This window comes from Zootoca vivipara, chromosome 12 (genome assembly GCF_965207765.1).
Source record: "Zootoca vivipara chromosome 12, rZooViv2.hap1.1, whole genome shotgun sequence".
NCBI classification, from domain to species: Eukaryota; Metazoa; Chordata; class Lepidosauria; order Squamata; family Lacertidae; genus Zootoca; species Zootoca vivipara.
The window spans coordinates 3,647,132-3,856,420 of record NC_142595.1 but is presented as its reverse complement, the minus strand read 5'-3'; the positions used below and the strand labels follow the sequence as shown (position 1 = coordinate 3,856,420).

Genomic DNA, 209,289 nt, shown 5'->3' with positions numbered 1-209,289 from the left:
CAATGCTGCATTCTTACCATTATGGGGGGGGGGGGAGGCAGATAAATTTATGATACATAAAACTGGTGCCAAAATGGTGGGATGCCTCAGAGGCACTTGGAGACAGTATTTTCGACCTGAAACCATTCTAATATATTGTACTTTTAAAACCCCTTTCTAATCAGGACCTGTCACAATGGCCGGAGTGGGCTACTTCAGAGTAACGACTCTACACTGCTCTGCATTTTATCTTTTTATTGGTGCTGCGTATTTACAGTGCTAAAGGCAGTGCTATTTACAGAGACACATCTTATCCGCTGGAATCAGAACCTCCGAATGGCGTTTGGCGCGTTTTCCTCCAACACAACAACTTGGGGAGACCCATCCTCTTCCCCCTACGTTTTCTGCGCAATTCCGGAGTTGGGGGAACAGGTCTGCCCCCCTTGCTTTCCCCTTCCTGTCTCACCTGGGGCGCTGGCTCCGCTACCTTGTCTGAGCCTCGGACCCCACTTCCTGCTTCCCCACTTGAGACGGAGCTCTCCCTGCTTTCCCCTGCGCTCGGGGATGGGCTGGAACTCAGGAGGAGAGGGACTTCGCGATATCCCCTGTCCCTCACAGGACCCATACGGAACAGAACGGGATGGCCCAGAACATCAGCTTCTGAACAGATTGCCATGAATGCCACTTTCCAAACTAGTAAAACCAACCAAAGTCACCAATTGTCAACACAACTGTTGCTTACAAAAAGCCATTGCTATAATGGGGAGCAGCAGAATTAAAATAGTTCCCCTACTAGCGCCATGCATGTGGGAGTTTGTGCTCCCACCTCTACTGGGACTGCTGCGGGACTGCTGCTACTACATGCAGACACTTTGGCAATGGTGCCAACCAAGGCCAGCATGCCTAGACCTGCTGGCACCACCTCTTTCACTGCACTGATATGTAGGGCAGTTTCAATGCTCTTTAAATGCTAGATATACATATCAGGGATGGGGCTAGCATAAATAAAAGAACGGAGCAGGTAAATTCAGGTGTGCATTCCCATTGTTCAGTAAGCATTGCCTTTAGGCTAAGACAGACTCTTGCCTGCAGTAGTTGTGGCCCGTTAGCAGCAATGAAGCCTGCAGCTACTCCACGTTGTCCCCCCCCCCCACACCCTAGGAACAAAAACGGCCTCGGTCCAGTATACCTGAAGGAGCGTCTCCACCCCCATCATTCTGCCTGGACACTGAGGTCCAGTGCCGAGGGCCTTCTGGCGGTTCCCTCGCTACGAGAAGCCAAGTTACAGGGAACCAGGTAGAGGGCCTTCTCGGTAGTGGCACCTGCCCTGTGGAACACCCTCCCACCAGATGTCAAAGAGAAAAACAACTACTGTACCAGACTTTTAGAAGACATCTAAAGGCAGCCCTGTTTAGGGAAGCTTTTAATGTTTGATAGACTATTGTATTTTAATACCTGTATTTTGTTGGAAGCCGCCCAAAGTGGCTAGGGAAACCCAGCCAGATGGGCGGGGTATAAATAATAAATTATTATTTTATATTATTTTATTTCAATTAGCCAGCTAAACCAGGTGAGGGTAACCGATGGGCCTCAAACCCTCAATGAGTTAGGGACTTCCCCTGCATGCAAAGAAGGGCTCTAGAAGATTGAGCAGACAAAGTGAAGGCAGATGGGGCTTGTCAACCTGAGAAGGTAGGCCATCTAAGAAGAGAAAAACCTCCATACACACTGCCCAGGCTTGCACACCATGGAAGGCCACTTCAGTGCCGCTAACACAGTGGTTTGACTTTATCCCCCGTCTCTCAAGATAGACAGATGCCAACAATTACTAAGCATTTTTTTCTTAAAAAATGTTTAGGGGTACTCTCATTTTGACTCAAGAAAATCACCATTTTATAGTTCAGATCGGGAAAAATAAATACAGTAAATGGACAAAAGTACAAAGATTCACAAACTGTTTAGGGGTATGCGTCCCTCTCCAAGAAAAAAAGCACTGGGTATACCCACACACCAAGAGATAGGAACCAGACATACTTTGATGGGAGTGGAAATCAAACCCCTCCTCTCCAGAACCAGACACAAACACTGGCACGGCATTATGCCGTAAACCTAGAAAAATTCAGCATTGCTCTGGATCTCTTTCTACCATACAATTATGCAATATGCATGTTAACAGGAAGTTACTAGCAAATCCTTTAGTCAGGAAACTTTTCCCCGTGGACACTACAATGCTTATGTTTCCATGTAAGGGATGGCAGAGGTAGCAAAGTCCGTAGGATTCAATCTCAGCTTAGTTGCCCATATCTAGCCCACTGCTGCTTCCATATCAAGAACCTGGGCAGCCTCTCTCACCTCAGGTGAGGCAGAGCGTGAGTTTCACCACCACTCTGGCACATAGCAGTGCATCCACGATTAAGTCATGGATGTACGCTCTTTGCTTGATATTTCTATGAAATATTAAAGACTAGTACATTACAATTCATTTCATAAGGTCCCTTCTTGTGTTTAAGTCCCAACCCATAAAACCTCTTCCACTATTAAATTTCTGAAAGCTGTGCAGTTATGTTTGCTTCTGAGCCAATTAGAAAAGCAATCAAGGTGTTTGGATTTACAGAGGTGATTGGTATGTTCCTTTTCCTTTTCTATACCTACAAAAAAAAAACTTTTTTAAAAAAAAGGAGTACAGATGGACCTCTATTTATAATTAAGTATTCATCTGCGCAGCGTTACTTAAGACTTGATAAAGATGAAAGAAACAAGATGGTGCTTGTTAGTATGACGCAGCACGGAATAATGAGAATTCCTCCCTTTTTTGAGGGAAGTGGGAAATACTTGCTAGCTGACTTTATGATGACTTGAGATAACAATTTGGGACAACATACAGTGCATCTGTTTGCAGAATTTCTTCATTATGAGCGAGAGAAGGCTAAATGGATGTCTAGCAGCTGCCCTTCTAGGGCCTGGGAGGGGGTCATGTGGTCTCCGGGAAAGCTGATTGATCGCCAAATGACTTATATCTGTGGAATACAGTTCATTTACATTGCAATATTGCAAACAGTATGTTTAACAACTTAACACTGGGACATTATCGTGAACAGTTACAATCAGTGGCTTTCACCACTTCCCAAACCCAGCTTGTTACTCCTTCTTGGTTAGATAAAAGTAAATGTAAAGGGACCCCTGACCATTAGGTCCACTCGCAGACTACTCTGGGGTTGCAGCTTCCAGGTCATGTGGCCAGCATGACTAAGCCGCTTCAGGCGAACCAGAGCAGCACACGGAAATGCCGTTTACCTTCCCGCCGGAGCAATACCTATTTATCTACTTGCACTTTGACATGCTTTCGAACGGCTAGGTTGGCAGGAGCAGGGACCGAGCAACGGGAGCTCACCCCGTCGTAAGGATTCGAACTGCCGACCTTCCGATCGGCAGGCCCTAGGCTCTGTGGTTTGCGTCCTTTTACTATGCCTTAAAAGGGGGGGGCGGGGAGAACAGGCATCAAAACAAATCAATGTACAGAAACAGCAAGCAACTTCATTTCCCAAAAAGAAAGCACAAGTATGTTATCTACTAAGAAGAAAATCTATAATTGCTTTTATTATTTTCTACTGTAGTGTTAGCACTTAACAATAATCATTCTTAGACTATTTACAATCTGTCGTAGACTCTACTGCACATACATTATCAAGCATAAATGGGGCAATGAACAATTCTGTAAGGCTTGAAAGTGACACATTTGTACAGATGCTCAAAATTTATCATCCAAAATGTAAAAATGTATGTGTCATTACCCATATAACTCTGAAAGAGTTGGTGCTATTTCAACAAAACAGAGAACATATTTGCAAAAAAATACAAAAGAAAAAAATGCGCAATCTGGGCACAAGACAAAATATACAATCAGCTTGATCCAGGGCTGGTTTAAACATGCAGATTCTCCAGTGTGCACATGTAGCTCCTACAAAACCAGCATCAGACGCTTGAGTGTAAATCCATCTCTGAAGCAAACAGGAAAACTCACATTAGCAGATCTTCAAGAGCACGCACAGAGCTTTGTATCAGAACCAGCAAGGTTTTAGGTTTATGCATATAATACTCATATTTTAAAGAGACATGTAATTGCCAACCTTGAGAATGTTCTGAAAAAATATTAAACCTTATATACAGAATGAGGTAAATGTACCTTGGTCTTTTTAAGAGGTAATTTAAGTTTAAAGCAAGTTTTTACGTTAAAAAATACCATTCAAACCATTTTAATGGCACAGTATGAACAAGAAGCTAACTAAAAAGTGGATCCATGGCACTCAGCTGACAGATGGTTATTTTGCTAGAATAGCCTCTTACTAGGTATTTATCTGCAAAACTATGCCACTCTCATATATACAGGTATTTTTAGGTTTACAAGACATGAAGGTGTGAAAGGCTACAAAAATCTGAAAAGGCAAATAAAAACGTTATGATAAAGCTCCAACTCTTAAGGATTAAGAGTACCTAAAGTTACAGCACTCAAGACATCTGAGTAACAAGACTTGCAACTGTTCCTTTGATGTGTCTTGTAAGCAATTGGATCATATGTCCAAGAACTGAACTGTAATACTATTTTTTTATTAAAAAAAACTTTATAAAAACCCTTATTAAATAAATTTGTACTGTGCAGTACACATTACATAACAGCTTTCATCAAAATTTCACCAGATTTTTAAAGGTATAACATTCAAATGTTTTGAGTGCCAAAATATTTTGGTCCCCATGGACTCTCAAGAGCAAAACAAAAACTTAAAAAATATATGAATATTTGCCTAGATGTTTAAAAGATGCATATCAGAGATGTTGTGATTGCTAATCGGAGTTTAAATTGGAAACAATTTTTAGAATTCTTAAAAAAAAAATCTCCAAAAAGAAGCAAGCTTTTAAGACTTCCACCCCGATTTCTAAGATCATTATCCAGGTTAGCAAATGGCTCCCAGCTTCCTTCCCCACTGTTCCTTCAGCCCCCAAAGCACATTCCCCACCTATCACTTTGCTTTACCTTAAAATGGGAAATGAAGGTGATGTTTTTGTACATCTCTTAACAGATGCACTCTAATGTGCTTTGCAGGGCATAAGAACCGAAAACAGTGGCTGTTAAGAACTGGCAACTTATAGCCCATTAGGACATTAATTACCAAGGGACACTGCTTTTAGTCCTAAAACAGGCAAGTGAATCAGGAGGATAGAAAAGTGCCATTCCCACTCCATACCTGAAGGTAAAGAAAAGAAAGTGCTTTGCAAGTTGGGAGGGATGGTGGCGGCAGTGGCAGCGGGGAGGCAATAGGATAAGAGAGTCAAAGGAAGGGAACAGGTGAACCATGCTGGGCCACTCAGACTGGCTCTGTACAAGTTTTTCTGTTAGGGGCAGAACTGGGGAAATCCAGAACCAATCTGAGGGAAGCCTCAGAGGATATGCCCATCCCTAATCTACATGTGACATATATACAGGCACTCATTTGCAAGACATTGACAAATTATCAATGGAAAACATGACTAAAATTATATCATCACAGCTGAAGCCACAAATAACAAAGTACAATTTTCATGATATACAATTTTCCTGCTGCAACGTCTATTTTAAGAACTGCTAAAAAAATTAACCTCATAATTTTCTCTAGACTAAAATAGAAAAATCATTTTGGCATGAGTGAATCATGGAAAATTAAACTGATTGATAACTGGTATGCAGGCAGCGCCCCAGTTACGCACATTCAGTATTTGTGCGACTGTGGAGACATGTACCATGCTGAACCTGAAAGTGACCTGGAAACGTAATAAATACATCACTGAAATGTCACTAAAAGGGCGGAATGGGGTGGGTGGGGGAGGAATGGGGCGGCTGCAGGTTTTTTCAATGGGTTTCAATTATACGCAATTTCACCAATGCGCACAATGCCTCGGACAGTAACCCCTGCGTAAAGGGGGGCTGCCAGTACAGCTAACCAATATTATTTTCATTCTACATCCCTGTAAAAAATTGCAGGTGGGTGAACCTTTTAATTCATGTCTGAGTTGAAGAAAGACAAACTTAAACAGGTAGTTTTTGCTGGCTGGCTTATTTTAACTTATATGGAAATCAAAAGTATTTTCTTAAAAAGACTGGTTTTTTATGGTTCTTTTATCTTTTATGAAGATAAAAGGTAAAGGGACCCCTGACCATTAGGTCCAGTCGTGGACGACTCTGGGGTTGCAGCGCTCATCTCGCTTTACTGGCCGAGGGAGCCGGCGTACAGCTTCCGGGTCATGTGGCCAGCATGACAGCCACTTATGGCAAACCAGAGCAGCGCATGGAAACGCCGTTTACCTTGAAGATACATTAATAGTAATTTGATTTGTGCACCAGATGTAAGATTTACATAAATGAAACCCAAAATACACCTTAAAACGCAAGCAGTTTTTCAGTATTCTAGATGTAACACGGTATTTTACATCCAGCAGCAAATTTTAACAGATGGGAGGTTTCAAAGCAGTGACTTTCAAGGCAAACCACAAGCTGTGCAAATACTTCCACATGTGAAGCTCTTGCCACCAAACAGGAGTTGGCCTGCATGGAGAAGTCCAATGGCACCACATTTTAGGAGCGTGGGGACCTAGATTCAGTCCTTGCACATCTCCAGATATATACAATTGGTGAGGTGAGAGCCAATAGTGCCAACTATCTGTTAAGAAAGCACATCCTGACCTGACCAGCAAGATCACAGAACAGCTACAAATGCTAGGAAAAGTCCACTGTTTTGCACACAAGGACTGCATACAACAAGGCTACCCAAATGCAATGTTTTTACACATGGATTACCCTTTGAGAAGCAGGGAAACAGGTGACACTTTAGTAAAGAGCACTGTTCTTTGAGTGGATAAGGGTCTGTGCAGAAATAAAATCCCCCTGCCCCAGATAGCATTAGAGTGCTAAAATTTATTTTCTCGGATTAAGCCCTCATATCAATTTTTTAAAGAATCTTGAAGTACTCTTTATGGGCCATTAAAAGTTAAGTGCCACTTTTGACACCATAATTCATGACTAAACAGTTTTGACACCACAACTTTAATAACAGCACAGAATTAATTTATATACTGTACTTAAAATTCCTACTCTTCAGAATTAAGAGGTTTTGGTAAAAAGAATCCCAAATGTAGTATAAAATTCCCTTTAAGATATATTTTGTCATTCTACAAGCACCAAAGGCTTTGCATATACCTATAGAAGTGCATTACAAAAATTGAAAAGTGGCACTTCCTGGTACAGTACAATCTATTTTGAAGGCATGTAATGTTCTGAAGAAAAATAACAGAAATACAAAATATAACTGCATATGTTGTATATGTTCTTCCAGAGTGAATGAGGTAATGTCTGCGAATCCTGATAAATACGTCCAATAGTAAGTGTCCTAGTAGCCAAAAAACTACACAATCTGATAAGAACAAGCCGAGTGGTTCAGAATATACAGTGTGCCATCATGGACAAAGCAAATAGCTTTAAAAACTTTCAAGATATCCTTCAATGCAACAGTGTGCACCAGCATCATCTTCATGTTCTCAACAAAACAGGGACCAGCGTTAATCCTTGGAAAACCAATTTTTGTTTTACTGAAGCTAAACAGTGTCCTGGGAAAGAGGTGTCCGTAGTGCAAGGTAGGGAGCTGTACAAAGTTTTACTGAATCTGTAGAAATCCTGGGCTAATAACTGATCTTCCTATTTTGTATAAAAGGCAGCAAGATCCTTCTGTTCCCCCAGTGAGGTAGAACAATTAGCCTTCTTAATGCACAAATTAGGCGCAGATATGTTCCTTTAAAAGTTTCCTTCAGTAACACCTCCAAGATTACATTTTTATGCCTTCTTGCTGACTGAGCTGTGACAGTGTTTTCTTTATGCGTAAAGCTGTTAGCCTCGCTGCACCATTAGCATACCAACATTCCCGCATAATTTTGGCCATTACTCGCAAGGCCTGTAAAGAAGTGAAACAGAAGTTTAGTTTTCATACCATAACTTCTCATATTTCTGTATCTCAGTGCTATGTATTTTCCACTGACATAAAATTGTTATAACACTGAAAAACTGTTCATATATTAACATGCTTGTATGTGTAAAGGACCCCTGACCATTAGGTCCAGTTGCGGACAACTCTGGGGTTGCTGCTTTACTGGCTGAGGGAGCCGGTGTACAGCTTCCGGGTCATGTGGCCAGCATGACTAAGCCGCTTCTGGCGAACCAGGGCAGAGCACGGAAATGCCGTTTACCTTCCCACCAGACCGGTACCTATTTATCTACTTGCACTTTGACGTGCTTTCAAATGGCTAGGTTGGCAGGAGCAGGGACCGAGCAATGGGAGCTCTCCCCGTCGTGGGGATTCAAACCGCCAACCTTCTGATCGGCAAGCCCTAGGCTCTGTGGTTTAAACCACAGCACCATCCACGTCCCAGTTTTTGTGTGTAGGTATGTACGGATCCTAAGGATAACTACATGAAAAGTTAAATATTTTCAATCCAATTCAATTTCCTTCTAGCTGTGCAATATGTATTATCAATTATCTTACTAATAAATTTTATAAAATCATGCATTTCTAAAAATAGAAAATTTCCTATAGAAAAACATTTCACTGGGAAATTTTCTGCACCCCACACTACTATTCTTGCTAATATATTTCATATTTGTCTGATTAGTTATGTCCCATAGTTAGAGGCATAAGGTGAATGGATATCCTTCAAGGCACAAAAGTCCTCAATTTCATTTTTGAGTATGAAACTCAGTATTTATTTATTTTTTAAAAAAAATTAAGATTAGGCTTATATTCTCATTTTGATACAGCTTGAAAAACCTCACCTCACAGCTCTGCCATCGGTTTGGAATATTGGGTCGAAGTTTCTGTTCACAAACAACTTTCCTCATTTCTTCAACTGAAGGATCAGAAGGGACCAGGTCATAATATGGTAATTGGTAATCTTCATGAATTCCTAAAACGTGTAAACCAAGTTGTAAGTTAACTGCTGACATGATAGAACCTTAAGTCAATTCTGTTACGTTTCTATTTGTACCTACCACCAATTGAACATCGTCGAGCTATTTCCCAGAAAACTAATCCCATTGCATAAATATCTGCTCTTTTGAAAGACTCAAAATGCTTCATGTTTATGGAATCATCAAGTACTTCAGGAGCCATGTACCTATCAAAATGAAAACCAGCATGTTTTATTTATCAAGCAGTGGTCTCTAAACATAGTTATCTCTATTTCGCTTTAATTAGGCACTAGAAACAGTTGAGCCACTCTGCCAGTTAGGCATTACACAATACAGTCGTACCTCGGGTTACGAACCGCTCGGGTTGCGAACACTTCGGGTTATGAACTCCGCAACCCTGGAAGTGTTTTCATCGTGCGCGCGCCCCGCGCATGTGCAAAAAGCGAAAATCGCGCTTTGCGCATGCGCAAAAATGGCGCTCGGTTTGCGACCTTTTCGGGTTACGAACCGCGACCGGGAATGGATCGTGTTCGTAACCCAAGGTACCACTGTAATGACATTCTCAAGATACTTACTATTGACCTGGGTCTACATTTCAACCGAGATGTTTAAAAAAGTAACTATAGTAGGACCTTCTGCATAACTGAGAGGTATGCAGAAATTCCAACCATTTCAGGACAGGGACACCCTGTTATGCGACTGAATATGTGGGCTATGCACATGTGACTCTTCCTGCTCCATGACCATTTCCTTGCCTTCTAAATTGGACTTGCCCAAAGAGAGCACAGACACTTGTTTTTCTGCAACTTAACCTGAAAGGATTCAAAATGCCATGGTGCAGATTGTGTGCAGAGAAGAAAGCAGGACATTCTGAACACCCCACCATAGGCAGAAAAGGAGAAAGTGCTGTATCTGCTGAAGGACGTTGTGTGGAGGCCCTCGGCAAAGTGGTAAATGAAAATTTTCCCCTCCCAGTTTTACTGAGGGGGACACTTAACACCTCTCCTCATCTCCCTGCTTCTCAGTAGTGTTTGCACAAGCCTTCTGTCATCCCAAGAAAGAGAGCCATTGCATGCCACCCCCTCATCTCGTACTCTGTTGCCCGCTTCTCCTTGTGCCCTCAATCTTTCCCAACATCAAGGTCTTTTCTAGGGAGTCTTCTCTTCTCATGAGATGGCCAAAGTATTGGAGCCTCAGCTTCACGATCTGTCCTTCCAGTGCAGGGATTAAAAAACAAACAAACCAGTGCAATGGACTATTATTGTGGGATCAGTGCAATGGTTACTTGTTACAGGTTTCACATTGCTTGGTTTATAATCTTGTAGTCCAAAACATCTGGAAGGCCGAAGTTTGGGGATGCCTGATATAGATGTTTATCTCTTTACCAGCTGTTGCAAGAACAAGGTTCATGTCAGGTTAAAGCAGCCTAGCCACTTAGCTGCCCTTAAGTAGCAACTATGTTTAAAAATACACATCTATATTATAATTTACAATGATTTCCAAAGCACTAATTACTCTGCAAAAGAAGGCAGGTATGGGTGACTGAAAAATATCTGTTCTGAGAAATTGGGCACGTTTCTCCTTCACAGTAATGTTGTTTTATTGTATCAACAAGTTGATTATGGGAGAAAGGAACCAAGCACCTTCCGATCACCTATTTAAGAGAAGACACTACCCAGAAATTCTAGATCATTCACCAATAAGGAGGCAGGGAGGGAGGAGAAGGGGCAGGACTGCCACCAGCAGCAATAACACCACCAGTTACACTGTCAAGTAAGTTATGGTAACAAACAGCAACTCTCTATGGAGCTTCACAGTTGTGTGGGAAACTGATTCTTTAATACCCAAACAGCACAATGCTGGTCTCCATTATTGGAATGCCTGCTCTCCAAGAAACCCTGGGGGAGTCCCACATTTAAGTTTATCAGTCTCTTTAATATTATAAATTCTGTTTTTAAAAGAGTGTTAATTTTACCTTTTTGTTCCCACCCTGTGGTTTGGTGCAATATCTATTGTGTCTGTAGCTGAATCATGTCTTACTGCCAGGCCTAAATCTGCAATACAACAGGTACCATTTTTCTTTACTAATATGTTCTTTGATTTCAGGTCTCTATGAGCTATAGCTGGTTTTCCTGCATAAAAAAACACACAGAAAATTATTAATCAACTAGTGCATCTGCCTAGAAATTTCTTAATTATGCATTTAAATTGAAATTCAAAGCTGATCTTTGGCAATTGTTCAAGTCAAATAAAGCAACCTTCATACATGGTACCAAAGTAGAAGAGTTTGTAGAGGGAAAGGCGGGTGGACATAAATTTTGTTAACCACTTGACAAATATGAACAAGGTTACTGATACAACGTGAAGCTCTGAGTACCTAGGAAAAATGCAATGAGAGTAATACCACCCCTGATGCGGCTGTAATCATTACTTGTCCTATCGAGTACCTTAAATAAATTGGGTACTAGTCATTCAGACCATAAATCAACATTTCCCTGGATCTGTTCTGAACAAAGGCAAGGTGCAAAAAACCCTTTTGTCTGCGAGTGTAGCAGTGGCTCATATAGGACCCTTTCTCCAACGGGGTGACTAAGAAGAGGAGTGTGCTAATCTCATTTTGTGGCCCCTTTGGATGTGGCAGCTATTTTGTGTTATACCATGTTCTCACACCAGCCCATTGCACTTCCTCAAAATTCCAACATGCCCACTGGCCCACAAAGGTTGGCATAGGCAATAATGAGAAAGCTGGACTTATGGCCTGACTTTAACTGAAGTTATATAGCTGCTCCATAACATAAGTGCTCTGGGCATCTCACAAAATAAAATATTTTAATTTGATGGAATAATAAAAGCAATTAAAATAAAATTAAAAATACAACTAAAATAGATTTTTATAAAATAATACAGAATCCCATATTGAAATACACCTCATTAATAAAATGTTTTAAGAGCTTCCAGATGCATAGAGTACACAGTATTGGCATTCTTTTAGTCCATCTTTGCCTCTGTGTCTTGTTGGGCAAGCAGGATTTAAGTTGCAACATATGAGAGGAGGACAGATGAACTACTGAGCACTGGGAAAAGTAGTTTGTATTGCATACTTTGTTATTTTATTTTATTTTATTTACCACCCTATACCTGCAGTTCTTAGGGCAGCTCACAGAATAAAATCAAAATGTAAAACCACAAAATACATAATCAAAATAAAAGTAACAACAACCCAATAAGAGCCCCCATTATTCCACTGCTCTTGGCGTGACAATCCTACTTTCAATTAAATCAACATACACTTTTTAATGTGCTAAGTTACATCTCAGTGTTTCACATTTGCCCATATAAGACGATAGAGAGGAATTTATTAAATGACCAATTCCTCTGTTTGGGGTGGAGGGAAATACTACACTGACAGAATACGTGGATGTGTTTTCTACTACAGTGGTACCTTGCTAGACGAATTTAATTTGTTCTAGGACTCAATTCGTCCTACGAAAAATTCATCTAGCGAGTCGCGGTTTCCCATAGGAATGCGTTCCTATGGGCTCTGGGGACTGGCGGCGGTGGTGCCGCCAGTCCCTGAGCCGAAGTGCAGCGGGTGCTTGGCTCGGGGAAGGCAGGCAGGCAGGCAGGCGGCAACAACCCGGGCAAGCAGCGCCCGCTGCGCTCTGGCTCGGGGACTGGCAGCGGCTTGGAGACTTCCCGCTGCTCTGGTGCTGCTGTACCATGGGTGTGTGTACACACACACACGATCGGCTGAGGGGGCCGATCTGGGCCGGCCCAAGGGAGAGCGCAGCTCGGTGGCGGCAGCGCTCAGGCAGCCGATCCCGGGTTGGCCCGATGTCGAGTGCAGCACACGGGATGAGCAATAGAAAGCGTGCGGCGCTCGCACTCCGGCCAACCCAGTTAGGCCCCCTCAGCGCCGCCGTGCGCTTTCTCCTGCTCGCCCCGCGCACTGAGCTTGCCCTCGGGCCAGCCCGGGATCGGCCGCTGAAGCGCCGCCGCGGCCGAAGCGAGCGGGAGAAAGCGGGGTGTTTCGCCGCCTGCCTTCCTCTTGGCTTGGGGAAGGCAGGCAGAGAAACGCCCCCACACCGCCGCACTTTGGCTCCGGGGGAAGGAAGCGCGGCGGTGCGGGGGCTTTGAAGGCAGGAGGTGGTTGTGTGACAGGCGGGGTGGGGGCGTCCGATCCCGGCTGTGTGACAGGCGGGGTGGGGGAAAGGCGGAGGAACGGATCGTTCCTCCGCTTCTCCCCCCCCTTCTTCCCACGCTAGTGTTCCGCTGTGTTTTGCTGGTCTCTGCCAGTTGCCCCTCACTGCTCGCGGCAACCGGCAGAGACCAGCAGAACACAAAGGGGAACCAGCTGCAGTGCGGAAAGAAGGCAAAGGAAGATCAGCTGACAGGCGCTGACAGCTCGTCTTCCTTTGCCTTCTTCCCACGCTACAGCTGGTTCCCCTTTCGCTAGAGGAATGCCCTGTAGGTTTTGTGATCAGAGGCTTTTATGGCCACGCTTTGCAAGACGAAGCGGCGGCCATGGAAAACCTCGTCGTCTTGCGAGGCAACCTCTGATCGCAAAACCTATTCGTATAGTGAAAAATTTGTCTAACAAGGCATTCGTCTAGCGAGGCATCACTGTATTGCTATTAAAATACAAACTAATAAAGAAACATATTTTTAAAATGTGAACCCAAAATTAGCAGGAAACTAACCAAAGCATGTTTTATATAGAATTAAGATTAGAAGAGAAATAGGGATATATAAAGACATATTTAGTCTGAAACTAAACTGCCATGAGAGTTTATGAGGCATCTCAAATTTAAGTAAATGCTGTTATAAATTGCTCATAAAGGCTGCTATGAGTTGACTAACGTGCATTACAGGGAGATTATATAAGTTTAATTAATAATAATAATAATTTATTATTTATACCCCACCCATCTGGCCGGGTCCCCCCGCCACTCTGGGCGGCTTCCAACACACATTAAAATATAAGAAATCTTAAGAAACACAAGAAAATATAAGAAATCTTAAGAACACAAGCCATAACCATTTGATTTCCCCCCTATTAGGTTCATATTAATAATGCTACATACTTAATTTAGTAAATTACCTTGAGTACCAACAATCTCCATGTGAAGATGCGCAAGTCCACTGGCAGTAGACAAAGCTAGTTTTATCATTCCTTCCACAGTAACGGTATACCTGTTTAGGTAATCGAAAAGAGAGCCATGCTCATGATAATCTGACACCAGCCACAGCTGTGTCCATGTACCATTATCTGAAAAAACCCAGAAGAAATAACATGAAGTACTTCCAAAAGCAAAACACGAAAATTATTATCTTGTATATGGTAAGCATTTCATTTAACCTTGGTCTCTTTCTACTAAGTTCTTAAGCATCTACTAATGCTAAAGCATAAGAAATGGTGAAAGCTGTAATCTTTCATCTGTTCAATCCCAATGAAGTCATAGAATCATAGAGGTGAAAGGGACCCCAGGGATCATCTACTCAATATTTAAGCAGTTTGGGTAACTGCAAACAACTGCATAATGATTTTTATGTTTTTGAAAATACCAAGATCACCAGAACATTTGAAATCTGGTGATATATTTCTTCTTCACTCATTAAAATGAATTATATGCCCTTTTTCAAAACTAAAGTTTTGCTGGAAACGTGCAATCTTAACAGTTTTTTGAAAGTACAATCAATACCTAAAAATTTAACTAACACAAAATAGTATAAAATAGATACTAGCAGCTTCTTATTCAGGTTAGTAATCCTATGAAACAAATTAAAACAATTATGTCATTTAAAACAGGGTAATGACTTGGCATTTAACTAGCCATCTGAAAGCTAACACGGAAGGAACCAACCATGGTTCCCTTGAGGAAATTCTACAACATGGGAATACCAAGGCGAAGGCTGTTTTGTGCCTGTCAGCTTACCTGTTTTGTGCCTGTCAGCTTACAGTGCCCATGCAGATTCATAAATGTGCATTGCAACTCTAAATCAATTATATGAGCAGCATTTCATTCAAAAGAGAGAAGACATTTTTTCCTCACTGCAAGTTTCTGAATATTTCCAGGAGATGAAGAATGGTAGCAATTTATTCACCATCTTTGAACTTTACAATTCTTATGATTCACAGAATAGAAATCAATATGGGGCATATACATGAAACATAAACACTAATGTGAAGCCAATGTAGAAATTACTTCAAATTGACACAAAGTGTAACAGATAGCATTATGAGATTTCAACAAGCAAAAAGGGACCAGAAGCAATTAAAAAAAAAACTTAACCTTTATTGTCTGCAGCTATGAACCCAAGAATATTTTCATGACGTAACATAACGGTTTGGTAGATTTCTGCTTCACGAAACCATGAACGTTCTTCTCTTGAGGAGAAAATTTTCACTGCAACTTCTTCTCCTCTCCATTTTCCACGCCAGACTTCTCCAAATCGACCCTTTCCAATACTTTCCTGAAGTACAATTGTTCTTGCAATTGTTCTTTGAACAAGTAAAGGTAAACCTAAAAAAAATAGTTTATTTTGAAAACAGTGACCAAGTTTGTTACTTTTAAAGCTACTTGACTGGATAAAAAAAAAATCACTATTCATGGCTGAGATCCAAGATAACTAATTTCTTCCCGTTTTTCTTCAATCTTATAAATAACACAATAGAGTACCACAACCTTTTCCTGATATATGGATCAGTTTTATAGCTTTGATCTCCAAAAAGTGCTATATTGGCTTTCAGATGTGTCAACGTTTCAGTTAGTTCCTGAATAAGGAGACCAGGAAGATGTTGCTTGGTATTCAATACGGTTGCATTTTCTGCAGGGGTTGAGCTCCAAGGGTTCCGTATATACAGTCATACCTCGGGTTAAGTACGCTTCAGGTTGAGTACTTTCAAGTTAAGTACTCCGCAGACCCGTATGGAACGGATTAATCCACTTTCCATTACTTTCAATGGGAAAGTTTGCTTCAGGAAGTACGCTTCAGGTTAAGTATAGACTTCCAGAAGCAATTCAGTACTTAACCTGAGGTACCACTGTACTCAAACCATTGGAGCCACTCTCATGTGAGCTCAGTCTGCCGGCTCCAGGGGCCCTGGGATGCTTTTGCAAGATCACAGGACTGTCCAATTTCCTGTAATTCTTTGAATCTTGTGGGAGCATCTTGAGGCTTCTGGAGTCAGTGCGCAGTGAGGGCCTTGCCTGCATTTAACTTGCAGGATCTCTAAGGTGCTACTGGAAGGATTTTAAAATTTTGTTTCAACTGGATACAATCATACAAATTACAGGGCATAGTTCCTGGGAACAGATTCCAATCACTCACTCAAGTTGTATTTTTAGTAAACATGACAAAATGTGTTTGTAGGGTTGAGCTCCCCACTCTAAAATGCTGGGATAAGGAACCAGGTTTCGATCTGGGCTTCAGATGGTAGCAACAGTGGGGCATGGAAGCAGCAAAGTTCATGGTAGGAACAAAAAGGACCATATGGAAGTAGCCTTTTCTCCTTCTTTCCTATTGGAAGAGCCTTTTTACTTTTTAAAACTGAGAAGCAAGAATTACTTTGCAACTATCCTCTCTAGTTCTTTCCTGGTTTCAATTACAGGAACTCTCTATTTTAATAGAAAAATTCCTTCAGTAGCACCTTAAAGACCAACTAAGTTTTTATTTTGGTATGAGCTTTCGTGTGCATGCACACGAAAGCTCATACGAAAATAAAAACTTAGTTGGTCTTTAAGGTGCTACTGAAGGAATTTTTTTATTTTACTTCGACCCAGACCAACACGGCTACCTCTCTATTTTAAGTAATGGACTGTGGAAAGTGAGAGAAGACGGTCTTTGGTGGCTGAAACGGAAAGTGCATCCTTTGGAAACTAAAAGCATGAAACTATACACCTTCTCAGCTGTTGTTCAATTAAATATTGATGTGGTGTTTCTAGTCAGTAACTGGTATCTCTAACTTCTCTCTTCAGCAGAATATGATTGAGCAAACAGCTACTACACAACATGCCAAAAGGTTACTCTGTGCACGGTTTCACCTCATTTGTATAAAACACCAAACCATGATTTAGAGCAGAGCTGGCTAATCTGTTGTCCTTCAGGTATTGTTTGACTCTAACCCCCATCAGCCTCAGTAAGCAGGGCCAGTGGTTAAGAATGATCATTGTCTGTAGTCCAGCAACATCTGGAAAACCACATGACAGTCACCCACGGTTTATGAGTCACAGCAAGACATGGGTCCCACACTCTCCCTTTTCCTCTAACAAGGCTGCAAGATGTTAGTCCAACAAATTGCAGGAAGGCGATACGTTCCTCACCCATGTTCTACATGGGTGCATGTAGCTTGTTGTGCAGCTTGTTGTGATGTCCAAACCCAGGCAAACTTTGGTTAATCTTAACTATGGATTTTGGAAAAAGGAAATGTCAAAATACCATTTATGAAGGTAGCTTGTTTCAAATAGGGCTGGCCCAAAAATAACAAGGGGCAGTTGGTTACTGTTTCATCCATCTCAAAACTTGCAGAGTAGATTCACCTTCCCACCACCACCATTAAAGGTGATGAAATATTTTCATGAGACTGTAGAAGCAGAACTTCAGAAATAAAATAAATAGCTGCTGCAATGAAAAATGCCACTGTCACTCACTGCCTGGCCACGTTTTATCTAGATTTCATTTAACATGGGGGATGGGACATGCAAGTTCTAGCCTTCATAGAACTAGCAATAGGAGGCAAAATGCACAGGCACTTGTATTAACCAACCTGCCTGTACCTTCCTTGGAGCACTGGAAAATAATCTGCCACTTTAGCTCTCCTGCAAAGGAAGCAGTAGTGAGAATACAGATAAGACATTTTCCTGTGACATTGAGACCTTTTCTTTTTGCCTATAGCTCAAACTATTTCCTATTGATATTAAGAAATCTTTCTATAGGTTTTAATACCATGTGCCTCCAATTGTTGTAATGACTATGGGACTAGGCTGGTATCCATAGCATTAATCAATGACAGGGGTCAGCAAACTTTTTCAGCAGGGGGCTGCTCCACCGTCCTTCAGACCTTGGGGGGGCGGAGCGGACTATATTTTGGGGGGGAAATATGAACAAATTCCTATGCCCCACAAATAACCCAGAGATGCATTTTAAATAAAAGAACACATTCTACTCATGTAAAAAACATGCTGATTCCCGGACCGTCCACAGGCCGGATTTAGAAGGCAATTGGGCCCTTAGTTTGGGGACTCCTGATCAATGAGGTCTAATCTTCCTTGCTAGATCGAAAAAGATGGTAATACATACACAGATCCTGCCATACTGTTTTCCCCCAGTGTGTATTGCAAGCATTTTGGTGAGATTGTGCAGATATCAGAAGTAATAAATGTTGTATATTTCAACAACATTTTACCTTAATCTCAAGATCTATATTTTTTAGGTAGGGTTTGTCTGCAACAGAAGAAAGCATTTGAGCACTGCACTGAAACGAAACTTCAAACAAGCTTTACTTTTGGTTTGAAATCTGATTAAAATCTGAATTTCTTGCAAGCTGCTGGCAATATGATAAACTAATTATGATTTCTGCCTAGCTATATCCTTACAACCCCAGTAAAATACAGTGGCAAAATCATTATTCCCGTAACATTTAGCAAGTAACTATGCTTGTGTTGCGCTATTAACAATACTACCCCCTGTAAAAGCTTATGTACTAGTATTTTTTGGGGGGGAGAGAAGGGGGCAGCAGGAAGAGGGAAGAGACTCTTATTACCTGAACCTGAGCCTGAAGTCGTCATGTCATAAATTAAATCTTTTAAAGTTGTTCCCTCAGATATAAATGGAGGACGATCCATAGAAGGATCTTCTTCACTTGGAACACGATGGTGTATGACGGCACGGTTATGGCAGATATACAAAATCAACATAAGTGAAATGCAAACAAAACAAACAGGTCCAGCAATGACAGCAGCCAATTCTACTGGTCCTAAATTAGAAGGCAGCTTTCTTGGGAGGGGACCTAGAAGTGGAATGGGGAGACACAGAAAACAAATAAAAATAACCTATCAGTTATATATTCAATGCCTGTGTATGTTTGTGCACTTGAATAAAACAGAAATATCTTTCTATGGACATATATCTAAACAAGATTCCCCCTCCCCCGTTTTCAGGTAAGCTTATTTGGTACATCAAAAGTGCAGTACAGGAGTAGGAGATGCTACCATGTGAATAAGTCACTGGATGCTTAGGTTGTTCCACTACCCGTTTTGATTTTAACTAAATTATTTTATATTGTTTCTCATATTATGCTTTCAAAATTGGGAGTGGGGAAAATTACCTGGGGTTGGAATCGGTAGGTCTATTTTATTGCAGAAGTCTCTATCACAGCAATGTGGCACAGTAATAACTCCTTCACTTGTTGAGGGGGCACAAATAAATGGCCTATCTCTGGGAATCAGATCAACTTGTGCCACACACATACTATTGCGTGTGATTTTGTCTCCGTTCCGTGTTACAGAAGTAAAGCAAAGTCCATCTGTTGTGCATGTAAAGTTCTCTTTTGTACAAACAAGACAAAAACACTGTAGAGCTGGGGGGGGAAGAGAGATGTTCATATTAGTTATGTTAAACACTGGTGGAGTTACAAAATCCAAGTGCCCCCAAAATATGCTTCCACTCCTAGTTGCTAATTCATACCAGCATAAATTTCTTAATGCATATTTGGTGCCAAACAGCTTTCAAGTAAATCCAGGGATAAAGCAGCTAGCATATGTTACACTAAGACAAGTTTCTACATGAATTCTTTCTATCAGTTTGGGTAAGTTGGCAGCCAACATCTGGGAAAAAGAATAGCATTCCAGACATATTTTCAGATAGTTGTTTTTTTGTAACCTTAACATGAAATAGGTTCACAAGAATCCAAAGAACTGTGAAATGAATTGAGTTTCTCAAACAGTATCACTTTATACAATATTGTAAATCATTTCTGAAACTGGTGGGAAATTTCAAAAACAATGTGTGATATAGCCTAGCAGTCAACTGTTCATAGTGAATATTTTGTAAAACTTCATTGAGTGCATGCCAGGCCTGGGGCGCACTTATAGTATATTTTTTGACAGAACAACTAACATGTGATGGTACTAATACAACACATCAAAAAGAACAAAGGGTTGTGTGGCACTCTAAAGAACAACACATTTATTATGGCAGTCAGAGATGGCTGTGGCTACTCTTGAGTAAAGACGCTCCACTCCGTCTTGACTTTCAGAGTTTTATTGCGCATGCTATTTACAGTGCAAGTACATCAGCAAACATGACTGCTCAGTCCATGTCAGAACCCCGCAATGGCTTCCTGCGAGTTTTCGCCCAGCAAAAAACCTGGGCACCCCAAAGCGCCGCCCCCTGGCCCTACGGGTGGGCGCGTGCCTCAATTCGGGCGTCATAGGGAAGGGCCGCCTTCCTGGCTGCCCTGTGTCCGAAAGCCCTCCGTGTTCCTCCTCCCCTATCTCTCTCTACGAGCGGTGCTGGGGCTCTGGTACATGAGACAGCCTTCTCTCCACTCCACTAACTTCCTCATTCCTTTCTCCTGACTCGCTGCTTGTGCTGAAGCTGGGTGAGGAGCTGGTGAGGATGATTGGTGGGGGCTTTCTGTAGAGAGACCCCCTGACAATAAGCTTTCATGGACCATTGTTCACTTCATTATCTGCATGTAGAGCGATCATAGAATCATAGATTCATAGAGTTGGAAGAGACCACAAGGGCCATCCAGTCCAACCCCCTGCCAAGCAGGAAACACCACCAAAGCATTCCTGACATATGGCCGTCAAGCCTCCGCTTAAATACCTCCAAAGAAGGAGACTCCACCACACTCCTTGGAAGCAAATTCCACTGCCAAATAGCTCTTACTGTCAGGAAGTTCTTCCTAATGTTTAGGTGCAATCTTCTTTCTTGTAGTTTGAATCCATTGCTCCGTGTCCACTTCTCTGGAGCAGCAGAAAACAACCTTTCTCCCTCCTCTATATGACATGCTTTTATACATTTGAACATGGCTATCATATCACCCCTTAACCTTCTCTTCTCCAGACTAAACATACCCAGCTCTCTAAGCCGTTCCTCATAAGGCATCGTTTCCAGGCCTTTGACCATTTTGGTTGCCCTCCTCTGGACATGTTCCAGCTTGTCAGTATCCTTCTTGAACTGTGGTGCCCAGAACTGGACACAGTACTCCAGGTGAGGTCTGGCCAGAGCAGAATACAGTGGTACTATTACTTCCCTAGATCTAGATGCTGTACTCCTATTGATGCAGCCCAGAATTGCATTGGCTTTTTAGCTGCTACATCACACTGTTGACTCATGTCAAGTTTGTGGTCTACCAAGACTCCTAGATCCTTTTCACATGTACTGCTCTCAAGCCAGGTGTCACCCATCCTGTATTTGTGCCTTTCAAATTTTTTTGCCCATTTCTCCTTGTTAAAATTCATCGTTTGCTTTGGCCCAGTTGTCTAATCTGTTAAGGTCATTGATAAAGATGTTGAATAAGACTGGGCCCAATACAGAACCCTGTGGTACCCCACTAGTCACTTCTCTCCAGGATGAAGGAGAGCCATTGATGAGCACTCTTTGGGTTCGGTCAGTCAGCCAGTTACAAATCCACCGAATGGTAGCATTGTCTAGCCCGCATTTTACCAGCTTCTTTACAATACCGTAATATCATGGGGCACCTTGTCAAAGGCCTTGCTGAAATCAAGATAGGCTATATCCACAGCATTCCCTTCATCTACCAGACTTGTAATTCTGTCAAAAAATGAGATCAGATTACGGTAGTCTGGCATGACCTATTTTTCAGAAACCCATGCTGACTTTTAGTGATCACAGCGTTCCTTTCTAGGTGTTCACAGACAGTTTGCTTAATGATTTGCTCTAGAATCTTTCCTGGTATTGATGTCAGGCTGACTGGGCAGTAATTGTTTGGGTCCTCTCTTTTTCCCTTTTTGAAAATAGGGACAACATTTACCCTCCCCCAGTCTGCTGGGACTTCACCTGTTCTCCAGGAATTCTCAAAGATTACTGCCAGTGGTTCTGAAATTACCTCTGCCAGTTCTTTTAATACTATTGGATGTAGTTCATCTAGCCCTGGAGACTTGAATACATCTAAACTAGCCAAGTAGTCTTGTACTACCTCCTTACTTGTTCTGGGCTGTGTTCCCCCTGCTGAATCATCTGCTCCATATTCTTCAGGTCGGGCATTGTTTTCTTTTTTGGAGAAGACTGAGGCAAAGAAGGTATCGAGGAGTTCTGCCCTTTCTCTGTCTCCTGTTCACATTTCACCATCTTCTCCTCTAAGTCAGTGTTTTTCAACCACTGTTCCGCGGCACACTAGATGTTGCCTGGTGTGCCGTGGGAGAATTACTTTATATATAGTCAATATAGGCACAGAGTTAATTTTTTAAAACATTTTCTAATGGTGGTGTGCCTCGTGATTTTTTTTCATGAAACAAGTGTGCCTTTGCACAAAAAAGGTTGAAAAACACTGCTCTAAGTGACCCCACTGTTTTCTTGTTCTTCCTTTTGCTATGGTAAGGTAAAGGGACCCCTGACCATTACGTCCAGTTGTGACCGACTCTGGGGTTGCGCGCTCATCTCGCATTATTGGCCGAGGGAGCCGGCGTATAGCTTCCAGGTCATGTGGCCAGCATGACAAAGCCGCTTCTGGCAAACCAGAGCAGCACATGGAAACACCGTTTACCTTCCCGCTGTAGCGGTTCCTATTTATCTACTTGCATTTCTGACGTGCTTTCAAACTGCTAGGTTGGCAGGAGCTGGGACCAAGCAACGGGAGCTCACCCCATCACAGGGATTCGAACCGCTGAGCTTCTGATCAGCAAGCCCTAGGCTCAGTGGTTTAACCACAGCGCCACCTGGGTCCCTATGGACATACCCATAAAAGCCCTTTTTGTTGCTTTTAACCTCTCTAGCAAGCCTGAGTTCATTCTGAATGATCCTGAGTTGCAGGTATATATTTTGGCTAGGGCAGGGATTTCGAAGTCAGAGGGAAATAAAATGCATTAAAAAACACTGATAATTATGTACTGAACAGTGGTAATTTACAATGCAGTTTTTGAAAGTAGGCTTTCTGACATTGGTAAGCCCATAAACACTTATGTGTTAAGGATCCTTCATCTCAGTTCAGTTCACAAGTGAGCCTCTTGATTGCAATTCATGGTTCCACACTACAGTCTCTTTGAGATTTCCTGATTTTCTTAGTAGGTTGAAATATTTCCTCACTGGCTTTTGAATATTATAATTTCTGTGGTCACATTTATGGTCATTTATTATTTTGCATAGAGCAGAGGTGGCTTAGCTGTGGCCCATATACAGCCCCAAAGCATGTGAAAAGCATGCCACCTAGATCTGTCAGGAGCAGTGGCCCCTTTTAGTGGGTCTTTTTTTTCTTTGAAACCTTCCCCCCTTTTGAACTGCCATGGTGCTCTCAGTGTTGACTGCCCTGCAGGTACAGTCAAATGTTTTTGTCCTCAATTTCTTTTCCAGTCTTCCAAAGCTTAGAGAACACTGGCTTGCTTGTCTTCAGCATTTTCCTCTAGCACCATGAGTAGTGCTTTGAGTAGCTGGCTATGATGTTTACACTGTCCAAGAGAGATATCTTGCATGATCAGTCCTGATAGCCAGCAGTGGGACAAACTGAAGCACTGCAGCATCTGACTCTGCCTGCAGCAAATTCTTAAAAACTTACGGTACCAGTGAGCAATCTGAAATGGAGAGGGAATCAATGTGGAAGAAAGGGGGTATAGATGGAAAGCAATGAAATTAATGTTGTGGTGAAACCAATTTAACTTAGGAAACTGAAATCAATCAATGAAGAGGAAAAAATTGGGCGGTCTTAATGGGGCACAATGAAATGAAGCCAATGTTCACAGGAAATCAAAGCAGAGGAAAGAGGAGATTAATAATATATTAAAGGTAAAGGTACCCCTGAAAGTTAGGTCCAGTCACGGAAGACTCTGGGGTTGCGGCGCTCATCTCGCTTTACTGGCCGAGGGAGCCGACATTTGTCTACAGACAGTTTTTCCGGGTCACGTGGCCAGCATGATTAAGCTGCTTCTGGCAAACCAGAGCAGCGCACGGAAACGCCGTTTACCTTCTGGCCGGAGTGGTACCTATTTATCTACTTGCACTTTGACGTGCTTACGAACTGCAAGGTGGGCAGAAGCTGGGACCGAACAACGGGAGCTCACCCCGTTGCAGGGATTCGAACCGCCGACCTTCTGATCAGCAAGCCCTAGGCTCAGTGGTTTAGACCACAGCGCCACCCACGTCCCATAATAATATATTAATGCAGAATAAACTGATTGGTTAAGTTTCAAGACAATTAAAGTAATTGGGGGGTAGAGGGGAAGTTCATTTATTAATGGAGCATAAAATTTTGGAACCCTCCTACAACAGCAGTGCCCTGGAAAGCAGAAGTGCTGCTGAATATATGTCTATCTGCTGCTGAGTCTGTTCCTTTACCAAGCTATCTGTGTGTGCACAGCTACGTGCAAGCTACTCTGCTGTAAGTGTGTACATGTACAGGCTCTCTCCGTGTAACCACACTCCCTAGTGTGTGTGTACATTGGCATGCAGCCCTTGGACAGGTAGTAAAGCCCTCAAGCAAAAGCAAAAGCAAAACCCATTAACTATCCCAGCCATAGAGCCGGGAGGGTTTGTCCTAAGAAGAATACAGAAGGGCATTGCTGACCTTTAACAGCATGTATCATATTGGAAGATGAGCAGGTAAATGAACCACTGAGGCTGTAGATTAGGTCCAGTACCAGTGTTGCCAGAGCAGACATGAGGACACCTTTGGAGACTGGGTCTGCCAAAGGGGCTGGTTCCATTCTCTGTAGCTCTGTTACCTGGCCTGCTGTTGCAACATATCAGATTTACTCACTTGTTACATTTTAACTCTAAACTTCCTCCTAATGGAGCCCAGAGCAGCGTAACTATAATCCAATTTACCATCAGAAATAGTTTTTAAACTGTTATGTAAAACTTGGGAAAACATAAAAACTGCTCACTGGAACATACAGTGAAAATCACCTGAAGGCTTGAACAAACATTTTTAGCTGTCAGTGGAATAATAGCAGCAATACAGGGAACACACACAATTTTGGGGGGGGAAGAGTTCCACAATTGGTGTGCCACCACAGAGAAAACCTTAGCTTACATGACTGCCAAGCCAAACAGGCTGCTGTGTTCATTGGCAAGACTGCAGCAGATCTTAAAGTTCAAGCTGGTTGGTACTGGAAAAGGTATGCCTACAAATCCTACCTTTCTACACCACTTCCAACTTATCAGGATTCAATTCAGCTCGCCCCACATCTAGCCAGTCACTGCCTACAGACACTGCTCCAGCACCTTAACTGCCTCTCCTGATTCAGATGGAATGGAAAACTGGGTATCATCAACACTCCAAATCCCTGGTTGACGTGTCCCAGTAAAGTCATATAGATACTGAACAGAACTCTGCAGAACTCCACAGCACAAGCACCAAGGAGCCTAGCTGAAGTTCACCAGTGCTACTCTGGTGGTGGTTCTGGAGAAAGCAGCATAACCACCACAACACACGTCCCCAACTCTCTATCTATTGAGCAGTGCCAACAAGATACCATGGTCAATGGCACCAAAAGCCACTGAAAATTCAATGAAAATAATCAGGGTAGCACTCTCCCTGTCTCTCTTCCAAACAAACAAACAAACAAACAAACAAGAAAGAACCCAAAACCATCAGTCAAGGTGAAGCTAGACTGAAACAGGGCTAGTTAATCCACTTCATCCAGGCACTCCTACAGCAGACCATCAACAGCCATCACCTTCTCAATCACCTTGCCCAAGAAGGGGATATTTGCAACAATGCAGTAGTTGTCTTAATGTCTCTGAGTCCAGGGAAGACTTTTTGAGCTAAAGAATTAAAACTGCTTGAGACTCTATAAACCAGCTTTCCAATAAATTGGAAGATATATCAGAGACTTCCAATAAAGCCCTAGACCACAGGTCTAGGTCCCACCTATGCCTGCAGTAAGGGAGTTATGGAATAACAACACTGTTCACTTTCTATTTTGTTTCTATGGCTTTCTAGACTTCTCTCAGAATGGAAGTGTGCTGGGAACCAAAATGCAGAAGTGTCTATTGTGGTGAGTAAAACACAGAAGTGACACAGGAATTCCCGGACATGTCCTCTTTTGGGGGTCCTACATGCTCATCCAGAGGGAATTTTATACTTTAAATCAAATGCCCTGGATTTTGTTTTGTTTTTTTAAAAAAAATAAGTTGTGCATGTGCAGCTCTGATGTGGGTGACAGCGGAGGGAGCATCAGGCAATTGCCCTAAAAAAGATCAACTTTTTGTGTCCAGATTTTCACCTCTTGAAATATGCCAACCCTAAATTTCTATACCGCCCTTCAGGCAGTTTACAGTATAAAAACTCAAAAATACATATCATAGTAACAAACATTAACAATGACACCCACAGAGTTAGAAGGAACAGGGACGCCACATCATCCTCACTCCACTCCCTGCAAGGCTGTGCCACAGGAAAATTTTCTTGCTAGGCACATTTTACAATTTACCAAAACAGTGCCCATGATATCCAAAAAAGAATCACATCTTGCTCATCGGTCTCTTCTCTCATTTTCTATTATTTTCATCACTTTCTTTCTTTCTGTCACTTATTGGTGCCTTTCTGTCTCCCTGCCTTCTTGCACTTTTGGTCCTCTGTCACCTATCTTGCCTTATTTCTTCTCTCTTCTCATTAGGACTGTGCATGGACTTCCCCATCTGCCCTGTGACCTTGATCTGCTGCTCCCAAATCAGGCCAATTCAGCCTGTGCTGCCCCAGTGGCTGTCCAGCTCACCCCAGATTCAGCCCTGCAGTGGGGCCAATGTCTTTTTAAAGGGGTTTATACCCCTGTTTTAATATACAGTTAAAATGTGTGTTTTTTAAGGTTAAAGGGAGGGTGCACCAGCACAGCATAGGATTTAATCCCCCTGCTGATCAGCTGTTAAACAGGAGGATTCAATCCTGTACAGCAGAGTTTTTCGACCTTTTTGAGTCCACAGCTCCCTTGACCAACTACATTCTTTCTGCGGCACCCCTGTGGGGCTCCGGAGCCCAGTTATGTCACCCCTTGCTTGTAGAGTGGGCAGCCCCTCACCCTTTTTGGAAGACCCTCCCTTGTGGAGTTTTCCCTCACTCTCCTTGAGAGTCCTTCGGGCAGCCACTGCTGCTGTCTCTGGTCTCTGAGCTGCCCTCCACTTGCCCCAAAAAGAGGTGCCTCACACTGCCCCACAGGGGCCTGGGACTTGTCTGTCCATTCCCAACAGCAAAGGCTGGCTGGGCTTCCTCACCCATTTGTTTGCTTGCTTAGTCCGAGGTCACCTCAGCTCCTCGTAACCAGCACCCCCTGACCAGCCCCAGAGGCACCATTCACCTGGGGAACTTGTAGCCAGGGCTGCTGCAATAAACAGCACACAAGCCTTTGGGAGGCAGACACATGAGAAGGCATCAGAGGAGAGAGGAAAGAAAAGGATATAGGCCATGTTGCCCATGACTATCACTCAGGGCACCCCATGGCACACTGGTTGTAAACCACTGCCATAGAGTACCAATCACTACTCCTTTGCAAGTGGCTGCCCTTGCACTCAAGGGAAGCAGGCCACTCACAAAGGAGCAACAACTGGTAGTTTTAGGGTGTCTCCATGCAACCCTTCACCAATGTGCCACAGGCGGCCACAGCAATGCAGTGAGGTACTGGATGAACCATTTGTACAGTATTATCTATGGGCACAAATGTAACTACATTTTTATGGCTGATGTATGGAATCTACCAATAAAATATGAATCCAAGAATGTCTGCTACTTAAATCTATTTTTTTTAACCACAGGTGCCACAATGCATTTAAATATATTTATTTATATACTGGTATGTTTCTATGCTACTCTTCAGTTAAAATTATCTGTGATGTCAGATCTGTTTTTTACTCTGCATTTCCTGACCACACAAATATGTGCTGCAAAATTGGGTCATGTCTGCCCATGGAAGTCATGCCCGAGATCATATATTTTGTATCATTGCTGCTTGCAGTGAAATCTCAAGTGGTGGATGCAATGCCCCAAACTCAGGTTTTTGCACTATGATGTTACACGGAAGTGCTGGGTCTTCAATATGTACAGTCTTTGCATACAGATCAGCTGTGATCATAGTAGGTTAGAAGTGCTTTGTGGCCTGCATACAAAAATAATGTAACATCAGGAGGATAGCTGTAGATGCAACTTCTACAACCACCCACACACACATTAAAGCAACAGGCACAACGGGCTTTTGAGTTCCTATGATTTTTGCCATCCCTTTTACGATAACAATGCAGTTCTTAGCATCGGTGCAGTTTTGGCCTCAGCCGCCAGCACAGAGTTGGGATGAATGCGGACATCAGTTAAATCTCAAGGTTTAAAAACTTCTTCAAAACAAAGGCATTCCTTTCTCTGCGAGCAGCACGAGGATACCGGTTGTTGTACCCTGCAAGCTTCCCGCAGCACCCCGCCGTCACGGTGCGGGAACAATGCCAGGTTTCCTCCGCTGTTTCGATTACAAAGTTTTAACCACGTGCTGAGATAACGTGAATCATCCCAGGGGCAGCACATTCACCTCTCTATTCCTGCTGCACCTCGAACACAACGAGGGAAACACACGGCCGGATCGGTGCCGGACTGGAGCTCCAGCCCCTCGGTCGGCAGAAGAGCGGCGCAGGGCCGCCGCGACCCTCTTGCTCGAGGAGGAAGCCAATCTGCGTCCCGCCCCTTCCTTGTCACAGCGAAGCCCCCACAAAGCCCGCGGGGAGACACCCCCCCCCACCGCGCCAAGCAGCATCTGCACTCTGGAGCCGGTGGGGATGGCGCAGGAGGGAGGGGACGGGGGCTTTGAAAGCTAAGGGGAGTTTGCTGGCGGGCGGGAGGAGAACAACAACGCGCGGCTCCCTCGGCTTCTGGGTCGTGCCCTAGAGTGCAATACTACACAAACACAAGGCGCGCGCACCCCCCTCCCCAAAGAAACACGCGCAGACGAGACTATGGTGGGCGCCGGCGCTCGCTCTCCCCCCGGAAGGCGAATGGAAGGGGGGAGCTCCTTGGGGCGGGCAATAGCCTTTGTGAGGGAGCGAGGGCCTCCGGCCTGGGCGACTCCGCCCGCGTCCTCTATTTCTCCCCCCCCCCAACCCCGCTGCCCCGCGCTCGCCAGGCCCCTCCGGAGAATGCCCTCCTCCTCCTCCAACCCCGGGCGGTTTCTTCTTCTTCTCCCCTACTGGGACGCCTCGGGGAGCGGCGCCATGTTGCCGCGGGGAGAGCCGGAGGCCGGTCGGCTGCGAGGTGCAGAGCAGGCAACTCACCCGTTGTCGCCTCAGGGAGGAGCAGCAGGAGCAGCAGCTGCCCGGCCGCCGCCGCCGAAGTCGCCCAGCGGACCAGAGTAGCGCAGGGCCCCCGCCGCCGCGGGCTCGGAGGAGACGCCGCCATTGTCCCCGTCCCGGCCCCGCCGCCTCAGCCCCTCTCGCGCCCCCTCGCAGGGAGCCAGCGAGCGAGAGACGGGCAGGGGGGGGCGCACAAACAAACGCCTCTCGCCCCAGTCCTGGCTCGCACGCCCCGCCCCCGAGACACAGGCAGGCAGGCAGGCAGGCGGGCGGGGCGAGAGACGGGCGAGAGACGCGCTCCCCTCCCCCACGGCCGCGCTCGCCTTCGCCGCCTCAGCCGCTAGACGAGACGGGCGCTCATGGGGGGAAAAGGGGAAAGCGGAGCTCCTGATTGGCCGGTGTCGTCTTTCGGCCCCGCCTCAGCCTGCTGCTGCTGCTGCTGCTGCAGACGCATCCCAAACAACAAGCCGTGAGGGCGCCGCGGTTGGGACCGGGGGGGGGGGCGCCTGGCCTCCGCGGACCTCTCTCCCCCTCCCTCCCTCCCTCCCCGACGACGACTGAGGGAGCGAGAAGCGCCGTCGCGAGGAGAAGGAAGCCGTGGTGGGAACTTGGAAGCGCTTTCGAAGCTTCTCTCCTTCCTTCCTTCCTTCCCTCCCTCTCCCTGTTTCTTAGCTTTGCCCCAAGAGCCGCCTGCGCAAATAAACGCAAATAAATGCTCTTGGCTGGCCGGCCGGCGCGCGCACTCGTACCCCGGGGGGGGGCGGCGGGGCAGGCTGCGACCCCTTTCCCTCTGGGTTTCCAGCGCAGCCTTTCTCAACCTTGGGCCCTCAGGTGTTGTTGGACTACAACTCCCATCATCCGTGGCCGCCGACCGTGCTGGTTAGGAATGATAGCAGTTGTAGTCCAACAGCAGCTGGGGACCCAAGGTTGGGAAAGGCTGAGAGGAGTGTGAACAGCGGCTCTGTCTGCCAGTCCGTTTCTGGACGAAATTGGAAGCGATGCTGCTGCTGCTCCTTGCTTAAATTCTTCATGGCCTTCTGGGACCCAGGTACAGTACCTGCTCAGGACCCCCTCACATGGTGAGCCTGCTCAGGACATCCTCCAAAGCCTTCCTCCAGGTGCCCCTGAGGAAGCAAGTGAGCAGGGAAGGGGCTTTTTCTGCCCCTGACACACATTCTTCCTTGTCCTTATGGTATTTTAGTTTTGTTTCTAGGTTGATAGATAGCATACAGTAGTTAATTTTTTGAAGGGCGGCTTGTCGAAGTTCCTGCCCCAAGTGTCATTCTGCCACCATAGACAGAACCATCCCTGTCCATGAGGCAGACAGAGGCAGCTGCCTCAGGCGGCAGAGCCCAAGCAGCACCTTACTGACATGTGCCCTGGAACTTCCATGTAGTAGAATATCATCAGTGATTCAGACTGCCTGAATGATCTAAATTTTATAATGAATTCAAGTCTGAGTGAGCATCCATAGAGCATTTTAGGGTGTTCAAAGATCTACATATGCATTATCTCAGTGATCCCCCAAATTACTCTGCCAGGTAGGTAAAGTCTATTATACTTGAGACAGAAGAGTGAACAGCAGTAGCTTGCCTAATACCTAATAAAGGGAGATTTGAACCAGGGACTTTCCAGTTAATTGCTTGCACTCTCATATCCTACATGAAACCATCTCTTGATGAACTCGGAAACGGCCTTATTTTTCTCTGTATAAGACTGTGGGTTTTTTTGAGATCGCCCCCAAAAAGCTTAACAACCCCAAAATATTTCTTACATGGCGTTTCTTCAGGGTACACAGGAAATGCAGAGCATTCCTTTCTTATTAGGTTCTCAACTAGCTGCCCTATTGTCATACAGTCTGAGCTGAAACACATTTACCAAGATGTAAATTATTTTGAGTTAAATGAGACCTACAATTCTAACCATAGCTGCATATACACATTTTATTCTAGAATAAATAGAGATGGAATACTTGTTTCCTCTATGTAGTGCATACACAATCTAGATCTATTGCATATTTTTTTGTACCTGGAAAGACTGGTTTCATTGAGAAGCTGGTTTTATTCCAAAAATAAAAGCTCATTGCAGATTGATTCTGCATTATCCTGCAGTGTGTCCATATGGAAACAGATGTAAATAGCCCCAGAAATAATAAAATAATAATAATAATAATTAATAAATATTATTAATAAATAATAATTAGTAATAAAAATAATCCATACCTGCCCTATGAAGTGTTACCACTACCTTATTCAAGGGTAACCTAACCAAGGGTCACAAGTACCCTTGCATCTATCCTTGCAGACAGCAGAATCTAGACTTAATCTGGATTGAAAGCAGCATGTTGAAGGTGAGCATGAATCCAGATTGAAAGAAACTACCACTGTGCTACAAATGGCTTAGTATGTACGTAGCCCATATCTGCTCAGAAATAAGTCCAACTGAAATCCTAAATGGGGTTATGATTGCAGCATTAAGATTATGCTTCTGAATTCTTCCCCCACCCATGACCTTTTCTGCACTGCAGCCCTCTGATCTGTGCTTTTAATAACTGTCTGGCCCTGACAGGCAGAGATTTCGGAAGTTCAGGCTTTCCTGTCACAGTGCTGGAGATGTGTCTGACCAACTTGTCTGCTGTGTAGTTCTTAAGGAGTTTCAGTTCCATATGAGCCTTGAACTCAAATGAACTCCTACTGGGGAGGATGAGATTGGACAATATACTTTCCCAACTCTACTTGTTGATCATGGTGTGTCATATAAACAATTTACAGTATGCTTTTAGTTTGTATAATTTCCAACGCCATTTTTGTCTCTTCTTTGAAAATGTTTCTCAGTTTCATTTGAGCCAACACCCCAATTAATCCAGGAATCTGTTTTCAATGCCAGAAGTCAGTCCCGGCACATAACATGAAAGAGAGGCTTGCTTTTTTTCATGAAGTAACCAATACCAGTCCCTGCATTTGTGGGATTGAGAAGGCCTGCCAGGGAGATTCCACTGCTGTTTGTTTTACTGGAAATGTTTAAAATATGGCTGTTTTCATATTAGAGAGCAGTTCAGATGCTTGGATCAGTCCCTGTTATTGCATCTTGTGGATGTTGACAGGGTGGTTGGGGAGTGTATTCTACCATCCATCTGTCCATGTGTTGCCCATTTTGGCTACTAGTATCTAACCAAGAAGCGAGACACAGGTGGCGCTGTGGGTTAAACCACAGAGCCTAGGGCTTGCCGATCAGAAGGTTGGCGGTTCAAATCCCTGTGTCGAGGTGAGCTCCCATTGCTTGGTCCCTGCTCCTGCCAACCTAGCAGTTTGAAAGCACCTCAAAGTGGCAAGTAGATAAATAGGTACCGCTCTGGCTGGAAGGTAAACGGCGTTTCCGTGTGTGCTCTGGTTCACCAGAAGCAGCTTAGTCATGCTGTTCACATGCTGTACGCCGGCTCCCTCGGCTAGTAAAGCGAGATGAGTGCCGCAACCCCAGAGTCGTCCGCAACTGGACCTAATGGTCAGGGGTCCCTTTACCTTTACCTAACCTAGAAGGAGTAACAAGCTGGGTTTAGGAAGTAGTGAAGGCCACTGTTGTCTCCCTTGGGAGGGGGCAGGCTCTCCTTCCTTGAAGGTTTTAAAGCAGAGGTTGGATGGCCCTCTGTCATGTATGCTTTAACTTAGATTCCTGCATTGTATGGGGTTGGACCAGGGTCCCCAAACTACGGCCCCCGGGCCGGATGCGGCCCAATCGGCCTTCCAATCCGGCCCGCGACGACCGCTGCCGCCCGCTCTCACAGCGCGCGGCGCAGCGTCGATCTAAAAAATCGGCAAAAAATCGCCGAAAATCCTTTGTGCGCATGCGTATGGGCCTCTCCCGACCCGGAAGAGGTCATTTCTGGTGCACTTCCGGGTCGGGGGAGGCCCATACGCATGCGCACAAGCGATTTTCGGCGATTTTTTCCCGCCCGTGTGCATGTGCGCATGCGCACAGGTGCGCACTCCCCCGCCCTCCGGCCCGCTGCGCGCGCACTCCCCTGCCCTCCGGCCCGCCGCGCGGTCGGCGCGGCGGGCACCGGCACGCCGCACGGTAAGTCTGGGGACCCCTGGGTTGAACCATCAGAGATCATCAACCAGCGTGATCAAGGCAGTTTCAGTCCCTTGGGGCCTGAATCCCGGCTGAAAGGGATAATATTTTATTCTCTTGTTAATTATACTGTTTTAAATGTGCATTTTATATTTGACTTCCTTTAGTAATGTTGTCTTTTGAAATGTTAAAGATAAGATTTTAGTTTCCTGTTAATTATGTTGCTTTGAATGTATACTTTATATTTTGATGCCTTGTAAACTGCTTTCTTTAAAATATAACTGGCATATAAATTACTGTTGTTGTTGTTGTTGTTGTTGTTGTTGTTGTTGTTGTTGTTGTTGTTGTTGAAACACTCTGAAACTTATTTGAAATAATTTTTAAGTTTATAGCATTGCAGATAAGATTGTGAACTGCAGCGACCCATAACAGCTACCAGGGGGCTGAAAAGCATTTTCCCAATGCTACTCTCTGGACACTGTCCCAAAGGTGGAATCAGAACTACTGTATTACAGTGCTCCCAATTTCCAGAGCTGGTAGGGGAGGATAACATGCTAATGGTACAAAAAGCTGGAGAGAGATCAAGATGCAAAAGAAAGGTCACACTCCCCCTGTCCCTGTCTCTGTAAAGGTTATCCATTAGGGCAACCAAGGCTGACTTAGTCCCATGGCCAGGCCTGAACCCAGACTGTAATGAATTGAAATTGTGTGTATGTGTGTGTTGGGGGGTATTGTTTCTGCTTGTTATTATGGTATGTATTTTTGTGTTTTTACATTGTAAACCACCCTGTAATCTTCAGATGAAGGGTGATATAGTAATAATCCAATAATGTTTGCTGCTGCCCCACCACAACCTTCTTCACCGCCTGTCAAAGGGGGTATTTGTGATTGGTCAATAGTTGTAGTCTAAGAGGTCTAGGGCAGGTTTCTTTAGGAACTGCTGTACAACTGCTTCTACACATTAACTGCCCCTATACATTATTTGTGGCCAGGATGTTGTTTTATGCATCAAAATGTACATATTGATATGCTCTACAAGTTTTGTTACATGTAGTAACTCTGTTATGCACTCCTTTCCAAGTCAACAATTCTATGCTTCTATGCATAGAGAAGGAAGGCATGCTGCTGACCTCCCCATGACATATGAGGCACTGGCCCTGCTTCCTGGACTTCTTCCATATCAACAAATCATAGTTGGCAGCAGCTCCTCAACTCATAGACTCTTGAAGCAGTACATCAATGAGTGGTGGAGCCAGTTAGCAGTGCAACCAGCACCAGGAGATACACACTTCATTCAATTCACATATGAAGAGGGCTAAAATCTTTTCTCGTTATATACAAGACTGTGAAATTATCTGGTATTAAACGCGATTGTGGAATAATTTGGTATTATTTTTGTCTGCTTTTCTTTCTCAAATGTTCCTTAACCAAAATGATGAAGATATTTATACAGGGAAACACAATTACTCAGCCCAGACAGTGGGAAATATGCTTTTATATTAATTAAAATGGAAAAATAGAACTGGATTTCACATTTTTACATCATATAAAAACATTGGTTACAATGATAAGGTCTCTGGAAGAAAACAGCTTTTGACACAGCTAGCTATTAAATAACTGATTTGATGGCAAACGAGTCTTAGAGATCACTAAAGAGTAGAGCTACTAGCTTATGTTTCAAAACAGTAATTATTGCCTGCCGTTATAGTGTTACATTATGACAATTTTAAGTGCATAGCTTCTTATACAATACACTGTGAGACCATATACTGTAGAACCAAAATGTTTACAGCATGATTGGAATACTGTTTTTGTGAGGGTCATCATGTAATTTATTAACAATTCCTAAAAACTACAAATTAGTTCCAATGGACAACTGAAAAAATCAAGGGGAAGAGGAAAAGCAGCAACTCTGCATTTCACTTAACATGGAATAATGATCCAATATCTATCTGAACGAAAGCATGACACCTGCCTGTCATTGCTTTTGACAATTCCTGTAGCAATAGGAAAGCAGCTTTCTCCAAACTGAAATGAGATCTGTAAACACGTTATGCTGCCCTCCAATCAAATTAGCTAAGGACAGTTTTGCCAGTACCATACACAGTAATGGTTGGGATCCCAAGTGATTCCACAGGCACGTCAGGTTTTTTTGTTTTCTCTTTCCAAACTCTAGTTCTTCATATTGCATTGGATGCCACTCCTGAAGTTCCTCCAGGCTTGGGGAGAGGCTTTTTGAATGGGGCAGGGAAGGCTATGGCTTCCAAACAGAAGCTTTCTACGTGCCCTTTGGGGAACCAGCTATTTAGCACTATTACAATGACCTTTCAGCACAGTTCAGGTTTTTTTTTCAAGACCACAGTAGCACCAAAATATGCATCAAATTACATTTCCATAGGGGTGAAATTCATATTCCTTGTGCTGCCCTCATGCAACGATGGGCGAGGGAGAAATGGCTTAATCCAATGTCAGTTACATTCAAACTTGTTTCCTACCCAAAGGAAGATGTTAGGCAAACTGCTTTGCAGGGTTCCAGTCTTCCAAACCATGGCCTTTTGTGTGCCAAGCTTTTTAGAACTATGCAGTTTGTTCCATAAAAGAGGGGTGTGAACGCGTGCTTCTCAAACAGCTGTTTCCTATGATGTGTAGCAATCTACTTTTGAAACTGAGAGGAATGTTTGAGAATCAGTTTTCAGGCTAGTATTGTGGTAGGCAGCCTAGGGCAGATGGAACGTGAAGCTAATGAGACAGTGACGTTTAATGGCTTTTTACCCAGCAGAAAGGTTTATGGAACCTTACATCTGCAGTAGTAATTCTACCCCTTCCGTTACTAGAGACAATTGTTCTAGCCCCACTGGAACAACATACAATGGTCCCTCTTGTTTGCATACTATACCTGGTATCTCCAACCAAACTTTTCAGCAACTTCCCCAAGCAAGCTTATAATAGGGACCAGTCCCATATTGCCCAGGGACTTCTGTGTGGTTGTTCAGCCCAGCTGATCTTGCACACAATTTCTGCATGGCTTCAAATGTTTCAGAAGAATGAATTTCACCATCTTGGAATATGATTTTGCACTGAGGTATGCTTTCTTTGGTTATGTTTTTCTTTTCTTTTTTTAAAAAAGTATGCAATTACAGTACAATATTTACATAACTTAAAAATTATATGTCAGTGGCAACATTTCTTTAATAAACTTTAAATTTATATTGGGGAATGGGAAAGGGACCTGTTTCCTTCATATGTCTGAGACATAACTGTTTTCAATGCAAAGAGTGATGAACCTGTTGCTACAGCTATATGCTTTTTGATCCAACAACTTCCCAGACTTCAAGGGTGAGGCTTGTCCCATGACGGCCAGATCCGTTGTCCTCCAGGCCTCGCAGTAGTTGCTAATGAGTCGTATTCCATTTGGACTTGAACCATGCCAGACAACCTTCTGAGGCCTGAAGTTAGAGGAATGCTTTAGTAATATGCCTTGGAAAAATAATTTCATGTGCATGGCTAGTTCCAAGCTTGACATAAATTAACTTAATTTTATTCAGTAAAGTGCAGGGGACGCGGCGGGTGGGCAAAAGAGTTCACTTTCCCTTCTGTTTTTACTGTTCAATGTAGGCCTAGTTTTTGCACTTTGCTCAGATGCATAGTTTTGGCCCTGAAGAAGGAAGTTATTAATTCCCCCCTGGCTGCTGCTAGAGTCCAGGGGAATTTTAAATATGCCCAGAAGCATACTTGCAGAGTGATCTTGTTAAAACATTGGGCTAATATTTCACGTAACACCAGAAACTGTGTAAATGACTGTGAACTTACCAAGCTGAATCTGTCATGACATCCCTACCATCAAAGGAGTATATTGGAATCCGGAGGTCAAACTGTCCCCCATTGCCAGAGAATATTGACTCCCAGTTATTGAACAATGTTTCCCCCTACAGGAAAGAAAGGAAGCCAGCTTTTAGAAGTGAAATTGCCACTGCCCTGACCAAGTTGTTTTGCCCTCAGTTGTTTCACGCCCGTCTTGCCTGCCTCTGTTTTTTTTTACTCTTTGAAATTCTACCACCATGCAGGGCACAGAGAGAGAGACCAAAGTTAAAGAGTTGCCAGATCACCACCTGAGAAACACTCCTGTTTCCTTAACAGCCCACAGCTATGAAGGAAGGAAGCTATCCATAAGAGTGGGTAAGGTGACTTGAAAATCCTCCCCTTGCTTAGGTTTTCCGCATCTTTTCTACCCTGCACATGCCATAGTTGAATGGAGGAAGTGGCGACTGCAATCTTGGCATATGCCCACCTAGAATGCCTTTGGGCAGGTGTGGATACACTCAAAACTCCCTCCCCCCCCCCCGCTTGGGACATCTGCCTTCAAACAGACACACTGCAGGCTACCGCAAAATTGCAATGAGCTTTTATTTTTGGAATGAAACCAGGTTCTCAAAAAGCACCTTTGGAGGGGGGGGGCAAACAAAATGAAATAGATCTGGATTACATGGAGAGAAACCCAAGTACTCAGTTCCCTTAGTGTGTGGTGACAGTGGCTCGGCTGTGAAAATGCTCTATACAAGCAGATATTCTTCCTTCATTAATGAATGGGCACAGCCAAAGGTGGAGGAAAGTGGTGCTAAATGGGCATAATTACTCTTTTTTTACTCTTTGAAATTCTACAAGTGGGCTACAAGTCTAGGATCAGCAGGATGGTTTTTTCTGCTTACACCAGATCTATCAGTGTATTTCCAGTGCATGGCACATTCTTATAGGGACGACTTTTATAAAGCAAAGCAAACAAAATAAAATCTTACCTTAAGATTAACTATGGGCACATGATACCGGTCAGCTTTCCTGACCACTGTCAAGAGATCTTGCAGATGGGAAGACAAGAAAGCTCTGTATGTTGAGAGCAAACCAGCAGCCCGAGCTTGTTGAAAGCACTGGTAGTCAGCTCGCATATCACCAGAAAATGGAGTGTTCAAGGCCACCAGATGAAGCTGCGGAATAAAGGATGGAGGAGCTTGAGGTTTTAGTGGTAATTAAGCCTCTAGCAGTGATTAGCTATGGCTGTGCTGCATTAAGGTCACGCCAGGTGGATTGCATTGACCATTTCACTGTATGTTTTTATATTCTTTGCCAACCTCTTTGAGGCTTATAATCAAAAGTTACACAAATTAAAATCAAAATCATGCGGAAGTGAACTTTTAAGAGGAATTGACTTTCCTGCAGCCAAGCCAGAAAGCCAAAGGCTAACTAGAGTTTCCTAGGATGTACCGTGGGAAGAGAAATGGGGCAAACACACCCTTTATCTACAAACAGAGCAGCTAAACCACCCATAACAGCACAAGACAAGCCTCCTACTTACACTTGGCCTTCGGCCGTCAGTATTTGAAGCTGGGATTGGTGCTGGAAGGGGTTGAAATCCCTATTAGTTTAACACACAACAAAATAAAGCATTAAAGTGAGAGAAAACAAGGGTAGAGACAGACGTAAGGTTTTAAGAGCACTTAGTGTGAGTTAGGACCCAGGTGGCGCTGTGGGCTAAACCACTGAGCCTAGGGCTTGCTGATCAGAAGGTCGGCGGTTCGAATCCCTGTGACGGGGTGAGCTCTCGTTGCTTGGTCCCAGCTCTTGCCAACCTAGCAGTTCGAAAGCACGTCAAAATGCAAGTAGATAAATAGGAACCGCTACAGCGGGAAGGTAAACGGCGTTTCCATGTGCTGCTCTGGTTTGCCATGTGGCCAGCTTTGTCATGCTGGCCACATGACCTGGAAGCTATACGCCGGCTCCCTCGGCCAATAATGCGAGATGAGTGCGCAACCCGAGAGTAAGTCACGACTGGACCTAATGGTCAGGGGTCCCTTTACCTTTAGTGTGAGTTAATGAGCCATAACCTGAGCTTGGCTTTGCAGCTCTTATGACAGACATATACCAGTATATTAGTTAAGTAAATCCCAGCCCTCAGTCTTGTTCCTCCTCTTGTGTATTGGGGAAGGTATCTTGTTGATATTTATTATTATATTATTATTATTATTATTATTATTATTATTATTATTATTATTATTATTATTTAAAGAAATCACTAACGTTTAAAAATAAAACACCAAACTGTTGGTAGATATGTCAGCCAAAATATGCTCACCATAACTGGGTTTTTCATATTCAAACTGAAATGTTCTAGAACCTGTAAACTGCTCTGTGACCTTTGGATGAAATATAAATTTAATAAATAAGAATAATAAACCTGAAGAACTAATTTTCCTCCAGAAATTTTTTCTTTATGGAGCAGCGGTGCAGCTATCAGACTGCTCCAAATGCTCTTAGAATGTTAAAACTGTCTTCAGTCCTCGTGATACTTCTATCCAGTAGTTGTCAACAACCACCAAAACTAGTGTAATTACAAATTATGGACAAATACACAGATACAGGGTGAGTCCTTTAAAAGAGGCCCTGAGGATACAGAGTGCACATGTTCCACGGGGCCTCTTTTAAAAGACTCACCTTGTATATATACACATGATTTGCCCAACAACTACCATCATTGCTTCTTCACAGGGGACATAAACTCCTCATTCAGCTGAATATCATATTACATATTACCACAAACAAGGAGAGCTTGGAACTCTTAGAGGTCCCGTACTCATGTCCCATTACGTATTGTTTCTGTCAGCATCTGATACAGCACTTCTCAATCAGAAAAATGTTTTAATACGGTACTTACTGGACTTGAAATTGCTGGAGGTGGGGGGCTGTCAGCGGGAATAGGAATCAGTTCACCAAGCTGGAGTAGAACATAAAATGAAATTGAAAGGAGGACAGAAGCAGTGATGAACTTTAACGAAAGAAATGTTTTTCTCACGCGGGGGTAATCTCAGTTCCAAAACATTCTTTTCAAAAAACAAAGCAGGTGACAAATCTTGAAGAGAAGATGTTGCCTATCCCCAAAGCAACTGTTACCTGCAATTTTTTCCATCCTCCTCGAGTACGAATAAACACCTCACTGGTTTCACTAAGGTAGACCAATGTGCCTTCGGACACTAAGTGGACCTTTTGTAGCATAGTGTCAACATTTCTAAAGCTTGTGACCTGTCAAGATAAAAAACATTTATTGCTCAAATAAAAACGATAGCCTATGAGAATGTAGTTTTTATCTGGACAAGAAATGACCAAGAGTTCATGGAAGGATTTTTTTTTAAAAAAGAAAGCAGAACCTAAGTGTTATGAATAATTAGTCACAGAGGCTATTTGTAACGGCAGAGGCAGTAGCTCAGCGAAGAAGTGCTCGCTCTACGTGTTTAAGGTTGCAGGGTCAATCTTACCTCCAGTTAAATAGTGGCAGGGATAAGCACTGTGAAAATCCCTAGAGAGCCACTGCAAGTCAGAAGATGAAGCATGGGCGTACCCAGGATCAAAACTGGGGGGGGGGCATGCCAGCCACGCCCCCACCCCCAGCCACCTGATTGGCTGGCTGGCAATGACGTGGCCAGGGTCCCCCCAGGAGGCGTGGTCAATGTCCACGCCCCCAGAGGGAAAGGGGCCGTTTTCCAGCCACTGCCAAGGTGGCGCGCTTGTGCTTCTGCCTCGCCCGCTCGGCCTTTACCAGCAGCGGTGACTAAAACGAGGAAGCTGCCTCTGTCGAGAGAAACCTGGACCTGGGCTAACTTCAGCCCACACTCCTTCAAGTCACAGCGAGCACAGCACAGAAAGTGCTGCCCCACAATGCTCTGCGGCAATGCTCTGCAGCATATAATTTGCATGGTGCGACCTACTCAGTTTTCCCTGCTTGGCAATGCTGTGGCCTACTCAGTTTTCCCTGCTGAGGGTATTTTAAAGAAAAGTTCTAAATCCAGTTCATAAAATTACACAAGCAGCAAAATAGGAGGTTAATTAAAATATAAGATATGTTCATGAAAAATCCCAAGATCTGTTTATTATGAAGGCTAAGAATTAATATTTACACAATTCATGCAGATTTCTTTTGAACGAACAACTGGCATATTTTATTGTATCTGCGTATATTTCTCGGAAACTGTGAAATCTGTGACCATCACAGAGGAAATGCAACATTAATTATCACAGGATACTGCAGTTTAATACAAAAGTTGTAGGAAAGAAAGAAAGAAATTTATTTACCAAACAAGTCAGGGGATATTTGCTCTTAGAAGCACCTATCTAAAAGTTATTTTTAAAAGAGCAAATGGTACTTTAAAACCGCCTATATTATGCATCTATTCTCATTGGAGAGTAGTATGAATGTCTGAGCCTTTTATACCTGAAGGAGAACAATTATGCTCCTTTATGTTATGGAGCTCAGCCTCCCCTGAAAATACCAACCCAATTTAGAGGAATTCAAATCAACAGTTTCCTCAGGAAGAAACCCTAGGCTCAATATCAATTTATTAATATAATAAATTTCTATCTATCTTTTCATAATCCTCTGAAGGTGGACAAAAACTTCTGCAAAATCACAAAAATAGTTTACTGAGCAATCATCCGAATTATATGTGCAGCAGCAAATAAACTCAAGAACCAGCACATCAATCAAGGTGTTCAAGGTCATTAATGGAGGCAATAATATCTGAATGTGGAGGAATTTCAAAGATGTGGATCACCACCCAAAATGCCTGGTTTTTGGTACCCCCTAATCTAACAGATCACAATGGTGGGCCAAAGAGCAGCACCTTTGAAGGTCATCTTGGAACCTGGCAGGTTTTTATGCTGTTGAATAAAACAAAATCATCTACTTTGACATTTCTTGAAAATAGGATTCTTTTGTATCACCCCCTGTAGATATTTGAATCATATGCTTCTTTAAAGAACAAAAAGTTGGTCAAATTATATGTTCCTTTGATTCTTCTTGGATGCAAAAAAATATGTGTTTCCAGATCAGATGTTTAGCAGTCCCAATGTGACTGAGGAAGCATACTGGGCAGCCTGTGAACTTGCAACATGGAGGGACTGGTTGTATGAACGGCAGGACCTCAGTACACACAACTGCCACAATTTGCAGGATTGCAGCATGTATTTCTTGAACCATTACATTAACAGAGATTGCAACTGCAATGTATAAGCCACTCTTCACTGACAGTGCTTCATACAAGAATGTTGTTGTGTAATCACTGTTGGCGTAATTTGAACAATGAGTCATGTCTTGAGGAGCATATTCCTCATGTCTGTGTAGGTGTGCCAGGTGCACTGGGTGAGCATAGCATCAGCAGCAGGGTCGAGTCTATGACTTGCTGAATCATTCACTCCCATCAGTTCAAGAAATGTACGTACGTGTAGAGATGGGTCTCCCCCCCCCCTTTGGCGATCACTCATAGCTGAGTAAGATTGTCTTCCATGAATATGGACTTAATAGTGTGTCCGTGACTCTGGAGGTCAATTCTGGATCCACACATCCTTCCACAGTGGGGGCATAGGTTTCCAGGTGGGTGAAGGTTTGCCAAACATGACTTCCATTTAGCATGCTTCTCCCTTTCGTCCTGAGCTTGAGCGTCTTCAAAGCTCATGACACCTTTGGTAAAGGCTGTTCTCCCATTGGAGCACTCGCAGGCCAGTGTTTCCCAGTTATCAATCCCTATACTACATTTTTAAAGATTTGCCTTGAGAACATCTTTATACCTCTTTTGTTTAAAGAGAGATGGGTATAATACTCTCTAGGGCAGTGATGGCGAACCTGTGACACGCAGAGCCCTTACTTCTGGCAGGTGCCCCACCGGCCCATTCGCGCTGTTGTTGTTGGTTCCCCCCCCACCATTTTTTTCTCCTGCTCCTCCTACAACTTGTCTCCACTACAGCTTGTCTCCGCTGTTAAAACCTGGATGCCTTTGTTGTTGTTGTTGTTGCTGGTAGCCAGAGATTGTTTTTTAACCCTTTCTGTGCTGTTTTTTCTGGCACTTTGGCAGACTATGATTGGGTGTAACAGCGTTTGTTTTTTAACCCGTTCTGTGCTGGTTTTTTGGTGCTTTGGCAGACTATGTCAGTGCTGTGTGTTAGTTCCAGCGAAGGTATAATTCGTCATTTATTTCTGTTCTCTTTCCCCCCAAAAAAGCGCAGCAGCTTTGGGGCACCCCCCCCCCAGCAAAGCAACTTTTGCACCCCCCAAAAAATCTCCAAAACTTTGGTCAGAAGCTCCCCCCCAAAAAGCTTAACAACTCTGGGCACTTTGTGATAAATAAGGGGTTTTTTGTTTGGTTTGGTTAAATAATTAGTTTTTGGTTTATTAAATACAGTTATATATTACAATTATACATTTTCGTTATTTAAACTATAAATATTGCAAAATTATGGGTTTTTTTCTCTTAAAGTGACACAACACCCGAGTTATGCTCGGTTTTTTTGAAGAATTTTGACACACCAAGCTCAAAAGGTTGCCCATCACTGCTCTAGGGCATTGCTTTCATTCTAGTTCTGTCCTGTCCTGTTGGCTGTCAGGGCCTGACTCTGACTCTGACTCTGAATCTGTGTCAGGGGTAGAGACTGGGTTTTATACTGCAGCATTAGCTAGCACGGGGATAGTGTCAGTGGATCTCTCTGTAAATATGTATCTTGACTTCAAATGCCTTTATAGAGCAGGTAGTAGTGGTTAGTAGTCTTGTGTTGGGAGACAATAAACACTTTGTTCTGTGCAGGGGATGAGTTTTTCCCTTAATTGGGGACTCTGGATGAAGCTGTTCTGCTGTGAGCAGGAAATCTCTGAAGACTCCTCTGCTGATACATCACATGGGTTGAGGTGTGGTGAACTACAGAATGACTTCCACAAATCACCAACAATCACTGCTGAGTTGCAAGCCTACTTACTATCAGCCCTGAGTGTCCTTGCAGATTATCATGTTGGGACCACCAAGCAACTGAACTGGCTCTTACCCATGGTCAGCCTAACTTGCTTTCTGTCTGAATGAATATTTCTATTGCGCGGAAAGTTTTAGGAAGCTCTTAAAGAGACAGACACATGTTCTTACCAAGTTCCTGGTCCCAGGTAATCCAGGTTCTCCAGGAGGTCCTGGTGGGCCTGGAACAGCTGCTACTTAAATAAAAGAAAACCATGGTATATATTATTATCTCCTTTAAAGACACAGTTATTATCTCCTTTAAAGACACTGACTATATTACTGCCTGTCTGGAAAAAGAAGTGATGAGCAGACTTCTAATTCATGACACCACTGGCCTACCTAATCTAATTCTGATTAGTAACAGCATTCCAGTGTTTCAGGGACAGATCTGTTCCAGCCCCATTCCTCAAGTTTGTTAAATCTATTTCTATCATTTATGAGTTCACATTTCTGAATATGAGAGCACAAGTTACAGCAAAGCTAGAACCTGAAAATATACTATTGGTTAATCCCCCTCTGCTCAACGTTTTGGAAATATCATCATCGTTATCATCATCACCACCAGGGCCGGTGGGTCCATTTAGGCGAACTAGGCGGTTGCCTAGAGCACGTAAATGGAGGGGGCGCAAAACTCCCGCGCCACTGCCGCCCTCCCACGGCGTGCGTGCGCGCTCCTCCCGCCTATGGAGGTCCTATGGAGTGCGAGCCAAAAGGAGAGCTCAGCGCTCTCCCGCCTATGGAGGGGACGCTGTGAGCTCCTCAGTGGCTGCAACAAGTGAGCGGCGGCCATAGCTGAAGCCTTCAGCTATGGGCACTGCCGCCGCTGCTGCTTGCGAGCGGCAGCCGCCACTGAGGAACGCACAGCATGCCCTCCATAGGCGGGAGGAGCGCAAGCCAAAAGGAGAGCTCAGCGCCATCCCGCCTATGGAGGGGACGCTGTGAGCTCCTCAGTGGCTGCAACGAGCAAGCGGTGGCGGTGGGGGCAGCAGCGCCTGTAGCTGAAACCTTCAGCTATGGGTGCTGCGGCTGCCGCCGCTGAAGACCTCACAGCATGCCCTTCATAGGCGGGAGGGCGCTGAGCTCTCCTTTCGGCTCGCGCTCCTCCCGCCTATGGAGGGGACGCAGGGGCGCCAGAAGGTGATTTTGCCTAGGGCGCAAAAAGCCCTAGCACCGGCCCCGATCACCACTGTACCCAACCCATCAGACTGGGTTGCCCCAGCCACTCTGGGTGGCTTCCAAGATATAGAAAAACATAATAAAACATGACACATTAAAAAAGCTTCATATACAGGGCTGCCTTCAGATGTCTGCTAAAGGTTCTATAGTTACTCATCTCTTTGACGTATGATGGGAGGGTGTTCCATAGGGTGGGTGCCACTACCAAGAAGGCCCTCTGGCTGATTCCCTGTAGCTTCACTCTTTGCTGTGAGGGAACTGCCACAAGGCCCTTGGTACTGGACCTTTGGGTCCGGGCTGGACAATGGAGGTGGAGACGCTCCTTCAGGCATACAGGGCAGAGGCCATTTAGAGCTTGAGAGGTCAGCACCAACACTTTGAATTGTGCTTGAAAACATACTGGGAGCCAGTGTAGTTCCTTTAGGACCAGCCGTATGTAGTCCCAGCAGCTACTCCCAGTCCCTACTTTAACTGCTGCATTCTGGATTAGTTGAAGTTTCTGAGTCACCTTCAAAGGTAGCCCCATGTAGAGTGCAAGAGGAACCCTCCAAGGATTGTAATAGTTTCCACATTTATATTTTATGCAATATGGCAATATCAGTGGAACATACAATCCATTTATACAGGAATAAGCCCTATAGAACTCAATGGGACTTACTCCTGAATAGACTTGGTTAAGACCTCACTATAAGTAGGACATTTTTTTAATGAAACATGTTTTAAGGTTTATTTTCATTTATTTATTTACTGATATATATACCGTAGTATACCACCTTTGAAGTTACTTTCTCAAGGTAAGGTATAATACCCACAATAATAAAACATAAATATATAAGAAGTTTGAACTTTAGGTAGAAATTCCATATTGACAAAGGATGAGCCCAGCAAAATAGGCTTTTGCCTATAAAAAGCTCAAACTGCAATTTATCGCTCTTTAAGTGCTACAACAATCCTGGAAAAAACAATGACCTGCGTACTCCAGGGCTTGAGCATGCCCAGTGGGATTTTTTAAAATAACCCATTTTGTCCTCTGACAAACCTTTCCGGGGAATAACACAAAATATCATCTCAGCTGCGAAAACCATAGAGCATATTGAAACAAGAAGAGAAAAATAAAACTCAAAATTGAGGCACCAATGATCTTATCCTTCACTTGGGCGTGTTGCAGTATATGCTTTTATTAACTGCATTGGTGCCTCAATTTTGAGTTTTATTTTTCTCTTTCCCCTTGTGTGTTGTATATTTGTTTATTTATTTAATTAATAGAATGTAAGCCTGAGCATAGGGAGGGTCTTGTTTCAATTAACATAAGCCGCTATGGGAGCCTTTTTGACTGAAGAGTGGTGTACAAATGCTACAAATAAATAAATAAATAAATAAATGTATCATGTACAATTCTGAACAAACAAACTTTAGACAAGAATCTTGTCTGATGCAAGCCTTGATGATTTATAAAGGTCCTTAATTTTTTTAAAGAATGTGTGTTTAGTTTGAACTTTAGGTAGAAATTCCATATTGACAAAGGATGAGCTATGCATCACCCAGCAAAATAGGCTTTTGCCTATAAAAAGCTCAAACTGCAATTTATCGTTCTTTAAGTGCTACAACAATCCTGGAAAAAACAATGACCTGTGTACTCCAGGGCTTGAGTATGCCCAGTGGGATTTTTTAAAATAACCCATTTTGTCCTCTGACAAACCTTTCCGGGGAATAACACAAAGTATCATCTCAGCTGCGAAAACCATAGAGCATATATGGCAGGTAAAGAAGGAGAGATATTTTTAAAAATGCAAATCAAAGCTCCAAAGTCCTCTTAAGTACATGGAACTAGCTATATCATTCTTGGATCCAGGTCCTTCTCTTCCTCCACAATTCAGCCATCAAGTGCAGAGGTAAAATATGCATAAGCAGAGAAAGTCATCTGTTTGGGAGGCAAATACTTATGCCAATTCGTATTCATGTCCACACAGGTGCACCAGGCAGAAAGGAGACAACCTTGTGACCTACCTGAGCCATATATTGATGGAGGCCCTGGTGGGCCAGGAGGTCCTGGTGGGCCAGGAGGTCCAACTGGTCCAAACCCCGGAGGACCAGGTAGTCCAGGTACCCCAGGGGGGCCTCTAGGCCCAACCACTGTGTCTCCTTTTGGTCCCTATTAAAGAAAACAACACTTCAGTAAACCAATCTCCTCGAGGGATTATTACAGTAAATGCTGCAGCTGCAACAGCCTGCGGAATAGCGCCGATACCTGCAGTAGGCACCTATGTCCATAAAAGTTTAACCATTTTAATGACAACTACGCCAGAGTTGCAAAAATGAGGTTTTGTGGAGGGTGGCATCTTATTCATCATCAATTAAGAGGATGCCTATTTGCACGTGTTGATTTGTATGGGTAGATGCAGATTTAGAAATAATTATTGTAATTTAAATGCATATTAACACGATACATCTCACCATAGTGCGGAAGACTGTGCAGAAGCTCAGGGCCTGTCCATACTTCCACTTGTCCCATGCCTAGGAAGCACGGGTTCAAGCGGTTTTTCTCCTAGCCCAGCTCCTTTCCCAGGGAAAACCTGCCCTCTAGCTCTAAATCAGACCAAACAGTAACCCAGGGAAAACCTGACCCAAATTGCCATTTGCTCCGATTGAGTGCTAAAGAGCTGTAAGCAACAGGATAAGAGGATTAGCCCTCAGTCTGCTGTACAGGTGCTAAATGTCAATGGGCAAATTTAAATTCCCTTCAGAGGACATCTGGTAGCAGAAAGCCCTCTGTGAAGTAGGACACATGCCCACCCTTCTCATAAGTAGCGCAGATACAGAGCTTTGTTGTTGTTTAGTCGTTTAGTCGTGTCAGACTCTTCGTGACCCCATGGACCAGAGCACGCCAGGCACTCCTGTCTTCCACTGCCTCCCGCAGTTTGGTCAAACTCATGTTCGTAGCTTCAAGAACACTGTCCAACCATCTCGTCCTCTGTCGTCCCCTTCTCCTTGTGCCCTCAATCTTTCCCAACATCAGGGTCTTTTCCAGGGAGCCTTCTCTTCTCATGAGGTGGCCAAAGTATTGGAGCCTCAGCTTCACGATCTGTCCTTCCAGTGAGCACTCAGGGCTGATTTCCTTCAGAATGGAGAGGTTTGATCTTTTTGCAGTCCATGGGACTCTCAAGAGTCTCCTCCAGCACCATAATTCAAAAGCACCAGAGCTTAAGTTTTGTTAAACTAGGTAAACTCTACACTGAGAGGCAGTGGAATTATGTGCTCCTTGCTCTCAGTACATTTTACATTTGCTGTAATGCCTAAATGATGTGCACAAACATAGATTCTTGCGCACATATTTCTGGTAAAGTTCCTAATCACTCAGAATTAAAAGTTGTGGCGGCTGGTGGGGGAGGGGGAGTGATGAGCATCAGGCGTTTAAGATTCCACATACATAGGGTGGTTTCCAGCTGGGTTTTACTCAGAATAGGCCCACTGAAATGAATTTACCTAAGTTACTCGTGTCTATTAATCTCAATGGGACTACTCTGAATTGGATAATATCCACACTTGGATAATGTGGGCATGTAATTCCGGGACCCAAGGTGGCGCTGTGGGTTAATCCACAGAGTCTAGGGCACATTAAAGTGCAAGTAGATAAATAGGGACCGCTCTGGCGGGAAGGTAAACAGCGTTTCCGTGTGCTGCTCTGGTTCGCCAGAAGCAGCTTTGTCATGCTGGCCACATGACCCGGAAGCTGTCTGCGGACAAATGCTGGCTCCCTCGGCCTATAGAGCGAGATGAGCACCGCAACCCCAGAGTCGGACACAACTGGACCTGATGGTCAGGGGCCCCTTTACCTTTACCTTTTAATTCCGGGATGGGTCAGAAAGTCCCAATTTTTTAAAAAGACATTAATAAATAAATGAAGGAACCATTTATTATACAGAAGAAAGCCATACCGCTGGTCCTGGTATTCCTGGGAGTCCTGGAGGTCCTGACATCAAAAAGCCTCCATTTGGTTCTCCTTTTTCTCCTTTAGGGCCAAATTCTCCATTGACTCCTTTCTCACCCTAAAAAGAGAAGGCATACAAAGTAACGTCACAGCAATACTATGTGACCCAATGTTTGTACAAACCTAAGAGATTACTTTATTGACTTGATACAAAGCTTGAGTGTGCTTTGCAGTATATTTTTGTATGGGCTGATATAAATGAAGGAAGGAATGGTCAATTGTAGATCTAGAACTCTGAAAGCTTGCTCATGTACCAAAACTTTATGGTCACATCCCCACCATATATTTAAAGCATATTTCCTTCTCCCTTTAGTTAATACCTGTTCAACCATGTATTTGTAAATAAGGAAAAAAGCAAAGAAAGAGAGAAAGAGAAATATCACTGATTTTATTGGGATATCGTTATATAAAATATGTATAGGGAGGGACACTGTGTAGTTTAAAGATCTTAAATTGTGGCCGTGGGTTATTGTTTTTTGTTTGTTTGTTATTACAGTAGGTATTTTTGTATTTTTGTGTTTTTATATTGTAAACCTCCTGTGATCTTTGGAGGAAATTTCTATCTTTATTATTAAAAAATATTATTTTAATTATTATTAAATTTCTATCTTTGGATAGAAATTTAATAAATAATAATAATAAACTGTAATTTAGAGAAGAGGCTTAGTTCCGTCAGAGAAAATTTATGTATCACTATACCTTACTGAATAATATACTGTATAATAATACATACTATGTCTTTATTGTGAAATACAAATATTTCCTGCTGGTGATATAAACCAGTATTATGGACAGCAAATATATAAGTGTGGATAGGTATACACATTTTCATTGTTCAAATGACAAAGGTCTGGGCCTTTGGAATCAGTTTTAAGATTTAGATTATGATTCAGATGACACATACAGGAGCCTCTTATTTAATCCTCACAATGACCCTGTTTAGGTAGGTTAGCCCCAGAGTCGATACTGTACCCACAACCTATAAGTGAGTGGGGATTTGAATGTAGCTATTGCCTCCCCAAATCCACTGCTCTACACCACAACTGAAAAGGAAAGCAAAAATGTGGTACCGGTATCTATGCCTGCTAAATCATCTGAGCAGCAATGGACTAATGGGGTGTTTGGGGAAGAGGACTACAAATGAAGGAGAGTTAGAGAAGCAATCTCTGTACCTTGGCAGAGGCATCTCATAGCAAACATCATCAATGTCAAGGTGCATATAATGCTATCGGTACCAAAGTAGGCTGCCAAGGAGCTCCACACATTTGAATAAGTGCTAGCCAGGCTATACCTTCTCTTCAAATCCTTCCACTCATATGTCACTATGTTTCTGCCAAGGAGAAGGTGCAGGCTGCCATGGCACTAAATAGTCTATGAGAGAAACAGGTACCCTCTTTGGATTTGAAAGGGGAAACTATGAAAAACACGGCCAGTGTGCACGTAGCAACTATTACAGTGGTACCTCGACTTATGAACGACTCGACAACCGAATTTTTCGACTTATGAATGGGGCAAATGTCTCGACATCCAAAAGAAAACCGCGGCGGTTTTAGATAGGGATTTTTCGACTTACGAATTTTTCTGTTTCCAATGCATTCCTATGGGAAATCACATTTTCAACGGTGCTTTTCGACTTACGAATTTTGCGATCTACTAAGGCGCCTTCGGAACGGATTAAATTCGTAAGTCGAGGCACCACTGTATGTTGAAAATTCACAAATAATTGCCTCTAAAAATCAGACAATGTGCTGGTACTTTATTAAGGCAGAATTCAGCTGTCAACAGGAAAGAATTACCTTCATGATGTTTAACTGGCTAAAATAAGTTGATGGCAGAGGAGAACCTGGAAAGTAAAGGAAATAATTTTATGAATTTTCTGTTTCTATTAAGCCCACACAGATCTATGAAGCAGAGTGAGGCAGAAGCCTCAGGGGGAAGTTCCCACTTCCAGACAAGCGGTTGTGGCTGTAGCTTCTAGGTTCTGGGAAGATCTTATGAGAGTCCTGCAAGATGTTGCCATAAGCCACTGCTGCACTCTCCCCCGCCACTGCCAGAGAAGCAAGGAGACGGAGCAGTGGGAAAGTGCATCCCACTCTTCCCATCAATTTGTAGCAGATCCAACTGCTCTGGCTACCAATTGCAATTACGTATACTCTAAATATAACTACCATGGGTTATTATCATAGCTGCCAAGTACCCCGTTTTCCCTGGGAAACCCCCATTTTTACTTACCTTTTCCCGGTGGTCCCCCGTATCACTTCGTCTCCTGTTTTTCTCCGTTATTTTCTTCCAATCTAAGCTCAGTCTCCTTTCTCTAGCTGCAGCTATTTTCCTTAGAGTGGATGTTACACACAGAAACCAGAACTCTCCCTCCAGCTCTCCCTTTAAAATATCTGAACCCACTCTCAGAAACGGCTCCTTTTATTCTCCCTTCCAAAGTGCTGGCTCCACCCCCCTTTGACCAGCAGTCTTGGTAGCCAATCAGAGAGAGGCTCCAGCCTTCTGGTGGAATTCGGAGGCCCTGCGTTCCCAGACTCTGGTCTGCCTCAGCTGTCCGTCACACAGTGGCTTCTGAGTTCCAATGAGATCTTGATGGAACTTGGAAGCTGCAGGGCTTGGGGAGAAGAGGGGCAGCTGGTATAAGATAGCTCTCTTTCTCCTTTCCACTCACTTCTGATTTCTTACACTGAGATCTAACTCCTTCCCCTGGAGACTATGAGAGGGAAACGAAAGCCCTTAAAGTTCAGGTCAAACTCCTAGTAGTAACCCCAAGTCCCCAAGGAAAGAGTTGAACAGCAGCAACCTTGACAACCAACCAGCATAATTCCCTGTTTCATATCATTCAGGTGTTCTTAGGGTTTTCTTTTTCACAAATCAAGATATTGTTTATTGTTAAAAACAACTAGCAACCATAGTCAGATGTGGTGAAAACTGTTTCTATAGGAACTAGCCTCAACAGGCCCTTTTCTATTTCCTCCTGTTTAGTTCCCCACTCCAAGAATTCAAGAATTGTTATGATGTGACAAGGATCCTTGAAAACACAAACCTGTCCAGTCCCTCAAGAATGTGTGACTTTTCCATACCAGAAAGAAAGTCAAGGCCGTGGAAGATGGTGATAAATTGTCTAAATGAGAATTCAGCTATGCAGAAAGTGATCCAGATTACTTAGAAACTTATTATTCATATTAAGCAGAATTGGTGTGTGTGTGTGTGTGTGTGTGTGTAATGCATTGTTACAGGTATTTTACACCCACCTCTGCACATCCCGTAGTTAACAATGATGTTTAGAACTGATCCTTCTTTCGGTCCATTTTTTTTAAAATAAAAGCTTAGGATTTATGAAAATGAAGTATCTCTGGTTTGTTGAAGGTAACATGGTGATATACTTGAATTTTGTATTCTCCATTTCCCCCCCTCTCTCTGTATGTGTGTGTTTGCTTTGGTTATTTGCTTGTCTGTTTTAAAGAAAACTATAAAACTAAATCAAAAGCAGTAATGAAAAAGATTTAGTCTTCCCAGTTTCAGAACTTCTGCAAAATTATTCTTAGCGGAGGGGGAAATTGCGACCAGAAGTTTCAGGTTTGACTGAAGTTGAGTTTCTACAGAAGGAAAAATGGAAAATAAAATGTGTTACTTTACTTTGTCTGCCTTGGCAGCTTCTTGGGGATTCCTACTGACCCGGTGTGTGTGTCTGTGTCTGTGTGTGTGTGTGTGTCAGTGATATATTTTTGTTCTTATTTTTATTATGTATTTCGTGTTTTTAATATTACAGTTTTATGTTATGTAAAAAAAATACATTTTATTCCAATTTTCCAAATTCAACAAATTAACAAAACCAATCTTTTATACAAAATCTTATATTCACATCTTTTACCTTGCTCCGCCGAGCTATGACTTCCCCCCCTCCCTTCATGCGGGTTTCTTGTTAATTCCCTTTTTTGCAGTTCCTTTTTTAACATATTGGTCAATTCGTAAGGTTTATTTTAATCCTGCGAGAGTTTTTAATGATCTACAGTTTTTCTCCATATAGTCCACATATTTACTCCAGTCCTTTTGAAACCTTGTCTCCCCCTGGTCACGAATCTTGCATGTCAATCTAGCAAGTTCAGCATAGTCCATCATTTTTATCTGCCACTCCACAATTGTAGGTAATTCCTGTAATTTCCATTTTTGGGCTAACAAAGTCCTAGCCGCGGTTGTTGCAGTACAGTTTTATGTTATGGACCACCCCGAGATCTATGGATGAAAGGCGGTCTACAAATTTATTAATAAATCAATAATAAAATACCTGGTGGCCCTGGTGCGCCTCTCTCTCCTTTTTCGCCTTTGATGACTGGTGGACTGCTTACACTCCAGGAACCTTCTTCTAGAAAATATTCACATGGGGGTGGGTGGGTCAGAAATGCAAGGCAGGTGGCATCCGCAGTATGAGAAACAGAAAGCAGACTTCCACAAAGTTTTGCTTAACTCTCCAGTATTTCTAGAGTGATGTCCTTAAAATACAGCACCCTGGCCCCTTCCAAGGCTGGCCCGAATCAAAAGGCAGCGAAGAGCCTGCTACAAAGTACATTGGTACCTCCGGTTACGAATGGGATCTGTTCCGGAGGCCCGGCCGCATCCCGAACTTCATAATTGGAGGTGCCCTTCTGCGCATGCATGCAGCGCGATCGAGCGCTTCGAAGTTTACGTATCCAGAGGGATACGTAAGCAGAGGTGCGACTGTATAACTGCTGCAAATGTCTCTCATGTCTCCCTACTCCTCCCTGTCTTTCTTGAATTGTATTGCTCTCTTTCCTCCTCCAACTGCGGAGACAAGTGTCCTCCACAGATATAGGAAGCAGCTCCTTATGATGGGCCTTACCAATGCAAAAAGGCTAATTGGACAGCGCCTCAAGGACCTTGAGCAACAGAACAATCTGGCCATCACAAAGAAATCCTGCCCTTGGTTTGCCTTCTTTCCCCCCTCTCAGCTGGAACCCCTGTCACGCTATCTGTATAAATGAACCATCTCTAAATTCAGACGTGCTTTTACTTTAGCCAGACTGGATGTGCTGCCCTCTGCAGTACTCAAGGGCAGATTTCAAAAGATTACAGCGGAAAAACGACTCTGCCCCTGTGGAATCGGCAACACGGAAACAGTGGCTCACATCCTTCTGTCATGTCCCCTCTATACAGTGGTACCTCTACTTATGAATAACTCTACTTACGAATGTTTCTACTTACGAATGGAGCTCCGTCCGCCATCTTGGATGCGGTTTAGATAGGATTTTTTCTACTTACGAATTTTTTCTCCCAATGCATTCCTATGGGATTTGACTTACAAATTTTTTCTACTTACAAATGTGCGTTTGGAACACATTAAATTCGTAAGTAGAGGTACCACTGTAAAGACTTGCAGCTCGATCTCATTACACCACTACTCATAACTATCCCAGGCCGCTCAATTGAGGCCACATTGTTCTTTCTTCTATCAGATCAAAATGACCTGAGAACAACACAAGTTACCAGATTCCTCGAGGGTGCAATGAGACTAAGGGCTATCTTTTAAACGATAATCAGTCATATGACTGATGGTTGTCAGCTATGCAAGTAAAGCTTATTGACTGACTGATTGATTGATATATGAGAATATTTATACCCCACCTACCAACCAAAGTTATTGAGGCAGCTTACAATATATTTAAAACACAATAAATTAGTGCCCCCACATGCTGGCAGGGTCTAAGTGGTCCATGCCAGTTATTTCAACTGCTGGCATTGCAGGATCACAGCCCAGGTGCATGGAGCACAACCAACTGCCGCAAACACACACTTCCATCATCCTTCTGAAGCCAGTTTCATGTGCAGGCGCCTATTTCCACACTAAGCTCAAGAACGATTGTGAGAACAGCACAGTGAGAACAGCCATCTTAAACCCCATGAGAATAAGCTCAGGGAAGAAGCCACAGTAATACTGATTGCAGAAGGGCACAAAGTGATTGTTTGAAGTCATTTTTGAAGGACAGTCAATCAAATTACTCAGGCATTCATGAGCCCATCACTTTGTGACCTTGGCTTTCTCGTTCACTACACTACCGTATAATGCAGTGTCCTAATTTACATGAAGTTTTGATGCATGAAGGTTTAGGAAACTGGAACACTGTTGTTAGTATGGGATTGGGACAATGTCATATGAACTTCATTGTAATTCAGATTACAGGTAGGTAGCTGTGTTGGTCTGCCATAGCCAAAACAAAATTAAAAAATTCCTTCAAGTAGCATGAGACCAACTAAGTTTGCCATTGGTATGAGCTTTCTGAAGAAGTGTGCATGCACACAAAAGCTCATACCAATGACAAACTTAGTTGGTCTATAAGGTGCTACTGGAAGGATTTTTATTATTATTTTGTAATTCAGATTGTTAGCTGAAGTCGTTGGCTATGGAGTCACTAACCAGTGCTGAAGTCTTCTGAACTGGTGGATGAATGGATACCTTCCTCATTTCCAATCCTTCTCTGGAAATAATCATGCCTCTGTGACCTGATCAAAATCCATTTTCAACTAGACTCAAGCCAGGATGGTCTGGAGTCTGGTCTTAAATGGATTCATGGGACGAGGAGAAAGAGACCTCTCTAATCCACCATCCACCACCATCCCACTCAATTTTGGACTTTGAAAATAACCCTATCATTGCATCACTAGAACTTACAACTAGGCTCCCTGTTACCAACAAACTTACCATCGGCCACTTTTGGGTTTCCAGGGTAAGGGGCATCTGCCTGCACAGATAGAGAGCAAACATATTCAAAATGCAAACAACGTAATTGCCTTACAGATTTCTCTATGCTGCATCTTTGACGACACTCCTAGTCCTAGTACACAAGCACAGCCCACCCTGTTAGTAGCAGCCATGCTTGATGTAATATGTATTGGTCTTTCAAAGCACTAATGCCTGAACAACAGCTGGTCAGGGTCTGTTTAGTGTCAGGGTCTTTCACATGTAGCATATATACTCTTGCCATTCCAAGAAAATTCTTCATGCCATGTTAGAACAGGGGTTGCCAGCCTTTTTTGTGATCATGGTATTTTCCCTGCCAGCCTTTTTGTGTCAGTGGGCACTTCTGGAATTCTGAGAAAGTGCAGTGGGTGCCAGTCACAAACTAGTTTCTGTGGGGACATGGTAAAACATATAAACGAGCAGGAAAAGAGACAGAATAACAAAATGTTGCAGACATATTCCCTGTGAATGGAAAAAGGGACCTACATCAGCCACCACCACACTTGTTGAGAGATATAAGTTCATTGCCCTTTTCTTGGTTCATATTGGAAGGGAGGGTGAGTCTCTATTCCTGACATCCAGTGAAATATGGGCAATGTAGGAGAGGCTGAGGCAGTGCAAACGGGACCTGAGAATTGTGGATTTTTGAAAGGATATTTACTGAGATCTGTTGCAGGTACCAAAGGAGATACTGGCTGACACTGTTGGCAACCCAACGATGTTAAGAGTAGTCCAGTTGAGCCACTATGATTACTCTGGTTTAGCATCACAGTGCAATTGAGATCAGAATGTGAATTTGAAAATAAGAGGTTGTGTTTGCGCTTCGATTGCTAATTATATCAAATTGATAGAAGCTTCTCTTCAAAACACACCACCTGGCATTCTTTCCCCAACGGTGCTAGTTTTCCCAATCTTGGGAAGATGCTATTGGCCCCAAAGGGGGAAAGATATAGGGCAGGTACCATATGGCTCCCTGAAATCCATCTTTAACTGGAGATTTCAGGGACAGGAGCAGGACATTCCATTTTCTTACAGCTCTTTCCTGAGATGTGACTAAGCACCACACACCTACAGCAAATGATATCAACAGAACTTCAATGGGCAACATAATACAGATGAAGCAGTGCATGGATTTGTTTTTCTGTACCCGGTTGCATATGTTAACATTAATGTTTCCTTTTGACAGAGTGTTTTTAAACGGACAGGTATTTAAAAGTAAAAGTAAATTATATTTTAAAATGAAGTTTAACAACTAAAACACAAACTATCTCCCAAATCACTGTCCTTACTCCACTCCTTTCAAGGACTGTACAAGAAAGAAGATTGCACCTAAACAATAGGAAGAACTTCCTGACAGTAAGAGCTGTTCGGCAGTGGAATTTGCTGCCAAGGAGTGTGGTGGAGTCTCCTTCTTTGGAGGCCTTTAAGCAGAGGCTTGATGGCCATATGTCAGGAATGCTTTGATGGTGTTTCCTGCTTGGCAGGGGGTTGGACTGGATGGCCCTTGTGGTCTCTTCCAACTATGAATCTATGATTCTAATGTGCTGCCAAGACAGTGGTAAGCAACCTTTTTGGCTGTGAGGTCTGCTTACAGTAGTGGGTGGTGGGTTGGTGGCTACACAGTCACATACATGCGCACCTACATGTACTCTCCCAGCTCTCACTCATATGCACATTTCACACATTCCCACTCCACTCCCAGTGAAGGCACACAGGCAATCTATGTTCTCGATGCAGCTAAGATCATTGTCTGCAGCAGCCTGGGCTACATGGGGAGTACTGTACTGAGAATGCAGTTTAAACCTTTAAAAAGGTTTGCTGCCATGCTGCTATTCTCTTCTTCCCTTCCCCTGCCCTGCCCCCAAGGGCTCCTGCTGCAGCCTAAACCACAGCGCAGAAACAGGAGTCCTTTCCCCACTGTGCCGCTGATGGGGGAATCAACAGAGGAAAGGGCTTCCTGGGGGCTTAACAGGCCACACCTAGAGTGGCCAAGGGTGGCTTGGAGGCTGCCCACATGTGTTTTAAGACAGGGGTACACAGTACCAGCACCCTTTATTTCCCCTAGAACAGGGGTGGCCAACTTCCAAGAAATAGCGATCTACTCACAGAGTTAAAGACTAGCAGTGATCTACCCCCTTTTTGGAGGTTCAGGTCAAAGTTGATGAGCTTTTTTTAGGAAGGAGGAAGGCCCATTATTGGGGGGTTCAGGTTGAAATTGTTGAACTTTTTATAGGGAGGAAGGGGAAAGCCACGTTTTCTAGGGGTCTAGGGCAAAAATGTTGAGCTTTTTTGGGGGGAGCCAAACTTGTTGCGCTTCTTGGGGGGCACCAGTGATCTACCACAGATGTCCAGTGATCTACCGGTAGACCACGATCTACCTGTTGGACGTGCCTGCCCTAGAAGAAAAGCACTGCACATAATTATTTCATCACCGCTACCTGTGACCTTAGCCATTTGGTCCTGCGTTGAAAGCACACATGCAGCATGTGGTATTATTAGGGCAGGTGCTGACGAAGCAACAGACAAGAACAAAAAACATATAAAGCACATGTTTATCCAGGAAAAATGTATAGATACTGTAAATAACTCACTGTTGTCTTGCACTGAGGCCTGGGAGAAATTGGAAAAACTGTCTGTTCAGAAATTGGAGAAAAATAAAATACGGTAACTATTTAATTATTTCTAAAAGCAATATTTTAATAAAAGTGTAAGACAATGCTCCTCTCCAAAGCACTTTTGTTTTTTTGGGGGGAGGGTGCAATTTTGGGGTATTTTTCTATAAATCATGTTGGGATGGTTTTTCAGTCTGTATGTTGGAAACTTATATGCTAGGGCAGTGTTTCTCAACCTTTTTTGGGCCAAGGCACACTTGTTCCATGAAAAAAACCACGAGGCACACCACCATTAAAAAAGTTAAAAAATTTAACTCTGTGCCGCCCTATATTGACTATATAATTATGACTGTAAGAAACACTTGCCAATTGCTGTGTTGGTTGCAATCTCCTGTAATAAGGCTTCACAAGCCGCTGATTTCTCTGCCAGCACAATCCTTTGCTCAGCAAGTTTCAGGTTGAGCTCATCCAGCCAGCTTCTTTAAGTTTGTCTAAAACCACCCTCCCGTGGTGGTGGCTGTTGAGAGCTGCGCTTGCCCCGCGTTGTGACCCGGCCGGCTTCCTTTCCGGCGGGTCAGTGCTGCGTATTGGCGGCCGCCCTTCTAGTGTGCCGTGGAACAGCGGTTGAGAAACGCTGTGCTAGGGTACCTCTAGTATTTTTTTAAAGACTAAACTGCACATCAGAGGCCAAGAGAAAGCCGCTTGGAGAGGCATTTTGGAGCAGAGAAACTGCCAACTCTCTACTCCTGGTGCTGATTCTTTGCTTATCAGTTGTTCCCTCCTGATATGGCTTTTAATATTAAATAAACAAGTCCAGTCTTCTAAAATTACACTTACTTATCCCCTGCCTTATTCTCATGGAATTCAAGATGGCTACAGTTTCACACATTCACCTTACACTGATCAGATGGGCAAATCTGCTAAAAACTGCCAGCATTTTAGTGCACATTTTTCCTTTGCAGGTTTGCTTAATATACACATTTTTCATGTAGTCCCCCTCCTTTTCACCAATGTATCATTAAAAAAAATTAATTTTCCCCTAATATACAGATTTGGGGACCCAGGTGGCGCTGTGGGTTAAACCACTGAGCCTAGGGCTTGCTGATCAGAAGGTCGGAGGTTCAAATCCCTGTGACAGGATGAGCTCCCGTTGCTCGGTCCCAGCTCCTGCCAACCTAGCAGTTCGAAAGCACGTCAAAATGCAAGTAGATAAATAGGAACCGCTACAGCGGGAAGGTAAACGGCGTTTCCATGTGCTGCTCTGGTTTGCCAGAAGCGGCTTTGTCATGCTGGCCACATGACCTGGAAGCTGTACGCCGGCTCCCTCGGCCAATAATGCGAGATGAGCACGCAACCCCAGAGTCGGTCACGACTGGACCTAATGGTCAGGGGTCCCCTTTACCTTTACCTTTACAGCGGGAAGGTAAACGGCGTTTCCATGTGCTGCTCTGGTCTGCCAGAAGCGGCTTTGTCATGCTGGCCACATGACCTGGAAGCTATACGCCGGCTCCCTCGGCCAATAATGTGAGATGAGTGCGCAACCCCAGAGTCGGTCACGACTGGACCTAATGGTCAGGGGTCCCTTTACTTTAATATACAGATTATGTGGTTGGAAAACTGCATCACAAAGTTCTTTTGAGAAGTGAAAATTTTGAAGGAAAGCTGTGTCTCATTCTTTGTTTGTTTGAGGAACTGAATCAGGTGGGTTCACATTCAAATGCAAACCGAATCAACTTTCTTCCCGATCTTCAGCAGTGAGCAACTTTCTGTTGGAAGTGTCAGGATGCAACTCAGCTTGTGTTAAAGGCAGGCAAGTCTCCATGGGGATGGAATAGATATCCTTCCTATACTGTCTTTCTGAGCTCACCTGTGCTAAACTTTCCTCAGGTGCAAGACTGAAACTCTCAAGGTTGCTGACCTCCCTTCCCCTCCTCTCTCCACCTTTTCATAATACCTGTGGATTAACTCCTATTTGACACAACTGTGTTTAAGAGGAAGTATCCAGCTGATAACAGTGGAACAGACTCCCTCAGAAGATAGTGGACTCTCCATTGGAGGCTTTTAAGCAGACATTGGATGGCCATCTGTCATGGATGGTTTACTTGATATTCCTGCATTGCAGGGGGTTGGACTAGATGACCCCTGGGGTCCCTTCCAACTCTACAATTCTATTATTCCATGATTCTATGATTCTTTGTCTCTTTCTATCCTGCAGACGTGAAGGAGAGAGCATGGCTCTTTGCATCTCCACCTTAGTTAACTGGAACTGTGATCTTTCCTACACAACATGTATTATTTCCTGTAATAAACTAAGCTTTCTTATTTTCCATACTCGGATTGCATCCGAGGCAAAGTGTGCTCCTCCAAGAGAGGATTCATTTCAAGCTTCTGCTGATGCATTTAAACTGCAAATGCCATCACTTTCCACAACAACCTTGAAAAGATCCCCGCTTAGCTGCCTAGCAGCATTTTCAAAACAATGTTCTAGCTCTGAAAACTATCACACCAATAATTTATCACATTGGAGTTCTTTGTGTCCAGCAGTATCAAGCCCTTGGGAAGTTCACAACTAGAGCAAAATAAGGACAAATCGCCGATGCCCCTAGGATCTAACAACCAGAGCCTCTGAAGATGGAAGGTGCATTGAAGTGTCTCTATAGAATTCCCTTAAGAGCCAAATGAGATGACAAATGTGGATGTACTTACTCCTTTAATGAAAACTACACGACCTGGGGGTCCTGGTGGCCCAGGTAATCCACGCAAACCAGGAGGCCCCTAGAAAGATAAAAGGAGGGAAAGCATCAGGGATTGTTTTCCAACAAAGGCAAGGGCCTGCCTCACCACTGTTTGATGTATTTCAATACAGTCATACCTTGGGTTATAAACACCTTGAGTTACAAACACCTTGGGTTACGAACTCCGCAAACCCGGAAGTATTTTCACCGCACGTGCATTCTGCACATGCACAGAAGCGGTGCATGCGGTTTGCACACGAGCAAAGCGTGAAAATCGTGGAAATTGCGCTTTGCGCATGCGCAAAATGGCGCTTCGGGTTACGGCCATTTCGGGTTACGAACTGCGTCTCGGAATGGACCGTGTTCGTAACCCGAGGTACCATTGTATAGCATGTTAATATGTTTCCTAATCTTAGTCGTAACTTTTTCTTGTCTGGTGGTGTTTCTGAACATACAAGTGTTCACAGTAGGTCTTAATCTTGTGAGAAATCCCATTAGATGTTGTCATTAAAAAGTAGGGCTGCAGATTCTGATATGTGCTCATGATCTGATCTGGGTCATGATACACCTGGATTGAACCAGGTGGTTTTGAATGCAAATTATACAGATTCCTTCCCCATCTCTACCCAGAGGTGGAAGTAGCTATGCACCCGGGGGAAGGGCTAGCCATCTGCAGGGGCAGGGTGAGTGTCCCAGGGGGGCACTGCCTGCGGCAAGCACCTCAGGGGGTGGGGTGGGGGCGATGTCACTCCCCTCAGGGATGACACCTGGGGCGGACCGCACCCACCACGCCCCCTTCCTCCGCCAGTGTCTCTATCAGCACCAGTTGAATCCCACTCATCTGGGTGGCAGAATAACAGGCTAAAAGTGGCTCTGTTCTGGCACTAAAGTGAGTACCCAGGAGGACACAACTCAGACCAACTCCTCCCAAGCTTTCCCACCCAAGACTCAGTTGTGCACAGACTGGTCTCCTCATCCACTAACAAGCAATAAATGAGGAAGATTCTTATTGTACCCAACCTGAGCCAGCATGCCCAAGAACTGCCTGCTACAGCAACCACAGACACTCTGGTTGGGGAGGACCAAAGCAGGGGATATATGCCAGCTGTCTAACTGATGCTCGCCTGTACTGGCTTGTCCATCCTTTCTCCAACACCAAACCAGCTCCTTACCTTTAATCACATCATTTGGGGCATCCCATGCTGTCCTACACAGTTCATAAACCTCTCTCCACCCCTAGCTCATAACTAAAGACACTGATAATTTGGCAGTGTTTGAAACACCCCCATCGACCTTGTGATCGCTACAGGACAGGTCACACTCAAAACAAAACAAAACAAACAAACAAAAAACACAGCACAACCTCACCCTTTAGGGATAAGGCCTCACCATACATGACAGAGAGTTTCCAAACAAATCTTCCCTTCCCTTTACCTCTATTGTGTCTCTTGTATAACCCCTGGCAATTGGTTTCAGAAGTATCCTCTAAACATGGATATCTGAACATTGGCTACCATATCTTCTGAGAATGGGTTACCATATCCTCTGGATAACCCTTTCAATTAATTTGACTAGTCCCCTTTTAATGCCACACAAGCCAGTGCCTATATAAAAAGGAATTTCCTCTTAATTAATTAATTCATGCATGATTCCTTCTGCTTGTTATGAGTATAGTTGCATCTCCTTAAACTGTTAATAAGAATTTCATTTCTGTAGAACTTACATATAATGTTACACCCCGTTCACCTTTTATGCCTCTTTTCCCATTCAGGCCAGGACGTCCCTGAAAGGCAGATAACAGCACATAAATGCTTTATGCCAAAATAAAAATAATTTTAAAATACCCCTCTTCCCCAAAAAAGAAATATACACACTGGCCGACCGGGGAAACCAAGTTCTCCTTTATGTCCTGATGGTCCAGCTGGCCCCTAAAGACAAAAAGAAGTATTACAAACAGAGAGAAAGAAAAACAGAACAAAGGCCTATATATGTGCAGTGCACTTTATTGGCCATAAAGCCATATTTTAGTGCCTCTGCCACACATTTGTACATAATAATGAATTTGCATGTTCAATGTACATTAATACATTTTTACTAGTATGTTCAATATTGTATGTATTTTATCTTTATTTTAAAAATTTATAAAGTTTCTTTTAAAAAGTTGAGAATCAGAGGCAATCCAGGAAAAGCCCTTCAAATACACTACAGCAGGCATCCCCAAACTTCGGCCCTCCAGATGTTTTGGACTACATTTCCCATCTTTCCCGACCACTGGTCCTGTTAGCTAGGGATCATGGGAGTTGTAGGCCAAAACATCTGGAGGGCCGCAGTTTGGGGATGCCGGCACTACAGTATAGGAATTACTGGGGCATTCTGCTTACAATTTTTTTGTAGGGTTGATTGAAGATGTTTGCTTTCAAAAGTCAGCCTACCCCATTTGCACTTTCTGACTCAATATGTGAACTGAAACACAACCATCCTTTGAAATCTGCCCTTTTCAAAAAAGAATAATTTGTATTATTTTCATTAACATCACAAACAACGAACACGGCCACACAAGGTTGTTTCAGTTATAACTAGAGCAAGAAAAGCACCCAACAGTCTACTGTTGCGAGCACTCTGCGCTCATGCATGTGAAGATCCATGATCTTAGATGGTCTCTAAGGTGCTACTGGAAGGATTTTTTAAATTTTGTTATGCGTGTGAAGAGTCATCTTATCGTAGGAATTCTGTGTCTCATGCATTACTCTTCTTTCAGGGAGCTCTCACGTGAAGACTGGGGATGTAGGTAAAGGTAAAGGTAAAGGGACCCCTGACCATTAGGTCCAGTCGTGACCGACTCTGGGGTTGCGCGCTCATCTCGCATTATTGGCCGAGGGAGCCGGCGTATAGCTTCCAGGTCATGTGGCCAGCATGACAAAGCCGCTTCTGGCAAACCAGAGCAGCGCACGGAAACGCCGTTTACCTTCCCGCTGTAGCGGTTCCTATTTATCTACAGTGGTGCCTCGCTTAACGAATGCCCTGCTTAACGAAATTTCCGCTTAACGAAATGATTTTTCGAGCGGAGGTTGCCTCGCTAGACGAATTCGTTTTACAAAAAAATCGTCTGGCAAATCACGGTTTCCCATAGGAATGCATTGAAATTCAATTAATGTGTTCCTATGGGCAAAAAATAAATAAATATAAATTCAATGCATTCCTATGGGATTCGCTAGACGAATTTTTCGTTATAAGAAAAGACCCGTGGAACGAATTAAATTCGTCTAGCGAGGCACCACTGTACTTGCATTTTGACGTGCTTTCGAACTGCTAGGTTGGCAGGAGCTGGGACAGAGCAACGGGAGCTCACCCCGTCACAGGGATTCGAACCACTGACCTTCTGATCAGCAAGCCCTAGGCTCAGTGGTTTAACCACAGCACCACCTGGGTCCCTTGGGGATGTAGAGTATATCCCAAAAATTTTGGGAAAAGGTTTTTGACATAATCTCTTCCATCATGGGCCAGAAATGGAAGCCTGTCCTGTCCTTAGCACCATTATCCCTTGATACAAACCATGGGATTGAGGCCAGTGACCTAGTATTCTTTCTGTTGACAGCAGTGTGACTGGCTGTTGCTTGCCACTTTGAGACTGAATTGGCGCCACTAATGGAGACATAACCATCTCAGATCACCGTCCACGGAGAAGGCGCACTATAAGAGGCAATAGGTTTGAGGAGGCTTGGTTTCCATTCTTCTTTATATATGGAAGTTGTACTGATAGAATTTTGCAATGCAGTTCTCCAGCCAATTTGTGTGTAAAAAAAATGCATATACGAGGGTAAAGGGTGCATAAATGTGTAACATTTGGTAAAAAGAATGCACTACTTATGGGGAAATTTCTTTGCAAAATTTGCATACAGTGGTACCTCGGGTTAAGAACTTAATTCGTTCTGGAGGTCCATTCTTAACCTGAAACTGTTCTTAACCTGAGGTACCATGTTAGCTAATGGGGCCTCCTGCTGCCGCCACGCCGCCGCCGTGCAATTTCTGTTCTCATCCTGAAGCAAAGTTCTTAACCCGAGGTACTATTTCTGGGTTAGTGGAGTCTGTAACCTGAACCGCCTGTAACCTGAAGTGTCTGTAACCCGAGGTACCACTGTATTGGGCAAGATTGCATAGAAAAATATGTTTATTTGTTGAAATTTGCACTAAAGTACTGACAAAAACAGGCTGGTTTCAGAAGAGTGGTATGTTTTCACATATATAGAAATGTATTTTTAATGGGTCTAGGTTTCCAATAAAACTTTGCTTTTTACCATTATTATTCTTTCCACGTAGTTAATTCCATTCTTCCCTTTTCTACCTTCACTTTGAAATATTTCTCTCTCCAATAGCAAAAGGTGCATGGACTGATTTTTTAAAAAAATATACACTTACCATTGGTCCAACTGGTCCTGTTACTCCAGGTTCACCCTATGAGAAAAAGGGTTCTATTAGCCATAATAATAATAATAATAATAATAATAATAATAATAATAATAATAATATACCACCCTATACCCACAGGTCTCAGGGCAGTTCATTAAAGAGCACACCTTCTCTTCTATGGGACAGAGAGAGCAGAAACATGCAAAAAAAATTAGCCATCAAAGCTACCTTCTCTCCTGGTCTTCTTATCACTTCTGTTAATGATTCAGCTGAAGCAAAGATAGCTCCTGGCTCACCCTTTTCACCCTACAAGAATCACATTATTCATTGCCATGATGTTTCATTTTTTCCTCCAAGGTTTGGTGTTTACATTTATCTGGTGTACATAAATCTATCAGATGAATTTGCTGCTTTATTCACTTATAGCAAGAGCTGACATGAATCTGACTTCAAATAGCCTCTTCCGAGTGAGAGATAAACCAATAGTTGGATGCACAGGGATACATCTGCAGATATGGGTCCCAGATCTGGAAAATTTGAAAACTACCAAGGGAACAATTCACAATGCCCCATTGTTATCCTGGAAGGGACTGCTAGACCCATGGGCACCTAAACTTGAACATAGCCCTGAATTACAATTGTGTGTGGATCCACCTTTTTTTTCAACTTCCCAGAAGAAATTGCTTGTTGGATTACCATTTTATAAAGGGAAGCTTCATCTCCACCACATTTAAAGGAAAGATGGCAAACCATGCAAACCAAATTCTTGAGGTCTCAGGTTGCCAAGAGGTTTTGAGCTCATCTTTGAATATAAAAGAGAAAAGCATCCCGAACCGTTCCAAAAACATGCTAGTAACCACCTCACATTTCTAAACTGGTCTACTGCCTGCTTTCCTTTTTACCTGCTTTCCTTTCTGCCCTGGTGAACCAGGAAGTCCAATGTCTCCTTTTGGTCCCCTGGGGCCCTAGGAAAAAAAACAGAGTAGACTTTCAGGCTTATTATGATTAGGTAACTCTGCATATTGCCAGATACGATTAACATCTGATTGTTTTTAGGACAATAGCAGACCTGTATGCAGAACGGCTCTGCTGACAAATCTCTACAGAGCCATGGTCATGGCTGGGGAGGGGACATGGGCATCAGCTGAGACTGGGAGAGGTGAAGGGAGCCAGGGAAGTAACTGAGGGCTTCAGCAGTGGGTGGGAAGGTGCTGTCTGGATGCTGTGTCCACCCATTGAGGGACAGTCAGCCAGCCTATCCAATGAGAACCAAGGGAGGGGTAGACCTGGAATGCAGGTTTCTCAGAGGGTACATCTACCCAGGTGTCATCATCATTCACAAGGTCTACCAGAAATAGTAGGTATGTTTGTAGTATTTACTTTGCCCTTAGAATCATAGAATCATAGAGTTGGAAGAGACCACAAGGGCCATCCAGTCCAACCCCCTGCCAAGCAGGAATCACCATCAAAGCATTCTTGACATATGGCTGTCAAGCCTCTGCTTAAAGACCTCCAAAGAAGGAGACTCCACCACACTTCTTGGCAGCAAGTTCCACTGTCGAACAGCTCTTACTGTCAGGAAGTTCTTCCTAATGTTTAGGTGGAATCTTCTTTCTTGTAGTTTGAATCCATTGCTCCGTGTCCGCTTCTCTGGAGCAGCAGAAAACAACCTTTCTCCCTCCTCTATATGACATCATTTTATATATTTGAACAGGCTATCATATCACCCCTTAACCTTCTCTTCTCCAGGCTAAACATACCCAGCTCCCTAAGCCATTCCTCATAAGGCATTGTTTCCAGGCCTTTTGACCATTTTGGTTGCCCTCCTCTGGACACGTTCCAGCTTGTCAGTATCCTTCTTGAACTGTGGTGCCCAGAACTGGACACAGTACTCCAGGTGAGGTCTGACCAGAGCAGAATACAGTGGTACTATTACTTCCCTTGATCTAGACGCTATACTCCTATTGATGCAGCCCAGAATTGCATTGGCTTTTCTAGCTGCTGCATCACACTGTTGACTCATGCCCTCCCCGTAGAAAAATTCCTATGGATGTCCATGGGAGGGGGATGATTTAAAGTGCAGAATGGGGGAGGTGGGAGTCAGATGCTGCCGCCCCTGCCCTCATCACTGCCCATACCATTTCAGCCCCTTTCCCTCCTCTACTAGTGACCTTTTTGCAGGTAGCTCTAGCTGTGGTCAGGCATCCCACTGAACACGATACATAAAATCAGGGGAAGGCTCCAGGTATTCGCTCCAGCCCTGTGCCCCAGCATCCCGGGGGGGGGGGGCTGCTCTTCATACCTGTCTGCAATTAGCGTGGAAGCCTGAAATGGGTTTAAATGTGTGTGAATGAGCATACCCAGAAACTCTCCCTGTGATTCGGAATCCTGATTCCCAGCGCATTCAAAAACTTGCTTTAGACCCTCCGGCTAATTGCAGAAAACCAAGCCTGAGAGGTTTTTGAGTGGGGCTTGCCTACATCTCTCTGCTCCCATCCCTGATTTTATGCATCGTGTGTTCGGGACATCACTACCAAGAGTGGGGAAATTCTACTCTGCTTTGGGGGTTATTTGAGGGATGTGATCATGTAGGCGGGGGCAGCATGAGCTTTTTACAACAGTGTTCCCTGCCTCCAGGGCATGTGATCCACTCATTCAAAAGTGATGTGGGAATAGCTGCATAACTCCCACACAAGTTATGAATCAGCCTACATAAAGACCAAATAGGAAACAGGTAGTGTGAGCATCTTGCCTCCCTCCCTAAGCCAGGCAGAAGCTTCCCAGGTTTTGGGGATCAGGATCAGGCCTTCTCCTAGCAGCAAACACATGTCCTGCTGGAGCCAACATACCCACTGGCCATGCCAGCAGCCAGGGACACCTTCAGTAAGTGAAGGTGGGCTGTACATGCACAGCTGTACACAAGGAGGTCTCATCTGTGTGAATGGTGGACCTGCTTGGCCAAGGTTTCCGCTTGTCTGTGCATCTCTATGTGGGTAGGGCTTCTTCACACGGTTGACTAGTGCTCATCCACCTGTGGCCAGCAGGAGTGTCCATGTTGGGGCCTGGGAATTGCAACATGGCCCCCATCCCTCAGCAGGGCCGTCTTAAGCCCATCCAGCGCCCTGGTGCTAGGCCCCTCCAGCACCCCCCTCCAGAGCCTCTCCAAGGGACCGGAAGTGCCAAGCGGACCGACCGAGGACCAGCAAGAGCCGCTTGGGCGCTGTGCGCGCGCTGGTGGCGAAGCTTGACTGAGCAGAACCCAGCGATGGGGAAATGAGAAGGAGGCGCAGCGCGGAGTCCTCGGAGAAGGAGCGCAGTCCTGGCCAGATCGCCGGAACCCTGCGCTCACTTGGCGCCCTTCCAGCGCCCGGCGCCGTGGTTCTCCACGCCACTAGCCTCTATGGCTAGGATGGGCCTGTCCCTCAGACATGTTTGCTACATCTATGGAGGAGAAGGCCTGAAGAGAGCTCAACACTTAATCTGAGCCTCTGGAAATGTCACAAAAGGAGCATGATGGCAATAGACACCATCCTAGTTTCATTTCCTCTATGATTTATGTGAATTGCTCTTATCTGATGACTTCAAGTAATACAAAAACCATCTGACTGAAACTTGCTGAAGTCATCATATAAGGGTGTCAAAGCAGTATCACTTGTTCAGAATTGAAACTTACTGCTTATTCTCAAAGAATACTGGCAATCCTGAAATATAATGTCTGGTTTTACTTAGATTTAGATTATTTTCTCATTTTATTATTAGGACCTCACAGTTTGTTGGGGATTATATGCTTTGTGCACCATGGCAAGTGTTAAAACATCAATAGCAATTACATTGCATGTTTACCGTTTCAGAAACTGGATATATGGTACTTACAGGAAATCCTGGCAGGCCGGGCTTCCCGTCTGGACCCTGTAAAATGCAATGACAAAGCAGGTGAAGGTGTTTCACTGTGATTAGGTATCCCTGCTGTTTGTGAATGCCATTTCATTTTGAACTGCATTTGCACACTGGACAACTTTCTAAATACAGCTGCCCTGAGGAGCAGAATCCAAGCCTTAAGTTTCAAAAGCTAACAGTCACTGTTAATTACTTGAAAAATATTCCTGATCTGCAGACACACATCCTTTAGGAAACATGGCAGATTTAAATTGTTGGTTTGCACTGGGGAAGGTTTGGTAGTCCAGCTCAGGCCCTTGCGCCCACTCCTGCTAAAAAGAGTGATATTTTGTGTGTGCGGACACACAAAACAAGTGTCACGGTCTGACTGGCGGGAGGTAGCAGTCCTGACTCAGGACGTCAGGACCAGAGGCAAGATGGCAGGGTGGAAGCAGGAATGGGAGTCCAGGTGGCGTGGGGCTGCGGGTCAAGCAGCAGGAAATCACAGGGTCGAAGAACCGAAGGTCAGGAATCAGGGTGTCACAAAGGCGAAGGTCTGAAGGTTGAGGAGCAAGGCGTCAGCAAAGGCGAAGGTCCAAGGGTCGAGGAGCAAGGCGTCGGCAAGGCAAGCGTCCAAGGAGCAAGGCGTCGGCAAGGCAAGGAGCAAGGAGCAAGGAGCAAGGAGCAAGGAGCAAGGAGCAAGGAGCAAGGAGCAAGGAACAGGAGGCCAGATGCAACCAGGCAGGGATAGCGTTGCTGTGGCAAAGAGCTGAAGGGAAATGCTGAGCTTTTATCCCTCCCAGCTCCTGCCACCAGGTGCAGTGAGGTATCAAGTGGCCTCACCTGAGTGACCACTCCTTGCCTCTCCAGCACAAGCTGAGGTCTTCACCTGAGTGGCAACTCCTTGCTTCTCCAGCACAAGCTGAGGCAGGCCCCAGTCCTGCAAAGCACTACAGGCCCCAGAGCCTGACTCCTGCCCATACTCCTGACAACAAGTGCATGTGAAACACGCCATGCATCTGCTACCACCTCCCCATTCCCATGCTCAACAAACTTTGCCAGGTCAGTAAAAGAGGTGGTAGCAAGTGAATCAGCACTGAAAATCAGAGCATCCATCTCTTGCAAGGGGTGGGACCTAACATTCTAACACTCCTTTGGAAAAATGATGCTAATCACATTGTTTATGCCTCTCACGTGAATAGTCACAGGGTGGGGAGCAGCGAAAACTAGGATGTGAGTCCCAATCCCTTTCCCACAGGAGAGATGGATGCAATGAGCACCCAGCCTGTCAATGCTTATGCAGGCTCTGACAGATTCCTCAAAAGCAGGGTGAGATCAAGCACACCAGCTCAGTTCCTTGCAACAGCCCCAAATTGGGAACAGTTTTCCCATTCCAGGTTTATGTTTTGCTTTTGCAGTTGATTATAGAGACTAAACCATCCAAAATCATCATCCTCATATAGTATTATATTCTACATGTTCAGAGAGAAACATATTGGAGATTAATATGATTATATTCTGTTATATTGGATGGATCTGTACTCAGGGCTGTTGTCATATAAGACAGTGAAGTCCAAAGAAGTTGACAGAAGCAGCATATTTCTATGTGAGGATCAGAGAAAAAGGCTTTGGGAGTTTACTTAAACCAAGGCATCCTTTCATCTAAAACGACAGAATAGAAGATACTCACTGGAGGCCCCACAAGTCCTTTGATTCTCGTAATATTAAAACTTTCATCTGAAGCATTTAGTGACTGAAAGAGAGAGAGAGAAAGAGAGAGAGAGGGAGGGAGGGAGGGAGGGAGGGAGGGAGGGAGGCAGGCAAAATGCCAAACATTAATAGTTTTTCTAGAACATCCACGAATTTCTAGAAATATTGGAGAAAAATAAAATGTTCTACTAATTATATCTAAGATGGAGAAAGGTAAGCAGGTCATCAAAAGCATACACTGTTTTTCTACCCTCTCCTTAACGCATCATATTTTTTTTGCAGTCCAGCAAGAAGTTTATGACACAGGAGAATAAGGAAAAGGGGAAAAACTTTGGAGATTTGCGCTAGATAGTCAGACAGAGGAATCCACTGCAAGGCCTCCTCCTCCTCCTGCTGCTGCTGCTTATATTACTATTGTGATGAACCCCTATAATATGATGTCACTCTCTCTTTTTATTAGACCTGGGCTGAAGAAACTCCCCAAGCATCTGGACAGACATGGGTGTTGCAAAAAATTCCTCCTGTGTGACTGGCAGCCTATCATGATCCCTTATGGGGGATTCCTCATTAAAAAAGGGGGAATTGGCCATTAGATCCAATACTCTGATCCATCACAAGAGCAAAGATTGCTTCCTGTTATCCACTACATGCCTCTGCTGTGAACAACCACCATAATGGAAGGAGCGAAGGTGCATTTAAAAATATGCAATAAGCACCTACCAGGGAGACACATTTGACCAAGGCTCTCTGGTGTGTGTTCATTGTGCTTTTTCACCCATGCATCTCCTTTCCAAATGTTGAATGAATGAATTTATTAATACGGTCGCAGACCAGCATCAACACAGACAATATCACAGACTTTCCAAATGTTGCATTTAGCAAAATGGAATTTTTATTTACCATAAAGTGAAGTAACATCATGGGCTAGTGCAGAGAGAATGCTCCTAAGCTATAGCTGTCAAGTCTCCCGCTGAAAAATGCAGGATCATCAACGGCGCGGCACCGGAAGTCGCTTCTGCACATGTCCAGACATGCATAGAAGCAACTTCCGGTGCCGGCGCTGCCCAATTTCCGGTGCCCAGACAGAGCGGCACCCGAAATGGAGCTTCCCTGGCAGGTAGGAAATCCAGGGGATTTCTGGGATTTTTTTTCTATACGGGATAACAGCGGGAAACGGATTAAAATCCGGGGGTCCCCGTGAAAAACGGGAAACTTGGCAGCTATGTCCCAAGCTCTTTAACCATTGTTTATAAGTTCCTTCCCCTACCCACTTCCCTTTCTGGTGCAAACATCTACAGAATTTACCAAATACGCTTTGCTGTTCATTTGTGTTTTGAAACCTGCTTCATTAGCATGAACCACAGTAATAGGGGAATCTGTGTGTGAGTTGAGGGACTGCAACATGCAATATGGCAGGGTAATTTCCCATCAATGTTGGTTAATTTCATCAGAGAAAGTCCCACTTGAACTCCATTATGACAATGAAAAAGCAACATGGTTTTGCTTATACAGTACTGCAAGAAGATCAAACCTATCCATTCTGAAGGAAATCAGCCTTGAGTGCTCACTAGAAGGACAGATCGTGAAGCTGAGGCTCCAATACTTTGGCCACCTCATGAGAAGAGAAGACTCCCTGGAAAAGACCCTGATGTTGGGAAAGATGGAGGGCACTAGGAGAAGGGGACGACAGAGGACAAGATGGTTGGACAGTGTTCTCGAAGCTACGAACATGACTTTGACCAAACTGCGGGAGGCAGTGCAAGACAGGAGTGCCTGGCGTGCTCTGGTCCATGGGGTCACGAAGAGTCGGACATGACTAAACAACAACACTGCCCAGGCAACACACCACATTCTCCGCATCGAGCATAACAGTCACTGGTGAAGTCAAGAGATGTGGCTTTGTATTATTTATAATACAATTACTCAAAGTAATTTCTCTAGGTGTCTTACTTATAAAATAATAAAACATACCAATAAAACCATATTGTCATATGTTACTGATTGGCTTCCCTCTACCTCTGTGCCTCAATGGAATATAAACTCTCAACATCTGACTTCATCTCTAGAAGTTGGAGTAATTTGCTTTTCATAGAATCATAGAGTTGGAAGAGACCACAAGGGCCATCCACGAGGGCCATTTTCATATAAGAACAAATTCACATGGGTAATTTCAAAAAACTTTCAGGTTTCAAACTAGCTCACATGGGTTCACTGGAGAATCGAAACATAGTTCAGTCAAATGTTAGACATCTTTATTTCTGCATATATTGGTAACAAACATGCTTTCCAGAATGCTTGGGCAGGAAAGCTTGAAAAAGTAGTTTGTTCTGTATTTTAGTTTATGTAGCAGAACAGAAGGTAGTTAAAAACATGGTTCTTGTTGTTTCTAATTTGGGGGTGCAGTTCTGCTTGCTCAGAGGATTATGAGGTGGTCTGAGGTCTGCCCTTAGAGTTTGGCGTTTGGAGCTGCTTTTTTTTTCTTTCTTCAGCTAAAATATTTCCTTCCCTCACAGATATTAGCTTCTTCAAGCAACTAGAAAGCCTGGCTGGTCAATGGCAACCGAGCAGCAACTACCTGGGAGAGATGGTGCTTTTTGGAAAGGTGCTTTTGTTCTCGGCAGGGCTACTGAATGTCCAAATAGAGGTGTGTGCCTAAGGTGATGGTGTACAAATGGAGTCCGGTGCAATGTAAGGCATCTGCATATATGCAGAGTCCTTAAACCTCACAAACAATTAGGGTAAGTTAAAGAAAAGGACACCACTTTTGCTTCCTCTCTTGTGCGACGTAAAGCCTTGTTCTTCAGCTCACTCACAAGTAAACTGAATCTTTTTGAGTCAAACCAGTAAGGCAGCCCTCCCCAACTTCTGCTGGGCTGGCCATGATGGCTGTGGATAATGGGAGCTGTAGTCCAACAAAGTCCCTTCCGCCGTAGGAGGAGGGGAGATTGTGGGCACCACGAAGCCTACACGTGGTGGGGGAATGGTTGCCATTCTCCCTCCCCCCCAGCCCATTGGCCAGCTCCCGGCCGCGGTGCTCCCTTGGCGCATCCAATCAGGACGCACCAGGGGGCGTGGCTCGCTGATTTAAGTGAGCGCGCGGCAAGGAATCTGCCTCTTTTCTCTTGCAGGACCCCCAGCTGCTGCGTTTTCCCGCCCACCCTCCCACTAGTCAGGTCTCTCCTTCCGACATTGCTATGGACCTTGGTTGGTCGTCATTGAGGGGCCTGGTAGGAATTTTCCCACTTGGCAAATTGGCTGTGGCCTGGTGGTTTTTGCCTACCTCGTAGCAACTTCTCACAACTTTGGTTTTGGCGGCAGGCATTGGATTATCTCTGAAAGGTTACAGGTGGGGGGGAGGTTGCTGCCATCACCTCCCCCAAAATGCTGAAGGGTACTCCCTTAAGGAGTCCGGGGCGTGGCCATGTCCGAAGCTGTGGTAGGCGAGGGCCTAACGCACGCCCCTAGCGGTGGCCCCGGGGTGAGTTCCTAGTTGATGTGCATCGCAGGGCTCACCCAATGGTGGTTAACCCTTCACAGACTGCCAGCAGAGCGGGCTGGAGTCGGATATAGACGGTTAGATCCAATGCCTAAGCCAATACCTCTCTACATCCGTAATTAATAAAGTTGTGGCCTTCTACACCCATTAACCTTATGCAATGTCTCCTGTGTATTTACTCCGGGGAGGGTTCGGGGTATCGTCACACAACGTCTGGCGACCCAGTGTTGGAGCAGGGCTGGGCCATCTCTGAAGGTCTTACACAATTTTGCAGGGCTCTCAAGATGTGGCTGACCTGGAAGCTGCAGCCATGGGACCCATGGGGTTTGGTGGGGACAGCAAGGCGGTCAAACAGCACGGTTCGCTCCTGCTACGAAGTCTAGTTGTGATGACAGTGAAGCAGAGCCTAGCTCTCACATCCCACTCCCTCTCTCTTTTTACCTACCAATGTACTCCATTGCCTAGTATGGAACAGATGTGGCAAAGAACGGGAGGATTTCCGGAATGATTCCAAGATTTTTGTGGTAGGCCTTACCTCCAAACTTCCATAAGTGGCAGACCTTAGGAGCAGCACTACACAAATGCACAAAAGGCGGTTATAATGGTGCAGCAGAATAGCAATCAGGCGCCTACCCTAGGAATGGCTAGGATGGGACCAGGTGGTCCAGGTGGTCCAGGTGGCCCCACAACACTGGCACCATCTTGTCCTGGTTTGCCCTATTGCAAGAGAATATGGTGGTTAGGAGCGCAGGCAATGACCTTAGGGAATGAGACAAAACCAAACAATGTCAATCTTCTGATTTATATACACACAGGTTCCGCTTTCCAAACTCAATGCGTTCTCAGAAAATTGTTTGTCAGGTGAGCGTTCGCATAACAAGCTGGTGATTTCCATTATTTCCCGTGGGAACATTTCTAATCCATGCTCTTTCTCCAGCCATGTTTTCTTCCTAAAATGCCCAGAGCCAACCAACAGAAGAAAGACAAAGCAAAACTGGTGTGTCCGATCTCTCCTTCTCCCTGATTGGCCCATCTCTTTTCCCCATCCCTCCTTTGCACGACTTTTGCCTGAAAAATAGCTGCTGCCAACCAGCAAAGCACAAACAAGTAAGGAAGTGGGCAAACTCCAGCTGCCTGGATATCTGAATCACCCACACATAACGGTATGAGTTGGAAGCTGCCCAGAGTGGGCTGGGGAAACCCAGCCAGATGGGCAGGGAATTATTATTAATTATTATTAAGGTTTGGGCAAAATTCTTTGCGTGTGGATAAGTGTATCTGCAGATAACGGGTGGATAGCGGGACCTGTATGTAGCACCTTCAGCCCTTTTAAAAAGATGATGCAATATCCAAGTGGATATTGAATTGAAATAAAATGAAAGCCACTTCTTACCTTGGGTCCTGGGTCACCCTTATCTCCTTTTGACCCCTGCATTTAATTTATAATCCAGTATTAATTGCTTGAAAGGAAGACGGCAACACTGTCGCTAATAATATAGATTGTACATATTGCAACACAGCTATCCATGAGAGAAACAATGGACAAAACAATAGACAAAAGGTCAGAAATGCTTTTATTTATTTAATAAAATTTATACACCGCTTGATTTCTTTTATAAAAAAACCCCTCAAAGTGGTTTACAAAAGACAAAGCAGTAAAATCAAGAAAAATGCACAATCCTAATTTAAAGGCGTGCAAAACTTAAAACACTAAAACAGATTAAAATTTCTTCAACTTTCTAAGCAGCTAGATAGGCTTGCCTAAACAGGAATGTTTTCAGCAGGCGTCGAAAAGGCACCTGCTTGATATCAAGAGGCAGGGAGTTCCAAAGTGCAGACACAACCACATTAAACGATCAAGGAGTTACAAATGCCAAACAGGTATTATGTGACACCTGTAATAGTGCCAGTTCTGCCGACAGAAGCGGTTGAGTGGGCACATGTGGGGTACGGTGATCTCGTGGGTAAACTGATCCCATTTCCCCATGGGTAGAATTCAGTGGCAACCCCCAACCTTGTGAGTTTCAGACCACAAATGGCTCTGCTTCGGGGGCATCTAGATCACAGCCCAACTCAGTGGCTTTTCTTGTTGAGTGACAACAGTGAAGTAGGCCTAGTCATTTTGGCCAAGGGCACAAATCTCCTTCACTGAGAAAAAAAAAAGCAGGTACCTGCAACGCACAGGTTAACATTGTTGTCATTATGAGACATAGAACAAAATAACTGTAAACACTTGAAAAATACAAAATTACAAAACGCTTACAGTGTACCATGTGCTTCGACCTTTAAGAAGGGCTTGTAGAATGTGGGAGCATATAAATATGCAATTTAATCTTAATATACACCCATCTGTGGGTCTTGGGATCTTGCTTTCAATGTTGTTTGCTGCTTATTGAAATTTATTTGTCCGGCTCCCACACCTAAACCTGAAACGATGTCCCTGAACATCTCAGGCTACAATGTCAAGTGATGCCTAGAGAAGGAAGTTCATAGCCTACTCACCGTGTCTCCAGGTCTCCCAGCAACACCAGGAAATCCTGGCTTTCCTTCTGGGCCTTGCTCTCCCTAATGGAACACAAAAAGATCCCACATTCACTGCACTGATTCATCAGCTTCTCCTAACTGAGGCCACGATCCAGAGAATTCATCCCAATGCCCCCAAAGGCTTACTACAAATGTAAAGATCACAGGGAAAGAAAAAGTAACACAGGGCTGAGCACTCCAGGCAACAAAGCCAGGCAAACATGAAGAGAGCACTCATCTCAAGAGAGTCCTGGCATCTCAGGGCCACCATCTCTTTACTGATTATACATGGTACAGTTTTCAAAAGCTTCATTGAGGTAAAAAGGTAAAGGACCCCTGGACGGTTAAGCAGTGGCGGAGCTTCATGCTTCGGCACTGGGGGATGGAGAACAGGCGGGGCTGGCGTGCGTCCCCGGCGCACGCGTTCTGGGGAGCAGGGCGCGCCGCCTTCGGGGGCGTGGCGCCCAGCGCAGGCGGGGGGACAGCTGTCATGGCACCCACTGGGATCGTGCTGCCGGGGGCGCTGCACTCCCCCCACATTCCTCTTCCTCCGCCAGTGCGGTTAAGTCCAGTCAAAGGTGACTAGGGGGTGTGGCGCTCGTCTCGCTTCAGGCCAAGGGAGCCGGCGTTTGTCCACAGTCAGCTTTCCGGGTCGTGTGGAGAACAGGACTAAACGGCTTCTGGTGTACTGGAACACCGTGACGGGAGCCAGAGCGCACGTAAACACCGTTGACCTTCCTGCCGCAGCAGTACCTATTTATCTACTTGCACTGGTGTGCTTTTGAACTGCTAGGTTGGCAGGAGCTGGGACCGAGCAACAGGAGCTCACCCCGTTGCAGGAATTCGAACTCCCGACCTTCCGATCGGCAAGCCCAAGAGGCTCAATGGTTTAGACGAGACTGCACCTGCGTCCCTGTCAAATTCACCCCAGATGAGACATTGAACAAATGGCAAACAGCCAAAGCAAGACAAAAAATAGTATACTATGCTCCAAATATAAATAGTCTGAGCCTTCAGCAAACATAGCAAGAAATAACAATCTGCTATTGCCCAATGGGACCCAGGTGGCGCTGTGGTTAAACCACTGAGCCTAGGGCTTGCTGATCAGAAGGTCAGCGGTTCGAATCCCTGTGACGGGGTCAGCTCCTGTTGCTCGGTCCCAGCTCCTGCCAACCTAGCAGTTCGAAAGCACGTCAAAATGCAAGTAGATAAATAGGAACCGCTACAGTGGAAAGGTAAACGACATTTCCATGTGCTGCTCTGGTTTGCCAGAAGCAGCGTTGTCATGCTGGCCACATGACCTGGAAGCTGTACGCCGGCTCCCTCGGCCAATAATGCGAGATGAGCGCGCAACCCCAGAGTCGGTCACGACTGGACCTAATGGTCAGGGGTCCTGTGAGGGACAGGGGATATCGCGAAGTCCCTCCCCTCCTGAGTTCAAGCCCATCCCCGAGCACAGGGGAAAGCAGAGAGAGTTCCGATTCCAGTGGGGAAGCAGGAAGTCGTGTCCGAGGCTCAGGCAAGGTAGCGGAGCCAGGGTCCCAGGTGGGACAGGAAGGGGCAAATAAGGGGGGGAGACCCATCCCCCCAACTCCGGAATTACGCAGAAAGCGGAGAGGAAAGAGGATGGGTCTACCCAGGCTTTTGTGTTGGAGAAAGACGCGCCAAAAGCCATTCGGAGGTTCTGAACCCGACTGAACACATAGCTCCGTGTAAATAGCAATGACTTCAGCACTGTAAATACGCAGCACCAATAAAAGAATAAAATGCAGAGCTGTGTAGAGTCGTTACTCTGAAGTAGCCCGCTCCGGCCACTGTGACAGGTCCCTTTACCTTATTGCCCAATGAAGGCCAATGTTATTCATGAAGTCTCTATTTCATCTGCTTCCTACAGGTCATATCTTCTATTTTGAAGATGGAAGCATCCCAAAGCTGGAGTCCCAAAGTATCACTTATGAGGACAACCCAGGGCTGGCCTGAGACGTTTTGCCCCAATGCCACTAGCATGATGCCACTTCTTCATAGATCCTGGCCCCCCTCCCTCCCCCTGACCATTATGTCCATGTTGCCGCCAGCTCCAACATTGCAATTGCCGCCACGGCAAGGGCACAGTGGCAATGGTGAGGACAACAGCACTGTGGTGGTGGCATGGGCAAAGCCCCAGTGGGACTGCCCGTGGTGCCGTGGTAGAGGTGGGAGGCAGGCAGGCCTGCACATGGCTTCACTCAAATTTGCTCCTGTGTTTCTGAAGAAGCTTTATTGAGATTTTCCCAGTAGAAACTGGGCTGCCTACCCTCTGCAACTGGGCCTAGAATTGCTCAGTTCTGGTGTATTCCGTGTGTTAACACAAATAGCTGGACCACCGCAGGTTTCAAAGCTTCTTTCTTTGGCTGATACCAGACTGATTCATGATTGTTGACAACATTCTAGGCAAAATGCTTTTAAAGGCTGACTGGTATTGCTTTTCACAGATCCAAAATATGTTCAACAGATGGAATTCATGGAGCAAGTGTCCACATTCTGTTGTTTTCTAAATTACAGCAAGCAAAAACTGTTTCATGACAGAAGCTTTCAATAATTAAGTGATTCACTATGGCACCATTTTCATGTTTCTACTGGCACGGCTCCAGTAAACGAGTTGAGAATACTTCTAGGAAACGAAAAAAATATACATAGTTCACTTCTACTCCAAGGAAATCCAGTGGGCTCAATGGTATTACATGTAGAGAGGAAATGTAGAGACTTGCCTGGCCCCATGCCTGTGTATACGACTAAAAAAGGTAGTTGTACCATGGGAGGTGAATATCATCATTAATATTTTAAAGTACTAAAAGCCAAGGCCAGGAGAGAAATCTCTCACTGAGTAGCAGCTATGGCCCTGATAAGTCCAGTCACTATCAGGCCTCTCTGCAGGGCAAGGATAACACCACACACCCCCACTGCCAGCCATTGTCAGGAGAAAGGGGAAGACATGGAGCCAACATTTCATTGGACCACATGATATCCCTACAGCCAATGAGCAATAGATGGCTCCATGCCTATGGGGCAGAACAGCCTTTTCTGCTACTATCTTGGTGTGGCAACCATACCTGCCAAGTTGCTGTCAGAGAAATAAGGGACCGGGCCGGAAAAAGCAGGCCGGAAGTAGCGCTGCTGCCATTTTGGAACTGGGCAGAGCATGCTCAGAAGTCGCTTCTGAGCATGCTCCGCCCAGTTCCAAAATGGCCGCTGCGCCAGAATAAACCGGGGAAAAACCAAAAAAACGTTTTTTCAGCTAGGAACAGCTGGAAAAACGGGGATTTCCCTGGGAAAACGAGAGACTTGGCATCTATGGTGGCAACCCATCTAGTCAGAAACTAGCCAGGCACCTTTGGGACTTCTTCATTGCTTCTTTGGCCCAAATTAGTCTACTTCAGTGGTTTTCAACTAGTGTGCTGTGGCACCCTGGGGTGCCTTGAATGATGACCAGGGGTGCCGCAAGCAACACGGGCCATTGTCCTTCTTTCCTCCCCTCCCTCCTCTGATGCCCTCTTGCATCTCTGCCTCCCAAAGGCTTGCACAGCTCTTGCACAGCTCTTTGGTGCAGCAACCCTGACTACACGCCCCCCCCCCGGAGGAATGGTGCCTCTGGGGCTGGCCAGGGGGTGCTTCCCAGGCCCCTGTGGAGCAGTGTGGGGAGGGACCTCTCTTTAGGGCAGGGGGTGGCAGTTACAGCTGCCCAGAGGACTCCCAAGGAGAGGGGAGAGCAGAGGAGGCTGAGGAAACACTCCACAAGGGAGGGTGTTCGAATAAGAATGAGAGGCTCCCAGCTCTGCAGGCAAACAGTGACATTATTGGGGTCCTAAGCCCCATAGTGCTGGAGGAATTATGGTGCTGGAGGAGACTCTTGAGAGTCCCATGGACTGCAAGAAGATCAAACCTATCCATTCTGAAGGAAATCAGCCCTGAGTGCTCACTGGAAGAACAGATCCTGAAGCTGAGGCTCCAATACTTTGGCCACCTCATGAGAAGAGAAGACTCTCTGGAAAAGACCCTGATGTTGGGAAAGATGGAGGGCACTAGGAGAAGGGGACGACGGAGGACGAGATGATTGGACAGTGTTCTCGAAGCTACGAACATGAGTTTGACCATACTGCGGGAGGCAGTGCAAGACAGGAGTGCCTGGCGTGCTATGGTCCATGGGGTCACGAAGAGTTGGACACAACTAAATGACTAAACAACAAAACCCCATAGAGGTGCCGCAGAAAGAATGTACTTGGTCAAGGGAGCTGCAAACTCAAAAAGGTTGAAAACCTCTGGTCTACGTACGGTACTTTACTTTGCCTCATCTCATTGCAATTCCATACATGCACCTAAATGTATGTTGTACATGAAGATGCATATTTTATAATGTGATAAAAGAATGTCTTTGCAGTCCAATGCGCAAATCTGGAAATGGGACTAGGGATTAACTTCCGGGTATATCTACCAGGCAGAAAGCAAGACATTTTCTTGGCATTTCTCACATGCCAAAATACATAGGTAAAGGTAAAGGACCCCTGGATGGTTATGTCCAGTCAAAGGCGACTGTGGGGTGTGGCGCTCATCTCGCTTCAGGCCAAGGGAACTGGCATTTTCCACAGACAACTTTCCGGGTCATGTGGCCAGCAGGACTAAACTGCTTCTGGCGCAACGGGACACCGTGACAGAAGCCAGAGCACACTGAGAAGCTGTTTACCTTCCCACCACAGCAGCACCTATTTATCTACTTGCACTGGGGTGCTTTTGAACTGCTAGGTTGGCAGGAGATGGGACAGAGCTCACCCCGTTGCAGGGATTCGAACCCCCAACCTTCTGATCGGCAAGCCCAAGAGGCTCAGTGGTTTAGACCACAGCGCCACCCGCTCCTTGCCAAAATATATACTGTACATCTTCAAACAGAAGGGTAGATCAGCATGCCTGACATTAAAACACAAGAGCAAGATCTATACTGGAATATTGGAAATTCTCGGCCAATAATGCGAGATGAGCACGCAACCCCAGAGTCGGTCATGACTGGACCTAATAGTCAGGGGTCCCTTTACCCTTTAAGTATATGGTCACTTCAGCTAAATCTTTAATTTGTGTTAGATACAAAGTATTTGCCTTTATTTCATTGAAGTCAGTTTATAAATCATGTTTAGTTATTGTCTCACCTTTAAGCCAGGTGTACCTGGCAGTCCACTGTCACCTTTTTCTCCCTAAAACAAAAACAAAATAGTCATTTTAAAAATGGAGAACTAAAATAATTCTTTAAACAAGAAGCTTCCTTGTATACTTTGAAAGGTATTAATCCGTGATCCTTCCTACTTTGGCCTAAACATTATTTGTGGCATCACCGTGCATTTGCATTTATTAGCAAAATCTCAGAAAAACTGTGCATTGATTTCACTGACATTTCCCTTCTATAGAAAGAATGGGTACATGAAGATATCAGACAAGTAAAGTTTTTTTGTGCATAAAGACTAGTTTTAAGGAAACCTTTGGTCTAAGAGATTAGTCTTGAAAACACAATCATCATTAACTCCACTGGCATTTGACATAAACATAGTCATAACAAGAAGTTATGGTATAATCAAAATATATAGATTTGCTGTTTGTCTGTAGGAAAGATAGGACAACTGGCGGCCTCCCTGTGTGGATTTTAAAAGGGAAATGCTGTTGCCTAAACTCCTCCCAGTATTCCTCCAGCTTTCATCTCTTTTCTTCCCCTTTTCTCCCCCTCATCTTCCTTTCTGCTTCAGCCTCCCATCTTCCGCCTTGTCATACCTTTAACGTCTTGCTCCTTCCACCACAAGCCACCAGCAAGGCCAAATGATCAAAAGCAGGCATCCCCAAACTGCGGCCCTCCAGATGTTTTGGCCTACAACTCCCATGATCCCTAGCTAACAGGACCAGTGGTCGGGGAAGATGGGAATTGTAGTCCAAAACATCTGGAGGGCCGAAGTTTGGGGATGCCTGATCAAAAGGATAGTTTCCTCCTTCTGTTTTGGGATTTTCCCACACACACCTCCCCCCAAGTACTTGTAGGGTGGATACCTTGGATTCCCCCCCCAGCCCAGCTGATACCTCCCTGTGTTGTGCTTGGGTGGTGCCATTTTCTCTACATAAGCACAAATGCTGTTCGTCTGAAAATTGAAAATAAGGGGAATATTGTAGCTGATCAAATAATGAAACCACAAATTAGTTGGGAGTACTGCTAACATGGCAAACTGAATTCTTGCTAGAACAAGTACACAAACGCTCTAGTTGTGTTTTTTTTAATAGTCTGCTGCATTGATTACCTTTGGTCCCATTGGTCCTTGCAGACCGGCCTCCCCGGCTGCACCCTATAACAAAATATAGAACTGTTTTATTTATTAAATTTTTATACCATTGCGTGCTACGGATTTTGAAAGAGCTTTCCTAAAATAAGCAATAATAACCAACTTAAAGGTAAAGGGACCCCTGACCATTAGGTCCAGTTGCGGACGACTCTAGGGTTGCGGCACTCATCTCGCTTTATTGGCCGAGGGAGCCGGCGTACAGCTTCTGGGTCATGTGGCCAGCATGACTATGCCGCTTCTGGCGAACCTTCCTGCCAGAGTGATATCTATTTATCTACTTGCACTTTGACATGCTTTCTTAATATTTTTTTTATTAAAGATTTTCTTGATTTACAAAAATATATGCAATGTCTCTCGTAACATTTTTACAAATCAGTTTCATTTGTTCAGACATTGGGAATAAAGGGGGGGAAAGGTCGATGGGTGGGGTTGGGGTTGGGTAATGATGTTTCTATTTTACTTAATATATGTGGGGGGGGGGTTGTCAGCGTCTCTTGTGCAGGTTCTCTGCTGTTCGCTTGTGTTCCTTTGGTGATGAGAGATGTTGGGGTTGGCCTAGGGCAGGCATCCCCAAAGTGCGGCCCTCCAGATGTTTTGGCCTACAACTCCCATGATCCCTAGCTAACAGGACCAGTGGTCAGGGAAGATGGGAATTGTAGTCCAAAACATCTGGAGGGCCAAAGTTTGGGGGTGCCTGGCCTAGGGTATGGTTGTTCATTTGTAGTTGGCTGTGACGTGGTCTTTGTTTCGTGTGTGAGTGGGGTGGGTGGGTGTTTTGGATCAGGTTGACATGCTTTCGAACTGCTAGGTGGGCAGGAGCAGGGACCGAGCAACGGGAGCTCACCCCGTCGCAGGGATTCGAACCGCTGACCTTCTGATCGGCAAGCCCTAGGCTCTGTGGTTTAGCCCACAGCGCCACCCACGTCCCTAATAACCAACTTATTTGTGGACCAAGTAGCAGAGCATCAATGATAAGCATCTTGTGTGCAAATCCACCCCCCTTCTAGGCCTTCTTATGCACTAATACTGTACATCAAATGTCACTTTGAATTGTGCCTCTTTAGGGCAAAACTAGACATTACAGACCACAGCATTTCCCCTTAAACTTCATACAACCGGTGACCTTCCTGTGTGGATTTTAAAAAGGAAATGCTGTGTCTTTCATAACTAACACAAAGTGTATATATTGGGACCAGAGAACAAACTGTCTCAACAGATGCAATTCTTGAGCAGAATACTGAAAGCTACAGTGCGCTGCCTATGTCTCTATGGTGTGCTGTCAGTGATCTCAAATTCCTCTCTCAATGGTCACCTTGGGAGGTTAAGGGAAGTTAAGCCTTCCTTTCCCTCCTGAAACAACTTGGAGGGTTGGGCAGGGAGGAGTAAGAACTGGCTTCAGACACAGTGCAGCCTTTCACACAACATGATCCAAAACTTGGATCGAGAATATTTCATTGGAATTGCTTCCTTTCCGGCTGAGGGAATAAGCAGCAGAGTAGCACCAACAGCAACAAGAAAGCTCTTCCTATAACACAGCAGGTTCTAATTACAGTGGTGCCTCGCTTAACGAATGCCCTGCTTAACGAAATTTTCACTTAACGAAAGGTTTTTTCTAGCGGAGGTTGCCTCGCTAGACGAATTCGTTTTCGTCTAGCGAATCACGTTTTCCCATAGGAATGCATTGAAATTCAATTAATGCGTTCCTATGGGCAAAAAAAAATAATTCAAAAAAAATTCAATGCATTCCTATGGGATTCGCTAGACGAATTTTTTCGTTATAAGAAAAGACCCGTGGAACGAATTAAATTCGTCTAGCGAGGCACCACTGTAAATCCTCCTCAAAACATGCAATCTTCTTTTCAGCACCGTGACTTGAAAATACTGAGCTGAGTCACTTCAATGGGCTTGCATGAGAAAAACTATAACAATTTGCATGAGTCTGGGGGAGAATGATGTCATTCCTAATTCTGGTCTAGAACATTTGCCTAATCCTTTCCTTTCGCCCCACCCTGCTTTCCCAGTGACTGTACAGTACTCTCTCCTGTGTGCTCAAGGAAGCCCCAAGCTACTGCATGGTGATTTTCTCTTGGAATTATATGAACACAGGATGTAGCTATGACTACATGGTAAAACATTTCGGGAGCTTCCTGCAGCCAATAGGAAGCCGGGCAGCGTTGCAAAAGGCAGTCCCCGCTCCTGCAGCCAATGGGAAGCTGCGCATGCCTCCTCTGTGTCAGAAGGAGTGCCGGAAATAGTGTTGTTTTTTTTAATTAAAGATTTTCTTGATTTTTTTTAAATTAAAGATTTTCTTGATTTTTTTTAATTAAAGATTTTCTTGATTTTTTTAATTAAAGATTTTCTTGATTTTTTAAAAAGATTTTCTTGATTTTTTTATTAAAGATTTTCTTGATACCGGAAATAGTGTTTGCGCGTGCGCGCGCACACACTCTGGCTCACCGCGGCGTCTGCGGGACTGTGAACCATCCCAAGCCACAAAAACCTTGCCGACACCTGGTCAAAACAACCCATTGTACTTTCCAGTCACCACTGATGTGGAAGATTGTTAGCACATCTTCTTCCCCTTTAGTGGGTGGTTTGTCACATGTGTGGTGATGTTTAGGTGGGAGGTCTCTCTCTGTCGCCACACTCCAACTTCTATTTGCTCTTCTCCTGAGCACATTTTGTTTCCTGCAGCCCCCAATACAAGACAAAAGATGAATATTTCTTCCACATGCTGCATGCTGAATAAATGCTGGAATTTCCAGCAACCTGATTGAGAGAAGTTGTTTTTGTAAGGTCTCCACACTGAAGCTGTGGGAGGTTGCCTTGGAGACTGTAATGGCAGCACATATGTTGGACTTTAAAATAATAGTAATATGGAGGTCTTGCACGAGACTGCTATCCTAATTTTGGGTCTTCCATTGATGCTGTGTATTTTTAAGGTAGGGATAATGCCTGGTTGGGATGTTAATGGTTATGGGGGCCTATAGGGCACTACTAAGGAGGGAGGGGATACTGCCACCCAGCCTCATCAAATCAAACAGCATGGTAATATAGTTGAATACTGCTCTTTTGCAAAACCTCAGTATTAAAGCAAACAAACAGAAATGGATTTGCTTACCAAAGCACAAGCTTCTAGTTCATCCCTTGTGAAACATCACAGCTGAATGCTGGTAACATTTGATCTTGTGCACTTCTGGTTATTTTTTTATTTTTTATTTACTGCACACACAAAGGTACAGAAATACATATGTGCATGCCTTGCAGAGGGGGCCACACAAAGAAAGCAGAACATGGGGAAGCTCATGTGCCAGTCACACATGTAGAAAAATCAGATATGACTGCAATAGAAAGCCTACATTTGGAAGCAATCTTAGTCAGTAGGGGGGAAATGCAAATATCTGATTAAATAAAATGAGATATTCTGATAGATTATGGCCACAAGGATTTAGAACTGTGGCTGTCAACCTTACTTACATTTCGCCCACTTGGTCTTGAGGTTCCAGGTTCACGTGACAAACCAACGAAGCCTGAGCCTTCCATATCCTAATGTGTTTGTTTTAAAAATGGAAAGTTAAGAGTTATTTCCCCTGTATACTTATCGTAGGGCAAAGGTTTTCTGAAGTAGGTTATTAGACATTTAAAAGCACAATTTAATATCTTTCTTTAAAACTTTCTGCCTACAATAACCCAGTGTTGGGTACAGCAGATATTCAGTAATCTGAACTTTTGATGTAGGAAGCTGGTAATATCAATGAAGTATAACCACAGAGTCCCCAAAGCACAAAGGGCAGTTCTTGAAGGATGGTCATCCTTTCCACTACCATGAGGAAAGTGGGGGCCATTTGCATTCTGATGGTATCACGGTGAAGGTCATCCAAATTCTAGCTAATCCTTGATCTTTTTACAGTCAAAGTCACTGGGTTGGAACTAGAAGAGATTCTGCAAGTTCATTCAGATCCACCGACAACACCATTCATTTGCATGTATATTTAGTTAGAATGCCAACAGCCTTTTTTGTACGTAACAAATTTAGGAGGCATTTCCTCAACTATTCATTTAAAGCAAGGGGGGCTTTACCTCACTATCCCCCCAAGATGTGTTATACAAATTTACCTAAGGTCTAAATATCTGAGATCTCTCTCTTTCACACCCACACCCACACTATAATAGCCACCAGAAAAGCTTGGACAGCAACCCAACTACAGAGCAGCCGATTAAAAACCTCTGATACCCTCCAGGAGAAGTTCAACAGCCACTCGCCATCAGCAGCTTGGCAATTTTTGCAACTTTAACACAATATTTTGCACAGGCAAAATTCAGGCCAGTTGCACTAAGGGCATACAAGACCTGTTCTACATGACACATTCCTTGGCATTCCCTGGAAACTGAACAAATGACTCTATTCTACAGTATGCAACACAATAAGCGCAGTCTTGGACTCAACCAGACAACAGTGGAACTCAAAGTTGGAGACTTGCCTAATGCTTGCACATTGGAGAAAAGCCCCACACAGCAAGATTAGTTTGAGACTAATTCAACAACAACAACAACAACACCACCACCACACCAGCACACATCTGTGGGGAATCTTCTGCCCACAGTGAAGCCTAGCTGATTCTCCAAGCCACACCCACTTGCCAAAGTGACCCATGGAGGGTGGGAAACTCAGGTTTTGGCTGGTCAGCCAGATCCCATTCTCTTTAAACACTTTGGCATGTAGGATGTGGACAAATTCCAGAGGTGCAATAGGCCACAAGCTGGCCTGACACACCTTCTCCTGCGGGAATGTCAATTATCAAGAGTTTCCGGAAGAAAAATCAAACTAGAATTAATTAGTCTTAGGTAAATCCCTGGAGATAGGAAATGTCAGTGATTAAATTGGCTAAATGCCTACCCACTGGGGGCTTTCTGAATGGCAGAAAAGAACAGAACAGTCCCATTGGGATATGCTGGCAGCCAAACAAGTAACCCTCCTGCACTCCAAATCCCAACTCACACTAAGCATGGAAGGTTTAATGCAGAACCTTTTGAAATTAGAAGCTCACGAGAGCATCCGGTTTAGCAAGCTACATAAAAACACAAACTTTCAAGAGATTTGGAGCGATTCCTTCACCAAGTAACTTCCGCAGCCACGAAGAGTGGGAGGCACAGCACATAAGCAGGAACCTTACCAGCCCCCCTTTGTTAAGCTGATCGCACAACTCCACGTTGCTGCCTATTCACTCTGATCCCTGGTCCCCGGCACACAATGAATCAATCCATTACACAAGGAGACCGTGACTGAATACTAGGAAGAAAATACAACTGTATTTCCCACACCTTTGTTTGCCCTGCCGCTTTCCATCGAGGAAACCCGATCTTTAGCACTGAATTGCAACAAAGAGGGTTTTCTGAGGATTGCCATTTGCTCCAATTTAGCGCTAAAGAGTGGATATTCCAGGGGAGAGTGACAGAACAAAAGCAAAACTGCTTGGAGTCATGACTAGAAAACATGGGACAAGCGGAAAACCACTCAGACCTGTGTGGATGAGCCCTAAAAGAGGTTAAGGGGGAGGAACTAGTGTCGGGGGGGGGAGCCAAACCATCACTATAGAAGTGCAAACAGCTAATAAACTATCAGTAAGAAGGATTACCAGACGGAGAGAGATCTCTGAGTCAGAGATGTGCCTTGAAACAATCCGTTATCCAGGCCCCTTACTATTCAGATCCTGCCCAATTCCCACTTCCACACAAAATTGTGAACACCTAACATGATAAACTATTCACTGAGGGAAATTTAAAAACCTGAGAGTCCAGAGCCAACTGAGATTGGGAGAGAAAATCCATTTCCGGTTCTGTTGACCAGCTAACCAAGTAGCCAAGTAGGCCCTAACGCTAAAGGGGGTGGCTGGGTGGGGGGGCATTTTGTGGGGCAAAATGACCCCTGATATTTTCAAGGCCAAGACTTTTATGTACTCAGCCCCTCCTACCCCTTTTAAAGAGATTACCTCAAATCCAAATCCATAGCCTGAGCCAGGGGGTCCTGGAGGTCCTGGGGGTCCTGGAAGTCCCGGGGTCCCTGGTTTCCCAGGCTCCCCATCATCTCCTTTGGTGCCTGGTAATCCAGTATCTCCAGGGTCTCCCTGAGGGAAAGGAACAGATTATTTTGCAATGTAAAGGTGTGAATCTGCAGAGTGAAGTGGATGGTGGAGAGGAAATGCTTAGGAAGTGGGAGTGGGGGAAATCTATTGTCAGTTACTATATATCTTAATCCTGTTAAACCAAACAATTCACTTCCGCAAGGCGGAAGTCCACCAACTTGAATGGCTTTTTAAAAGAATTAGGCGAATTCATGCAGGGCAAGGCTACTAACCCTGATGCCTGCATTCTGCCTCTACTGTGGGAGGCAGCGTGCCTCTGAATACCAGTTTCTGGAAACCACAAGTAGGGAGAGTGCCAGGGCAGATTAAGGCAGCCATCTTTGGTGGCAGAATCACACCCAACCCTGCTGCTGCCTCTAGAGAAGTGAGGGAGAGCGGCGGCAGCTTCCGGAAAGCTGCCACGCAAACCCGGTAAAGGGAACTAGAAGCAGGGCAGCTGTAGAGGTCAGGCAGGGATGCTGCCTGCTGTGCTCCGCCTCAGCCTGCTTGGCTGAAGCGAAACGGCAACAGCAGCAGCAAAGCTGCCTCCGTTGAAAAAAAAACTGGACTGGACCTGGGCTAACTTCAGCCCACACTCCTTCAAGTCACAGCGAGCACAGCACAGAAAGTGCTGCCCCACAATGCTCCGCGGCACCTTATTTGCTTCGCTGCTGCCGCCTCGTTTTAATCACCGCTGCCATTAAAGGAGCGGGCGAGGCAGGAGTGCAAGCGCGGGTGGCTTTGTGTGCTGCCTTGCAAACGGCCCCCTTTCCTCTGGGGGGCGTGGACGTTGACCATGCCTCCTGGGGGGATCCTGGCCACGTCATTGCCAGCTAGCCAATCGGGTGGCTGGGGGCGTGGCTGGTGTGCCCCCCTAGCTTTGATCCTGGGTACGCCCATGGGAAAGGGGGAGTCTGAGGCGGCACCTTCCTGTTTCACAGTCCTGTTGCACCCAGGACCTGCTTCCAGGCTTCCCATAAGCACCTACTTGCCCCTTGGGAGAACAGGAAGTTGGAAAAGCTGGCCCTTTTGCCTGATCCTGAAGGGCTCCTGTTAAGTTCTTATTTTCTTTTTTTTTATGTACTTATATTCTTAAACACTTCTTACATTCTGTTTTCTGTGGAAACATTGCTAAATACAGCATCGCTTTTGCTGCCTCTGGTGAACCAGATAAAACTGAGCTGCCTGCATTAAATTACTCCCAAAAAAGTGAATGGTAATTGTGTAGTGGAAACAAATCCAGAATTAGTTCTTAAATGTTAGACCACAGGCAGTGTCTATGCAAAATCTTGGTACTCTTGATTCCAGTGGAGCCAAACTTTACCAATGAGATATAAGAACTATTATTAAATATTATTAAAGGTGGACCTGTTCAGTTACCTTTGATCCAGGTGACCCCCAAATACCTTGATCACCCTGTAAGATAAGACATATTACTTACTCTATGCAGGCAGGCTGCCTACACACCCTTACATTGCTTGTTATTGATGCAAGTTATTGAATCAAATCCCATAATTATTTGGAATAAGGAAGAATTGAACAGAAGCCGAGAACCGATTATTGGCATAGTAACCATCTCAGCCATCTCGACTCCTCCAACTCAAATTAAGCACAGAAAATATGCCAGTGTTAGCCTTCAGTGAAAAACAAGCGCTTGTATTCCACTTTTAAATACATACATTACCTAAGAGATGGGCTTGTATGTGCACTGCCATGTATTAGAAACCAAACCTTATCATGCACTCTGGGGGAAAGCAAGCAAAGGATTCACATTTTAGATAACCTTTTCAAAGTCTTTATGTGGGTACTATAAACAGAACACCATTTAAACTCGGTGAGAATTCAGTTTTATGTCTGAGTGGAGTACTTAATATATAATATAGGTATGTCTGCATTGAGCACATGATTTATAATTTAACCACTCATTAAACATACAGTTCATGGCAGGATTGTGAAAAATACCTGTTCTTTGTCTTCATACTTATGGTTTAGATGTGTATGCCTTGCCTGTGGACTATGTACTTAGATCAGTGGCTCTCGAAGGGTGTGATGCGCCACACTGGTGTGGCAGGAAGGGCTGGCAAGTATGGCAGAAGATTCAAGGACACCAAAGAAATAAACACTAGTCTAGTCTAGTCTAGTCTAGTCTAGTATACAGTCATACCTTGGTTTAAGTACGCCTCGGTTTGAGTATTTTGAGTTTAAGTACTCCGCAGACCTGTCTGGAACGGATTAATCCACTTTCCATTACTATCAATGGGAAAGTTCGCTTCAGGTTAAGTACGCTTCAGGTTAAGTACAGAATTCCCGGAACCAATTGTGTTTGTAAACCGAGGTACCACTGTAGTATAGTATGTAGCTGCATTGTTTTATACCCCCAAAGAATCCTGAAAACTATAGTTTGCTAAGGGTACTGGGAATTGTAGGTCTGTTGGGGGGGAACTACAGTTCCCAGGATTCTTTGGGGGACGTCATATGCTTTAAATGTATGTTGAATGCACTTTAATTATATGGTGTGCATCTGCCTCCTATGGGACAGAGCTGTGAATCAGAAAGTCCCTCATTTGACAATCACCCTTGTCCTGCGCCATGAAGTCACGAGCGGGGCTGAAGCAAGTGGCTCATAAAATCAAAGTAACTTATATATGGTAGTTGTAAGGATGACAACAAGATATAATGTGAGAAGAATTTTCAACAATCAAAACTTTGAGCAATCAAAACCAATTATTATTATTATTATTATTATTATTATTATTATTATTATTATTCACATTGGAATGGTGCCACTGACAGAAGGCATATTATCAAGTATCTGTGTCTGCAAAGCAAATTATTAAATACTGACTATCCACCCCAAATGGAGGATGGACTAAGTCCGTGGTTCCCCATTAGCTGAGCCATGAACACCCTGCTTTTTAAAATGTTCCTATTTCTATGCTAGTTTTTGTTTTGTGAAAGGTGCCATGGACCCCCGGGGGGGGTTGCGCAGTCCCCCCTGGGATCCACAGACCACCCATTGGGAACCACTGACCCAGTTCATCCCTCCCCAACCCGCTGCTTCCCCAGGGTGTTTGTAAGAATCTCTAAAACAAACTCTTGAGTTTGCAACTTACTTTTTCTCCTTTTGCTCCTGCAGAACCAGCCAATCCATCTTGCCCAGGACGACCAGGTGGACCCTGAAAAATCACAGGCGTGAGCTATTTGTAATGACACAAATTATAAGGCTGCTTTTTAACTTACAGTATGATGCTTTTTTTTAAAGGACTCCCCCTCATATGTTCAGTATGATCTTTATAATCTCTTCGTTAATCAACAGGAGTCTGGAATGTCTAGAACGGTTAACAACTTCTTCGGGATAGAACTAATTACAGCGGCAGACCCATGTCTTAGAATACAGGTAAATGCAACAGTAGGAAGGTGTTTCAGCAAAGAACTGGCAGAAGAGGAAGCGACTCTGTCTCTCACCCACAATTCCCCCCTTGCATCTCCTCACTTTCAGTTGTAAAGGTAAAGGTAAAGGGACCCCTGACCATTAGGTCCAGTCGTGACCGACTCTGGGGTTGCGCGCTCATCTCGCATTATTGGCCGAGGGAGCCGGCGTATAGCTTCCAGGTCATGTGGCCAGCATGACAAAGCCGCTTCTGGCGAACCAGAGCAGCATATGGAAACGCCGTTTACCTTCCCACTGTAGTGGTTCCTATTTATCTACTTGCATTTTAACATGCTTTCGAACTGCTAGGTTGGCAGGAGCTGGGACCAAGCAATGGGAGCTCACCCCGTCACAGGGATTTGAACCGCCGACCTTCTGATCAGCAAGCCCTAGGCTCAGTGGTTTAACCACAGCGCCACCTGGGTCCCTACACTTTCAGTTGTACTCCCCACTATATCAGCTTATGCTAAAGCCTGGCTAAGTGAAATTCAGTCGTGGGGAAGGGAAGGTATCCACCACTCTTCTCCCACCTGCAATTTCTCCACGTAAAATTGACATTTTATGTTTTGCTTTTAAGCTGTTTGGTGCAACACACAGTCCAAGATAAAGGTTGCTCCCATAACGCACAACTCAGATAAACCTGAAAGCATATGGCTGGACATCTGCACTTCATACAAAGGCTGCCTCTTCTGTGTGATATTGGTCAGCCTTAAATTCCATGAAGGGATTCTTATCACTGCAAGTGATAACCGTGTTGAACAACTTATGTTCCGGAAATGGGGAAACAAAATGTGCTGCAGAGCAGACAGTCTCATTTCACGCAAATTTTCAGAAACAGCAGTCATAAGATGTTTTGTGTTTGTATGAGGGAAGAGAGCTGCTTCTTGTTGCAAAGAGAGAATGCTACTTTCTTGCTGCTCCTTTGAGCATGCTGGCAGTGTAAGTAGGTGGTTAAAAACAAAACATCTTGTGCCATACTTCAAACACTACTGGGTACTTGTGAAAATATATGGGAGGTACGGTAACTGTTTATTAAAGAGCTGAAGTTGTAAGTGTTAAGCACACATACTGCTAGTCAAATTCCACCCACAAACTTTTGCAATCAGACAAAACACCTGTAATTTTCAAGTTCTTAGTAAGATGAAAGTTGCCAGTAGCTAAAGGCAGTTTTTACCCATGCATTTTCAGACACGCTTCCTATTAAAAAGTTGTCCAGTTGACAAAGCTGAAATCACCACAGGGGCTACGCTGGAAAATCTGCTCTTAGAATTATTTCCCAATTTCATGCCCCAACACGGGTTCTTAAGCAGGTTGGGGTGGAGGTCACTCTAATTCGGTACTTAAGCGTTTAAGAAGACAGGATTGGGGGCAAACTGGATGCTACTTGGCAGTCACGTGTGATGAAGCCCACCTTATACACACTTTAACCTTTAGTGCACTTTATTAAATACCATTGAGATAACTAGAAGTTAATCCGAATACACAGTTTAGAAGACAGGGAGTTTCTGAAAAGCCTTCTTTTCAATAAGGCAATAAATCATCTCGCTCAAATTACCCAACTATGCTCCAGTAATCACAGATTGTGTCTGTGATAAATTCTGATTTTACAGACAAATTGTTTGCAAAAAAGAAAGTTTTGAAGGCTGATGTGATGTGCTCGGAATGGACAGCAGTCATAAAAAGAAGCAGCAGCAAAGGGGATGTGAAAGAGCCCAAAGGCATGAATCAAGCATTGTGGTGAGCACTTCCCTTCTGCCCTCTTGTGTGACATCCTATGGGCCTTCTTTGGCTCAAAAGCTTTCGGGGAACAGCCCTGGTGGAGTAAATAGCAAGGCTTTTAGAAGCAGCTGTAGGATTTCCCAAGAAGCCCTGTCAGAACCTGGAAGGGAGGGGGGCTCTAGCCCCTGGTGGAGAGACTCCACCAGGCCTGATCCTGAGAGATGCTCAACTCTGGCTGGGAAAGGAGCCATAGCCATCTGCAGTGAGACAACCCCACAGCTGGCATGCTGATTCAACTCACTTCCAGCTTCCTTGGCCATCTCATCCTTCCTTAAAGGCATCTGCAGCATGCAGGCATGACTATGGAGAAGCTATTGACTAGGGCTGGGCGATACCTGGTTTTCAATATCATATCACCAGCTAAATATCACAATATTTCAATATATCACAATGTTTGACAAAAGGCTGAAAGTATGTAAAGGTGAATGTGGTAATCCCCTGGCAACTGCTACTACTTACGGGTCTGACAAAATTTATATTTTTAGTGCCAGGGGAATTTGCATTTCCTTTATGAACCAGGCCAAACCAGAAATAATGGATAAAATTTTACAGAATAAAAAATGATTAAAGAAACATAAATATTTTTTGCAATGAAAATTTGATGCATTTAATTATATGAAAATGTATTCAATGATAGCATGCTTCAACTATAACATTACAGATTTAAGGAGAATATATTAATGTTAATATATTAATTTGTTATTAATAATAACAAATGTGTGAGAAAGCAAGGGGAGAATTGAGAAGAGTTCTAGGGGAGTCAGAGGGTCTGGAGGAGGAAATGAGGAGCACAGAGACAATTGCACACACACACACACACACACACACATACACACCAAGAAAGAAGCACATGCAGGTGGGGGAAAGAGGGAAGTGGCCAGAGAAGCGTTATTTTCTTTTCATTTGAAGCAACCATGGGGCATGTTTCTCTGCAGTTTCCTTGGGACAAGGGAGGTAGCGAAGGGTGGGGTGGGGGAGCTACTTTAAAGTTAAGAAGAGGAGCTGCCAGCAGAGAGAGGCTGGGTTAATTTAAAACAAAACCTGTGCCCCCTGCATTTTCACAAAAGCAAAATGCACAAGCGTGCACCCACGTGGGTGGGGAGGGAGGGAGGTGGGGAGGGACAGACAATTGCCCAGCCACCTGGAATGAGCAAACCAGCAGGGGAAAGAGGGAAGCGGCTCTTATGCTACAGCGGCGTGCTGTTCTTTTTCTTTTTACTATTACCCAAGTTTATATTTTTTATGTGAGAACAGGAGGAGCGGGGCTCCAGATTCTCCCGAATAAGACACCTGCCAGCCTGGTGCCTGCCTTTCAGCAAGAGCCTGGCATCTCTCGAGGGAGGGAAGATCCCGCTTGCAGCCTGTTCAGCTCCCAGGCTCTGGAGACAGAGCCCTCAAGGGCAGAGCCAGGCTGCACACAGGCGTCCGCACCCGAAATCTCCAAAGGAGGCAGGCAAGGGAGGCAGGGAGCCAAGGCAAAGAGTTATCCTGCATTGCACACACGATTTCTCAAATAGTGGTTTTTTTGTGTCAGCCTGCCGCTGCCGCTACAAGAGGCATGGAAGAGCAGCTGGGGCAGTTAGCAACTGCAACACTGCCCAGGACAGGAAGAAGCATCGGTTTCCCGATTTTTGCAATGTCGTGCTTTTTTACTATCACACACAAGCACACACACAATTCACGATATATTGCCAGGTAATTTTTTTTAATGGTTATCACGATTTGCTCTTGATATTGATATAAGACAATATATTAATATGTCACCCGGCCCTACTCTTGACCTGGTGAAAGAGAGCGCTACCATGGCCACACCTGTGCCATCCTTTGCATGGCAAATAAAGAAAGGTGGATTAGGTGCTGCCATGCTGCTAATCAGTACTTGATCTTGGGCTAATATATGAAGCTAAAGTTCTCACAGAACAAATACTCACCCGAGGACCTGGATGCCCAGCGGCTCCACCTTTCCCATCCTCTCCTGGCAACCCAGGAATTCCTGCATTTGAATCTGGTGCTGGCAGTCCTGGAGCACCAGGCAGACCTGGAGGACCTGGAGGTCCCGGGGCACCCTAGATAAAGCAGGTATATTGAGATTAAGATTTTGCTCCTGTTCCCTCAGCAGTGGACTCACCGGGACACCCTGAGAGGCTGATGTCTCTCAGCTTCACACAACACAACACAACAACACAACACAGCACAGCACAAGAACAATAATACTTGTTTACTTCAGAGAGTTCCTACAATGACAATGGATGTGAAATGCCTTATTATAGTGCTATAAGTAATGATAATGCGTTGGATGTTCTTATTCTAGGCTATTGAATATAGTTAAACTTTCAGAAAAATCCAGAATCCCCAGAGTATAATTTTCAGGTTAAGAATCCACAGGACTTTGTAAAATTGCACCTCAGAACAAACTGATCTCGGTGTGACAGTGAACCAATTAGTTCTCAGGCTCCTCTGTTATTTCAGGTGTCAGGGCCGGCCCTACGTGCAGGCTGGGTGGCGCAGGGCACCACGGCGCCGGCCCGCCAGGAGGGCGCCGCGAACTGCGCCCACCCGCTGGCCAGCCGGCCCGCCAGGAAGGCACCGCGAACTGCGCCCCCCCCGCTGGCTGGCCGGCCCGTCGCACAGCAGCGCCCACCCGCCCGCCGCGCTGGGAAACGGGGCGGGAGGGCGCCGGAAGGATCCGGCACACCACAGCGCCAGAGGCGCTTAAGACGACATTGTCAGGTGTCATTTATTTTTTATATATATATTTTTTTTAAACATACTTTTTATTAATTTTACAAACAGCAAAAAAAAGGAAACGGTACATACATAAACACCTTTTCCACCTCCTTCCCACCCACCCACATGGATCCTCCCCTGCCACAGAAGTATCTCATGTAGGTGAACAGTCAGAGATGGTCCATTTTATGCTTGGATTTCTGTCCTCCTGCCCCTCCCCTGACCCCAAAGCCCCCCCCCTGCCACCAGGGAGCTCCAGCAAACCAGGGCAGTACGCAGGAGGACATCCATCCAACCATCTATTGTCATACCAAAAAAAGAAAAAAATTAAAATAGGAAAAAAGAGAAAAAAGAAAGAGCAAAAAAAGAGAAAAAGAACAATACAAAACAGAAAAAAAATTTCTTACATTCATAATTGTAAAACCATATTTTGTGGGCTTCCCCTCCCCCCCCTTCCCCGGTTTTCATCCCTTTTTTATCATCTTTAACAGTTTCTTACTTTATAAAAATACACCTTTATATCTTATGCAACTTATAAATCAATTATTATCATTTTCACCTAATGTTCAAATCACTGAAAAATCAAACTCCCATTTTATCTTCCCGTGCCTAATTTTTACTCCCTCTATAAGCCTCCATATTTTCACATTTTTCCAAAATCCATTCACTTTTAAAACTATAACTATTCTCAATTTAACCTTACATCCCCGATTACCGGCTCCACCCCCCCAATCCAGCAAATTCCATAATCAGCAGACCAGTTATAATCCTGTTAATCCATCCTTATAATCACAACATCACTTTCCCTTCACCCCACTCCCTGTTTATAGTCTTTTGCCATCCAGGCCACCATACAAGACCCCTGAATTTCTTCTCTTCTCTGCATATTTTTTCCTTCTTCCCTGTGGGTGTTCTGGAGTTCCAGTAATACCAATCGTGCCCCCCTCAAATGCAGGGCACTCCATCCAACTTTTTGTAGAGTAAAGTCATCATTTTTTTCGTGGTGTGCTTCATTTTGTGTTGAATCATCACAGTCCTCATCTTCATCTTTTTCTTCCAAATCACAGTCACCATCATTGTCATTCTCACATTCATCTTTTTCAGTTTCAAAAGCTTCATCTTCTAGAAAATCATATTCTGCCATCACCATCTGAAATTGTTGCTGTAACTCTTGCCGTTTTGTCTCCTCTTGACATAGTTCTATTCTTGTTTCCCACATTAAGGTCAAAACAGACCGCTGGAACTCAGGGGAACACTTTTTTGTTGACATAGTTCAATCCTGCCAAGGTCAAAACTTGTCACGTGGGGTGGAATATGATCACAGTTTATTTTCTCGACTCCATTTTAACAAGCTGGCTGCATTCTTCAAGTCTTATTGGCAATAAAGTTCGAACTCACATTTCACAAACATTTAAACCAAAAAAGAATTTCCACAAAGTTCAGAAATACAGTGAAATAAAAATTGACTTATAAATCCTGATCAACTCACTGGGTTGTCTGGGCTGCCGGCTCCCGAGGAAAAGAAAGGTTTTTCTTAGTCTTTACCTCTTGCTGCAGGGCACTCACAACCACAGTCTCTCTCCCCTTTCACCCTGCATTTAGGGGAGATTCTCTTTGATGCCTTTGAGGGATCCTTTTAAGTTAAGATCTTCTGTTTACGGCTTCGGGTTTCTGTTTACTGTCTCTTATGTTACCGTGGGGGGGGGTGGCTTCCTCTTTTCCCCCTCTCTCCCAAATCCAAATTGCCTTAATTTAAATTCCAAACAATCCAAATTACTCACAGTCTATTCATTTGCTAATTATTCTTGGAAGAATTGGCCGCCTCCACTTCCCAGACTCGCAGCTTCGCGCTCTCAGAGCAGCAGTGTCAGCCTGTCCGCCGCGGTTCACCTCCTCGCTCTCGGGGGCTTAAACAAAGCCGATCCGGGGAGGAGAGAGCCCGCTTTTGGCGCCGCCAGGCAAAATCCGTCCCCAAAAAGCTCGATTTGGGGCTTTTAAGGAGGTTTTGCTTCGCTGGAGCAATTCCCTCCACCTCTGAAGCGCCGAGGTCCGCTCCGCTGATCGGACCCCCGTCTGAGCAAAGATGGCGCGGTCAACCGGAAGCCTGTCAGGTGTCATTTAAAGGGAGGTTTAGACCACAGTTTAGTCCACTGGGTAAGGTTTATTTCGTAGCCTATGTTGTGCTTCCATTGCATTTTGACTGAGGTTAGGGGATTTATGGGATTCTGGAGCAGTGTTTTGTATATTGCAGATACCATCCCCTTGCTGTGTCCTTCTGCTGTCAGGAAAAGGTTTTCGAAGGAGGATGCCTTCACCCTGGTGTGGCTCCCCTTTCTTATACAAACAGCCCGACAAGACAACAACAAAACCCCACCAACAGCATACGAATCAATATGGCTATCTTGACCCAATACAGCACTACCGTACAGGTTTTTCTCTTATTGTGATGCTAGTGTCTTGTATCTTTAAAAGTACTTTGTGATTTGAAAAGCCTTTACAGGTTAGCAGTAGCCATCAGAACCTACTTACCCTTGGAAATTCTATGTCAGAGTCACCAGAGCCAGAGGCCTCCATTTCCACTCTTCTCTGAAACAAACAACATTAATTTTAGAATATTGTTAGTGGGAAGTGAACTCCACATTCCAGTAATTCTCTTCAACATTGCTTAAAATTCCTCAGACATTTCCCCTGAGCGGGGATGTTCTAATTTGCCCCAAATTATATTTTAGGTGAAACTAGGAGCCAGCCTAACTCTTACTCCATGTCAGAGAACTTTTTCCAGACTCACTGGAATTCCTTTGGCTTTTCTTAATAGTCATCAGATGATCATGCCCAAGCAGGAATTTCACTGATGATAACTCTAATATTATCCTGTAGAGAGAAGACACTGGCAGAAAAGGATGGATAAATCTGTTGATGGACATAGAGCTGTGATTCAACTTTGTAAAGGGCCAAGAAGTTAACACCAGGAGCTCTGTAAACCACAACTGAAGCACCTTCCTCTCTGCCTCACTGTGACAACTTGCAGCAGTGTCAATGCCTGTTGTCAGTGGTGTGTGAACTTAATAAAATCTTATTAAAAAGGAAAACCAAAACCAAATTCGATAAACACAAAGAGCAGACTCAGTTGAAGTGCCAACTGCCTGGGGAAACAAAAATGTATTTGCGCTGACAATGCAGGTGCTCGGCAAACTTCCCTGGAGAGAGCATTTCACAGCCGAGGGGCAGCCACTGAAAAGACCTGTTCTCCCGCGGCCACTTTCCATGTCTTTCTTGCAGGAGGCGCATGGAGTGTGAAGGCTAAGCTGACACCAGACTACACTTGCTCCTCAATCTGTGGACTTATGTGCCTGCCTGCTGTCCCTGCCATTCCCTGCCTGGCTCCACCTTCAGGCACTTTTCTTCCCAGAGAAAAACAGAGGTGTGTCGAAGAGGAAGAATGGAGGGCCACGGTGACTGGGGTGTGTGTGCCAAGGGGAAAGAATAATTCACGAATCTGCCCCACTCACATACAATTCCAAGTGCTTCATGTCTTATATTGACATGAAAATCCCCCCCCCCTCCATGCTCTCTCACTTTGGGCACTCTTCTGCCTCCCTGGCTGGCTGGGGACAAGAGTGCCTGAACTAAGGGTAGGGAGATAAGGTGTGGGGTGGCATTTGTGTGCGTCCAGCATTTGATGTCGGACTTAGGGGCATGCTCTTGCACTCTGCTTTACACGAGAATGAGGCAGGCAAATGAATAACCTAACCAAACGTCCACCATCACGTTTACTTTGAGCCAGGATTCTCCGCCCGCTCAGCTTGGCCATGCCTATTCCCTCCAGATTCCTCTCAACCTGTCCCCTCTCTGAGACATGGGTTGTTTCATGTGACGTTTCGCCAACAGAAGCTCAATGCAACGTAAGGCTGGAGAGACAAACAAACAGAGGAGCTGTTCCACATAGCAAGCACTCAAACTCACAAATCCCGTGGATGGAGCAGGAGGCCCAGGAGGCCCCGGAAGCCCAGGGGGGCCTGGTAATCCTATGCCAGCATCTCCCTAGAACAAGAATACATATGGTGAAGTTGTGAGGGGTTTAGAACATACACGTTAGGTTAATGCACACCCACCTCATGAGCCTTGCTGAGAACTGGGTGGATGAGCTGAGGGGAGCTGACCCCTCTCAGCTCTCTACACCTGGGAATGCTGTATGCAGCACCAACGTAGACGAGACTTAGCAGACTTACTAGATTTCTTTGTCTAGTCTGAACTGCATTTTTATGGTACGTTTATTGTTATTTTAAACCAACAATTATGGAACTTTGGTGAATAGTGGTATATAAATATTTTAATTACACAAATAAAGTAAACTTTATGAAAAGTATGTGATACCTTTTCATAGAATTGTAGTAAAGTTGAAGGAACTCTTAAGGGTCATCTAGTCCAACCCCCTGCAATTCAGGAATCCCAACTAAAGAATTCCTGAGAGATGACCATCCAACCTCTGCTTAGGGCAGGCACCCCCGAACTTTGGCCCTCCAGATGTTTTGGACTACAATTCCCATCTTCCCCGACCACTGGTCCTGTTAGCTAGGGATCATGGGAGTTGTAGGCCAAAACATCTGGAGGGCCGCAGTTTGGGGATGCCTGGATTAGGGACTCCATTCCACTGCTCAAGAGCTCTTACTGACAGAAAGTTCACTTTTTTCTGAGACTAAAATTGGCTGGACCTTACACCACGGTTGCCTTAGCTTCCATGATGGTATGCAGAATAGGGTTTGGTCCAATAAAATGGGATCCATTTCAGAAGTTGGTGGTCTCAGAATGTAGCCAAGGTACTTGGAGTTCAGCTGACTGCCTGTGTACTCAACCCTGGTTATATGTCTTGCTGGTGTTAAAGACCATCTAGACATTTAAACCCATTGCTACATACTGAATTTGCTTCTGTAGGGACCCAGGTGGCGCTGTGGGTTAAACCACAGAGCCTAGAGCTTGCTGATCAGAAGGTCGGCGGTTTGAATCCCTGTGACGGGGTGAGCTCCCGTTGCTCGGTCCCAGCTCCTGCCAACCTAGCAGTTTGAAAGCACGTCAAAATGCAAGTAGATAAATAGGAACCGCTACAGCGGGAAGGTAAATGGTGTTTCCATGTGCTGCTCTGGTTTGCCAGAAGCAGCTTAGTCATGCTGGCCACATGACCTGGAAGCTATACACCGGCTCCCTCGGCCAATAATGCGAGATGAGTGCGCAACCCCAGAGTCGGTCACGACTGGACCTAATGGTCAGGGGTCCCTTTACCTTTACCTTTAATGCTGCTACAAGCCTTTTAAAATGCACTCACAACATGGGCATGTCATGTGGCTTCCTAGGAGATGTGCAGTTATGTGTAGGACCATCACTTCCTACATGGAAGAAACACGGGAGTGCCTTCTGCCAAAAGCTTCTGTCATAGGTGAAACCGCCTTAGTTCACAGGATGCATCAATTCACATGACCCACGATTCTCATGGCAATGAAACACAACTGTCTTTTAAAAAAAATATCAAAACAGTGCTTACCTTTTCTCCTTTAAGGCCAGGTTCGCCCTTTAACCCTGGAGAGCCCTGAAGTCCTGGTCTACCCTAAAAGAGAAGGTATATTAACATCTCTTTTCCATTAGCATTATGCTATACTAAAAGGCTGTAATTAAAATAGTGTGGTGCGCCAGCAATCCCCTTCCCCCAGCTGCACTAGCCAGTGTGCCTGGGAATGGAATCATATTTGGTTCCTGAAGCATCCCACCTAACCTGGGCTGTGGTGGAGTCATATGGACCAGCAGCCAATAGCTCGTTGACTGGCTCCAGTTCATGGACCACCATCATGAATAGCACTGATCCCAGTTCAGAACAGCTGAAGAAGGTTCTGTCTAATGAGGACATTTCCTGGAACCCAGATGCCTGGGAATAACATGCTGGTGAACACAAGGCAATGTGCTGAGCATAGCTGCCAAGTTCTCCCTTTTTTTAAAGGGAAATTCCCTTATGCTGAATAGGCTTCCTCGCGAGAAAAGGGAAAACTTGGCAGCTATGGTGCTGAGTACAGAATTTGACTTTTCGAATCATGGCAACAACCTGCAGGTCAGTGATTTTTTTTTATATGCAGAACTGAGCACATTAAAGTTGTCTTGTAAACATATGTCCAGATCAATTTCCTAAAAAACATATTGTAAAAATGGGTTGAATTGAGGCTTGAAAAGTTGCCAAAACATGTGGAAGGATTCAGAACATCTGTTTTTCGATATACCCAGATCAATTAATAATAATAATACTTCTGTTTGCGTGTCGAGGTACCAAGACTTCCCACCAATAATTCACGCTTCACACAGAATTTAAGTTTGAGGTTTTTGGCATTAATTTTGGCCACAACTTTATTTAAATACAACTGATGTGAGTGGTTGCTTAGGCATTGGTTTCCTATGCCATCTGTCCCCCGCCTGGGACAGATCTGGCGTAGTGGGGAAGTCAGGATAGGTAAGCATCCTCTGAGAGAGGCCGGGGCAGGGCTACCAAGCCCTTGACCTCTCCTCCAGATGCTCCCCGAGGCTCATGCGTGGTCCTAGCCCCTACCGGGGGTACGGACAAACATGTGGAGCCCCAGGATTCCTTTAACAGAATACCCCTAAAGGCAGCAGCAATTTTGAGGGGCAGGCCCAGCCAAATCCGTACCCCTCCACCATCCAATTTGAACCAATGCCTAACCGCCAACCTTGCAAGTTGTGACATTTTGCTATGTAGTAGGCAAAAACCACAAGGCACCAGCCAATCAGCCAAGTGGCAAAATTCCTACTAGGCCCCCGCATCAATACGGACAACCCCATGGCAGGCACAGCAACGTCATGCGCAAACAAACAACCTCTAAATATAGGGCGGGCGGGCGGGCGATCCGTTGCAAGCACCAAAAGCGAAAGCGAAAGCTACTTGCCCCAGTATACATAGGCTGTGGCTGTCAATCAAATAATTGCAACATAACATTCTCCCCAGCAACAAAACCCTTAGTGGTCATCCAAACTGACCCGCCCAACAAACCAGGGAACGTCTTGTTAACCCTCCCGCAACCCATGCTCTCCTTAAGGGGAGAACCTGCTATCTTGTACTTCAGCACGTAAAAATGGTTGTGCTGATTGGCCTGTATTCAGAACCTCTATATATTATTAATTTATTTGATTTTCATCAGTATCTTCCTTTCTCTGAGGAGGAGAAAACATCTCTACAGGGCAGCCGTAGTGTAACTTCCAAAATTACAATTGCCTCCTCCTCTTCCGGCCAACTCAGTTCTGGGAGAGGATGGGTCCATAGCTGCCAAGTACCCCGTTTTCCCCGGGAAACCCCCGTTTTTACTTACCTTTTCCCGGTGGTCCCCCATATCACTTCGTCTCCTGTTTTTCTCCGTTATTTTCTCCTGCCGGCGGCCATTTTTTTCTTTCTGATTTGCCCTTCTATAGGCACAAAAAATGGCTGCCGCCGGCTTCAAAAGTCGCATCTACGTATGTCCAGAAGTGCATAGACATGACTTTCGAAGCCAGCGGCGGCCATTTTTGGTGCCCATAGAAGGGCAAAACGACACCGGAAGTTACATCAACACAACTTCCGGTGTCACACGGCTGCCGGTCCCGGATTCTGCAGTCCGGGACTTGGAAGGTAAGGATGGGTCAAGTGGCAATTATGCCAGCAGAAGGAGTAAGGGCAAGAACTAAGCCCCCTCCCACTACAAAGTGTGTCAGCAGAAGTGGCATCAGCTTCTGAAAAAGACTGAGGGGGCCCGACATGGCATCCTTACTCCTGACATCATGTGCGTAGCGCTGTGAGGAGTCAGAGGCTGGAGCCGAACACGGCGGCAGCATGACCCCCAGAGGCCAGTGGCCCCCTCCCCCTGCTGCACAAAGGGAAGATAGGCTTTCCAGTGAGTAAGGGATAGGTTTTCAGTGGTCTGCATAGCCCATGAGTAGCACACACAAAGTAAGTAATACAAAACTGGAAGCATGAGCACATTTGCTTAATTTGTATCATCTATAGAGGACAACAGTTGGATTTCCAAGGTACAGACTTCTGATTAAAAACCAAGATACAACATATACACTCTTGCCCATTCAACACCATACCAATAGTATGTGTCATTTGCATAATCTATATAGGAAATAGGAAATCTTGAATTGCAGTATTGTTTTTTAAAAAAAATTCCAGTGAAGTTTGTAATATTAAGAAAAATACAGTATCAGAATAAAAGGAAGGATTTCCAGAGCAGGTATATCAACAATTACTATTTATAGAAGTAGTTATAGGTAGGTTAGCCGTGTTGGTCTGACGTAGTCGAAACAAAATAAAAAAAATCCTTCCAGCAGCACCTTAAAGACTAACTACGTTTGTCATAGGTATGAGCTTTCGTGTGCAGTGTATCTGAAGAAGTGTGCAACTATGACAAACTTAGTTGGTCTCTAAGGTGCTGCTGGAAGGATTTTTTTTATTTATAGAAGGAAGGGCATGATCCAGATAAAGCTAAACACCTCTACATTCAAATTTACAAGGCCCTTAACGGCTTGGGTCCAGGGCTGCCTCGTGCATTTATTTCTGCCCGCTCACTAAGGTCTTTGTGCCCCCCCCCTCAACTCAGATGCATGGCCCAAATCCACCAGGATCCGTGGGCCTAGCTCTATGTACATTTTCTGATCTTGCAGCGTTAAGTGATTTCATATTTACTGTATCTGTTTAATCTCACTGTACACTGCTTGGAAGCTGCAGTGTTAAGTGGTATAAATTGTTGAAATGCAGTAACTTTAACTGATTTTTATTCATATGGGAAAAAGCAGAATGCAAGAAAGAGAGAGAAAATACTTAGCTTCCACTCAAATAATTTGCTGTCGCAATGTGTTGTGGCTTAGATGGCTCTAAAAGGGGATTTGTTAAATTTCATGGAGGATATGTCTTATCGATGCCCGCTATGCATGGACAATAGCAACTCCCTGCTCAGTGAAAGCCTCTCTCGAGAATTTTTCTGTTATTGGGGAGCGAACGGGGGGGGGGGATTTGTTTTCCTTGTCCTGCTCCCTGGATTCCTGGGGGCCTCTGGCCAGCAGGACTTTGAAACCAGATGCTGGACTAAACTGAAACACAATGTTTTTATATACACAGTCAATGCTAGGCACTTGGATAGTGTCATACATATCGAGGTTCCTTACCGGTAACCCATCTTTGCCAGAAATGCCCTGAAACAGAAACAGAAACAAACATTACAAAACCTGTGTGAAGAGAAGACTAAAGTCAACCAATCAATACTGGCTAGCATTTTATATTGTATTAACCATAACTTCTTCCTTGTTGCGCTGATAAAATAATTTTCTATACCTATCTTTGTCTTCTGCCTACTCTCTCTGCATCAATCCTCAGTTTTGGTACCTATGAAACCTACATAACTACCACCAATTGCTGGTTCTCCCTTAAAACGGACTACTGCTTTGACAAAATTTGTCTCCAGGTTGCAGCCCAGCAATATGTGATGAATTGACATATGTTACCTCTACATAGCTGCCAAGTTTTCCCCTTTCTCGCGAGGAAGCCTATTCAGCATAAGGGAAAATCCCTTAAAATAAGGGATAACTTGGCAGCTATGTACCTCTAAGTCTGGAGCATGCCCAGTCCTTTATTCAAGCAACTCAACAAAGCACAACATAGCAACTGTATCTGATTTCAGTCAAATGCAGACGGAAGCTTATTAACTAATTCCATAATACAAATCCTAATAGCTAATTCTGTATTCCGTCAGTAGGCAAATTCAAGATATTTGGGCCTCTGAACCGAACCACAAAATGGCGCCTCCATCCTCACCAGGGAAGAAGAGGTGAGTGAAGATATACACAGGAAGAAGGGAGCATTAAAGATCTACATCAAGAACTGCTGCCCCTCTGGATCCTGTCCCTGGAGCAGTCCCTCCCATTGCCTCATGGGTGAGCTGGCCCTGGGCAAACAAGATAATTCACTGACAGATTTGCCACACGTTTAAAGTGGTGTGCTTAGTGTTGCGGCTGAAGAAATAAATGGGGTCTGGCAACAGGCCTAGTAACAAACAGGCTGGGATGTGTCTGCCTCGGGCCGCCTGAGAAAATGCATCAGGATTGCTAGGACTGCGTTGACATGTGGGCAAAAGGTGGAGCTGCTCCAGGCCCCAAGAATTCTGAAGCAGGAGCCAATATCAAAGGTGGCCTTCACTCGCTCTACTGGCAGTAGCCAGTGTCAAAACATGACGCTGGCCACTCGGACTTCCTCAGAACAAATTAGAAAGCTGGTCCCAGCAGTAGCTTTGGCTGCTGTTGGCACAGTTTAGGGTAGGTTTTGTAGCTACTTTTCCTTCCTCCTTACACGTACCAGGAATGGGTCTAAAGTGCTGCTTTGATTGTATATTTGCTAAACGTGCTCAAGAGAAGCCAGATGTGTGCAAAAAGGCAATCTGTGTTATGTTGTTGCTGGTTGAAGGGCTTCAGCGGAGGAAACGGCTGAACAGAACAACCCCTTGTTTGCATACCTTTGGACATGGCCTCACTTGTCTAACTGCAAACCTCAAAAAAGTATCCAATTGAAGCAACACCACTTTGATTGCCAGTTCGGCTTTTTGACTGCCACTCTTAACAACCTATTATTTTAGCTGTTTTTTGTCCCATCTGGTGGGAGGAAGATGTTTTAAAGAAGGTAGGGTTGCCAGATTTCAAAAAGTAAAAACTGAAAGTTGTTGATGCCCCAAAACCTGTGATTTTTCGATTGACTTGCCTAAGGTCCAAGACAAAGTGCCGCCTTTTGGAAATTTCCCTCCCCCAGACGTCAATTCCACCTTTGAAATGGCAAAAAATGGGGAAACGAGCCTTGGAAGCCATTCAACTTCTGGGTTGTCGGCATTCGAAAGCCAAAACATCTTCTGAAGCATTCAACAACCAAAGCAACCTCTGAAGCATTCAACAACCAAAACATCTTTTGAAGCATTCAACAACCAAAGCAACTTCTGAAGCATTCAACAACCAAAACATCTTTTTCTTCTTCCTCATAGAAACATTTCACTCCTTACCTGTCCTCACTACCCTCATCCCCTCAATGCCCTCACTGCCTTTTAATCCCACTAGTTGTGGCAATCTGCATACTGTTCTTCACAACATCACTATGTTCTGCCTGATGTGGTGACATCACAGATGCACAAAGACAAAAAATATTATTTTGTGTTTATTATTTAATGACATGGCTTGCTGCAGCCAACGGAATTTAACAACACTGTGTGGGCAAATGAGATCAAAGCAAATTAGGACCAAATACAGTATAAAAGAAAAGAAAATGTGCTAAGAAAAAATACCAGCCAGGGAAAGAGAAAAGAGTGTTGAATAACCTTGAAACAGTGCAAATGCACATCAAGGTGAGTGTTTTTGCTAGCTTTTGTGGCTGTATCCAATTATGCTGCCTCACAAAACCAGAAAACATTCTGCACAGATCTGGTGTTCAGTGAGAGTGCAATACTTACAGGTTGACCATCCAGTCCAGGCTTTCCAGGAAGCCCAGGTTGCCCAACAGTCCCATGTTCTGCTTCACCCAGGCCTGCTTTTCCTGGTGGTCCTGGTGGCCCTTCCTCTCCCTTTTCACCTTTTTCACCTTTTTGGCCCTTCAGGTAGAAAATATACAGTTATGGCTATGAGCCTAAACTTATTTATTTGAAACTCAATCCCATTTGGAACAAATGGGTTTACTTCTGAATAAACATGGCTAGAACTGGACAGTGAACTTCCTTTTCATACTTTAAGGCTGAAATTAAAGAGACTGTGCTACCTAGATAAGGGATGCTTTGGCGAGGGTGTGGGGTGTGTGCAGCAGGGGCAGGGCAGGACTTCCCTATTTGCCACAAGCAGCAAAACAGGACAAGCCAGTACAGTACATATATTCATGCACAATTGTGTGGAAGAAAGTTGTTAGTGTGACACAACCCTGGCATGCCGCATTCCATGGGAAGGGCAGCCGATTCCCCACACCAGCCCCTCCCAGGAAGGAATCAAAGGAATCCAACTTTAGAGCACAATCCGAAACATGTTTACTCAGAGGTAAGCCCCACTGAGTCCAGCAGGTCTGATTCTCAAGTAAGTGGATGACGGACTGCAGCCGTACTCCTGCATGAAACCATACTTGCCTTTTCTCTGCCTGTAACTTGCAGAAAACTTTCATGGGGCCCAGGTGCTGTTTTTAATATTTCCTGAGCCATAGTGGTAAGCTCACTTTCCTGTTTTCTAATTTCTGTAGTGGTTAAACCTAAAAGGGGGGGGGGAGGCAAAAATTGCATACGTCATAAAAATATGGAAGAGATTGCATAATAAAACATCATCTGTCAGGAATGACGTAATGATGTTAGTTTGGTTCATCCAGGGGGGAAGACAGTAAATGACAATACCAAAACAAAGCAAAAGACAAATTCTAAGCTGAAAACAACTGTGGGTTGTTTTTTTTAAAGGTAGCGTTTAACTGAAATGATCATAACACTCTAAGCTACAATTAAACTGACACAAGCAAAGTGCTTAAAATTACAGTGCCTTGTTCTTGGACTTCAGTTGGTCCCAATGTTGCTTCTAAGAGATGGTGGCCTGAGAAGTCCATCTCTTCAGAATGAGGTGCTGTGGTTGGTGGGGCTCCTACTGGTCCAGCTGTTGTTTCTTCAGATACATTCTGAGTCAGGTGCTAGACAAGAATGCAAGGCAAATGTTATCTGGATATTATTACTGGGAAATCACGTTGTGAGAGGCAGAGCATAAATCTGTGTGCTTTGTTCTTTTTCACGGTACTTTTGGATCCATGACAATGCTATTCCCCCCCCCTAAACATCACTTACTTTGTAAATAATAATCGAATAAATATTCAAAAGTCTGTGAAATAGAGGGTGTGGTTGGCAAATGCCCATGGAAGTAATTCTGCTGAGCTAACATTTCTGTCATTTCACACACCCAGTAAGTTAGAAGTAATACCAGCGGAGGCTGGTCCATTAGGGCAATAACCAGTGGGAATTGTAAGCAAAAAGTGCAAAAGTTTCCTCCAAATTCACAAAACTCTTAAAGCCGCAGACTTTTCTGTTTCCCACCAAGCCCTCCATTCAAACTTAGAGAGGTAGGTATTTCAGTCAATCTCCTGCTCTCTGCCAATCAGCTCTCTGCCCTGTTCAGCCAGTCCCAATCCAAAACATTGCTACAGCCAGCAGGTCCCTTCCATCTCCAAGCAGAAGATCCCTTCTAGAAGGATATTGCCCTTGCCTGAAACCAGACATTTTTATGAGCTAAAAACACCTGCGTATGAAAATCTTAGTGCAATTGTGTTTGTTACAGGAGCATTTTTGCAAAGTGCTCTAGGCAACATCTTCATCTGACGGGCAGCTGGGTTGTTTAAAAGTATGGGCCTTCATTAAACGACTAAACAACATGCTTCCAGCACAGAGAGTGGCTTTGGAAAGCTTGCTTGGTTGCTTGCAGTGCTTCTGTGCGAACATCCACTTTCCAAAAGCATCTGTTGGGTGACTATTATATACAGTCTTGAGCTCTGCTTTAGCATTTGGCAAGGAAGGGCACACTGAGATCCAGTGAGCACTCTCTGCAGCCAGTATATAAATCCGGGGACTTGTTGGCATGTAGACACTTCACAGCTGGCAAAAACTTTTGAAGTTTTGTTAGCAGCAGCATAAATCTTGGGAAATTCAACGCACTGAAGTTCTCTCTAGCTAGCATGCCCTTTTAAGTCCATGGGTATTACTGTACTTTAACATACCATTTTTTTAAAAATGAAGCTATGAATCCTGATCAAAGAAAAAAACTTTCCCATTAAATTCTTACGTCTTTAAAAAATGGATCACTTCACGAGGCTTTCTGGCTTATGAATGTTTGGCTTCAAAATCTACACAATGTAAAACGTGGGGTGATTATCGCACACAAAGAGCCTTAGTGTAGCTGTAACTAGGGCTTCACACAAGCTGCTCTTTGTCCGGAGGCAGAATAAAGGGCAGAAACAGTTGCCAAAGGAGCAAGTGAAGAGGCTACATATAGGATAGTACTTGTCTTTAAGCCATGAAATCACCTCTCCTCTCCGCTTCATCCCTTGGTATTGCATTGGTTCAGTGTCTGCATCTGCTGGGAAAGTATCTTCTCCCACTGAATTATTTTAAGGGAGATTCAACTTGATCCCCTGATGCAATGTACAAAAACACTGAAGCCCAGAATCTACACGCTAGCACCTTAGAGCACATTATAGTTCATATTAATATTACTCCCTACTTTAAATAACTATTATAAATAAGTTACGCAGTGGACACGGGGAAAACCCTAATCTTTATGGAATCATTCACGTTACTGGATAGGAAAGTGTACAAAATGCATTTCTGTATATATAAATGTTTAAACTAACATAAGTTAGTATAACGTTAATTTTGCGTAACAAATAATTCTAATACAGTTCTGGAGCTCCCTGCTCTACGAAAAACAACGGAAGAACTTTAAGGGAAGCAAAAATGGCTTGGTAAGAGTAGTAAAACTTGCCAGTGAGGGGTGGAGGTGGGATTCCACATACAGTGGTGCCTCTACTTACGAATTTAATGTGTTCCGAATGCACATTCGTAAGTCGAAAAAAATTGTAAGTCGAATCCCATAGGAATGCATTGGGATAAAAAATTCGTAAGTAGAAGCAACCCTATCTAAAAATTTGTAAGTGGAAAAAATCCTATCTAAACAGCATCCAAGATGGCGGACGGAGCTCTGTTCGTAAGTAGAAACATTCGTAGGTAGAGTTATTCGTAAATAGAGGTACCACTGTATTCTATTCCATTTCAATGTGATTGGGGCAGATTGCAGCAATGGCAGAACATGGAAAGAAGTCACCACCCACCATTAATTAGGGAATGCTTCCAGGTGTCATTCCAATTAGCAACAATAGTGTCCAAACAGAAATTGTAACCAACATATCTGATAGAAGAACTTCCTGCTGTAGGTTTTGAGTATTCCCCGCTGCTGTGATTCTGTCACTCAGACCATGACAAGGTGATTGGAACAAGAACTTAACCCACTAGAAACATTTGGGTGGTGGGCCGGTGGCTGTTCGTCAGCAGCAAACCATTTAAAGTGGAAACATCCCAACTATCCCAAACTATTACTTGTAGGTTCAGAGGAAGTACTTTCTGGGAATGAGAAATAACCCTTTTAATGCCATTTATTTATTTATCTATTGATGAACCGTATTTACAATGCAAACAACAGAAATAATGTTTTGAATTAAAGTTAAATTGGTATAATCATAAGCATATCATTTTGCCTTTGCCAGCTATGACTTTCAGTGCATAGAACATTATTTTGCATGTTAATAGGAAGCCACTAAGATAAAGCCAGGGGTGCCGACTTGAATAAAATATCGGAGGAGCCCAAGTAAGTCCCACCCTGCATAATCATTCACATGACACACTGCATGCACACCAATTGAATGGCAATGCTCATCAGCTTTGCCCCCTCAAACATTTTATTGCGAGGGCAGGCGAAGACCCCTTGGCCCCTAGGAGTTGGCTCCTATGGATAAAGCTGAACAAGATCTAAATAATTCCTCTTCTCCCAGGCCATTGGCTAATTAAACAATCTATGGCCTTTTCAATGGTGGTATTGCTTTTTATTGTTATCCACAGCAGTGACCAGAGGAGGACCAGATGCCTCCATCTGCCCCAGCTGTAGCAAAACATGTTTCTCCCTTCGTTCTAGTTACAGGTAGGTAGCCGTGTTGGTCCGACGTAGTCGAAACAAAATAAAACAATTCCTTCCAGCAGCACCTTAAAGACCAACTAAGTTTTTATTTTGGTATGAGCTTTTGTGTGCATGTATCTGAAGAAGTGTGCATGCACACGAAAGCTCATACCAATGACAAACTTAGTTGGTCTCTAAGGTGCTGCTGGAAGGAATTTTTTAATTATATTTCTCCCTTATCAGTCTCTACAACCACAGCAAGTGCTGTAATTCACCAATGGTTTGACTTCACCCCCAAAGGCGCAATCCTCATTGCCTCCTGAGACAGACAGATGCCAACAACAAAAAGTTACGATGGCATGTATTTTTGTGTTTTTATACTGAAAACTGTCCTATGATCCTTGGATGAATGGCAGTGTAGAAATTTAATAAATAATCACTATCATAATACTTAGCAACACGGATGGCACTGTGGGCTAAACCACAGAGCCTAGGGCTTGCCGATCAGAAGGTCGGCGGTTCAAATCCCTGTGACGGGGTGAGCTCCCATGGACCTAACGGTCAGGGGTCCCTTTACCCTTTACCTTTATCATAATACTTGGGGACGTGGGTGGCGCTGTGGTCTAAACCACTGAGCCTAGGGCTTGCTGATCAGAAGGTCGGCAGTTTGAATCCCCGCGACGGGGTGAGCTCCCGTTGATCGGTCCCAGCTCCTGCCCATCTAGCAGTTCGAAAGCACCTCAAAGTGCAAGTAGATAAATTAGGGCCGCTCCGGCGGGAAGGTAAATGGCGCCCAGTGCGCTGCTCTGGTTTGCCAGAAGCGGCTTAGTCATGCTGGCCACATGACCTGGAAAAACTGTCTGCGGACAAACGGCCAGTAAAGCGAGATGAGCACCACAACCCCAGAGTCGTTTGCGACTGGACTTAACTGTCAGGGGTCCTTCGTCTTTACCTTTATCATAATACTTACTGGGGCTTGTGAGGGCCGAATGATTTCACGTGTCTCAGGGACACCCTCCTGTTCTTGAATGCTGTTGTAGCCACTGCTTTCTCCTGAAGCCTATGAGAAACAGGCAGGCCACAATTAAGACTGTCCCACATGAGGAATTCCATACATAATGAGTGTAATGTAATGAGAAAGCCTTAGCAATTTGCATAGACACATGTATGTTCAAAGCAATAATTACTTCATTAAGTAAGATAGAAGAATAAATCCTAGGCTATCCATCTTTGGTGCAGTCAGCTGTTGCTGCATGTACGGTAGTTCCAAGTTCATACTTAATGAACACAACCCTTGTAAAGAATCATTAAACCAAACAGGCATCAAACAATTTAGCCTGTTGCAGCAAAAAGTGAGTGTGCAAGATCTTGCACAATTTCATCTCACCCGTAACTGGTGAAGCGAAAACAGCCCCCCTCCATTTACCGTGCTACGTCCTATTTAACATCGTCGCGTCTCACCGATATGCCTTCATTAAAGCTAGGTTTAATGTTTTTCCAACAAACGTGCTGAGACATAGATTTACTAAGGGCCAAGTCTCTTCAATGTGTGCTTGTGAAATTAAAACATCTGAATCTCTACATCATGTTATGTTTATCTGCTCCTATGTACAGTTCGGCTCGTGCCAGTATAATAAACTCCATAATCCAGCCTATGGCTGACAAACCAGTTGACCTACAGCTTGCCTGGGTTCTTCAAGATGTGGATCCTTATATTACTCTACAGGTTGCTAAATTCCTAACAGCCGTCCTCTCGTACAAGAGACGGAATGGAATATTAGCAGATTATTGATAGTTATAAGAATTTTCTATAATGGCATCAGATATTGATTTTAGCGTAGTGCCTAAATTTTTAATCATAATCTTAAACTTTTCTTTTTGAATTGTTAATATTTGTCCTTGTGAGCTGTGAATTGTGTTATATTATTTGTGGCTTGTACGAGTCCGCTGTTTTATTTGATTTGTTTTGTTGTGTTGTGTTTTATGATGGGCGTAAAGCCGAATAAACATCTTTGTACTTTGTAGGCCCCCCCATAGCTGCTTTCCTACCCAGGGGGGAGTGGAATTCAAGGTTTGTGGCCCTCAGCTGAAGAGCTGGGCACACTGGGAGTTGTAAGCAACTTTTAACAAAAAGCGAGGACTCCTGCTTTTGTTGTGGAAACAGCTGTATCAAAACCAAGCTTCCAATCCTTGTAACTGCAGAAAATGTGTACAGGGAAGTACTCACATATGGGTCATCATCCTCACACTGGTCCTCGGTAGCTCTTGGATCTGGTTTGATTGTGAGTTGCTGGATGGAGCCCTGAAAGGAACCAGAAGAGTCAATCAAGGTGACATTCTGACACAAAGAGCATGGGGGGACTGGACACTTTGGGTGGTGGTTGCTGTTTTTGAAAAGAACAGATGTAGATGAATTAACTGTGATATAAAGGACTGTGGGCAATGGAAGAAAAGGATGGGGAATTGTGGCCATTTTCAGATATCTAATGGCTGCCATGAGAAAGAGAGAGATTAAATTAAGAATATAAGAAGGCCCTGTTGGATCAGGCCAGTGGCCCATCTAGTCCAGCATCCTGTTCTCACAGTGGCCAACCAGGGGCCCATGGAACGGCCACAAGCAAGACCTGAGCACAACAGCAACTCCTCGTCCTGCGGTTTCCAGCAACTGGTATTCAGCAGCGTACTGCCTCTACTGAACTCCAATCCTGCCCTTCCTTCGAGGAATGCAGGACAGCATATTATAATAGCACGACAGTCCAGAGCACCTTTAGTGCACATGTGCTTTTGAAAGTAAAAAGTCTGAGGAGCTTTTACAACTGAGAATCTGTCAAAGGGAGGTAGGGAAGGCAAGGGAGATGTTATGTACTGAGCTGAATCATAGAACAATAGGATCCAGAATCAGCAGTCTGATTGGTCTGCAGGAGCCACCCAATCCAACTCCAGGTGGAAGTGAATCCGCAACCTGATTGGCCTACAGGAGCAGCCAATCAGGCTGCTGGCAGAAGTGAATCCGCAACCTGATTGGCCTGTAGGAGCAGCCAATCAGGCTGCTGGCAGAAGTCAATCCACAAACTGATTGGCCCACAGGTGTAGCCCTGAAGTAGCCAATCACGCAAAGCCCATTGTGTAAATAATGTATATAAGCAGATGGTTTGGGGGAAAGAGCCATTCTTCTCTTCTTCTCCTTGATGACTACGAGCTGAATAAAGAGCATGAAATTCACTCTCGACTCCGAGTATATTTCAGGAGAGAACAAAGTGCACCAACATGCACTGAAATGCACTTACATGTACCTTTTCACATGGATTGAAATGATTGAAATGATTGACTGATATGAGCTTTCTGAAGAAGTGTGCATGCACACGAAAGCTCACACCAATAACAAAATTACTTGGTCTCTAAGGTGCTACTGGAAGGATTTTTTTTGTTTCACTTATGAACAGTATTTCATGTTTATTTTCTGTCCTTAGTGCTCCATACTTCCTAAGTATAGAGCTTACATCTGGGGGGAAATGAAAACATTGTGGGTCTTGTTTCCCTCATTATTTTACAATTTCCTTGTAGGACAAGGTCCACCCAGCCTCTTGCTACAGGGCATTGAGGGACCGCGGAAGTTCCTTCAAGGGCCCCAATGAGGGTGGCTCAGGATCAGCGCCCAGTCCGGATGGGTGGCGGGGGCCTACGCCTGCACCGCCTAGCAGGAGCTGGATCCAAACCTGCAACCAGGATTGGCAAATGGGGGTGCAGGTTTGGATGTGGGCTAGGCCAGGGGGCAGAGCTGAAAGAGCAAGAAGGCTTCCCTCAGGTCCGCACCCAGCTCATATTTGGGATCCTGACCTGGGTTTTTCCCTCGTCAAGGACACAAAATCACATACGAGTATATGCAAATTCATGTCCTCTTTTTTGAGTGGAACAGAAGACTCAATCCAGACATACACACATTGAGCCTAGAAAAAATCCTGTTGGCTCTGTATACAGGATTTTTTCTAGGCTCAATGTGTGTATGTCTGGATTGAGTCTTCTGTTCCACTCAAAAAAGAGGACATGAATTTGCATATACTCGTATGTGATTTTGTGTCCTTGACGAGGGAAATACAGAGGCGAAATGGAGAAAGTACTCGGACCTTTTAGAAGTGGAGGGCGGAATCTTGAAATTAAAGAATTATGATAAAGTAAAACAATATTTAAATGGGTGGATGCAATATCACCAAATTCATAGTAAATTTAATGAACATAAACATAGACGAGGTTTTTTGGAGGAACCTTCTGTACTGGAAAACTTTTTATTAAATTCAGACACAAAAATAATTTCCAAAATGTATAACATATTACTCGAATGGGAAACGAAAGACGAGATGGTAAAAGAAGTGATGACGAAATGGGCCATAGATGTCGGGAAAAATATACATATGGATGAATGGGAGAAACTGTGGACACAATCTTGGAATTTTACAGCCTCGGAGGGTATTAGGGAGAATATGATTAAATTATTTTACAGGTGGTACTTAACCCCTGTAAAAATTCACAAAATGTACAAAACCAAGGACAATCTTTGTTGGAAATGTCAAAAGGAGACGGGAACGTTCATACATGCGTGGTGGCACTGTGGAGAAATAAAAAAATTCTGGAATCAGGTATTTGAAGAAATAAAAAAAATATTCAAATATAATATAAAGAAAACCCCAGAATCCTTTTTACTGGGAGTTATGGATAATACAATTAAAAAGCAGGATGAGTCATTGTTCTTGTATGCCGTGGCAGCTGCAAGAACTCTGATTGCGTCCCATTGGAAGAACAAAGAAGTACCCAGCATTGCGGATTGGCGGGAGAAATTGTTTGGATATTTAGACCTGGATAACCTGACCAATTCAATTAGGGGATATTCTAATAAGAAATTCCAGTGTGCTTGGGATAAGTTTGGAGAATACATGAAAAGACAGTGCCCCACAATAAAATCCTGGGTTTACTTTTAAGATCTCGTAATGAACAGCTTGGACTTATTTTAAGTTGATTGAATGGATGAAGGTTGAATTTGCATATATAGGATATCCTAGGTTATATATTAGAAGAAATCTGGAGAAGCAGTACTGTAATATAGTGTTTGACGAACCCGTGAGAGAGATAAGTGGAAGTCAAATAGGGGAGGAGGAGATAAAGAGATATAAGTAAAGGGGAGCATAGATGGAATTTTTTTTCCCTTTTTTCTTTTTCTTTCTTTCTTTCTTTCTTTTTTTCTTTCTTTCTTCTTACTTTCTTCTTTCTTTCTTTCTTTTTTTTTCTTCTTTTCTTTTTCTTTAATGTTTTGTTTTCACTCGTAATTCTTTTTTAGGGCCACAAATATTATAATTTAAGTTTGATTTGAAGGGAATGTATGATTCTAATTTTTAAGTAATATGGTCATTATTCCATTATTATTATTATTATTTTCTTTTTATTATATATGATTTTGTATGTTACTATTATAATTTCAAATTTGTGTATGTGCTTATGTGTGTGTCCATTTTAATTTTAATTTCAATAAAGTTTAAATTTAAAAAAAAAATTGAAAAAAAAAGAAAAAAAAAAGAAAAAATCCTGTTGGCATCTTTGTATTCTGTTCTGGTCATCACACTGGGAAAGGTGCAGAAAAAGACAAGCAACCTTGTCAAGGAATTGGAGCAATCTTAACGTTTTGGACATTTTGGGAGGGGAAAGTAAAGGGGAACATGACAGAGGTCCATAGAACTACGCACAGTGTGGAGAAAATACCATAGATAGAGAAGTTTCCCTTTTCTCACACAATACTCAGAGTCACCCACTAATGCTGAATCCTGGAAGATTTGGGACAAATTTCTTCACACAGCACATGGTTAAACAATGGAATTTGCTACCACAAGATATAGTGAGGGCTGCCAACTTGGGGATTAGATACAATTGTGGAGGATAAAGCTGTCAGTGACTACTAGTCATGACAGCTATGCACTGCTTCTGAATACCAGTTGCCATGGATAGGAATAACCTGTTTCCAGTGTATGTCATAATTACGTTCCATCTCATTTCCTCACTAATATGCAACGGTTTTTTTAAAAAAATAAAAGTCCCTATGCTCAGGCTTACATTCTGTTAAATAAATACAGTGGTACCTCGGATTATGAACACAATTGGTTCCGGAAGTCTGTTCATAAACTAAAGCGTTCATAAACTGAAGCGAACTTTCCCATTGAAAGTAATGGAAAGTGGATTAATCCGTTCCAGACGGGTCCGTGGAGTACTCAACCTGAAGCGTACTAAACCCGAAGCATGGGTGTAATTGATTCCGTAAGTCTGTTCATAAACTGAAGCGAACTTCCCCATTGAAAGTAATGGAAAGTGAATTAATCTGTTCCAGATGGGTCTGCAGCGTTCGTAAACCGAAAATTCGTAAACTTGAGGTGTTCGTAAACCGAGGTTCCACTGTACCTATTTTATCATGAAATAGTTATATCTCAGTATATGCCTTTCTAAACATATTTTACCCAAAAATGAATTTGGGGGTGTTTTTGAGCAAAGTTCAAGGAAGTGTGAAACAGATGATCCATCTATCAGAATGGTACGTGGAGATTGGGTTAGTTCACTTAGAAATGCACACACTCCATCCCCTGCTAGGATTCTCCCCCCCCCCCACAGACACACGCTTAGTAACTACCGCTAATATTTGCCTTCCAGGTGCCAATAGTATCTATTCTCCTTGTCTCAAGAACCATCAGGGCCAGCCCTACCATTAGGCAGAACGAGACAACTGGCCGAGGCAGCAGATGCTGAGGGGCAGGGAGCAGGCAGAGCTTTGTGCGCCAAGCTGGCTTGCTGCTTATTGGTGCAGCAGACTGGTCCCAAAACCAGTGCCAGTACAGTCAGCTTCTGCATGTGGAATGGGGTGGTGGTGCCGCCATTTTGCCCTTTTCCTTGGGCATGTCTTGGGCTGGCCCTGAGAGCCATGGACCAAACCTTTTTTCTGTAGAACCGCTGTGATAGACTAGCTGCAGAATAATCCACACATTTACTGCATGGTGTACTTACGGTGAATCTTTCCAGTCCTGTTGCTCCAGCGTTGCCAACAAATATTCCTGAGCTCGATTCAAAGAGCAAAGGCTGATCCGATCTCTGAAACTGCACCCTGTGGTATTCCTCGCAGTCCATAAACAATGCAACGTCATTGCCCTGTACAGCTATTGTAAAGCGATTCCATTTGTTGGTCATCACTGGGACTTTGAACGAAGCAGCTTCTCGGGATATGCGAGAACCTGGCTCAGTGTAGTACATGATTATTCTCTGGGTGCTGTCATCCACAGGCGAGAGTCTGGCTCCCAAGTAAATTGTCTTCTGAAAGGCATCCGTTACAGCAAACAAGACACCTCCACGGTCACTGTTTGGTTTGACAGTGACGGAGATAGCAAAATCTCTGTAGAACGGCTGAGGTATCAGTGTGCTTGCTAGACGGCCAATGTTAGCCTCTGGTCCAAAACTGTATGCTGGAAACCCTCCATAACCGGTAATGAAGGAGACAGATGGTGGCAGCGGGACGCCTATTAGTTCGGTGAGATCAAGGTGCTCCTTTGACCCTCTTTCTGTAACACAAAACAAAAAGTATTTATCCTAAGGCCTGTGGTGTATCCATCTAAACCAGGCATCCCCAAACTGCGGCCCTTCAGATGTTTTGTCCTACAACTCCCATGATCCCTAGCTAAGAGGACCAGTGGTCAGGGATGCTGTGAAGTTACAACATTTCTGGCACATAGCTTGGTGCACTGACCTCTTCCCTCAGACCACAGGCTCTCCCTCTTCCTTAGAAACACCCTCATTTCCCTTCATTCAACAGAGAGGTGGTAGAACCGCTGGCTCCAAATGCTTTCAGGCTGTCCCTTCCAAAAATTGGGGAAACCTGATTGCATGTTGCATTTGTGTTTTTCAAAGAACTCTTTGGCACTGACAAATCTAGTACAAAAATAGGGTGACCAGGAGATTTGGGGTTATCTGGAATGACTCAAAGAGTAGAAATGAAACACAAGCTCAACTCGTGCGAGGGAAGGGCTAGCCAAAATCTGTTGCTAATACGTTTGAAAGTATGGCTGGCAGCACAATCGTTACAAGGTTTCCTTTTGTTTAAATTACACAGAGCAGAGTACAGGAAAGTGCAGTCTAATCCCCTCCATTATAGAACAGCTTTATATTAATCCTTTGGAATCCAGCTTGTCTACATAGTTTGAAATGAAGCAAGAAAAAAAATGCAAGTATCGACTGTAAGGGAAAAGACAAAATGGGAAGATTTCATCCTTGGAGTGTATTAAGTATCTGGAATTATCTTCATAAATCCCACTAATAGACAGGCTGGTTTTCTTTCATGTGTTTTGAACTGTTTTATTTAGCTGGTAGAAAGCACTGCTAATAACAAGGCCAGTGGAAGTGATGATATTCCAGCCGAACTATTAAAAAAGTTTAAAAGATGATGCTGTCAAGGTGCTACACTCAATATGCCAGATATGGTGATAACACAACATTGATGGCAGAAAATGAGGAGGAATTAAAGAACCTTTTAATGAGGGTGAAAGAGGAGAGTCTGAAGCTCAATATCAATAAAACTAAGATCATGGCCACTGGTCCCACCACCTCCTGGCAAATAGAAGGCGAAGAAATGGAGGCAGTGAGAGGTTTTACTTTCTTGGGCTCCTTGATCACTGCAGATGGTGACAGCAGTCACGAAATTAAAAGACGCCTGCTTCTTGGGAGAAAAGCAATGACAAACCTAGACAGCATCTTAAAAAGCAGAGTCATCAGCTTGCCGACAAAGGTCTGTATAGTTAAAGCTATGGTTTCCCCAGTAGTGATGTATGGAAGTGAGAGCTGGACCATAAAGAAGGCTGATTGCCGAAGAATTGATGCTTTTGAATTATGGTCCTGGAGGAGACTCTTGAGAGTCCCATGGACTGCAAGAAGATCAAACCTGAAATTCAGCCCTAAGTGCTCACTGGAAGGACAGATTCTGAAGCTGAGGTTCCATCCAATACTTTGGCCACCTCATGAGAAGAGAAGACTCCCTGGAAAACACAATGATGTTGGGAAAGATGGAGGGCACAAGCAGAAGGGGACGACAGCGGACAAGATGGTTGGACAGTGTTCTCAAAGCTACTAACATGAGCCTGACCAAACTGCAGGAGGCAGTGGAAGACAGGAGTGCCTGGCGTGCTCTGGTCCATGGGGTCATGAAGAGTTGGACATGACAAAACAACTAAACAACAAATTTGCACGCTCTCTTATATTGTGATTTGATTTTAAAATAATTGAAGGAGTAACTTAGCTGCACTTTTTCGAAGATTTCCCAGTGATACCAATAACACGTCATCATAATGCCATAATGCCACAATACCAGCATTTCTCTCAAATAAATCAATATAACAACAAAAGAGAAGTCTTTCCTTCAGCGGCACATAGGCACAGAAGGTACTTTAAGAGGTGCCTCCCCAGCAGAACGTAAGATTAGGGCAGGTTGGTATATGGAAAGACCAGTATTCTGGTCCCAGAGGAACGCAGGTGGTGCTGTGGTCTAAACCACAGAGCCTAGGGCTTGCCGATTAGAAGGTCAGCGGTTTGAATCCCCACGATGGAGGTCAGCTCCCGTTGTTCGGTCCCAGCTCCTGCCCACCTAGCAGTTCGAAAGCACGTCAAGTGCAAGTATATAAATAGGTACCGCTACAGCGGAAAGGTAAACGGTGTTTCCGTGAGCTACTCTGGTTCGCCAGAAGCGGCTTTGTCATGCTGGCCACATGACCTGGAAGCTGTCTGCGGACAAACACTGGCTCCCTTGGCCTATAGAGCGAGATGAGCGCCACAACCCCAGAGTAGTCTGTGACTGGACCTAATGGTCAGGGGTACATTTACCTTTTTATTCTGGTTCCCAAGCTGAATTATTGACACATGCTGTTATGGTACTGCAACCCCCGTAATTAAATAATGTGGAATTTTTCATTAGTGTGTCATTTTTCCTAAATGAGATGGTGGTGATTGTTTTAATGTACGGCATTTGATACACTCAGATACAGGGCCTTCTGGCGGTTCCCTCATTTTGAGAGGCAAGGTTACAGGGAACCAGGCAGAGGGCCTTTTCAGTAGTAGCACCCTCCCTGTGGAACGCCATCCCGTCAGATGTCAAGGAAATGAACCAACTATTTGACTTTTAGAAGACATCAGAAGGCAGCCCTGTATCAAGAAGCTTTCGCTGTTTGATGTTCTACTATGCTTAATGTTTTTAATTTGTTGGAAGCCACCCAGAGCGGCTGGGGCAACCCAGTCAGGTGGGCGGCATATAAATAATAACTTACAGTATTATTATCAAAATTTATATACTGCTCACAGAAAACCTCTAAGAGGTTTACAAACAAAATGCTCTAAACAGGATCATTATAGCCATCACACAAATTATGCAGAGAAACCAATAATTAATCTTCCAAGTTTTAAACAAACGAAATGAAGCCATAGGAACATGAAGGCATACTAAATTTAATTGTGGGAGTGGCGAGCCCCCCCCCCCCAATGAAGTTAGAAGTTATCCACCTCATCCTCTGTGCCATCATGCCATTTTTTAATCTTTCAAATCAACCCTTCAAAGCGGCTGACTGCTCCATAGTAGAAAAGTTAAGGCTTCCGAGAGGAGAGCTTTTGAATTTGGGTGTACAGAAAGGTCATCAGAAACTACCTCCCTTGGACCCCAGAGCTTTATTTCAAGATGGTTGAAATAAAGTTGTTACAGTAAGTACCACACTTTTAACATTTTGGGGGGGAAAGGTGCTAGTACTGCGTACGTACCCTTGAGTACCCCCAGGAAAAAAACCCAAAAAAGCACTGCCATTTTCTCTCCAGAAGTGCTACATGATGTCATTGCACCAGACACACATGACAGACACCAAGAGCAAGGCCACCACTGCTAAATTAGTCTCCCCACCTCCAAAAAGTTAACCCCCTTAAAAGCTCTGCTAAAATACCTCCCCAAATTTTGCCACTTACAAATGATTGGCAAAATTGCAAGTACTTTTTCCTCATTGCTACGCTAAACTCCAATCAAATTAGCATCACCCACCACAGCTGCGTTTGTGGGGGGAGGAGGGAATGAATCGGGAGACCAACCGTGGACCTCTCAGCATAATACATAGTTTGGCCTACTGTGACAGTCTTTTCTGAGTTTTTCTAACCAGCCTCGTCCACAATCACACCCATGCTTTGCATAAAGAAACACATATGGCCCCTACAGCATGCCAATATGGCTGGCAACACTTTCCATGACAGTATGTACTTCAGCGCTGGCTGCTTCCCATGCCTAGGCAGTCCTTGCTGAGCACTAATGCAACATCAGTGAGGGATGGGGCACACATGGTATGTGGTTTCAGCACACCAAGCATTACTGGAGAGAGGACTTGCCAGGTAATAGCCAAAAAGCCCTGGCTTTACTGTGTGTTTAGGGGGTGGGGGAGACAGAGGCAGAGTGGGGTGCATGTGTCTTTTGATAGGACCCTACCCCCAAAGCTTAAGGTAGGTAATAGCATTCATTGCAATTAATTTGCACAATAACCTGCTGAATAGAAAGGCAACTTATTATTCCAGTCTCACAAAAGAGTGTCTGAGGGTGAGGGCTTGCCCATAATTCCACTTCTCCTATCCCTAGAAAGCACGGGTCTGAGTGTTTTTCCATTTGCCCCGCCACTTTCCCCAGGAAAAACTGCTCTTTACTGCTGAATCGGAACAAACATCAACCCGCAGGAAAACCAATGGATGTTTATTTTGATTTAGTGGTAAATAAGCAGTGAGTTTCTCTGGGAGGGGGAGATGAGTGGGGCAAGCAGAAGTGTGGACGAGCCCTGAGAAATAATGACCTACACAAGACCACCCAACAACTGATCAGAAATTGGAATCAAGGTCTCTCTCCACTGATCACAAGAAAACCAGCAGTCCACTTTGCTGGGGCAATCTCTTATTTTACAGCTAATGTACCTGCTTTCTTCTGCTTCCACATATTTCTTTTCTCTGCTGTTCTGTACTCCAGATCTAATTCCATAGGCGTTTTCCTAGGGGAATGCACGGCTATTTTTCCAGTAGCTAAGGTAGGTTTGGAAGGTACACCAGCAACATGTGACACCATGCCAGGAGTATCCCACGGTGCTGAAACTGCTGAGCGGGCCCCAGTCTCCCTCAATGCCAAGCCACTGGTTGAATATATCCTTGGCGTGGGAGAAGTAACAGGACTGGCAGTCACTTGCAAAGGTGAAATAGCTGTCCCAGGAGAGCCCCACAGCCGTTGCCACCACCACTGTCCTTGCACCAGGCCAGATGACATTAGGAGAAATAGCCAGGCAAGTTTAGCAAGCATCTTCTGTTTGAAAGCCGGCACACAAAGGGTCGAAATTCCTTTCTGCTTCAACATCTACAACTGGCCTGTCAGAGTGGAGAGAAGCAACTTCATCCTTCTGCCTGTTTTAAAAGAAGCTCCATGTTGTTCTCCGCGTATCAGCTTTTTGATGGAAGCAGGAGCTTGCCCTTCTCAAAATCCAACTGCTCCTCTTAAATGGTTCTAACAAGCTTTCATCCTTTTGCAAAGCCTGTTAGTTAGCAATTTCCTTTCTTGTGGAAATGAAGGGTTTGCCAGCCAGTATTAGGAGGAGTCTTTTGTGTTTACCAATCACAGTAAAGAGGGCCAGTCTGCCTCCCTCCCTGATCCCAAATCTTTGCCTCCTAAGCAGTTTCAGAGAATTCCATCACGTGTTAAGTCTCCCCATAGGGAATTAGGAAGCAAGGTTCTCATTAAACTCAGAAGAACCAGGGGTGTGTAAGCGAACACAGAAAACTTCATCAGGTGCATTTGATAAAGGCTTCTGTGAGACATGAATATATGGATATAGATTTATTCTTGTGAATCCTATCACAGGAGTGTTAAGGTGTGAGTGAGATTTGCTCCTAAACATTCTGCTCCAACCCTGCCCCGTGTTCTTCTTTCTTCCCACCTGTAATAATTCATAATTTTGGGGAAAGCAGGAAAAAAGCATCCAAATGAGCATGCTATTTATTTTATGGTTACATATCTTTTTTCAAATATATATTGAGAGTTATTTATTAATGCTTATTCAAAGATGTGCAGAAATACATACCTATTACAAAGTATATTTTTATAATATACTGAAATAAAACAGCTGCTTAATATAGAAATGAACAAGGGCAGAAAGAAAGCAATAAAAGAAAAAGAAAGACCTAAGGAGAAAGCCAAAGAGGAGAGAGAGAGAAAGAGAGAGGGAGAAATGAAGAAAAATAAATGAAGATATAAGGCCTTCCGGCTCTCTGTCCTGCAGCCAAATATAGCATTCACTCATTAAGATCCAACCATTCTATCTTCCATAAAACAGTATTTTATTCATTCTTCAAATCCAGATACTACTCTTTCACACAAAAAGTCCGTAAGAAAGTTCCAGTGCTTAATAAATGTCAGTAATAGTCAAGTCCAATAGTTTTATCAACCATTTCTCTATAGTGGGCAAGGCCAGGGCCAGCTCTACGGCCAGGCTGGGTGGCGCAGGGCGCCACGGTGCCAGCCCACCGGAGGGGCGCCTCACAGCTGCGCCCGCCCGCCAGCCACCCGCTCCGCCACGCAGCAGTGCCATCGGCAGCAGCGCTGCGCGCTAAGCCTGCCCGCCTGTCGCGCAGCAGCGCCCTCGGCAACCGCGCTACGCACTGAGCCCAGCCACCCGCCTGTCGCGCTGGAAAACGGGGCGGTGGGGGGCGGTGGGGGGCGGCGGAGGGATCCGTCACACCACAGCGCCAGGGCGGCAAAGGTGCTTAAGACGGCCCTGGGCAAGGCTGTATCTTTCCATCTTTGTGCATAAAGCAGTCTCGCTGCTGTGATCATATACTGCATTGGGGTAATCTCCCGTGATCCTTTTTCAATTGTGTATCCACTAACCTTAAAAGAAAGCATTCTGGCTTCAATTAACTATTAACCTTTAAAATCTGCTGTATCAATGTATGTATGTATTTCTTTTTTTACATGTCCACCAAGAATGATAAAATGTCATTTTATGGTTGTAGATCAAGACACTCCCAAAAATTTCTCCCTCCCCCAAAAGCCCTGAAAGCTTCCATTTTGAAATCTGTGCAGGACAAGAATCGGAGCCCAATGGCACACAATAGCAGTGGACCCAAGTTGAAACACTATGAGGGTTTAAACACCTGGACTTGCCCCAATCACATAGAAAACGCAGGGGGGTACGGGAATTCCTAAAGAGCAAATAGTGCAAGCCCCTGTGGCTTACTTCCCCCCCCATCCTCCCAAGTTCACTTTCCCCTCAGACAAAAGTGCTAGGGGAAAGATGGTGAGGCCCAAAGTGGTTCTATAGGCCTCTTCAGCAGCTTGCCACATGGCTCTTATTTTATTTATTTGTTTCATAACATTTATAATCCGCTTGAATGCCAAAAACCTCAAAGCAGTTTACAAAAGATAAAACAGTAAAATCAAGAGTAAACCACAACCTACATTAAGACATATGAAAGTTAAAATACTAAGATGGGTTAAAATTACTTCCGCTTTCAAGGGATCTGGGTAGGCTTGTCTAAACAGGAATGTTTTAAGCAGGTGCCAAAAGGAGTGAAGCCACCTGCTTGATCTCAGTAGGCAGAGAATTCCATAGTGTAGCCACTGCCACACTAAACGATGGAGTCCGTAGAGAGGCAGAGCAGGAATTATGTGGCACCCGTAGGAGTGTCAATTTCACCCAATGAAGCAATCAAGTGGGCTCCTGTGGAGCAATGTGATCTTGTAGGCAAACTGGTCCCCAGTTGTCAAGGGCTTTATATACTAAGAGCAACACCTTGGCTCAATAGCAAGTCGGCAACCGATGCAGATCTCTGAAGCGCGAAGGATGCCCCACATAGAGAGCACAATGCAGCAAGCCAGTCTTGCAGCAAGCAGTGCATGAACTGCTGTTGCCTTCTAGCCACTGAGCATACCTGCCAAGTTCCAGCCCGAGAAATAAAGGACCGGACCAGAAATAGCAGACCGGAAGTAGCGCTGCCGCCATTTTGGAACTGGGCGGAGCATGCTCAGAAGTGACTTTTGATGCTGCTGTGCCCAGTTCCAAAATGGCCGCCACACCAGAAGTCACGCTGCAGCCATTTTGGAACTGGGCAGAGCAGCATCAAAAGTCGCTTCTGAGCATGCTCTGCCCAGTTCCAAAATAGCCGCCGCGCCAGAATAAACCGGGGAAAAACAAAAAAATCTGTTTTTTCCGGCTGGGAACAGCTGGAAAAACAGGGGTTTCCCGGGGAATACAGGAGACTTGGCAGCTATGCCACTGAGGCCGCCTGAGTCTCCAGTGACTCTTACAGTCAGCCTTGCGCACTTACCCCTTCCCCTCTTATCAGGGCAGCTGCTTTCATCTTAATTAGGCGGCTGGTGAGGCTGCAACTTGCTGCTATAGGATTATGACTTGAAGAAAAAGAGGTGTAAGAGAAAGCACGGTTTATTTATTTTTATGACCTTCCCTTCACCATAAGGTCCCAGGATAGGTTACAACAGTTAAAAATACCATATTAGAAACAATTTCAAGCAAACAGTTGGAGGAAATGTTAATAGAACAAGTAGTTGTTGCCTTTCCAGCTTCCAAGGGAGCTGCCTAATATTGATTTACTTACTTGTTTATTATATGCCGCTTTTTCCACAAAAAGTAACTCAAAACAACGTACAATGAAATAAACAATCATTGGAACCAAATATAAGAAGAAGAACTCACAAGGGCATATTTTAAAGGTCCATCAGCCTATATTTCCACACTTTGCTGTGTGTTTTATGATTTAGAATTTCTTCTTGGGTTCTCCCATCAAAGAATACTTTCCCCCCAAACCTGGATCTAGGATCATTTTATAGCTATTTTTTTCCTTGAACCAACACCTGCCACCTGCAGCAGGTTGATGACATGCTGGGACAGCTCCATATCTGTCATGGTGGTGGCTGTAAAGTCCTGAGCTGTCCCAGGTATGGTGGAAATCCCCCAGAACTAGCAGTCTGGGAGTTTTCAACAGCACCTCCGAGCCCACCTTTGCTAGCTCAGACAGGGAGGCTCCTGAGCAGTGAAGCAGGCAGTGAATCAGCAGAATTCCTTGCCTGCTCTGATTACTCAATGCCAGTTTTATACAACACAACAAAAACAACAATATTTTCATACTATCTTATATTACGTATCTCTCTTGGCTTCCTCCATTCCCTCCCAGCTACGTTTCTACATATCACTTCCTTAGCACTTTCCAAATCTTAATTGCAATCTTTTTAATAATTCTCTAAATCTAATAATACTCATAATACCTTACCAATACAATAAATCACTTATACTTATCTCAAATTTTAATTCTATTCTAATTAAATCGTAAACTAACAATAACATAATAACTAAATCTTAATACCTAACACACTTATCTAACTCTTTTCTACAACCTCCTTTACCCAATGCCAGTTATAGGGGACAGGAAGCCTTGTGTGAGAGAGGGAAAGCCTAGAGCAGTGGTGTCCAAGCTTTTTTTCAAATTGGGCCAGATTTGATGAAGTGACCAAAGGGCCAAACAAAGTTGTTAACCTTATTTTTGTCCATGTTGTCTTTGTCCATGGAGTTTTCTTGGCAGGGAAACTGGAGTACAAAACCCCTACCTGACATTTGGCTCTATCTGCAAACAATTTTTTATGTTGTTTAAGGGGCAGAAATTTCCCTTCATCCCTGGCAAATGAAATTATGCATACCACAGGATCAGATTTTAAAGAAAGAATAGTGTTGAATTGTCTTTGTCCATGGAGTTTTCTTGGCAGGGATATTGGAGTGGCTTGCCAGTTCCTTCTCCAGGTGGATCACGTTTAGTCAAAACTCTCCACTATGACCTGTCCATCTTGGGTGGCCCTGCATGGCATAGCTCATAGCTTCTCTGAGTTATTCAAGCCCCTTCGCCACGACAAGGCATTGATCCATGAAGGGGGCCATCTCATGAGAAGAGAAGAATCCTTGGAAAAGACCCTGATGCTGGGAAAGATTGAGGGCACTAGGAGAAGGGGACGACAGAGGACAAGATGGTTGGACAGTGTTCTCGAAGCTACGAACATGAGTTTGACCAAACTGCGGGAGGCAGTGCAAGACAGGAGTGCCTGGCGTGCTGTGGTTCATGGGGTCACGAAGAGTCGGACACGACTAAACGACTAAACAACAACAACAACAACCTTATTTTTAGGGTTGAAGTTGTTGAGCTTTTTTAAAATTATTTTACCCCAAAGTTGTTGAGCTTTTTTAGGGTTGAAGTTGTTTTTAGGATTTTACCCCAGGAAATAAACTGCAACAGGGGCCGGGTTAAAGTGACCAGCGGGCCGGATTAGAACCCCGAAACGGACTTTGGGCATGTCTGGCCTAGAGAGAGCAACACAAACACCCCCAGCCCCACCCTCAATTCTGCTCGGATGCTGGACAGCCTATCCAGGGCACCCTGTAGACAACTGACTACTGCTGAATAAGACCAACCCTACCTTGCTTGCCTACCAGGTCTCAGGAATACAAACCATGTCACCTTCTCATCCACAATCAGGTCATGGATGAGGGAGGTCTTACTTGAAGCTGGCCTGGCATTCAGTAGCTGCCTCTGCAGGCCCAAGGCTGGAAAGGGGCTCATGCACTGCACAGCCACCTACTGTCTGCGCCACAGACCCCTGACCAGGCTTGCCCCCACCCACACTAAACCTCCTTTTACCCATATTGCTCTCCCAAGGACAGCACAGCAGAAGTCTGCTCACTTTTTCACTGAGAGAGGGCATGGCCATGGAAGATTTACGGCAGGCATCCCCAAACTGCGGCCCTCCAGATGTTTTGGCCTACAACTCCCATGATCCCCAGCTAACAGGACCAGTGGTCAGGGATGATGGGAATTGTAGTCCAAAACATCTGGAGGGCCGAAGTTTGGGGATGCCTGATTTATGGTAACCGCAGTGTGGCTGGCCAGGACCCTCTCTCACACCCTTTTCGCCCAATCTCCCAACCCACCCACCCTCTTTCCATGCTTTGCTCTGACATGACCTTGCTATGGACACTTGTCGGCCGCCATATTGTTGGGGCTAGGTAGGAATTTTTCCACTTGGCAAACTGGCACCAGCCATTTGGTTTTCGCCTACCTGGTAGCAATCGCCACAACTCTGAATGAGGCCTTGGCACGCAGACACTAGGCTATGAATTCCTAATCGGGCAAGAGCCATCCCTCAAAGAGAGAAAGAAAAAAGAAAATGGTTCCTTTGGTAGAGCTGTTCATTTCAAGGGCACAAGACCTTTAAAATTACTAGGAACTGTGCAAGAACATGGTCTGAGAGAATGCAAGTAAAGATCATTCAAATCTCTTTCTCCAAATTACTCTGCAGGCTGCCAAGTTCCTCATCTATGGTTTCAATGCTCTCGTCAGAGCACTCCTTCACATTGCAGATGTGACCTACTTTTTAAAAAGTTTTCCCATAATCTGTGGAAGTAATTCCATGCCAAGTGTCTTGAAACGTTCCAAGTAGAGGAAGGGCTGATTTCCAGAGCTTTCTGGAATGACTTTGCGAACCAATGGCTGTTAGCAAACTGTACAAATCAGGAACATTAGGTTATATAATAAAAGCCAAGCTGTTAGCCAGAATTTTCAGGGCTCCTGTACATTTTTAGCACAACATGATATGAAGTAGATGTTCCTTCAGAGGCGGATAGAGGGCAGCGCAACCAGTTCAGTCACTCTGGGCACAGAGCATCGGGGGTATCTGTAAGGGCGCCGAATGGCTTCTCATGAGTAAGAGGCTTCAAACTCCGATCAGAAAGTCGGCGGTTCAAATCCCTGTGACGGGGTGAGCTCCTGTTGCTCGGTCCCAGCTCCTGCCAACCTAGCAGTTCGAAAGCACCTCAAAGTGTAAGTAGATAAATAGGTACCGCTACAGCGGGAAAGTAAACGGCGTTTCCGTGTGCTGCTCTGGTTCGCCAGAAGCGGCTTTGTCATGCTGGCCACATGACCTGGAAGCTGTACGCCGACTCCCTCGGCCAATAACGCGAGATGAGCGCCGCAACCCCAGAGTCGGTCACGACTGGACCTAATGGTCAGGGGTCCCTTTACCTTTACCTTTTATGTACAAGACAAAGCTAAAAAGTCCATGACTGTTCAGTCTGATTCAGAATCCGGAAGTGCCGCTTGGCGGAAACGCCTCCAACAAATGAATTTTGGCGCCCTCAGGCTGCGCTTCTGCTCCCGGCGTTTGTCCCTCCTGTGGACCTGGGGTGAAGGGGCGGGAACACTCCCCTCTCCCCCCGAACTGCTCAACTGCCGAGCAGGTTCTCTGGTCTCTGGCGCCTCTCCTTCCACAGCACTCAGGTCCGACACTTCAGACCTTCCCCAATGCTCCTGTGAGCCATCAGATCCCCTGAGCTCTCCTCCTCTGCGAGAGACATAGCTGCCAAGTTCCGGCCTGAGAAATAAGGGAACATAGTCTGGGAGAATGCAAGTAAAGAATGCAAGCAGACCGGAAGTAGCACTGCCGCCATTTTGGAACTGGGCAGAGTATGCTCAGAAGCGACTTTTGATGCTGCTCTGCCCTGTTCCAAAATGGCCGCCGCACCAGAAGTCGCGCTGCAGCCATTTTGGAACTGGGCAAAGCAGCATCAAAAGTCGCTTAAGAGCATGCTCCGCCCAGTTCAAAAATGGCCACCGCACCAGAATAAACCGGGGAAAACCAAAAAAATCCATTTTTTTCGGCTGGGAACAGCCGGAAAAACGGGGGTTTCCCGGGGAATACAGGAGACTTGGCAGCTATGGCGAGAGACTCAACACCACCTTCGGAGCGATGGCGCTCTGAACCAGTAGCGTCCTGGAGCCCTTGCACCATCCCACTGGGCTCCCTGCTGACCCCTGGTGGTCCCCTGACAGCGCCTCAGGGATATAACTAGGGGTGGGAGAATATGCCACTTTTGGTTTCTCTCATTTCCTCCCATCTTAACATCAGTTCTCCACATTTCCACACCAATTTGCAACTTATTAAAAAGAGCTCTCATGAAAATTTATTAGCATTTTAGTGCAATTTTCTTCCAATATACGTAAACTTTTTATATGCAATTTTGCTTACAAATATTTTTGCAAAGCAATTTCCCCTAAAACAATGTTTTTTTATTGTTTTTTGCACTAGTATAAGCATTTTATATAGGTGGCGCTGTGGGTTAAATCACAGAGTCTAGGGCTTGCTGATCAGAAGGTCGGCGGTTCGAATCCCTGCAACGGGGTGAGCTCCCATTGCTCGGTCCCAGCTCCTGCCCACCTAGCAGTTCAAAAGCACATCAAAGTGCAAGTAGATAAATAGGGACCGCTCCGGTGGGAAGGTAAACGGCGTTTCCGTGCGCTGCTCTGGTTTGCCAGAAGCAGCTTTGTCATGCTGGCCACATGACCCGGAAGCTGTCTGCGGACAAACGCCGGCTCCTTTGGCCTATAGAGCGAGATGAGCGCCGCAACCCCAGAGTCGGACACGACTGGACCTGATGGTTAGGGGCCCCTTTACCTAAGCATTTTATGGGGCACTTTACTTCATATGAATTTTTGTACCCAATACTTGGCTGGAGAACTGTACAGCTAAATTTGGAGAAGTGCAAGTTTGGGAATATTGCTGTGCTTTGGTTCTCAGAAGTGTGAATTTGGGAAGTTCACATTTAAAATGCAAATTCAATTGATTCCCCACCCCCCACCCCCACCCCCACCATCCTAGATAACTGATTACAAAGAATCAGTTGGACATAGAGGACTTTTCTGGCAACTGACTCCAAACCAAAAGCCAGTTATTTTGTTCTTTTTCTGGTCAGCTGCTTACCAGGAGCTGTGCCTCGGGAGAGGCTTCAGCTACAAAGGGCCTTCACAGTGGTTGGGAATGGCTTATGTATAGTCAAAGCTTTAACTGATGTTGCTACCTGGCTTGTTTTAAATTTAGCCTGACCTTTTCTAACACCCACACAGGTTAATATTTTAGCTCTGCTTCAGCACTAGGTCATCTATATTTCAAATTTGTATGTATTTCAGTGAATTTACGTATGCAACCATTCCCCTTCAAAGACAACCACAGCTTTAACTCACATCAATCATACATTAATCATATATATATAACCCATATATTCTGCAAAAAAACCACACCACCTGTTTTTTCTGCTACTAGTGCTTGTGAGGATGGTTATTACCATACAATGGAAATCTCAAGAAGCACCGTAAAAATGACTTGGTATACGGGACATTGTCCCTGCAGAACACCTTTTGCAGCAGGAGAAACTAAGACGACGTATAATTTGCTTTATGGTTTATGATTTTAATAAAGGGGGTGGCTTCAGTTTTACTCCTACATCTAATTCCTCTCTATGGCTTAGTTATCTAAATATAATTTGACATGTATTGTGGTTTGGTCCTGTTTTCTAGACAGGATGCATGCTCTCTATCCACTCAGTTGGAGGTTGGATGGCGGCTAACAGATTGAGGTTGAATCCTGAAGTACTGTTTGGGGGGGACAGGAGGCGGGCAGGTGTGGAGGACTCCCTGGTTCTGAATGGGGTAACTGTGCCCCTGAAGGAGCAGGTGCGCAGCCTGGGAGTCATTTTGGACTAACAGCTGTCCGTGGAGGCGCAGGTCAATTCTGTGTCCACGGCAGCTGTTTATCAGCTCCATCTGGTACGTAGGCTGAGACCCTATCTGCCTGCAGACTGTCTCACCAGAGTGGTACATGCTCTAGTTATCTCCTGCTTGGACTACTGCAATGCGCTCTACGTGGGGCTACCTTTGAAGGTGATTCGGAAACTACAACTAATCCAGAATGCGGCAGCTAGACTGGTGACTGGGAGCGGCCGCCGAGACCACATAACACCGGTCTTGAAAGATCTACATTGGCTCCCAGTATGTTTCTGAGCACAGTTCAAAGTGTTGGTGCTGACCTTTAAAGCCCTAAATGGCCTCGATCCAGTATACCTGAAGGAGCGTCTCCACCCCCATCATTCTGCCCGGACACTGAGAACCAGTACCGAGGGCCTTCTGGTGGTTCCCTCGTTGTGATAAGCCAAGTTGCAGGGAACCAGGCAGAGGGCCTTCTCGGGGGTGACGCCCATCCTGTGGAACGCTCTCCCATCAGATGTCAAAGAGAAAAGCAGCTACCAGATTTTTAGAAGACATCTGAAGGCTGCCCTGTTTAGGGAGGCTTTTAATGTTTAATCGATTATTTTATTTTATTTTTCTGTTGGAAGCCGCCCAGAGTAGCTGGGGAAACCCCGCCAGATGGGCGGGGTATAAATAATAAATTATTATTATTATTATTATTATTATTATTATTATTATTATTATTATCCTGCAGGTCCGTATTGTTACTTTCATTATTCAATTGTTTTGATTCTATGCCACATGAGTTTTTAATGGAAACAATAATACAATTGTCAGGGGACCTCCATACAGGGAGCCTCTGCCTCTCCTGTTGACCAGCACTTCGCCCAGTGAGAGCAGCAGCAGCGGGTCAGGTGGGGGGAATGAGGAAGTAAGTGGGATGGAGGAGTCAGGGCTCGGCTATGCTAGAGAGCCATTGCAACGCCCTGACCAACAGGTGGAGGGGAACAGGCAGCCCCTTCTGGCGCCCAAATTAAGGCGCACCACCAAACGTAAGGTTGGGAGGAGGCGTTTTGGGGTGCCCAAACTCTTATGCTGGTCACGCAACAGGAAACGTCCACTCCCGGATTCTGCGAGTGACTGAGAGGTAATGTTTTCTGCTATCTCTGCACTGTAAATTCTATGCACAATAAAACTCTTAAAGACAGAGCAGACTTGGGCGTCTTTAATCAAGAGTAGCCGCAACAACACCATTACAATAATAATAATAATTTTTATTATTTATTCCTCCCCAAACTCTATAGTCTTTACTTTGCCCCCCTCCTCACACCTCTCAGAGATTTAATTTCTGGAAATCCCAGGGAACAGAAATTGAAATCTGATGAATGGAAATTCCAGTGACTCACTGCAGCAAACAGCTTAAAAGAGGAAGTTGCATCACTAAAAAAAAGGTCAAAAGATCACATGGATTTGCACAAAATTTGTGTGTGCCAATTTATATGCATAGATGCAAGTTTTAAAACAAATACCGTAATTTGAATGGAAAAAGTATGTCACATCATAGTAAAGGGGCTGTGGCCAGGTGACCTACAGTATGTACCTGCTGAGACTATTGCGCAGGTACTCTCCACTGATGGCCAACACCAGGGCCCCCCCTTTCCCATCTCAGGGTTATCTTTAAACTGGACTTGGATAGCTCGATAAAGAGAGGATTCCTTCAAATATAGAACTGTCCTCTGACATCCCTCCCAATATAGGTCTGCCCTCTTTAAAGGAGAGCACACAGCAACTCTAAGGGACAAAGAGGCTTTTCTAGCCAGCAGAAATGGATATTGCTGAAGGATTTCAATAGCACAATACCCTTTTAATGATTAAGTAGCAAATTGCAGGGTGAGATCATCTTTGGGTCAACCTTTCCTTGAATATCTACTGTACTTCCTAACATTTGTTGCTTAAGGCATCTCTCATTCTTCTTCTGTCCTCTGCTGGACAGAAAAAATAGTTTACACAGCAAAATTGCAGCTCTTTTAACTACATTGTTCAAAACCTCCTTCCTGATTTGAAAGTTTCGTGGTGATGGACCAAATGCACACCCTCCAACATTCCTCAGACGAAAATAAGGACATTTCTCATTCCCCCTCCTCGGACATCCCCATTTTTTGTCCCTCCTCCATAGAGCATTTCCTATCAGAAGAAGGCTAGACCAATGGGACACAGCACACACACCTTCCGCCATCCTGAGAAAACCTCTTAATCCTATGCAATCCTATGCGGCCCTTGTACCTACGGGGCCACCTCTCCTGATATGCCCTGCGGAGGACCTTAAGGTCCACAAATAACAACACTTTGGAGGTCCCAAGCCTCAAGGAGGTTAGATTGGTTTCAACTAGGGCCAGGGCCTTTTCAGCACTAGCCCCGACTTGGTGGAATGCTCTGTCGCAAGAGACCAGGGCCCTGTGGGATTTGACATCTTTCCGCAGGGTCTGCAAGACAGAGCTATTCCGCCTGGCCTTCGGCTTAGACTTACTCTAATCCCTTATATGGGATTTGGTATATAAATTTTCCCTTGGCTTTTTTGCTGGCCCATGTAGGACCAGCATGGATAGCTGGCTCAGGTGAATATCTGATGTTTCCTCCCTTTATGGTCTTGATTTATGGGCTACTACTAAAATGAGGCTGCATTTTAAGCTGTATTTTAAGCCGAATTTTAATTAACTGTTTGTTTGTTGTTTTTCCTATTATGTTTTATTGTAATTCATATTTGGAGTTAAAGCAGGTAATATTTATTATTATTATTATTATTATTATTATTATTATTATTATTATTATTGTCCCGATTTAATTAAGATGCTTAATTTTTATATCATTCTCATTCCAGAAGTATCAGCAGCAACCATTTTGAAGTAAATACTTTTTCAGAGATCAGCTGATTCTCTGACACCCGTTATAAAAAGGTATGGGACAAAAATCAGGAAAGAGTCTTTAGAAAAAATTAAGTAGCCTTGAAAACATGCATTTGGAAACTATTCCATTAGCTATATAAACAGCTCAATGAAACGAAATTTATTGGAAAATTAATTTTGCAAAGCAGGAGACAGTGGAATGGGGAAAATAAATTCAGAAAGCTATTAGCCTAACCATTAAACAAAGAGCAAGAATATAAATTCCTTCCATAAAGAACGGAACAGATTTAGCCAAGTCCCCAGAAGAGCTACCTCAAGTATTTTTAAATTGCTAATTAAAAGTATATAAACTAGACAACCCCAATACAGACAAGTACTTTCCCATCTAAGGTACCAGACTCTAAAATTATCTTGTGATGTTCTTATTGCATTAGCTGAACAGGTTTTGTTAGAAGACATAGCTGACAGGGAGCTAGCTAACCCCAAAGGAAGCTGTTTCGCTCTCTGGATCCCCAGAGCAAAGATGCCACTGTCCTTGGAATAGAGGAGATGGATCTGAGGTTTAGCTGCAGGGCAACTTTAGGGCAGACTGGGACCCAGTGAGCTGCCTGAGTAAAACCAGTGAGCCACTGGAGAAAAGCTGGGAGGGGGAGCTAGCTGGAGGAAGCTTGGGTCCACACTGCCAGTGCCCCCCATGGAAGCTGTGAAGCCCTCTGGATCCTCTGCAACAAGGATGTGCTTGGAATAAGCTGCTTCCCCCACTGGAAGGATAAGGAAAAGGAGGAGGTGGTCAAAACTATAATGCTTGAGGCTTTCCAAGCAGCCCCACTGATCACACTGCTGCGCTGATGGGAGGCTCACGGCCGGCTTCCCCGCAACGGCGCCCGCAGCCTGAGAAGAGGCGAGCGAGCAGCGCGGCTGTCTGGCGGGCACAGCACAGCGCCCCCTGGCGACCCGCGCCTTGGTGCATTGCGCCACCCAGCCTTGCCTTAGGGCCGGCTCTGAGGGCAGGCTTCCTCAACCTCGACCCGCCAGATGTTTTGAGACTACAATGCCCATCAGCCCTGACCACTGGTCCTGGGAGTTGTAGGCCAAAAACATATGGAAGCCTGTTCTAGGGGATGGTGGGCTATCCTGTTTTCCTTTGTGGCTGGCTGGGGGAATTTCCAGACTGCTGGTCACACAATGGGGAGGCCTTTGCTCTGTGGAGTCCACCCAGGCACTAGGTAAGTGGCCATTTTCACCTACCCTGGGTGTTTACAGGCAAAATATTCATGCCAACAAGCTGCTCTGTAAAAGCCCTTCTCCGGGACCTTTTCCATAGTTCCTTGTGTTTAGGATGCTGGGCAGAGGATAAAACCCAGCTGTGGTTCAGTCCAGGAAAGTCCGCATATTTATCTCAAGATCCTTGAAGAAGGGATGGGATAAAAGCAAAGTACAGTATAGAAGGCAGCCAAGGCAGCCACAAGAAAAATAATGATCCGTCCTGTGAAGTCAAACCCCATTTCCTTCCCAAAGGACTTCTCTTCTTATTTGCCTCCGTCTGCCGTGCTATGAAAAGTCAGCTCCTCCTTGATGGGAATGCTTACAGATTAAAACCTCTGGGTTACAGATATTTCAGGAAATGGAACAAATTACATCCCAATCAACTACTTTAGATCCCAAAATGACACTACTTTCAATATTTACAGATGAAGCACAAGATCTTAGGGACAGAGACTTAATTATGCATCTTATAGCTGCAGCATCTCTTCCTGCTGTTATGCACTGCAGGGCGTTGAATACGAACTTATATGACGTTTGTTATGCTGCTTATGTTTTGGGACTTGTTTTTGATGGGAAAGTTGACAGAAAAGGTATGAGAAAGAAGACAATGTAAGCATCTACAAAACTTTTACAAAACATGGCCGACTTTTATTTCATTGGCAGCAAAGATCATGCCGTATAACCCACCCAAGACACACGGGAACCTGTGGAACGACACTTTTTAAATCGGCAGCTATTGAATTAATGTTTTCTTTTACAGCAGTTGGTGTTGCTGGGGAGGAGGGAGCACAGGGGGGAAACCGCAACTGATTGTATGTTTGTTCCTATATGCAAAATTTAAAAAGAAAGAAAAGAAAAGATTCCCCTCCTTCCCAGCTTGCCTACATCACAGATTTAACTTCTAGTTGACTTTGGCATGGGATTTTTTCATCTTGTTTCACTGAAGGTCTGTTCTGAGCTGCCGCTCTGACTTCTTTAAGAAGCCGGCTACGCTCCAAACAGACCAAGCTGTGTGCTTCCCCCCCCCCTCCGCTGCTTGCACTTAGCTGACAGATGCGGCCAGGCAGCCCACAGCTGTGCATCATGTGCTATCTCTCTGTCTGCAGAATGAGCAATAGCCAGCAGGAGTTCCCAGTGCCAACAGCAGGAGATCGCCAGCTGATTAAGTTATAGGAACGCTTCTGTTAGCCAGAGCTACATGTTGTGACTGCCGTGCTCAAAGATAAAAGCTTGCAAATAACATTTTCTACCGCAAAGAAAGCATTTTTTTATCGGTATATCTACTATTTAGCTATTTAGTGCAGCTATTTTTTATAATGCCATCTAATAAAAGTAATCCCCAGGTGGTTTACATAAGAAAGAAAAAATACAAAAATACGCACACACAAAATGAAGTACAGATCCAAACAATCGCAACCAAAACAAGAACCCAGGTTCACCTCCCCCCTGCTCTGATCTGACTTTAGCTGACCTAAGTGAGGGGTGTCTGGAGCTTGGTGGGCTGAGCCGTTTGAAAAGTCTATTGAGTGAGTGGGAGAAGAGAAACAGGGTGCTTAACCCTTTCCTAACTGCTGCTCTCCACTCCAAATCCCCACTCACAGAGCCCCAATACATGGATGGAAATGTCATATGGGGGGAAATTTGGGGGTGGTGACACATTCTCCTCACCCTAAATTCTTGGAGAAGGGATGGGATAAAAGCAAAGTACAGAAGGCAGCCAAGGCAGCCACAAGAAAAATAATGATCCATTCTGTGAAGTCAAACCCATTTCCTCCCCAAGGGACTTCTCTTCTGGGTATGTTTAGCCTGGAGAAGAGAAGGTTAAGGGGTGATATGATAGCCATGTTCAAATATATAAAAGGATGTCATATGGAGGAGGGAGAAAGATTGTTTTCTGCTGCTCCAGAGAAGCGGACACAGAGCAATGGATTCAAACTACAAGAAGATTCCACCTAAACATGAGGAAGAACTTCCTGACAGTAAGAGCTGTTCGGCAGTGGAATTTGCTACCAAGGAGTGTGGTGGAGTCTCCTTCTTTGGAGGTCTTTAAGTTTGACAGGCATATGTCAAGAATGCTTTGATGGTGTTTCCTGCTTGGCAGGGGGTTGGACTGGATGGCCCTTGTGGTCTCTTCCAACTATATGATTCTCACCCTAAATCTGCTTTTAAAATATAGGGACGTCAGCCTAGAGATACATGATGCATAGTTTGGCCCTAACAAATGTTATAGTCTAACCCAGGGGTCAGCAAACTTTTTCAGCAGGGGGCGGTCCACTGTCCCTCAGACCTTGTGGGGGGCCAGACTATATTTCGAAGGGGGGGGGAATGAACAAATTCCTATGCCCCACAAATAATCCAGAGATGCATTTTAAATGAAAGCACACATTCTACTCCTGTAAAAATACCAGGCAGGTTCCACAAATAACCCAAAGGTGCATTTTAAATAAAAGGACACATTCTACTCATGTAAAAACATGCTGATTCCCGGATCGTCTGCGGGCCGGATTTAGAAGGCGATTGGGCTGCATCTGGCCCCCAGGCCTTAGTTTGGGGACACTGGTCTAACACTCCCAACTGGCAGCAATAGTAGTCTAGTTTCTTGTTGCAGAATGCCTGGCGGAAAATGCGTTGCTAGAATGGAATCCTAGCTTGAAAGAAGAGGATGCCACAACTGTTACCATGACAACAGACATAGGACTAAATTACCATGGAAATGGAAAAAGTGATCATGGAGATGATGCAACCAAATAGGATAATGTCTGCTGGAACAAACTTGTATTCGTGTGTGTGTGTGTGTTTCTTCTGAGTTAGAAAATATGCTGTGAGCATCTTTTCTTGCCAATTCAGGTAAGTAGCCGTGTTGATCTGATGCAGTCAAAATATTTAAAAAAATTAAAAAATTTGTCAAGTAGCACCTTAGAGACCAGCTAAGCTTGTTCATGGTATAAGCTTTCGTGTGCATGCACACTTCAAACTTTCTTGCTGATTTGAGTTATAGCTTGCTTAATTAAAATATTGCAAAATTGGGTTTTAATATACAAAGCGTGATTTGTGACATGTGGTGTACAATTCATAGTGTTGTACTGACCATTCAGTATCTGGCCCTGCTGGTCTTCTGCAACTTTCAGGCCACACATCACAGTGGACTTGCAAGATGATATCTGTTCACACAAATTTCCACCCACACTGTTCCCACTCATGCCTTTCCCAGCTGACAGCTGGGAAAGGAGAATACACTGCAGTCCAACAAACACATCAGCTAAGATAGCCTCCGGCACAAGCCAGAGCTCTGACAAGAGCAGAGATATGCTCCTCTGTTAACTCTGCCAGGGACATAAGAAAGGAAGTCATGCAGTTATGAGAGTGTAACAAAGCAGAATGAAAATGTAATTAAAAGAAATAACTAAATAAAAAGCAGACAGGATACAGTTGTCTATAATTGAAAAGAAAGTACCATTGAATCAGGGTGTTTATACTTTTCAGAGCTGTTGCTGGTCCTGCAGTTATGCATCTTTACAAACAGACTTTTATAGTGCTATAAGCATCCAACCTGTGTGGTCATGAAGTGCTTTTTCCAAGACAGGAGCATTATGAGGGAGCTCTCATATGGATTTATAATACAGTTATCATCAGGTACATAGCTGCCAAGTCTCCCGTTTTCCCCGGGAAATCCCCGTTTTTCCAGCTGTTCCTAGCTGAAAAAACGGATTTTTTTGTTTTTCCCCGGTTTATTCTGGTGCGCCGGCCATTTTGGAACTGGGCAAAGCAGCATCAAAAGTCACTTCTGAGCATGCTCCGCCCAGTTCCAAAATGGCGGCAGCGCTACTTCCGGTCTGCTATTTCCGGCCCAGTCCCTTATTTCTCTGACAGCAACTTGGCAGGTATGTAGGTACTATCTAGAGTTGCCATATTTCAAACAGTGAAAATCCAGACAGAAAAGTTGTCGAGCTGACATGGTTTGCCATATGTCCGGATTTTACCAGACATTGGATTTTCACCTGGAAACTGCTTCCAACTGCAGTTCAGTGGTACCTTGGTTTGATATGTCTTGGTTTGCATACATTTTGGATTACAAACACATCAAACCTGGAAGCACGTGTCCCGGTTTGCAGCCTTTTTTAAAATATTACAACCCCCCCCCTTTTTTGGATTACGAACAAAAAAATTGGAGGCCCCATTGGCAAAAGCGCGCCTTGGCTTACAACCTGTTTTGGTTTACAAACGGACAGATTATGGTTGTAAACCAAGGTACCACTGTATTCCATAAATGTCTGGGAAATTCCAGGCGTATGGTCTTTAAAGTGTTATTTTACTTACATCTCTCTGAACGAAGCAATCACTATATAGAGGAGCTGTGGCTTCCCATATACCCAAAACATCGATTTTTGTTGACTCAATCTTAATTTTAAATGTGAATAAGTCCTTCATGTGGATGCTAAAACAACTTCCCATGGACTGAACAGAATGGAACCCTCTGAGAGCGTTTGGTTGTGGATGTTCTCTTGCCATTACATGCCCTCAATTTTTCAGCAGCTGGAGTTTTTGCACAAAACCAGATAGCAGGAATTTACACAAACAGCAGGTGGGAAGGAAAGCCAAAAATGAAAATGCAACAATGAAAAAAAATGATTTTATTTATTGCATTTGCAGTATATCCCATACCTTATCTAAGCAGCTAAAGGCACAAAAATCCTGTGAGGAAGGTTAGGTTGAGAAATAGTGAATGACCCAAAGTCATCCAGCCAGCTTCATGGTGGAATGTGGATTGGAACTCTAGCCAGGGGTCAGCAAACTTTTTCCGCAGGGGGCCGGTCCACTGTCCCTCAGACCTTGTGGGGGGCCGGACTATATTTTGGAAAAAAATATAAACGAATTCCTATGCCCCACAAATAACCCAGAGATGCATATGAAACAAAAGGACACATTCTACTCATATAAAAACATGCTGATTCCCGGACCATCCGCGGGCCGGATTGAGAAGGCAATTGGGCCACATCCGGCCCCCGAGCCTTAGTTTGGGGACCCTGCTCTAGCCACTGCCTTTATGTATCAAAAATCCAATCTTCCTTCTCTCTGTCCCTTTCATAGAATTTAACTGCCCCATAAACTTTTTACACCATTAACTAGGAGATAGCAAGTCATGGTCAAAATATCTCCCACATAGGAATGCTCTCAGCTTACAGGAAATGCCAGGAAGAAATTGTCTCCATTCCCATCTCTTGTCCCAGCTTTGCTGGGTTGTTGGCAAATGTGACTGGTCAAATCCCTCTCTGTGTATATGATAAATCTCAAGGATGTGATGCCCAAGGCACATGTCCCCATTGGTGACCCCCCCTCTTACCTGGCCAGCCCCCCACCTTTCAATTCACAGAGATGAAAAAAAGATTTACGTTTTCTGTGTTCTGGCTCTCTCCCTTGAATTGCCTGGGATGACCCAGGGTGCTTTAGATATCCGCTGAAGATAATTTGTAAATTGCTTAGATGGAGAACATGTGTTTTCTTTCTTTTAAAGCCACTTCCACTTTCTTCCACCCTTATGCAAATTTAAATAAATATGTTCTTGTAATTTGGACTCTGGAATTGGTTACGTGCTGCCTAGCAACAAAAACCAGTCTGTTTACATTGCACGGTCAACTTGCTCATGCTCTGATATTTCAAGGGGAGGTTCTGGGAATTGCAGTTTGGACTATGCCTGCCTGGCACATGGCAGGAGTTTGGAAAACCATCCTGCCCCCCTCAGATAACTTTAAGTACTGCAGGTCTAGACAGTGGTCTCCCTTGGGAGGTGGTAGACACTCCTTCATTGGTGGTTTTTCAGCAGAGGTTGGATGGCCATCTGTCCGGGTTTCTTTAGCTGAGATTCCTGCATTGCAGGGGGGTTGGACTAGATGACCCTAGGGGTCCCTTCCAACTCTACAATTCTATGATTCTACAATCTTGTTCCCGTCCAGACCTTAGGTAGGTTACAGTGGCAGGTGGTGACCACTGGACCTGGTGGGTGTCCTGAACACACCTGAACCAACGAGGACAAGCTGCTAGATCTTTAATTCTTTATTGGCGAAGGACTCAGATACATTGGTTCCTAATGTGCAAGTGATATACAATGACATTCCCTACTAACTAGTTCTCTCTAGGCAACCTATGGCTGCAGACCTGTGCCCCCCTTTCAGACAGCTGGAGCAACAGCATAGAGCCCCAACCCCTGCCTCTTTAACCTCCCTTGTCCGATGCGCCCAAGCGCCCAACTCCTTCTCAATGACAGCCCCTCCTTGAGTGTGGAAAGAATGGGGGGCACTCAGGGGATTCCAAAGGAGCGTGTTGAGCTCCTAGCCGCTCTAAGTCAGAGTGGAGAGGCATGATTGGGGGGCGGGGGGGCATACATTATGAAAACCTATAATCCCATACATAATGGCACATCTATAAAGCATGTTCTAATTCAGTGATCTGCAGATTATTCTAAACCTTTGGAACTGGTGCTCTTGTGAATGAAATACAGCTCCACTTTCCTCCATGAAAGGTATCTTTGCGCTTTGCTTTGCTTGTCAGTCTCAATTAGTGCATCAATTTTGGGTATTCCTAGAAAACGCTAAAACAAGACTGCCGACTTAGGGTAGTAGTAAATATGGAAAGTGATTTAATTAACAATATTTAAAAAAACAACCTGTGGAGACATACAATATTGTTTAGTAGTCAGCATGATAAATCTACTATGGGAAGGAGGTGGATTGTGGCATCATAGTCATTGGCCAATCGGCACTGAGCCCCTCCAGCTTCTGCTGTGAAAGTCCATGGAAACAGATTAACTGTAAACAGGAATAGACAGCCTTATAAGAATAGACATGCTGTGCCCCTGGGGGCAGAGTGATCCGCCCGGGGGGGGGGGCGATTGCTGCGGTGGCAATCCGCCGGAAGGGCGATCGAAACGTGCGGCAGCAATCCACCCAGGGTGGATTTTGTCACTCACCCCCAGGGATGACACCCAGAGCAGGCCGCCCCCCCCCCACCGCACCGCCTTCCTATGCCCATGGGACAGACTGCCTTGGGGGTGGTTATTAGTGGTAGTCAGACAAAAGGTTTAGCTCAAGGGTCCCCAAACTACGGCCCGCGGGCCAGATGCGGCCCAATTGGCCTCTCAATCCGGCCCACGACGCCCCCCGCCGCCCGCTGCTGCTGCCCGCTCTTACGGCGCGCAGCGCGGCGGCACAATTCCACATCGGAAAAAAGCGCTGAAAATCATTTGTGCACATGCGTATGGGCCTCTCCCGACCCAGAAGAGGTCATTTCCGGTGCACTTCCAGGTCGGGGGAGGCCCATACGCATGCGCACAAACGATTTTCGGTGATTTTTCCGACCTGGAAGCGCGCCACCGCGCCAGTAAGTGTGTGCGCGCATGCGCACGGGTGCGCACTCCCCCGCCCTCCGGCCCGCTGCGCAATCGGCGCGGTGGGCACCGGCCCAAAGCTGGGTAAGTCTGGGGACCCCTGGTTTAGCTATCAAATCACTCTGGGATGAAGATTGCTCAAGGGAATAACCTCAAATGCTCTGATCAAAGCTGTTTTCTGCTGCCTGTGCCTGGGGCCAGCTAAAGCAAGCTGGCAAGCCGTGGAACTGACAGTGTGTCCGCAACAAATGTGGATTAGAGCTCCCTCCAAAGTCAAGCAACTTTATCTTCAAAATGTGCAGCCAGCTGGTCACACCAGGTTCTCCCACAATGGGAATCCATAACCTTTGGACCATCCAAATTAACTCTGCTAGCAGGCTACTAGAAGATGCAGTGCCTACTGCAAAATGCACCTCCTTTGCTGCTGGTTCTGCCACGTGGTCAGCACGATTACGTCCACTAGCCAGCGTCTGGTCAGCTTCAGAGACCGACCCTTGCGCCACTTAAGCTCTAGTCCTCAGCTGCTTTGCTTCCTGGCACACAGCTTTCCAGAATAACAAGAAGCTACTCAGACTCTGCAACGCTGGAGAGGACGTTTGGCAGTGGTCATGTCAAGCACCCATCTCCTCTCTGGTGACACTGAGCTCTGTTTCTCTATTACATCTGAATCAGCTGTGCAGTGAAAGACCTAAAACTTGGACTGGGAGAGGGATGGGGCAATAAGCTGAAGCTAGATTCCAACAAGACCCTAGCCCTGTGAGTGGGTGGCTGGGTCCAGGAATTGGAACGGCAAAATGTCCCGGCTTTTAAGGGAGATGCAGCAAGGCTTCCCAGTTTAAATTATTCAAGGAAGCAAAGGGCTGTTTCTTTTTGTACTAGCTGTGACCTCCTTTTAAATAGTACTTGAAAATAATATCAAATTACACCTTTATAATGCTAAGATAATAAAAGCTTTCCTGAAAGGTTTCCTAACAAAAGCCTTGAAAATCTGCAAAGGAAGCCAGCAAGCCAGCTTCCTAAATGGTTATTTGTTAAACAGACAGACAAAGAATCTTTGTATAAAGGGTTACTGGGTGAAAGACCCTTCTTGAAGACTGGTCTGTCTAGTCCTGCAATAATAATCAGAATAGCTAACAATTTCTTACAGACATTTTTTGTCTGGGGTCATTGTGCTTAAACACAGAGTCCACTATATCCGCTCTAAATGCTACACATGCATTGTTGCGGGAGCTCATCCATTACAGAATGCTACATTATCAGCGCCAGTGTTTTGATATCCTGTCTAACAAGCAAAAGGTTTAAGGTTTTGGATTTGACTTACAAGGCTGTAAACAACTCGAGTCTGAGCCACCTGAGGGAATATCTGCTCAGTCACCAAGGAGACCCTACTGGTTATGTTGCCCATAATCTGTGGAGACCTGCTTGGCAGCAACTGAGGGGAAGACCCTTTTGACAGCGGGAATCGCCTTTCCTCTGACTTAAGGCAGGCACCAATATTGATGGCTTTGGGGCATCTGCTGAAAACTCTCTCATTCTGTCAGTCTTTTGCTGAAGAATGATACCATTTTACTGTAATAAGTTGGTATTTCTGTTGTGGCCCCCCGTTGGGTGCTACTTCTGTAAGTTTTAATGTAGTTTTATTGAACTTTTGTATACTACCTTGTGGTGCCTTCCTGAAAACCTTTTATGGAAAGCAAGGGATATTTGGAAAGGAAACGCTCCTCTTTGTACATATAATCCTGCAGCCTGGAGGGTGGGTCTTGTACATGCAGTTTCAGAGCCAGAAATGGGAAAGAAAGAAAGAGAGAAAGAAAGAAAGAAAATGGCAAGGTCTGTGCATTTCTGACACAGAGGTGATGGCGTGGTTGAGCCTGATGAGAATTTGGGAATTTATTTATTTATATCTGCCATAACTCCAAGCAACAGAGAATCTCCTCCTGCCTTTGAGAAAGAGTTGCTGTGTTGTATCATGTATTGTGCATCTTCAGAATAAGATGGTGGCCTCCTTCAACTTGAACTTTCAACTAGAAGAACTTATTGCACTTATGCTTACAAAGCAGTTTCATGCTTCCGGGAAGTTTGCCTGTGCAAGCCCCAAGTGGAGCATGGTGCTCTTGTGTAGCTGCCACTCAAATCAATGGGCTGTGCATGTGGAGAAGAACCTTTCAGAGGGTTGTCCTCTGTCCTCATCTCTTCAGTGAGTTTAAACAAATACTGTACTGTAATTCAACTTTCCCACAATGATTGTAGCCTTCTTACTGACACCTCTAAATATCTTGCTGACGTTTCCTTAATGTCCTCAAGGAACTGCAGTGGACTAGGACAATCATCCAGAAGAAGCTTCATCCGGTATCCTCCTTTCCACAAGATAGGCTTGCAGCTCAAGACAAGAGGCAAAAGCAAGTGGTTTATCAAACCACCATACATGACTGGCAGGAGGTACTGGGCATGTTGAGTTCACAAACTGTGCAGGGTCTCATTCTGGTTATAGGCTTCTGAGCTAAATTCAAAGTGCCGGTTACTAGTTTAACTGGAAGTAATAAGGCTAAACAATTTGGTCCTGGGCTATTAGAAGGAACAACTTCTCCCCTGTGAGCCTGCCCACACACCATGTTCCATGTCCTGCTCTCATTGAGGTTTGTTTGTTTGGGGTGCTAGATGACTTTCCTTGATGACTTTTCAGTAAATTGTAAAGTTTTTATTTTGCAAGGTCCTTGCCTTGATTTGACCCGTTAATTCCCTTTCAGTGAGTAGTTTCAGATAGCACCACCGCTAGCTCTCTTTTACTATTTGATCATGTTTTTAGAGCTAGAGTTTTGTTTTTATGTTTTGAGTAAAATATGTTTCCCTGAAATCTAAAAGGCAGGCTAAAAAATTCTGGATAAATAATAAATTGGTAAGCTCCCAAACTTGAGATGCTTTAGAAGTTTCCCTCCTGCCAGTAGTAATTGTTGTTGTTTAGTCGTTTAGTCGTGTCCGACTCTTCGTGACCCCATGGACCAGAGCACGCCAGGCACTCCTGTCTTCCACTGCCTCCCGCAGTTTGGTCAAACTCATGTTCGTAGCTTCAAGAACACTGTCCAACCATCTTGTCCTCTGTCGTCCCCTTCTCCTAGTGCCCTCAATCTTTCCCAACATCAGGGTCTTTTCCAGGGAGTCTTCTCTTCTCATGAGGTGGCCAAATTATTGGAGCCTCAGCTTCACGATCTGTCCTTCCAGTGAGCACTCAGGGCTGATTTCCTTCAGAATGGAAAGGTTTGATCTTCTTGCAGTCCATGGGACTCTCAAGAGTCTCCTCCAGCACCATAATTCAAAAGCATCAATTCTTCGGTGATCAGCCTTCTTTATGGTCCAGCTCTCACTTCCATACATCACTACTACCAGTAGTAATAAAAATACACAATTCAAAATTTAGAAGCTGAGTTCAGAAGAAATCTGAGTTTTAATTGTAACTATCTCACCAGCATTGATATAGCTCTAAAACATAGCATGAGAAGTCAATAACATGAGAAAATAGTTTGCATAATGGTTGCACTGGGGAGTGGGGGTTGAAATATCATTTTCTGCTGCCTGGATTTGCAGAAGGGAGAGCATTTCAACAATTACCCAGCAGTTCCCAGGCATCAGTGGGGCTTTGTGGAGGCCTAGTAACATTGCTGCAATAAAATGAAATAAATTCCAGGCTTGGAAACTGCAAGTGTGGTTAGGTTTTGTCAAAAGATAGTTATTTTCTCCTGCTGCGCCAATCTCTTATGCAGCAAAAATAGGGTGAAAAAGAAGCCAATTGTTAAACTACATTTACAAAACTAGAAAGCAGAACCCCTGAAATAACTTTGGACTTTACTAATAGTTGCCAAAAGTCCTTCTTAAAAAAAAACACACACACACATACTTTTCCATATATCTATTTTGTGGTGTTTGTTTGTTTTTTAAATCAGGACTTCCAGCTGTGAGCAGAGGGACCGTGATCCAGTGAGGAAAGTTGATGCAATGGAATTCCTTGCCCTAATTACTGTAGATTCAAACTTTATGCTGAAAATCTCACAAGAAAAGCCTCTTTTGGAAAGTGCCCCCCCAGAAAACAGCTAGCTGGGGCGATGTGAACAGAAATTAGTTCCATATTTCTTGGGACGCGTTCATGCATCAAAGGGGAAACGATTCCTCTGGGAGAGGCAGCGGAAAGCGCTCAAAACAACAAATCCTTCATTGCCCCCAACTTATTTGTCATTTGGCAGTTTGGGAAGAACTGCGTTGTTTGGAAGACACAGAAATATGGCTCATTTCTTGCAGATGTGGATTTACTAATCTGAGCCTTGACAACCTTCTCAGGGGCCTTGTATGAACTAGATATTCATATATATATGTGACACCAGTTAATTTTGCATTTCAGTATTTGCCTTTGCCATGATGCTTCCAATCCCACATGCCAAGCAATACAGATAAATATTGTAGTACATATTCTTGAATCCCATGCAGAAGACTAGGGAATCAATTCTATCAAATATATATTACGTGCTATACTGGACGAGCACCAAGAGGGGAGGTGTAGCTCATCCATTATATATTTTGGAAAGTTGTTTGTCTACTATGCATTTGGATACCAGATCCAAATTCTACCTGACGGTTCCTGAGATCAAGGAGCAGATTTTCATGCATGTTGGGATACAACTGGACACCATTTTGAATCAAGATGGCAAACTGCACTGATTTTGTTTGTTTGTTTTCTTAGAATTTCTGAGCAATGCAGGGCACAGGGTGGCTGGCAATTCTCAGACTGCAGATCCTCTGAAAACAGGACACCTTTTTCATTGTTTTGGTATGCCACAAGCTTCAGGAACCATAGCTGCCAAGTTCCGGCCTGAGAAATAAGGGACTGGACCGGAAGTAGCAGACCGGAAGTAGCGCTGCCGCCATTTTGGAACTGGGCAGAGCATGCTCAGAAGCTACTTTTGATGCTGCTCTGCCCTGTTCCAAAATGGCCTCCGCACCAGAAGTCGCGCTGCAGACATTTTGGAACTGGGCAAAGCAGCATCAAAAGTCGCTTCTGAGCATGCTCCGCCCAGTTCCAAAATGGCCACCGCGCCAGAATAAACCGGGGAAAAAACAAAAAAATCAGTTTTTTCGGCTGGGAACAGCTGGAAAAACGGGTGTTTCCCGGGGAATACGGGAGACTTGGCAGCTATGTCAGGAACATGATTATGAAAATGCTGATTCAATATCATTAGAAGCACACAATAAAGGAAACATAGTACAGTACTGAAAATGTAATCTGGAAGAACATAAGAGATCTAGAAATCTCTCTTCTCTGACATTATGGTGCAGAGGTAAATGCTTATATGCTACAAGTGCTTTTGAATCCCAACCATTTTTGTATAGGTATATAGACGGCTAGATGTTGTCTTGTAAGCCTCCTTCCGGCAACTCCTGCAGCAAACTGGTGCCAAATGTTTGTATTGATCTGCTTTCCTTTGGACAACATCGGCAAGACTGAGAGGTGGGTCTTGTTGTCTGGGCAGCCCAGCACCTCCATACACGCTGCTGAGGCCTGCGCTCCAGAGAGGTCACTTCAGTGCTGCTAACATAGCAAACGCAACGTGGGAGTCAGCAGTTATGAGCAGTTATGAGTCAGCAGTTATCTCTGCAGCCACAGCAGGCGCTGTAATTTTCCAGCGGTTTCACTTCACCTCTCGAGGTGCACTCCATGGTCTCTCGAGACAGATGAATGTCAACAACAAATGTGTATAGCAGAGAAAAGTTTAGCCCTACATTTACTTGCTGATGATTTTGTTATTTCTTTGGTGCTGATATTTAGAAAAGGCTCCAGAGATGCTACAGTTTGTTTACAGATGTCTATTCCAGTATTTATCAGACTTGGGAAGAAACCAGAAGCTTGTGATTAATCACCTTATGTATTAAAACAATCCAAAGAGAGGAACAAAAGAGATTTCAAGATAAAAGCTCAAAGGAGCTTTGGTAAATATTGGAAATGTTTAAATGTTTAAAATGTTGTACAAGCAAGACAACTAACCGGCAAACAATCTTCATCTCTAAGTGCCCGCTTTGCTTGCTTGTCTTCTTCCTCTGTTAATTCAGTTCCTGACATTCAATCGTATGTCAAAATACAGATAATCTACTTGCAATGCAGCAAGGCGGTGGCAATGAAACCTCTGGCACTGAATTGTCCACCTGTCAATCTGTGGAGGGGCTGGATTGTCAGAAAGACCTCTGCCTACCGCTGGCAGATCTGCTCTTTTCCCAAGAGAGAGTAGTCTCTTCAAGCTAACCAAATTTGGCCCTGGAAGCTGCCTGAATGGATACCATATGTGCTTGGTTACCATACATGATCGACTCTGAGGTTCTTAGAGGAAGGGTGGTTTACCAGTATGAAAGACAGAGAGAAACTGAGAAGGTCAACAGGAAAAAAGGGATGGGGGTCCTGCTTTACATTGGCTAAACTGCTGTCATCCTAAATCCCTCCTACCATGGCTAGAGCTCAACAGATCCTGAAAGGGATGGGATGGGAGGAAGCTATGCAAGGAGGACTGGAACATGGTCGGAAAGAATTACAAGGAATCTGAAGTGAGGGTGGGAGAGAGAAAACTAGGACAGAGTAGGGGGCAGGGAGGACAGATGAAGGCCGAAGCTAACATGTTGATAAGAAAAAAGCAGGCAGACCAAGACTGTAGGCCTTTAGTCTCAGTATCAATAAATATTCTTGATATTTTTTGTTGTTTAGTCGTTTAGTCGTGTCTGACTCTTCGTGACCCCATGGACCATGGCACGCCAGGCACTCCTGTCTTCCACTGCCTCCCGCAGTCTGGTCAAACTCATGTTTGTAGCTTCAAGAACACTGTCCAGCCACCTCATCCTCCGTCGTCCCCCTCCCCCTGTACCCCCCCCAACATCAGGGTCTTTTCCAGGGAGTCCTCTCCTCTCATGAGGTGGCCAAAGTACTGGAGCCTCAGCCCCAGGACCTGTCCCTCCAGAGAGCACCCGGGGCCGATTTCCCTCAGAATGGATAAGTTTTATCCTCTTGCAGTCCATGGGACTCTCAAGAGTCTCCTCCAGCACCATAATTCAAAAGCATCAATTCTTCGGCGACCAGCCTTCTTTATGGTCCAGCTCTCACTTCCATACAATCACCACTGGGAAAACCACAGCCCCAACTATACGGACCCCTCTGGCAAGGTGATGTCCCCGCTTGATATTTATCACCAGATAAATCCTATTCTGAGACAGCCAAGGATTCATGCCAGGTTTCCTTATGGTGTGCATATTATTTACCCATTAAGGGAGTTAGGTTGGTATGTCAAGCTTCTCTGAAGTGAAAGCTTTGCAAACTAATGAAGTTACCCGACCTACCATCTTCCTTCTCTTGCATCTAACTTGAGAACTTGAAGCCAGCTATCGGCATAATGGAGGGCAGGGTTGGCTAACGTGTGGCCCTCCAGATGTTGCTTGGCTGCAACTCCCATCAGCCCCAGTCCCCATGGACCCTGGTCATGGAGGAGGAGAGCTCTGGTCCAGCAACATCTCAAGGGGGTTGACCTCGCTTGGCTTAGGGGAACACGTCCCTAAGGTCCCACGTCCATTGGAATATAATGAATCTCACTAAATCTGCTAAGCAGAGAGCAAAGCCATGCATGACCGACTGTATTAAGTCCAAAGGATTGCTGACTAGAGGGATATTTTTCAACTCAAATGCCTGGATACTAAGTAGAACTCATCCTACGCTTTAGAAGAACTGAAACTGCGCTTCTCGAAACTCCCCAGCCTGGAAGAGAACAATTACACATGTGCTTGTGTATATATCAAGCTAGTCAAGACTAGAAGAGCGCTGCCATGAACAGTGTGTAGAAAGCATAACCAGTGTATTTCTACCTCATACATTCCAGAGGTAGCAATCTTAAACAAGAAAGACAGCTGAGCCCTCCTAGGGACCATATTATTATGAGTTGTTGTTGTTGTTGTTTACCCGCCCTTTACCCTAAGCTCCCAGGGTGGATTGCAACTTTAAAAAACAATGTTAGATACAGTTAAAAACAAATCATAATCACAAAAATAAGATGGGTCATAATATATATATAGGATTACACCAGGGGTCCCCAAACTAAGGCCCAGGGGCCAGATGTGGCCCAATCACCTTCTCAATCCGGCCCGCGGACAGTCCGGGAATCAGCATGTTTTTACATGAGTAGAATGTGTCATTTTATTTAAAATGCATCTCTGGGTTATTTGTGGGGCATAGGAATTCGTTCATATTGTTTTTCAAAATATAGTCTGGCCCCCCACAAGATCTGAGGGACAGTGGACCGGCCCCCTGCTGAAAAAGTTTGCTGACCCCTGGATTACACCCTAACAGTTGCATTGTAGCATAAGCTTTTGGGTCAGAGTCTACTTTGTCAAATGCATGAAATGGTAACCTCAGTAGTTTATGTGCTTGAGCCTGCAGATAAGAAAGAGATTTACTTATTTTTAAAAAGTGAGGCCAGAAGGCAAGTAATGCAAAAGCAAACAAACAACTATGCAGAAAAGGAATAGAAAACGACAGCACCAGTTCCAATAAGATTGGATGTGTCTATGATCCATCACCAGCAGATGACAAAACAATATTAGTTAGTTAGCTAGCTAGCTAGCTAGCTTGTAGCCTGCCTTTCCATCAAGTGAAGCAATAATGGAAATGCAGTTGAAGAGGTGAAGATCACTTTCAGCCAAGGACTAGATTTGAACATTGCCGACCCTTTGAGGCTGCATTCCAGTGGTGGGTGTCACCAAATGTAGAAGTAGGTTGGGCCAATCCTATATAATAAAGTGCAAGTGTCTCTGCGTCCAGTATTCCCTGTGTCCCTGGGTTTGCGCTACTGTGCATGTGCCCCACGGACACAGGGACTGGACAAAGAGGCAGGACGTACACACACACTCTCTTTCTCCCCCCCAACCCTCTGCCTCCCGTTCCCCTGCGGCGGCGGACCAAGATGGCGGTATTGGGCTCCGGGGCCGTCATCTTGGTCCGCCTCCTCCTCCTGACAACCCTACCTGGCCCGTGGGAGGAGCGGCGGGGCCGCGACCTTCCCTCCCTCTAAGCGCTCGGCCACGGGACACAACAGGAGAGCGCTTTGTTTAATTGTGTTCCTGGCGCGCCCCGCGGCCAAGCGCAGAAAGGGAGAGAAGGCCGCGGCCCCGTCACACCTCTAGCGCCCGTTTTCTTAACGGGCTGAATGAGACTAGTTATGAAATGAAATGCTTATGAGTGGGGAGTCCTCCTCAAAAACATCCACCATTTCACTCCTAAGTCTATTGGGATAGACTTGGTTATCCCAATACAGGAATGTCTCAAACTCATGGACCAGTCAGAGTTCTGCATAGGTTGTCCCTGCCCACTTGGGCCTCCTGCTGCAACTTGAGATAAGTGAGCAACCCAAGAGAGGCACCTGCTTTCTCAGGGGGAGTGCTAACCCATCCAGAAGATCTCCTTAATTCCTGCACCTTAGAACCATGAAATCACACCACCGCCACCTTCTAAATTCAGCTGCAGTTTATTGGCCCTAATCCAGCCCACTGCCAGCTCCAGACCCTGGTCCAGCTCCTGTACAGCCTCTCTAGAGTGAGGTCACTGGCGGAGGAAGAGGAGTGCGGGGGGAGTGCACCGTCCCTGGCAGCACGATCCAGGTGGGGTGCCCATCACGGCTGCCACCCCACCTGCGCTGGGTGCCATGCCCCTGCAGGCAGCGTGCCACGCCCCCGGGACATGTGCTAGCCCCGCCCCCTCTCTGCCCCCCCCCTGGTGCCAGAGCATGAAGCTCCGCCACTGAGTGAGGTGACGTCAACTTCTATCAGCTCCAGTCAGTATGGCCTGTGGTCAAGGATTATAAGAACTGGTCTCCAGCAGCATATTGGGGAGGGGTGCATACTCCGCACTGCTGATAAATGATTTTCAAATGTTCTAGCCTCATGGAACCCTTTCAACATGTTCTTCTCTGCAAGGGACCCCAGCTTACAGCTTATGATCCTGAAGCATGTACCGGTACATGGGCGCAGCCTGCATGAATGGAGAGCTCACGCTGTAGAATGCACCCACTGTGCCCTTGCAGCTGCAAATTACAGGGGAAGGTCAGCAGTAGTGGGCAAGGAATTGTCTGCCATTACTGATCTTGTCACTGAGGAGCCCCTAATAAGATATCCGCAGGCCCCAGAGTTCCCTGGAATACAGTTGTGTGGCAATGTCCCTCCCTCCCCATGAGAAATAAGACACAAGACACAAATGATAGATTTTAAGTGGGCGAATAAGGCCACAACTTTATTGGTTACGGATGTTGAGCGGTATTGGCTTAGGCATTGGAACCTAACAGACTATATCTGACTGCAACCCGTGTGTTGCAGTCTGGGAGAAATTAACCCCCAGAAAGGAGCCCAGTGATGTACATCTACCGAAACTCCTCCTCTGGCCACCGTTGGGGCGTGCCTTATGGCCCTGACCTCCGCAGGCTGGGGACAAAGCTCCGCCCCCGGAAACCTTTAACGGAATACTTCTCCATTTGCTGGGCAGATGATGACGTAACCTGCCCCCCTTCTTTTTATGCAAATTTCCAATGCCTAACCGCCAAACCAAAAGTTGTGACGGATTGCTATGAGGTAGGCGAAAAAACCATCTTGGCTAGCAGAGGCAAAGAGGCCGAGTTCCCGCCTCCGGGCTGTTTAAAAGGAGATCAGCTCCACCCCCCGGCCGACCTCATTGGTCGGCCTGGGGCTGATGGAGGCGGGAACGGCCAATCAAGAAGGGGCTGAGCTCTCAGCCCCCATCGCGAGAGTTCGGTCAGGCCTGCCCACAACACCACCTCCGTCGCAGGCGCGGAAGTGGTTTTCCCACTCATACAGTGCACCCACCAAATCCATGGAGACTACTGAAATAACACTCCAGGTCAGATCTTTTAAATTATTTGTGTTACGCTTTTCTCCTCCTGGCAGATATAGTTCTCAACTGAGATAGCATTTTTAATACTGTACACATATGCACACATTGCCTTTAAAATATTTCCCTTGGACAAGCTTCCAAAAAGGTCCCAAGAGTCATTTGCAGTTCAGCTGAGGAACTTAGCAAATACATTTTGTTTGTGTGCTTCAAGCATTGCTACACAAAGGCCAGCATGAAAACATAATCGATTTTGAAAACAGTATGTAATACGGTAAGTCTGCTTTACTCAATTTGTTCCACAGGTGTTATCAGAAACCCTCAGTTACCCCCGATGCAGATTACATTTGGACCCTCCCCCCCCCAAGATAATTGGCTCTCCTTTGATTAAGGGAAAGCATTTTAACGGCTATAAAACCAGGACAGGCTGTACAAGAAAAAGCAGCCAGCACAGCTGGGAACAGCCTTGAAGATGTTTCTGCAAAGATACAAAGGCCCTTGTTTTAATGTGGATGGCTGGGCACAAATACAATATTCTATACGGAAAGGCAGGCGGAATTAAATGCTTTTTAGCGTCAAAACATAATTGTACTCATTGTTTACTTTCTTGGAGCAGAACCGGAGATACTGGGCCCTTCCTTTCCCCATCTGCTTCAACATATTTATGGATGGGTGCCTGTTCACATTCAGAAAATGTGACTGCCTGAGTGCATTCTTATTTACACCCACTGCATTTGCACTTTGAGGCAAAACAATAAATAAAACAGCTCCGCAATCAATCTGCTGCTCACCCACAGAATTCCATGAAGGTGACCAACGGATGTCAAGGCGCAGAGACACGGGCTCCCTTTGGAGCAACTGCTGCTTCTGTCAGATAACCGAAGGAATGGGCCTATAAAGATAATGTGCAATTGGCAGAGCAAGCTGAGATCCGGCTGGGAGAAGAAAGGGGGTCTGGAAGAGCAGGTGGGTGAGTGGTCAGAGCGTTCTGTGGGGATGGGGAGAACAAAATAGCTTTGAGGAACTCTTAGGGCAGAGACTATTCTAATGCCATTCTGGATTCTTCCCTTTGAGCGCCGGCCTCAGCAGTGCAAAGTTTAAGTCAACACTCTACTGACCACTGCTGCGTGTGCGCTTAGAAAAGGCAAATATTTACCCTCCAAGACTGTTGCCGAGCACTTTATTTACAGCAGGCTGCATAGGTTTGCTAATAATACAGCACAGATGTTAATGGGAAAGGATTTAAGGTCTTTGAAGAAAAAAGGATTCAGCTTATGGAGTGGCACATCCTACAAATTAATACTTAACCGTCTTTTATTCTGAGCTGTGGAAGTGTATTAGCTTTGCAAGGGTGACTGTTTAGCATTGTTAAAGAAAACTCTGGGTTGAGAGACTACTCAACAGCCCAGTTCGTCAGGGTACAAGTCTCCTGTGGGTCCATGCGGTCAGTAAAAGAAGGAAATTCTAGCCAAGTAATTTGGAACAAAACAGCAGTCAGTAGAATTAGGTCCTTTATTGTTGTGCAACAGTTTCAAACAGCAGTAAGTGAACCCAGAGCATGGGGCGACACTGACTTTTAAAACTTCCCACAATATCGCAGAATACAGTTTGTACAGCATCATTGATACATCACTGACATGTCACAAAAGGGGAGGGGTAGAGAGGGGTTACATTAGTTCAACCTTGGAAAACATGTCCAGACAGGTCCTTGGTACAAGATTAAAAGGTAAAGCTAAAGGGACCCCTGACCGTTAAGTCCAGTCGCAGACGACTCTGGGGTTGCAGCGCTCATCTCGCTCTACTGGCCGAGGGAGCTGACCTTTGTCCACAGACAGCTTCTGGGTCATGTGGCTAGCATGACTAAGCCGCTTCTGGCAAAACCAGAGCAGCGCACAGAAACACCGTTTACCTCCCTGCCAGAGCAGTACCTACTATTTATCTACTTGCACTTAGACGTGCTTTCAAACTGCTAGGTGGGCAGGAGCAGGGCAAGGATTCGAACTGCCGACCTTCTGATCGGCAAGCCCTAGGCTCTGTGGTTTAGACCACAGCGCCACCCGTGTCCCTTTTTGGAACAAGATTAGCATAGGCAAAACATGTCCAAGCACCTCTCAAGTACCCACCACCAGAGGACATCCATACCCTGGAGCAAGTCCGGTGCTGGGCTTTTGGAAACTAACTGCTCAGCAATTGTCACCCCTGGGCACTTCCCTGGCTGGGGTGGGTGTACATGTCCTGATGGGAGGTGGGCAGGGAAGAGTCCTTTTTCCAAGGGCAAAATGGCGTTGGAATGGAGGAACTTGGCAAAGGGGTTGATTTTATATGATTTCTAAAGCTAGGTATCTTCCCGGGGCTGTCAAGTTGAAAGGATACATTCAGGCATAATATTTGTAACATTTAACAACTTTGAAGATGTGCCCCGCCCCCATATTTTCCGTAACAGCATGTACTTGATTTACTTGGGGAGCTGGTTTATTTAATGGAGATTATTCATCATGGGATCCAGGAGGCCAAAAAAACTGTCTTTCCCATTTACTCATGTTCACAGTACAATGTTTCAGATTTGAAGTGTGCACACACACGAAAGCTCATACCAAAATAAAAACTTAGTTGGTCTTTAAGGTGCTACTGAAGGAATTTTTTAATTTTGCTTCGACTCAGACCAACACGGCTACCTACCTGTAATCAGATTTGACTGTGAGGCCAAGTAATAGATCTGTCCAAATTTATGTTCTCTGTTTTGTTTTATTTTAAGCTATGGGAAACCGCACATCTTACAAGTTTACTTACTATTTCAGCACTAATCAAAACACAAAATACAATTAAAAAGTGGGCTTCATTTATAAACAGAATGATAAGATTCAATATAAGATTCAAAATATACAATTGTATATTTTTTAAAAACCCATTATGAATTCACCTTCATCAAATAAATCCCACCCTTAACAGATAATATCAACCTTCTGAATAACCATAATGTTATGATTATATCAGATAGACCAAGGAAATGGCCCTTATTTTGTATTATTTGAATTTCATTCAATATAATGAAGCTATCACTCTACATACACTTTATGCTTTTAGGCTTTATATATTGTTTTAAACTTACTGTTGTGCTTACATTTTATAAATTGATATTTTAAAGACGGCAATTAAAAGACATCCGAAAAGAGCACTGGAAGAAAACATGTTTTCACTGACCCCCTGAAGGGCAACCAGAAGTAGAGCCTGGAGCAGGGTCCCCAAACTACGGCCCCCGGGCCGGATGCGGCCCAATTGGCCTCCCAATTTCGGCCCGCGACGCCCCCCGCCGCCCGCTGCCGCCGCCCGCTCTTACGGCGCGCAACGCGGCGACGATCTTCAAAATCGGCGAAAAAATCGCCGAAAATCCTTTGTGCGCATGCGTATGGGCCTCTCCCGACCCAGAAGAGGTCATTTCCGATGCACTTCCGGGTCGGGGGAGGCCCATACGCATGCGCACAAGCGATTTTCGACGATTTTTTTCCGACCGTGTGCGTGTGCGCATGCGCACGGGCGCGCACTCCCCCGCCCTCCAGCCCGCTGCGCGCGCACTCCCCTACCCTCCGGCCCGAAGCCCGGTAAGTCTGGGGACCCCTGGCCTGGAGGGCCTCTTTCAAGAGAGCAGTACAATTTTGGTGCCAAAGAAGTATTTAATGTACAGTAGTTCTGTTGATGGAAGCACACAGAGCAGGGTCCTCAATGATTGCTTCAGCAATGAGCAGAATCAAGGCAAACTATCCTGGCCTCAGTCTATCCGAGGCGCAGGTAGGAAGCCTGAATCCTCCAGGTGATGCTGGACTTCCAACTGCCACCAGCTCCAGCCAGCATGATCAGTGGTCAGAAATGGAAGAAGTCCTTAAATACGGGACCCCTTACTGTTAAGTCCAGTCGTGGATGACTCTGGGGTTGCGGTGGTCATCTTGCATTATTGACCGAGGGAGCCGGAGTACAGCTTCCGGATCATGTGGCCAGCATGACAAAGCCGCTTCTGGCGAACCAGTGCAGCCGCTTCTGGCGAACCAGAGCAGCGCACGGAAACGCCGTTTACCTTCCCACTGGAGCGGTACCTATTTATCTACTTGCACTTTGACATGCTTTCAAACTGCTAGGTTGGCGGAGCAGGGACCGAACAACAGGAGCTCACCCCATTGCGGGGATTCGAACCGCCAACCTTCTGATCAGCAAGCCCTAGGCTCAGTGGTTAGACCACAGCAGAGGTACTGATAGTCAAAGAAGGCAGTGTGTTTATTTATCAAAATATTTATATTTTGCTATGCTCAGAGTGGTTTACAAGTAAATAATAAAAATACAATAAATAAATGCACATAAAAACCAATATGAGCTAAATCCAATAATCAGCTGCCCGAAAAAGATTTAACCAAAAGGCAAACTTAAAAAAACCTTCCATCCTTTCTGAAAAGGAAACAAAGAATACGCTTTGGAATATGCTTGTGCCTTCCAAGATCTGTCAAAATGCTCATAGCAACACTCTGTACCAAGTGAATCTTTCAAGGCATCTTTGAAGGCAGCCCCACATAAAACATTTGCTATTTTACTGCCAATTCACTCAGTTCTGAGAGGTCCTTGCTTTTGGAGCTCTTTGCGGTCTATTTTTGTTTTAACAATCCTGAAAAAATTGGTATCATCAACAAACTTTGCCACCTCACTGCTCACTCCTAACTCTGGATAGTTTATGAACAAGTTAAACAGCACATGTCCCAATACTGATCCTTGGGAGATTCCATTTATCTCTATTTGGAGAACTGTCTATTTAATCCTACTCTTTGCTTCCTGCAACCAATTCCTGATCCACAAGAGGACCTCTCCTCTTATTCCTTGATGGCTAAGCTTACTCAGAAGTCTTTGTGTATGCCATCAAATACCAACAGTGCCCTTCAGCTCTCTATAATGGACAAACAGGCCGAACCCTACGCCAAAGGATAAATAGACACAAATCTGACATCAGGAACCACAAGACAGAGAAACCAGTAGGAGAACACTTCAATCTCCCAGGACATTCTATACAAGATCTCAAAGCAGCTGTTTTATTACAGAAAAATTTCAGAAACAGACTGGAAAGAGAAGTTGCTGAATTGCAACTCATTAGCAAGCTTAAAACCATGGAGCCACCTGGAATGAACAGAGACATAGGATTCTTATCTCATTATACATGAGCAAGCTTTCCTTAGCACCTCAGCCCCCCCCCCGCAAGACCAATTGCAGTCATTAACAGTCATCAACAGGTTTACCACTCCTATCAGCCCATCACCCATTCCCATCACCCCCACCCTCCGAATATACATAAGGGTCTGGTGGATTCTGTTTCAGTGTATCTGATGAAGTGTGCATACACACGAAAGCTCATACCAAAATAAAAACTTAGTTGGTCTTTAAGGTGCTACTGAAGGAATTTTTTTATTTTGTCAGAAGTCTTTGGTGAGGTACTTTGTCACAAGTTTGTCACTTTCCAATGACTCTGCCTGCTTCTTAAAAGGAGTACAGGATCCAGGGTTGTCATTCTCTACCAATAGGGCGATTGGACTATCCTGCCCAATTGCCCTTTTAACCTATTCTCCCTCACCCAAATCCTAATGAAGGACTGAGATAGCTGCTCCTGTATTGTATTGTATTGTAGAACTTATTTTCAAATGAAAAACAGTGATCTCCTTCGGTACCTGTGGGTTTCATCTGTGCTCCTCAGTTAAAGCCCTAGCCACTATGTTACAGTGAGGAGAACCAGCTTTTGGGAAGACCTAATAAAACTTGACCTCCAGTGGCTCCTTAACTGTGTTGGGGGTGGTAGGAAGTGGGGCACAGCCACTGAGGCTAGAAGGAATGGCTCTGAGGGAGAACGGAGGAACTGCTCCAGCATTCAAGGATTCATCTCCGGAAGTCCTCCTGTTTTCCCAGAGCCTGAACGTGGAACATGTCAAAGACTGTGCACATTGCCTCTTATTGGTCTGGATCCATTCCTTTGGCAACTGGTGAGCTGCAGCAGCATCTGACTGAGAAGGCCTGGTAGTCTGTAAAGAGGTGCTTGCTGTTTCACCAAAACGTTTTCACATAGGTTGAAAATTAACTTATTTTAGACTTGATGAAGGTTAGCTACTCTGTAATGCTCTGGGGGATTTTGCAACAGCCATGAAGCCTCTCAACCGACAGGTTGAGCAATGCTGATGTCATAAAGTCAAAGCAGCAGTGATGTCACAGACAGAACACCAGAGATGCTGAGGAAGGCCAGACTCAAGGTTGCTGATGGAAGAGAGCAGACTGGCATATAGGCTGAGGATGGGTGGAAGAAGTGGGAGGAGGGATGGAACAAAATGGGAGCATTTAGGGAGGGGGCAGGTGAAGCAAGAAGCCGTACAAAAGTAGCTGAAGACAAAAAGAAGGGGCAGAGATAGGAAAGGAAGACTGGAGCAGGTCGAGAAGAAGAGAGCAAGGAAGAAGGCGGCTTCAGAAAGGAGGTTTAGAACATGGTAAATGCTGGTGGCAAGGGAAAATATAAGTATAAAAAGGAGAATTTATGGATGCCAGGATCCAAGTTTGAGGCAAGTACAGTACTCTTTGGTGAAAGAACCCCAGCAGAGATTTAAATCACAAAATGTGCAACAAAGTAAAACATGGAAATAAAGGCTTTTAGACCTTTAAAATAGACCATGTCCCTTCCAAAACTTCCCTCTACCCCTAACATAAAGAAAGAACACCTTTAAAAGTAAATTTTAAAATGGATACTTACAAACTCTCCAAAGGTCAGATTCATGTGTTTTCCATATAGCATTCAGAAAAAAGTTGCAAAGGCAGTAAAACATGACTTAGTCACAGTGCTGAAAGTTCCTAAATCATTGGTACAGGAACTCAAAGAGTGGCTTGTTAGAGCCATGCGGCTAAGCTGTAGCAACCAGCTTAATCTCTTCACACACTGAGCTCAGGTGGACTAAAGGGGAACAAAGACTTGATTACCTAGTTGCTCCCAAGGTGAGCTAAGCCTGGCAGGCAGTTTACTCTATGGTCTTAATCCTTTCATGCAGTAATTAGACTTAAGCATGTTGGTTATGAGCAGCTGATTATCCCACAGTAATTAAGGCAAGCAAGAGAGGAGGAAAGGGGAAATCAGTCTGAAAAGGTGTATTTAGATCTGCTTCCATAAAAAGGTAAAGGACCCCTGACAGTTAAGTGCAGTCACAGATGACTCTCGGGTTGCAGCGCTCATCTTGCTTTACAGTTTTCCATGTGCCTCACTAAATAATGTTAGTTATTAGCCATGATTACTTAATCTGACTGTTTAATTCATAAATTCAAGCTAGACTTTAAAAGGTAAGAGGTTTTCCTACCATCAGCTGCCCAAGAGGAGGACAGCATTTTGGTGGTTTAACTCATCCAGTTGCTTGAAAGTATGTGGTACTGAAGCCTCTACAAGTTATTTTTATTTTGATGCTCAACCTTCCACAGACAACATCCTTAGCTATCGCTCCTTAGCACCTAGCAGAACCTTGCAACTGTTTTACTGTATGGCTCTCACAAGTTATCCTCATTGCCAAAACCAACACAGAACTATTGGTTGAGCCGAAGTGTAAGAAACCATCATAACCAACTCCACCCCACTATTTCCCCCCACTTAGGCATCCTCAGGATGGGTAGAGTTCTTCTGAGCCAATAACCACCCAAGTTTTGTCTCCTTTCCAGCTAAGAGCTCTTTATTAACCCCCCTACATATCAAACCATTTTGTATTTATTATCTCATTAACCATTACAGCAACACCATAAAGAAGGCCAACATGAGAGTTCCTCTGTTTCAAAAGTGGGAATGAGAGACTCCTGCATGCCCAAGGCCATCCACTGAGTTCACAGCTTAAGTGGGGTTCACCTCACCTGATTCTCTTAACTACTATGTTCCAATCCTATTTTGGGTGTGCAATTAAGCAGGCCAGGCTATCTCTATTGAGAGGCAGTTTCCAGAAACTCACAGCAAAACACGTTTAACAAAAGTATTGATGATGAATAAAAATGCAACAACATAAAAATAATAAAAAGAACATAAGGGACCCAGGTGGCGCTGTGGGTTAAACCACAGAGTCTAGGGCTTGCTGATCAGAAGGTCGGCGGTTAGAATCCCTGCGACGGGGTGAGCTCCCGTTGCTCGGTCCCAGCTCCTGCCCACCTAGCAGTTTGAAAGCACATCAAAGTACAAGTAGATAAATAGGGACCGCTCCGGCGGGAAGGTAAACAGCGTTTCCGTGCGCTGCTCTGGTTTGCCAGAAGCAGCTTTGTCATGCTGGCCACATGACCCGGAAGCTGTCTGCGGACAAACGCCGGCTCCTTCGGTTTATAGAACGAGATGACCGCCGCAACCCCAGAGTCGGACACGACTGGACCTGATGGTCAGGGGCCCCTTTACCTTAAAAAGAACATATAATTAACATTTCTATTTTTCTGAATCTGTCTTGCTGAGGTGGCAAGATGGCCCAAAAGGTGAAAACCTAGAAGATGCTAAGAAAATGTTTATTAGGAAGAACTGCATATGTAGAAGTTCAACGCCTAAATGTTTTGTTTTGTTTTGTTTGTTTTTGCCCCTTGAGGGCAATGTGGAGAAGAGGTGAATCTCTGACAACTGGTCATAGCAGCTAAATGGACCTTACATTATAACAGGCCATGTACCTCTCCGAGCACCACTTGGTGATGGACATGCAGAAGGGGATGGCACATAGCTGCCAAGTTTTCCATTTTCTCACGAGGAAGCCTATTCAGCATAAGGGAATTTCCCTTAAAAAAAGGGAGAACTTGGCAGCTATGGGATGGCAAATGATTCCATGTTCTGTTTCCAGAAACTTCGGGCTCTGGCTCTTGCTTGCACCAAAATAATGGACTAGATGAACCCTTGGTCTGATCCAGCAAATCAGTTCTTTGATCAATTCTTTATGCTTCCCATGTAAGTGACCCAATCTAGTCCCATATAAAATATTCAACTACAGCCCATCACAAGGAATCATTTGTTTCATGCTTCATATTTGTACTCCTCTTTTGCAGCAGTGTGCCTTTTCTCTGGCATGCAACATGCATTGAAACATTCAGCTGCCAGGGAGGCCATCTCTGTTATGATGTAGCTGACAAGGTAAAAGATTGTCCTTCACAAAACACTTTCTCTTGGGTCTGCAACTCCTGGCTCAAGGAAACCAAAGAACCACACCCTATCCATCACTCATCCACTTCAATAAATACAGAATTAGCAAGGTTGTCACCTGGAAAAAATGAACTATGTGAAATAGAATTTATACAGGAGTGACTAATCCCATGGTTTGGCTGACAAAAGAAAATAAACTCTTATATTCTCAGCTGTTTTAAAAATAGGCTGTAGAATATTGGGAGCAGATACAAACTTTTAGGGAGGGTGTAGAGTAAGAACATTCGTCTATACAACGCTGTTCCATGGATTCAAAACAAAATGAATGTTGCATTACCCTGGGCACACAGCACGTTCTTTTTCTGAGGCATTTGAACGATTTTAATTCCCAGTGTTTATGGCATGCTGTATAGCAGGGGTCAGCAAACTGTTTCAGCAGGGGCAGTCCACTGTCCCTCAGACCTTGTGGGGGGCAGGACTATATTTTTTGGGGGGGGGGGATGAACGAATTCCTATGTCCCATAAATAGCCCAGAGATGCATTTTAAATAAAAGGACACATTCTACTCAAGTAAAAACATGCTGATTCCCAGGCTGTCTGTGGGCCGGACTTAGAAGGCAATTGGACCGGATCTGGCCCCCGGGCCTTAGTTTGCCTACCTATGCCCTATAGGGTGTCTCCACCAACTGGTCAATGGGATTCTAATTTTGTTCTACAGCAGGTTGGGGTAAAAGCCAGAGCATGACAAGGATATGACCATGACCATGGCAGGAAAAGGAAGTGATGTTCAAGCCCAAATCAGGGCAATCTACTCTAAAAGCACCTTTGTCCATTGCTTATTCCATAGACTTATTCTCCCTGTAAATTATCTGAACAGTGCAAGTGGTGTGCATAATAGAATTGGCACAATTAAAATATGTTTTCCCCCTGCAAGCGTATCTAAAGATGACATCTGTTACCCAACATACCAATGCTATGTGAAGCTTGGTGGACTAAAAAATACAAGAGTATCCATGTTTTTGCAGAAAATTGCACAAACATTATCTTGCAACTCAAACAATTAGCAGGATCAAGCAATACCAAGACATTTTTTGTACCAGTTGTTGTGTTCATTGCGGACATTAATGTTTAGTATTTGTCTTGTGGTTGTAAGCAAATGTTTGATGCTGCAGCCAGTCACAAGCTCTGCCATCTGTAAAGTTAAAGGTAAGGGACCCCTGACAGTTAAGTCCAGTCATGAATGACTCTGGAGTTGAGGTGCTCATCTTGCTTTACTGGCTGAGGGAGCCGATGTTTGTCTGCAGACAGTTTTTCCGGGTCATGTGGCCAGCATGACTAAGCCGCTTCTGGCGAAACCAGAGCAGCGCACAGAAACGCTGTTAACCTTCCCACTAGAGTGGTACCTATTTATCTACTTGCACTTCGACGTGCTTTCAAACTGCTAGGTTGGCAGGAGCTGGGACCGAACAACGGGAGCTCATCCTGTCGCGGGGATTCAAACTGCCCACCTTCCGATCGGCAAGCCCAAGGCTAAGTGGTTTACACCACAGTGCCACCCACGTCCCATATCTGTAAAGTTAGATGTAATGAAAAAGAAAGCACATGAACAAGAGTTCCTAGGAATTATGGAACCACACAGGGAAACGAGTGGGGAGACCTTTAGCGCAATAACAGAGAAGTGTAAGAAACTGGTAGATGAAGGGGATGTAGAACTTAAAGCATGTAGAGAAACCGTACAACAGAAATACCATGCCAGTCATCACAACCAATCCACAAAGGAGTTCAACCAGAGGTCCATCTATGGTCCCTACCTGGATGTAATCTCACTGAATATAAAAACCAACCTGCTTACAGTTTGTTGAGACTACCATCCATCTAAGATGGACCACACTGAAAAATGCTTTCAAGCACCTGTCAGCTCCATTCAGGTACTTTTCAAATCTGAAAACTTCGTGGATGAATCAGTTTAGTATGAGCTGTGAGCAAAGAGATACGGCATACCAAAAAAAAAAAAAAAAATACCCCCAGCATCATGTAAGATTTACAACATGAACCTTACTGAACTATTGGAACCTGCTATTAAAATGGTCATCCTTTTAGTACTTTCCCTCCCAGTCACAACATGCACATCTGAATAATCCTTTAACACTTTGTGGAGGATGAAGACTACTGCTGGAAGGAAGACCACTCCCTGCTGCAAGGCCCATTTCCACCTGGCCTAGGGGGTGGGACCCAGGCTCACCTTGAACAGCTCAAGAGGCTCCTGGGAGGCTGGAGGGACATTGCTGGAATAACTCTTGGGTTGCGGCAACTGGCTAAAAAGTTTTAAAATTTGGTTCTAATTTTGGTTCCTCTATTTCATTTTTGTCAGGTTGGTGTTGGTTAAATGTTTAGCTGGGGTTGGCGGTTATTTTAATTTGGGTATACAGTGGTACCTCTACTTACGAATTTAATGTGTTCCGAACACACATTTGTAAGTCAAAAAAAATTGTAAGTCGAATCCCATAGGAATGCATTGGGAGAAAAAAATCGTAAGTCGAAGCAACCCTATCTAAAAATTCGTAAGTAGAAAAAATCCTATCTAAACTGCATCCAAGATGGCGGACGGAGCTCCATTCGTAAGTAGAAAAATTCGTAAGTAGAGTTATTTGTAAGTAGAGGTACCACTGTAAATGTAAACTGTTTGTTATTGTTATTTGTTGTGGTGGTTATTATTATTATTGGTTTCTATTGATTTATTGGTTTGTTTGTTGCTTGTATAGGATATTTAGTTTTTTAATGTTTGATGTTTTGTTGTGTTTTTATATATGTTGTAAGCTGCCAAGTGAGGCTGGGGAAACCCAGCCAGGTGGGCGGGATATAAATTTTTAAAATATTATTATTATATTATGAAGACATGAGTGAAGTTGAATAATGAGTGAAGATAGTTGGTCTGACTTAGGTTTGTTTGGTTCACACACACACCCAACCCCAACCCTGACTTGTGTTTGTTGAGTGTCCATTTAAAAAGTCCATATAGAAGTTACTGACCATTTTGGCCAGGGCCCATTTTTTCAATGAATGATCCACTTTGCACCACAGTGATACCTTGGTTCTCAAATGCCTTGGTACTCAAACAATTTGGAACCCAAACACTGCAACCCCGGAAGTGTTCCGGTTTGCAACCTTTTTTTCGGAAGCCGAACATGCTCTGTTTTGCGTGCCACACTTCTGTTTTGAGTGTTACACTGAGGTCTGTCTGTTTTTGCTATTTATTTTGCATTTTGTTTTTGCGGCTCTTTTTTATGACTGTGTGGAACCCAGTTCAGCTACTGATTGATTGATTGATTGATTGTGTGACTGCAATACATTGTTTATTGCTTTCATTTTATGGATCAATGGTCTCGTTAAAATTCAAGTTCAATTGCTGTTTTAGGGGTTGTTTTTAAAAGTTTGGAATGGATTAATCCATTTTGCATTACTTTCTATGGGAAAGCGCGCCTTGATTTTGGAATGCTTTGGTTTTGGAACGGACTTCTGGAACGGATTAAGTTTCAGAACCAAGGTACCACTGTATATATATATATATTTATTTATTTATGGTATAGACAGACCAGCTTAAACCAAAAAAGAGTATGACTGGTTTTGGACCTTATGTCTGGTATTTAGAACAGCAAAAGCAGCTTCTGTGTAAAAGGTGTGAAATTCAGCCTTAGCAGGTATAGGTGTAGAGTCCTAGAGTTCAATGGAGAGATTGAAACTGTATATCTTTCTAGTGTCTTGCCCTGTTATTGTAAAATGGACAACAACAAAAAACCCCATATAAAGACTGCAAAAAGTCAGCAATCTGTAGCCACAAGTTATTGACCGTTGCCTTCCATGAATTATTTTTGTGGACACCCATGCTTGCCTCCCTGAGAAGGCCCAAGTCCACAGATGATTCACATTTGCAGCCTTAGCCTATAGTCTAAATCAGACATCCCCAAACTTCGGCCCTCCAGATGTTCTGGACTACAATTCCCATCTTCCCCGACCACTGGTACTGTTAGCTAGGGATCATGGGAGTTGTAGGCCAAAACATCTGGAGGGCCGCAGTTTGGGGATGCCTGGTCTAAATGTCTAAAGTTGATTAGTACACAACTTGTGTCAATTACTTTTGTGAAATACCTGGTTAATTAAACCTTGAATGTGACCTAATTTGGTTTGGGCTAGTCAGGGTGGCCATCCTGTGGTTCTCCAGATGTTGCTGGAGTCCAACGCCCTGCCAAGGGGCAGGGAGGATGATGGGAGGTGAAGCCCACATCTGGAGGGCCATGGGTTTCCCAGACTTGCCCTAAGACTCAGTTCCCTGCCTGTGAAATGGGAATAGTGACTTCACTTTAAAAGTTGTTGCAAGAATGGATAAGAATTGTAAAGAGCCAGTGACAGGGAGCAGTTTAATGTGGACTGGGAATAGGGAGAGCCAGGTTTAAATCTTTTATCAGCAATGAAACAGCTGGCAGTTTCTCTTTCTTTTTGTCCAGGCTACCTTGACTATTGTGAGGATGAAGAGAAATCACCTTCCCTCCTCCCCATATGCTTCCCTAACTAGGGGAAAGGCCAAGTCGTATGCACAGCAATTTTAAAAAGGTGATTAGGGAGCAAATGCAGGGCACATTCTGTCTGCCTAGCCTTATTTATTTATTAGGATGACAACCTGCCCCATCCTAAAATGCTGGGTTTGGTGCACACATAGGAAATAAAACACCCATTTGGTATTTAAAACTCCACATCACCATGCCCCTAAAGGTCACTGACACTTAGAAAAATTCCTTACACCACAGTGTTATACCATTTCAGGCATACTTTTGAAATGCCCGGCATACTCCGAGCCACGCAGAGCAATCCTTCCTGCTTTTTCTGGCACCAGAATGAAGGTTAAAAGAGTTTTCCTGCTTAGTGAACAGTTCAGCTGTAATCCTTCAAGCGCCAGAATGAATGACAGCTGTAAGTTTCTGACATTACAAACGCTTGATAAAGTTATCTGACAGAAGCCCTCAGCATCCCGTTTTCAAGCGCACACACATTTCCTGCTCACATCGCTGTTAAAAAGACAGATTTCAGAATGTTCCCTCTCCCCCAAAACTAGGAAAGGGAAAAGAGGAAGTTCTTACCTTCGATGACCTGAGCTGGTAGACCGGCAGGTAGCAATGAACCCAAAAGCAGCAGGAGCAAATTCCAGGGCCCCCGGGAATGACTGGAGAAAATTGGGAAAGAGGGAGAGGAAGGAAGCCAGAGGTGAGGGGAAAGAATTCAGTGCCTCTACATGTGAGGGTGGCGAGGGTGAAGGTGGTGGTTCTTACCTGGGAAGCATTTTGTAAAAGCCAGTCTTCAGCAAAAGGCAGGTTCAGCTGCTTGCATGGAGTTGGGGAAGAGAGAGGCTGCTGCTGCTGCTGCGGCTGCTTTCTTCCCCACCAGCGCTCAGCCCAAGTGGAACAAAGGCAGCTCTCTCTCAGGCTGGCTCTCAGTGAGTCACTGCAAGCCTACAAGCACTGAAATACGACTCCTTCTGCTATGTTTTCCTTACAGAACCCACCATCTTCCAGCTCCTCTTCTTCTACCTCACAACTAAGTCTAGGACCTCACGCTCCTCCTATATTTTTGTCTGTCCTCAGATTTCCCATCAAATGACAGCAATACAATCACCACGACCCGGGAAGCTTCCTCAGCTCCTCATTCTGCCTCTGGGGCTGCATTCCCTTTGTAGTTAGCATCCTCTGATAAAAAGTAAGGTTTCTTTTTAATGTTCACTGCTGTTTTGGGAAATTGTGGCAGCGCCTGTCTCAGGGTCAGTAGTCCATGGAACGACCGGGGGCTCTGTACAAACGCCACAGATTTATTCTGTCATTTTTACCTGCCATTCTGACTTTGTAGGTGTAATTTCACTCTTCCAATTCATTGCAACCAGAATCCTGGCAGTATACATAAAAAGTGGCCGGTCTTCTTTCTTTCTTGATTTCAGTTGACATTATCTCTAATAAAAAGGCCTCTGGTCACAGTTTGAGTGCTCCTGTCCTTCACCAACATTTGAATTTGAATCTCCCCCTCAGCATACTGCAAGGCTGTAGAATTCATTCTAGGGTGTCCTTGTACTTCCAATAGCGAAGAGCATATTTTCACATATACTTTTTCATCCCTTCGCGACAATCTGCACCCATCAAAACTCATTTTTATCTATTACATTTATGTCCCATTCTTCCTCCAAGAAGCTTCTCTTTCTCTCTCTTTTTTTATTATCCATGCAGCAATGCAGTGATGTAGGTAAGGCTGAGAAATAGTGACTCTGGATTCCCCAAGCCTAATCCAACATTCTAACCCAGGGGTTCCCAACAAAATTTTCTCGAGGACCCCTCATCGAGCCGCTATTGTGACAAGGACCCCCATTAATTCCTAATCCTAAAATTAAAAAGTGAGAGCCAAATTAAGAGTCCTTTTATAAGAGTCCAGGGAGGAGGGAGGGGAATAGAGAAGACAGGGTACCTGCGCAGTAGCGCACAAATGAAGCCGACGCGCGCAAAGCATCTTGGGGAGGTGAGCGTTAGTAGAATGCGCGCGCTGCCTCTTTGCAAAACAGTAGTGTTTGTAAAGCGCCACCTAACGGCATACAGAAGAACTACTGTCTCTATCTAATTCTAGTTTTGTGCTAGACTCTGCTCATGCAGGAAGCGGCCAAAACAAAAAATCTGTTATCATACGAAATATATTTAATATATATTTTATTCTAATAGCATCTTGCGGACCCCTCTGGCATAGCTCGCGGACCCCTGGGGGTCCCCGGACCACCTGTTGGGAACCACTGTTCTAACCATTATACTATGCTGACTCTCAACACATTTAAAGTATCATGTTCTGTTGCTCTAGGGCAGTGATGGGCAACCTTTTGAGCTTGGTGTGTCAAAATTCGCCAAAAAACCGAGCATAACTCGGGTGGTGTGTCACTTCGAGGAAAAAAACATAATTTCGTGATATTTATAGTTTAAATAACAAAAATGTATAATTGTAGTATATTTAATAAACCAAAAACTAATTATTTAACCAAACCAAACCAAAAACCCCTTATTTATCACAAAGTGCCCAGAGTTGTTGAGCTTTTTGGGGGGAGCTGCTGACCAAAGTTTTGGAGGTTTTTTTGGGGGTGCAAAAGTTGCTTTGCTTTTGGGGGGGGATGCCCCAAAGCTGCTGTGCTTTTTGGGGGGGAAAGAGAACAGAAATAAATGACAAATCATGCCTTTGCTGGAACTAACACGCAGCACCGACATAGTCTGCCAAAGCGCCAAAAAAACCAGCACAGAACAGTTTTAAAAATGAATGCTGTTGCACCCAATCATAGTCTGCCAAAGCGCCAGGAAAAAAACAGCACAGAAAGGGTTAAGAAACCAATCTCTGGCTACCAGCAGCAGCAGCAACAACAAAAAGGATCTGGGTTTTAACAGTGGAGACAACGGGTTTTAACAGCAGAGACAAGCTGTAGCAGAGACAAGCTGTAGGAGGAGCGGGATAACAAATGGGGGAAAAACAACAACAACAGCGTGAATGGACTGATGGGGCGCGTGCCAGCAGTGAGGGCTCTGCGTGTCACATCTGACATGCGTGTCATAGGTTCGCCATCATTGCTCTAGGGGGTAGATATTCAGGGAGGTGGCATTCCTCTTTGGCTTTGGCAATATCCCATTCTCCAACAATTTGCTGCCTCCTATTCATTTCCAGTCACAATTAAATTGTTGCTATGGTAGGATTGGGCAGCATTTGAGAGGTATTAAAACAGAAAATGAACTTCATGCATGCATAAAAGGGTCAACCTAAGCCCTTGGGTCATGCAATCTTTGGGTTAGCCTGCATCTTGGCTAACCCAAAGATTACATGATCCAAGTTATTTCTTTTTAACTCGTTAGGACCCTTTTCCTTTTTTGTCTTACTGCCAGCAGATGGAGACTTGTTTGCTGTAATTTCTTGGGGGGTGGTCATTCTCTCTCTCTCTCTCTCTCAGCAAAGCCTAGTGTGATGCAAAATCTAACCAAGTGTTAATGTACTTGGAGCAATTGCCAATTCTGCTACGCCAAAGGATAAATGGACATAAATCTGACATCAGGAATCACAAGACAGAGAAACCAGTAGGAGAACACTTCAATCTCCCAGGACATTCTATACAATATCTCAAAGTAGCTGTTTTATTACAGAAAAATTTCAGAACAGACTGGAAAGAGAAGTTGCTGAATTGCTACTCATTACCAAGCTTAAAACCATGGAGAGACCTGGTCTGAATAAGGACACTGGATTCTTATCTCATTATACATGATCAAGCTTTCTTCAGCCATCTCACCCCTTGCTTTTTCCTGCAAGACCAATTTCAGTCGTTAACAGTCATTAACAGTCATCAACAGCTTTACCACTCCTATCAGCCAATCACCCATTCTCACCACCCTTCTGAGTAATACCCCTCCCCACCCTCTGACTATACATAAGGGTCTGGTGACTTCTGTTTCAGTGTATCCGAAGAAGTGTGCATGCACACGAAAGCTCATACCTATGACAAACTTAGTTGGTCTCTAAGGTGCTACTGGAAGGATTTTTTATGTTGTTTTGTCTGCTATGAGAGTAAGACTCTCTCTTCCAAATCTTTCTCTCCAACACCACCCCAGTGGGTCTTTTGCTGTTGTATAAGGGGAAAGTGTCCTAAATGTGAAGCACCTCATGCTTCATCACTGTATCATACCACAAAAAGAATAATCTACTAAATTTATAGATGAATATTGAGATTAATAGCACAGAAATATTGCCCCCCTCCAAAGATGTAAACCCAAGTCGCTTCTGGATACCACACTGAAATTGCACTTGATGCTCAGAACAACCACCCAACTTTAAATTCACAAACACGGCTAAGTGGTATTAGCAGAATTATACACTTGCTGCTGGCGAGTTCTCTCAGGATACTTCTGCTCCTTCCCCTCCCTCAAAGAATTGTCTTGATCTGGCTGAACTGTGTGTATATGTCAGTGTCTATGCATGTTTTAAATATCACTGCAACAGTGGCACCATTGATAAGCCTCAGAATTGTTTCCATGAGAAATATGGTTTTTTTTTACCCCACCCTAAAGCATTCTGAATAGAGCTTTTTCCTCCCCCCCCCCTCCACATATAGCTGATTGTGTGCAACCCTGCTCAAAATAAGTTGTTTTTAAAGTCTGGACCTAATCTGACGTCTTTGCTGATGTACATGACTTTGTATAAAAGGTATGCACCCACCCCCATTTTTGGAAAGAGGAGGAGGAGGAGCTGGCACACTGAGCACAGAAGAGAGTGAAAGGGGCCTGGGGCAGAGAGGGGCAGGATCCTCAAGTACAGAATGATGCTGTGACTGTGCAGAGTGAAAATATGAGCTTTTCAAGATATAAAAAGGTAAAGGGACCCCTGACCATTAAGTCCAGTCGTGGACGACTCTGGGGTTGCGGCGCTCATCTTGCTTTACTGGCTGAGGGAGCCGGCATTTGCCCACAGACAGGTTTTTCTGGGTCATGTGGCCAGCATGACGAAGCTGCTTCTGGCGAACCAGAGCAGCGCACAGAAACGCCGTTGACCTTCCCGCCGGAGAAGTACCTATTTTTCTACTTGCACTTTGATGTGTTTTTGAACTGCTAATTTGGCAGGACCGAGCAACAGGAGCTCACCTTGTCGCGGGGATTTGAACCGCCAACCTTCTTATCGGCAAGCCCTAGACTCTATGGTTTAGACCACAGCGTCACCCGCATCCCAGATATAGTTGGGTACAATTCTATACTCAACTGGTGGCATTCAAATAAATCTTGAAGTAGATTCATTGAAATGAACAAGCCTGTTAGTCGTGCTAATCTATTTCAATATGTCTACTCTTAAGCAGGCTTAGTCATGCTGGCCACATGACCCGGAAGCTGTCTGCGGACAAACGCCGGCTCCCTCGGCCAATAGAGTGAGATGAGCGGCGCAACCCCAGAGTCGGTCACGACTGGACCTAATGGTCAGGGGTCCCTTTCCCTTTCCCTTACTCTTGAGCAGAACTAGTGTTCTAGGGCAGGCACGTCCAACTTCCAAGAGACTGCAATCTACTCCTACTCAGGGCTGACTTAAGCATATCCGTCACCGTGGTGCAAAGCTCCCTCTGGTGCCCCGCCCCCCCGTTTCCCAGAGTTTTTTTAGGGAGAACGGAGCTGCCGGTGGGGCTGGAGGAGGCGGGCAGCAGCTGGAGGGTGGCTACTCCAGCGGGGAAGAGGCAGAGGTTGGACGTGGCGCCTCCTGGCTCAGCTGGCCACTTCATGCCGCAGTGGCCATGGCAGACGGAGGCTCCAACGCTGCTTTGGAGCGGCATGGCGGAGGCAGGTGAGGGCTGTGAGCTGATGCCAGGAGGTGCCGTGTCCAGCCTCCACCTTTGCCCTGGCATCCTCGATAACTTGGCGCCCTGGCGCCCTGCACCACCAGCCCCTGCTCCCACTATAAATAAACTGCAGTGATCTACCCATTGGATTGACCAGAGTTGTTGAGCTTTTTTTGGAGGAGGATGAGCCAAAGTTGTTGACCTTTTTTGGGGGGGGGGAATAAGCTTAGTTGTTGAGCTTTGGGGGGGAGGTGATTGATCAGGATGACAAAATTGGCCACAGACACCCATAGACATTGACCAGTTGGACATGCCTGTTCTAGGGGTTGTAGGGCCCGCAAAGCAGGGGATGACTTGGGTTACATTTGACTGGCAACCTGGACTTTCAAAACATGCAAATGTTTATTGATGGGGATAATCTACAACTTCTCAGTCAACTTCTCAGGAAGTTTCTAGATGACTCAATTTTGGAGGGTGCACACAGTTATCAATAAACTAAAAGGGGGCAAAGCTCCGTGTCCTCAGAGTGAGTTTTGTAAAACATGCTCACTGGTCCCACAATTTACTAAGCATTTAATTAATGTTATCATGGAAGGAGAACAGACACCATCTTAATGGAAAGACGCAAGAAGAAGAAAAAGAAGAGTTTGGATTTGATATCCCGCTTTATCACTACCCGAAGGAGTCTCAAAGCGGCTAACAATCTCCTTTCCCCTCCTCCCCCACAACAGACACCCTGCGAGGTGGGTGGGGCTGAGAGACTTCAGAGAAGTGTGACTAGCCCAAGGTCACCCAGCAGCTGCATGTGGAGGAGCGGAGACGCGAACCCAGTTCCCCAGATTAGGAGTCTACTGCTCTTAACCACTACACCACACTGGCAAGACTGGTGGTTTTCGCCAAACTGGGGAAAGATCCTTGCCAGCTGGGATCTTATCACCCCAAGATGCAAATATATTGTCAGCCCTCCTGGCAGCTCACTGGAACAACTTTGTAGGCCAGTATATTCAAAATTAACTTTGAATGTTATACATAATAATATTTTAAAAATTAAAAAAAAAAGTCACACTGATCTCATTGACTACGGTATTTTGAAGATGGTTTAACCATGTGGAGTGGCCATTTCTGCTGAGTGTATTGAGGAAATTTAATTAATTTGAAAATTTATTAACTATGATATACCTATTCATTCATTCATTCATTCATTTAATCTAACAAAAGTAATTACAAAAAATAAAATAAATAAATCAGAATAAAACACTGTTGTGAGTTGGGAGGGTGTTAGGCTTTATTACTGAGTCCAATGCTTTTTCTTTAAAAAAAAATTGTTTAGGGGTACTCTCATTTTGACTCAAGAAAATCACCATTTTATAGTTCAAATCTGGGGAAATGAATACAGTAAATGGACAAAAGTACAAAGATTCACAAAATGTTTAGGGATATTCATACCCCTGCGTACCTCCAGAAAAAAAGCACTAGCTGAGTCCCTTCTGGTTCCAGCAAGGATTCAGTTGCTAGACTAGCCAGAACAGCTTCTTGGTAATGGCCCTCAACAGGCTGGTAGTTAGAAGGACAAAGGCATGAGCTGAAGTGTGAGAGAGCTGGGCTAGAAGCAGACTGCAGGCAGAAGCCTGTGGGGGAGAGACATGCTTGATTTCTGCTGGAATTCAAGACAACTGTCAGGAATGAGCCAGCTCCAAGCGAAGGTTTGCAGCCAACTGCAGAATGCAGCCAGGAACAGAGAGGCGTAGATGTTAGTCAGGCAGGGGAGAGCCAGCAGCTGCAGACTTCCACTCTTCCTTACCTTGATGGGCAGGCTGATAAGGCAGTAGCTGAGAACAGGCTAGAACACAGCAAAAGCTCACAGGAAGCACAAAAAGGCGCAAACAGTCTCAGAGACAGCCTCTCAGAATAGGAAGAGGTTGGAGCTGATCCACTAAGTCCGAAGAGTTGGTGAATGGGAGGGGTGCTAGGTAGGAAGCAAATCAAGAGACGTAAGGGTCGTAAGTTCAATATCTTCTGTCAACCCCGGAAGGAGTCTTCAGAAGGGTGATCTTGAGTAATGGTGCCGGAGGCTTTATTAGAGCCCTCCAGAGCTATCTGTCTGTTTTTGCAATAAATCCTCCTTTTTAATTACCTACACTTACTGTGTTATCAACTGGGAACCTGGACTCCTGACAGAACCTGACAATGACGCCCCATGTAGCATGGATAGGACCTGAGAATGAGAGTTACATTCCTCTTTGGAAAGAGTGACTTAGGGCTAACCCAGACTTTTGTGCTGCGCTTTCCATGCACAGACCTGTACTTTAAAGCAGTCTTGGGGTTTTTTTTTGTCCCAGCGCTTTCCCCGGGAAAACCCATGTCTTACCTTTAAATCAGAGCAAACAGCAATCTGGGGAAAACAGTGGTAAAATGTGGGTTTTCCTGGGGAAAGTGCCAGTACTGAAAGAGCAACATGCTTGGACACGGAGCTTTAAAATCTGGACCTGTGCCTAGAAGCATGGCACAAAAGGAAGTTTGGGATTTGGCTATACAGTGGTGCCTCGCTAGACGAATTTAATTCGTTGCACGGGTCTTTTCTTATAACGAAAAATTCATCTAGCGAATCCCATAGGAATGCATTGAATTTTTTTTGAATTTTTTTTTGCCCATAGGAACACATTAATTGAATTTAAATGCATTCCTATTGGGAACCGCGATTCGCTAGACGAATTTTTCATAAAATGCATTCGTCTAGCGAGGCAACCTCCGCTAAAAAAAACCTTTTGTTAAGCGGAAATTTCGTTAAGCAGGGCATTCGTTAAGCAAGGCACCACTGTAATGGCAAAAAGAATGGCAAGTGAATATTGATATAAATTCTGGAGAAAACACTTGCCCTGTATACATTGTTGTAAAGAAAATAACTCATCCTGCAAAAGCATATTAAAGTAGGTTTAGAATTTTTTTCGCAGAAATATTGGAATTTTACATTAATTTACATTGACTTTTATGGTTCTGTGATATGAAGTAATTTTTCCAGAGCCGAGCTTTGTGTTTAACCTTAAAGCTGAAGTAACTCTGCAGACTGTAAACAAGAACCTGGGCTTACAGAATTTTGTGGCATAAATTTCAAATGCTTAAAAGGTTCTTGCAAATTCTTTTCTTGTGAAAGTGTTAAGATCATCTTCCTCTTCTCTTCTCTTTTTTGGCACGTGGTATTATTACATAGGTTTGTTTTGTTGAAGAGAGAAAGACTAAACCAGGATAAAAACATGTTTTTTAAAAAACTGAAACACATTCTCATTTCATTGCCATGATTCTAGCTGTAGCGTTTGAAGATGTAGAATGTCATTGGGGGCTTTTTAACTGTTTACAAATAGAGTATGATTGTTAAATGTACAGTTTCTCCAGATATTAATAAATCAAGACATTTTTGGCTGCTTTCCATAAAGAGATTGTTATATGGTTTTTAAAAAATTAAATGGGTGTGCACATACAAAAGTTCCCAGATTTATTTAGGGGACATCATGGCTGTTAAAGTGATCTTATTAACTAGCAACATTTAAAAATACCTCTGGCAATAGATGTTGACTATTATAAGGCCATATATTTCACTGAAAGGCTCCATTCAGATTAAATGTCACATATACATTCCAACAGACCAAATAAAATGGGAGAGAACTATGAACGCCAGACATTGTTCTGCATACTTGAAGAAATAAGGGATCTCCTTGTTTGCAAATTTGACACTGGCCACTTTTTGGAGTGGCTTTGCTATGGCTTTCCTCCTGAAAAAGCTAAGTCTATTGTCAGCCCGACAGCCTGGGCTGGACTTCCCTCTCCTACCCAGATGTTGTTGGTGCAACTCACAAACTCTGAAAGCTGCCTCTGCCCAGCGCTGTGTCTCTTTTTCAGCCAGAGTGGCAAAATAACTTTTCCTTTTTTTATGTTCCAACAATTTTTGTGTGTGCTCCTCCCTCCCTTTCCATGCAATGTTCTCCTGCCAAACTTCAGGCTCCCTCCCTAGTTTTTGTTCCATCCCCACCACTCAGTTTCCAGGTGAGGGCTGGAATGCCTGTCCCTGTGGAATACAATGCAGGAAACTACCGGTAATTAAACGTACAGCAAAATATGGTTAACAAAACAACCCCAGTAACTTTGGTCAATGGTTTCTCATATTCCATGGTTTTATTTTTTTATTAACTTTTTATACCTCCCTTCCTCCGTAGATCTCAGGGTGGTTCACAAAATTCATGAGAACAATCTATTTGCAAATTACCTTGAGTCTTAACTGCCTGCTACCAGACATGCAAAATACAATCGCCCACAACAGCTCCCAAAGTCATGTTCTCAGCCTCCTGCACAGGGAGGACAAATCCTCCTCTTCCTGCTGCTGCTCAAAGGCATTATGGTCATCATTGGGCCACAGAATCGAGATTCTCCACTGTCCTCCAATGGGGTTCTCCTCTCTGTACCAACACTCCCAGATCCCACAGCCTTCACTTCATTCACATACAGTCTGTAGGGTTAAAAGGGACTGGTTCAGCTAGGGATGTCTTCAAAGGCGTTTCTCATTTCTATAGTCCATATTCAATCCAGGAACCTTTTTGGGTTAATGTGTTGCTTCTCCCCTTATTTCTGGTATCCAATTCTTACCAAATCCAGCAAAGTCCTAAGAAAGCTCTCAGCACCTTTGAGAACTCAGGTTGGGCATGTCAAAGGTGGCAAACAAGTTCCTTGCTTCAGAATATGCCCTTAAAATGCCACTTGCTTCTGGTAAACCAGAGCCTTCTCCCTTGAGACTTTATAGCTTCTCTTTTTAAACTTGGTTTCAACGTCTCTAAGTTGGGAGAATTAAAGGACGAGGATCAACACTTCTTTGAGCCGTCCACAAGCTCTAACTGTCAATTTAAAAGGTTCCGCTTCTGTTCTGAACTGAGACCTTCAGAATGCAGGGCTCCTGCAGTCTAGCAACACTCCAGATTCCAACTCAATGCTGATAGGGGTGACTGTGACAGTTGAAGCTACCCCCTGAGTCTGTCCAAACAATAGGATCCACACTTTCAATCTTAGGTTCTGGTACAGTGGAATGATTTAATTCATCATTTTATTCTCCTTTCTTTATTGCTTCTCATGTAGAGAGCATTAGAATCCCAACTGGCTCTTTCAGGTTTTTTTTTAAAAAACTTCTCACACCTATCCTCCAGGTCACTGGCTCTCTGATCGAATCTGCCTGGCATCGTGAAATCGTGGATCTGCAAAGCTGAAGGGGACCCCTAAAGGTCATCCATTCTAACCCCTTTGCAATGCAGGCGATATTAATCAAACATACATAGCAATGTCAATGCTTCTCAACCTGGTGATATCAGTTTCTTAATGTTCATTCCCGCTTCCAGTTTCTGGGATAGAGACTTCAAAGTTTGAAATAGTTCAAAAGAGATTACTTGGCATTTTAACCCATTCCTCGTGTTTTGGAATAATTTGAGGCAAGGGACAAACTCACAACGAAATGCAAGCTGAATAATCTTCTTCACACTTGGGATTTTCTCCAAGGAGCTCAAGGTGACATACATAGTTCTCGCCTTCTCCTTTAATCCCCACAACCTGGCCCCAGGTCACCCAGTGAGCTTCAGAGCTGAGTAAGGAGGTATTTGAACCCTAGTCTCTCCCAGGGCTACCTTTTCTGAGAAACAGTCCTTCACTTCACTTAGAGAAGCTGCTCACTTCTGCTCCTGATGAGCAGTTGCTTTGGGGGGGGGGGGTTATGAAAAAAACTGCAAGCATTTTATGATGTCACAGTAGGGGGCTTGCAGGCGCTGGGCAACAGAAGTTGGCATGAGGGTTACACAAATCTTAAGGTGCACACATAGCCAACATGCACCCTGGGGAAAAACCAATCCTTCAACTTCCTTCACTTGCACTACATTCCAAGCAGAGATCTTTGTTTAAAAACAAACTCTTAGTCAGTTTTCCAATAAATCGGCTCCTAACCCTGACTCGTGAAGCTGGTTCCTCTGCTGAGAATATGTGTGCTAAAGGTGGGGATAAAAGACAAGGTAGGACCACAATCAGCAACTGGAATACCTGAAGATGCTGTTTTCAACAAGAAAAAAAAGGTAAGGAGCAGAAGTGAAAACCAGACCTGAAGTCATTTACTCTGATCTGAAAACCCAGGTCCTTAGTTCCATATGGTAGGAGAAGGTGGGCACATTATTGGGAGGTACAGTGGTACCTCGGTTTTCACACAGTTTGGTTCATAAACAACTTGAAACCCGAATGCTGCGAAACTGGAAGTAGGTGTTCCGGTTGTTTCAAACTTTTATCGGAAGACGAACATGCTCCGTTTTGAGTCCCCCTGTGTTTCCTCTTGCGCTGCTCATGTGCGCCCCCCTCCCCCCACTGTAATTCTAGCCTTCCGTTTCCGATTTCGGTGTTCCGAGGTGATATTTGGAGCTTACATTTAGTGCTTTTGTTTTTGTTATTTATTTTGCGGTTTGGGTTTTGAGGATTTTTCAGTTCATTTGTTTTTTTGACTGTGTGGATCCCAGTTCAGCTACTGATTGATGGGTTGTGTGACTGCGAAAATGGATAAAAGACCCCCATCCAAACCATGACTCTCATCAGTAGAGGTAAGAAAATGAGGAAATCAGGAAACGAGGTGGCTTCTGTAAATCCTGGACAGTCCCTGGGAAAGAGGGACACTTGGAGAGTCTACGCCACAGAGACGGAGGAAGGCTCTGCCAAGTCCTGGGTGTCTCCAGCCGAGGTCCCAAGGGCCAGGTGGCCGAGGAGGGAGAACCAGAAGGGCCAGGGAGCCCGGAGGTCCTCCTTGGGAATCAGGGGCTGCCCAAGGCCTGGCTGGACAGAGGCTCCCTGACCATCAGGACAGTGCTGGGAGCCAGAAGGGCCTCATCCAGAAGCAAAGCCCCAGCTGGGGTGGCCACCTTGGTTCCCTTTCGGGCACACAGAGCCCCCTGCTCCCTTTGGGACGCCTTTGGGAATGTTCTTGAAGTCCATAGAAATCAAATGTCCAAGTTTTCCCCCCGCACCCTAACCTGCATGTCTTGCGCAGCCTACCTGGCTATGCACCTCGCCAGAAGAGTCCGCCCTCCCTAGCTGGCTGATGGACGCTCCAGGCTAGCCAATAGCCAGCTGGCTCTTCTGGAGTGGGCGGAGCTGCTGCTGCCAATGGCTCCCAGAGAAGCAGCCAGACCTTTCCTGGAGCAGCAGCCTCTGCTTGCAAAGCTCCGTCTCCCTCGGCCTCTCGCTGCCCAGGGGGTCTCAAGGGTCTCTGGGCTCCTTTCCACCTCTAGAATGGATGGCGGGGAGGCTGCAAAGGAGGCCTTCTGTCCCTGAAATGGCCGTCAGAAAGGGGGGTGGCATACAGATTTAAGAAATCACCACCACCACCTGCCATTCCCTGGGCATTAAAGCACCATCCATTTCTGATATTGGAGCTCTCAGAGAAGCAGAATTTCTTGTTCTCTCTTTCCCCTTCCTTCCTTCCTTCCTTCTCTTTTAGATGGGTTTCCACACTTGTGATTCTTCTGGCAGGCAGAAATTCAGCAGGTGGGGAGCCTTTGCCAGGCACTGCCTGCTGCTGCTGCCTGTGGGGCCAGATAAGCCCCCCAGGGGAATCGGAGAGGGGCTTGAGCCCCACAGCCCCCCTGGTGTTGGGCCTGAAGGCCTACAGGGTCAGTTGCTGCATCTCTGTCCCAGAAGAGCTGGGGGTGGGGAAGGGCAGCTTGGCCCCAGCAGGACAAGACTTGCCTGGGGACATCTCAGGCCTCTCCTTGGGCCAAGGGAAAGGGGCTCTTCCTCTGCCTTCTTCCCCCACATCCCTTCCATTGGGTGTCTTGTCTTTGGACTTTCCTAACCTGAGGACAGGACTTGTCTCCCCTTCTTTGAAATCGATGTCAGCTGCTTTGGGAGACAACCAGAGTCTGCAAAGCAGGATACAAAGAACAGGAAAAAGTATTAAACTCGTATAAATATCACCCTCGCGTTGCATGGCTCTAACCACTAGGCCACACAGACGGACTCTCCTAGAACCTTGGCCCTGAGGCCGGGAATTCCACATTCTCAACTGACGTTGCCTAGCAACGGAACTTGTGACCGTTTGAACAGAGCTTCCTGCATCCTCAGCATCTCGAGGTTGGCAGAGGTGGCCTGTAGTGACCTTCGCTCAGTCACTACATTAGAAGATGGCGTCCCAAAGAAACCTGGAGGTAAGCGGAGGTTGCCATGCCCAGGGGACTTAACTCTGGAACCTAGATTAATGGTCTCTCCAAGTTTGGCAAAGAGCTATACCAAGTCAAAGAAAGGGTTGAGCTTTGGAAGGGGAGAAGGAATGCCCAAAAGGGAAATTCAGCGTCCTATATTGCAGTCGATTGAATCTTCCTTCTGATTTATGTGCATGTGAATGTGGGAGAGGCTTCCTTTCTATTTCTACATGCTGGATGTTCTCTTTGTACTATAGTTTGCAGGGAAAGGGAAAAACAGAGGAAGAAGAAGAAAAGAGAGAGTGAGCGGCTGGCCCAGTGGAGGGGAAGGGGGTGCCAGATGGAGCTGGTTTTTCTGCAGAGCTGAGGCAGGGAGCCCTGCTGCCCACCTGCCCACAGAGTCCATGGCAGGGAAGGGCTGCTCCCAGGTGCAGGCGGGGGAGAGAGAGACAGGAGTCCTGGCGGATGGGAAACAGCGCCATGGCCTCTGCTGAGACAGGCCAGCTCCCTCAGGGCTCCTCTCCCCCAACTGCCATCTGGAGGCAGCCATTGGATCAGCATTCTAGACACTGGGGCCTGAGCTTGGGAGTTGCCTTTTCCTCTGCCCTCCTTGCCCCCTTTCCTTGTGGGTTGTATTTCTGTTTGTCATACTGTGAATTACAAGAGAAGTCTGCCATTAGGGAGTTTCTTGCATTTCATTTCATTTCATGGAAGGCTCTCTTGGAGCCTTTTTGGCTTAAGAGAGGGGTACAAATGTTCTAAATGGATGGATGGATGGATGGAGGGATGGATGGATGAATAAGGTCTCTAAGGAAATGGAGGGCAGAGATTTTCAGTTTGTTTCCCAACCTACCTCATCTGCCCTTTCCTGATCAGCACAAGAACATGAATGGGTCTGATCCATTCTTCACATTCTGATGTTCCTGTTTCTCTTATCTCATGGACAGGGAATTGATTTCGATGAGGATCAAATATCGGTAATCAGCCTGGAAGATGAGGAGGATCTTTTTGCAAGGTAATCCTATGTGAACCGCTCCTCCCAGGAATCAATTGCTTTCAAAAGCCCCCCCCCCCCCCGGGTCCATTTCTATGGTGGTGGTGCTTGGGGTCTTTGAAGGATGGAAGGCAATAAAACCTTTTTACAAAAGTGCTCCTCCTCTCTCCCCTCAGCATCTCAACCACAGGTTCTCTGGGTGCCGCTGATCCTCCTCCCGACGGCTTCAGAAAGGACCAGCTGAAGGCCAGAATTACGGATATCATCACCAGGATGAAGAGTGGGAAGATCCGAAGGAAGGCGCTCCAAGATCTTTCCGCCCTCCTGCAGAAGATCCAGGAATATGTGAGTTACTGAAGGGAAGCATTGCAACCATGCAGGGCTGACAAAGCCTTCAGGCTGCCCCTACTAGGCCCACCCTGCAAGGTGCCCAAGGGACAATCGGGCATCCCAGCACATAACCCATTTTGAGAACAGAGCTGGGCCGTAGCAGAGCAAATCCTAGTGAGTAAAAAGAAGTAAATAGCAAACATCAGGAAAAGAGGGGTGGGAAGTCAAAAGAAATGGGTTTTGTTTTTTTCTGTATAGGATGCTAAATGTTTTGGAATCTTTTGAAGATTTAATAAGAATGTTATAGGGAAAATGTTGATGGGTCTCTTCTCTTATCAGTCACTTCTCTGGGTCTCTTCTCAGCCATCGGTAGCGCTTCCTGCATCCTCCCTTGGCCAACTGGTGGCCATTTCCTGTCTGTGTGCATTGGATCCAGACCCGGAGTGCAGGCAGCGGGCAGCAGAGGCCCTCTGCCATCTTCTGCCCATCCTGCGGCGCAAAGAAGGTAAGACTGGAAGGAGTGCATTCCAGCATGGGGTGGGGTGAGCAAGGCCCGAACTGACCCTTTGGCTTTCCTTTGCAGAGACGCTGGCACAAACGTCGTGGAACCAAACACTCCTCATCAGAGCTCGGAAGGTCCTCCAATCCACCGGAGGAGCGGTTCCTGAATTGTTCCTGAATAATTGTTACTCTCTTGCCAGGGTAAGTTGCTGTCACACAAGGCACAGCGGTCTCTCAAGCCACATGTTCTGGGTTCCGCAGAGACAGCAGCTGGGCTTTCTGCTCCCCAGCCCTGACCTGTGGGCATCTCTGACCTTCCTCTCTTGCTTCAGGTCTTTGGTGCCTATCTTCCTGAGGAGCAGCTCTTGGAGGCCATGTGCTTCCTGGCCAGCGATCTGGTTGTCGAGAGCAGCTTCAACCCCTTGGACATCTCCCACTTGCTGCAAGAGTTCGTCAAGCAGTTTAGCGGCACAAAAGTGGAGGTAAGGTGTCTGCAAAGGTAGGAGAGAAGAAGATTCTCCACTTTGCTGTAGGGGAGGCAATCTCATGCCATTGGGTGGCCAGGACGCATGTTTGTTTAGAGAGGCCTGGCAATGTCAGGACAAGAACCTCAGCCAAGGGTCCTGAGAAACATAAGTCCAGCAATGGGGAATCCTCCTCCTCCTGGGAGCAGACTGGCAAGCTTCTTCTCTTGGCCAAGAATGGATAGGGGGGCAACTGGCACCCTGGAGCTGCCTGGGTGCAAAACTCCCAAGGACCCTGAGTGGTACCTTCGAAGGAAGATGGCTGTGGTGGCACAGGTCAAGGGGGGCCCCTCTTTCTATGAGGGATGGAGGGATCCGCCTGCAGACAGCCCCGCTTCCTTGTACTCTCCCAGCAACCCTCTCCTTTTCTCTGACAGGTGGAGGTGCTGCTGGAGGCCTTCTATAAGATCACCCAGGGGCCTACAGTGCAGGGCAGAAACATGGCCGCCTTTGCTTTGTCCATCATGCCACACCAACACCTGGCGAAAGTGGTTGCATACCTCCTCCAGTTTCCCTTCAGGTATGGAGCCCTCCAGGCAGGTTCTACTGGGCTAAGGGAAAGGTTGGCAAGGTGCAGGGCTTGCTCAGAAAGCCCTTGCTGCCATTTCCTCTCTGTGTGGCATGGCAGCAAGCCAAAGACTTGAATCTGACCATTGCTCTTGTTTTTGCATTCACAGAGACTGTGAGAGAGTATGGAAGGAGGTTTTGGCATCGGCCGACCAAGAACAACTGCTCCATCTCATGGCCGAGCAGCTTTACCAAAGCCCCTTGGCGGAATCTGCCACCCAAGTGGTAAGGACGACCCACCTGCTTTCTGGCTTCCTTCTTCCCAGGGTAATATCGAGGGGTTTCTGGATTCTGCAGAAAAGCAGGGAAAGTGACTTGCACCTCTCTCTCTTCCAGCAACATCTCAGCAGCCTGTTGCACGCCATCCTCAGGATGGAGGTATACAAGGCAGCTGTGCGCCGGAACTTCCCGCAGCTGCTGATCGCTCTCCTGGGGATGGTAGTCAACTTCCACTACGACCAGGAATTCCTCGGGTGAGTAGTGTGTTGCAAAGGCGCCAATGGAGTCCTTTTCCCTTCAACCTCGGGGGGTTGGTTTTCCAAGGGAGGCTCTCCTTCAGGCTGCTGCTAGGGAGCAAGGATGGGGAAGGAATTGGAGTGGGTGGCAATGACCCGCCTGCTAAAACTGGCCTTGCTTTGGTTACAGAGGGGCTAAAGAAGTTCTGCACCTCCTTCTCGGCACCACCGGAGAGCAAGTAGAGGCGGCCATCATCGACCAACTTTTCTGCCGGGAGAATTTCAGCCAGGAGTTGTCTGCCATGGTGAGGTAAGAGGAAGAACACGATGACCTTCCCCAATGGTCTGGCAAACGGAGGTCAAGGCACGGGATCGGACTGTGCCCCTGTTGGCTTCCTGCGGTGCCTTTCCCTTCCTTACCCAGATCTGGTTCTCCATTTCAGAGCTGTCGGAAAGCGACACTGGTGGATCCCTCCCATGGTGGAAAACATCACCGCTGCTCTCGAGGACCAGGAGTTTGCCGGAATGCCACAAGTAGCGGCAGCTATCTACATCGAGGTGAGGGGGGCTGACGCGGGAGGAAATGGGTGCAGCAAGGAGGCCCTGGCTTGGTTTCTGCCCAGGGTTGGGCTTTGTGTTCTTCGGCTCCTTTTGTGTCCTTGGTTCTCCAACCAGCCGCCATCAGAATTTGGACCTTGCAGCTGCCTTTACCTTCCATATTCTGTGGTTTATGTCAAGGCTCCTTTGAGCCTAAGGGCTGTTGCCTGTTTTAGTGCTCCTCAGAGTAGACCCATTGAATTTGAGGTACATGACAAACTTTAGTCCATTCACTTCAGTGGCTTTGCTCTGTGCAGAACTGCAGGAGAGCCTGCCTCAGCCTCTCATCACTGAAGACTTTCTTTCTCTTTGGGCCTCTTTAGCTGCTCAGCTGCCGTCTGCAGGTCTATCCCTGTGAGGAGACACTGGAGCAGCTCCTCACCTGGCTGAAACATGACCACCTGCAAGTCCGGAAGCTCAGTGTCAGAGGGATATCCCTGCTTCTGGACTCTGACATGGCAAGTGATGCTCACACGGAGGGAGGGGGGCACAGATCTGGATTCTAATCATGGCCCAGCACTCTTTTGCTGACAGAATGCTGAAGGGCCTGTTCTCAAAGAAAAGGCGTGGGCACGCCTTTCAGACCTTTGAAACGATTCTCTCTTTTGTGTAGGACCCTTCGCTTCTGCGGCTGTTGCTGCTGGATTTCCTCCCTGATGCAGAAGCTGATGTCTTCCCAGAGTTGATAGAGCTGGTAGACCAAGCCTACCTGTCCAGGGAGCTGGGAGAGGAAGACCTGAAGATGCTGGCGGCAACCTACTGCGGTCTGGCTGCCCATGTGAGTGTTAGGGAACACATGACATCACACAGGGTGGAGGAGGAATGCTTTGGAAGAGGAAGGCTGGTGTTTAGACTGGCATGCAGCGGAGATCTTCTGGAGCACCTTCTCTTGGAAGCTTGCCTGGAAAACACAGGGGGAGAGTCACCCCTGCCCCCAGTCTCCCTCAGGAGGAGGATAGGGGGCTCAGCAGCCTCAAAACACCTCGGTGGACAGGAGAAAGGAAACGGATCTGATGAGAAACACAACCTCTGATCTTTTCTGCCTACAGGAGGAAGCCTCGGCCCGGGCATCAGCCATCCAACATCTGGGGCTGCTTCGGGGCTGGGTGAGAGACCAAGGGCTTCCCATAACAACAACAGAAGAAGCAGCCATTAATGAACTGGTCGCCGTCCTCATTCACCTCGAAGACGAGGACGAGGTGGCCAAGGTGAGGGCCAAGGAGGTGGACTTCTGCAGTAGGAGGGAGGGATTGTTCTCAGGAGCTTCCAAGACTATGTCCTGCAATTTGTAACCCCCTTCTCTTCTTGTGTTGCAGGCCGCAAGGAGGGCTCTTTCCCATCTAGCCCCGCAAGTCAAGTGGTGGGCGCATCCCGACAAATTTAGCCTCCACTTTGCTCTCCACCAGGCTGCCAAGCATCTGGTAAGGTCACTCTGCTTTGTTGGCAGCTTTGCCCAGGGATGTCTTTGGGGGTGACAGGCTCTCCTGCCGTGCTCTCAAGCCTCTCTGATGCCACTTCTCCTTTGCCTTTGCCGACAGAGCAAGACCTTCAGCAAGAACATCCTTCGGAGTGCTGCCTTGACATGTACGAAGCCGCCTGCCAACAGGCTGCCAGCAGTCTCCAGGGTGGCAGCCCTGCTTCTGGGTAAGTCAAGCAACGTCCTTCCCTGGTAACGTCATGGTAACGATGGCAGTGAGGATGGGCATGTCCCCAGGCCACCTTGCTCTGAGTGCTCCGCGAGGGTGGAGGCCTCTAGACGCATACCTGTCCTCCTGCCGAGCTGCCTCTGTCTCCGCTTGCTTTGCACCGAGATGACGTCCCTTTTCTTGCCCTGTCTCTCTAGGTCATCTGGCTTTCCGGAATGCCAGTTTCATCCAAAATCAAGACATGGCATCCTATGGTACATGTAAGTGAGACTTACGGAGGGCAGGGAGGGATGCTTCTTCTGAGAAAGGGCTTTAGGGGAAGGCGGCTTCCCAGGTGTGTGTGCAGACAGAGGTGCCACAAGATGAACATGCCAAGAGGATTGGAATGTGACTTCACTGCTCTCTCACACACACAAATATCCCCCTAGCCCACACCCTGGTCCTGGGAGGAGCTCTGGTGGGGGTGCTTTGCAAGTTTTTGCCTTGTGAAAAGCTGATTCCTGGCTCAACCTTTCTCCCTTGCCACTCAGGGCTGGAAGAGATGCAGCAGCACGAGGAAGAAGGGCTCAGGCGGACAGGGAGGAGCTGCCTGAACATCATGCAGCGGGCCTGTAAACATCGGCAGAAAGGCAGGGTCCAGCGCCTTGTGAGGAGGCTGCTCCACTGTGTTCACAGGGAACCTTACCCGCAGGACTTCCTGAGCTGCATGCCAGGTGAGTGAGGCATCGGGTTGGTTATTTGGATGTCTGGTGGGCTCCTTGGAGGTGACATTTCCCAAAAAAAACCTTTCTCCTCGTGACAGAACGTCCGAAGTCGCGCCAGGCCAAGGCAACGTGAACATCAGCGTTGTGCTGCAGAGATACCATCTTCTGCTCTCCGTGGGATCCACTCTGGACCAGCGCCAGGAACATCAAGGCCATCAGGATCGACCAAGAGGAGTGGTGCTGCCCTCACGACCCTCCATACATAGCGGTAAGAAACCTTTTGTTGTTGTTGTGGCTTTATGGAGCTCCCCCGGTCGCTGGTGTATGCCCAGGGTCCGGTTCCTTGCTCTCTGCCATCCTCTTGAGTGGCAATCCCCCAGCAGCAACTTTCCTCCATTTCTTTGTTTGGGGTGGGCAACAAGAGGGTCTAACATTCATGAGGTTTAGTACCCTTTCTAACAGAATCTCTTTTCTCTCTTTCTTGCATGAACGGTGGCCTATCTGCTGGAACCTGGGAAAGACGTCTGGAGAAAAGAAGACCCCTGGAAGAATGTCATCAGCCGGGAAAGGAGCCGCCGGGAAGACGACATCTGCAACATAGTGAATTTGAGGATTGGACACTTTCTATTGACTCTTTCAGCACTCTAAACAGCAAGCGGGACTTTTATTAGTTAGAGAGGTTAAAATTGATGTATAGAATAGGATAGGCAAAATAGGGAGCATTCAAGGGTAGATAACAGTATACTAGATAGCATTTTGTATATTATTTTTGTCTTTATACTTGTAATTCTTTTAATAAAAATATATATTTTTAAAAAACGTAAATACGGGTCTTATGCTTTATGTTGAAATGTAAAAAAACCATTTAGTAAAAAATGAATAAATAATATTTTTGTTAAAGAGAGAAAAGGGTCTTTTGGTTTGTGAAAAGTAAGCTAGTAAGGGAAATCTCTACACACTTCCCTGGAGGGATGCCCCGTCATTCCAAGGAAAAGGAACCCAGGCTAAGCGCAGGCACCCCTGGAGTCATCTGCCACTCAGAGATGGGGATGTTCACAACCGTCCCTTTTCACCATCCTGCCCCACTTCCTCATCAGTTCTCTCCAACTGCATCTCACCTGCAACCTCCAGTGGCTGAGACAAGATCCAGGCTAGGGAAACTCACGAGAAAATGTTAAGAAGAAGAAATAAGAGAGAGGTCTCTGCCAAAGTCTCCATCATTGAAGAGGCTGTTTCCTAGGGGAGGTGGGGGTGGGGCGGGGGTAGAAAAGCTGGTCTTGCTGTCCCTTCAGCACTTCACAGCCCCTGGTGGAAACCAAGGCTTGAATCCAAGGCTGCCTATGGGAAGGCAGATTTGGAGGGTGTGCAGGGAGGAGGCTCCTGTGAAGAAGAGGGGGGAATCCCCTTGGGAAAGGAACAGTGCCTTTGGGAAATCCCCTTATGAAAGGAAGCAAACTTTTCCAGCAGGGGGCCGGTCCACTGTCCCTCAGACCTTGTGGGGGGCCGGACTATATTTTGGAAAAAAATATGAATGAATTCCTATGCCCTACAAATAACCCAGAGATGCATTTTAAATAAAAGAACACATTCTACTCATGTAAAAACACCAGGCAGGTCCCGCAAATAACCCAGAGATGCATTTTAAATAAAAGGACACATTCTACTCATGTAAAAACATGCTGATTCCTGGACCATCCACGGGCCGGATTTAGAAGGTGATTGGGCCGCATCCGGCCCCTGGGCCTTAGTTTGGGGACCCCTGATCTACACCCTCCTGCATATTTAATTTTGCATACCACTTCACCTGCAACATTCACTTTATTTGTCCTGAAACAGTCACTTGGCCCTTGAAAGAACGTGTTTCTTCTGAGGCCTGGGACGAGGATTTCCTTCCCACTGGTTGTTTCCTGAATAGGATTTTCAGATCCACCGAAAAATTATAAGGTCCACGGTCCAACTTCTTCCTCTGTGGGACCGGTGGCTTCCGGTGCAGCCAGCCCCAGAGAGTTTGAAGATTCAATGTCCACCACAGGTTTCGGATCGTATGGCTTCTTTCCCACTTCTTATGTCACACACCAGGTCACAGGCTGGAACGGATACCTATAAAGATAGGGGAGAAAATGGGCAGGTCAATTTCATGTTCATGCAACTCGTCGTTTCCTATTCTCCTTCATCTCAAAAGGGAACGTCCTGGTAATCACTTGCTGATTCATAGCAAAGAGACCATCATGGGGTTCTCCTGGATCCGAAACAGGAACTTACACAAGGTAGCCGGGTTCAAGGAGCTAACCCTTTCAAAGTCAGATTTGGGTTAGTCAGCAGGGAAACCTCACACTTGAACTGGCAAGTAGGATGAAGAAGCTCCATGCAAAATACAATTGCCCGCAACAGCTCCCAAAGTCATGTTCTGAGCCTCCTGCACAGGGAGGACAAATCCTCCTCTTCTTGCTGCTGCTGCTGCTGCCGCTCAAAGGCATGCTGGCCATCATTGGGCCACAGAATCGAGATTCTCCACTGTCCTCCAATGGGGTTGTCCTCTCTGTACCAACACTCCCGATCCCACAGCCTTCACTTCATTCACATACAGTCTGTGGGGTTCAAAGTTTGAAATAGTTCAAAAGAGATTACTTGGCATTTTAACCCATTCCTCGTGTTTTGGAATAATTTGAGGCAAGGGACAAACTCACAACGAAATGCAAGTTGCAAAATCTTCTTCACACTTGGGATTTTCTCCAAGGAGCTCAAGATGACACACATAGTTCTCGCCTTCTCATTTAATCCCCACAACCTGGCCCCAGGTCACCCAGTGAGCTTCAGAGCTGAGTAAGGAGGTATTTGAACCCCTGTCTCTCCCAGGGCTACCTCTTCTGAGAAACAGCCCTTCACTTCACTCAGAGAAGCTGCTCACTTCTGCTCCTGATGAGCAGTTGTTGGGGGGGGGGGGGTTATGAAAAAAAACTGCAAGCATTCTATGATGTCACAGTAGGGGGCTTGCAGGCGCTGGGCAACAGAAGTTGGCATGAGGGTTGCACAAATCTTAAGTTGCACACATAGCCGACATGCACCTTGGGGGGAAAACCAATCCTTTACCATTCAAAAATTATAAAATGTTCCCTGAAAAAACAGACACTTTATTTGAAGCCATCTCGACTGTCTTAATGACCCCAGATATTTACTCTGCAGTTGAAGGAAAAACCTTTCCCAATAGCTCTTTTCACTTACAAATCCTTCAAAACCTATAAACCTCTCACATAAATAGGGGTAGATCTGTGACAATAGATTCAAGAACTGAGGTTTTTGCCATTTCAAGGGAATGGCCCAAAGTGGCCAGGAAAGGGCAACCAGGAAGCATTGTCAGGTATCAGGACAAGAGACAAGCCAGGAGACAAGACTGCCTCTTTCTGTGATGTGTGTATGATGCTTTTTGGTGGGCCGTGGTTTTCAACTGGTGTGCCGTGGCCCCTGGGGTTCCTTGAATGATGGTCAAGGGTACCGTGAGCAACACAGTATGGTGGTTTTTGGGGGTCCTCTTGAGCTACAGGGTGGGCAATTTCAAAAGTCTATATAAGGGCTTGCACACCATTGTTCTGGGTTCTTCCTGAATCCTGCATGTGGCGAGTGAGGACCCTGTTGCAACAGATGAATAAATATCAGGCTTACTACCGGTAGCTGCGTTGCTAATCAATATTCTCTGGTTGGCCTCTGTTATTTTCTCCTACGTAGAGGGAACCCACTTAAGGACTCTATATGTCCTCTTGGATACCCCATAAGGGAAAAGGAGCAGGCTTTTCCTATAACATAGGGCTCCACGTTTGCACACCACCAAGTTGGGCCAGTGCTCCAAGAAAGGGCCCAAATATGCCTTAATGCCGCTTTCTCTTTCCCCTCCTCCTCCTCCTCCTCCTCCTCCTCCTCCCACACAAATACTACTTCCCCTTGTGTATTTCCATCTCGGCTGATTGCATACCCTCCAACATTTCTCTGTTGGAAATACGGGCATCCTATTATTATTATTATTATTATTATTATTATTATTATTATTATTCTATTTATACAGTACTCCGCCCATCTGACTGGGTTGCCCCAGCCACTCTGGGCTACTTTCAACATATATAGAGACATAATAAAACATTAAACACTGAACAACTTCTCTATCCAGGGCTGCCTTCAGATGTCTTGTAAAGGCTGTATAGTTACTGGTACTTCGCTCCTTGGCTCAGGGCTCACATAATTCCATACCCTCCAGCATTTCTCTGATGAAAATAGGGACGTCCTATGGAAAAGTGGGACATTCTGGGGTCAGATCAGGAACCGAGGCAGCTTCTGTAAATCCTGGACATTCCCTGGGAAAGAGGGACACTTGGAGAGTCTACGCCACAGGAAGCAGCTGTGCAGAGATGGGGGGAAGAAGAAGAGTTTGGATTTGATATCCTGCTTAATCACTACCCGAAAGAGTCTCAAAGCGGCTAACAATATCTGTTTTGTACAACCTTTTGCCAGCAGGAGAATGAAAAGGCAATTCATATTAATATAAAGCATCTGTGGCCTTAGTGGACAGTGGCTCGGGCAAAGCACAATAGGCAGTTTTGGAGCAATAGGAGGTCTACCTCCTAAGGAGGTTTATTTGGTCAAGTCACACTTAGATTCCACTGAGCCTGCAGTACATTCTGTGGAAACTAGAAATCCTTGCTTCCATTGCAGGTGGGGGAAAAAATAGTTGTGGAAAACCAAAGTGTCCTGCTCATAGGTGTCAGTCAGTCTCTAGTTCAAACTATCAAAATGTTCATCACCAGAATACAGAGCCGGCCTATCCATGAGGCAAATTGAGGCAGCAGCTGCCTCAGGCAATGGAGTCCAAGGGGCCTAATGCCACAGCTGCTGGAGAAGCCAGAAGCGGCTGTGGCTGCTACTGGGTTTGGACGAGATCTTGAGCGAACCCCGTGAGGTCACGTGAGAGCCCCATGAGATCGCATGGAGGGCTGTGCACAAGTTCTTGTAGGGTTCTAGTGAGATCTCGCCAGATCCTGGAAGCCACAGCCATGCGATCCCAGTAAATTGTGGGAATGTTAGGGTTGTGGATTAGGATATATTATTAGATAGATCCTATCCAAGCTTGTGTTAGCAAGCTTCCAATATCAGCAGAGTGACATTCCCCCTTTGTGCGCAGCAAAGCGTGAGCGTTAGGTTTGTTAGAACCTCTGCAACAATATTATACTTCAATATTATACTTCCTGGCAAATCCCCTTTGTCCCTCTTAAAAGAAATACACAACACAATAGTATTAAAATAAGATTTTACTCACATGACATCCTGAGTTAACAGCATAATCTCAGAAAGGCAGGCTTACGTACAAAAGTTACAAATATATACATCTGGAGACTACTTAGTAAAGTGAGGCTCCATCTGGTCACTCTCTTGGCAGCAGGCCAAGAGGGAGAACCATTCTAACTGGAGATTCTCTGGAGATGTGTTCCCGTTGAAGGAGAAAAGGCTAAGAGAGAGAATGGCTGCTGGCTAGGGGCTTTTGTCTGCTAGCTAATGCATCTCATCTGCATATCTGGAGGAACAGGAACTGAACTTAGTCAGGTGTCCCTCCAGGTGAGTCCCTCTTAGTGGACACTCCAGGAACTGTTGTGACTTGTCTGCGCCAGTGTTCCATCCCACATAAATGAGGCTTTGGTAGGGATGACAAGGGTGGATGGACAGGGAGGGAGGCACTTTCCCATTTTGCCGCCCCTGTTAGAATGCAGGCTTTGTGGACAGATGGAAGGCTTGTGTGCTGCACAGACCACTTGGGTGCAAATCCAGCCTCAGGGACAACAGCAGGCTTTGCTCTTTCTTACATAGGAGACTTAGGAGTGAAGTGTAACCACTTGCTTCTTTGGAGGAAAGTCCAGAGATGTGCTGGAGGACATCAACGGGGAAGTGGGATCAAGGGGCTCCCTGAGCATCAGACTTCCAGTGGTGGAGACTCAGACATTACATACTCTTATCTCTGTGGCCTCATCCTGGAGGGATGTGCTCTCATTATTTTTTAGTTTTAATCGAGTGTAATTCTGGATATTTGTCTACTCTACAGGAGGGCTCTCTGGTGCGTAGATACAGCACTTTGTCCTGAAAGAAACGGGAATGTTTTCTTTGCTATGCCATTTGTGGTTAGACAACACACCCATCCCTGATCTCAGACTTCCCACAACAGCAACAGCTCATGGAAAAGCAAAAGCATAACTAGATATTGCATATTGGCACCACAGAGATGGACAAATCCTAAACGACAATTTCTAACTACATGAGATAAATATATTCATGTACAGGCTATGATTTCTGAGGCACCAGTAGCAGATGAACAAGCATGTTTTTTATGAGCTTTCGGGGAGTCGATCAAGTTTCCACTTCAGGCCTACCAGTTTTCTGAATTTCAGCTGGAACATATAAAACACTGACTGGCTTCTGTTAATTTTCTGTTAATTTCTGTCATTACTACCTGGTGAGGGATGCTGGAGCCACTTCTTCTTGGCATTTTTGTTTTTTTAAAAAACAGCATTCCATGTAAAAAGTAGGTAAAAGACCCCTGGACGGTTAAGTCCAGTCACATGTGACTATGGTGTCCAGCGTTTGTCCACAGACAGATTTCTGGGTCATGTGGCCAGCATGACCACATTTTTAGTGATTCCATGTATCATGTGGCTGTCTGGGAATGAAGAATTTATTTTTCAGGCTGGAGTTACTGTTGTGGAATCATCTAATTTCTGAAATTAGTCATTGTTGATAATGTAAGCTGCCCTGAGACATTAGGGTGAAGTGCAGGTAATTAATAATAATAATAATAATAATAATAATAATAATAATATGCAAGTGGAGCCAGCTTTATGTTTTTTGTCTATATTTAAAGGGGCAGCTTCGGTTGTTTTGAAGCCTCTTGTCGCTGCTCAACTTGCAATTGCCGAAAATTGGAAAGATATCTTAAATGTCACAGAGGACAGTTGGCTTTAAAAAGTGCTACCCTTTGGTATCCTGGAAAAACTCACCCCTTGAAAGCATTAAGTGAAAACACAGATATGACCTTAGAAATTTTCAGCCGTTTAGATGACTGTTCACATATGAAGAATTGTTTCCATTTGAAGACTGTACCTGTGAAATATACTCAAAGTCCTGCAGTGGATTCATGCTCTCTATTGCAGCTTGTAAAACAGTGATTAAATTTCCCCCTAAACCACAGGCTTTTATATATATTATTTACACAATGAGTCCTGTCTGATTGGCTGGTTCTGCTTCCTTCCCGGAGCCTGATTGGTTTTCTCCTGCAGGCCAATCAGTTGTTCTAGGATCCAAGCTTAGTACAGTCGAACCTCGGTTTAAGTCCGCTGCAGTTTGAGTACTCTCGGTTTGAGTACTCCGTGGACCCGGAAGTACGCCGGCTCCCTTGGCCAGTAAAGCGAGATGAGCGTTGCAAACCCAGAGTTGTCCATGACTGGACCCAACAGTTAGGGGTCCCTTTACCTTTATTCATGACATTTACATATGTATTCACATACAAATAGTTTGCAAAGTCCACAGTGTCTTCGGATATTCAGTCTTGTCACATGGCACTTGGCACCCGTGTCCAGACGCTCCCTTTTCTTCCTTTCCTCCCCTTTCTTTTTCCACTCCTTCCTCACATGGCAATGGAAAAGCCAGTAGTTTGCTTCCCCTATTTAATTACTTACATAGAATTTAAACATGGTTATATATGGTATTTACAAATTGCTGCTGCACATTGTTAAAGATCCCTGCAAAGACCATGCCCCTTTTGTACCAAGTACTTACTTTCCATCTGTCAAGTAGTATTTTCTCCATGATGGATTTACATTTATTTATTTATTCCATTTAAACTTCTGTGTTTTCTTTCTTGTTTTAAGATGCAAAACTATATTCTATGCATGCCGGTGAATTACTGTAAGTGAGCTCTCAACCTTTGTACAGCATACTGAATAAAACTTGAAAACTGAAATAAATGGAGCTTTCTGCCAGTTCTCCTGGTTAGATGTTAAGCGAACCACTCTGAAATTTCCAGAATCTCTTTTTTAAAAAACACGATGTTATGTTGGCCACCTTCCAGCCCTCGGGTATGGAGACTTAGGGACATGTATTTTTGTTGGAAGAACAGCAGTTTCTCATTTCTCTATGAACTCTCAGGTGGAGAGGTGCCTGCTGTATGGTTCATTTGCCTCTGTTCCTCAGACCCCCTTCCTGAGAAAGTTGGTTCAGGCATAGGGATTCATTCCCTACATTTCCTGCAATAATTTGTTCAGCTTCTCTGCAGTTAGTAAACTCTGCTAGTTTGAATAGTGTTCAACATCAGAATTATTTTAACCATTATATCATCATCATCATCATCTAGAGGGGGGGAATTTAGCTACATTTGAACGTTTGTTTTAAACTCAGAATCTTTATTCTACCACTCTAAAATCTCAGTCTTATGAAAGGAATACAGTCAAAGTGAGGAGATAATGATGGTCTGAGAACATCTTGTTGACAAAAGGAAGTGCTCAAAACAAAGTTGGAAAGAGCAGGAGGAAAATAATAAAGAGAAACATCTGTGTACGATTATGATACCACAGGGAAGAAGAAAGCACTATTCCTCTAAAGCTCAATGCTTTGCTTCCTGAAAGTATCCCTCCCATCTCTGTCTCTCCTGATAACTGCTCCAGAAGCCAGTAAGCTTGTCTAGGCCAGTGTTTCCCAACCTTGGGGCTCCAGCTGTTTTTGGACTACAACTCCCATAACCCCTAGCTAGCAGGACCTGTGGTCAGGGATGATGGGAATTGTAGTCCGAGAACAGCTGGAGACTCAAGGTTGGGAAACACTCGTCTAGGCCAACGGTTCTAACTGTGTTCACAGATCTGGTGAATTAGGATAGTACCTGGGTCAAGAAGCCAAAATCACACTCCCCTACCCTGTATGGAGAGCCACTTTCTCTCTGGTTTGGTTTTGCCGCTGTAGTGCATGGGAAATTGATTTGATTTGCCCCTCTCATATCTGAGATTATTGCACCCTACGGGAACGCAAAACCTCGGATGCATTTTGGCATTTCTTTCCCATGAAGCCACCACAACCAGCTTCCCTTCCCCATTATCCTTATGTAATAAGACTTAATAATAAGCACTCAGCTTTCCCTTTGCACAATACCACACATTCCAAAATAATGTGGTCTGATTTACCCAAAATATGCACTGCTTCATGTCATCAACCAGCAAAGGAAAGTGTGGATAATATAGGTTGTTAGACCTTTAAAATATGCCCTTCTAAGTTCCTTCCGAAGTTTCCCCCTTCCCCTACCATAGAAAAAGACCACGTTTGGTAAGTTAAAAATGGTTTACAGACAAACTCTCCAAAGGTCAAATTCATGTGCTTTTCCATGCAGTTTCGGAAAGAGTTGCACAGGCAGTAAAACTTGGCTTCATTACAAAGTGGCAAAATTTCCGATATTATTTTGGTATAAGAACTCAAGCAAGGTTTGTGAAAGCCATGTAGCTAAACTGCAGTAACCAGTAGAGCTTCTTCAAATGCTGAGCTTCTCAGGTAGACTGAAGGGGAGCAAAGGTTTGATGACCTAGTCCCTCCCAAGGTGAGCTAAGTCTGGCCGGCTGTCCCACAGATAGCTGATCCTCTGGTAACTTCTTCCACCTTCTGGGAGATGAAATTGCAGGTTTCCCAAAGGCATCTGGTTGACCACTGTGAGAACAGGAAGCTAGATTATATGGGCCATTGGCCTGATCCAGCAGGCTCTTCTTACGTTTTTATGAAATAGCAGGGCACAAATTTTTACTGCCTCCAACTGTTGACATTGATAACCCTCTCCTGCTCCATGAATTTGTCTAATCCTCTTTTAAAGACATCCAAGTTGGTGACCATCGTGATAATGAAGCACTTTTTAAAAAAATCTGTCCCAAATCTTCCAACATTCAGCTTCATTGGATGTCCACGAGTTCAAGTGTTGTGACCATATACAGCAGGCATGTCCAACAGGTAGATCGTGATCTACCGGTAGATCACGGGACGTTTGTGGTAAATCACTGATAGACCATTGGCTCCCTCCAAAGAGGCTGAACAACTGTGGCTCCCCTAAAAAAAGCTCAACATCTTACCTCCTCCCTGAAAAAACTCAACAACTTTGACCCAACCCCCCCCCCAAAATGGGCCTTCCTCCTTTCTAAAAAAAAGCTCAATAACTTTGACCTGAACCCCCAAAAAGGGGTAGATCACTGCCAGTTTTTAACTCTGTGAGTAGATCGCAGTCTCTCGGGAGTTGGCCACCCCTGATATACAATATTCCAGACATGAATTTCACCCCACCATGTTTCATTTATGCCTCTTAAATCATGCTTACCTTCTTGCATAAGATATCAACTTCTTCCTGTTCATTTCCCATTCTCTGCACATTTGTGTAGTGACAATGGGATTTACATCCTGACTTCTCCTTTTTTTTTTCATGCATATTGTAATGTTAGCGTTGCCATATGTCTTGCCTAAGATCCAGGACAAAGCACCACCTTTCGAAAGTTCCCCCTGGACAGCAATTTCCCCTTGAAATCCTGGACGTAGAGCAGCCGTAGTAGTGCACTCTCATAGTTATCCTAGCTTCTCTCTTCTAGGATTTCATTGGTCTCCCCCTGCAAGATTTAATTTAAAGTCCTCCCATCCAGGTATGCAAAACACCTGCCAAGCATATTCCTCCTCCTAGTCCTTGTGAGATGCAGCCAATCTCTTGCTGGAATCCCTGTATCACAGCAGTGCAGAACTTGCTTCAAGACACATGCTGGCATATTTTGGCGATGAGAAAACTTACCTGTTCAACTGAAGGAAGCAGAGGAAAAATTACTCCCGCTGATGTGTTAACGATTTTGTCAGCTTTCCTAGAATATACTGAAGTTCCCAATATGCCAGGTTTGGCATGCTTCTGATCTGCCTGTCTATACATATTTTTTATCATGTTATTTGCAAGGGAGTGGTTATTGTGTTAAACAACCCAGTAAATTAAGTATTTGTTTTGCCCTTTATAATACTTTATTACTGTGCAATATTGGGTGCTTGTTGTGAGATGAATTCTCCTCATGAGGGAATGGGTTTACCTTGTTTTTGTAGCATCCACATGATGTGTTAAAAAAAAACACCTGTTGCCAGCGGCCTGTTTGTTACACTTAAAAAAACCCTTTACAATATTAAGCCCCATCTAGAAGCATCATTATTAAACCCACACCCCGAAAAGGCTAAATCCAGATTAAACTGGGGGGGGAGAGGGCAGAAATACGAGCTAGCATTTTGATGCCAACTTGGTTGTGTGGGCACCATGAGAAATGTGCATGAGGAGCACACATCCCACAACAAATGAGTCTGGAAGCAGCCATTGTTATTTTGTATTTGAAAAATATAAATAAAGTTTTAAAAATACACAACTGTTTCGCAGAAGGAAAACGGATGCCTGGGTAATTGCAGCAGTCTCTAACCTTTAATTTGAGCACTAACCACTTTGGGAAAGGCCACTCTCTGAAGCAACTAATTTAGAACCATTTAGAACCACCCTTTCCCTGTCTATAAGCAAGAACTAGCAGCTACTTACTGTCCTGCCTGGTGAAAATTTCCCGACTGCTGGTTGCAAGAGATTTCTAAGCGCATTCAACCAAACACAGGCAGAATAGATAAGCAAGCAAGAAAGGGCAATATCCAATGTTAGATATACACAGAGCAGATCCATTGACAGCAATGAACATACTTCCATTAATCCCAATGTCTGCTGTTGTGTGTAATATCTGGAAAAAATATTTTCCAGAAATAAACTTTTTGTTTAGGAAATATCTGCAGGGTTCTTTAATTCCAAGAATATCATTACTAAAAATGCAAGTACAAATTAAAGGAGGAGGATTTGGTATTTCGAATTTGGAACTACATTACCAAGTTTATTTAATGTCAAATGCTAAATACTGGAAACCTAAATCTGGTGTAAACTTTCTGACCTGGGCAATCTTACAGTAGACATATATACGGTAGCTCCCCTCCTCTCCAGGGAAGAAAGGGTAGGTGAGGATCTACATAAGGAACAAAGGAGGAATAAAGATCAACATCAGGATCTGCTGCCCCTGTAGATCCTGCCAGCAGAAGCAGTCCCTCACCTTGCCTCACGGGTGGGCCAGCCCTGTATGAATCAAACTTTTATTCATCTGAGCTTATTCAACTGTTCACAGCGGAATGATTTCTAACTAAGGAGTGATTCTATGCCTGTAGCCACTGGCATGGGGGACTGTGGAAAACAGAGTGAATTGCTTTCATTTTTAAAATTAATGATTAATTTTTACTTCTTTCCCTTTCACAGGTCAAATAGTGAGGAAATGTTTGCAGTTAGTGTCTTTCCTAAGTGAAAAATAAAACCAACGGCAAAATCACAGAGGTAATTAATAGGGTTTTTAAATGTTATAGAATAATTTCACCCATAATAATTGTGTTAAAATTGATTTTATAACCCTACTTTATTTTATAGAATGACACATCTCCAGCTAATGTCCATCCTTTATACCAAACTTAGGTTCCTCTGGCTGTAAGAAAACTCAAACAGCTGCATTAACTTCCAGCTCCCCAAAGTGAATTGTTTGTGCGTGTGAAAGCTTTGTTTAGTAAGTGTTAAATTCCAGAGGTATTAATGTATATCACACATGATTTGTGCATCTGCAAACAAAAACCCAGCAATAACTGGCAACAGGTTAAGGTTGCCAGCTGTCTTTGGGGGGCATGGCTGCTTGTGGTTCTCATGGGCACTAACCCAACATTTCAAAGTTTTGCATCCCTAAGAGAGCAGAGGAAGGCAGAACGAATGCTAAAACTCCTCCGCAAAGCCCCTTGGAGTAATAAACATCATCCCTCTATTAAGTCGCTACCCCTCTTGCCAGGCTAGTTTTCCCAACACTTTTTTTTAAATCCAAAAAGTGTTCTCATCATCAAAGAATTAACTCGTATTCTTGTTCATTAGACCAATTAACTGGATACTTGCTGCTCACCAAAAAAGCTTTTGGGATTTGAATTTCTAGATGTGCAATCGGAAATTGCTATTTCTACTCTCAAAGAATATGCTTGCAGCCACAATATTAGCATTTAGTATATCCCATACGGTCAGAGAATGTGCCATTGTGCCTTGGGTGAGGTAGAATCCACAGAACATATTTTACTGAGTTGTCCCTTTTATAATGATTTAAGGCAATATCTTATAACCCCATATCTATCTCAGTTTAGTTTCCGACTAAGAGAACGGCAGGCAGCATATTTGCTAAACAAGCCCACTGGGAAAATAACCTCCTCAGTGGCTAAATTCCTATTCCTGGCGCTCAAGTGTCGGAAACGTATAATCGAATGGCTTGATGTGGGTTACCTGTAGGAGGTTTAGTAGCACGGTCATACCCCATTTATGTATCCCTCTGATGCCTTTAGTTTTATATTTTTATATTTTTATGTATCCCTCTGATGCCTTCAGTTTTATATTTTTACTAGTGTCATTCAGCCCGTTTAGTAAACGGGCGCTAGCCGGACGGGAACGTCGCCTCCATCGCCGCCTCCACCGGCAGGGATGTGCATGGAGGGCCCCAGGCTCCCCCTGGGTGGTTTGCTGTGGCTGCGGGTGGGCGGTTTGTGTGTGTGTGTGTGTGTGTGTGTGTGTGTGTGTGTGTGTGTGAGAGAGAGAGAGAGAGAGAGAGAGAGAGAGAGAGAGAGAGAGAAGCGAATGTATTTGGGGTGGGAAGGGTGGGGGGGTTGTGTGTGTGTGTGCGCGCGCGAGAGAGAGAGAGCTTCATTCAGCGGTTTCGGGGGGGCAAATCTGAAGGCGGCTTTATGTCCGTGACCCCATGGACACTGCCGCGACACACGCACGCAGGGGGGAGGTGGAAGCAACGCTGGAAGCCTTTGAGAGAGGGGAGGCCACGGCGGGGCCACGCCACCCCCACCCACCTCCGTCCGTCCCTAATGCCGCCATAGTGCCTCTCCCGCCCCGCAGCCTGTCACCCTCACCAAACGTTAAGGCTGAGGGCGGTGAGGGGAAGGCTGCCGCCGCCGCCGCAGTTGAGCCACCCAGCTGCTCGTGTAGTTTGAGGAAAACCATTGTGAGGCCGCTGCTGCTACTACCCCGCCTCCTCACAGGCCGCCGCTGCTATTCCTTGCCGCCGCCAACGACTCCTTCCCTCGGCAGCCCCGCCTCCTCAGCGCCTGGGCCGCTCAGCCCGTGCTCAGTAGGCCACACCCCCAACTCCTCTTCCCCCCTCAGAGGTACGGACCCGAGCGCAGAGAGGGAGGGAAGGCCGCGGCCCCGCCGCTCCTCTCACGGGCCAGGGAGGGTTGTGAGGAGGAGGAGGCGGACCAAGATGGCGGCATCAGGCTCTGGGGCCATGGCGGCTGCGGGAGCCGGACCGGGCTCCTCCTCGTCGTCTTGCTGGTGGTCGCAGGGGGGGAGCGTAGGGGGAATGGGGGAAAAGCAGCCGCCTCCTCCTTGCGCTTTAGCGCAACCACAATGAGGCGCTTGTCCGGCTGGGAGCGGCGGTTGGCGGCCGCAGGGAAATAGCAAAGGGGTTGGGGGGGGAGAGAGCGTGTGCGTCCAGTCTCTGTGTCCAATCCTTGTGTCCCTGGGGCACATGCGCATTAGCGCGCAAAACGGGACACACGGAAAACTTGGACGCAGAGACACTTGCACTTTATTATATAGGATATTTGTATTGAGAAATGTTTTTTTCTTTCTGACTATCGGTCGAATAAAGTATATTGAGATATTAGCATTTTGGGGTGACATTCTCATACCCTCCAACATTTCTCTGATGAAAATAGGGACGTCCCATTCCACAATGATAATTTTACTATTTATACCCCACACATCTTACTGGGTTGCCCCAGCCACTCTGGGCAGCTTCCAACATATAAAAAAACATAATAAAACATTAAACATTAAAAAAAAACCTTCCCTATACAGGATTGCCTCCAGATGGCTCAGGAATCGGATAACTCCATCCCTTCCAACATTTCTCCAATGAAAATAGGGACATCCTAAGGAAAAGCGGGACATTCCGGGATCAAATCAGAAACCGGGGCGGCTTCTGTAAATCAGGGACGTCCCTGGAAAATAAGGGCACTTCTAAGAGAGTTCAGAAGGTGTTTCACGCTCATTCTCTTAGTCGCCATAAGAAGAGCCCGGCTGGATCAGACTAAGGAACCTTCTTGTCCAGCATCTTCTTGCAAACCTGACCAGACAGTTGCTGGCAGGAGCAACTGGCATTCAGAGGCCTAATGCCCCAGGGTTCAAGGTCTATTGGGCTGTTGTGGCTTATAGTTATTGAGAGATCTACTCCGTGAAGCTGTCTAATACCCCACTTAAATACATCTACGTTGGTGGGCAATTAGGACATCCAATGGCAGGGAATTCCACAACCGCAATTAAAGGAGGCTCCGTGTTGAATTTGCACTGACCCAATTAGAGCTTCTTAGTATTTTCAGTTCTGCAACATTAGATGGAAATATTTACTTTTATAGTTTCCACTTCTTACAGCTGAATCATATTTTTTTTAATCCAGTATAAATGTAAGAAGCAAACAGTAGTCCCTTTGTACCCCTACCCAATGAAAAAAAAATCTGTTAACTGGAAGGCAGCACTTTAAAACTAGGGGTGAGCCAACCACAAGAATTGGTTTAGACCCCTCTTCAGAATTTCAGAAAAGTGCAAGATTCAATCTGAATTCAGTTCAGGGTTCAAATCTACACCCTGTTTTGGAAAAATGAAGAGTGAATTCATTTCAGCTCAGACAAGCCCACAATCTCTCCAAGTGGCCCATATTGGGGGTTTTCATTCCAAGATTTGTCCAAATGTGACACACCCCTAATTAAAATGTTCAGCGTTGCTTTACTTATTCCCTTCACCCCCTTCCCAACCTCCAGGAAAATAATTGCATATACAAATCTAAACAAAAATGTAGTGAGGGGAGAAGAACTTTGCTGACTAGGAATGGAAAAACCATGACTACAATACACAGGGGAGAAGGTTTTCAGGATGTTCAGGGTCAAAGGTCGGGAAAAGGCATTTTAAAAAAATACAGATCCTAACATATCTTCAATGCAGAGAAAGAGCCAACTTCTTTTTTTTTATTTTCCTGTTTCAAGCATTGAATATTTTTCTTAGGACAGGAGAGTTGCCAAGTTGCAACCCAGAAAGAGTTCCTTCATGTTTAAATCCTCCTTGTGGAAAAAGGAAATTTTACATTATACACTGAGAGGCATTTGACACACTTTACAGTTATTTAACAAAAGGCATCTGTTTTTAATTTGCTATTTAACAGAATTACTCTGGAGGTCTGATCAGAGTTAGGGTTGTAGTGAGAGGGGGTTTAGCCCTCCTTGAAACGTACATTCACACCAAATTACTTATTGCCTTTATATATCACCTTTTCCTTGAAGGAGCTCAAGATGGTCCTCCCCCTCCTCATTTAATCCCCACAACAACCCTGTGAGGTAGGTCAGGCTGAGAAGCAAATCCCTGCATTGCAGGGGGTTGGACTAGATGACCCTCAGGGTCCCTTCCAACTCTACAATTCCATGATTCTATGACTGGCCCAAGGTCGCCCAGTGTGCTTCATGGCAGCTGAGTGGGGATTTGAACCCTGATCTCCCAGGTCCTAATCCAGCACTTTTAACCACTACACCACAGCGACTCTCAACACAGAGAACATGGCCCCAAGCAAATCCTCCTAGGGATCATTGCCCCAGAAGAGGGTTCCCATGGTAGCATCTCTCTTGGGACAAATATCTATCCTGTTTGCATATAATGTGTGCATGGGTGAGAGCTGGGGTGGAGTCCTGGGCAAGAGCCAGGAGACTGCAAGGTGTTGAACGGGGAAGTGTGTCAGAAGAAGGGATTCATATTAGCATTTATTAATAACGTGCATAAATGACTTTACAGTGGTGCCTCGCTTAACGAATGCCCTGCTTAACGAAATTTCCACTTAACAAAAGGATTTTTCGAGCGGAGGTTGCCTCGCTAGACGAATGCGTTTTACGAAAAATTCATCTAGCGAATCGCAGTTTCCCATAGGAATGCATTGAAATTCAATTAATGTGTTCCTATGGGCAAAAAAAAGTAAAAAAAAAAATCAGTGCATTCCTATGGGATTCGCTAGACGAATTTTTCGCTATAAGAAAAGACCCGTGGAACGAATTAATTTCATCTAGCGAGGCACCACTGTATTGTGTTTCTGGTAACATTTGTTGTTTTAGTTTGCTAAGGAACACTTAAAGAGATATTTCTATATCTTAAGCAGTATCAAAATTGCCTAAATAACAACAACTTCATCGCAGGACTACAAGGAAGTATAACTGAAAGTGATGTTCTTCCTCTAGTGAATCAAAGACTCCTGTTGTGAACCAAATAGGAAGGCTGGTGGAGTCTGGAGTGAAACTGAGCCTGTAATGC

General features: G+C 44.9%; 3 protein-coding genes across 7 annotated transcripts; 1 reads left to right on the top strand and 2 right to left on the bottom strand.

The window, feature by feature from the left end:
- Positions 1 to 3,542: 3,542 nt before the first annotated feature.
- On the bottom strand, positions 3,543 to 29,887 carry TGFBR1 (transforming growth factor beta receptor 1). Its single transcript, XM_035135346.3, has 9 exons — positions 29,390 to 29,887; positions 19,290 to 19,541; positions 18,726 to 18,971; positions 15,256 to 15,486; positions 14,064 to 14,231; positions 10,938 to 11,094; positions 9,044 to 9,168; positions 8,828 to 8,958; positions 3,543 to 7,952 (listed from the first exon to the last, which is right to left on the bottom strand). The coding sequence occupies exons 1-9, from the start codon at positions 29,511 to 29,513 to the stop codon at positions 7,827 to 7,829; spliced, it is 1,560 nt and encodes a 519-aa protein (XP_034991237.2). The 5' UTR covers positions 29,514 to 29,887; the 3' UTR covers positions 3,543 to 7,826.
- Positions 29,888 to 34,950: 5,063 nt separating this feature from the next.
- Positions 34,951 to 172,536, bottom strand: COL15A1 (collagen type XV alpha 1 chain). 5 transcript variants are annotated; one of them, XM_060282153.2, is made up of 43 exons: positions 172,265 to 172,536; positions 172,076 to 172,158; positions 120,739 to 121,286; positions 115,931 to 116,005; positions 114,674 to 114,763; positions 110,536 to 110,680; positions 110,139 to 110,257; positions 109,482 to 109,619; positions 107,164 to 107,190; positions 103,511 to 103,573; positions 101,938 to 102,015; positions 100,504 to 100,560; positions 97,179 to 97,313; positions 93,152 to 93,214; positions 91,419 to 91,454; positions 89,907 to 90,041; positions 87,394 to 87,462; positions 83,875 to 83,919; positions 82,747 to 82,791; positions 77,552 to 77,614; positions 76,443 to 76,478; positions 75,683 to 75,766; positions 71,534 to 71,596; positions 69,841 to 69,876; positions 66,870 to 66,932; positions 66,196 to 66,273; positions 65,977 to 66,012; positions 63,435 to 63,488; positions 63,284 to 63,343; positions 61,532 to 61,600; positions 58,805 to 58,846; positions 56,175 to 56,214; positions 53,745 to 53,822; positions 51,253 to 51,299; positions 49,404 to 49,514; positions 47,476 to 47,620; positions 44,422 to 44,486; positions 40,415 to 40,543; positions 40,179 to 40,238; positions 38,823 to 38,882; positions 38,269 to 38,454; positions 37,286 to 37,401; positions 34,951 to 36,921 (listed from the first exon to the last, which is right to left on the bottom strand). In XM_060282153.2, the coding sequence occupies exons 1-43, from the start codon at positions 172,273 to 172,275 to the stop codon at positions 36,714 to 36,716; spliced, it is 3,891 nt and encodes a 1,296-aa protein (XP_060138136.2). In that variant the 5' UTR covers positions 172,276 to 172,536; the 3' UTR covers positions 34,951 to 36,713. The 5 variants fall into 5 exon arrangements, with proteins under 5 accessions (XP_060138136.2, XP_088512511.1, XP_060138139.2 ...); XM_088656385.1 differs by lacking the exons at positions 172,076 to 172,158; positions 172,265 to 172,536 and adding an exon at positions 125,698 to 126,215 and having other exon boundaries at positions 53,745 to 53,819; XM_060282156.2 differs by lacking the exons at positions 172,076 to 172,158; positions 172,265 to 172,536 and adding an exon at positions 125,698 to 126,213.
- A 13,769-nt stretch (positions 172,537 to 186,305) lies between these two features.
- Positions 186,306 to 192,722, top strand: LOC132593088 (uncharacterized). The gene is made up of 18 exons (XM_060282062.2): positions 186,306 to 186,522; positions 186,678 to 186,846; positions 187,195 to 187,336; positions 187,415 to 187,533; positions 187,665 to 187,814; positions 188,234 to 188,376; positions 188,534 to 188,648; positions 188,760 to 188,896; positions 189,069 to 189,188; positions 189,322 to 189,436; positions 189,799 to 189,933; positions 190,089 to 190,253; positions 190,525 to 190,683; positions 190,792 to 190,896; positions 191,014 to 191,119; positions 191,319 to 191,381; positions 191,652 to 191,834; positions 191,924 to 192,722. The coding sequence occupies exons 1-18, from the start codon at positions 186,425 to 186,427 to the stop codon at positions 191,956 to 191,958; spliced, it is 2,259 nt and encodes a 752-aa protein (XP_060138045.2). The 5' UTR covers positions 186,306 to 186,424; the 3' UTR covers positions 191,959 to 192,722.
- Positions 192,723 to 209,289: the final 16,567 nt, after the last annotated feature.

Excerpts from the sequence above, each read along its gene's own strand:
- TGFBR1 (XM_035135346.3), bottom strand. The coding sequence starts at position 29,513 with ATGGCGGCGTCTCCTCCGAGCCCGCGGCGGCGGGGGCCCTGCGCTACT. Across the intron at positions 18,972-19,289 it reads CCTACCGATTCCAACCCCAG|GTCCCCTCCCAAGAAAGCTG; the intron begins GTAATTTTCCCC and ends TTCCACTTCTAG. Across the intron at positions 15,487-18,725 it reads GACTTCAGGCTCAGGTTCAG|GTTTACCTTTACTTGTTCAA; the intron begins GTAATAAGAGTC and ends TATTTTTTTTAG.
- COL15A1 (XM_060282156.2), bottom strand. The coding sequence starts at position 126,127 with ATGTTGAAGCAGAAAGGAATTTCGACCCTTTGTGTGCCGGCTTTCAAA. Across the intron at positions 83,920-87,393 it reads CAAGACCAAGTGGGCGAAAT|GGTGCAGCCGGGGAGGCCGG; the intron begins GTAAGTAAGGTT and ends ATTTTGTTATAG. Across the intron at positions 66,013-66,195 it reads TAAGAAGACCAGGAGAGAAG|GGTGAACCTGGAGTAACAGG; the intron begins GTAGCTTTGATG and ends TTTTTCTCATAG.
- LOC132593088 (XM_060282062.2), top strand. The coding sequence starts at position 186,425 with ATGTTCCTGTTTCTCTTATCTCATGGACAGGGAATTGATTTCGATGAG. Across the intron at positions 187,815-188,233 it reads TTAGCGGCACAAAAGTGGAG|GTGGAGGTGCTGCTGGAGGC; the intron begins GTAAGGTGTCTG and ends TTTCTCTGACAG. Across the intron at positions 188,377-188,533 it reads CTCCTCCAGTTTCCCTTCAG|AGACTGTGAGAGAGTATGGA; the intron begins GTATGGAGCCCT and ends TTGCATTCACAG.